The 287558-nt window shown below is 42.2% G+C and overlaps 2 protein-coding genes, 1 long non-coding RNA gene and 2 other non-coding genes across 8 annotated transcripts in view; all 5 read right to left on the bottom strand.

Moving 5' to 3' along the window:
- Positions 1-17261: 17261 nt before the first annotated feature.
- On the bottom strand, positions 17262-17334 carry TRNAG-CCC (transfer RNA glycine (anticodon CCC)). Its single transcript has one exon. It is a non-coding gene; the product is annotated as a tRNA-Gly (tRNA).
- A 7699-nt stretch (positions 17335-25033) lies between these two features.
- On the bottom strand, positions 25034-66597 carry ALKBH3 (alkB homolog 3, alpha-ketoglutarate dependent dioxygenase). 4 transcript variants are annotated; one of them, XM_061381193.1, is made up of 10 exons: positions 66019-66588; positions 64641-64786; positions 64435-64538; positions 63596-63630; positions 61200-61247; positions 54013-54116; positions 52339-52427; positions 43192-43401; positions 26123-26221; positions 25034-25392 (listed from the first exon to the last, which is right to left on the bottom strand). In XM_061381193.1, the coding sequence occupies exons 2-10, from the start codon at positions 64717-64719 to the stop codon at positions 25300-25302; spliced, it is 861 nt and encodes a 286-aa protein (XP_061237177.1). In that variant the 5' UTR covers positions 64720-64786; positions 66019-66588; the 3' UTR covers positions 25034-25299. The 4 variants fall into 4 exon arrangements, with proteins under 4 accessions (XP_061237177.1, XP_061237176.1, XP_061237178.1 ...); XM_061381192.1 differs by having other exon boundaries at positions 66400-66588; XM_061381194.1 differs by lacking the exons at positions 25034-25392; positions 26123-26221 and adding an exon at positions 30271-42740 and having other exon boundaries at positions 66400-66597.
- A 15873-nt stretch (positions 66598-82470) lies between these two features.
- On the bottom strand, positions 82471-259733 carry HSD17B12 (hydroxysteroid 17-beta dehydrogenase 12). Its single transcript, XM_061381190.1, has 11 exons — positions 259423-259733; positions 189637-189683; positions 186981-187056; positions 147271-147378; positions 132032-132096; positions 131144-131188; positions 108453-108487; positions 100230-100311; positions 98546-98611; positions 84702-84851; positions 82471-84439 (listed from the first exon to the last, which is right to left on the bottom strand). Exons 1-11 carry the CDS (start codon positions 259580-259582, stop codon positions 84335-84337), a joined length of 939 nt encoding a protein of 312 aa, XP_061237174.1. The 5' UTR covers positions 259583-259733; the 3' UTR covers positions 82471-84334.
- Positions 112680-112781, bottom strand: LOC133227227 (U6 spliceosomal RNA). The gene has a single exon (XR_009729779.1). It is a non-coding gene; the product is annotated as a U6 spliceosomal RNA (small nuclear RNA).
- A 21244-nt stretch (positions 259734-280977) lies between the features above and the next one.
- LOC133226990 (uncharacterized) overlaps positions 280978-287558 on the bottom strand; it is a 13287-nt gene continuing 6706 nt past the window's right edge. Inside the window, exons 2-3 of the long non-coding RNA XR_009729687.1 lie at positions 285486-285628; positions 280978-284741 (exon numbers count right to left, since the gene is read on the bottom strand). This is a non-coding gene — a long non-coding RNA (uncharacterized LOC133226990). The remainder of the gene's footprint in view (positions 284742-285485; positions 285629-287558) is intronic.

Raw genomic sequence — 287558 nt, 5'->3', positions numbered from 1 at the left:
ACTGAGGCGAAGAGCGCAGCGTATTCCAGGAAGAGCAAGAAGACTCTTGTGGCTGAAGCAGAGCGGGCAGGGAGCTCGAAAAGTAACGGCAGTCACAGAAGGCCACAGAAGGCCTTGATGATCATGCCGTGGAGATTGCCGTTTTTTTGTTTTTTGTTTTTTTTTAAGTAAAAACAACCTAGAGGGATGGGGTGGGAGGTGGGAGAGAGGTCTGAGAGAGAAGGGACATCCGCATACCTATGGCTGATTTGTGCTGATGTATGGCAGAAACCAACACACTATTGTAAAGCAAGTATCCTCCAATTAAAAATACATTTTAAGATGGGGAAAAAATAAAAGCAGGACTTAAATCTTCAAAAAAACATTCTTATTGGAGTACAGCTGATTGAACAATGTTGTATTAGTGTCTGATGCACAGCAAAGTGAACCAGTTATACATACACCCGCTCTTTCTTAGATTCTGTTCCCATATAGGTCATCACAGAGCAGAGCAGAGTTCTCTGGCTGTACGGTAGGTCCCTGCGGGTCACCTATTTTATATGCAGCAGTGTGTGTCTGTCAGGAGGTTGCATTTTATCCTAAGGCCAGTGGTGAGGCGCTGGAGGGTTCTGTGCAGGGGAGCTACATGCTCCCGTCTGTGTTGTTAAAAGCTTACTCTGGCTGTGGAGTGGAGAGTTATTGGAGAGGGTATGGGGTAAGAAGCAAGGATCCCACATAGAAGATCATCACATGACCCCCAAATATAAGACACGGAAGACTTGGATGAGAGTGAGGAAAATGGAGATGGAGGGAAATGGTTAGATCTGGGATTTGTCTGAAGACAGAGGTGAGAGGACTTGCTGATGGATTGGAGGGAGAGGGAGGGGTTGGGGAAGGGGGCTGGAAATCAAGATTGACATCTTTGCATTTGGCCTAAACAAATGTTAGATGGTGGTGCCGCTGATGGACAAACGCAGGTTGTAGGGAAGAGAAGCCCGCGGAGTGGAGGGCCCTTGTGCGGTCTGCAGGTTATGCATCAGAATCCATTACCCACTGGGGTGAGGCCTGAAATGATCATATCAGAATTGTATTATGACACAAAGATAAATTCAAAATGGATTAAAGACCTAAATGTCAGACCAGAAAGTATAAACCTCTTAGAGGAAAACACAGGCAGGACACTCTATGACAAATCACAGCAGGATCCTCCGTGACCCACCTCCCAGAGAAATGGAAATGAAAACAAAAACAAACACATGGGACCTAATTAAGCTTAAAAGCTTTTGCACAGCAAAGGAAACTATAAACAAGGTGAAAAGGCAACCCTCAGAACGGGACAAAATAACAGCAAAGGAGACAACTGACAAAGGATTACTCTCCAAAATATACAAGCAACTCATGAAACTCAACACCAGAAAAACAAACAACCCAATCAAGAAGTGGGCAGAAGACTTAGACCTTTCTCTGAAGAAGACATACAGATGGCCAATAAACACATGAAAAGATGTTCATCATCGCTCATTATTCAGTTCAGTCACTCAGTCGTGTCTACCTCTTTGTGACCCCATGAATCGCAGCATGCCAGGCCTCCCTGTCCATCACCAACTCCCGGAGTTCACTCAGACTCACGTCCATCGAGTCAGTGATGCCATCCAGCCATCTCATCCTCTGTCGTCCCCTTCTCCTCCTGCCCCCAATCCCTCCCAGCATCAGAGTCTTTTCCAACGAGTCAACTCTTCGCATGAGGTGGCCAAAGTACTGGAGTTTCAGCTTTAGCATCATTCCTTCCGAAGAGAGCCCAGGGCTGATCTCCTTCAGAATGGACTGGATGGATCTCCTTGCAGTCCAAGGGACTCTCAAGAGTCTTCTCCAACACCACAGTTCAAAAGCATCAATTCTTCGGCGCTCAGCCTTCTTCACAGTCCAACTCTCACATCCATACACGACCACAGGAAAAACCATAGCCTTGACTAGATGAACCTTTGTTGGCAAAGTAATGTCTCTGCTTTTGAATATGCTATCTAGGATGGTCATAACTTTCCTTCCAAGGAGTAAGCATCTTTTAATTTCACGGCTGTAATCACCATCTGCAGTGATTTTGGAGCCCCAAAAAATAAAGTCTGACACTGTTTCCAATGTTTCCTCATCTATTTCCCATAAAGTGATGGGACTGGATGCCATGATCTTCGTTTTCTGAATGTTGAGCTTTAAGCCAACTTTTTCACTCTCCTCTTTCACCTTCATCAAGAGGCTTTTTAGTTCCTCTTCACTTTCTGCCATAAGGGTGGTGTCATCTGCATATCTGAGGTTATTGGTATTTCCCCCTGCAATCTTGATTCCAGCTTGGGTTTCTTCCAGCCCAGCATTTCTCATGATGTACTCTGCATAGAAGTTAAATAAGCAGGGTGACAATATACAGCCTTGATGAACTCCTTTTCCCATTTGGAACCAGTCTGTTGTTCCATGTCCAGTTCTAACTGTTGCTTCCTGACCTGCATACAAATTTCTCAAGAAGCAGATCAGGTGGTCTGGTATTCCCATCTCTTGAAGAATTTTCCACAGTTTATTGTGATCCACACAGTCAAAGGCTTTGGCATAGTCAATAAAGCAGAAATAGATGTTTTTTTGGAATTCTCTTGCTTTTTCCATGATCCAGAGGATGTTGGCAATTTGATCTCTGCCTTTTCTAAAACCAGCTTGAACATCAGGAAGTTCACGGTTCACATATTGCTGAAGCCTGGCTTGGAGAATTTTGAGCATTACTTTACTAGCGTGTGAGATGAGTGCAATTGTGCGGTAGTTTGAGCATTCTTTGGCATTGCCTTTCTTTGGGATTGGAAGGAAAACTGACCTTTTCCAGTCCTGTGGCCACTGCTGAGTTTTCCAAATGTGCTGGCATATTGAGTGCAGCACTTTCACAGCATCATCTTTCAGGATTTGGAATAGCTCAACTGGAATTCCATCACCTCCACTAGCTTTGTTCATAGTGATGCTTTCTAAGGCCCACTTGACTTCACATTCCAGGATGTCTGGCTCTAGGTCAGTGATCACACCATCGTGATTATCTGGGTTGTGAAGATCTTTTTGTACAGTTCTTCTGTGTATTCTTGCCATCTCTTCTTAATATCTTCTGCTTCTGTTAGGTCCATACCATTTCTGTCCTTTATCGAGCTCATCTTTGCATGAAATGTTCCCATGGTATCTCTAATTTTCTTGAAGAGATCTCTAGTCTTTCCCATTCTGTTGTTTTCCTCTATTTCTTTGCATTGATCGCTGAAGAAGGCTTTCTTATCTCTTCTTGCTATTCTTTGGAACTCTGCATTCAGATGCTTATATCTTTCCTTTTCTCCTTTGCTTTTCGCTTCTCTTCTTTTCACAGCTATTTGTAAGGCCTCCTCAGACAGCTGCAAATCAAAACTACGATGAGGCATCATCTCACACCAGTCCAAATGGCCATTATCAGAAAGTCTACAAACAATAAATGTGGGAGAGGGTGTGGAGAAAAGGGAACCCTCTTGCACTGGTGGGGATGTAAACTGATACAGCCATCATGGGGAACAGTATGGAGATCCCTTAAAAAACTAGGACTAAAACCACCATGTGACCCAGAAATCCCGCTACTGGGCATGTACCCTGAGGAAACTATACTGAAAAAGACACATGCACCCCAAGATTCCTTGCAGCACTATTTACAATAGTGAGGACATGGAAGCAACCTAGATGTCCATCAACAGATGAATGGATAAAGAAGTTGTGGTACATGTACACAGTGGAATATTACTCAGCTATTAAAAGGAATGCATTTGAGTCAGTTCTAATGAGGTGGATGAACCTAGAGCCTGATATACAAAGTGTAGTCAGAAAGAGAGAAACAAATGTTGTTATACAAAATGAAATAATTCAGAGAAAAACAAATATCGTGTATTAACGCATATATATGGAGAAGGCAATGGCAACCCACTCCAGTACTCTTGCCTGGAGAATCCCAGGGACAGGGGAGCCTAGTGAGCTGCCGTCTATGGGGTCGCACAGAATCGGACACGACTGAAGTGACTTAGCAGCAGCAACGCATATATATGGAATCTAGAAGGGCTTCCCAGGTGGCTCGATGCGTAAAGAATCCACCTGCAATGCAGTAGATGCAGGCAGACTCAAATTCCATCCCCGGGTCGGGAAGATTCCCCTGGAGGAGGGCGTGGCAACCCACTCCAGTGTTCTTGTATGGACAGAGGAGCCTGGTGGGCCACAGTCCACAGTGTCGCCAAGAGTCGGACAGGACTGAAGCGACTGAGCACGCGTGCACGGAATCTAGGAAGATAGTACTGATGAACCTATTTTCAGGGCAGCAATGGATATTCAGACATAGAGAACAGGCTTGTGGACACAGAGCAGGAAGAATAGGGTGGGACGAATGGAGAGCGTAGCGTGGAAACACATACCGTACCATACAGAAAACAGACAGCCAGGGAGAATTGGCTGTGTGACTCAGGGAGCCCAACCCGGCGCTCTGTGACAACCCAGAGGGGTGGGAGGAAGTTTCAAGAGGGAGGGGACAAATGTATACCTGTGGCTGATATATGTCATGTATGACAGAAACCAAGACAATATTATAAAGCAATTATCCTTCAATTAAAAATAAATGTGCTGTGTGTTTAGTCACTCAGTCGTGTCCGACTCTTTTTGACCCCATGGACTGTAGCCCACCAAGTTCCTCTGCCCATGGGGAGACCCCCAGCAAGAATACTGGAGTGGGTTGCCGTGCCTTCCTCCAGTAAAAATTTAAAAAAAAAATTTTTTTTTAAAGAACTGTACTATGCGAGAGAAAAATTCTTTTCTCTAATCCTAAAGCCACTGTATTTTGGAGTCAATGGCGCCCCACTCCAGTACTCTTGCCTGGAAAATCCCATGGATGGAAGAGCCTGGTAGGCTGCAGTCCATGGCATCACTGAGGGTTGGACACGACTGAGTGACTTCACTTTCACTTTTCACTTTCATGCATTGGAGAAGGAAATGGCAACCCACTCCAGTGTTCTTGCCTGGAGAATCCCAGGGACAGGGGAGCCTGGTGGGCTGCCATCTATGGGGTCGCACAGAGTCGGACATGACTGAAGCGACTTAGCAGCAGCATGTGAGAGAAAAATTCATTTCTCTAGTCCTAAAGCCACTGTATTTTGGAGTCCTTTTAACAGCAGCTTAGCAATCCTCTGATACATAAATTGGCACCAGATATGGAAAGGTGCCATGTATAAAAATCTTAAAACATGTGGCACTGGCGTGGCCAACAGGTGGTGAGTAACATGGAAACAAATATTGGAGAATGGAAAACCGGTGACCCTTCTTGCAGCTGCTGCTGCTGCCAAGTGGCTTCAGTCGTGTCTGACTCTGTGTGACCCCATAGACAGCAGCCTATCAGGCTACCCTGTCTCTGGAATTCTCCAGGCAAGAACACTGGAGTGGGTTGCCATTTCCTTCTCCAATGCATGAAAGTGAAAAGTGAAAGTGAAGTCACTCAGTCGTGTCCAACCCTCAGTGACGCCATGGACTGCAGCCTACCAGACTCTTCCATCCATGGGATTTTCCAGGCAAGAGTACTGGAGTCGGTTGTCATTGCCTTTTCTGACCCTTCTTATGCTGTGACAAAACATTTAATAAAAAACATTACCTGTGGTAATTTGGAAGGCAGACCACATGCCTACTTGAGCATCTAATTCTAGAAAAAATGGTTGAAGTGAAGTGAACGTCGCTCAGTTGTGTCTGGCTCTTTGTGACCCCATGGACTATACAGTCCATGGAATTCTCCAGGCCAGAATACTGGAGTGGGTAGCCTTTCCCTTCTCCAGGGGATCTTCCCAACCTGGGATTGAACCCAGGTCTCCTGAATTGTGGGCAGATTCTTTACCAACTGAGCCACAAGAGAAGCCCAGGAATGTTGGAATGGGTGGCCTACCCCTTTTCCAGCAGATCTTCCCAACCCAGGAATCAAACTGGGGTCTCCTGCATTGCAGGCAGATTCTTTACCAACTGAGCTAAGGTTAGAAAGAGCCAAAAACATTTGCATGTGTTGGCTTCTCAATGTTGCCTTTAGCAAGATATTACAAGAGATTGGCTGTTTCGTTTACAATGAGAGATGGACAGAAAAGGAGATAATGTGGAAAATCATCCTATCCTCAGGGTTGGAAAAACCAATTGGGTTTTGTCCAAATGACAGGTGATTAGACCTCAGGGCTCAGAGCCTTTCTCAAAGCCTGTCTATTACAACAAACAGGAAGCCGAATAACAGAATCACACTTGCGGCAAAGTATTATATTAGGGGGGTTGCATTGTCATCCCTCCAGGTCTGTTATTTCAGATGTCCTTAGGGTAACTTTCATTTAAAATGGGAGAGAAAGAGACAGGTTGGGCAACACAGACAAAAACTCCACGAAGAACAGAACTTGGGAGAAGGGATACATGTGTATGTATGGCTGAATCCTTTCGCTGTTCCCTTGAAGCTATCACAACATTGTTAATTGGCTATACTCCAAAACAAAATTAAAAGTTTTAAAAAAAGAACAGAACCTGGGGTATGGTTACTGCCCATGGAATGACTAAGCAGAAGGACCTGAATGAAGCCTGCTACATTTTTGAAGGGACTGTTATCATCAACAAAATTGCAAGACCAGACTTGAAGAGCCCATGATGGTCCCAGCCTTAAAAAAAAAAAAAGCACCCAAGGAGGAAAGACTTTCAACATCCTGTGGGGTGGCAATCGAGAGCCACAGAGAACAGCCAAGGGCAAAGCTAGGGGCCAGGGAGACACAGAGGGGCTGCCCTTCAGAGCACCTCCTCCACCACCAGGGCAGGAATCCCCCTTGCTGCTCGTCCGAGTCACAGGTCTGAGCTTTCATTTGGGGAATTGTGAGCAGAAGTCAGACTCCAGTCTCACTTGCTTAAGAGGAAAATCCCGCCCAGGACTTCCGTGTTCCTCCCCTCATATTGGCTGTAAGCCCTAGAGGTTTCGTGTTAAAGACCACAGTGCCAAATCAGCCCGGGTCCCCAAATGACCCTGTGGATTGGAGCTCTCTACTGACCCGAAACACTTCTTGTGGAGCTATTTTGTGAGAGAGCCATCAACTGGACACTTTTAAACTACTCTATGTTGGAGTCTCTCTTACACTGACTTGAATTATCCCAACCAGGAGAGCCATTAGACATCAGGCAGAGAAGTCAAGTGGGACTCTGGAACTTAGAGGAGGGTGGGGGGCGGATGGGGGCAGTTTAGGAGTCATCGGGGTGTAGATAGGGAAATGGGTAGAAACCCGCCTTCCAGACAGAGAGGGGCTCAGACGAGCCAACATGGAGAGGAGTGTGAATCAGTCAAGGATTCAGAGCACCAACGTCCATCAGGGTAATAGTGTGGACAGCAGGAGAATGGGTCAGAATCCGGGAGAAGGATGCTTCTAGAAGGAGGGAGATGATGGGAAAGGGAGTAGAGACGGGGCCTAGCCAGGCTCCACCTGAACTTACTGAGAGGCTGGGGCCACGCCGTCTGTGTCCCTGCCCTGTGGAGATCTCAGCTCTGAGGCAGCTTCCTCACAGTGGCCTTCCTGCCTACCCGATTCAAGGGCCCTGCTCAGTTGCTCTGTACCACTCTCTGCAAGGCCTTCTCAAGTATTTGTGCTTGTCGGTGTAGCCTGCCTTCCCAGGACAGGCTAGGTTGCCTCCCCAGCCACCCTGGAACACAGGTGGCCCCTCTCCTCAGCAGGCCTGCACCCCGGGACTGCACGGGGGGAGAGAGACTCACCCGGGGCAACACTTACAATGTGCAAGCAGAGCTCTTCGCGTGCCTTATCAAGTCATCCGCACAGCACGCCTCGAGGGGGACCTTGCTCTCACTCCATCTTACAGATGAGGGCTGAAGGCACTTGGCAGCTGACTGGGGTCACCTTTGGTGTTAAAGTGCTGAAGCCGGCACTCAAGCCAGGTCTGCCGGACTCAGAAATCAGTGCTCATGGTTTGCAACACCCCATCTCGCCATTCCCCCATCTCATCACCCCCCCTACCCTTTTTCAGTTTTAGGGGTTTTTTTCTATTTGAAATTTTGTTTCTTTGCTTACATATACATGTATCTATTCTTTTTCAAATTCTTTCCCCAGTTGGGTTGCTAGAGAATGTTGAGCCAAGTTCCCTTCGCTTTACAGTGGGTCCCCACTAGCTATCCATTCCAAACACCATCCCTTTGATGCCATGGGAACAGCACTGGAGGAGAAGTCAGAAGCCCAGGTTGCAGCCTCAGCTCCATCTTCCACGTATCCTGTGGCCTGGAAACCACCGCTTCCCATCTCTGAGCCTGTTTCCCCATCTGAAGTGAAGAGGCCAGACTCTGCTTTGCTGGGGACCCCTCCAGCTCTGATAGTCTAGAATCCTCAGAAGGAAGTGCCGATGAGGGGACCCAGCTGCAGGAGGGAGATGCTTGCTCTGGGGCCAGAGCGTGGCAAGCAGCCAGGGCTAAGGCTGCAGGGGGAAAGCTGCCCCCCAGGGAGGGAGCTGCTGGGGAAGCAGATGGGGAGGAAGATGGCAGCAGCCTGGGGAGGGGCTTGTGCCATCACCTCCTCCACCATCCCCACCCACACTCTGGCTTTTGGGCAGAGCCAGGGTTTAAAAATAGCAACCACCAGTTCTTCAGCTATTAGCAGGGCTTCGTATCCAATGGAGCCCGCGGTACCTGATCCAGATCAAAAGGGCCCAGGGATGCTGTGTCTGTCCTGGGATGCAGAGAGGCAGGGAGCCACGGGGTCTACACAGAAAGGTGGGAAGGACCAGGTCAGGGCAGTGCTGGTCACAGGTCCCTTCTCTGCTTCCTGACAAGAGGGCCTGGCCCCTTCCTGTGGCACTGGCAGAGACCCATCGCCGGCTAGAAGCCTGGGTCAGCTGGTTGTGCCCTCAGGCTCAGCCAGAAGTCTCTCCAGGGGGGATCTTGGGCCTCTAAGTGCTGACTGAGGTCATGGTTATTCCAGATGTTGCTGTTTGGGTCAGTCTGTACTCTGGGTGTATTTTGGCTCAACTAATACTTGTTCACTTGTGTGTGTGTGTGTACATGAATCCAGGTGGAGATGGGTGATGGAGGTGGATGAATGTGGCACTGGGGCGGGGAGGAGTCAGCTGTGGCAGGCTAGTGACAGGGCCTTCCCCAGGTGGTCCTGCCTCCTGGACCACTGCGGCCCTTTTTACCCCGCAGAGGGCCCTCTGCACAAAGCCCGTGGCTTCAGCATCCTACCAGCTGCTTCTGCCTCACTCAGAATTAGCACTTGGTCTGGTACGATTGTGAGCATAAGAGTGACTTGATAATTTCACTGGAGGGTTGCCATGACAATCCCCAGCAAGCTCTACGGGAGAGGGTGTTGGGTGTGTGCATAGGAGATGGGGAGAGACAGAGGCAGAGAGTCCACGAGACAGAGAGAGGAAGGGAGAGGGTCCAGGGAGATCCCCAGTGATATCCCCAAGTCAGATCTTCAGCCACCAGTGTCCCCGCCCCAGCGGCCCTGTTCACGTCTCGATGAGCTCACTGTCTAATCTGGGCCTCACTGTACATAGGGCAATGGCATACCAGCTGCTGGCAGGCCGGCTGCCCGAGCTGGCACAGCAGGCCTGGCCCAGCCGGGGGAGGCACCCTGACAACCCCGACTCCCAGGATGAGCCCCAGGGAACACCAGCCTGGAGTTGGGGACGGGGAGAGTCTTGGGCACTCGGAGAGCCGGAGCCCAGGGAAACCTCCCAAGGATTTTGCCCAGGTTGTGGGGCCCGGCTACGCTGATGTGAGTAATGGGAACGCACTCCCCTGCTGGGGGCTTGCTACCTGACACAGCCTTGGCAGCCCAGGGCGTGCGGCTCAGTCCTTCCCACGCGCTTTTCTTTTTTTTAACGTTTATTTGGTTGCACTGGGTCTTGGTTCTGGCACACAGAATCTTTAATCTTCGTGGCAGCAGGTGGGATCTTGAGTTGTGGCGTGTGAACGCTTAGTTGCAGCATTGGGGATCTAGTTCCCTGACCAGGGGTCACACTCAGGCCCCTGCCTTGGGAGCTTGGATTCTTAGCCACTGGAGCACCAGAGCAGTGTCCCCCGCCACACACACATGCTTTCTTGCAGGCCTAAGCGTAGCCTCCCCTGGGCCCATAGGGCTGGGAATCGCTCCGTGGCTAATGATGAAATAATGCACAATCTGTGGCCTCAGAGCTTGGCCAAGTAGTCTCCCCTCTGTGACCTCAGCAAAGCGCCGCTATCTTTGCCATCTTTTGAGATGAGAACAGAGGCTCAGAGAGGGGAAGAAACTAGACCAAGGTCACACAGCAAGCAGCAAGGCAGTGGCAGCATAAGGATAGAACCCAGTCCTGAACTTTAGCCCAGCATCGCTGCCCTCTGTGAGGACAGGTTCTCCACAATGGGTCCAGTGGGCACTGCCCTTGAAGGCAGTGAAGGCAGGGACACTGAGGCCCCGAGACATCCCTCCAGCTAGTAAGCATAAAACTGCGCTGGCAGCCTCGGATCCTGAGAAATTTCACAGCCTCTATTGAACCACGAGCCAGCCCCATGTGCCCCCTCAAACAAGCCCCAGCAACTTATTTATGTTCCAAGGTTAAAGAGCCAGCCGCTGCCTTGGAAGGAGATTCTCTGGTTATTGGCAAAACAGAGCAGAGGGCAGCAGAAGCTGGCCAGGAGCACAGAGGTAAGGGGGTCAGAGGTTTCCCCAGGCAGTGTCAAGTCCCAGCTGCATATGGCAGCCTTGTGAAGGGCCCCTAACCTCTGCTGTTGGAGCTCTGTGCCCCTGGGCAAGTCACCTCGGGTGGCAGAGCCCCAGGGTCTACAGCAATCAAGAGCCAGTGCACCCAGGAGCCCTGAGAGGAACGGATTTCCATGTTCTGAGAAGCAGCTGCCTGGGAACAGCAGTCCCGGAAAACAGAGGTACCCTCGTGCCTATCTCCAGTGAGGCTCAGAGCCATGATAAGTCGGATCTGAGCCAAGATGTGGACCTTTCAACAGTTATCACCGTGGGATGGCACCGAAAACAAAGTGAGATGGGCTTTGGAGACAACCTGCAAGGAAGACGTGCATACTGCCTCAGCAACGGGTGACGTCAGGGAGGACAGGCGAACAACCCGTCAAGACTGCCTGCTTAGACACTGTTTCCAGGGTCTGCTAGAAACTTCTTCCTACCCTGTGAATATGGAAGACTTAGGCCTGCCCCATCTCTACCTGGGCTTCCCTGGTGGCTCAGCTGGTAAAGAATCTGCCTGCAATGCAGAAAACCCTGATTCGACTCCTGGGTTGGGAAGATCCCCTGGAGAAGGGATAGGCTACTGACTCCAGTATTCTTGGGCTTCCTTGGTGGAACAGATGGTAAAGAATCCACCTGCAATACGAGAGACCTGAGTTCGAGCCCTGGGTTGGGAAGATTCTCTGGAGAAGGGCATGGCAACCCACTCCAGTATTCTTGTCCAGACAATTCCATTGACAGAGAAGCCTGGCAGGCTACAGTCCATGGGGTCGCAAAGAGTTGGACACGACTGAGTGACTAAGCACAGCACAGCACATCCTTTACCCCAGTTCAGTTCAGTTCAGTCGCTCAGTCGTGTCTGACTCTTTGCGACCCCATGAATCGCAGCACGCCAGGCCTCCCTGTCCATCACCAACTCCCGGAGTTCACTCAGACTCACGTCCATCGAGTCAGTGATGCCATCCAGCCATCTCATCCTCTGTTGTCCCCTTCTCCTCCTGCCCACAATCCCTCCCAGCATCAGAGTCTTATGAGGTGGCCAAAGTACTGGAGTTTCAGCTTTAGCATCATTCCTTCCAAAGAAATCCCAGGGCTGATCTCCTTCAGAATGGACTGGTTGGATCTCCTCGAAGTCCAAGGGACTCTCAAGAGTCTTCTCCAACACCACAGTTCAAAAAGCATCAATTCTTCGGCACTCAGCTTACTTCACAGTCCAACTCTCACATCCATACATGACCACAGGAAAAACCATAGCCTTGACTAGACGGACCTTTGTTGGCAAAGTAACGTCTCTGCTTTTGGATATGCTATCTAGGTTGGTCATAACTTTCCTTCCAAGGAGTAAGCGTCTTTTAATTTCATGGCTGCAGTCACCATCTGCAGTGATTTTGGAGCCCAGAAAAATAAAGTCTGACACTGTTTCCACTGTTTCCCCATCTATTTCCCATGAAGTGATGAGACCGGATGCCATGATCTTCGTTTTCTGAATGTTGAGCTTTAAGCCAACTTTTTCACGCTCCTCTTTCACTTTCATCAAGAGGCTTTTGAGTTCCTCTTCACTTTCTGCCATAAGGGTGGTGTCATCTGCATATCTGAGGTTATTGATATTTCTCCCAGCAATCTTGATTCCAGCTTGTGCTTCTTCCAGCCCAGCGTTTCTCATGATGTACTCTGCATAGAAGTTAAATAAGCAGGGTGACAATATACAGCCTTGACGTACTCCTTTTCCTATTTGGAACCAGTCTGTTGTTCCATGTCCAGTTCTAACTGTTGCTTCCTGACCTGCATACAGGTTTCTCAGGAGGCAGATCAGGTGGTCTGGTATTCCCATCTCTTGAAGAATTTTCCACAGTTTATTGTGATCCACACAGTCAAAGGCTTTGGCATAGTCAATAAAGCAGAAATAGATGTTTTTCTGGAACTCTCTTGCTTTTTCCATGATCCAGCAGATGTTGGATATTTGATCTCTGGTTCCTCTGCCTTTTCTAAAACCAGCTTGAACATCTGGAAGTTCACAGTTCACATATTGCTGAAGCCTGGCTTGGAGAATTTTGAGCATTACTTTACTAGCGTGTGAGATGAGTGCAATTGTGTGGTAGTTTGAGCATTCTTTGGCATTGCCTTTCTTTGGGATTGGAATGAAAACTGACCTTTTCCGGTCCTGTGGCCACTGCTGAGTTTTCCAAATTTGCTGGCATATTGAGGGCAGGTGGCACTCCTTTACCCCAGATGGCAGTTATGAGGATCAAAGCAGACTATTCCAAGAGAACATACTATGAGAATCCCTTCTTGCCCTGCAGGAGGGTGAATTTTAAAATGGATTCCAAAGAACGAGGATTGGAACGAAGTCCCATGGTGTGGTGTGCGGTGAGCCTGGCCTTGAGCTGACACAGAGCGTCAGCCTTGTGAGAAGCTCCTGACCCACTCTGGGGGCCCAGAAAGTCCGTTGTCCCCAGCCCCTGCCTGTGTTCCTCCTCAGATACTGTCTCAGGCCACCCAGTGGACACGAGATGCCTGCTGCACCCTTGACTCTGCACTCTTGGGGGCTGGGGAGTCACTCCCAGGACCGCCACCTTAAGGCAGCCTCTCTCCAATGTCACCCCTCCTGTAGCTGACCCTGGAAGGCATCTCCCCTTTCTTTCCTTAGGGCAGCAATAGCTGCCGTTTCTCCAGCCAGTCCCTCACAGAGACACCAAGAGGATGGGATTTAAAAGGACTGAGTTTTCCTCATGCCGGGCACCAACACAAAGCACTCTACCTATCATCTCACCCTTAAGATTATCCTCCAAGACAGGGGTTGCCATCTCCAAGAGTTAGCTGAGGAAACAAGCTCAGAGACGTTAGGGAACTTTCCCAAGGTCACACAGCCAGGCAGAGATGGAGCTAAGGTTTGCACCCAGGTCTGTCAGCCCAAAGCTCATCTCATCCATCAGCAGCTCCCACGATGGGGACTCCTGGACCTTCAGAGAGCAGTTCAGGGTGAGCCGGGTGCAGGGTGAAGAGGGAAAGAGCCTGGAATTCCATCTAGGAGCCAGGTTCCACTTCCCAACATCTTTTCCAGAGAGAAGACGGTGTCCTCTGGCCCCGGGCAGCAGTCGGGTGGGGTGGGGAGAGAAACGCAGATGCCATTCACACCCACTCCTCTTCCCCGTGGTGATGGCACCAGCAACTCTCCCCACCCACAGACACAGAGCAGGCAGTGCCCAGCCAGACAGTGGGCGCGCCAGGACCTCCCACAGAGGTGGGGTGGGGGGGACTCACATCAGTGCTGTCCGTCCAGGGGCCCTCTCCTGCATCTGAGGTTACTGTTTGAAGATATGAGGAAGGAAACCACAAAGGCTTGGCTGATGGGGGTCATGAGGCCAGAGGAAATGGAACAGAACTGTTGGCTGCCAGAGCAGGAAGGAACCTTCCAGATGAGCTGGGTCAGTGTTCAGAGCAAGGAGGGCCATGACCAGCATTTTTTAATGATGCACAACAGAAAACATCAGAGGACAGAAGTGTAATAAAGGATTGTTCCATGAAGCTTTAGTTAAATGTGTGTGTAAACCTTTTTCTTTTTTTAACCATGAATTGTGGTCAAAACAGCTACAAAAAATTGAATTGGTTCAACCCTGTATTCTTCAGATGGAAAAACTGGAGCTAAGTGTGGGGAAAGGGCTTTGGCCTGGGGGCCAGAGACAGACAAGACTCAGAAAGTCCTGATGCTGCGATGCCCCAGCCCCCAGGGGCCACCTTTCAGAGCATCCCTCCTTACTCACCTTTTGGCCTTAAACACAATCAGCCTCTCCAACTCTTGCCCCAGGTTGCTCCCAGGCTAGAGTGGGAAGAACCCAGTGCTTTGCACTGAGGCACTGGGGTGGGGGTTGGGAGTGAGGTGATGGGGAGGGGCTGTAACAGAACATTCTCCTTCCTCTCACTGTCCCTTCTCAGTCTCTTTCCCTGTCTCCTTTCCCTCCCCACCCTGCTCCGTGGAAGTGAAGTGAAGTGAAAGTCGCTCATTTGTGTCTGACTCTTTGAGACCCCATGGACTGTATAGTTCAAGGAATTCTCCAGGCCAGAATACTGGAGTGGGTAGCCTTTCCCTTCTCCTGCGGGTGTTTCCAACCCAGGGATCGAATCCAGGTCTCCTGCATTGCAGGCAGATTCTTTTACCAGCTGAGCCACAAGAGAAGCCCTGGGAACACCCCAGAATCGGGTCCCTTTCCATGCTTCCTCCCACCTGCCCCAACAGCGGCCTCTGTACAGACTCTCCCCTGCCTCTCTTGGCCATGCTGGGTCCTCTCTCCCCCAAGGCCTGCTCCTAGACCCATCTACACAGAAGTCCCTCCGTCTCCATCACAGTGAGGTCGGCCCCAGCCCGCAGGGTGGAGGACCTTCATCCCATCTCCATTATATGATGATGACAGCCACCCAGACGGAGACAGTTACACTGTCACACTCGATATTCACAGGAACCCAATATTCATTAACAACCCTGTTGACAGGTCAGGAAGTTTGCCAAAGGCCGCACAGCAAGAAACGGAGGGGCTAGCTCTAGACCCAGGCAGAGATGGCGCTGGAGCTGACACCTGGACACCCCCCTGCCTGGCCCATTCCTAGCAGCCTTTCCCCCAAGGATCCAAGCAGGGGTCATAGATCTGCAAGCGGGCAGGAAAGGGGCTCCCCGTCCCCCCCGTTAGAGACGCCTGTCCTCTGCAGGAGGAGTAATAAGGGGGCCTCAGAGAACATGTCCGATGTTTTTCCCTCCTGGGGTTGGAGCGCTCCTTTCCTCACTGGCGCTAAGGTAGGAGATGCTCGCTGTCCTCCACACTGTCATCCCACCCCATCCAGGATCCTTGGGGCAATGGAACAGAAGAGTGCGTGTACCGCTTGGCTCCTGGGTCCCTGCCTGGGAGGGAGGGACGCCCGGAAGGTCCAGCGCCCCCTGCTGGAAGCTGGCCCGAGGCCCACCTCCCCGGCTCCCCCTGCGCCAGAGCAGCGGGCTTGGCAGTGACTCTCCGGGCAGCTGGTGGGTCAGAGCCTGCTGTGCTGTCTCCTTGAACAGAGCGCCCTGAGGCCTGGACTTGGTGAGGGGGCATCAGGAGTCTGACTGTGGCCGTGGATAGAAGCCAAGGTCTCCCGTCCAGCTCTGGCAGACATGTTGACCTCATGGCTGAGTCCCGCCATGAGGTCATTTTTTTCTTATGTCTGTTTTTCTTACGCTGCAGCACTCGAGGCACCAGGAAACCAGACATATTTTCTCCTCACTGCTCCCAGAGTATCTACCGGGCAGCACACCCAGGCCCCTCTGCCTGGGCCGCCGCCCTGGTCTCCCACAGGTCTCCCCACCTCCAGCCCCATCCCCTTGCTCCCTCCTGATAAACATACTTCCTAAAAGTCTCAGTGCTCAGAGGCTCCGCACCACCAAAGCCTTCTGCCTGGGGCAGCTCCCAGACCTGATTTGGGCCCATCTTCCTCTCTCACTGTCTCTCTTCCAGTTCAACACTCCCTACCTGAGCCCTGGACACAAGCCACCTAGGGCTCCACCGTTCATGAGCCTTCAGGTTATCGCTCATTCTCCAGGTGCCCCCTCTACCGAGAAGCCTTCCAAGACTACTATCCCAAATTACATCCCATAGTCGTCCAACGCCTGGCGTACTCCCTGTCAGGACCCCTCATTCCACATTCACCTTGTTATTGAGGTTCTTCAAGTATGTGGCTTGTTTACTCAATAAATGACACATCACATGACAACAATGCTAAAATGTACTGAGTGCTTGCTTGCTCTCTGCCGGGCACAGGACAGTCTCTCTTTCACAGACAGAAACTTGCTAGAACACTGGCCTGGCACATTATTGTTGCTCAAAGCATGGCATGAGTTTCTCAAATACACACAAACACACTGTTGGTAGGAGAAGTTGGGGCAACCTTTCTGGAAAGCCATTTACATTATGTATGTGTGCTCAGTTGCTCAGTCGTGTCCGATTCTTTGTAACCCCATAGGCTGTACGGGGTCCTCTGTCCATGGAATTTTTCAGGCAAGAATACTGGAGTAGGTTGCCATTTACCTACTCCAGGGGATCTTCCCGACCCAGGGATCGAACCCAAATCTCATGTGTCTCCTGCACTGGTAGATATATTCTTTACCACTGAGCCACTTGGAATACATTATGTATTCAAGGCCTTAAAAATATGTATAGCCTTCTGAATCTGGGCCAGGACCCCACTTTCAGGAATGTATGCTAAGAAACATACATGTGCACAAAGGTTTCACCACAGGATGGCTGCATAAGTGGAGGATTAATGCTTTAGTTTCATCAATTGTAAAATGGAGGTAAAAATAATGCCTAGTCTATGGCCTGTTTTGTGGATTTACAAGTCATGTGTTAATATATGTAAAGCACTTAACAGTGCCTGGCACAATATTCAGGCACAATATAAAAGTGTTACTTCTATCTTCTCTTATTATTTGGGGCTATTTTTTCCTGTTTGAACAAACATTTCCTTTCTTTCCTTGCCTGTGCCTTAGCTGCCGCATGGGCGATCTAGTTCCCTGACCAGGGATCAAACCCGGGCCCCCTCCATTGGGAGTGCAGAGTCTTAGCCACTGGACCACCAGGGAAGTCCCCTTCTTTTATTATTTGAATTGAGGTCTGATTGAGGCCAAATTCTAGGCTCTTAGCCAGAAGAGCACCACTCCACCATCCATTCTCATGACTTCCAAAAGCAATAGAATGGTTACAAATAGCGAAAACAACTCCAACGTCAACAATGACTGAATTATCTAAGACAACAGACTTGTTATATAATGATATATCTATCTCTACAATTTTATGCTGTCACTCCTTAGGGAACAACAGTTAATGTCACACAGCAATTTACAAAATAAGTAGAAAAACACACGAGGGGTCAGTATGAAGTTGCTTTTCTTTTTTTCCAAGGATACAAATATGTAGAGAAAAAAATCCACTACAAAATGTGAAGAGCTGTCAACTCCAGCGTAAAGTCAGAAAAGATTTTCTTTTTTTTCCTTGTATCTTTCTTTGACATTTCTTACCAAGAACACATACTCCTTTTGTAGTTAGGAATAAAAACTAATTTTGAAGGAGAAAATAAAAGCCACTCTGGTTTACTTCTGTCTGTAATAGGAAGAATCGTGTCTCCCTTTTATATGCTCCCCACTGCAGCTAACACACAATTTCTGGGCATAAAAGCCCTGTCTTGAGCAGAATTCCTGATTCGAGACTGCCTGGTAATCTTGTTTACGCTTCCAGGCCAAGGCGTTCTGTACAGAACCCAGAAATGGCCTGCAAGGATAAGCAGACAATGTGACTGGTGGGGTGCGTCACACTGACCTGTGACCTGCTCACCAGGCTGGGAAACATCAGGAACTGACCCGGGGGTGGGGCGGGGGTGTGGGGGGAGGCGGGGGAACCAGGCCAGCGCGGGGGGCATCAGGAGACCCATTACCTGGGGAGCATGTGGTGAGGCTGCCAAGAGCCTCGATGCAAGGCCACTTCAGCGTCTGGGAGGGCTCTTCGGCTTGGGCTAAAGACCGTCCCAGGAGACACCAGTAGGTGCAGCTGGACCCTAACAGGATCGGCCTCCTTGTGCACAATTTCCCTTTTGCCCTTCCTCCCCGAAGGCTCTGGGCCTCCCCTCGCTGACTGCAGCAGAGATGCAGGCACCTAGGGAGCCTGGCAAGGGGAAAGGCAGGGTCGCAGGGTCATCTGTCAGTTACAGTGGGACTGCCCGCCCAGCACAGGGGTTAGGGTCGGGGCTAGCAGGGCATGTGGAACGTTCTACTTAAAGCAATTAGGGTTAGGCTAGGCACATGACTATCGGGCACGTCACATTCAGGATCTCACCCCTCACAAGACCTCGGAGAGGTGGCTGCTACGATGTCCATTTCACAGGTGAGGAGACTGAGGCTCGAGGGCTGATGGACGGGGTCCAAGCTGGCTCACTGGGAAGGACAGATGGGATTCAAGGCCACATCAGCCTGGCTCAAGTTCAACCAGCAACGGCTCTGCAGTGTGTCTGACAGAAGTGGAGGCTGGGACACAGAGGGTGTGTCAAAGTGAAAGTGAAAGTAGCTCAGTCGTGTCCGACTCTGCCAGCCCGTGGACTATACAGTCCACAAAATTCTCCAGGCCAGAGTACTGGAGTGGGTTGCCATTTCCTCCTCCAGGGGATCTTCCCAACCCAGGGATCGAACCCAGGTCTCCTGCATTGCAGGCAGATTCTTTACTAGCTGAGCTACAAGGGAAGCCCCTGGTGTGTCAAAGCTCTTTCCTAATTCCACCCTCCCAGGCAACACAATGACACTCAGCGGGGCATGGGCCCGATGCAAAGGTGACTCTGAGGCAATCTTGCCTGAAGTTGTCCAGCCAACTCCCTGGAGCCACTGGTGCAGAGTTCGGCTTGCTCTGTTTTCGGCAGCAGGATGCTACCTGGAGCTGCAGCAGGGATCATTGCCACGTACCCAGACACCTGGCTGGTGTGACATGCGAGACCATCCATATCAGTCCTCCGAGGGCTGCCCCTTCGGAGGGGCAGGCACTGCGACCTTCTGGGGCTGTCTGTGCCCAGGTTCCCTCTTGTCACCAGGTTCTGCTTTTAGCTGGGAATCTCAGAAGAGGTCAGAGAACCCCAGAGAGATGCAAAGGACACTGGCCTAGGCACCTGTGGGTGTTTACGCTGGTTCTGCCAACATGGCCCTGGGTGGCCGTCAGAGGAGCATCTGTCCAATAGGGACAGTGGTTCCTAACCACCCTCGCAGGACTGCCGAAGACAAGGGGCAAGGTGTGGAAGACTGCGCCAGCCCTTCTCTCTGCCCCCTCTCCCCGCAGGCAGAGGAGGCCTCCAGGAGGCAGACTGGGGGCCCGGTAGGGTCGCAAAGGGAAGCCACACATTCAGACTCCTCTTCATCCACTCCCCCACTCCCCTACCCCCAATTTTTGCCTCTAGGCTAACTGTCCTCCTTTCCATCTTCACACCAGGTGAAGAGGGGCTAACAGCTACCATCAGAGACAGAGTGCAGGGAAAAAATTATTGCCTAATCCCTTGATACATTTTCAGAGAAAACATTCCAGCAAAGCGTTATCTAAGCAACAAGGGCCTGGGGGAGACCCTTCCAGGGGGCCCTCCTCCTCTCCAGGACTCTCCTGAGATCTGGCTGGATGCTCAGCTGGCCTGAATGGTCTGGGCCAGAGTTAGGAAGGCCCCCAGGGCATCCTTCATCCGCCCACCCGCCCCACAAACGTTCTCCAGGAAGAGAGGATACAGCCCTCCACCCAGAATGGCTTTTTGGAGGGTGTGGATTCCCTTCCCAGATGGTCCCATCCACGTGCAGATGGGGGCAGGGGGAGCAGGGAGGGACCTCGCAGGCAGAGCCTCCCGGGGAGGGCCTTCCTGCCACAGCTTCTGAGAAAGGCAAGGCTGCTCCTGCAGGCTGCCGCTCGCCTTCCTTCCCAGGGGCGCCTGGAGCATCAGAGGTGCGGCTCGGCAGGCGGCAGGCGCTTGTCACAGCGCTCGCCCACACCCTTCCTGCAGTGGGCGGCTAATTGCAACCCGATCACGCGGCCCTCGAGAGCCCTGCGCCTGGCCCACCACTTCCTCCTGCTCACCCCCCCTCTCCAGGGGAAGAAGCTTCGTGGTTCCAGGCACAGACCCAAGGTTTTGCCGGCTGGTGAAGGGGCTGAGAATGCGTAGTTCCTCCAGCCCCAGCCCAGCATGGGGAGAGGGGGCACGGGGATGGGGGGTGCGTGGCGGTGGGGGTGCAGAGACCACCCCAAACACCAGGGATACCCAATCTCAGGATCTGAGCTACCCTCTAGTACCTGTTTCCTCATCTGTTTAAAAAAAACTAAGCAAATTCAGAGAAGGCAATGGCACCCCACTCCAGTACTCTTGCCTGGAGAATCCCATGGACGGAGGAGCCTGGTAGGCTATAGTCCATGGGGTCGCTAAGAGTTGGACACGACTGAGCGACTTCACTTTCACTTTTCACTTTCATGCATTGGAGAAAGAAATGGCAACCCACTTCAGAATTCTTGCCTGGAGAATTCCAGGGACAGAGGAGCCTGTTGGGCTGCCGTCTATGGGGTCACACAGAGTCGGACACAACTGAAGCGACTTAGCAGCAGCAGCAAGCAATCAAATTTTGTGGTAACTCAGCGGTAAAAAAAAAAAAAAAAATCAGCCTGCAATGCAGATGCAGGATCTATCTCTGGGTCAGGAGACCCCCTGGAGGAGAAAACGGCAACCCACTCCAGCATTCTCGCCTGGAGAATCCCATGGACACAGGAGCCTGTGGACTACAGTCCATGGGGTCACGAAGAGTGGGACACGACTGAGCAGGTGTGTAATAGGTCCAGTAAATACTCAATGCTTCCTTCTGGCTTTCACCTTTCCTTCCCTTTTAGAAACCTAGCATTTGTGTCCAGAGTTAAAAATGAGTGGGGTCAGAGGCCAGGATCCTGCCTGAGCACGTCCACACTTGTGGAGCCCACATGAGAACAGGGACCGTTCTCCATTCTATCATTGGTGTAATGATATCACCATTACACAGAGGGCAGTGAGAGCGATCATGAGAGTGTCATCTAAAGAACTGCGATGATGACAGTGTCACACAGGCCCTGGTCAGCTCCAAGCTTGCTCATCTGAGAAAACGCTCTTTTGGGTAATGCTGGCTACAGAAACACTACCTAAGTTATGCTGAAGGCCCAGCCCAGCATGGGGCTCTGGCCACAGGCTGAGAAAGGCTTTTCTAATTTGGCACAGGAGCACCAAGCCAGCTGGAAAAGGCACCATTAGCCTGTGTTCCACTCTCATGAATAAACATCAAGATAATTTCCTTTCTGACCCCCTGACACAGGAATCACTGTATCTAAGAGCAGATTTCAACAGCACAAAACTAACAGGGCTCTCGTACAGGGGTTCCTTGAAAAGGAGAAAATGGGAGGGTGGGATCAGGGGACAGTTATAGACTAGGTCCCTCTGAGGAGAGCATGTGGGTGGAATCACACACATGTAAAGATTTCAACCAAAAGAATGCATCACTATGGAAACATTCAGCTTTTTCAAAGAAATAGTTAAGAAAATAAAGCAATCAAGACTCCAGATTCAACACTACAAGTGTTTATGACCAGAAAAGGCAAATGGGTCTCAGATATTCTGCAGCCAAGTAAAAGCTGCCAGAACTCAAGGAAGAAATATTCCCAGTGGGGCAGGGACCCATCATGTGTCAGGGCTTTCTCCGAAGCCCTCCAACTAGTCTTCTGCTCACTGCAGGGCCCACTTAACTCTTCTGGGGTTGCCATGACACGGTCCAGGAGATGGTGCCACTTACTGGCCAGGCCTAGACAGGTCTGCCACTCGCGGAGGGCAGGTCATGCCAGCCATGGAGGCAGCAGGGAGTGTGTCACAAGAAAATAGCAGGTTAATTAATGAGCTGTGACCCCAACTTATAGGAATCATCAATGCCACATGAGTTGGTGGTTTAGCTGACAACCACTTGGAACCTGATTTCAATATGAAGGACCCTGAGGTAAGTGTCAGACTGCTCCGAGGCCTGCTTTGGGGCAAGCTGCCCTGTGGTCCATGTTTTCAGTGTGCAGTCTGCCCTGCTTCTTGGGCTTTCTGCTGACTGATCGGAGTCGTGGTGCTGGCCAGCATCATGAGGGAGCCTGATGCTGAATCTAGGCATTAGGGTCCCAAAATGGACTCACAGGTAAGAATGGAGGGAAGAAGGGACCACCCGCCTATGACAGAAAGGTTGCTTGGATTGGTCAGGAAACATGTTCTCATTCACCTGCCAGGAAGGCTGGAGGAGAATTTGTCTAATTCATCATAAAATGGATTGTATCCCCCCACAATGAGCCTCCTCTGTTAAAATGGACAATTCTAGCCCAGATGGCAGCAGAGTTTCTGACTAGGAGATGCCAGTGTAAAGGAGGTGCAGACATCTGTCCTGGTGCACAGGAGAGCCAGGGGACCAACAGGCTGGCATGGCAGTCAGCCCAGCCAGCAGGGCACTGAGGTGAGCTTGGGCTGCCAGCCCTGCAGGGGCAAGCCCTGAGGCTTGGGCCCAGAGGTGCCCACTAGACCATTCTGCCTAAATTCTGCATGGCAGGAGAAGCAGTTAGGGGATTAGCCTGTCCTTTATGTTCTGGTTCTGCCATTCACAAGTCCCATGAAATGACTTCACCTCTTGGAGACTCGGTTGCCTCATCTCTACAATGGGAACAGCAGCTGGTTCTGGCATGGCTTCAGGGAGGCTTAGGGATTATGTATAAGAAGCTCCCATGTTAGTTGCTCAGTCGTGTCTGACTCTTTGCGACCCCATGGACTGCAGACCACTGGCTCCTCTGTCCGTGGGATTTCCCAGGCATTTCCTCCTTCAGGGATCTTCCTGACCCAGGGATTGAACCGAGGTCTCCTGCATTGCAGGCAGATTCTTTACTGTCTGAGCCACCAGGGAAGTTCCTAGCATGGTTACTAAATTGTCCTGGCAGGTTATTAAAGCTCAAAAACAGGGCAGCTAAAAAACCACACTTGTTTTTCCCTTCATGCTACAGCTGCTTTATTTGTCCCCTCAACTTTAACAAGTAATGCTGGCAAAAAGAGCTTTGGCCTGAATTGTTAGTTAAGATCTACAATCAGCGAGACACAGCAACAGGTTGGTGCAGTCTCCGAGCACGGGTATCCTTTGCCAGGGCCCTTTTACTCTACAGCGACCACCTCCTCGACATTTCAGAAAGGACATTACCTTAGTAGTAGGAAGAGTGGCTGTTCTGCCATCGGACAGCCAGAAACAAAACCTCAGACCGCTGCTCTCAGATGAAGAAACCCAGGTGGTGGGCCAGGCGGTCAGGAACATGTTTCCCTGACAGACATGGCCGTGATGAGGGAAGAGATCAAATCTGCAGCTGACGCAATGCACGGCCCGAATTGGGAGGGATGTGGTAACAAGACTTGGAGTCATCTCCTGGCTCTTTCACTTGTGGGAATGGAAGAGGAATTTCCCCGGGGTCACGCATCCAAATCACAGCCAAAGCTGGCGGCACCTCCCTGGCCAGGTTGTGTGTGTGTGAACTGCAGGAAAGCTAGGAATTAAATAGGCTTTGTTTTTTTGTTGTGGTAATTTGTATCTCTCTCACAGGAAGGCTTACTGTGACACTCAGATTTTATAAAACATTTGGTATTTTTTAGACAAAGGAGCTACACACAGGAAACAACATTTAAAAGAAGAGACTCTGGTTCAAGAAGTCATAGAGCTCGACAGAAAAGCGCCTGGCAAGGCAAGGCATTCATCTGCCTCTGGCCTCTTATCGTGATCCTGGGGCTCATCAATCTTACAGCATGGAATGGAAACAAGACCAAAAAGCACGAAGGCTGGGTAAATTTTCCCCATGGGGCACGAGGGAAACTCTAACTCCCTCGCCCTACTTTCAGCCGTTTAAATCCATCCTCCTTCTCTCTGGTTTTCTCTGTCTTGGTTTGGACTGATCCAGCATGCTGCTCCTAAGTCTAGGGATCAGGAAGACACGTGCTTTTATGATGCAACAAGGGGCAGCCGCTTTGTCTGTTTTGGGAACCTTGGTGACATCAGAGACTAACCCTTGAATCTCGGGAGTGTGTACAGAAGACAACACTGAGTCAGAAGAAAGCCTTAGTCACGGGGCTCCTGAACTCTACAGGGAAAAGCACTATTAAGGTAACTGAGTCTGTTCCCTGCAGGACGGCTCCCGCTTCTATCTGGCTTGGGTTTAAGTGACTCAAGTAATTCTCCAGGGGGAAACTAATCTACGTGGAACAGCTGCCACTAGCAGGGCATTTGCCACTCTTCAGCTGAAATTTCTCATGACATCACTCAATTCCTCCTCCCTTTGAGAGGACAGTTTCCTCTTGTATTACGAGGAGTCCAGGGGCAGCTTGGAGATACACTGGAGAATACCACCTCTGCTTTTCACTCAGAGGCCTGAAACCTGTCTGCATGTCTCCCAGGAAATGGACAGGCAAGGAGACTCGGTTAAATAAAGTGCTCCCAGAGTACGCAGCTTTCCATTACCATAGCACACAAGCCAACATGTTCAGGAGTCGAGGCAGACTTCAACAAAACTCTGTTTGGGTTGCAGCAGCTGTCTGCCTGCAGAAGGCTCCCGAGTCACTGGTGTGTATTACTATCTCCACTCTGCTGCAGGCACAAGGAGCAAAGATGTGGATTTACCCTCCCCCGGAGGCAAAGTCCATTCATATTTCTTCAACCAAAACCGGAGATGGCAGCGAGGAGGGGGGAAAACGGCTTATGGGCAAAATCATTGGTAAACACAGCCACAGCGGTTTTTAATCTGCCTAAAGAAAATATGTGATTTCACAATGTGATTAGGGATTAGTGTTCTCACAGTAAACGTATTTTGAACACGAACTGCAGGCTGTCATTTAATAGGACTCCGAGCTGGAAAGCAAATCCCATCCTCATCCTCCAGACAGCCACGAGAGCAGCTGGACCAGCCTCCGGAAGTGTCTTCATGGAGGAAGGTTTGCTCAGTCTCAGCGAGGCTTCTCTCTCCAGGATCTCACATCACCAGTGCGCCCCTCGAGGGTCAGGATAAACTGTCCGAAAGGTCAAGTTTATTCTTGGTTCTCTGGAGTGGTACTCTTTGGGCACTCGATGCTAAATGGAAATATGAATAACTCTGACATAAACACACTTACACTTTTATTCCAAAGCCATTTAAAACTTATGAGGACACAAACATATTTCAATTTTATCTCCCTTCAATGAGCAGCAATAGCTCTTCAAAGTCTTGTGGAGAAAGGTCGTCTTCTCGGAAACAACTCCCCACCCCCACCCTCACAGGGAGATCTTTTCATTTTCTTCTAAGTGCTGTTCTTCCTCGCGGCCTCCTGCCATTTCTCCAAAGCTCAAAAGACAACACACAAATGACTGAGACCACAGAGAGGCACAAGGTGCTCTCCCATGCTAGGTATTCTTACATTAATTTGCACACCTTAAAAATGGCTTGGCTGAAGCTGCGGAGCTATGCAGCCCCATATGAGAGCCACTGGCTGCCTGAAGCTCTAGCTTAATTGAAAATGCAGTTCTTCAGCACTCCAGGCATATCTCAAGGGATCAAGAGTCACGTGTCTGGTGGCGAGTGCACTGGGCTGCACAGATACAGAACACTTCCTTCATCACAGGAAGTTCCACTGGACAATGCTGCTCGAGAGGGCCGTTCTGTCAGCAGTATCAAAACTTCTTGGAAATGAGGTCAGTTTACTGCCTCGTGCTCCTTATAAAAGCAACTTGCTATCACCACATTTAATACAGAAATTAATCATCGTGAGCCCGTCAGCAAACGCCTCCCCAGGACAGCGAGTCCGTGTTACCCGCACGTCCTCACCTGCCAGTCTGCCTGCGTGGCCCCTTCCATGATTAACAGGGTCCCATGATCCAAGGGTATCTTCACTCTCTCCACATACGTGTAGTCTCCATTGTCTTCCTAGAAAACAGCATTCATGGCACTGAATTTTTTTTTTTTCGCTTGTGTGATCAAGATGCAACAGAACACGACACTGGTCAGAGAAATGGCAACTCCACCTCAGCCAGGCGGCAGGGCTTCATTTACCAGCTCTGTCACTTGGCAGCTGGCTGGCTGTGGGCAGGTTATTTCACCTCTCTGTGCCTGAATTTACTCATCTGTAAAAGGAAGATGTGGTATTACCTGCCTCACAGTGCTGCTGTGAGCCTCAGCTGATGCATGTGTGAATCACCTGGAGCCCAGCGGGTACTAGGTACAGTGTAATAGCTATTAGTATTCATATTATCAGCATCCAAACTGCAGAAAAGTACATTCTGGCCTATGAAGGAATTCAAAATCATTTATACAATAATTCTTTACATCTGCCTTATTCTGCGCCCTGTGTTTTGACATAGTGTTAGGAGAACAGGCTTTCAAACAAGATGTGGTGTGATGAGCTTTGACCACCTTTCACAGTTTATGCTAATTCACTAATTAATATCTATGTTAAAACTGATCATAACTCTCCCTGTAGCTACTTTGGTATTTTGGAGATACATTCTCATTTCTTTCCAGAACAGTCAACAGCCAGATTTTCTCAAAGAAGGGGACTCTGCCATGACCAGAACAGTGTTGCTAAACTGAGCCTGGCTGTGTAAGCCTTTGAGAAAGGATGGCAACTTGTGAGCACCTAGAATACAGATGCCCATATTTACACTGCCCTTTCTTCCAGAGCTCAAAGTCAATTCACGGACAACATCGTAATGTAGCTTCCCAGCACGGGCTGCGATACGGCCCACAGGCGGTGTCACTCCTCCGGCACCGCTAGGGGCACATTAAACAACTTCCTTACTCACGCAAGAGAGAGCACGCGGAGAGCTGAGACTGGGACAGACCCGAGTGTCCTGACTTCACTCCATTCTGAGCAGGCCCATCCATTCATCCGCTTCACTTTCAATGCAAGAGATTACATTTAAATTACTGCAGGACTGATTTCGCTGCAATGCTGTGTTTATGTTTATCATTGCAGGGGTGCTTCTGAGAATGTAACTGTTTACAATGATTTCCCCCAGGAAAATCAAAACCAAAACAATAATGAACTTTTATAAACAGTCTAGATTCCAGGCCCCAACCCTTGGCAGTGACTTTGTCAAGCACTGTCATAACTTTCATAAGCAGAAGACACAAGCAATGTTTGAAATAACTTTCAGTCTCAGTGACTGATTTTGTGTCTGCCACCTTCTGCTTTCCAGTAGCAAGCACCAAAACATTTACCTCTGAGCCCCAGCCAACCACAGAGGACTGGGAAGGTGACCTTGTCTGCAGTTCCAGCTCAGAAAAGCAAAAGGGTGCTCTCTGAAAAAAGGACTGCAGATAGATGTACGTCCTACTGAAGAAAAGATATCAGAAGGCAGTGCGCTGCTCATGATCAGAGGGCCCAAGGCTCCTTGATTTAGGCTGTAAGTCAGTCACCAGATCAAGGTTCGACACAGCTGCAGACAGAACTGCTGCTGCCCTCTGTGGAACCCAGAAGTACATTGGGGCTTTAATCTATAAATCGAGCACTGGGACAGGAGAGTACAGCAGACAGGAAAGACACTTAACACAACAGGAAGACAAGTCTGAGATGATCTCCTAGAACATTAAAGCATTACTGAGATAATACTGTACATCAACTACACTTAATTTAAAAAAACAAAACACTAAGAAAGAAAAGCATGTCCTAGGAAGAAGGAGTTGTATATGCGACAGCCAGAGGCCAAGAAGCCAAGGCCCATCATGCATACACAGGTCTGTGAGACCAGAGGGCAGGTCTAAGGAGTGATTTGGAGAAGAAGTTAGGAGAGTCAAGAGTCAGCACTTTCTAATCCAGGGTTGCTCTGTCAGAGCCACTGTAATAAAATGCAAATCTGATCTCAGAATTCCCCTCCCTTGCTTAAAATACATTAATGACATCCCAAAGGTTTCAGGATGGAGTTCAAATCCATTAGCCTGGCACCCAAGGCCCTTGATGACCTGCCTGCTTCCTTCTCTTTAGCTTCGTCTCCTACATCCCTTTCACGAGCACCCTGTGCTCCAAATAAATGGAACTCCTTAACACTTTTCCAAATGTGGAAAAAAAAAAGTCATTATTGGGGAGGAGGAGGTGCTAAGGCCAGCGGAAGAGAAGAGGTGAGCACTGTAACCCTATCTGGAAACACGAAGCAGGGAGAGAGGATTCCAAACCCAGGAGGGGTATATCAGCACGGACTGAATGTGATGCTCAGCAGAGCCACGTCTCCCTCTCCAATTCTAAGATCTGAGTTCTTCAAATGAGAGAAAGCCTCAGGGTGGTTTGAAACACATCACATCCAGTATAACCCTTAGTTGTACCAAATAGCAAAAGAGGGTGAGCCTTTTCTTGGCAGGCAGCTACCTTGATCTGTCCCGGAAGGAGATGGTAACACCAGCACATCCATAGGGAGAGGTGATGTCATTACTCTGCTGCTCGTCATTTGTTCCTTCAAACAACCTTGGCTCAGCAAATGCATTCCTCGTTTCCTTCACAGGGGAACTTCCCGACCCAGGGATCGAACCCAGGTCTCCTGCACTGCAGGAGGATTCTTGACTAAGCCACCAGGGAAGCCCCCCATAATTCGCAGAAGGACACAGATGGGATAGAGGACAGGGGATTCTACCAAGGCAGCACTGGGCTCACAGACGCTTCCCTCTCCTGAGACTGGGGCAGCAAAAGACCACACAGCCACCCTTCAACGCAACCAAGATCCACAGAGACTTTTTCCACCAAGGAATCAGATAAAGGGCCAGAGGAGCTCACGTGGCTGAGCATAAGAGCTCAGTTGATAAATGGATAAGTGACAGTGGAAGCCTGGGTCTGACTGTTTAGAGGAGCAAGCTCACGGCTATTAAGCACAGTTGTTACCCAAACATGGCTCTGAAACCCTTTTGATTTACTCAGGTCTTTCTGCAAAACAAAACAAAACACATCCTCTAAAAAGCCCTGGCTTAGGATAAAATTTTCCATTCCTGATCCCCATTCAAAGAAACTTGTAGGGCCAGAGTCAGTCTACAGGGTGGGTTTTGCTACTGATATTCTTGGTTTCCCACACACTTGAAAACTCACAAGTAGATGGAAAAAGAAAAAGAAAAAAAAATTTTTTTTCACATTAATGCTAATCAACATTCTCACTTCCTCCTTAACCATAGCCAATTCATTTGAATGCTTAATTATACTTTTCAATGAATGCTAGGATTTTCCAAAGTTTCACAACTCTTACCAAGATCTGAGTCTATGCAGTTTCCTTTAGAAAAATGCTATTTAGGGGGAAAAAAAAAAAGCCTGGATGTATTTACTGTCATATCATTACACACCACCCAACAGATAAGAAATCTAAACATTCTTCATTCCCTTGGAAAGGAAATCTTCACACTGTATGAGATCGATGTAGATCTTTCCTGTAATTATGGCTTTCTTGTCCTAAAAAGGTGTCTTAGAAATTACAAACATCAGTGCTTAAAAACCATCATTGGCATAGTTTTTTTCCCTACTATAAAAGTTCACTAGAGTAAATGATACGCTTGTAATTACCTGTTCAATGTCTGCCTTTTTGATCTCTGATAAACTCCATGAGGGGAAGATGATGCTGTCTTTCCCTTTTGAAATATGCTCAACGCCTATCACATATATCAATAAATATGTCCTGAATGACTGAAGAAAAGCACCAAGAAGAAATAAAAATCACCTTTAATCCCATCATCCAGAATTCGTACAACACAAACACAGGGAATATTCTATACATACAATCGTGCACTCATTTTTAACACTGTCCTGTGAGCATTTTCTACATCTTAGATGTACAGTATTTCTTTAAAATGGTTATATAATATTCCTTTGCATGAACATATCCTTCCTCCTTTAAACTCATAAACTATTTTTTGACCACCTGGATATGTCAGGCACTGTGCTGAGGATACAGCAGTGAGGTACGCGTGGTTGGAAATAGATTTTAATATACCACTAATACTTTAAAAAAAAAAAAAGGAAAAAGAAAGAAAAAGCTACTGCAAGTAGATTTTGGGCAAAACATCTCTGAGTGTATTTCTAGGCTATATTCTTTTCTCTTTTTTGGCCATGCTGTGCGGCATGTGGGTTCTTAGTTCCCAGACCAGGGATCAAACTCATGCCCCTACATTGGGACCGCAGAGTCTTAACCACTGGAAGTCCCTAGAATAAATCCTTTAAAATGGAAAAACTGGGTCTAAGGGCATGAACTTAAAGGCACTTTGATTTATAGTATCAAACTGCTTTAAGCAGATTGTGGCAATTTATAACTCCATCTGGAAAATATGATAGTACCCACCTTCTGAGCACATCTCCAATATGGAACATTATCAATTGACAATGATGAAAAAAGTTTAGGGAGAAAGGCAGCTCATTCTTCAGACATAAAGTTCTTTAATTACTAACCAAGTTCACCATTTTCTCATATGCTTATCTGCTGTTTGCATTTCTTCTACTGCAAACTCTGTTCCTGTCTTTTGTCCATTTTTCTACAGGATGTTCACGTTTTTATTGATCTGCAACCATATATAGTAAGATATTTCCCCTTTGTTATATTTTCTGTAAATATTTTTCTTACTTGCTATTTGACTTTTGACTGTGTTTATGATGTTTAACACAGAACAGTCAAAAACTTTTACAATCAACTCTGCTGATCTTTCTTTGATTCCCCTTCATGGTTTTTATGCTTAGAAAGCCTTTTTCCCATTCTCAGGAAACCTAAATATACAACTGCATTTCCTTTCAGTTAAAAAAAAATTCTGTACTTTTTAGATTTAACTCTTTAATCCACCTAGAGTTGGCTCCCCACTCCCCTGGGTCCAAGTGTTTTTTCCTAACAATTTCCAGGTACTTAAACCAAGTCATCCCGCTAGACTTTCTGGACACCATCAACCATGGTGTAAGCTGCTAAAATGCCAGGCATGTTAGGGACCGTATGTACCCAGCACTGCTAATTCTCACCACAACCCTGCAGGGGACGTGATATTCTTCATTTTATTATAAGCAAAGGAAGCTGGAGGGAAAGTACATTTCTAAGGCAAAAGGCTGGCAGGAGACATGGAGGCAAATATTTGAACTAAGATCTGCCTGGTTTTAAAGTCTGTATTTTTTTTTTTCCACCTTACCGTGCTCTCCAAAGTGCTTTCTTTCTTCTGAAATCCTGTAATACTTCCTGTCTGAACGACACGGCCCCTGTCTGTTCTGTAAGGGTCACAATTACCAGCAGGTGACATAAGCAAGGGGCGTGGGGCAGGTGCAACACAGCGGGGAGTGGGGACCATGGGCACCAGGCAGCCCGGGACTTGTGTACCCTCTGCCGCTTCCTCGTTATTCCCCGGGTGTTGCCTGATCTTCTGGATTTTCTAGGGAAGCTGATAAATGGGATTTTTATGTGATCTCTCCTGAGTTATAAATTTTGCCAACTAACTTGGTTTCTTTAAAAATACTGGGAAGTATATACACAAGTCTGAGGACCAGTTTCTGCTTAAGAGCTGCCCAACTGAGCTGCTGGTGGACCCATCACAACTCCTTCTCTTATGCTCACCTCTGGCCATCCCACGTAAGCTCTCAAGCAAGCCCAGATGTCACCTGCCCAGCTTCTTTGACGACCCTTTGCCATTCCACGTGACAGTGTCTGAAACAAAGCTCAGTACACATACGCTGCTTCAAGTATCGTATTCTTAATCTCAGTGATCCCAACACAATCAGAAAAGGCCATGGATGCAAAATATGCTTCCAAATTAATGATCTTAGTCAACAGTGAGACATCTGGTTTTCCAAGTCATCTCTGATCTCCTGGATAAGCTACTTACCTAGAAATTCTTCCATCTTTTTATTAATAAGATGCTTATAATAAGAAAACAAATGAACAGAAAGGTCAAAACAAAGTAGAAGCCTGCTATCTGTTTCTCATTTCCAAAGCTCAGGAAGCACCTGACATGCAGTAACTATTATTACTTTGTTCACTGAAAGGCTTCAAGGCTACAGGAGCCCTTGAAGGCTGGAGAGGACTTAAGTTCATGAGAAGCTGGTGTGTATGTGTGCTAAGTCGGTTCAGTCATGTCCAGCTCTTCGCAACCCTATGGACTGGGGCCCACCAGGTTCCTCTGTCCATGGAATTTTTCAGGCAAGAATACTGGGGTGGGTTGCTAGGCGCTCCTCCAGGGGATCTTCCTGACCCAGGAGTCGAACCTGTGTCTTTTACGTCTCCTGCATTGGCAGGCGGGTTCTTTACCACTAGCGCCACCCAGGAAGCCCAGTGAGAAGGCGGAGAGCACGTCTAAGGAGCAAAGAGCTAAGTCAGCAGTATGGTGCAATCACACAGGGAATCAAAGTCAGCTGGGCATAGATGTGGTGAAGATCTGAAACCTGGCTGGGAGAGTTTACAGTTTATACCCTGTGCTCCAGCAGGAGCAAGTAAAGACTTCTAAGCTGGAAAACAAACTGATGAAAGCAGCGAGCTCAGTCTTGGCTTTCTGCTCCTCTTTCTCTATTCTTCTGCTCTGAATTGATAATGGGCAATTCCATAGCTTTACATACTATCTAGATTATTAGTTTCAACTCAGTTCAACAACCGATTGTCCATGCCATGTGGAGCAAGTGCCTTAACACAGGGCCTCAGCCACCTCACCTGTGCGATGCAGATGCCAGCAGCATTGACTTCTTAAGAGTCCCGGAGGCTGCCAGGGAAGCACTGAGAGCGGAGCCGGGCACAGACTCCATACTAGGCACCCACTGTTCATCACTGTCCCTTCACCGTCGTTACTGTTGTTATCCTGACAATTCCCAAATGACACCTCTAGCACAGGCCTGTCATCTGAAGCCCTGACGCCTTAGCCAATTTGGGAGTCTCAAGAATCTTGAATCTAGCATGTAGAAGAAGGATCTCTTGATTCCTCCACAATCCTCCCTAAACAAGAACAAAACAAAATGCAAACCCCTGCTCCTCTTCCATCTGAGTAAACAGCACCTCCATCTACCAACTGCTTGAGCCAGAAACCTGGTTCACCCTCAAAAATACACCTCAAATTCATCTACTGTGTTCCTCCTCACTGCCACCATCTGAGTGCAAATCAGCAGTCTCCCAGTAAAAACACTGAACAACCTTTTAGTCTCCTATTCTTGCCTCTCCCTGAATTATTCTTCACACAGCAGCCAGTGTTCTTCTTAAAATATAAACCAGGGCATGTCACAACCTCATTTATTCCCATTGCGCTTGGAGTAAAATCTAAATTCAGAGCCATATCTGCAAGTCGTAATTACGCCTCTCCATTGAATCAACAGTTCTCCAGCTCCCGTGACATCCAGGAGGGCACAGTCCGTGTCTGCCACGTTTACTGCTATTTCTCCAGAGTTGAGCACTGTGCCCGACACATAGTGGGTGCTCAATTAATATTCGTGAGCAGGAGGAAAGAGAAGAAAGAACAAATAGAGAAAATAAACTGTTCCTGAAAATATCTGGCATCTGGTTATCAGAACTGAAGGAGAAGAGATTAGAATTACGGATATCAGAGTGGAAAAAGGCATTTTAGTATTTTAGGCATGTGGTAAAGAGAGCCTGAAATGAAGCCACTGTTAGAAGGATGAGTTTTTCAGACCTTTCAAGAAAGAATTAAGAAGATTTGGAACTAAAACAATTGAAATGAGAGAATGGGGAAGAACTGAAAATAATTTACGATTAAACCTGTCCAAGAGAGTAGTGACATCATGAACATAATGCTACTTATGAGCAGGTAGAATTGTGGAGTTTTCTGAGAGAATAACAGTAAATCTACAATTTCAGGTTACAAGTCATGTGCTGTTGTAAGTAGAAATGTCTCATGACAAAGTGATGACTAGACTGTGAGATAAAAGTCAAAGCTGGAATTGAGATTCACAAGTTGCTCCACCAAAGAAGAAATGGTTGAAGCCATAACAATAAATGAAATCCATTTATGTATTCAATCAAAATACACAAATACACACAGTGCTAAACGCTGGGGATGTAACGATAAAGGAGACAGAAATGGACCTTGCCTACATGGCATTTACAATCTACTCCTATTTTATAATTTCCTTAAAAGTTATGTAGACAAAGATGACAGAATCAAAGACAATCCTGAATATCCATATTTAAAGGGGTTGAATGTAAAGGGAAAAAAACACCGAAGGAGGCAGAAATGTAGCAGTGAGAAAAGTGTGAGAACAGCTAAGATAATACAGTATTTCAGAAGCCAGGAGGAGCAAGAAAGGGCAGCTAACAGACGGCTGAGTTTCAGGGAGAGAGACGCTAGATGCTGGTGAGCAGCATCACAAGGAGGAAGACAGTGACAACTGAGGAAAGGTCAGACTACTTGCTCTTCAGGACGATGGTATCACCGTATCGCCGTATCACGGTGAGATGGAGCTAGAGAGCAGCTTCCAAAAGTGAGTTAAGCTGTAGGAAAGGGAACCTGCAGATGCAGACAACTGATCCCAGAATCTGTGCTTCAAAAATCAAGAAAAAACCAAGATGTTGGAGCGTCTGCAGAATCAAGCAAAAGGTTTTCACAAGATGGTAACAGACAGAATAGGAATTTCCCTTGCTCTCTGGTCCAAGAATCAGATACATAGTCGAGCTGCTTGACAAGTATGGTTAAGGCTTTACTGCGGATTAAAATGATAATTGAAAACTAAATGCCAGCATGTGCTACAGCTGCTTAGACTGCTGGAGCCAAGTGTCCCTTCGCTGGCCCTGCTTCCTGAGTTAGGACCATGCCAAAATGTCTCCTCTTCTCTCTTTCAGTCTTTTCTTTCCAGCTTGTGTTCCCAATCAAACTATGGTGTGGCCTTGCCCTTGAGAACCTGGCTGGCTTCTAGACAGACTGATGGATTATCAAAGTCTGCAGCTATATTTGGACTGTAAAGTTGTTTCTACAACGCCAATATAAGAACACAGCTGGACCCGTTGTTCATAGTGGTAATATATTTTTTAAATTTGACATAAACAAAACATATTAGTTATGGAAATTATGGAAACAAAATAAAGCTAGGACCCCACAAAGTCATCTCCACAGCTAGTCTGCTGACTCAGACCAAACACTTTCAGAGATGGCATCTTCAACATGATCTGAAAAACATTACTTTAAAAAAAGCAGCAGCTGGTTTTGAAATAAGATCTGATAAAGTAGGAAACTAGATGGGATAGCATAGACTTTTTTTTAGGCCTCGCCATGCAGCATGCAGGACCTTAGTTCCCGGACCAGGGACTGAGCCTGTGCCCACTGCAGTGGGAACACCAGAGTTTTAACCACTGGACACCAGGGAAACCCTCGGGAAACCATAGATTTAAAGTGACTTGAGGTTATCCGTTCGAAACAGTTTCGAACTCACTTGCCACACAGAAATATTTGGGCTTTTATCAAACTCTTTTCCTGATTTTTGACGTGGATTTGGCAGGGAAGGTTCCAGTGAGGTGAGTGAGAACACTAGGCACGAGGGCCTGGCACGTGCAGTCGGCCAGCCCAGACAGGCACATCCAGTGATCGTAAGAGGCAAATGCAGTTTACACTGCAACACCTGTCACCAGTGTCTGTTGCTGATAGAGTGTTGGGGGTAGGAGGGTTGAAAAGTTACTGAATTAAGCAAAAACAAGGTTGGCTTTACTCTTACTGTTATAGTCACTCTAGCTATACTAAATGTGCATTTAAAACAAGAAGATTTAATGTAATGAAGATGCTGTTCTTGGTGATATAATATTTCCAAGAAATGCAACTTAAAGGAATTGCTATTTTGAAAGAGCTTCTACTCAAGACTGCAGCACCAGAAATAAATGCTCTCCTTCCTCGAAGAGCGTACAGGACAAATTCCATGAAGCCTGACATCCAGCTGACCCTAGTTACCAGGAAAAGTGCAGGGTTCTCCAGTCATCCATTACATCAGAACACTTATTCCCAAACCATCCCTGGACATAACCTGATTAAACACAATCCCCCACACCCATCCCTGGCCCTGCCACTGGGTCTGCTGGAATTCTCATTCAGGGATGAGTAAACGCCCCCAGATCCTCAACCTCGTGCTCTGAAGGTTCCCTCTACCTCCTTGTCCTAATCAAAACCTAGCTCTCTCCAGAAGACTCCAAACTCTCAAAAACTCTCTCTCCTGTGGAAGGTGATCATGTCTCACATCGACAGAGTGAGCGGATACTCCTCATTAACACCTTCAGACCATAATTCCCAGGCATGTCTTAAAAATGCTTGCTCCTTTGAGCTCATGTCATTGAAGCTGTCCACCTCTCTCCTTCTCTGCCTTGGTCCCAGGAGGTATAACAATCTCTTAATTGGTCTCCTGGCTCCCACTCTTGCTCTTGTCTAGTCTGAGCTCCACGCAGTAGCAACTGACCTTGTAAAATTTCAATCAGATCATGTCACTCTTCCGCCTAACACATTTCAATGGCTTCCTGATGTACTTAAAACCCACTCCTTCCTGAGGATCCTGAGTCCTTGTGTGATCTGGCCCCGCCCACCCCTTCCATCTCATCACATGCTCCTCTCTGCACTTGCTCACTCTGCTCCTCTGTTGGGCCTCTTTCTCCTTCCTCAAACTCACTAAGCTCTTTTCTGCCTCAGCTAAGCAGTCATCCACCAGGAAAATGTGGCTTGTGAAAGAAAATTACCAGAAGGCTCAGGAATAGTTTTTCAGAGCATGGCAAAGTGGAGGGGGGGAAAAACTACCAGTAAGGCAAGGTTTTAAAAAAGTTTGCAAGCAGACCTCATACCTAGTCAGGACACACACGAATTTGACAAATCACTTTGGAAAATGCTGTTCTCCCAAGATTAAAAGTGCTCTCAGTGGCAAAACCGGGAGGTTCTTTGCAAACATTAGTTATTCCCAGTGGCAGTCAGGACACGGACTCTAGCCTGAGACAGCCCCCAAAGAAGCAAATGACGATCCCAACTCCCCAAAGAGCTCGTCTGTAGAGAACTGAGGTCCTACCAGGACTACTTATCTTTATCCACTTACACATGCACCAATTTATCCCCCACTCACTCACTCACACTCTCCAAAACACTGCATGACCCTAAAGACAGGAGCTCAAAAACTCAACCTCCATTCCTGATCCACAGGCCACTTGACCCTCCCCGAGTCTCCCCTGCACCCCCTCAATGAATGCCATTCACAGGGTGAGGCAACCCTGGAGGTTAGCCTCACTGCCGTTCCTTTTCTTTTTCAATTTCCACATCTGAAAAGTCACTGTAGCATCCACCATTTATAACAGCTTAAAAATTCACAACCTTCGTAGTGCCTTTCATGGGAAAACTTTCCTATTACTCCCATAAAGTTGCTCCCAATTATCGTCCCCATTTACAAAAATGGAATGAGTATAAATGAAGCAGATAAGTGCTTTTTACAGGCATCAGTAACAGAAACAGGAAACGAAACCTGATATTTTAAATTTCATTAGGGACTGTATGAAAAAGATGATGGTTATCAACAGTTCCTTTCGAGTACTTCTTGTTATTTCTCAGAACAGATGCAGTAATCAGAAGATGGACTAAGAAGAAGTATGGATGCCTGGAAGAGCAGCAGTGGACGTGGTGGCTGAGGCCGCGGCTCGGTCACCACCCCACGAAACACTGCACAGTCTAGTTTACCCGATTTTCAAATTTAAGCTAGTCAGCTTATATTATTTTGGATTCCAATATCCTCAATTCTTCTAAAGCCCTGGAAAAAATACTGATATTTATGATTAAAATGACCTTTTTATATCCCACTCTTCCCAGTAGTGTGTAAACAGGGAGGTACTAGGAACTCGAATGCACTGGCAACTCTCAACCTCTCCCATCACAAGTGGTTTTACAAACATCTCTTTTGGTATTATGAACAGAGCTCTCATTCTTCAGAAGGTGCTAGAGAAAGGAATGGTTGGAGAAATTTCCCAACTTGCCTCAACTCAATCATCTTGAGGTAGATAGAAGCCCCTCACATTTTCAGGATTCAGCTGATAAAGGATAGTGCTTATGCATGGATAATTTGCTAGAAAACAAGGCTTTTGGCATCTAAACCTCCAGTGCATCACAAACTTCCTATTATCTAATACTCACCCCCCCCAACTCAGCCATCACTGTTTCTATGGTAACCGACAGAGAAATAGCAGCCTGCCAAATGGCTTTTGTAGTTCCTTTTCCAGCCTGTTTTTCAGTATAGAATTAAAGCTATACTGGGAAAAGAACCAGACTAATCTTTATAACAGGGACACGACGCAGCCTGAAAAGTACAACTGGGTTTGGGACACAAACGTAGAAAAGCTTTAATGAGCCCACCTTGGGAGAATAAAAGAGGTTTTTGGTTTCTTAAAAAAAAATGTCTACAGAGGTATAGTTGGTAAGCTTTACTTTTGTCTTAAGATAGTATATTCTGATATTGGCCAGAAGATAGATACAATGCTGTTCACTCAGGTTTAACTGAATTAACAAAAGAAGGGATGGGTGAATGAAGGAAAGGCTACCATGTCTCCAAGTAGCTTATTATCATTAAAGGAAGTGGTAACTGACTATAAAATCAAAACAAATGAGCACAGTTGACAGACTTGGACAGGGAGATGAGGATCAAGGATTGGCATCTTAGAGGAGTGAATGTTTAATCCTAGGGATGATGCATGCGTGAAGCCGCCTGAGCCAACTGCATGAATCAGAGGGACACTGATGCTTAGGGAAACAAAGATCTCCTTACCATCTCAGCACAGCGAGAAATTGTTAGGAATGCAATGTGTGGAACTGGGGCAGCTTTCAGAAGATCAGCGGCTACAGAGAACTACTCAAGGTGCCAGACTGCAAAACAGACAGCTGCCGCAGGGGTGGGGGAGTTTGAATGTTTAAAAAAAAAAAAAAAAGGCTAATTCCCTTTGAAAGTGGCCCCGAACAGATGCTTTTCTGTCTCAAATCTGCATACTTGAATCAAATACAGGAAATCTCATGATTCCTCTATGTCAGCTTTAGATGAGAAACTTTGACTCAAGTCAAACAGGTATTAACTTCTCCTTTGATAGGTTAAAACTAACTGGCTCTTGAAAAAGATGCCCTCCCACGATCTCTAGCACATTCCAAATGTCTTGTTGACAGACATGAAAATTACAATCTTTAGTGGCATAGCGAGATAGGTTCCTAGGAGCTACAGAAAGTCAGACTCCTACAAATTCCACACAGAAGACTAACTTGAATTACACTTTTTATTTTATGCTTTTAGCTTGAGTTATATGAATCATGAGTCATGTTCTCAAAGCTATCACCATAGTTAAGGAAGAAAAGTAGACAGATTTGCAATAACCATTTTCCTTTCAATCCTTCAGAAAAGGGATAAGATAAAGATGATGTGCCCTAAGATACAATCCCAAAGATGTCAACCCAGAGAAAGGCTTCTGTAGTTCAAGTTTAGCTAGATTTGTGAAGCCCAAGATGTTTTAAATCTGTTAAAGAAACTTGAAGAAATTTTTCCAAAAGTTTAAACCTGGGTTTTGTTTATCCAAGAATGGAGTTTATGGTTCTTGGAGAGGGGCGAGGCGGGGAGGTGGCGGGGGAGGGGAAGTAATTTTAAAACTGTATTCACTAATGCATGATTATAATTTCAAATATATTAGCCTTCAATTTCCCCATCTTAAACAAAAGTCAGAATTGAAGGAATATACAACTGCATCAAATTCAATCACAGTTAAGACCATGCCAGAAGCAACAACTTATTAGTCAGTAACCTAACATACTGACGGAGAAGGCAATGGCACCCACTCCAGTACTCTTGCCTGGAAAATCCCATGGGCGGAGGAGCCTGGTAGGCTGCAGTCCATGGGGTCTAAAAGAGTCGGACACGACTGAGTGACTTCACTTTCACTTTTCACTTTCATGCATTGGAGAAGGAAATGGCAACCCACCCCAGTGTTCTTGCCTGGAGAATCCCAGGGACAGGGGAGCCTGGTGGGCTGCTATCTATGGGGTAGCACAGAGTCTGACAGGACTAAGCCACTTAGCAGCAGCAGCAACATACTGACATATTTGTATTTCTTCCCATATCTGTTACCTCAATCAACTTTGTTTCAAGATCTCAGACAAATTTTCTTACTTATCAGATAGGTATTTTCATCAAATCAGCTACTACAGTTATAGTGCAAATTCCCCTGCTATTGACAGACAATTAAAGGGATTTAATCACATTTTCAGTGTTTCACAGCCTGTGTTTTCACTCTTGTTCATCAAAATAGACTCTAAGAAGCCTTGAGAAGACAAAGTTTCAGTAAGTATGGTCAGTGTCCCTCTTAGAGATTTTGTTCCAAATGGTTGCCCTCAGACACAATGCTAAGTGGTAGTTACATTTTCTATCCACCCATTAACCTATAATATAACTGAATTATATTTCCAAGAAATAATTCTTGATCACCATGAATATGTTCTCATATGAGAAAATTACCTTCAGCTGCCTAGAGGGAAAAAGGAATAGAGGTATTCTGGGCACCAGAACACTGTTAATGCTTCAGTTCAGTTCAGTCACTCAGTCGTGTCTGACTCTTTGCAACCCCGTGGACTGCAGCACACCAGGCTTCCCTGTCTATCACCAACTCCTGGAGCTTGCTCAAACTCATGTCCATTGAGTCGGTGATGCCATCCAACCATCCCATCCTCTGCCATCCCCTTCTGCTCCCGCCTTCAATCTTTCCCAGCATCAGGGTCTTTTCAAATGAGTCAGCCCTTCGCATCAGGTACTTTGCATCAAATATTGGAGTTTCAGCTTCAACATCAGTCCTTCCAATGACTAACGCTTAACAGTTGGAAATTGCTTATACAGTAAAACTAATTATCCTACAAAGCATGCTTCGGGAATTCTTAACCTTAAAATCTGGAAATAGGCCAAAAAATGTTTTTTAAAAAGGGTGATGGTGGTGGTGGTGGTAAATGTACGTGTAGAGAAAAACGGTAACTGAAAACTTAAATACTTGGCAACAAAGAAAGTCACTGCAAAGAACCAGAGACTCGGCTTACACCAAAGATTATCCTGGATCCACCAGAGTTTGCTGTCCACTCAGAAAGCTGGAAGGATAACCCTGGAAGGGAGACAGAGCACTAACAGGGGCCAGATCATCAGCTCCAGGAGGGGAAGGATGACTTCATCTCACTTACTCATGGCTATAATCCCAGCTCCCAAGACCAGGCCTGGCAAAAAGGTGGTGTTCCGTACGTCTGGCTTGAGGGTCTGAACTTTAAAATAAGACACCTGGTGTTTCTCTGCCATTCACACAACAGAGGACTTAGGAAGGGCGGGATGAACTCCTCACATGTGCGAACGTAGGATTTAATCAGGTGGAAGCCTGCATATAAAAGCTAACTGTGCCTGAAAGGAACATGGCAAAGGCTGAGGAGCCTGCTTCTTAGGCAGTTCTCCCTGGTACACTGAGACTGTGAAGCTAGTCAGAGTGCCCAGGGAGCAAGTTCACTCAGGAAGTCACTGGCAACTGACAACTACCCTCGATCCCCGCCAACACAGACCAAAGCTTCTGTGTAAACAAAAGCAAATACAACCCCATCGATGGAAGATATGCCAAGGAAAGGTGCTTAATGGAGTTAAGTGCAAAACAACACAATATGCTTCAAAATACCATGTTTGGAAACCCAAAAACATGTCAGGAAAACAGCCCAAGAAGTATATCTGATGAAGAACAGACACAAGCACTGACTGCCTCATAATTACGTGGTCTGGATTAGGTCATACTCAAAACACAGCCCTGTAGGCCGTCCACACTGACTGTGTCTGGTTTAATGTTATAAGCTAAATGACTGGGAGCCTTGGTTTAAAAAAAACACCCACACGCAAATCCTGGAAATAAGATAATTTGGTAGAGCTTTGCTCTTTTCTTAGAGTTCCTAGTATCTTTCTATCTATTTCAGTCCTAAAGTTCTACACTTCTTGATTAAAACAAACAAACAAAAAAAAAACACAAAGAGCTCTCATACCCCTCCAATGTATTAAAATATAGGTAAGAGCTGGGCTGGACAACTGAAGTTATTCTACAGTTTAGTCACTGCTTGTCTAGTCACCTGGCTGGAACTTCCTCTCTGAAAGAGGTACCGTTCATCTGGATTTTAGGAACTGGCTAAGAAGGAATGGGGATGAGTGTGGTTCAGTTCAGTTCAGTTCAGTCACTCAGCTGTGTCCGACTCTTTGTGACCCCATGAATCGCAGCACCCCAGGCCTCCCTGTCCATCACCAACTCCCGGAGTCCACCCAAACCCATGTCCATTGAGTCGGTGATGCCATCCAACCATCTCATCCTCTCCTGTCCCCTTCTCCTCCTGCCCTCAATCTTTCCCAGGTCAGGGTCTTTTCCAATGAGTCAGCTCTTCGCATCAGATGGCCAAAGTATTGGAGTTTCAGCTTCAACATCAGTGCTTCCAATGAACACCCAGGACTGATCTCCTTTAGGATGGACTGCAGTACTTCCTTTCAAAGAGGACAGGCAACACTGCCATGAAGAACACTTAGTTAAAATAAAGGGTCCTGAAGAAGGGTATCTTCCCTGAGCCTCCTTCCTTTCCCTTCTTGCCCCTACTCACTCGAGCTCTGCCTTCCAATTACTTGAGTAATGAATAATGTCTGTCTACCCCCATTTCCATGAGGATGGTGACTGTGTCTGTCCTTTCCACCAATGAAAATAAGCCTCTGACACCCGGCACACGGCAGGCAATTTCTGTTGCAGAAATGAATGAATGGCTTCTTTGGAAGTCAAAAGCTATCCACAGGATATAAGCCATCAGTTGAAAACATTTCATCAACCAGACACATACTCCAATCCCCTAAATCTGAAAATAGGAGCCTTTTAGGAGCCCAGCTTTTTTTCCCACAGATTATTAGATAGCGGAAGGAACAGAAAATAAATAAAGGGACTACTCACTGGTGGGGGCTTCTTTCTCATCTCAAACATTCGTGTGGCACCAAAACTGAGTGAAGCAATGATGGGGCACCTCCCCAGTGAAGGTTCATCATCGCTGTGCCAGTCCACGCTGTCCTTCTCATTTCGGTAAAGATTGCAAAGCAAGGAGTTGAAGCTGTGGCCAGTGTTCTCTTCAATTTGGTTCTTCAGCGTGAGCAGCACAGGATGCCACTGCAATCAACAGGTCAAGAGAAGGGGCAGAGACAGTTCACATGAGATACAAGGTGGCAGTCACAGGGAAAAACAGGAAGTGCAAAATCAGTCACGCTATAAACAGGGGCTTGGAATAAGCAAACCATCTGAAACGTAATAAGGCCAGAAGAGAAGTCGCATTCTCTCCCATTATGTCTATTCTGAAGCAAGCTGACCTCTGCGATTTTATTACGGTGCTAAATTTGGTGTTGCAATGTCATGAAGACCAGGCCTATCCTCCCATCTCATCCTTTCCATGTTAAATGTATGACCCTCCAGAGAAGTAACTGTCAGTACACTCTGGGTGGTCGCCTCAGTAAGGCATGGAGGTGGCATGTGGAGCAGGAAGCCTGCTTTGTCACCACAGCTGATGAGCCATCAGGAGTCGGCAGATAAAGACTGAAGTCTGAGGGTGAAAGAGCTCTCCTTCGGGGTGGTCCTCTGTTCCATTCCTGTGCTGTGTGTAGTCACTCAGTTGTGTCTGACTCTGTGACCCCATGGACTGTAGCCCGCCAGGCTCCTCTGTCGATGGGGATTTCTCCAGGCAAGAATACTGGAGTGGGTTGCCATGCCCTTTTCCAGGGGATCTTCCTGACCCAGGGCTCAAACCCAGGTCTCCTGCACTGCAGGCACATTCTTTACCATCTGAGCCACCAGGATTCCATTCCCATTTTATCACAAGTGGCAAAATTGCTCTTTGAAAGGATATTTAATATTTCTAGAGTGGCAAACTTCCTAAGACCAGAACCCAGAGGGGAAAAACATCTACAGAATGGAGTCATGAAATGGCTGTGAACCACAAAAGATTTAAACAGTCCACAGCCCTGCCTCCTGAGCACCGAGTTCACATCTGTAGTTTATATTCAGAACTCACCATCTTGCCATACATGCTTTAGGAAACTGTGACCCTTGACCTTAGGTTGCACTAGGGAGCTATAATCAGTGCAGCTCTTATGGTTCTGGTTAGAATTCTGTGTGTCTTGCCTTCCAAGGAACCTCAAGTGCTTTACGGAAGCTTCCTGTAGGACAGGGCTTCTCGCTCCACTACCAAAGATGACTGAGGAGGGAACTCCCTGGCAGTCCAGAGGTTAGGACTCAGCATGTTCACTACTGAGGGCCCGGGTTCAACCCTTGGTTGGGGAACTAAGATGCTGCAAGCTACGTAGCACAGCCAAAAAAAATTACTGAGGACCCCAAAGAACTTCTACGTGTTTGAGTTATAGCTGTGACAGCTACCATATTAAAAATTAAAACTAAAAAATTTTTAATTTTTGGTTAATTCGTTTAAAAAATAACAACCCCATTACATGCTAACCCAAGTAGTATTTTATGAAAATTAGCTTTTTTCCAATACAAAAAAATTAGTGAGAAGAGTGGCACTCTTTTGCAAATCTCTTCAATGCCTGATTTAACAGAAGAGAGTTGGTTCTAATATCTGCTTCTGCATTCAATCTGTTAAAATGTTTTTGTTGACACATACAAAGAAAACTGCCTTCACACAGACATGTAGTTTGAAAAAGGAAGAAAAAAATCTTTTCAAATAACCGTAGATATTCTTTGCTATTAAACCAAAGCTCAACTGTACTGATTTCTTAAAGGTTAGAGGCAATGTGGAATCTGAAACAACATCAACACACTTTTTATATTATTACATCTAAATCCATTGGTCCAACTTGCACTTTGAATGGATCTTTTAATCTTGCATGATTCTGTAACATCAAGCACTGGTCATTTGGAAAATACTGGCTCACTGAGTCATGTAGATCCTCTTACTACTGACGTGTTTCATTATACACCATAAAAAAGTCATCTCCATTAACATTACCACTGATCTCTTCAGAAAAAGCTAAGTAATGGGAAGGATACGAGTTTTTCCAGAATTCCTCACATTTCCTTGAAACCTCAACTTTTATTAGTATCAAACTTTTATTAAATCCTGTCCATTGTTTTCCTAGAAGTGACACTTCACTCACTTATGAGAAAACGTCTGCTGAATACTCAAGTCTGAATAGTGTGTGTGCACCAGCTGCTCTTCCAAGTAAAATGGTCCAGGATAAAAGTAGCCAGTTCAGCTTCTACCGTAAACAATCACACATAACCGTCATAAATCACTTGTAGCAGAAATGCCTCATGCATACTTTCCATTTCGTGAAACAATTTTAAAAGATCAAGATTTAATAAAACAACGCTTATCACTTCTTCAAAGGACACCCTTGAATGAAACCATCTTTTTTTTTTTTTTTTTTACTGGAAGTGCACGTGGTAAAGAAAACAATGATTACTAGTACAGTCTGGTGGCAATGCCTTGATTCATACTGCTGCTGCTGTTGCTGCTAAGTCGCTTCAGTCGTGTCCGACTCTGTGCGACCCCATAGAAGGCAGCACACGAGGCTCCCCCGTCCCTGGGATTCTCCAGGCAAGAACACTGGAGTGGGTTGCCATTTCTTTCTCCAATGCATGAAAGTGAAAAGTGAAAGTGAAGTCGCTCAGTCGTGTCCGACTCTTAGCGACCCCAAGGCACCACAATTTTAGTCACCATTGTTTTTGTATAGTGAAAACTCAACACAGTGAAAAATGTCACCTAGTCTTAGTAATCTCATAAAAATAATTTTGACCCTGTGGATTCCCAAAAAGAATTTCGTGGACTCCCTCCAAGGATCCACAGATTCTACTTTAAGGACTGCCACTCTAGGGTTTCCCTGGTGGCTCAGTGGCAAAGAATCTGCCTGCCAATGTAGGGGATGTGGGTTCGACCCCTGGTCCGGGACGATCCCACAGGCTGCAGAACAACTAGGCCCATGTGCCACAAGCCACTGAGCCTGTGCTCTAAGCCCAGGAGCCGCAACTCCTGCAGCCCATGCACCCGAGAGCCGAGCTCTGCAGCAAGAGATGCCGCCACAGTGAGAAGCCTGTGCGCCGCAACCAGAGAGAAGCCCCTACTCTCCACAACTAGAGGAGAGCCTGCGCAGCAACAAAGACCCAGCACAGCCAAAAATAAATAAATATTTTAAATTATTAAAAAAAAAGAACTGCCACTTCAGAGAACCCCTTCAGCGTTCATGTTCTGTGTTTTGAAGTGAAGAAATGTATGTTCAGCAAAGGAAAGCATAATATCATTCTTAGGTATATACCATGACTATTATCAGGTAAAACTTCCAGGAAGCATATGTGGGAATCAGCTTCACTGTCTTGTGGAAATCATGTTAAAAGCTGGCATTCCGTGTTACGGATAGAGGCATTACATTCTTAGCAGAGGATTTTCTTTATTTTACTGAAGTAACACTGGTTTATAACATCATATTTCTACCATGCACATGCGTGCGTGCTCAGTCGCTCAGTCGTGTCCAACTCTTTGTGACACTAAGGACTGCAGCCCGCCAGGCCCCTCTGTCCATGGGATTCTCCAGGCAAGAATACTGGAGTGGGTTGCCATGTCCTTCTCCAACCATACAGCACGTTCAGCTCCACCAAACACTCAGTTTCCATCCGTCACCACACAGGTGACCTCCACCTGTTGTGCCCTCCATTCTTTCCCCTCCCCTTTGGTAACCACTACTCTGCTCCTTGTACCTACATGTTTGGTTTGTTCATTTATATTATTGATTTTTTATATTCCACACATAAATAAAATCATACAGAATCTGTCCCTCTCCACCTGACTTATTTAACGTAATATCTTCAAGGTCCATCCGTGGTCTCACAAAAGGTAAGATTTCATCTTTTTTTAAATGGCTGAGTAGTAGTCCATTTATAAATATAAGAGAGTTGGACCATGAAGAAGGTTGAGCACAAAAGAACTGATGCTTTCAAACTGTGGTGCTGGACAAGACTCTGGAAAGTCCGTTGGACTGTGAGGAGATCAAACCAGTCCATCCTGAAGGAAATCAGCCCTGAATATTCGTTGAAAGGACTGATGCTAAAGCTGAAGCTCCAATAATTTGGCCACCTGATTCAAAGAGCCAACTCACTGGAAAAGACCCTGATGCTGGTAAAGAATGAAGGCAAAAGGAGAAGAGGGCAGTAGGGGATAAGGTGGTTAGATAGCATCACCAACTCAATGGATATGAACTTGAACAAACTCTGGGAGACAGTGGAGGATAGGGAAGCCTGGTGTGCTGCAGTCCATGGGGCTGCATAGAGTTGGACACGATCTAGCGACTGAACAACAACATATATATAGACACACACACGCCCCCACATCTTCTTTATCCATTCACCTGTTGATGGGCACTTAGGTTGTTTCCGTATCTTGGTTATTAGGAAAAATGCTGTGATGAACACAGGGGTGCACATATATTTCAAATTAGTGTTTGCATATTCTTTGGATAAATAACCAGAAGTGGGATAGCTGGATCATACGGTACTTCTATTTTTAATTTTTTGAGAAATTTCCATAATGGCTGCACCAATTAAATTCCCATCAACAGGGTATGAAAGCTCTCTTTTCTCCATATCCTCACCAGCACTTGTTATTTCTTGCCTTTTTGATAATAGCCTTTCTAGCAGGTATGAGGTGATGATATCTTACTATGGTTTTGATTTGCATTTCCCTAATTAGTGATGCTGAGCATCTTATCACGTAACTATTGTCCATTTGTCCTGGAGAAGGGCATGGCAACCCAATTCAGTATTCTTGCCTGGAGAATCCCATGGACAGAGAAGTCTGGCAGGCTACAGCCTACGGGATCACAAGAGTCAGACACGACTTAGCAACTAAACCACCAACACCACCACCATTATCCATTTGTATGTCTTCTTTGGAAAAATATCTATTCAGCTCCTCTAAGGCAGAGGATTTTAAGAAGTAAACTACAATAACAACAAACAAAACTTAGATCATTAAATAAATGTTATTAAACTAACCTACATTCAAGAGTGAAATTCCATAATAATGTTATCAAGCTGTATTTCCTATTTATTTTATGGCTTTAAGCCATCTTTAACCTGTATGTGGGTCAAGGAGTAACACTTTCATGGAACAACTGACTGGTTTGAAATTGGGAAAGGAGTACGACAAGGCTGTATATTGTCACTGTTTATTTAATTTATATGCAGAGTACATTATGTGAAATGCCAGGCTGGATGAAGCTCAAGCTGGAATCAAGATTGCTGGGAGAAATATCAACAAGCTCAGATATGTAGATGATAACTCTCTAATGGCAGAAAATGTAGAGGCACTAAAGAGCCTCTTGATGAAAGTGAAAGAGGAGAGTGAAAAAGCTGGCTTTAAACTCAACATTCAGAAAACTAAGATCATGGCATCTGGTCCCATCACTTCATGGCAAACAGAAGAAGAAAAAGTGGAAGCAGTGACAGATTTTCTCTTCTTGGACTCCAAAATCACTAGATGGTAACTGCAGCCATGAAATTAGAAGACACTTGCTTCTTGGAAGGAAGGCTATGACAAACCTAGACAGCATATTAACTTTGCTGACAAAGGTCCGTATATTTAAAGCTATGATTTCTCCAGTAGTCATACATGGATGTGAAAGTTGGACCATAAGGAAGGCTGAATGCGGAAGAATTGATGCTTTCAAATTGTGGTGCTGGAGAAAATTCTTGAGAGTCCCTTGGACTGCAAGGAGATCAAACCAGTCAATCCTAAGGGAAATCAAACCTGAATACTCACTGGATGGACGAATGCTGAAGCAGAAGCTACAATACTTTGGCCACCTGATGTGAACAGCTGACTCACTGGAAAAGACCCTGATGCGGGGAAAGTCATTAGTAGTCATTAAGCATAGTCAAGGATATTTAGTTCTTTCTCAAGGGCTATAGATAACAGTTTAGTCCCTAAGTCATATCTGACTCTTTTTGCGACCCCATGAACTGTAGCCCACCAAGCTCCTCTGTCCATGGGATTCTCCAGGCAAGAATACTACAGTGGGTTGCCATTTCCTTCTCTAGGGGATCTTCCCAACCCAGGGATTGAACCTGTGTATCTTAAGTCTCCTGCATTGGCAGGCCATTCTTTACCACTAGGACCACCTGGGAACCTCGATACTGGGAAAGACTGAAGGCAAAAGGAGAAGAGGGCAGCAGATGAGATGGTTGGACAGAATCACTGATTCAATGACATGAACTTGGGTGAACGCTGGGAGGTGGTGAGGGACAGGGAGGCCTAGCATACTCCAGTCCATGCGGTCGCAAAGAATCGGCCATGACTGAATGACAACAAGAAGCAGCTTATCTTCATGGGAATAAAGATCAGATGCTAGAATCATACAGTTAACAAGAAACACAAGAACGTAGAGGAGGATGATAGCTTTTCGGCAATGTAACTGAGAAACTAATTAGCACTTCCTTGACTTGCTTAGGGACTGAGCTAACACCAAGTCTGCATTATGTTTCTAAGTGAATATATTTTTTTTTCTTGGTTATTTTTGGTGGTGAAGTAAGTAGAAAAGGAGAAAACAAGGAATAATGAACTAGGGGATTAATTTAGACTCTCCAACCAATACGCTATATACAGATCCCGCAGAACTGAAAGTCTAAATTAAAATCCAGCGTCATCTCACTGTTCAGTGAAGACATTCTATCCTTAAAAGACATTTGAGGAAAAGAGTATGAGAAAATACAAGGACCTATTTGGTGGACTTCAAACAGTGTTTTGCAGAGACCCAGGTACCACAGAGATGCCTCTGGGACCACAGGAGAAGAAAGGAGGAGAGGTCAAGCTGGTGGGAATACCAGACAGTGTGGGTCCTCTTTTACTTCCACACAGTGGATTCATCTAAGATTTAGCTTGGAAAAAAGACTAAAAGGGGCTTCCCTAGTGGTCCACTGGTTAAGAATCCACCTTCCAGTGTAGGGAACATGGATTTGATCCCTGGTTGGGGGATAAGATCCCACATGCCGCGGGGCAACTAGCGAGCCCACAAGCAGCAACTACTGACCCCATGCGTTCTAGAAGCCACCCACCCATGCTCCACAATGACAGAAGCCTGCAAGTCGCAACCAGAGAAGCCCCCACTATGCTGCAACTAGAGAGAGCCTGCATGCCGCAATGAAAACCCAGTGCTGCCAAAAAAAAGACTAAAAGATGTTTAAGTACCTATGATTGAACCTCCTCCTGTGCTATGGAATACTAAGCTTGAGGTAAAAATAACTTTAAAATTAAACTAATATCCCCAACACATATATACACATTAGGGAATCGTCCCTTAAAAAATCTGAGAAAGGGACGTCTGTTTTGATTTTGTTCCAGATGGTATACAAACTAAATCTATTAGCAATAAATACAAAGTTATGAGCCAGTCAAATTCAAATTAAAGAAGTCTAATATGACATTATACTAGAATATGTTAATAATACAGCAAAATTAAATGTAGTATATGAATAACTGATTTTATTTTTATAGAAAAATTCTCTACATATATTTGCTTAAAAAGAAAAAAAAAGACTAGAACCAAATCATCAGATGGAAGCACTATCCAAAATTTTAATATTCTTCATATTTATCTGCAGTTTCGAAATTTTCAGTAATAAACACATATTACTTCCGATATAAGAAAAGCGTTGTCATTTAAACAATTCTTTTGAAGAGGTGACAAAATGTCCCCAAGCATAAGTGGTCACTGTATCTCAGCAGACCTTACATGTCTTACGTTTAATCTAAAGCAGTGGTTCTCAAGCAAGGTCAATTTGGAACCCCCACAGATGTTTAGCAACGTCCAGAGTCATTTTTGGTTGCCTTGACTGGGTAGGGGGTGCCTCTGGCATCTAGGGGGCAGAAGTCACAGATACTGCTAACCATCCTACAATGCACAGGACAAGCGAACAACAAAGAGTTATTGTGCTTGAAATGTCGGCGATACCAAGGTTGAGAAATCCTGTTCCGAAAGATTAGCTAGAATGAAAGAACTTCTTTCCCACAGGCTATTTAATCCTCAACTTCTCTGTTATAACTGTTGACAAGAAGATACACTAATTCTGACAGAAACATAGCCAGCAGTTTATGCTGGACTGGCCTAGCTCAATTCTCCTCATGTTTTCAAGTCAATTTCAGATTTAAAGGGTCTCTCAGTACTTCCCTGGGTTACATTCTAAATGCAGCCTTAGAAACCAGAGCACCCATCCATCTCTTCATGTGAAAAAGTCATGTTCCCTTCAGTCAATATTTTATCCCTGAACATTTTAGTAAAATGCTAGTTTATGATAAGAAATTACTAGGAGTTCTAAATGTGTCACATTTCTCTTTATTCCAATGCCATAAGCAAAAACTTGATTTTCTTCAAAGTCTCCTTCAAAAAAACAAAAACAAAACCCACAAAAACCATATTATTATTTGCCAAAGGCAAAATTCCAAGGACTAAACAGAGAGCTATTTCTTGGATCTTAATTCCATCATCTGGATAAGCTTAATTTATACATTAGAATCTCTTCGTCTTTCATGGACATTTTTAAAAACACAAGAAGCAGCAGGGACAAGCCAAAGCAATGATAAATATGAGAACTGCAGCCACAGAATGAATACAAAGTCAACAAGAAAAGCAACAGATTTTTCTCAAAATTGGGAAAAGAGCCTGAGACATGGAAGGAAACATTCTGACTTCACTGGTCAGTCGTAAAGATTTGGGACAAGAGCAAATACGTACCAGGAGACACACAAGGGCTATGGCGGAAAAGCTTGGGGAAGGGGGAGATCAGGAAAAGAGACCATTCATTTCTCTGAAATCCTTGCGTCTGGCTCTAGTTTACTCTAGTTCCAGTTTTTTCCTCATCCTCTGACTTCATCTGTGGATCAAAAGCACACCAATGGTGATAAGCACAAAGACTCAGTGTTTGAACTCGGAGGATTTTTTGAACTAGAATCCACTGCACAGCTCTGCAAGGTCATTTATTGTTATTTCACAGTACTCTACAGTCACAGTATATCGTCTATAAAACCATACCAATAACAACATTCCAACATACGTGAGGATTTGGTTCCATAGTGATTCTTGAATAAGTGTAAGGAAGTTCTCCATACCATGCTGTAAGTCTTGGTTGCTGGTAAGTTACATCTAAGAAAGAAAATACAGGGCCTTTGAAAGGGTTCAATGCTATTTTAGGTGTACCTACCGAGTGCCAGCACCCTGCCTAGTAATGGATAAGGAGCCATGAGAAATACAAAGGAAGAGGCAGGATGGGCTCTGACCCAAGGTTCCACCTTCATAAAGGGCACGGGACTTCAGGAGTGGCATGGCGACAGCTAAAAGGATGGCAAGAGAGGGTATATGGCAGAACCAGTACGGGTGCAGCTCTGGGGTGAGAATGGGTGTGACCCATTCGTGTTAGTGGTGACACAAACCAGAGTGAAGGAGTCACACCGCAGGACAGAAGGATTCACATTAGGGAGGGTCTAAGATGCAGGACATGGAGTCTGAACCCTGGTAGGCAGGAAATTGTGGCATGAACGTCCATACAGGAAACAAAACCAACTGTTCACCCACGTGCCACCACTATCTAAGCCCTTTTAATTCCAAATAAAGAAAAAGGTGCTCTGACCCACCACAGCACATAGTTAATTTTAGTCAGAAGTTTTTGATGTCCACTTTATAATTAGAGAAGCAGCTACCCGCAGATTTGCTATTTTTTCCCTACAATTGACTTCAACCATCACAACAATAACAATAATATAAAAGCAGTTAACATTCACGGAAGGCTTTATACTATTCACGGAAGGCTTACTGTGTGCCAAGCATTCTGTTAAGTACGTTATTAGGCACTGTCTCATTTAATTATCACAACAACCTTGCAAGATAGGTATTATTATTAGCTCTATTTTCTTGATCAGAAAAATTAAGAATCAGAAAATTATTTAACTATCATTTGTCTAAAATAAACAATCACTTTGAAAGAGCCAGCAATTGAAGCCAAGTCTGTCACCGAAAGCCCTGCTATAGAAATTGCTGGGAATTAGAAGCCTGCCCTGAAAGAGCCGACTCTCCTTATGATCCCTGTTACAAAAGTGATGCCAGTATACTTTGCCTCTTTCTCCACAGAAAATTTAAAATCACTCAATGTGCCAGGAAAAAAAAAAAAAAGATTCTATGCTAGAGCACCGACACCCCCTAGTGACCACCTTTGGTATAGCAGGTACTGTTGCTTGTGTGGTACCCACTCCAAGCCAGGTAATCTTGACAAGCTCAGGAGAATACTACAAATGCTGGAGCTAAAGGAGACTTCTAGTGAAACTAGAGTGACAATAAAAAGATGATAAAAAGAATGTATGCTGAACAGAATCAGAAAAAAATAAGTTCTGGAAGCTTCTATGAAGAAAGAGGGAAGCTGGCACTGTCTGAAGTAATGAACAGTGATCAAACACCAAAGGAGATAAGCATGTCAACCACAGCTCAGCCAAACCAAACTTCCTTCCTCTCCTTGAAGGCCCACCTTCCGCCACACACTGAGAACCACGTGCTGTGTCTTCTGCAAGGAACATGCTTCCCTGTCCCCTTTGGCGAGTTCCTGCCCATGCTTGGGTTCCAGTTAGGCTTTGAAAATCTGTGTAAGTCTGGCTGCGATGCCAAGAAGCAAGGGTACTGGAAAACAATCTGGAAAGGAGGGCCAAACACCAACAACTGTGATCCCAAGATATCCACTTACCGTCTCTGATGCCAGTCCTCTGCTTCCAGGGAACATCCCGACAAAGCTGTTCAAACACTGAGTCGGCCTCTTTCAAGTCAACAAAGCCAGGACACAAACACACCCTGGATGCAGAAAGAACAGTTACTAACTAAAGAACACAGAAGATGGGGTGGACTCCAACCATCAGCGGAGTAAATGAATCTGGACGAAGCTTCCTTTCATGGGTAGATGAAATCATCTTACCACACCCCCAGAGGGTGGTATCACCCAGATCATGATGCTCCAGATGAAAAACCAATCTCTGCCAAGTTAAGACAGGCAATAAAACAGGCAATGAAGGATGAGGGGGTACATGATGGCTTTCACAGACATGGTTCAAATACTACCCCAGCACTGCTGAGCTGTGAAACCTTGGACAGGTTACTTAACCTCTCGGAACCTTGGCTTTTCTCATCTGTAACACAAAGATGATCTCACCTGACAGCATCACTGTGAAAAGCAGAATAATAAAATGCTTGGCCCTGTGTTACTGTAACAATTGAGAGTCTTCCAGGACTATGCCAATCGTAGGGAAAGCAATCATTCATAACTATAACAAACTAAAGATATCCAAAAGAGGATTTTTTATTTCACTGAATATACACTTATTTCAACAATGCCAAGTCAGGTCAGAATTGTTTTGGATATCTTTTTTTTCCTCTCCTTTACTGAGGTATAATATAATATACTGTAAAATTCAACGTAGCGTAATGTCTTCAAGGTTTACCCATGTGGTACCACATTATCAAAGCAACATTTCTTTTTATGGTGGAATAAAATATTCCATTATTAGATATAACACCTTTTGTCTGTCCATTCACCAACTGATGGAGAGTTGAATTGTTTCCACTTTTGTCTGTTTTGAATGCTGCTATGAACCTTCACACACAAGTCTCTGTATGGATGTATGTTTTCATTTCTCTTGAATAAGATACCTAAGCCTGAAACTGCTGGGTCATATGATAAAGGTATGCTTAACTTTTTAAGAAACCACCAAACTTTTTTTAAGTGGATTGTACTATTTTACATTCCACCAGGAATACAGGAAGGCTCTAGTTTTTCCACATTCTCTCTTATAATAACACTTATTACTGTCTTTTTGACTGTGGAAATTCTAGTGAATATAAAGTGGTATATCATTGTGGTTTTGATTTCAATGTCCCTAATATACTATTTCATTTTAACAATGCATTTGGATTTCTGGATAACTTTCTTAAGAAATGTTCTGAAAGATAGGAACATGCTCTTCAACAGCCTTGCTAGTAATAAATTTTCACTCTTTGAAGGTACGTTTGATTTTTTTTTTTTTAACAGTTTAACAAGGAATTTATTAATTTTAACCAGCTGTACAATTTACAATGTTTGATCTGAATTATTATTTTTTCCAGTTTTACTGAGATATAATGGACATACAGCACTATATCCATTTTCAGTGTAAAGCATAATAATTTGGCTTACACATACGGTGAGTTGATAGTTTAAAGAGCCAAAGCTCACCTGAAGCCATACCAGGTTAACAATGACATGTAACAAAAAGAATGCAACTGGTTTTCTTGTGTGACTATTAAACTTGCTCTAAAAGGGAAGTTCTGAAAACGGAAGTTCTGAAAAGGGTTGTAACAATGGCAGTGCCACTGGACTAACTATAGAGACTTGCAAATCCAAAAGCAACTCTTTCTAAGCAATTCACTTAGATACATAAATTCTGATTTATTTAAACATCTCATTAATTTACAGTAACATGGAAAAGGTCAGTTTTCATTCCAATCCCAAAGAAAGGCAATGCCAAAGAATGCTCAAACTACCGCACAATTGCACTCATCTCACATGCTAGTAAAGTAATGCTCAAAATTCTCCAAGCCAGGCTTCAGCAATACGTCAACTGTGAACTTCCAGATGTTCAAGCTGGTTTTAGAAAAGGCAGAGGAACCAGAGATCAAATATCCAACATCTGCTGGATCATGGAAAAAGCAAGAGAGTTCCAGAAAAACATCTATTTCTGCTTTATTGACTATGCCAAAGCCTTTGACTGTGTGGATCACAATAAACTGTGGAAAATTCTTCAAGAGATGGGAATACCAGACCACCTGACCTGCCTCTTGAGAAACCTGTATGCAGGTCAGGAAGCAACAGTTAGAACTGGACATGGAACAACAGACTGGTTCCAAATAGGAAAAGGAGTATGTCAAGGCTATATATTGTCACCCTGCTTATTTAACTTATATGCAGAGTACATCATGAGAAATGCTGGGCTGGAAGAAGCACAAGCTGGAATCAAGATTGCCGGGAGAAATACCAATAACCTCAGATATGCAGATGACACCACCCTTATGGCAGAAAGTGAAGAGGAACTAAAAAGCCTCTTGATGAAAGTGAAAGTGGAGAGTGAAAAAGTTGGCTTAAAGCTCAACATTCAGAAAACGAAGATCATAGCATCTGGTCCCATCACTTCATGGGAAATAGATGGGGAAACAGTGGAAACAGTGTCAGACTTTATTTTTCTGGGCTCCAAAATCACTGCAGATGGTGATTGCAGCCATGAAATTAAAAGATGCTTACTCCTTGGAAGGAAAGTTATGACCATCCTAGATAGCATATTCAAAAGCAGAGACATTACTTTGCCAACAAAGGTTCATCTAGTCAAGGCTATGGTTTTTCCTGTGGTCATGTATGGATGTGAGAGTTGGACTGTGAGGAAGGCCGAGCACTGAAGAATTGATGCTTTTGAACTGTGGCGTTGGAGAAAACTCTTGAGAGTCCCTTGGACTGCAAGGAGATCCAACCAGTCCATTCTGAAGGAGATCAGCCCTGGGATTTCTTTGGAAGGAATGATGCTAAAGCTGAAACTCCAGTACTTTGACCATCTCATGCGAAGAGCTGACTCATTGGAAAAGACTCTGGGAGGGATTGGGGGCAGGAGGAGAAGGGGACGACAGAGGATGAGATGGCTGGATGGCATCACTGACTTGATGGACGTGAGTCTGGGTGAACTCTGGGAGTTGGTGATGGACAGGGAGGTCTGGCGTGCTGCGACTCATGGGGTCTCAAAGAGTCGGACATGACTGAGTGACTGATCTGAACTGAACATGCACTAAGGTGATGCTTTCAAAATGAAATAATTACTACCGCCTAACATACCCTAAACCGCATATGCTTTAATGTTATTGAAATCTACCTTTATATAGCAATACAATATAACTTAACATATATTATATATAATAATGCAGGATTAACATAATAATGCATACAATAATAAGCAATCCCCTTTGTGGATCACAGTCTTGTCATGGTGAAGGGGTTTGTGTAACTCAATGAAGCCATAAGCCATGCTGTGCAGGGCCACCCAAGCAGATAGGACATAGTGAAGAGTTGTGACAAAACACGGTACACTGGAGGAGGAAACGGCAACCCACCCTAGCATTCTTGCTGCAGGAACCCAATGAGCAGTATGAAAAGACAAAAAGATAGGACACCAGAAGATGAGCCCCCTCCCCCTGCCCAGGTCTGAAGGTATCCAATATGCTCCTGGAGAAGAGCAGAGGGCAATTACTAATAGCTCCAGAGAGAATGAACTGGTTGGGCAAAAGCAGAAATGTCACTCAGTTGCGGATGTGTCTGGTGGGGAAAGTAAAGTCCAATGATATAAAGAATGGTATTTCATAGGAACCTGGAATGTTAGATCCATGAATCAAGGTATACTGGACATGGTCAAGCTGGAGACAGTAAGACTGAACACTGACATCTTACAGATCAGTGAACCAAAATGGATCAGTGAACTAAAATGAATTAAATTCATGAACAGGTGAATTTAGTTCAGATGATCATTATATCTACTACTGTGGACAAGAATCGTTTAGAAGAAGTGAAGTAGCCCTCACAGTCAACAGAAGAGTCCCAAATGCAGTACTTGAGTCCAACCTCAAAAATGACAGAATGATCTTGGTTCATTTCCAAGGCAAACCATTCAACAATACAGTCATCCAAGTCTATGCCCCAACAATTGATGCCGAAGAAGCTGAAGTTGACTGGTTCTATGAAGATCTATAACACCTTCTAGAACTAACACACAAAAAAGATGTTCTTTTCATCATAGGGGATTGAAATGCAAATGTAGGAAGTCAAGAAATACCCAAAAGTGAAAGTGAAAGTCAGTCAGCCGTGTCCAACTTTTTGTGACCCTATGGACTATACAGTCCATGGAATCCTCCAGGCCAGAATACTGAAGTGGGCAGTCTTTCCCTTCTCCAGGAGATCCTCCCAACCCAGGGATCAAACTCAGGTCTCCCTCATTGCAGGCAGATGCTTATCAGCTGAGCCACCAGGGAAGCCCAAGAATACTGGAGTGGAGAGCCTATCCCTTCTCCAGCAGATCTTCCCAACCCAGGAATCAAACTGGGGTCTCCTGCATTGCAGGCAGATTCTTTACCAGCTGAGCTACCAGGGAAGTCCACAAAAAATACCTAAAATAACAGGCAAGTTTGGCCTTAGAGTACAAAACGAAGCAGGGCAAAGGCTATTAGTTTTGTCAAGAGAACACGCTGGTCATAGCAAACACCCTTTTCTAACAACCCCAAAGAGGACTTTACACATGGACCTCACCAGATGGTCAAAACTGAAATCAGATTATGTTCTTTACAGCTGAAGATGGAGAAACTCTATACAGTTAGCAAAAACAAGACCTGGAGCTGACTGTGGCTCAGATCATGAGCTCCTTATTGCAAAATTCAGGCTTAAATTGAAGATAGTAGTGAAAACCACTATACCATTCAGGTATGACCTATGTCAAACCCCTTATGATTGTACAGTGGAGTGACGAATAGATCCAAGGCGTTAGATCTGGTAGGCACGGTGCCTGCAGAGCTACGGACTTTATATAGTAGGTGGTGACCAAAACCATCCGAAGAAAAAGAAATGCAAGAAGGCAGTGGTTGTCTGAGGAGGCTTTACAAACAGCTGAGGAAAGAAGAGAAGCAAAAGGCAAGGGAGAAAGGCGAAGACACACCTAACTGAATGCAGAGTTCCAGAGAACAGCAAGGAGAGATAAGAAGGCCTTCTTCAACGAACAGTGCAAAGAAAGAGAGGAAAACAATAGAAGGGGAAAGACTACAGATCTCTTCAAGAAAATTGAGATACCAAGGGAACATTTCATACAAAGATGGGTACAAGAAAGGACAGAAACAGTAAGGATCTAACAGAAGCAGCAGAGATTAAGAAGAGGTGGCAAGAATACCCAGAAGAACTACACAAAAAAGGTCTTACTGACCAGGATAACCATGATGGTGTGGTCATTCACCTAGAGCCAGACATGCTGGAGTATGAAGTCAAGTGGGCCTTAGGAAGCATTACTGCAAACAAAGCTAGTGCAGGTGATGGAATTTCAGCTGAGCCGTTTAAAATCCTAAAAGATGATGCTGTTAAAGTGCTTCACTCAGTATGTCAGCAAATTTGGAAAACTCAGCAGTGACCACAGGACTGGAAAAGGTCAGTTTTCATTCCAATCCCAAAGAAGGGCAATGTCAAAGAATGTTCAAACTATCATACAATTGCACTCATTTCACATGATAACAACAACATTATACTCAAAATCTTTCAAGTAGGCTTCAGCAGTACATGAACTAAGAACGTCCAGATGTACAAGCTGGGTCTCGAAGAGGCAGAGGAACCAGAGATCAAATTGCCAACATTCGCTGGATCATGGAGAAAGCAGGGAATTCCAGAAAAATATCTACCTCTGATTCACTGATTATGCTTGCTAAAGCCTGTGACTCTGTGGATTACAACGAACTGCGGAAAATTCTTTAAGAGATGGGAGTACCAGACCACCTTACCTGTCTCCTGAGAAACCTGTATGGGGATCAAGAAGCAACAGTTAGAACCAGACATGGAACAATGGACTGGTTCGAAATTGGGAAAGGAGTACATCAAGGCTGTATATTGTCACCCTGCTTATTAAGAGTACAACAGGTGAAATGTCGGGCTGGATGAAGCTCAAGCTGGAATTAAGATTGCCACAAGAAATATCAACAACTTCGGATATGCAGATGACACCACTCTACTGGCAGAAAGTGAAGAGGAACTAAAGGGCCTCTTGGTGAAGGCGAAAGAGGAGAGTGAAAAAGCTGGCTTGAAACTCAACATTCAAAAGACTAAGATCATGGCATCTGGTCTCATCACTTCATGGCAAATAGAAGGGGAAAAAGCGGAAGCAGTAACAGATTTTTTTTCTTGGACTCCAAAAATCACTGCAGATGGTGACTGTAGCCATGAAATTATAAGACACTGGCTCCTTGGAAGGAAAGCTATGACAAACCTAAACAGCATATTAGAAAGCAGGACTACGACTTTGCTGACAAAGGTCCATACAGTCAAAGCTATGGTTTTTCCAGTACTCATTACAGATGTGAGAGCTGGACCACAGACAAAGCTGAGCACCAAAGAACTGATCCTTTCAAATTGTGAGGCTGGAGAAGACTCTTGAGAGTCCCTTGGAATGAAAGGAGATCAAACCAGTCAATTCTAAAGGAAATCATTCCTGAATATTCATTGGGAGGACTGACGCGGAAGTTGAAGCTCCAATACTTTGGCCATGTGATGTGAAGAGCTGACTTGTTGGAAGAGACCCTGATGCTGGGAAAGACTGAAGGCAAAAGGAAAAGCAGGTGGCAGAGGATGAGATGGTTAGACAGCATCGCTAGCTCAACAGACATGAGTCTGAGCAAACTTCGGGAAACAGTGGAAGACAAAGGAGCCCGGCATGCTACAGTCCATGGGTTCTAAAGAGTCGGACCTGACTTAGTGACTGAACAACTACGACAATCTAACAATAATAGAGCACTCACAGCACAGAAGTTGAGACCAGACTCAACTTTAATGTTAAACTACTACGTAGCCCCAGGACAAAGTATTGAATCTCCCTGGACCTCATTTCCTCACATGAAAAACTGGAGAAGTAATAGTTATACTATACCTGACAGAGAGGTTATGAAAATGTTTTGAAGCTAGTATAAAAGGAGATATTACTACATATTTGCTCTCCAGGAATTTAAGGGGCAGATGTTACCTACTTTAATCAAGGTTAACATTCTACAAGGAAAACATTCTAAATATTTCAAAAGACTTGAAGTAAGTGATTAATTATAGTCCCTTTCTAGTGAGAATTCACTTACCTAGATATGCCTGTGGGTGACATGCTGATTTCATACACACCCTCTTTTCTAAAGAAACCAAGAAAACAAAGACTTATTAGTACCAAGGTAAACAACATACTGCATGTAGTGGAAGGAAGAGTTGGCCTTCGGAGTGCACAAAGTTCCAGCTCACCAAAACCACTTCCCGATGAGGGTGCACGATGAGGGAAATATAGCCCCACCTTCTTCTACCGCTGAGATAAAGGGTAAGATGGTGGTAACCATTACTGGCCTTGGGTATAGAATCCTAACAAAATCAGGCCATGAAGGCAAAGGCCACAATAAAGTAAATTCTTATTCTGTACCTTCATATTTCACCCATAATTCAGGTTGATGTGGCATAGGAATCTATCACACAAAGGGGTGCCAAATTGAGCATCCCCTTGGAGCCTGGAATAGAGATACACGGAACAAAAGTAGAAGGTCCCCACGATAGAGCTCCACCTCCTAGAAGTTGCCACAGACTCAGCATCCTCCAGGGTAATTACTGCTTGGAATCTCCTGAATACACCACCATGTGTCTGATCCCACGCTTTTCTACATGCTGGCATGTGTCCCCACTATCTAGCACCCCCAATCCAACTTGCCCCCAGCTTTGGTCCAGTGGAAAATTCTAATTCATCCTTCAAAATCTCAGCTCAGTATCACTTTGTCTAAGCCTTTCCTAACCTGTGATCCAGTCAAATAATGTTACATATCTCATCCTCTGTGACCACTGCACCTCACCTAGAAGTATACTGTTCCAAGATAGTCAGGATCACAATTTGTCAGACTACATGTCTATTTCATTTACTAGACTATGACCTGCTGAAGGGCTGGAATGGGCGACTTTTCTGTCTCCTAGTGCCTAGCACACAACAAATGAACAGTAAAAAGTTTACTGAACTTAACCCAATATATGAAAGTACAAAACTGTCACAGAAGGGCACGTCACGGTAAGAAATGTGATCCAGACTGGACAGGTGTTTCCATCCAGATAGCTGTGTCAGACGCTTCTCACAGAGATAAGTTATGGAGAATAATATAAAGGGATAGTATTTACGTCATCCTTTTCCAGGTGACTTAGCAGTTCATAATCTCTGACCTGGGCCCTTAGGTGGATGTATAAGCCACTCTGAGTCAAAATGTAGGCAGTTATTATCATAAACATATAGCATGTTTCAAAATATTAGTTGGCTAGAAAATTTCCTAGAGTGCTCATATTCTCAGTGCTATATTTTGGGCCATATTCAGAAAATGGTTCATTCCAAATATGAGGGATATTTCTGGCTATTAAAAAAATCTAGCATAGCTAATTTTAGATAAACAGAATTAACAAACCCTATGGTCAAGTAGGAATGCGTACCATCATTTTTTGTCTCTGTCTGGGAAATTCACAATTGTCCCTTTTTTTCAACCTGAATGTCCCATTTGTAGCTTAACAGGTTTCTTGGCTTTGTTTCTTTTCCTTACCATCGATGGAGGCAGTATCACATTTGTATTTGCAAAACAAAGACTGTTAAAGCTACCAGACTGGGTCTTAAGTGATTATATAGTCCAATCCCTTAATATTACAGGCAAGGAAACACAAGTCCAGAGAGACAATAATAACTTACCTAAGGACTAGTTACATAGCTGACTAGTGGCCAGGCCATAACTATACACCCTCTCTGAAAATATGATGATACTTGTGCTAGTTTCAAACTTTTCTAAGATATACAAGTTGACCTGCAAATAGCCAAACAGCTGAATACTTGCTCATGAGCAACAGTACACATTTAATGTTAATTTGCTAAAATAAAAGCATGCTTTCTACAGATAATTTATCTGCATTAGATGGAAATTGAGAAGCAGGACAAGAGAAATCAAAGCATCTTTCATCATTTTGAAAAAGAATATTTTTAGACACAGATCAATATAAGAGAAATGTTTATTATCATTTAATTGCTCTGGAACAATTCTGTGGTTTTAATAAATGAACTGTAAAAGCTTCTAGATTTCTAGCAGTTTTCATAGCACTGCTAGTAAATTGATACTAAAAGGTTTTTTGAAGAATCATGTTTCAATGACTCAGAAAAAAATTCCTCTGTGTCTTTACCTAAGAGATATTTTAGCTGCTATCTGTATATATGTTAGTCAAACAGAGTCAGGAAATCTACACCAGTCAGAGTTTAGGGAACAGATATCTGGTTGCATTTTCCACACCATCAGCAAATTCGGAAAGGCTTCTCAAAAGACCAGGTTTAAAGATATCTGAGACAGGGATATCCCAGCTTAAAATTTAAGACACTAATTGACCATTATCTTTTCCAGATGGAAACACCAGGCCAAGGGAAAGATCTGGGGCTCTCCATTCACTGTAGGCAACAGTCCCAGGAGGGCAGCAGTGTACTTACTCAATCACTCGTGGCTCTGGGGCTCTGCGTACCACCTGCAGAGAAACAGTCAGATATTATTTCTGAATGATTCCTAATCCTCAGGGAGGTTTCCTTGCAGAATTATGGTATCCTCTCATTCCTAGTTAAAATAAAGCAGGTTTAAAACTATCCCTGTTTTATTCTAAGCTCTTAGTATCCCACCAGAAACTTCTGGTTCTACTCTTCTTAGAACTACTCCAGAGTGACTAGTAGGCAGTAAAGGATGACAAAACTAGAATTAATATGTTTTCCTAGCAGTAAGCATTCTGAAAAACAAAAACAAAAACATTCTTTCCAAGGGATTTTTAAAAACAGAAGACATACTAGGAAATAGGAGGTTTTAATCATTATTTATGCAATCATTACTATAGCAAGATACCTGATTTTTAGCGCCCTTTTCCCATGTTATTAAAAACAGCAACTCTTCCCCGTTTCTTACATTTTTCCCAGCGAGATTAAGCAATGCAATAGCTAAAATTTCAATCCAATTCCACAGATACTTGATACACTAGCATTTTTATGACTGTTAGAACTTAGATAACTAATGCAAACTCTAGTCATGGTATAACCTCTCGTCACAATACATCTCCTTGGCCAAAAAAAAAAAGGGAATTAAAAATGCCTATAAATTGGGGGAAGACTACTAAGAATTCTCAGACATACTAAGAAACTAATACTCCACATTTCATTATTATTACAGGCCTTTCAGTTCTCTATTAGTGAGCTTATTCAATCACTATTTATTTGAGTGTCTACCATGTGACTGTTGCTTTTATAAATAAATCTTTGTTACTGTTGAAGAAGAAACAAGAATTTACCTCCTGGGGTTCTTTGAACACAAACTGTCTGTCAGACAGATGCTGCTCCTTGTTCATCCAGGCTTTACCAGGTCTCTGTTGGAGACTGTTCTCAGCAGTGGGAGCTGAAAAGAGACAAGATTCAAACCTTAACATCAATTAAAAGAGAAGGATACTGGTCCACACACATATACACACAAAAACAGGAGATCCCCACAGGTCCTTGCCTGGCTGAGCAGTGGCCTGGCTCTTAGCAGGACCAGCCCAGGCTCCCTGCACTCGGGCTCGCCGTCTTTTGTCCTCCATGCTGACCAAGACTTCTACTCTTAGCTTTCAGAAAATTTCATTCCTGATTCAAACTACACAATGGTATCTGTTTAAAGAGAAAGAAAAAAAAAAAAGATGCTTTAAGTTGGGGTTGTGAAAGCTTTGACTACCAAGCTTTGACTATAATCCTTTCAAGTAGATGAGATGACTCAATAGCAATCAGTGCGTCTACATAAAATCAACTCTGAGATCACAACATCTCAATCAGGAGCCTACTAAGTTACTTGGGGATGCTGCTTTTAATGCTTATCTTTTAATGATTTAGCTTACCGCAGTGCTTTCACTTCATTCACAAGAAAGTAGATACTAAGAAATTCTATAACCAGGATCTCCCATGAACCACATTACTCTTATTGGTCCCCCAAGATGACAACATAACGGAATTGTGATATGCCACCTCCATGAAGATTCAGAAATAGGCTAAAACGCAGTTTCCCCGGGGCATTTCCATACTCCATCATCACAGGCTGCATCAAACTTCCCTTGAAGCTTGTTAAAAACACCTATGGCCCGTCTCAGAAGATTTGATGTTGGATGGATACACGTGTCTGTCATTGAAACAAGCATTGTAGAAGGTGATGATAAACAGATATGTAAGGGCCACGAGGTTAAGTGGTTCACCCAGTGTCACTCAGGAAATCAACAGGTAATTAACGTTCAAAATTTTACCACATTCCGGTCTTAAGTAAAAAATCCACACCATAATGACCAGTAATATTAGACATTTTTGCCAATAAAAGTCTAGCCCACATCAAATACAGAGCATACACATCCGCAAAACAAAACCAAACAAACGAAACGGGAACGTTGGGGGCACGTACGGACTTACAGTCCATTTTCTCATAGGTCCAAGACAACTTCACTCCAAAGTTCTCAAAGGTTAACAGGCTCTTTTTAATAGCTTGTTTAGCCTACAAATTCCCAGCCCCACTCCCAGACTTTCTGATTCAGGAGAACTAAGCTGGTCCTGGGAACCTGTATGTTTAACAAATTCTCCCAAGTGATAAGCATGTAAGTTTTCTTATTTAATAAGTGGGCAGAGGACAGAGGCTGCCATCTGCCCACAGAGTTAACGGCACAACAAATATCTACTCTCCAGTTCCACATGATTTGTAGAGGAAGCTCTCGTATGATATTTTCTCTCAGTTGAGGCCTTAAAACCAGCTATCATTCTTGCTGTGTTCACAGGGGAGCGATGTGTTATGTGCACTGCACGGCTGCTGAAAATACAGATTCCAGAAATCTGCGGAGTCTCGGAAACTATTAACTAACTCCTACCTTCCACACCGAGATTCTTTACCCGAATTAAGCACGAGAACCGCGCTTCCAGGGCCAAGAGCGAGCGCTCCTGCGGCAGCCAAAGGACTCGCTTTGAATCCGAATCTGACCCTTCCCAGCGGCGTGGCCTGAGGCAAACGCCTTCCCCTTTCCGAGTCAGTTTCCTCCTCTGTCAACAAAGGAGCCAGTACCTCTCTCATGGTCCGAGTGAGAATTAAGCGATGTTCGAAGGTGAGAGAGCCTGGTCCTCTCAATAAGGCTTAAGCAACTTCATTTTAGACCCGTTCCGCCCCACCCCCGGGAGGCCCTGACTGAAGTCCCCTGAAGAAGGGACCTCAGGAAGGTCCCCACAAGTCGCAGCGACAGGCCGGGAGGCCGCACCTGCCAGCGGAGCCGGGCGCGCAGGTTTTAAAGCCGCTCTTCCCAAAGCAAACCCCAGGCTGCCTCGGGCCTGTTCTGCCGCCGGCGGTATGTGGGGGTCTCTGAACCCCGGCCTGACACCAGCACTTCCCAACCGCAGGCCCACGGCGGCAGGCACGTCCCCTGACGTCACGCGCCGCCGCCGCCACCGCCTCTTCCGGCGCCACAGCCCGGATGTCCGGGCGGCTCGGTGTCCCTCGAGCCGAAAGGGCCGTGTCTCTGACGGTGAAGACGGCAGCGCCGGGGTTCTAGGGTAGCACAGAGATTAAGGGTGCGGTGGAGCCCTGTTAAGGGTCGGCTGTGGCGATGGTGGGGATGAAGACGTTTCCTCGGCCGAAGTCCCACACCCCTAAGCAAAGACAAGAGACATCCAAGCGCCCGCTTCTTTGGTCCGTGCCGGAAGAGCGACCGAGCCCCAGCGGAAGGGCGAAGGCGTTGGGGAACCTAGTCATGATGCGCGGAGCAACAGGGTTTGACTTTTATCCTGAACTCCACTGAGAGTCTGAGATGCACCTCGTTTGTTTTCCCTGCAGCCGGTGCAGACTTCTGTCCTAGCACTGAGAATAGGACCGCGCCCTATTTGCAAACAAAGTTTGCTTGAGAGAAGAGATCTGAGTTTCACGCTATGCACATTTTTACTTGGTGTATAATCTCGGTCGGGTACCCTGCTTTTTTTTATGAAATGGGCATAGCTTTTCTGTCGGGAGGGTTACATGAGATAATGTATTTACAGAATTTAGCACGATGCCTGGAACACAATAGAAAATAAATGTTAAGTGTCTTCAATCTGAGTTCTTGAGACACATCTTTAAGTGGCCGTGTTAAATCATGTATCTTACAGTGTGAAAATAGCAGAAGTAGTGCTAAATTAACTACACCCGGTGCAAGTTATACTGTGGAAGTATTTAAAATGAACTTTGTGTTATATAGTGCTTAACCTGCTGGAAGCTCAGTATACCCTATCAACAACCCTACATTGTTGCTACTATCAAATCTAATTTCACAGCATCCGTTACTGTTTATTATACTTTGTGACATTGAAGGAGAAAGGATTTATCCTTGAACTGAGAGGAGAGAAAAGTGGTAGGGGCAGACTATAATTTTTATCTTTCCCCCCATCCCATAAACTAAGGCTTCAGATCAGATCAGTCAGATCAGTCGCTCAGTCGTGTCCGACTCTTTGCGACCCCATGAATTGCAGCACGCCAGGCCTCCCTGTCCATCACCAACTCCCGGAGTTCACCCAGGGAGTTCACCCAGACTCATGTCCATCAGGTCAGTGATGCCATCCAGCCATCTCATCCTCTGTCATCCCCTTCTCCTCTTGCCCCCAATCTCTCCCAGCATCAAAGTCTTTTCCAATGAGTCAACTCTTCGCATGAGATGGTCAAAGTACTGGAGTTTCAGCTTTAGCATCATTCCTTCCAAAGAAATCCCAGGGCTGATCTCCTTCAGAATGGACTGGTTGGATCTCCTTGCAGTCCAAGGGACTCCCAAGAGTCTTCTCCAACACCACAGTTTAAAAGCATCAATTCTTCGGCGCTCAGCCTTCTTCACAGTCCAACTCTCACATCCATACATGACCACAGGAAAAACCATAGCCTTGACTAGACGAACCTTTGTTGGCAAAGTAATGTCTCTGCTTTTGAATATGCTATCTAGGTTGGTCATAACTTTCCTTCCAAGGAGTAAGCATCTTTTAATTTCATGGCTGCAGTCACCATCTGCAGTGATTTTGGAGCCCAGGAAAATAAAGTCTGACACTGTTTCCACTGTTTCCCCATCTATTTCCTGTGAAGTGATGGGACCAGATGCCATTAGTTTACCCATAAACTAAGGTTCTTAGTGGTAAAGAACCCGCCTGCCGATGCAGGAGACATGAGACGTGTGGGTCTGATCCCTGGGTCAGGAAGATCCCCTGGAGAAGGAAATGGCAAACTGCTCCAGTATTCTTGCCTGGAGAATTGCATGGACAGAGGAGCCTGGCGGTCTATAGTCCATAGGGTCAAAAAGAACCAGATGCAATTGAAGTGACAGCCCTGTCAATAAACAACTTGTCAGTGTCTTCTTCTGGCTCAGGAACCTTGCCTCTAATCCCAAAGGGTGTCATTTCTTTCTTTTCAATGATTGTGGTTTTAGAATGGAAAGAAGTCCTGGACTGTCCTCTAAGTAAAAGTTCTTAAAAATCACTCCATGGTCTGCTTGCACCCAAAATAACCTTTAACAGATTTAATAGAATCACCTGTATTTTTACCAAGTGCCCAAGGCAATTCTGATGCACAGAATGTTTGAAAACCTTTGGGATGCATGTAGGGTGACAAATATGTTCCAGGTTTTCTGGGACTGAGGGGTGCCCCTAGGATGCAGGACTTTAAGTGCTAAAGCTGGGCAAAGAGCCCTGGGCAAACAGATGGTAGGTCACCCTAGATACATGTGAGCATATAGCTTTCAAAAGATGTTCTTGATGGCTGTTGGCATCCTGGGTTTCCTCATTTCTATTTGCAGTATTTGTGTGTTTGTTTTTGTGGGTGGTAGTGGAGACCATGGGAGAGACAATAAAGGTAGGGGTGCATTGCCAGTCACCAGTGTTGATCTCAGCCCCAATCCTTTCTGCCTTGCTTGCAATACTGGAACGTTTCTTTCTTGCCATTTGGCCCAGTGTTAAGCTTCATCAGTAGAGGATGCTGGAGGGACATTAGAATGAGAAGGAGCTCTTTCCCCCGATTCCAGGGTGCTCCTCTTAGCTAGCTCTTCAGTACATGGTAGCCTGATGTGATTGGCATCTCTCTGCACTGAATTAGTTGAATTTACAGCCTTGTTAACTCTTGTGAAGTTGACATCATCTTCAACTGAAAGAAATGGGATCCCCAAACTTGAAATAGGGAACATCTGCTTGGACCCAGGTAAAATTGACCATATGGAACTCCCAAGCCACCCTGAGCCTCCCTTGGCAATGGCAGCAGTTTGACCTCCTGTGTGTGAGGAGCCTGGTCATCCTCTGCTTAAAAGCCCCCTAAAACCCTCAGCTGGAGCAGACAACATGAAAAATACAGCGCCGGTCTGTGCTTCCTGATGGGTTGGGAGTGCTTCCGTATTTGTGCCTGGCTTCGTGTTCTCCTCAACATCAAGGTAGGTAGTGGCTATATATTAGAGTTTTCCTTTACCCCTTGTAAGTGAAGAAAGTGAAAGTGAAGTCGCTCAGTTATGTCCAACTCTTTGGGACCCCATGGACTGTAGCCTACCACGCTCCTCCATCCATGGGATTTTCCAGGCAAGAATACTGGAGTGGATTGCCATTTCCTCTTCAGAGGATCTTCCCAACCCAGGGATCGAACCCGGGTCTCCTGCATTGTAAGCAGATGCTTTATCATCTGAGCCACCAGGGAAGTCTTACCCCTTGTAGGTAATAGCCAATTTCCCTCTCCGAATCACTATATGATTTCTGTCTCCTCTTTGAGTCCTGACTGTTGTGGTGTGCTTGTGATAGCAGGGGTGGGAGCAATAGCTAGCAAGTGGCTGGCTCCACGGTGGGCCTTCCACTGTAAGGGCAGGCCTTAAAACTGCCGCTGATTTGGATCCTTGTCATCCCCGACCCTTTACTCTTGCACTACCCTTCTTGGGTCTCTTCACCGGAGACAACCCTCCTGAAGCCCCAGTAGGTTTTTGCAGAATCCACTGGCTTGCCTGAACTCCAAAACCAGCATTTCTCAGCATGTGGTTAGACGACCATCTGCTCTGGAGTCAGTAGGGGATGCTTATAAATATGAAGATTATAAATATGCTTATAAATATGAAGATCCCAGGCCCCCTGCAATAAGATCCAGAGTTCGTGGATCTGGGGCAGGGCCCAACAATTTGCACTTTCAACAGTGCCTTGTCTCATTTTGTAAGAATTTTCAAAAATTCTCTTTACCCTTTGCTGCTGTGTGCTCTCTTTAAGTGATTAGTTTTCTGCCCAACATTTATCTTTGCCTCGGGATGGAAAAACTGATAGGTAGTTTAAACGCTGGTCAGTATTCTTGCCTGGAGAATCCCAGGGATGGCGGAGCCTGGTGGACTGCCATCTATGGGGTCGCACAGAGTTGGACATGACTAAAGTGACTTAGCAGCAGCAGCTCTGAAGAAATCATTCTGGGTAAGCCGCACACCACAGCTTATTTTCAGTTTCTGATTGTTACCCCAGACTCTTGCCAAACATTTAGTCCTGTGCTGCCTGTAGAGTACCTGCTGCTGAATTCTGTGAAAATCCAGTCCAAGGCAAATGATGGCCAACACACTAATAGCTCTCAGTGAAGATGTCATAAAGATATTCCCAGCTCCTGTCTCCGCTGCCAGAGGCTCAGCATTTCCTGGCTGGAGGCTGGAGGGTGTGCGCATGGAGTTTTTCGGGTCTCTGCCAACTTTACACCATGATGGGGGAGAGAGGATGTTTCCTCAACTCTGGACAGGAATGCCTCCTGTTCAGTGCCCAGCATGATTGTGGATACCGCCGGAGATATGAACCACAGTGTAAATGATTTGTTGCTGTTGTTTAGTCGCTACATTGTGTCTGGCTCTTGCGACCCCATGGATTGTGGCCTGCCAGGCTCCTCTGTCCATGGCACTTTCCCAAGCCAGAATGGGTTGCCATTCCCTTCTGCAGGGGATCTTCCCAACCCAGGGATCAACGCCAGGCCTCCCGCATTGCAGGAGGATTCTTTACCAGCTGAGCCAGCAGGGAAGAGCAAGAATGCTGGAGTGGGTAGTCTATTCTATCTCCAGGTGATCTTCTGACCCAGGAATTAAACCAGGGACTGCATTGCAGGTGGATTCTTTACCAGCTGAGCTACCAGGGAAGCCCCTCTTTGTTATTAAATAGTAGCAAATAATATTATTTGTTGACATTTCTTGAGAGGTTCTTTTTTAAAAAACACATTTATTTTTATTGTAACAAAGTTACTTGTACAGTTTTAAAGCTGAAAACTGAGAAACATCTTTCCAGTGAAACAAGAAAAAATTTAAAACAGGAACAAAATTACAATTTTGTTGTAGAGAATGTCAATTGCAAATAAGATACTATAGGTTATGCTGATTCTCCCATTGAGTGGCAAGGCTCCAGGCATCATTAGAAGAGAATTCTATTTTAACAGTGTCATCTTAAGCTGCAAAGATGTCCATTATCCATCACAATTAAATATGCCAAAGGAGAAGCCATGTCATCAAAGTGCCCACTTAACCCACCCAAACATCTTACGAGCATCTTCCACGTCAAGCACTGCACCAATTTTTTCATGCTTACACCAGTATACTTTTCAGAACAATCTTATAATGTAGGTAATATATATATTATCATATTTCTTATATATAATATAATACAAAATACTACCAAATAGTCCCATTTTCAAAGTTCAGTGATTACAAAACTGAAGGGTTGGTAGCAATATTTCCCAACAGACCCTGGGTTATGGGTCATTCTTAATGGCTTTATCTAGATGGCTTAATCTAGATGGCTTAGCAGATTCCTCTTTAGAGTTACCTACTCTTCAGAACCGGAGAAGGCAATGGCACCCCACTCCAGTATTCTTGCCTGGAAAATCCCATGGACAGAGGAGCCTGGTTGGCTCCATGGGGTCGAGAAGAGTCGGACACGACTGAGCGACTTCACTTTATTTTTTCACTTTCATGCGTTGGAGAAGGAAATGGCAACCCACTCCAGTGTTCTTGCCTGGAGAATCCCAGGGACGGGGAAGCCTGGTGGGCTACCGTCCATTGGGTCACACAGAGTCGGACACGACTGAAGCGACTTAGCAGCAGCAGCAGTCTCCAGAACTGTGTGAACTGTATTATTTCAAGTGTATGAACTGTGTCTCAGCCTCACTATTTCCTTGGTGAGTAACTTCAGAAAGGTTATTTAAGCCCTTCCGACCTTAGTTTCCTCATCTGTTAGACTGTGTGAAGATTTGCTCATATGTTCACTAATACACTCATTTAATCAACTAATAATGAGTACTGACTAGAGCCAGCACCATGCTAGATGCGATGGACAAAGTTGTGGTCAAGATAGACCTGATTCCTCCTCTCATGGAGGTAATAGTCTAGCAGGGGAGGTAGACACTTAAAAAACAGATATTACAGTTGTCGTATTTTATGAGACATGGGGGACCTAACCTAGTCAGTAGTGTCTGCATTGTATGCTGAGTCCTGGGTTGACAGGGAGTTCTGATTTGGATCTGATTCAGCAGGTAGGTCAGCAGTTGGTGCTTGGCTGGTCCAGATTCGTTCTGGCTCCACGTGGTCTCTCATCCTTGAACAAGCTCACTAGGCATGAGTGGTGTCAGGGGAGGTGTATGTAAACACATACAGTTCAGTTCAGTTCAGTTCAGTCACTCAGTCATGTCCGATTCTTTGTGACCCCGTGAATCGCAGCACGCCAGGCCTCCCTGTCCATCACCAACTCCTGGAGTTCACTCAAACTTACATCCATCGAGTAGGTGATGCCATCCAGCCATCTCATCCTCTGCCATCCCCTTTTCCTCCTGCCCCTAATCCCTCCCAGCATCAGAGTCTTCCAATGAGTCAACTCTTCGCATGAGGTGGCCAAAGTACTGGAGTTTCAGCTTTAGCATCATTCCTTCCAATGAACACCCAGGACTGATCTCCTTTAGAATGCACTGGTTGGAACTCCTTGCAGTCCAAGGGACTCTCAAGAGTCTTCTCCAACACCACAGTTCAAAAGCATCAATTCTTCGGCACTCAGCTTCCTTCACAGTCCAACTCTCACATCCATACATGACCACAGGAAAAACCATAGCTTTGACTAGACAGACCTTTGTTGGCAAAGTAATGCCTCTGCTTTTCAATATGCTATCCAGGTTGGTCATAACTTTCCTTCCAAAGAGTAAGCATCTTTTAATTTCATGGCTGCAGTCATTATCTGCAGTGATTTTGGAGCCCAAAAAAATAAAGTCTAACACTGTTTCCACTGTTTCCCCATCTATTTCCCATGAAGTGATGGGACCAGATGCCATGATCCTCGTTTTCTGAATGTTGAGCTTTAAGCCAACTTTTAAGCCAACTTTTTCACGCTCCTCTTTCACTTTCATCAAGAGGCTTTTGAGTTCCTCTTCACTTTCTGCCATAAGGGTGGTGTTATCTGCTTATCTGAGGTTATTGATATTTCTCCTGGCAATCTTGATTCCAGCTTGTGTTTCTTCCAGCCCAGCGTTTCTCATGATGTACTCTGCATAGAAGTTAAATAAGCAGGGTGACAATATACAGCCTTGATGAACTCGTTTTCCTATTTGGAACCAGTCTGTTGTTCCATGTCCAGTTCTAACTGTTGCTTCCTGACCTGAGTACAGGTTTCTCAAGAGGCAGGTCAGGTGGTCTGGTATTCCCATCTCTTGAAGAATTTTCCACAGTTTATTGTGATCCACACAGTCAAAGGCTTTGGCATAGTCAATAAAGCAGAAATAGATGTTTTTCTGGAACTCTCTTGCTTTTTCCATGATCCAGCAGATGTTGGCAATTTGATCTCTGGTTCCTCTACCTTTTCTAAATCCAGCTTGAACATCAGGAAGTTCATGGTTCACATACTGCTGAAGCCTGGCTTGGAGAATTTTGAGCATTACTTTACTAGCGTGTGAGATGAGTGCAATTGTGCGGTAATTTGAGCATTCTTTGGCATTGCCTTTCTTTGGGATTGGAATGAAAACTGACCTTTTCCAGTCCTGTGGCCACTGCTGAGTTTTCCAAATTTGCTGGCATATTGAGTGCAGCACTTTCACAGCATCATCTTTCAGGATTTGAAATAGCTCAACTGGAATTCCATCACCTCCCACTAGCTTTGTTCGTAGTGATGCTTTCTAAGGCCGACTTGACTTCACATTCCAGGATGTCTGGCTCTAGGTCAGTGATCACACCATCGTGATTATCTGGGTTGTGAAGATCTTTTTTTGTACAGTTCTTCTGTGTATTCTTGCCATCTCTTCTTAGTATCTTCTGCTTCTGTTAGATCCATACCATTTCTGGCTTTATCGAGCCCATCTTTGCATGAAATGTTCCCTTGGTATCTCTGATTTTCTTGAAGAGATCTCTAGTCTTTCCCATTCTGTTGTTTTCCTTTATTTCTTTGCATTGATCGCTGAGGAAGGCTTTCTTATCTCTCCTTGCTATTCTTTGGAACTCTGCAGTCATATGCTTATATCTTTCCTTTTCTCCTTTGCTTTTCACTTCTCCTCTTTTCACAGCTATTTGTAAGGCCTCCCCAGACAGCTATTTGCTTTTTTGCATTTCTTTTCCACGGGGATGGCCTTGATCCCTGTCTCCTGTACAATGTCACGAACCTCCGTCCATAGTTCATCAGGCACTCTATCTATCAGATCTAGTCCCTTAAATCTATTTCTCACTTCCACTGTATAATCATAAGGGATTTGATTTAGGTCAGAAATATCAATAACCTAAGAAATGCAGATGACACCACCCTTATGGCAGAAAGTGAAGAGGAACTAAAAAGACTCTTGATGAAAGTGAAAGAGGAGAATGAAAAAGTTGGCTTAAAGCTCAACATTCAGAAAACGAAGATCATGGCATCCAGTCACATCACTTCATGGGAAATAGATGGGGAAACAGTGGAAACAGTGTTAGACTTTATTTTTCTGGGCTCCAAAATCACTGCAGATGGTGACTGCAGCCATGAAATTAAAAGACGCTTACTCCTTGGAAGGAAAATTATGACCAACCTAGATAGCATATTCAAAAGCAAAGACATTACTTTGCCAACAAAGGTCTGTCTAGTCAAGGCTATGGTTTTTCCTGTGGTCATGTATGGATGTGAGAGTTGGACTGTGAAGAAGGCTGAGTGCCAAAGAATTGATGCTTTTGAACTGTGGTGTTGGAGAAGACTCTTGGGAGTCCCTTGGACTGCAAGGAGATCCAACCAGTCCATTCTGAATGAGATCAGCCCTGGGATTTCTTTGGAAGGAATGATGCTAAAGCTGAAACTCCAGTACTTTGGCCACCTCATGCGAAGAGTTGACTCATTGGAAAAGACTCTGATCCTGGGAGGGATTGGGGGCAAGAGGAGAAGGGGATGACAGGATGAGATGGCTGGATGGCATCACTGACTCGATGGACGTGAGTCTGAGTGAACTCCAGGAGTTGGTGATGGACAGGGAGGCCTGGTGTGCTGCGATTCATGGGGTCGAAAAGAGTCGGACACAACTAAGTGACTGATCTGATCTGATCTGAATGGTCTAGTGGTTTTTCCTACTTTCTTCAATTTAAGTCTGAATTTCACAATAAGGAGTTCATGATCTGAGCCACAGTCAGCTCCCGGTCTTGGTTTTGCTGACTGTATAGAGCTTCTCCATCTTTGGCTGCAAAGAATATAATCAATCTAATTTCGGTGTTGACCATCTGGTTATGTCCATGTGTAGAGTCTTCTCCTGTGTTGTTGGAAGAGGGTGCTTGCTATGACCACTTCGTTCTCTTGGCAAAACTCTATTAGTCTTTGCCCTGCTTCATTCCATATTCCAAGGCCAAATTTGCCTGTTACTCCAGGTGTTTCTTGACTTCCAACTTTTGCATTCCAGTCCCCTATAATGAAAAGGACATCTTTTTTGGGTGTTAGTTCTAAAAGGTCTTGTAGGTCTTCATAGAACTGTTCAATTTCAGCTTTTTCAGCATTACTGGTTGGGGCATAGACTTGGGTTACTGTGATATTGAATGGTTTGCTTTGGAAACGAACAGAGATCATTCTGTCGTTTTTGAGATTACATCCAAGTACTGCATTTCTGACTCTTTTGTTGACCATGATGGCTACTCCAGTTCTTCTAAGGGATTCCTGCCCACAGTAGTAGATATAACAGTCATATGAGTTAAATTCACCCATTCCAGTCCATTTTAGTTCGCTGATTCCTAGAATGTCGATGTTCACGCTTGTCATCTCCTGTTTGGCCACTTCCAATTTGCTTTGATTCATGGACCTAACATTCCAGGTTCCTATGCAATATTGCTCTTTACAGCATCGGACCTTGCTTCTATCACCAGTCACATCCACAACTGGGTATTGTTTTTGCTTTGGCTCCATCCCTTCATTTTTTCTGGAGTTATTTCTCCACTCATCTCCAGTAGCATATAGCAGGTCAGGAGGGGTGGCAGTGAGGAGATACCCCTCGTCCAATGTGAGAAACCCAAGTAAGATGGTAGGTGTTGCGAGAGGGCATCAGAGGGCAGACACACTGAAACCATAATCACAGAAAACTAGTCAATCTAATTACATGGACCACAGCCTTGTCTAACTCAATGAAACTAAGCCATGCTGTGTGGGGCAACCCAAGATGGGCGGGTCATGGTGGAGAGATCTGACAGAATGTGGTCCACTGGAGAAGGGAATGGCAAACCACTTCAGTATTCTTGCCTTGAGAACCCCACGAACAGTATGAAACACACATAAGACCTCTCCAGTCCCAGGCTTCGAACCACTTCTTCATTTATTGGCTAAAGCAAGTTAGCCCAGGTTCAAAGAGTGGGGAAATAGACTTTACCTCTTGATTGGAGTTGTAAAGTCACATCCCAAAGCGTATGGAAAATGGGAGGAAAAGAGTGCTGAAGCATTTTTGCAACCATTCTACCACACTCCATGATGGGGAATATTGGAGAAACAGAAAGTTGCTGCAGGAATAGAGGGTGAGGGAAGCAGTTTTTTGAGATGAGGTAGTGGCTCCAGTGGTAAAGAATCCACCTGCAATGCAGACCTGGGTTTGATCCCTGGGTTGGGAAGATCCCCTGGAAGAGGGCATGGCAACCCACTTCAGTATTCTTGCCTAGAGAATCCCCATGGACAGAAGAGCCTGGCGGGCTACAGTCCTTGGGGCTGCAAAGAGTTGGACACGACTGAGGAACTAAGCACAGCACAGAAAGGAGTCAGATTGTGCAGGCCTTGAGAGGCACAACAAACTCTGAACATTAATTTATATATGGTATGAAGTATATGATTAACATTAAATGTTCAAGGGCCCTTCCTCCCTTACTTTCCATCTCATAGAAAACTTTGAAATGATTGTAAAGTCCACATGTTTTAAGAAGGTGAAAGATTTATACAATCTAAAGAGAAACCAGAATATTGGCCCTTTTGTTTCTAGATGTGTCCCAAAGCAGGGACTGTTTTCTTTCAAGTGATTAGGATTCTGGTAAGAAAATAGTCAATAAAAGCTTATTACTGAATAAATTAAAAGTACCTGAAATTATTAAGTTAATGATTAGTGGACTAAGTCCCTTAATGCTTTAGAAATAAATTATCCACTTTGTAGAAGCAAATCCATTATGTAGAGAAGCACAGAAGTTAAATTGATCTGCCTAGGTCTTTTTCCTGGAAAGAACCAGAGATGACAGAGCTTTAAATAGAGTATTCATCCAAGGTTTCACTTATAACTTCCCCATAGGTTGTGTAGTGCTTGCCAGTCACAGTAGGCTTGTCCAATTGTCAATTGCAGCCAACATCTGCACAAGGGTGGATGCATGAATGAAAAAAACATAGTAAGCTATCAGCATGGGGTGTGTTAAAAGTGGTCTTATATTTTTCATCCTTCTAGTACCACTTGCTGGGCAGAAACGACATTTATAAGGTATGAGTCTGCAAGGATTCTTCCAGAGCAGAGCAGTGGCCCGGGGAGATGAGCTAGTTGGTAGAACGTTAGGTAGGAGAATCTGGCTCCATGTGGTGAAAGTACGTAGAGATTGTTTTTAGAAATTAGGTTGGAGATCCTAAGGGATATCTGCTATAAAACACTAATAAAAGATGAAATGCTTTTCAATAAATAAATTAGCCTGTGCAAAAAAAGATTTCTTCTGAGACCAGGTGGAGAAGGCAATGGCAACCCACTCCAGTACTCTCGCCTGGAAAATCCCATGGGCAGAGGAGCCTGGTGGGCTGTAGTCCATGGAGTCGCTAAGACTCAGACATAACTGAGCAACTTCACTTTCACTCTTCCTTTCATGCATTGGAGAAGGAAATGGCAACCCACTCCAGTGTTCTTGCCTAGAGAATCCCAGGGATGGCGGAGCCTGGTGGGCTGCCGTCTATGGGGTCGCACAGAATCAGACACAACTGAAGTGACTTAGCAGCAGCAGCAGCTGAGACCAGGAATAATGTGGGAATCTGAGTCCAGAGAGATGAGTAAGCTGGGACATACACACTCCTGGGTGGCCAACTGCTTGTATATTCCTGGGGAAGGGGGCAGATGGGTTGGGACAGGATGGAGACCAAGCTCAGGAAGGAGAGTTATAGCAGACACCAGCGTAAAGCTGGGACCCAGGAAGGAGTCAATACCAGAAAGGGGTGCAGAAATCTCACAGAGGCCAACAGCAAGAAAACCTTTTTGTCTTGGCATTAACTAAGGGTAGGAAGAACTCTTCCCTGAGAACTCATGGCCACTAGCCTAATTTTCCATGGGTTTAATTGGCAACCCACTGCAGGACTCTTGTCTGGAAAATCCCATGGATGGACAGAGGAGCCTGGTAGGCTACAGTCCATGGGGTAACAGAGAGTTGGACATGACTGAGTGACTTCACTTTTTTCTTTCTGTAAGGATGAATTAATACCATTTGTACAAATTCCCTGTCCCCTCCCCCACACCCAGGAACAGAAACCCAACAGCTGCAAAGCTGAGAATTTTAATATAAAGCAGGTGAAAATCAGTAATGCCCCCATACCTGATGAAAACAAACACAAATCTCCAGGAAAATTTACAATCAATAAGATTCTGAATAATTTCAATATAGGTCTAATGAAAAACTCACAAGAATCATGAAAAATATGGGGAAAGTCAGCAGAAACAACATCTACAAAAAGTACTGGATTATTGGAACTATAAGAAACACAACATAATGGTGTTTAATATGTTGAAATAAATAAAACAATTAAAGACATAAGTATAGTTGAAACCATAAAAAATTCAAAGCTTTTTTTTTTTTTTTAAAGAACCAAATGCAACAATTAAATTTAAAAACTCAGTGAAGTCCCTATTTTTCAGTGGGACGTGGTAGTAGCCAGCAGGCACTATTAGAGCAGGAAAAAAAAAATTATAAATAAATTTTCTTTGAAGACCCTGGAGATATTTGGATGCAATGACTAGCTTACCTAAAATTCTAAAGAAAGAGCCCTCCCTAGGTGAGCTGGCTATGTTCTTCCCCTGGGACATTTTCCAAGCATGACAACTGATGACTGGCATTGCCAAAGACAGTGGTATTTCTACAAGGGGAGAGGCTCCAGCAGATCTTTTGACAGCCACTGGGGTGGCGTGACGGCCTGGATGGAGAAGCACTCTCGGATGCGTGACCAGTTCCCCTGACAGGGCATCTGCTGAGTACACTGGCTGCACAGAAGGGTAGAAGTCTGGGGTGAAAAGACAAGGTGAAACCTCTCATGGTCTTACTTTGCTTGAGAAGCTAAATTTTCAGAAAGATGAGCCCACAAGAAACACATGCCAGGTTTCCTTCTGCTGACATGTCAAATGCCAGTGGCAATGAGTATAAGGAAAGTGGTAACCTAACCCCAGCTCAGCTCAGGACTCATCTGGGCTGAAGTGATCGGTCTCCATCCTATCTACTAGGCAGGAGGCAAGGCTGCCTAAAGAAAGACAGCGTTGACTTCAGCCTTGGTTCTTTTATATAGAATCTCTGGCATGCAGTATTTAAAAATTGTGGGACATCACACACATTGTTAAAAGGTCCGGGAAACCCTAATGTGAATTGTGGACTTTAGTTGATAATCACAGGTAACAATATTGGTTCATCAGTTGCAAAAAAACAAACCACACTGATGCAGGATGTTAATAAGAGGGGATATATATACATATATATATACATATATGTATACATATATGTACAATAATACATATAATTTTGGCTGTACTGGGTGGCATGTGGATCTTAATTCCCAGACCAGGGATGGAACCCACACTCCCTGCAGTGAAAGTGTTGAGTCTTAGCCACTGGGCCACCAGGGAAATCTCTCCAGATAACTTTAAATTGCATTGTGCATGCACTGAAAATGTTCAAGAGTAAAGACAATGAAGATAAAGAATGTAAAACTTCCAAACTAGTACAGGAGGAAAAATGAAGTAAAAGAAAAAAAAATTTAGCCAATCAAAAAGTGAGAAAAAAAGAAGCATAAAAGAAACCAAGAGAACAAAATAACATTATAGAAGTCTTCATGTTTTAAGAATCATAAGTTACACATGAAATAAACTTGCCTGTAAAAAAGCAGAGACTACCAAATTAAAAGAAAACTATCCCCCCCCAACCCAGGTTTATTTTGCTTACAAAACATAAATAGGTAGAAAGATAGAGGTACCTAATTTGATACCACAGAAAAGAGATTTTAAGGCAAAAGCATTAGCAATAAGGATGTTAGTACATGACCAAAAAGTTCAACCCACCAGAAAGTCAAAATTCTAAAATTTATTCATCTAAAAAGATAGCCTCAAAATGTATAAAATAAAAATGGATAAAACAGGGGAATTTGACAAATTCATTACAGTGAGAGAATTCAAAACACTTCTCTCAATTACTGACAGATCAGGCAGCTAAAAGTTAGTAAAGAGATGGAAGATTTGAATACAATTAACAAACAACTTAAAGGACATATATTGAAAAATAACTATTAGAAAATAGACATTCTTCTTAAGCATACTTGGCACATTTAAAGTATTGGCTATACCTAGACACAAGTCTCAAAAACTTCTGAGACTAGGTAATAAGTTTACATTTGTTAGGGATTAGTTTCCTACAGTGTGTAACACACTCAGTGGCTTACATTAAGACTATCTTCTCACAGTTCAGGAGGCCAGAGGTCCAAATTCAGTTACTAATCCAAAGACTGGGCCCTGTATCTTCCAGAACTAGGGGAGAATCTATTCTCAGCTCCTAAGAACACTGGGTGGCCGATGGCACTCCTTGGCTCGTGGCTGCATTATTCTAATCTCTGGGCTCGGGGTCACACTACTTTCTCCTCTTCTGGTTGTGTGTGTGCTCAGTCGTGTCCAACTCTGTGACCCCATGGATTACAGCCTGCCAGGCTCGTCTGTCCATGGAATTTTCCAGGCAAGAATACTAGAGTGGGCTGCCATCTCCTACTTCAGTAATCTTTCTCTGCTACTCTCTTATTACGAATATTGTGATTCCATTTAGGGTCCATCTGGATATCCTAAGAAAATCTCATCTCAAGATCCCTAACTTAATCATACCTGCCCCTTTTCCATATAAGGTAACACTTACAGATACAGGGATTAAGACCTGATATCTTTGGGTACCATTCTTTATCATACACTCACTCCTTGGAAGACAAACCTAGACAGCGTATTAAAAAGCAGAGACACCACTTTGCCAACAAAGGTCTGTGTAATCAAAAAGTGTTACTTGCTCAGTCCTGCCTGACTCCAGATGTGAGAGGTGGACCACAAAGAAGGCTGAGTGCCGAAGAATTGATGCTTTTGAATTGTGCTGCAGACGACTCTTAAGATTCCCTTGGACAGCAATGAGATCAAACCAGTCAATCCTAAAGGAAATCAACCCTGAATATTCATTGGAAGGACTGACGCTAAAGCTGAAGCTCTAATACTTTAGCCACCTGGTGGGAAGAGCTGACTCACTAGAAAAAGATCCTGATGCTGGGAAAGATTGAAGGCAAAAGGAGAAGGAGGCAGCAGAGGATGGGATGGTTAGACAGCATCACCAGCTCAATGGACATGATTTGAGCAAACTCCAGGAGTAGTGGAAGACACAGGAGCCTGGCGTGCTGCAGTCCATGGGGTCACAATGAACTGGACATGCCTTAACATATATATATATGTTGAAGCTATACAGGCTGGATTCTTATGCTAGGCTGGATTCTGAGCAGTTTAAAATATTAATTTGTGCTCAAAACAATCTATGAGCTAGGCACTATTATTCCCATTTTTCAGAACACAAAACTGAAGTGGAGAAAGGTTAAAACTATGTCATATTCACATGTTCTTTGATTACAGTGCAATTATTTAGAAATCAACAACAAAAGATTTAACTTTTTATTTTTAAATAACTTGAGATTTACAGAAAATTTGCAAAATAGCACAAAGAATTTCCATTTGCCTTTTGCTTAGATTCTCTAAATGTTAACATACTAATGCATTTGCTTTATCATTTTCTGTATACATATTTTTTCTGAATCTTTTTCGATTAAGTTGCATATATAATGTCCCATTATCCATAGATGCTCTAGTGTGTATTTTCTAAAAAGCAAGAACTTTTTCTTAAGTAACCATAGTACAATGATCAAACTCAGGAAACTAACATTGATATAATGCTATTATCTAATCTTCAGACTACTCAAATCTCACAAATTGTCTCAAAATTATCCTTTGTAGAAGAAAAAAAAAAATTTTTTTTTCAACCAGAATCCAACCCAAGATCATGTCTTTTGCATGTTTCTTTTGTCTTCTTTAATCTGAAAGTTTTGACAAGTATAAGGTGGCAAAGTATAAGAAAGGCAAAGTGTTTTTTGTAAAGCTAAATTTATTCAATTTAAATGACTATTTTTTATTCTGAGATTATGCTCTTCCTATTTTAAGGGTACTAAAGTTTTTTACTTTTATATGATGATGCCAATGGCAGATGGTGATTTGGGTTTTTCTGGGGTTTTTTTTTCTTTCCAATGTCCTTGGCTGGCAAGTTTAAAAGCTAAAAACACTTTTAAATATGCCGATTAAAATGGCTGTTTGTTTTGTTTTGTTTTGCAAATTTCCTGGTGCTTAAAACTCAGAATCTGGGAACCACACCCTAGGTAAAGATCCGCCTTCTTGCATATTCCACAACACTGAATTAATTTCTTAGCAAGTTCTCCAAACAAGTTAGGTATGTAACAGGATAAAAGTCTTAATATATATTAAACCAGTGCAAAAATGGCCTTAATTTCAAGCACCAAAGAAATACATTTTCAATCAACATCACAGTTATATCATCTTTCATTGAAACTAACTGTATCAGTACCTATAGGGTAGCTATTTAAAAGTGTAATACCACTTCCCTAATATCATCACTGCCCTAGGAGTGGCCTGGTGTCATCCACGTGAGCGGTATTGGTGCGGTGCAGAAACAAAGATCCTGGGGTCCAAGAAGGCCACCTTCCTGGGTCAGGGTTTTAGCAGCACTGGAAGGGCTGCCCATTGGTGTACATTTTGACCTGTTTACCTTTAGAAATCATACCACAGAGTATTCCGTGTTGACATATATTTAAACTGAGAAGACGTCTGTATTAGAGGAAAGCATATTTTAGTGGGCATCGTGTGTCAAAAATAACTCCATTATTTTTACGTCATTAGCTACCCTTGTGAAAGGAAAGTTCTACATAAATGTACAAATATACTTTTAGAAAACCTTACAGTGTGCTCTGCAGATTGCAGTGTGTCTTCCCATATCAATGAATCCCCACTCCCTTAAAAAGTTAAAAGCAAAACCAAAAAAAAAAGTAGCTGGGCATTTAAAAAAAAGTACATTTCAGCGCAAATACAAGAATCATCATCACTGGCATTTTCGACCAGATGAAACTGTTTAGCCTTATGTCTGACTCTTATCATTCACTGATTTGCTATAATCATGTTCCTTCTATTAATAGTAAGCAGTTCTTGCTAATGTTAGTTCTATATCCATTTGATATGAGCATTTATGTTAAACTTCAAAATAACTCCCGGTGGCATCCAGAACATATGTCAGGAACTTCTGAAAGCAACCTCTGTTTTCCTCCTAATTATGACAACATTTAGCTTTATCAGTAACTGTGAATAAGCATGACAACTGAAGAGTTGGAACTGGTGGGTGCCTTGCAGCAGACACGCTTAGGCTGGCACATCTGCCGAGTTACTTGAAGGTGTTACCATGCTCAGTTCTTCTTCATTTTTTTAAAATAGCGAGCCTGGAAGGATTTGTTCACATTCATGACTATTTTAAAATACAACCAGGAAGGCAGGAGTGAGGCTACTGAGGCCTAGGGAAAGAAACGAAGAGATATGCAATTAAGGCCTGCAATCTGAATTCATTCGACATATAGGATCTTATGTCTTACTATATTACTATTTTATTTATAGATAGATTTAAGAGTTCTTGGATGTACAGTGGAGAACATGGAGGCCTTGCTAGTAAGTCTAAACAATGTATATATGCTAATGTATCACATACTAATTTTGTGACTCGAAGGGAAAGAAAACCCCAAACCAAAGTACTAATTCGGGACTTAAAAATCGACATACCATAAGATAATGGATGAAGTATCCACTGGTCCGGGATTGCACGCCAATGGTTTTAATGGCACACTTCACAAACTTCTCCGAAGAGGGCTTATCCAAAGTTGGCTTTCTGATTTTAGCCAGTTTGGTTGCAACAAAGAAGGGCAGGACACTCTAGAAAGGCAATATACCCCACAAAAACATGCCATTGGTTAGCAAGGCCACAAACTCAGAATTCACTGTGATGCTTGATTGCTCTTAACAGCAGAAACATTCTGAAAAAGTATAACGTTTGTATCTTTAGAGAGAGACAGAAGAAAAAAAGAAGCAGCTATCTAAAGCTACCTTGATAGAAGAAATGACTGCATAAAACAAGTTTAAAAAACAAAACAGAACAAAATCTATCACTTCCCTGGTGGCGCAGTGGATAAGGATCCACCTGCCAATGCAGCGGACACAGAAAGCTACAGAGCAACGAAGCCCGTGAACCATAACTACTGAGTCTGCACGGTAGAGCCTGGGAGCTGCAACTACCAGCCCACACGCTGTGACCGCTGAAGTCCAAGCGCCTAGAGCCTGTGCTCCACGAGAGCAGCCACAGCAGTGAGAAGCCTGGATGCTGCAATGAAGAGGAGCCCCTGCTCACCGCAAGCAGAGAAAGCCCGAGCGTGGCGATGAAGACCTAGCACAAATAAATAAGCCTTCCCTAAAAACAAGAAAAATTTCTTCATTGCCGTGCGCATCCACATCCACGCGGTCACAAAGAGGCAGATGCGACCGAGCAACTGAACTGAACTGACCGATCAATACAACAGAGTTCGAGACTAGAGAAAGTTAAAAAATAAGCAGAAACACACTTTTTTGGGTCTTTAAAAAGAATCATTATACAAATCTAGAGCAGAGATTTGGAATAGGATGCTTTCTACTCTGATTAAACTGCATGGTTACAGAACCACCACACAGGAGGTTTTTGACATTTTATGCCCCTATAGAGATAATATTAACTTTCTCCCTACTTTAAGCTTCTTCTATCAGCTTTGGCCCATCTAAAATAAAAAGACATTTCACACTCTCAGCTTTGGGCTACCCACTTTTCTCCCCTAGTTTCTTACCATTCTGCTTCTGAGTTTTATGAACTTTGCTGTTGAAGAGCTAGGACCACCATCTGTCTTTGTGTTTTTCCTTTTTGCTTTGTTGTGGGGGAGACAGGATAACATTATGGAAACAGCTCGGGCAACTAATAGACACTTGACAGCACTAGTGTGGGATGACAAACCTGGACGTTACCTTTCAGGAGAATTAATTTTTTATTATTATTCATTATTTAGGGGAATTCATTCTTTCTGATGCTTGCTATATTTTAGATATGCTTCAACACAGAACGCAAGGAAACCCTACTACAATGACTCTTGAGTCATGACACAAGAGGTCCCTTCTATACTTTGAAATTACTTGGGCATGCTTGTATACCAAGGAGTGAATGTACTCTCTTTATCTGAAATGTGTGAAAGGAAAGGGTATAAATTGCAATGAAACTTCTATTAAGGAAGGGGATCTATTTCAGCACATGGTGGTCAAAATCAAAAATGTCATTACTAAAGGCAGAAACAAAACTGAAATGTGCTCCAGTCTCTAGATCTTCTTCCTGCTAAGAGCGGGGAGTTCCCATATCTGTCTTTTGTTATTTTTTTGTCACTCCCAAGTATGAGTCACCCTCCTTAACAGGTGACCCGAAACTGCAACCCACCTAACAGAACCAGGAAGCCAAGGGCCTAACCACTGTCCCTCTCCAGCTTTTTCTTACTCCCTGCCATCACAAACCTGACACTGAGCAAACTAACTTCCCAAAGTGCTTCAGTACCTGGGCCAACTCTGACCAGGTGACTTTTTGGTGTTTGACAGTTTGTTTACTGGAATTCGGTTTCCTTGGTGGCTCAGATGGTAAAGAATCCGCTTGCAGTGCAGGAGGCCTAGGTTTGATCCCTGGATCGGGAAGACCCCCTGGAGAAGGGAATGGCTACCCACTGCAGTATTCTTGCCTGGAGAATTCCATGGACAGAGGAGCCTGGTGGACCAGAGTCCATGGGGTCACAAAGAGTCGGACACAACTGAGTGATTAACACACACACTTACTGAAATTATTACTCTACACTTATTCTTCACTTAAAAAGCATTTTTTGGGGGGTCAAATAGATCCTTATTTTTAACACCATGTTGCTAGGAGGATCCAGTATATGACAGTACAAACCAAAGAGAGATCTCAGGCTAACACACCGTATGAAATGCAGAGCTCAGGAGGCTCTGACAATGGGTAGGGAAAGAAAGCTTGTTCATCAAGCTGAGTAGCAAACAGCAGCGAGAATGTATGCATGTACACTGACTCAGTAGTGAAGAACCTCAAGCAAATGCCGTCACACCTCTGTGCCTTGGGTTTCTTGGTTACAAAAAAGGAAAGATTAAAAAACAAAAACAAAAAACCTTTCTCATATACAGATCACAAACCTATCAAGAGTGAAGTTTCGAGCCTCTCAGTATAAAGGTGGTCTACTAATGATACGTTCCAATTACATTATTCTATTCTAATCCTCCCGGCCTCCCTCCTCTTGGGGCAGCATAAATAAGACTGTTCTGATCTTAAATTAAGTCGCACTGCCTGGGTGAACCACTTGATGGTGCCAAATGTTAACTCATCGTCCAGTTACAGCTCCAGCTTGTCTGGAGGAGGTCCTGGCTCTGGAGGTGGGGACAAGAGACACACATTCTACTCTGGGAAGGGTATTTATTTCTACACAGGTTTAAAATTGAAGCAGTTCACATGGCCTAGCAGAGGATGGAAAGGATTCGGAGATGGGAGTTTGTCAGGTAAACGAATAAGTGAAGAACATTTTGGGTAATGGAAACAGCAGGAGCAAAGAAAAGGAGACTCAGGGAGCAGGACGTTCTCAGGGACCTGCAACAATTCACTACGGTCCACACAGGGAAAGGCACGAAGTGGTGGCAGGAGGAAGGCTAAAGAGTACAGCAAACGAAGTCCAGTCACCGACGGTATGGATTTCCAGAGCGGAAGTTCTGTGATGGCACGGTCTTATTCACCATTATATGCTTAGCCACCGCCAGTGCCGCACATGTGTTAAGAGTGCCAAGAATATCTACTGAATGAATCAGCAGCAGAGCTCTCGGGACAGCCCTGAATATACTACTGGGGTCCCTTTCTACTGCTGCAGTCCAGAAAATTAATGACACCAGAAAGCTGACAACATGATATGAGATTTTAAACCACAACTTTAGATATTCTGACACTTAAGATTATCTATCTATCTATCTAAACAAAAGCAAACGTATAGCTTTTGCTATAGCTCACCTAGAGTTTCAAAAGCAGTATTTCAAATCACATAACAGTTTCCCTGGTGGCTCAGATGGTAAAGAATCCGCCTGCAATGCGGGAGACCTGGGTTTGATCCCTGGGTTGGGAAGATCTCCTGGAGGAGATCATGGGAGTCCACTCCAGTATTCTTGCCTGGGGAATTCCATGGACAGAGGAGCCTGGCGGGCTATAGTCCATGGGGTCCCAAGGAATTGGACACAACAGAGTGACTAAGCATAGGACAGTATAAGGAAATACCTAAAGGAAGTCAACCCTGAATATTCACTGGAAGGACTGATGCTGAAGCTGAAGCTCCAATACTTTGGCCACCTGATGAGAAAAGCTGACTCACTGGAAAAAAACCCTGATGCTGGGAAAGATTGAAGGTAGGAGGAGAAGGGGATGACAGAGGATGAGCTGGATGGATGGCATCACTGGCTCAATGGGCATGAGTTTGAGTAAACTCCAGGAGATAGTGAAGGATGAAGGACAGGGAAGCCTGGCGTGCTGCAGTCCACAGGGTCGCAAAGAGTTGGACATGACTTAGTGACTGAACAACAACAAGGAAATATCTGATAGGTCAAAATGTCATCTAAACAGTTAAACTAAAACCCAATAAATGATCATCAATCCACCTTTCCTGTCTTTCCTGTCTATGCAAGGAAACATTATAGTGAACAGGTCAAGAAGATACCCATACTTTCATAGGAAGTATTTTGGGCAGAACACAACAAATTTTAAAAGTTGCTTAAGCTCAACAATTTGTTGTGATAAATACAGTCAGCCTGGAAACAGCTTGACCCTTGACAGCTATAGATGCAGGCACATGCCCTGGTCTTTAAACCAGAAATCATTAACTAGGCCATAAAGCAAAACTGTTGATGTTTTATCCTTGCATCAGCCTATTAAAAAAAAAAAATCCCTGGAGATAAATTTGATATCCTTTTTCTCACCCACTGAGTAGCCTGCTGAGGTATCCGGTCTTTAGGGAACACTTTAGGGGGCCCTCGATTCAGAACTGGAAGTTTAAATACAACTTAATGTCATAGAATAGGAGAAAGATGGATGACCAGCTCTGCACGGCAAGTGTTCAAGAATCAAACACCAAACCTTCTAACTTCACAAGGTAGTGATCTTTCATGTCGTCATCTATGTCCCGAACATGCCTTCTTAAATTTAAAGATGACTATAACAACCCCCAACTATGCTTTGGGAAACAAGGATCCAGAGAACACCAGGCTCCCGTCTGTTTGTACAATATGGAATTCTCAATATGGGGTCTGATCTGTCTTTTACGAGCATTACGTTTACCAGGGAAGTCGGCACACATTCTCAAGGCAGAGGCTGCAGCTCCTAGGAGGCGTTTCAGGGAATCTCTTCCCTTAAGTCTGTGTACTCATCCTCCATCGCAGGTCTTATATCCTCCAGAAAATCTGAATGATCACATACCTAGATCCTAGTTTTGGAAAGGAAAGTGAAGTCGCTCGGTCGTGTCTGACTCTGCAATTCCATGGACTGCAGCCTGCCAGGCTCCTCTGTCCATGGGATTCTCCAGGCAAGTATACTGGAGTGGGTTGCAATTTCCTTCTCCAGGGGATCTTCCTGACCGAGGGATCGAACCCAGGTCTCCCGCATTGCAGGCAGACTCTTTGCTGTCTGAGATTGGGCTATTTCACTTGCAGACCATGAGATAAGCATTTTCACCAAAGGGCCCTTAATTATCTCATTGGCAGAAACAAATCCTTGGACTTTCTAGAAAATGTTAGGAAAAAGGAATCATTCTGATGGTGCAGAGATCCCTGATTCCACGCCAATGAGCAAAGGCCCCACAGTAACATTAGCTACAAAGGACCTAAGCACAAAAGAAAGGAGTTGAAGTGTTGTGCTCTGCACAAAGATGATCCTTGATCAACACTGGCTGGCTGATAATCTTACAAATGACCTACTTCCCTATATGTGGAATTTGTACATTAAAATGCAGAGAACCAAAGGACAAACAGTGTAATCTCACCCAAAAAAAGCATGTATTCAACAACAAGCGCTTCCTAAGCACCTACTAGAACACTGATTTAGGCCCTCAGAATTCAGTTATGAACAAAGACAGAATCCCTGACCTTACTGAGCTTACATCTTAGTTGGGGGAAGGCCTGGTGTGTAGAATCTACAAACAGACGGTAAAAGAATGTCTAAGACTGGCAGGTGAGGATAAAAAAGGAAGAAGGAAAATAAACCTGAGTGAAGGATGGAGGTGATGGGGGCTGTTACTGCAGGTGATCAAGAAGGGCCCTCTGTGATATGGTAACATATATGTGATCATATCACATATAAACAAAGATTACAATGAAGGGAGAGAGCGAGCCAAAAGGATACCTGGATAAAGAGCCCTAGACTGGAAGAACAGCAAGTGCAAAGGTCCTGAGTGTGCTTGGAGCGTCTGAGGAACTGCAAGGAGGTTCTACAGAAATAGCAGGGGTGGGGGCAAGCTAATGTGAAATGCTTGCAATCAGAACAAGGTAGGTCATAAGAACTCATGATTTTACTCTGAAAGAGATGAAAAACCACAGGACAATTTTGAGCAGAGGAGTACAACGACCTGGATTATGCTTTGAACAGATCACTCTGCAGGAGCGGACTGTGGGGCTGGCAGGGGAGGGAGTGGGGAGGCCACACAGGAAGAGACTGCAAAAGGCCCAGCCAAGAGGTCATGGCGGCTCCGGCTAGCAGCAGGGGTGGGTCATGAGAAGTGGTCAGGTAGTGGACGTGTTTACAGGATCAACTCAAGTCAGGAGGATTTCCTGATGGATGGAATTTCGGGTGTAAAAGAGAGAATAAGCTAGATACAAGGGGCAGAACATCAGCTCTGAAATCAATAGACCTGGATTCAAATTCCACTTGATCACTTACTAGTTGTGAGATTTTGAGCAAAATATTGAGCTTTTTTTTTGAGGTTTCTTTCTTGGGGTATACAGCATCTTCCTTATTGCATTATTACAAGGATTAAATAAAACATTGTCAGTTAGAAAGTGTGGGACTTGAACTCTCGTATGTATTAGCAATTATTTTCCAAGTTTTCTAATATTTATATTTTTCATAATGGATTTAGAAAGAAAAACTTAGCTAACATTTAATATCCTGTAAGAGGTATAAGAACACCATTTGCTATAGAAAAATGACTCTGATAACCACCTGGATATCTGAGTCCTTTATGGATACAGATTTAATGTGTTTAAAGAAGGGCTTCCCTGGTGACTCAGGCAGTAAAGACTCTGTCTACAATGTGGGAGACCTGGGTTCAATTCCTGGGTCAGGAAGATCCCCTGGAGAAGGGAATGGCATCCCACTCCAGTATTCTTGCCTGGAGAATTCCATGGACAGAGGAACCTGGCGGGCTACAGTTCATGGTGTCACAAAGAGTCGGACACAACTGAGCGACTAACACTATCACTAAAGGACACTTTGGGTTTTTAGTTCTTGTGGTGCAACGTTACTAAAAAAGCCAAGGAAAAACAGCCATGATCACTGACAAAACTAAGGATTCACCTAGTTGGAAGGGGTCTGGGTCCAAAGATCCCAACGGGACTAATTTTATTATTCTTAAAGATATTTCTCAAAGTTGGTACAGTTGACCAGATATACCTATCTCCTGTGAGAATCTTTCTGCTGCTTCATTGTTCTCTGTATTTAGACTCCATTTGCACTAAAGACATACACCATTGCCTTCTTTTATTGTCATTGGCAATTAACAAGAAGAATGTATGAGGACTTACATTTTCATTCCCAACACCTATTTCTCCACGTTGAGCTTTCTAGCTCGTTGAAGCCTCATAGATCTGTCTGATTATGCTAAGCAATAAAATGCTTTAACAAAATATACACAAAGAATATCTTCTTTCATTAACAAAATAAACTGGAACCTTGTTTGCTCCCTCACTTCAATTTGTCTGACTTGTTTTCTAAATTTATTCTAAAAACTATGTTTTTTAAAGAATTAGCAAAATTGCCAACTCTCATCACCGAGGAGAAACAAAGAACTGGAAGGCAGGATTCTAAGAGAATGGAGCCCTGAGATTTTCTCCATTATTATAAGTTCACATTTAAATGGAGCATTCTTTTGTAATTTTGTGCTAAGTGCGACAAGCCCCCTCTTCGTTTTTAGGCCAGACCGGCTGAAACCTACACCTACCTTCTTCAGGTCTGGATGGTCTCCACCTGCATCCTCACCTTTCCTCTGGTAAAAAGTCAGGTAAACTAAACCTGGGCTTCCCTGGTGGCTCAGACGGTAAAGAATCCGCCTGCAGTGAGGGAGACCCTGGTTCGATCCTTGGGTCGGGAAGATTCCCCTGGAGAAGGGAATGGCAACCCACTCCAGTATTCTTGGCTGGGAAATCCCATGGACAGAGGAAACTATAGGATTGCAAAGAGTCAGACGTGACTGAGCAACTGACTTTCCCTTTCAAATTAAACCTAATGGGTGGCTTCAGTTAGCAAATGATCCCCGTGTTGAGAACATTTCCAGAGACCTGGCTTTCCAGCTCCAAGCAAGAAGACTATGGTGCAGGATAACACCCCAGGGAGAAGCACGGGGGCCTGGCAGAAAGAGCACAGACCTAGACGTTACTCAAACCCATGCGACCAATCCGGAGGGGGAAATTCCTAAATTCCCTATACCTCCCCCATGCCCCCAACACAGCATCCTCCTTTAGAGTCTTCATAGAATGGACAACTATGTGAAACCATCTCATTCATGTGTGTGTTTGCTTGCTTATTGTCTGTCTCCTTCCCACTAAATATAAACTCTGCCACAGCAGGGACTCCATCTGTCTTTTTGCCACGGCAGCCCCACCTCCCCAGCAGTTCCCTCTCAGTATTTTGTGAGTAATATTATGAGAAAGAGTTCCCTGATGGCCTAATGGTTAGGATTTGGGGCTTTCACTGCCATGGCCCGGGTTCAGTTTCTGGTCGGGGAATTCAGATCCCATAAGCCACGCAGCTCAGCCAAGATGAGAGATACTATGAGATCAAAAATTAGAACGCAGGTGGTAGGTTAGATAAGAATACTACATCAATGTTAACGGTAAAGTTGGTAACTGTATTGTGATTAGTTATTAAGGGTATCCTTATTCTTTGAAAATACATTGAAGGATCTGGAGGTAAAGAAACATGATACACGCAGCTCACCTCTCAATGATAAAACAAATGGAACAAAATATTAACCACAAGTGAATCTGCATAAAGAATACTGGGGTGTTCTTTGTACTATTCTTACAAGCTTTCTACAGATTTGAAATTACTTCCAAGGTGAAAAACACACACACAAGAAAGCCTGTGAAAGTTTTACAGAATAAGTGTTCAAGAAGTACAGTTTAAGGATGTCATCTTAGTTTCAGCTCTTTCTTACTTGCTTGGCATTAAGAGATGGAGCCTGGTACTGGGGCCCACCAACTGGCCAGTTAGATCACTTATGACTTTGTCCTCTGAAAGAGTTAAGTATAATTTTGACTGGGATTTAGTTATAGGGTAATAATGAGAACAGATCGTTCTTACTGACAGAGCAACTTTCAATGAGATTTACAAGAATGTATTTCTTAGCCTCTATTCTAACGTCAACAGAGTCAAAATGCACCTCTAAGATGTTTCTTATCACTTGTTGTTGCTATTGTTTGTGTTTCCAGGAAATGCTTTGCCAAATCTATTGGCAAATCTGAATTCATGAAGGAAATGTTAAATGCTCTTACAAAATTATAGGAAAGAAGTTGAAGGAAAGATGAGGAGAGCAAAGCAAAGAAAAAAAAATATAACAAAGGAATGAATAGAAAACAATTCAGAATCTGAAAAACATTCTCTCTCCCTCTCTCCAAAGAGCAATCTGTCATATTTCCATGTGGACACAGACCTAGAAAGCAAACTTGTCTTCCAAAGATTAGAAGAAATGGAAATGTGACATCATAGCATTAGCCTGGAAACCCTCTAGATAGAGAATTTGAAAATTCAAGACCAGAGGCCTATGTGAGCAACAGAAGAAGCTCAAAAGGCCTTAAAAACAGAGGACCGTGTATCACCACACATAGCCATGCACAGCCAGGGTCCTGCATGAGGCCAGCAGAAGGCAGCTCTCTGGTGTGCACCACACTACAGATGCCATAACAGAGACAGACAGGAGAAAAAGCCCCAGTACACTGGATACAGTGTATCCAAGAAAACACTGGTTGGGAGGGGATAGGGGGAGTTTGGGGCCAGAGAGTATCAGACACAGATATGTAATAAGAAATGAGAGAGGGGCTTCCCTGGCGGCTCAGGGGTAAAGACTCCACCTGCCAATGCAGGAGACACAGGTTCCACCCGCGGACCGGGAAGGTCCTGCATGCCGCCGAGCAACTAAGCCCGTGCACCGCAACGATACAGCCTGTGCTCCAGCGCCCAGGAGCTGCACCGACTGAGCCCATGGGCTGCAATTACTGGAGTGCGAATGCTCTAGAGCCCATGCTCCGCAGCGAGAGAGCAGCCCCTGCTCACCACAGCGAGAGAGAAGCCCGCACATCAGCAGAGACCCAGGACAGCCAAATAAATCCATTTTTCCAAAAAGAAAGAAAGAAGACAGCAAAAGGTTTCCCAGGTGAAGTGAGGCCGAAGCCCTGAAAGATGGGCAGGGAGAAGGTGTGAAGAGGACACTGGCAGAGGAGTGGGGGTGAGGGCGTGCCGGCAGTGGAGGAGCCAGTCACGGGCACCGCTGAGCGCACAGCACATGACAGACGTGACAGGGTCCGCTCTGGCTGGAATTCAGGCTGGGATGATGGAGCAGTCAGAGGCGATGGCCTCATGGGGTCTGAATCCAACCCTGAACTTGATGGGCAGCCACCGGAGGACTCTGAAGGAAGGCTACACATCCCGGTTGTTTTGAATCAGATCACCCAGGAAACAGGATGTGGGAAGGAGTGGAAGGGCAACCAGCTGATGAATACTCCTCACCTGAAAGACTGCCCAGACCACACACCACCAGAGAAAAACCAATACTCTGTAACGGAGCTGCATTTAGACCGGATTTTTTTTTCTTATCCCTTTGGTCAAAGTTAACATGAGAGTCTCTTCTACTTCAGCATTCTGATGTGTTCATGCAGAAATGACTACTTTTCCTCACAAACATTACGGTTTTTGGTTTTTCACCAAGTTCACCCTAAGTCTAAACTTTGAGAGAATTCTCATGAAGGAACACAGGGATCAATGAAATCACATCATTGATAATTCATCTTTAGGAAAAAGAAACGTGTATCAAAGTAAAATATTTCCGAAACAAATGCTAATGTGTTTCTATAGTAGCTGCTGGTCACAACAAATCAACAGGCAGAGAATATGCAGAAAAGATCTTTGAGGGAAATCAGACCTAGAAATAAGAGAAGAAACAGCCTTGTCTGTTGACGGAATTTTGGAAATTGCTCGTCTGCACTGACAAGGCCTAAGACTGCCTTTTGTCACTGAAACACTTGGCAGCTTCTGGTCACACTGCCTCCAGGTCACTCACCAATGGACCTTTAAGATTCCTACTGGGTCTCCATAGTGTTTAAAAATTATTAGTTAATAGCTTGAATATAATTGATTCATCAGAATGAGAAGATGGCATGACACAGTGTGGCACGTGAGGCCTGACCTCCCCAAGTGTTTTACTGATCTCCTGTTACCAAAATACAACACATTCTGTGTAGCAGGTTCAGACTATTAGCATTAAAATAACTGGTGTCAAGAGACGGGGAAGTGGGGAGCATATAGTAGCACCATATAAAATTCAGGAATCTTAAAAACCCTGACCTCCCAGGGTACCCTGTATTCATGGGGAGCTGCAGACTGGAGTAACACCAAAGGACTATATATGGAAGGATCCCTTCAAAGGATCCCTTGAGGGAGACATTTAGAGGAACAGGCTCTAAACTGACCCTGGAAGATGAGGAAATATTTACCCTAAAGATATCCGGGAGGAAATGGAACTAAGCAGTCCAGCACCTTCTGCCTGACCAGATGGATCCAAAGAACCTTCCTGCAAAGCAGGAGACATAGGAGATGTGGGTTCAATCCCTGGGTGAGGAAGACCCTCTGGAGGAGGTCATGGCAGCACACTCTAGGACTCCTGCCTGGAGAAGTCCATGGACAGAGGAGCCGGGCAGGCTCCAGTCCGTAGGGTCACAAAGAGTCGGACACGAATGAGTGACTAACACTGAGATCATTAGGAGATGCCGTGAAACACACAGAGACATGAAGTGCCTAGCACAGTGCCTGAAAAGTATTCCCTCTAACATTAGCTATTTGTATTGTGATTGATCGTCTGGGGCTTCAGGGTACAAAAAGGAAAATACTAGGCTCACAGAATGGAAAGCCATAATGAAGACTGGGTGTGTGAGGAGGTGGGCGCAGGCCGTGGGCAGGAGCAGGAATGAGATAAGGACTGCAATCTCCCAAGACATTGACAAAAATGTGGCTAACCACGGAAACACTGTGAGCCTTCATTTCTTTGTGTTGAGTGATAGCTGATTTGAGACTGATACCTATAAAAGCCCCTTCACTGGATTCGTTTTGTATTTTCACAGCATTGTATCTGTTAGCTACATAATAAAATCAAAGGTCTCTCTAAAAATTAAGTCAAAATAGATCAAAGGCCTAAATATTAGAGCTAAAACTGTAAAACTCTTAGAGGAAAACATAAAGGGGAAAATCAACTATACTTCAATAAAATTTTTTTTAAAAAACCCAGCCAAAAAGCCTCATTGATTTGGCAATGGTTTCTTGGCTAGGACACCAAGAGCACAGGTAACAGGAATGAAAAATAAGTTGGACTGCATCAAACTTTAACACTTTTGAGCATCAAAGGAGACTACCCATAGAGTGAACAGGTAACCCACAGACTGGGAGAAAATGTTTGTAAACCATATATCTAATAAAGGGTTAATGTCCAGAATATATCTAGAAATCCTACAATTCAAAAATAAAAAAGCAAACAACCTAATGAAATAATGGGTGGAGAACTTGGATACTTCTCCAAAGAAGATAGACAAATGGCCAGTACACACTTGAAAAGATGCTCAACATCATTAATCCTTAAGGAAATGCAAATCAAAATCAAAACCATAATGTGATACCACTCCATACACATAAACATCAGCTCAGATCAGTCGCTCAGTCTTGTCTGAATCTGTGACCCCATGGACTATAGCCTGCCAGGCTCCTCTGTCCATGGAATTCTCTAGGCAATAGTACTGGAGTGAGTTACCCTTTCCTCCACCAGAGGATCTTCTGGACCCAGGGATCGAACCCATGTCTCTTGCGTCTCCTGCATTGGCAGGCAGATTCCTTACCACGGTGCCATCTGGGAAGCACTCATAAGAATGGCTATTATTAAAAACAAACAAAAAGAAAATACCAAATATTGGTGAGGATGTGGAGAAATTGGAACCCTTATACATTGCTGGTAGGAATATAAAATAGGGCAGCTATTATACTGTGGAAAACAGGAAGGTGATTCTTCCAAAAAAGAATTATCATATGATCCAGAAGTTGCATCTGTGTACATATCCAAAAGAACTGAAAGCAGGGTCTCAAAGAGATGGGTGTAAACTCACATTCAAAGCAGCATTATTCACAGCAGCCAAGAGGTGGAAGCACCCCAATGTCCATCAACAGATGAATGGATAAACACACGTGACATATAGCAGTAACAGAATTACATTAAGCCTTAAAAAGGAAATTCTGACACATGCTATAACATGGATGAACCCTGAAGACATGTTAAGTGAAATAAGCCAGTCACAAAAAGACAAATACTGTAGGATTCCACTCCTATCAAGTACCTGGTGTAGTCAAATTCAGAGACAAGGAGAATGGTGGTTGTCAGAGGCTGGGGGAGGGTAAATGGAAAGTGACTGTTTAAAGGATACAAAGTTCCAGTTTTGGACAACTGCAAAAAATCCTGGAGATGGAAGGTAGTGATGGTTGTAGACAATGTCAATGTACTTCACGACACTGAACTGAAAACTTAAAAGCTACAGAAATGGTGTTTTTGGTGTATATTTTACCACAATTTTAAAAAAGTAAAAAAATCACTACCATACCTATATCAACCTGGTAAATGCAGTCATCCTCACTTTAGTAAAAAGTTAGCTTTACTCAGCACTTTCCTCTCCTATCATTAATAAACAGTGGCACTCCTTGCATACTTGGCAGCTAAGAGATACTGATGGTCTAATTCTTTCAAAATAAAATCATAAGCACTTACAATTACTATGCACCAACTGTTTATGCTGCATAGTTCTACTTTAGGGTTCATTGATTTAAAATTCTAGACAATAACTGTTTAAAATCTAGACTTAAGGGCATAAAGGAAAAGAAACCATCTCTTTAATGGTGTGCTAACGTCACATTCACTTACCTAGGAATGTGATTTTCTTTCGTTGCCAAGACAGCAACAGTTGCTGTGGAAACCACACAAAAACAGGGATACTTAACTGAAACGAACTCTACTCACCTGCACAAAGATGCCCTTGCTCTTATATTCCTCATGGAGGCATTGAGAGAAGAAATCTACAAAAGCCTGGGAGGGGGTGGGAGTAAGAACACACACATTACATCAGTCGGCCTGATCTGTAGCCATGGAAACAAAAATAATCAACTAACCATTTAACACTATAATTTCTAATCATTCTTTTCACTTCAAATGAAGAGACCTTTAAAAAAAAAAAAAAACCCTCAAAACCTCACGTTTTCTTTATTTGCCACTTAATTAAGTATTCTTTCACCAAATATAATATCTAATTCTGATTGAACTGGAAAAGGCTCTTCTTATCTTTTCTGTTTTCAGAAAATTACTTTCCAAGAAAAAAAACCTCTTATTATATAACAAAGGATACGTTCCTCTTCCCCACCTGCCATTCGAACAGAAACACAGGATGAATTCTGTTCAAGTCTGTTCTATGGGGATTTTGTTGTCAGTAAAGAGAAGAAAAGAGCAAGCATTCTCTTTGTCCTTTGGGATGGCAAGATCCAAGAAGTGCAGAGATGAACGTGACAGCCCATCTTCTTCCAACAGAACAACTCTAAATCTATTTGTAAAATATACCATTTTTTCAAATGTGGACTCAATCTCAGGCTTGAAATGTATCAATGATGACTCTACTAGAGTCCCTGTTAATAATATTAATAGTCTTGTGCCTGTGGAGCAGAACAGGCAAGAAGAAGTTTACCAATCACTTCAAGAAACATGGTGTTCATTTTAAACATGCCTACTGTGTGTTTCAGAGATATTGAAAGCAGGTAGATTCCAGGGTGGGGGGTGGGGCCAAGCTTTTTCAAAATATATTACTTTTCAGTTTTTCCAGGGGCTGAAAGGCAAGGGAAAAGAGGGCAGGTATTTTGCTCTTTTTTACCCCCTGCACAATGCAAGTTCTTACTGTGCATTTTATTTTGCTCATTTTCCCCTAAAAGCAGCGTCTCAGTGGTCACCATTACTTCAGAGATGTATCCTATGCTTCAACAATGTATTTGAGAATCATGCTATTGACCTGCAGGCAGTATAAAATGCATTCTAAATCACTACTGTCCTGGTAGTAGTGTGAAGAGGTGAATGGTGGTGTGGTATAGAATTATGGAATCTTACAGAGAGCTCTGGAAATTCTTATCTCACTTCAGAAGTGGCAGTAAATATCTCTGAATTTTGAATAATGTTGCCAAACATTCACAGTTTCGCATCTATGTTGTGTCTGCTATGCTTACCTATGTGCTGACTAGCTGCAATCCTGCTATTCAGTTCTGCGGACTTGGCACTCAAGCTGTATGCTGAGTCATTCATGAACCAAATCCCCAGTCTTAGACTCACTAACACCATGTTCTGATCAGCTGAGCTAACTGGCTCAGACCAGCTCTCTATTGGAAAGTACAAATACCAATTTTAAAACCAGTGAACTGTGAGGGAAAAAAAAAATATCATCTGCGGATCTGAGATCTTGGCGCCTCAGTTCGGCTGTAAAGTTGATACCAATCAGGCTATCTCCAGCTCCAGCTCTTCCGAAACTAGGCTTGGCTATTTTCCTTTTCTTCTCAGTCCATTTGAAAATGGCTAAAGAGAGAACTTCAAGAAAGTCCATCTCTTATTTTTCAAACTGAAAACTATTCTTTATTCTTCTTCTGACACCATTTACTAAAAAACTGTTCACCTTGGTTGCAGAGTAGATGGTCAACATCGGGACTGGGTACCTGCCAGTGGCAGAGGAGATGTTCAGAATTACGCCTTTAGATCTAAAAAAAGAAGATGCAAGTGAACAGAGTGAAATCAAATATACAATTGTAAGTTACAGATTGAGATATATAAAACTATTTGAAATAGAATAACCTGGCTGTTTTTCTAACCCACCTCTCTCCTTGCCTTTCATCAGCAAGTGCTATGCTTGGTCAGCAAAGAGGCATAACTCAATCAACTAGAAACAGCTCTTCTTTGCAATTAGCTCACTTCTCAGTCTTAGTAATCTGGAGCATGACCGGATTAGATCTTCGGTCTTCTCGAGTTGATTTCTATCCTCTGAGGTCTTCTCTGGCCATAGCACCAAGAATTATCACCCTTAAAAACACCCTCATACTCCTGGTATGCTTTAATTTGGCACCTTATCACATAGTATCATGCTGCAGCACTTAATCACTCTATGATTATCAACATTTGTATCCCTCATAAAACCCATCAGCTTCTGGACATCAGAGCTCTTAACTTATGCTTTTCCTCAAAATACTCTGCCTGTGGTGAGCATGTAACAGGTACTTACATGAATGAATGGCTATGCCCCGCCTTCTTATCTTCCCCAGGTGGTAGGCATTCAGGTGCTAAATGAAGAGCTGACTCTAAAGTCATGCTACTCCATAGTTCATCAAATCATATTCTTTTGCCAAAAGGCAAAGCTCAATTACTACTGTAACTTTTAGAAACTAGTGAGATTTCAGAGTCAGAAAGTTACCAGGAACGACTCGTTCTACAAATAAGTAAAAATTAGTTTGAGAAAAGCAATGCTGCAAATACACATGTTGTTAGCAGTTGTATATGGCTTGAGTAAAGTGTGAAATTAGGGTTTTAGGAATTTTAGACAGAATTAACAACCAACTTTTGGTCCTCAAATCCATTCTCCCCGGGGAATTGGTCCCCTTATTCAGCTACATCAACCTGACCCTGCCTGTCCCCTGCCCTCTAGACCAGGTTCCTGTCCTTCATCTTTCATGCTCAGTCGCTCAGCTGTGTCCAACTCTGTGTGACCCCACAGACTGCAATCCGCCAGGCTCCTCTGTCCATGGGATTCTCCAGGCAAGAATACTGGAGTGGGTTGCCATTTCCTGCACAGGGAATCTTCCCTACCCAGGGATCAAACCCGGGTCTCTTGCATATCTTGAGTTGGCAGATGGATTCTTTACCACTGTGTTACCTGGGAAGCCTTTCTTTCAACTTGAAAGTGAAAGTTGCTCAGTCGTGTCCAACTCTTTGTGACCCCGTGGACTATACCATCCATGGAATTCTCCAGGCCGGAATACTGGAGTGGGTAGCCTTTCCCTTTTCTAGGGGATCTCCCCAGCCCAGGGATCGAACCCAGGTCTCCTTCATTGCGGGTGGATTCTTTACCAGCTGAGCCACAAGGGAAGCTCCAGAATACTGGAGTGGGTAGCCTATCCCTTCTCCAGGAGATCTTCCCTACCCAGGAATAGAACCGGGGTCTCCTGCATTGCAGAAGGATTCTTTACCAACTGAGCTATCAGGGAGGCTTGCTGCTGCTGCTAAGTCACTTCAGTAGTGGCCGACTCTGTGCGACCCCATAGACGGCAGCCCACCAGGGTCCCCTGTCCCTGGGATTCTCCAGGCAAGAACACTGGAGTGGGTTACCATTTCCTCCTCCAATGCATGAAAGTGAAAAGTAAAAGTGAAGTCGCTCAGTCGTGTCTGACTCTTCTCGACCCCATGGACTACAACCCACCAGGCTCCTCCGTCCATGGGATTTTCCAGGCAAGAGTACTGGAGTGGGGTGCCACTGCCTTCTCCAATCAGGGAGGCTTACTTTCTCATTATTCTTGGCCTGAAATTTACTTCCCAAGGCCTTTTTTTTTTTTTTTCTCGTATTTTTTAAAAGGACTATATAGGCCCTTCTTATGCAAAATAATAAAAGAAACAAGATCAAATGGCTTCTAAGTTATTTTAGACATAAATCTGAGAAGAAATAATCCCGAAAGGTCATTCAGTCCATCTGCCAGCCTCTAGGCAAGATGCCACTTCAACCATCAAATGGAAGTCTGGACCCTCCACTTAATGAGTCACTGAAAATGAGTTGTTTTTTTGCTTCTGTTTTTTTGAACTGAAGTCTTTATTAGTAATATACACTTTCCTAAGTGGTGACTCAATTAACAGGTTGGACATAGAAATCAAATCTCAAATTTTCTGAAGAAAGTTCGAAATATTTGGTCAACATATTAATTATACCATTCTTGTAGTTTTTGCCTGTGTCTCTCACACAGACAGAAAAGGCTTTTCTTTTTAAATTTTAAGAGTAAGAATGTCTATCAGGACTTAGAACCCAATTATTCTAAGATAAAAACAGGTGAATTAGCAATTAGTTATCTAGTAATTTCATTTTATCTATATTTGTGAGAAATTCCTTTGATTAAAAGGGGTTAAAAACCACCTTTGTTACTGAGACTTTTAATACAGTATTAATTTATGATGTTTAAAATATCTTTATATTATATATTATAATATATAATATATATATATATGTTAGGGTGTTAAAAATATTCTGAAATTAGACTGTGGTGATGATACACTCTGTAAATATACTAGAAACCACCAAATTGTACACTTTAAATGAGTGGATTTTAGGACATGTGAAATATAGCTCAATAAATCTATATATAAAGAGAGTGAAATATATTTATAATTTATTGGAATGTGTTGCCTTTGAGTTAAAAGCAGATCCCAATCAAGTAGAAGCTATCTCCTGCAGTACAATCTGCTTTCTGAGAATAAGCCCGAATCTTTGCACCTCGTCCTGAGCCCCAAGCACCCATGCGAGTTTAGGTGGTGTTTATTTTAACATTTTCTCAAATAACCAGGAACTGCTATATCCTCACTCATCACAGCAAGTGAAGAAAACCCATTCTGAAGTGGTTGTAGAAGATGATGTTTTTCACTGTGGCTGGTCACTGCTGGTTCAATCAGTGGGACTCTGGGCTAGATAATACTCAATTTGGCTAAAAGGGCGGCATGTGCCCTCAAACAAAAATCTTACATTCTGTTTCTTTCCTTTCTCACAAGTGAAATACAATTTAAAGTCTTGCAAAAGTTAAAGTTTAAAAGTTATTAAAAACATTTTTGGGGAGTTGCCTGTGATCCAGTGGCTAAGACTCTGAGCTCCTAATGCAGGGAGCCTAGGGTTCAATTCCTGCCCAGGGAACCAGATCCCACATGCTTCCATGAAGACTGAAGATCCTGTGTGCTGCAACGAAGACCCAATGCAACCAAATAAATAAATATTAAAAAAAAAAACAAAACCCATTTTTAAAAAGGAAATCTTGACCTCACCAAAACAGATTCCTAAAATGCCACTCACCAAAGCAATGATTTCAATACAGGAAAGTTCATTGCAAGATAATAAAAACCTTGTTTCTGCTTGCAAAATTAATACAGACCAATAGTCAAATATGGTCTGCCACAATTCTGCAAGCATGTGCTTTGAATTGTTTACTCCTTGAGGCAAGTGAGATTTTTGTTTCTCAAATATTCTACCTTAATTTAAAAATTTCCAGGAGGTAGAGTTAGTTTGACTTAAGTGAAAAGTCGGAATTGAAAGATACTTCATTCAAAACACAATATTTGCGCTCTAAAATGCATCAAAAAGTATAAAGAGAGAATGCACTAGACCTAAGTAAACATGAAGCGGAGAGCATGTATCATTGGACCAAAATGACTCGGAGAAGAAAACACCCTTTCCACAAAAGCGCTGCGCTGCAAAGCAGCACACGTCATTCGTTTGTCTTGCAAAAGCCCTCCTGCACACAGGTCTCTCTCTCTCTCCAAGGACGATCATATTCAACTTAGTTTTGTCTGGGTCACAAACAGCACCTTTGCAGAGTGGTCTTACTCTCTGTACTGTATACAGTATTTATTCTTTACGTAGAGATGGGGATGAACATTTGGGACCGAGAGACAAAAAGGACCAGCCTCTGAAATCAGCTACTCTGTCTAGTGCTAATCCCCCATCTAAGCAGAATTAGTGACGTCAAACTAGTTTCCATGGCACAGCCAGACTCAGGACAACTCTGTTATATCAAGCAGAAGAACAAAATGGGCTGAGCTTAATTGCACACAGAAACAAACATAAAACCAAACCCTGGCTAATCTCTCATTTTCTGGGGAATTGGGGAACAATTCTAAGATTGGAAGGTACAGTAAGAATATTTGCTGAAGTTCCATAATGAAGACTCCCAATGCTCATATTTCTCAACATTTCCAGTCTGTTATGACAAATATCCAAATAAACAAGTCCAGTAATATTTTCTGTGATACAACCTTCTTAATTCATCATGCTGCTTACTTGCTAACAGCCACACGATGGTGTCTCAGTGGCATGTTATTGAGGATCTGCTAGAATTAAAATACTGCAAAGACAAAGCAGAAACCACCACTGCTGATAAGGAAGCACTTTTTCATCTAAAAATATTCTCTTCAATGACTAGCCCTCCCACCAGCCAGACATTAAACACATATAACCCTATGAAATTCAGTTCCTTGCATTTATAGCCTTCTATCATTATGCTTTCTAGAATTTCCTAAGTTCGGTGAAACTCCCAATTAGAAAACTCTCCTTAATGATCACTTGGATGAAAGAGTTACCAAGCCTCTTTTCTTCTACACATGCCCCACTATTCTATCAGATAGATGTAGCATCCTTGTGCACAGCTCTTAAACAGTATTGTCATGGAGGAAGTGACAGGTCTCCCATGAAATAAGTCTCTGATTTCCACCTTCCTTAGGACTCTCATCATTGCTCCACGCTGCACGTGAGGAGGGAGGCTTAAATGTTGCTGTGAAGCACTGGAACACAGAGTTGGTCCTGTGGACAGCTTACAGGATACAGAGAGTGATGGCAGAAAAAGGAGGGTTGGGCAAAAAAGACTACATCCCACTTCTTCATATTTTCACTTCTTATTAGGGAGCACTTAAGTCTGCTCTTGGAGGGTCTTTACTTTTTTTTTTTTTAAGCTGAAACATAACACTGAATATTGGCACAGATAGTTCTCTAACAGGTTCTCAAAAAGACAGAGAAACATATCAAAACAGAGTTCCATGTCAGAAAAGAATCCTGGATCACGGGGGTCAGGTATATAATTAGAACCAGCGATCCAAATACATTATACAAATATTGCTTTGTTGAAGAAAGTTTGCAAACATTTCCCACATGAAAGAGAACTGCCTGCCCTAAAACACCATAACATGTCATAATTCCACCTTAAGTAATACAGTATGAAAGGGGCTATTTTTAGCTTTTCCATGGTTGTTATGGCAACCACCTCCTGGCTCCAGCTGTACACAATGTTTATAATTCCAGGGAAGTGGAAAGAGCAAGGTTCCTCCATAACATAATTTTGTAGTTTCTACTTCTATGGTAATAATAATACCTTAGTTTGATTATAGAGACTTGTTTAGTGATAGTCAGTTGGCCCTAGGCTATAGTTCTAGAGAGTGTGGGAAGCCACATACATCAGAAGCAGCATCAGTGAAAGGAAAAAAAAAAACAAAACAAACCCACCACAACAAAGAACTCTGCTATTCCTCAATGGAGATACGAAACCTACAGCAACCAGCCATAGGAAATAGATCATTTGGGGATGGCTCACAGGGCAGGCTATGATCAAATCACTTATAATGTGTAAGTAAGAAGGCTTTGAGATGATCTGTGAACTTGGAGTCTTTCTTCCCTCTTGGGCACACAGATGACAACGCTTCTGGTCTCCCCTGCAGTTAGCTGTAGCCTGTGACTGAGTTCTAGACCATGGAACGAGCGCAGAAGACGGGGACACCACTTGCAGGCCTGACCCATGACACTCTCTGTAAAATCATCCTTCCTGTCTCTTCCCTTATTTGCTGGCTGGTGCAGATATTTCTGCAGAGAACTGCAAGGCCTATGGAAAGAGTACCATGCTGTGCTTAGTCGCACAGTTGTGTCCAACTCTATGCGACTCCATGGACTTTAGCCCACCAGGCTCCTCTGTCCATGGGATTTTCTGGGCAAGAATACTGGAGTGGACTGCCATGCTCTCCTCCAGGGGATCTTCCCCACCTAGGGATCAAACCTTGGTCTTCCGCATTGCAGGCAGATTCTTTACCGTATGAGCCACCAGGGAAACCCAAGGGAAGAGTAGGCCCCCCTCAACTCCAGATGAAGGAGCTTGAGATCCCTGCATTGACTGTGTAGAGCAGAGTCCTGACCACTGATCCACACCAGGCTGTGATGTGAGGGGAGGATCAACCTTTAGAATTTTAAGTCATTGAGATTCTGGGGTGGTCTCTTACAGCAGTTAGCCTGCCTTGACTAATACAACAAGTAACTCCTTCAATTCAAACAGACAGACCTGTTCCTTCTCCTATCCCAAAAGTACCAATTCATAAAACCCCCTTACATTGCTGACTAGTTCTTTAGCCGTGATAGCTTTCCACCAGATCATTTCACAACCTTGGTGTAAAATCAATTTGATTTCTTAAAGACAAGGATCCAATTCATCTTCCATATGATGAACTTTACTCAGTGAAATGGATGGATCCTTTCTTTTGCATTCTTTATCTAAGGCTTCAGCTACAACTGTGATGGTGGCTCCTAGGTCTACAGAGACGTGTGAGCACTTTGTATCATGTATTAACTCATTATGTAGCCTCATGGCACTCAGGTTCTTTGAATCTCACTTTTTATGTCAAATGAGGGGGGATTGGTTTCAATTAAAGTACTGAAATTCCATGATTCTTCAAGTCTGATTCGTCCTAACCAGTATCTCTCTGGATATGGTTTTTAACAACACACTTAAAAATTCCTCTGTGGAATGTATTTTCTTTTTTAATGGGTAGAATACTACCCTGAATTTATTCTGTGTCACTTGTAGATATCCAACTAGAATTAAGCTTTGGACCCAAATTTCATGCGTCTTGAGTTCTACTATGTCTGCCCTAATTCTCTATAATCTTTCAGGAATCTGGTCTGGTTTGACCATCTTCACTTTCATATCATCACCATCAGGGGCATGCTCGACCATCAGTAAGTAGTTAAAAGGTTTTAAAGGGAAATTTTACTAAAACAAAGCAATTGAGACATTAAAAAATCACACATAAAATGCAATTACAAACAAAGAGCCTTACTAAAAAGTAGCTACCAACCAAATGGATTCCGAACTTCAGTTTCCTCATCTGTACAATGGTGGGAGGCTATCAAAGTTATATAAGCAAACACCTATCGGGTTCTCAGCCTGACACCTGGCAAAGAATACGTAATCGACAAACATAAGCTGTAAATCCTTGCCTGAAGCTGGACATGGAGACTCCTTCATGGAAGTAGGGTCCCTGGCTCTTTGCAAAGCTGTGATTCCTGTGGCTCTCTCCCAAACTCAAAGCATTTTGCACAGCAAGGATGACTGTGAAACCCTAAATTTAGCAAATGACCAAGCAAGCCCATCCCTTTGCAACAGGTTTGCTTTGAAAGCTTAGCCATCACTCAGACTTCTCCAAGGGAGGAACAGAATTTAATTCCCATCTTATACTTCCTGCTATTCCTAATGTAAGGACTTAGCAACACATTTCTCAAGAGAAATGAAGACATCTAGCAAATCCTAGTGGAACCCAATACAAATACAGCTGAAGCTAGAGGACATAGCCTTTTTTCTCCAAGGGCAGGGGTAGGGGAGGCTGACCCCTTAAGATCACTTTATAACATGCCTAAGTTCCTCATACATCCTTTCTCCCATAACAGAAAAACCAGAGGATGGGGGGTCTGGCTTCACAAAACTCCACTGAGCTGGGCTCTGACAGCATATCGCTTTAAGAAGGCATTCCCGGGAATATCCCAGGAACTCTATCCACCCCCTCAGAAGAGCAGGCAATTGAGTTAGTGATGGTGACTCAGGCAGGCTTTTTAATCCTGATGTAAAGGAACCACCACCACCCTGGTGAGGGAAATAAAAAGGGAATCGAGGGGAAAAGGCCTCCACCACCGGATGACTCATGCCCTACCGTGTGACTCGCCTGGCACATTACTCTGTCACCAAGACATGGAAGGGAGGTTCATTAGTCACTTTAATGAAATTTTCAAAGAAAGGATTCTCCCTATAAATAATCATGAGCTTGAGTGTTTGTGTGTGAGCTTATGACTCACCTTTCTACCATGCCAGGCAGGACCAGCTGTGTCATCTGTGAAAGAGAAAAACAAAACATCCATGGTGACTGAGGATGCAGGCCACTGAGAGTGGAGAGAACTTGCCCACACAAACAAGGGGGGAATCGCCGAGCTGCTTGCCACTTCTACAGACAGCAGTTTATTTTATAGACTTTATATATTGGGTTGGCCAAAAATTTCAATTGGGTTTTGCCATACCTTCTTATGGAAAAACCTGAATGAACTTTTCTTTTTTTTTTTTTTGATAGATAAGAGATGGATTTATTTACAGAGAGACACACTCCACAGACAGAGTATGGGCCATGCAGAAGGCAAGAGCGATCTCGGGGGAAACACACTCCACAGAAGTACGGGCCGTTGTAGAAAGCAACAGCGGCCCCGACTGAACGTTAAGAGTGCGTAAAAAGGAATCTGAGGAAATTACTGGAGACAACACTGTAAACACTTTCAGTGAACCTGGCTAAAGTTAGTCTTGCCTGAAATGTAATACTGGCATGGAGATCTTCAAATAAGTAAGGACTTACGGTGAAATCCATGTCTCCCAAAATACATTCTCAGTAAAACGACATACATTACAAGAAATATCCTGCCTACCAAACTTACTTAAGCTTTCTAATCTTAACAGATCAAATAATTTTTTTTCCTATCAAAAAACCTTTAGGAGAATGCCATAAAGTGACATGTAAGCAAATATTAAGTCTATTTTCACATGCATTTCTTCTCCTGCTCAAGCTAATTGTGAGTAAAATGCATCCTTAAAGAAAGTTGATATTATCTGTCATCTTAAATAACCAACAATGAAAAAAGGGGCGCCAGCATTTTTATTTTTTATTGCCGAACCAAGCAATATGCAGGATCTTAGTTCCCTGACCACGGCTTGAACCTTGGCCCTCTGCCGTGGAAGCACAGAGTCCTAACTGCTGGACTACCAAGGAATTCCGTGGACACCTCATTTTTAAAGGACTTCATGACTGTTGCCTAAATATATATACTACGACGAGAGAAACTATTAATACTTCTAAACTCTATTTTAAGATATTATTAACTCAGAAAAGTTAAGATATCCACTGGTTTAGTCAAGGCCACATCACAGTTAAGCACCTAAGTTGGAACATGAACTCTGGATTCCTGCACACCATCAGTTCAGGAAAAAACAAATGCTGTTTTGTTACAGAGAATTTTGCATGCATGCCAGGCACAGGAATCTCAAACTTTCTATCTTGAATAACATTATGCCTTAATTAAAATACCATTCTGACAAAGAGAGTATTCTTTTCCTAGAAACACTTCAAAGAAAGAAAAAGCATCCAGCCTTCACCAACATAGAACCTGCTCTGCAGAGCTCTCAACTCAGAGGTCAACTTTGGAGCTGCTGCATACACTTTTCCAGGAAAGATGTGAATTTGAACCGACACCACATCATAATAGGAGAACACACTGCCAACTTCTAAACAGACAAAGTGGTGTCTTCAAAACCTAGGAGGATCGTTTCACCAGAATATCTGATGTGGCCAAATCTTCCAGGTGAAAAAAAGTAGACACTGTAAGAAAAGAGTTTGTCCTGAAGCATCTCCAATCTTCCTCCTTCTGTAATGCTGTAATCTCATATAGTTCAGTTCAGCCACTCAGTCGTGTCCGACTCTTTGAGAGCCCACGGACTGCAGCACACCAGGCTTCCCTGTCCATCACCAACTCCTGGAGCTTGCTCAAACTCATGTCCATCGATTCAGTGATGCCATCCAACCATTTCATCCTCTGTCATCCCCTTCTCTTCCTGCCTTAAATCTTTCCCAGCATCACAGTCTTTTCCAATGAGTCAGTTCTTTGCCTCAGGTGGCCAAAGTATTAGAGTTTCAGCTTCAGCATCAGTTCTTCCAATGAATAGTCAGGACTGATTTCCTTTAGGGTGGACTGGTTGGATCTCCGTGTGGTCCAAGGGACTGTAATCTCATATAAGGTGATATAGATAACGAACCTAGCACAGACAGCCAGCACAGAGTAGGCCCTGAAAGGAAACTGCGGCCCTTGTTGCCGGTGTGTACTCTTCTTTCAGGACACAGCACCACTAAGTACCCAGGACCCCCTTAAGCTTGCTGTGCTTGACAGTTGAGAGCAAAAAACGGTAACACATTTTGAGGTCATCCAGTTCAACTCACCACACAGAAGTTTCTGGACTGCTGCTGCTGCTGCTAAGTCACTTCAGTCGTGTCCAACTCTTTGTGACCCCATAGACTGCAGCCCACCAGGCTCCCTCATCCCTGGGATTCTCCAGACAAGAACACTGGAGTGGGTTGCCATTTCCTTCTCCAATGCATGAAAGTGAAAAAGTGAAAGTGAAGTGGCTCAGTCGTGTCCGACTCCTAGCGACCGCATGGACTGCAGCCTACCAGCTCCTCCGTCCATGGGATTTTCCAGGCAAGAGTACTGGAGTGGGGTGCCATTGCCTTCTCCAGTTTCTGGACAGTTTCAGCAATATTGTCCTGCAATCTGCATATCATCCTACATCACAGATAGCCTCCCATGCTAGTACAGACAGACATCAGGCATGGTGACAGTTGTGGGGGATTTTTCTTTGTAGGGATAGACTATATGCATTTTTAGCAGTATCTGAACACATACTTTACTTAATACATTTCATCAGGGGACCTTAATGCTTAGGCTCATGTACTATAAGGAGGTTCCCAGCATTTTGTGAGAAGTTGTTAAACAGTTCCCCCAATGTCCTGAGATCCCCAGAAACCAGATGAGAAAGAAGAAGACTGATAATAAAACATGTTCTCACCCAGGGGTCGGGGTGTGCATTTGGGGTGAGGAGTGAAACTTGTTATGTGTGAAGTAGCGAAGTGGAGTTGACAGGGGGCGCCACTGACCATCTACCTTTACCGAACAAAAGGAGAGGAGGAGGGATGGGATTTGCAGGCAGTGATCAATCTGGAGAACTACCAGGAAAGTCTACAAGACCTGCTGATGGAGTCCTTTATTCTGACCAAGGATCTAAGTACCACTTGAATATTTAATAACTGGTTGTGCAGAGTTTTAAAGTTCAATTCAGAGTTTTTTTTTCCCCCCCAAGACATAAATGTACACACTTAAATACAGTCCAATAAGAAATAGCACTTTAAGCTGGGCTATTAAGGAAATACAAATGCACACTTTGGGAGCTATTTTTTTCCTTACACTGTGTGCATGTCATCTATGAAATGTCTCCTTTCTGAATGGTAAAAATTACCCAGGAAACAATCAGAGACAAAATAAAACCTTGTAAGATATTATCTTATTTACAAAATTATATCAACAGCATGCTAAACATTCAGTCAGTCCTGATGGTTGTTAATGTGTAGATAGCTTCAAAATATATTCACTTTTTCTCCCAGTTTCATTTGAGATATAATCTACATAACTTTTTTACTAGTTTAAGGTACATATCGTGAAAGTGAAGGAGGAGAGGGAAAAAAGTGGCTTAAAACTCAACATTCAAAAAACGAAGATCATGGCATCCGGTCCCACTACTTCATGGCAAATAGATGGGGAAACAGTGGAAACAGTGACATGCTTTATTTTTGTGGGCTCCAAAATCACTGCAGATGGTGACTGCAGCCATGAAATTAAAAGACACTTGCTCCTTGGAAGAAAAGCTATGACAAACCCAGATAGCACATTAAAAAGCAGAGACATTACTTTGCCAACAAAAGTCCGTCTAGTCAAAGCTATGGCTTTTCCAGTAGTCATGTATGGATGTAAGAGTTGGACCATAAAGAAAGCTGAGTGCCAAAGAATTGATGCTTTTAAACTGTGGTGTTGGAGAAGACTCTTGCAAGTCCCCTGGACAGCATGGAGATCAAACCAGTCAATCCTAAAGGAAATCAGTCCTGAATATTCACTGGATAGACTGATGCTAAAGCTGAAACTCCAATACTTTGGCCGCCTGATGTGAAGAACTGACTCCTTGAAAAAGACCCTGATGCTGGGAAAGATTGAAGGCAGGAGGACAAGGGGACAACAGAGGATGAGATGGTTGGATAGCATCACCGACTCGATGGACATGAGTTTGAGCAAGCTCTGAGAAGCCTGGTGTGCTGCAGTCCATGGGGTCGCAAACAGTCGGACACAACTGAGCGACTGAAATGAACTGAACTGAAAGTATACATCATAAGGATATATGTATATATTGTAAGATGATTACCACAATGAAGTTTAGTTAACAGCAAAAATACAGAATGCTTTACTATCTGTGTGTCATCCTTGCGCAGGGGCCATGCTAATCTTCCTGTATCATTTCAACTCAAGTATCTCTGCTGCTGAAATAAGTCTTTCTGTTCTTGTTACTCAGTCACTAAGTTGTATCTGATACTGTGGACTGTAGCCCATCAGGCTCCTCTGTCCCTGGGATTTCTCAGGCAAGAATACTGGAATGGGAAGCTACTTCCTTCTCCATAGTCTTTATACAAGTGAATTAAAACTCAAGAAGTTTTAATAACACAAAGGAAGAAGCAGTGTTTTCAATGCCTGACTATTAAAGGGCCAGAAATACTTGTTGCAATCCTCATTTGAACAAATGATTCATCATCAAAGATGGAAATTCATGCATGAAAAGGTTAAATTCTTTTGTATTGGTCATTGGTTTCTCCTCTTAAATTCTGTTTCTAAATTATTTCTCCTTGCCATAAAATAGAGTATCTCCTTGGATCTGTCAGATATAACAACACTGAAAAGCCTAGGAAGAGTTAACCTGAAATCCGCAGGCTTTTATAAGGCGGATTACTGCCTTCGTCTATACTTAAATTATCTTTCTTTCTGCTCAGAATACATGTCATAATAAATTCAATTTCAAGTGTTCTTTGTTGGGGTATGTGCATACAAATAATTCTTAATATTCTGTGTGTAACTAGAGAGGCTTCACTACGTTAACATCAAATTAAATTCTCTTTAACGTCGTCTTACATAGGATATTTAAATTAAGCTATTAGTAGTCTCATTTTACTTTATATGCATCAATTGGTATCTTGATGGCTGGTTATTTATGCCATATACCAAGTGTTTCTGTGAAATCTCACTATCTGAACTCCATCTCACAGCTTACAAGCTGTTTCTGGAGTTAACTCAATATGCTAATTTTAGGCCATCTGCAGGTGATAATTGCTGTACCAGGAAAAATTTTGTTCCTCTTAAGATACTGCTAAAATAAGATTACCGTAACTTGTAAGTTCAGTGGTTAAAAATATCAAAAATAGTAGTAAACATGACTTCTATACTTGTTTTCTTCTACGTTATTTCCAAAAGTATACAGCAGACGATATAAATTTAATTCTTTCCTCAAAAGTAAATACAAGTCCTATAATAGCACCTCTACAACAATGGCAGCTTCAAATTCTTGCAGAAAAAAACAAATGTTTCCTATTTATAGAGACATATTTTTTAGGGACAGTTTCATCAATCCTTATCACAAAAAAGTCCTAGAAGCCTAACTCAAAGGGAGAAAGGCCGATACATGCTATTTCACACCAAGATATTATATCATTCTGCATGCAAGCCTGGCATAGTCTTCACCAATGATAGCTCAATTGAGAATTCCTCTTGGGGACACCACATATTCTATTTCAAGAGTTATATATTTACTGCCACAGCTATGTATGTTCTGGCTGGGAAATAAGTAAGAGGCTGATGTAGCTCATACAAAAATCAAAATCAGTATTATTAGATCATTCAGTTGAGGTAACCTGACTCAGAAATGCACTGGCTGACCTAGAAAGTCCTTTAAAATGTTACATTAAAGTGTATCCATCTTAGTATTCTGAAATATTTCTTCTATTTTTGGCAATCGCTTGCATTGCTTTTGCAATCAGAAGAGCCCCCACAACTAATGTTATTTCTAAAAGAAATTAACACGAATAAATTTTTTTCTTTTTCATTTCTCTGGCATCAGTAATCAAGAATTTGTAGGAAGAATCTCATTTTATACTCAAAAGCCAATCCAAGTTTCCCACTTTTTTAGTTTGGTATGAAAACCGATGCCTACACAAGTGAATCATGCATATTATTCCACAAGCAAATTACTTTTATATCATGTAACCTCTTGTGTTTCATCATTTGTTTGGAGAGAACAGTATAAAGAAAACATTATCGCTTAATGCTCATAGAGATAACTAAAAACCCAAATGAAAAGATTAAAATTCAAGATACTTGAGTTAAAATAAGAAAACAATATTGACACCTGTATCACCATTATATATAAATAGGAGGTAAAGTAACAACTTGCTCTAGAATCTGGGCAAAGCCCCAGGAATCCAGGCTTCTTGTACAAATAGTTAGGACACCACAAACAGCTGCTTTGTCCACTGCTGCCCTGCCCTCTAGCCTAGAGAAACCTGCAGAGAGTAAATAGGATCTGAATTCACGCAACTGAAAAATGAACCCGCACAAATGAAAAGGAAATAGATACAAATGCCTGAAGCACATTTTTAGTTGGAATCATTAACAGTAACTTTTTAAAACCACAACATAATAGCGCAAAGAATTACATAAAGTAACAGCGATGTTACACAATGCCTGCTTTGGAGAAACTGGGTGGTAACTCTACTGGAAGTCATACTAGAATGACACAGCACACATTTCCTTTGGTGAAATGTATAATTTGAGCTCTGGTACCAAGAATACCGCTTAATTATAAATTCTTAGAATCTCATATGTATGGCCAACAGAATACTTACTGTGCAGAGGGTGAGAAGCTTAATGAGACTAAGTTTTAAGACGGCTTTGAGATCTGAGTATTATTTGCCTCTCCTCTACCAATGTTTAGGTCTTTGTAAAGTTATCAGCTCTTCTTGCCAAAGTTATCAACCCTCTTTTGCCATTTCCCCCATCCCATATTACTGAACTTGAAATTCAACCCCATACTATAAAAAACAATACTTTTTCTTTGATAATAAATTCTGGTTTAATTTTTTTTTAATGACTTAACAAAAGAAAAAGAAAATAACTTTCCAGAACAGAGAACTGGATGCCAACTAATAATGAAGAATCTAAAGCCATAAGTTTTAAACTCTAAACAAAAATGAAAATAAAAAGAACATATATACCATCACACACTGTTTTTCCAAGTTTGTTGTTCAGTCATTAAGTTGTGTCTGACTCTTTGTGACCCCATGGACTGCAGGTCACCAGGCTTCCCTATCCTTCACTATCTCCCGGAATTTGCTCAAACTCATGTCCATTGAGTTGGTGATACTATTCAACCAATACACTGAGAGTTTCTATTACTGACCTTTTCTCCAAATAAGCTGACTTCTCCAAAAGTGATAGATTTGGAGGAGAAAAGAAGCCCTAAGTTTCTCACAGAGATTTTTACACATTCACTCATTTATAATGCATTTCTTCTTTAAACAAACTTTACCTGGAGCTACAAAGAACCTTGGCGTCTCCAACTATTGCCTCATTTTGTAAAGATGAAAATCGTGTAAAGAGTGGTGGTCCTGTATTTTGGCAAACCCATTATTTTGTATTTGTGCCTGAAGCAGCCCATTACTCTGAGACTCTTAGGGCTAAATATGCTCCCCAATTTGGAAATTGTTAACAGGTTAATGATAACTACTTTCAGATGGATTTAAAGGCTCTAGATATTAACCTGGAATGTGTTTCTTCTGAAAAGCCCTGGGCAGGGGCAGTGGTAAGAAGCATACTCTCCTTCCTACAATTGATTAATTTCCTATTCTGTTAACTTGAATTCTTGGGGCAGAGTCGGAGGATAACTTCTTAGCATAATCCCTAAATTAAATATAACTAGACTGCTAAACAGACTTCCCTAGTGGCTCAGACGGTAAAGCGTCTGCCTACAATGTGGGAGAGCTGGGTTCAATCCCTGGGTCAGGAAGATCCCCTGGAGAAGGAAATGGCAACCCACTCCAGTACTCTTGCCTGGAAAACCCCATGGATGGAGGAGCATGGTGGGCTACAGTCCATGGGGTCGCAAAGAGTCAGACACAACTGAGCGACTTCACTTCACTTCAGACTGCTGAACAGATTCTCCTGATGGATTTCCAAATTAACAGAGGGCTCCCCCTACTGGTACTATGTGACATACCAGAGGCAAATACATGTTTTTTAAAAAAGTAAACAACTATTTTTCTTGCATGTTTTCATCTGTCCGTCCATCCAAACATTTATTACTATTATCTACTCCATGGGCAGGACATAGCATTATGGCTAAAGTGATATTCAGTGAATACATAGTTGTATCATGAGAAAAAAAAAATTGGCTTTTCAAAAGCAGGCAAAGGGTCTCATGTTCCAAGTGATTTGATTTCAGACAATCACAGGGATGGAAGAGATGGATTTAAGTCAAAGCCATTCTAATTCTTCAAGTCCTCCAAGCAAGCAATGATTCCGTTTGAGCAGGCTGAATACTTGGAGTTACTGAACGGGGGGAACCGTGAACTCAAATGCCTAAAAGGGCCAAGTGGGTGACACAGAACAGTTCGGTGGATCAGACAATAGGGGCTCGTGGGGACTGCGGTGATCTGCAGAGTGCAAGAGTGCAGGCCCGGCTATGGAGCACGCTCCGCTGCTATTCAGTTCTGATCACTTGCTGCCAAGCAGCAGTTCAGGTCTGTGTCACCCTCGTTTCAAAATTTTCCCAAGAGAAGCTAGAGAGCTGGGAAATGTCCTAATTTTGAACACACTGCTGGAGCCAACCAAAATGTATTAGTAGCCCACGTCCAGCCCACAGACTATGGATTTGTAACCTCTGACCCAGAATCAGAAGGAACTCACCTTCTACCCACTACCCTTCTGGCAGATCCAACGCTTAGGAAGTTCTCACAGCTCATTTCAGGGTAAATATCAGCAACCGATCTAAGGCCAACCTTGCAGAGCCCCACAAAGTAAGTGTGATGCTTATTTCCAAAGGAGTAGAATTTTCTGTTTTTAAATGTATTCACTGATTTATTCAAAAAGCATTTGCTGTACACCTGCCACATGTGAGAGCTAGGGCTGGGAAATGGCAGAGAACGAAAAGGAACTGGTCCCAGACCTTACAACGTCTAGAGACACTCGACGAAGAAAGAAATGCTAAGGGAAAGGGAAACATACAGCGCGCAATGAAATAGCACAGCTGAGAGACTTCATCGAGCCTGGGAGGCTCCCTGCCCCTTCCCCAACACTAAGTGTGCAACGCTTTAGCTGAGAACTGAAGAGTGAGGAGAACTAGTAAAGTGGGAGATGAGCGAGTCTTCTATGCAGGGAGGCCAGCCTGAGGGGGCGCTAGACTGAGACTAGTTCAGGAGACGGAGCACAGCACTTGCAGGAGAGACCTGAGTTGAAAGGGAGACGTGGGGAGGAGCCAAATCAACGCAGGCCCTTCCCAACAGGTCACGTTAAAGGTTCTGGACTTGAGGGAGAGAAGTCACGGAGGGATTTAACAGTGGTGTGATACGACCCAGAGTACAATAATAACACTGGCTGGAGCACAGAGACTGGACTGGAGAAAGATAACCTGGCTGGTTAGGGTACTTGAGTGGTTCTCACTGAGAAATGTAAGGCGCTTGGAATCTAGAACGAATAACTGGGTGACTTGATTTGCAAAACAGTTAGGAGGCTGAGCTAACTGGCCTTTATTGGGGTGTGTGTGTGTGTGTGTGTGTGTGTGTGTGAGAGAGATGTCTGGAAGGAATCATTGGGTGAGCTGATTTGCAAAACAGGAGGTTGAGCTAACTGGCCTTGATTTTGTGTGTGTGTGTGTGTGTGTGTGTGTGTGTGTGTGTGTGTGTGAGATGTCTGGAAGGAATCATTGGGGGAGCTGATTTACAAAACAGTTAGGAGGTTGAGTTAACTGGTCTTGATTGTGTGTGCGTGTGTGTGTGTGATGTCATGCTTCCCTTCTCCACGCTAAACATCTCTACTTCTTTCAACTACTCCACTTTGGCTGATAATCTGATGAAGGAAGAATTAAATTTTGATCCCCTGCTTAAGACTCTTCTTCCCCATTCCCAAATAAAACAAAACTGAGTGGTACTTCACTGTAAGTGGAAATCGTTAATAAATTTTACCTTGGATCCCCACCCACCTATTTCTCTGCTCGGAGAAAGGTAATAAAGAAAGTAGGACAGCCCCTGTATTTGTCAGAATGATAGTCTGGAAATTTCCTAAGGGATCTGAGTGATAGGTAGGGCCACTCCCTATTGTCCAGCATATTCACCAAGCCCAGCAGCAGCTTCAGGGCCCAGCACCTTCAGAACGGATGGCTTTCACATTCTTAGATAAGCTATGGAAAGGGCTTGGGTTGTGTTCATTTGAAAAGGAGTGAAGAGTCTATGGTGTCCTTGAGGTTCTTATACTGTCATTAAAGGAATCAAAGAACCATCAGGCCTCGAGGAGGAAGACAATTCTCAGTTTGGCAGATGTTACAACAAGTGATCTCAAATCAGTGACAAACAGCACGGAGAAGATCCATTTTGGATCTAGTCTTTGGATTTGGTGCTGAGTGTGCTACCTGATTGAAAGTGGACTTGGATTGATATATACCTGCCTCTGGAGTTGTGGCGTGTTCCCCCTTTTCTATGATTTCTCTAATAATAACCAATAGCAATACCACAATTTCATCTGCAAACTCTTTCAGTATTCCAAAATGGAAACTTCTTCCAGGGATAGTGAAGTGAAAGTCACTCAGTTATGTCCGACTCTTTGCGACCCCATGGACTGTAGGCTGCCCGGCTCCTCTTATCCAAAGGATTCTCCAGGCAAGAATAATGGAGCGGGTAGCCGTCTCCCTTCTCCAGGGAACCTTGCCAACCCAGGGATCGAAACCAGGTCTCCTGCATTGCAGGCAGATTCTTTACTGTCTGAGCCACCAGGGAAGCCCCTCCAGGCATAAAACCCAAACTACCGTAGAAGTGTGTGGTTTAATATCTGGAGGTTTAATTACCTCTAAACTCTTACCATTTCTGGTCTGAAGGTCATTGATCTTGAGGAGAAATGAGCCTTAACCTTAGATTTTAGTCACAGAATATGTGAAACCAAAGAAAGCCCTGGCCAGGAGGACCTTTCTTCCAGTTGAAGGCTGAAAGGCTTCTGAATACCTCTTGGATTACCTCAACTAACCTGGTAAAGGGAAAGCCCAGTTAAGCAAGTCACTGAGAGAGAAAAAAAGCAATGATTCTAAATTATTGAATAAGATGAAAAGTGAAACGATCAGATGGGACTGGAGGGGTCTAGAGTCACCACTATTTTTATTAACATTTCTTCCTCCATATTCTGTGGACCACTAATCGCCACTTCATCCGGCGATGACCTGTAAATCTTTTGGCCAGGATATTGCAGTTTTATTATTCCTCTGTTGGAATGGGGGACTTCGATGATTTTTATCATCATCTGACCTATTGATACAGGGACAGGAACACATGGACCAGGCACTAATCCTGCAATGTCAAGCCAGGTCATTCAATGCTCATGGTACAGCACAAGACTTCCAACCAGATGCTGGGCCCTACCCAGCAAATATCTCTAAATTAGGGGCACAAACCCAAGGTCACAGGGCAAGCTCATCTCTCTGACCTTTCCTGGCATGTTTCTCAGCCAGTCAGCCCCTAGCATGTGGTTTGCTAGGAGATATAACTTGAACCATCCCTGATGGACAGAAGATGTCATTCTCTTTCATATATAAACCTTTTCAACACACTTATTAAGGCTTTAGGCCATAGACATCCATGCCCTGGGTCCCCTGATGTCCAACCACCAGAAAACCTTATAAGATTCTAGACCAACTTTCATCTCTAAGTTAACTTGGAGATCCAAACAGCCACTGCTACTGAAAACGTAGTCCTGGACCTGCAACATAACACAGTCAACTGAAGGACAACAGAAACAATTTATCAAAATACACTATAGGGCAAATCACAGCAGCACGAAAGAACACTAAACCTGGGAGCTTCAGACACACGATTCCATCAAGGTGAATGCCCCTTCTCAGTATAAACAAGATCAAAACACATGCCTTTAAATACACACTGCCATGCCACTCTGCCACTAGAATTGTCTTTCTAAAATGTACACCAGATCACACCTTATTTCCACTTTAAGGCTCTCTGCCCTCTTGAGCACAGCACTCAAGAACCTGAACAATCATGTCCTAACTTACTTTCCTGGCCTCTGGTAAGCCACTGCACACCACTCACCTCCTGCTGTTTGAGTCAAACTATGGCCATACTTGAACAGTCAGTCAAATGTGCTACAAACGACCCGGATACTGCCTACGGTACAGTGAAAACCGACTGGCTGTCCTGTAGATGGTACTAATTCCATGATAAATAAATCAAGCATTTTGAACTGTTTTTCCACTAAAAGCACCCATCACAAACGGACAGGAAAATACATATTTACATGAAAGATAAATTAAAAGATTCTTCATTCTTTGGCTGAACAAAGAAGCGTTTCTGAAGAGCAAACTCCCTTAGTGCTTTGCAAATGGGATTTGACGTGCAAAAAGAGGTTAACAGACAAATTTTTAAAGCATATATCCATCTCTTCTGCTGGTGATACTTCTCATCAGTATGGCTCACAATATGATGGGGTATGATGTTTAGTAAGTTTGGCGTTTGTCTCCATTGACTCCTTTCGTGGGAAAAAGCATCTATGCCCGTGGGAAAAAGAAAGTGGAAGAAGACGAATGGAGGGGTGGGAGGAGTATTTTATCATCTGTCAAGATACCAGGACTGATGTCTTGTTATTATTTCATCACCATGGTAAAGAAAACTGAGGATCCTCTCCAGTGCGGTGGACTGGTGGTGCTTCATCCACACTTCCCGCCCCTACACTACTCATCTGTAAGTAGGGCCATGAGGTGACGACCACCAGTACATGTTGATCGGTGCTCAGATGCTGCTCAAAGGATGAGGTGTGTGACCACAGAGCACAGCAAGCTGACCGGTTCTCAGAGATCAAGGTCAGGACCTTGGCCTTTTTATCACTACTACTCTGTAGATTGCCAGCCCAAAGTGTATGCTTTGGGAGACAGAGGCAGCCAGGGTTTCTTTTTCTTTTTTGTACAATTTTTTTTTTCTTTTACATTGGAGTGTAATTGTTTTACAATGCTGTGTTAGTTTCTGCAGTGCAATGAAGTGAATCAGCTGCTGCTGCTGCTGCTAAGTCGCTTCAGTCGTGTCCGACTCTGTGTGACCCCATAGACGGCAGCCTACCAGGCTCCGCCGTCCCTGGGATTCTCCAGGCAAGAACACTGGAGTGGGTTGCCATTTCCTTCTCCAATGCATGAAAGTGAAAAGTGAAAGTGAAGTTGCTCAGTCGTGCCCGACTCTTAGCGATCCCACAGACTGCAGCCCACCAGGCTCCTTAGTCCATGGGATTTTCCAGGCAAGAGTACTGGAGTGGGGTGCCATTGCCTTCTCCGAGTGAATCAGCTACATGTATACATATATCCCCTCTCTTTTGGACCTCCCTCCTTTCCCCCGGCCCTGTCATCCCACCCATCTAGGTCATCACAGAGCATCACAGGTAGGTCATTGTACAGCTCGCTGTGCTATATGGCAGCTTCCCACTACCTGTTTTACAGCTGGTAGTGTGTTTATGTCAAACCGAGTCTCCCAGTTCAGCTGACCCTCCCCATCCCCCACCATGCCCACACGTCCGTGCTCTTCAACTGTGTCTCGATCCCTGATGGGGAACTAGGTTCATCTGTACCATTTTTCTAGATTGCACACACATGTGGTTAATATGTGATACTTGTTTTTCTCTTTCTGACTTCAGTCTGTATGGAGATTGCAGGAGAAGATACTAATTAATGGATATAGAGCAAAAACTTTACACTGTTTCTCTGACAGAGGAATTAAAATGATCAGGAGACTAATGTGGAGCTAGCACTAACAATTCTATAAAATACAATTTAAAAACACTTGAACATATTTTTCATCATTACTTCATTATGATACATTATGAAACATATGTACATAATACAACTCATTATTTTTTAAAATTAATTGATTTACTTTAATTGGAGACTAATTACTTTCCAATATTGTAGTGGTTTTTGCAATATATTGACATGAATCAGCAATGGGTATACATGTGTTCCCCATCCTGACCCTCCCTCCCACCTTCCTCCCCATCCCATCCCTCAGGGTCATCCCAGTGCACTGGCCCTGAGCACCCTGTCTCATGCATCTAACCTGGACTGGCAATCCATTCCACATATGGTAATATACATGTTTCAATGCTATTCTCTCAAATCATCCCACCCTCGCCTTCTCCCACAGAGTCCAAAAGTCTGTTCTTTACATCTGTGTCTCTTGCTGTCTCGCATATAGGGTCATCATTACCATCTTTCTAAATTCCATATATATGTGTTAATATACTGTATTGGTGTTTTTCTTTCTGACTTACTTCACTCTGTATAATAGGCTGCAGTTTCACCCACCTCATTAGAACTGATTCAAATGCATTCTTTCTAATAGCTGAGTAATATTCCATTGTGTATATGTACCACAGCTTTCTTATCCATTCGTCTGTCAATGGACATCTAGGTTGCTTCCATGTCCTAACTATTGTAAACAGTGTTGCGATGAACATTGGGGTACACATGTCTCTTTCACTTCTGGTTTCCTCAGTGTGTATGCCCAGCAGTGGGATTGCTGGGTCGTATGGCAGTTCTATTTCCAGTTTTTTAAGGAATCTCCACACTGTTCTCCATAGTGAGTGTACTAGTTTGCATTCCCATCAACAGTGTAAGAGGGTTCCCTTTTCTCCACACCCTCTCCAGTATTTATTGTTTGTAGATTTTTTGATAGCAGCCATTTTGGCTGGCATGAGATGGTACCTCATTGTGGTTTTGATTTGCATTTCTCTGATAATGAGTGATGTTGAGCATCTTTTCATGTGTTTGTTAGCCATCTCTATGTCTTCTTTGGAGAAATGTCTATTTAGTTCTTTGGCCCATTTTTTTGATTGGGTCATTTATTTTTCTGGAATTGAGCTGCAGGCATTGCTTGTATGTTTTTGAGATTAATTGTCAGTTGCTTCTTTTGCTATTATTTTCTCCCATTCTGAAGGCTGTCTTTTCACCTTGCTTATAGTTTCCTTCACTGTGCAAAAGCTTTTAAGTTTAATTAGGTCCCATTTGTTTATTTTTGCTTTTATTTCCAATATTCTGGGAGGTGAGTCATAGAGGATCCTGCTGTGACTTATGTTAGAGTGTTTTACCTATGTTTTCCTCTAGGAGTTTTATAGTTTCTGGTCTTACATTTAGATATTTAATCCATTTTGAGTTTATTTTTGTGTATGGTGTTAGAAAGTGTTCTAGTTTCATTCTTTTACAAGTGGTTGACCAGTTTTCCCAGCACCACTTGTTAAAGAGATTGTCTTTTCTCCATTGTATATTCTTGCCTCCTTTGTCAAAGATAAGGTGTTCATAGGTGTGTGGATTTATCTCTGGGCTTTCTTTTTGTTCCATTGATCTATAATTCCATCTTTGTGCCAGTATCATACTGTCTTGATGACTGTGGCTTTGTAGCATAGCTTGAAGTCAGGCAGGTGATTCCTCCAGTTCCATTCTTCTTTCTCAAGATTGCTTTGGCTATTTGAGGTTTTTTGTATTTCCATACAAATTGTGAAATTACTTGTTCTAGTTCTCTGAAAAATACCATTGGTAGCTTGATAGGGATTGCACTGAATCTATAGATTGCTTTGGGCAGTATACTCATTTTCATTATATTGATTCTTCTGATCCATGAACATGGTATATTTCTCCATCTATTTGTGTCATCTTTGATTTCTTTCATCAGTGTTTTATAGTTTTCTATATATAGGTCTTTTGTTTCTTTAGATAGGTTTATTCCTAAGTATTTTATTATTTTCATTGCAATGGTGAATGGAATTGTTTCCTTAATTTCTCTGTTTTATCATTGTTAGTGTATAGGAATGCAAGGGATTTCTGTGTGTTAATTTTATATCCTGCAACTTTATTATATTCATTGGTTAGCTCTAGTAATTTTCTGGTAGAGTCTTTAGGGTTTTCTATGTAGAGGATCATGTCATCTACAAACAGTGAGAGTTTTACTTCTTCTTTTCCAATCTGAATTCTTTTTATTTCTTTTTCTTCTCTCATTGCTGTGGCTAAAACTTCCAAAACTACATTGAATAGTAGCAGTGAGGGTGGGCACCCTTGTCTGGTTCCTGACTTCAGAGGAAATGCTTTCAATTTTTCACCATTGAGGATAATGTTTGCTGTGGAATTATCATATATGGCTTTTATTATGTTGAGGTATGTTCTTTCTGTGCCTGCTTTCTGGAAACTTTTTATCATAAATGGATGTTGAATTTTGTCAAAGGCTTTCTTTGCATCTACTGAGAAAATCATATGGTTTTTATCTTTCAATTTGTTAATGTGGTGTATCACATTGATTGATTTGCAAATATTGAAGAATCCTTGCATCTCTGGGATAAAGCCCACTTGGTCATGATGTATGATCTTTTAATATATTGTTGGGTTCCATTTGCTAGAATTTTGTTAAGGATTTTTGCACCTATGTTCATCAGTGATACTGGCCTGTAGTTTTCTTTTTTTGTGGCATCTTTGTCTGGTTTTGGTATTAGGGTGATGGTGGCCTCATAGAATGAGTTTGGAAGTTTACCTTCTACAATTTTCTGAAAGAGTTTGAGTAGGATAGGTGTTAGCACTTCTCTAAATTTTTGGTAGAATTCACCTGTGAAGCCATCTGGTCCTGGGCTTTTGTTCGTTAGAAGATTTTTTATTACGGATTTTTTATTACAGTTTCAATTTCTGTGCTTGTGATGGGTCTGATAAGATTTTCTATTTCTTCCTGGTTCAGTTTTGGAAGGTTATACTTTTCTAAGAATTCATCCATTTCTTCTACGTTGTCCATTTTATTGGCATATAGTTGCTGATAGTAGTCTCTTATGATCCTTTATATTTCTGTGCTGTCTGTTGTGATTTCTCCATTTTCATTTCTAATTTTGTTGATTTGATTCTTCTCCCTTTTTTTCTTGATGAGTCTGGCTAACGGTTTATCTATTTTATCTTCTCAAAGAACCAGCTTTTTAGTTTTGTTGATTTTTGCTATAGTCTCCTTTGTTTCTTTTTCATTTATTTCTGCCCTCATTTTAATGATTTCTTTCCTTCTACTAACCCTGGGGTTCTTCATTTCTTCTTTTTCTAGGTGTAAATTTAGGTTAGGTTTTTCTTTTTTCCTCTCTGCTTCATTTATTTCCACCATTCTATCTTCCGTCTCACTTATCCTCTCTTCTGCCTCAGTTACTGTTGGTTCCCTACTGTTGGTTCCCTCCAGAGTGCTTTTGATCTCAGTTATAGCATTATGCATTATTGACTGACCCTTTTTAAATTTCTTCTTCTGCTGCTGCTGCTGCTAAGTTGCTCAGTCGTGTCCAACTCTGTGCGACCCCATAGACGGCAGCCCACCAGGCTCCCCTGTCCCTGGGATTCTCCAGGCAAGAAGAGTGGGTTGCCATTTCCTTCTCCAACGCATGAAAGTGAAAAGTGAAAGGGAAGACGCTCAGTCGTGTCTGACGCTTAGCGACCCCATGGACTGCAGCCCCCTAGACTTCTCCATCCATGGGATTTTCCAGGCAAAAGTACAGGAGTGGGGTGCCATTGCCTTCTCCGAATTTCTTCTAGGTCTTTGTTAAACATTTCTTGCATCTTCTCAATCCTTGTCTTCAGTCTATTCATCTGTTACTCCCTTTTGTTTTCAAGATTTTGGATCATCTTTACTATCACTGTTCTGAATTCTTTTTCAGGTAGACTCCCTATATCCTCCTATTTTGTTTGGTTTGGTGGGCATTTATTATGTTCCTTTACCTACAGAACATTTCTCTGCCTTTTCATCTTGTTTAGATTGCTGTGTTTGGGGTGGCTCTTATGTAGGCTGGAAGTTTGTGGTTCCTCTTTACTGTGGAGGTTCCTCCCTGTGGGTGGGGTTGGACGAGTGGTTTGTCAAGGTTTCCTGGTTAGGGAAGCTTGTGTCAGTGTTCTGGTGGGTGGAGCTGAATCTCTTCTCTATGTAGTGTCAAGTAGTGAGTTTTGAGGTGTCTGTGGGTTTGGTGTGACTTTTGGCTGCCTGAATTTTAATGCTCAGGGTTATGTCCCTGTGTTGCTGGAGAATTAGCTTGGTATGCCTTGCTCTGAAACTTGTTGGCTCTTGGGTGGAGCTTGGTTTCAGTGTAGGTATGGAGGCTTTTGGATGAGCTCTTGTCAATTAATGTTCCCTGGAGTCAGGAGTTTTCTGGTGTTCTCAAGTTTTGGATTTAAGCCTCCTGCCTCTGACTTTCAGTCTTTTTCTTAAAGTAGCCTCAAGACTTCTCCATCCATACAGTACTGATGAAAAAACATCTAGGTTAATGGTGAAAAGATTCTCCACAGTGAGGGACACCCAGAGAGGTTCACAGAGTTGCATGGAGAAGAGAAGAGGAAGGAGGGAGATAGAGGTGACCAGGAGAAGAGGGGGAATCAAAAGGGGAGAAAGCAATTTAGCCAGTAATCAATTCCCTATGTGCTCTCCACAGTCAGGAACACTCAAAGAGGTTCAGAGAATTACATAGAGAAGAGAAGAGGGAGGAAGGCAATAGAAGTGACCAGGAGGAGAGGAGGGGGAGTCAAAAGGAGAGAGACAAATCCAGCCAGTAATCAGTTCCCTAAGTGTTATCCACAGCCCAGAACACCCAGAGAGATTCACAGAGTTAAGTAGAGAAGATAAGGGGGAGGGAGGAGATAGAGGTGACCTGGGGGAGAAAAAGGAGAGTCAAAAGGGGAGAGAGCAATCAAGCCAGTAATCACACCCCTAAGTAAAAATAGGTACTGAAGATTAGATTCTTAAAAGTACAGAATTGATAACAAATACCAAAAAGCAAAGATTAAAAATCTAGAGTAGAGGTTAGACTCTCAAAAATACAATATTAAAAATACAAAACAAAATCACAAAAATTATATAAAAAAATATATATATATAATTTGTTTTAAAAATAGGGTCTTTTTTGCAAGGTAATAGTAGGTTATAAAAATGAAAATTAAAGGAGTAATAAAGAACTTAAAAAAATTAAAAGAATTTAAAAATGATAATAGTAAAATATATCTAGGAATTTCTCTGGAGCTGTTGAAGGCAGTGTAGGGTAAGTTCAGTTTCAGATAGTTCCTTGTTCCAGCTTATACTTCTCAAGGTCTATAGGCCCCTTCCAATGCTTAATCAATGCTAACTACAGGGTTTTAATCTGTTGCACCTGTTCCCTCTTCCTTGTTTATTTTGGCTTCCTCTGTTTGCAAGTCTCTTCAGTGTCTAATTTCTGCCCTGACACAAGGAGGCAAAGGTGGTCACTTACTTAGGCTCACTTGTTCAGTTGTGCTGTGGGGAGGGAGGGACACTGCAAACAAATATCACTGGCATGTGTGGCGAGTGCTCACAGTGTATGGACCACACTGGTTTTGCCCCAGCTCACAGCACGTGTGCCTTCCCAGTCTACGTTGCTCAGCCTCCAGGTTGCTCTGCAGGGGAACTGTCCAAAGCAGGCCCTGGGTTTCGTGTGCTTCCCAGGTCTAAGCTGCTCAGGTTCAGGTTCTCAGGTACTCCACAAAGACACAGATTCGGCTGCGCATGTGGTTTGTGCCCTTTCCAGGTCCGAGCAGCTCAGGCGACCAGGTGCTTGGCGAGCACACTGTCCCAGGTGGTCTGTGCGTCTTATCACCTCCCCAGTCCCAGCCGCTCAGTTTCCCGGGCGTGTCGCAAGAGCACCATCTCAGGTGTGCTGTGTGTGTCCTCTGCGACCCTCCTGGCGGATGTCAACCGTCCAGGATCCCAGGAAGACTTGCTTAGCAACTGGGAGCCTGCTCGCAGTTTGGTGGAGGATGCCGTCTCTGGGGCCGAGATTGTCCCTCGCCTTCCAGCTCTGGCTGTCGCCCACCTGCCTCTCTGCCTCTAGGTCGTGGGGAGGTGCCGGTCTGCAGATGGCTAGCTCTCCTCTGGTATTAGCTTAGTCCTTTGTTCTGTGAGCAGGCCAGGCTGTGCCTTAGGTTAGAGCTTTTCACAGGAAAGTTCTCTCTCTCTCTCTCTTTTTTCTCTCTGGTTATCCCACAGTTCGGGTTACTGTCTCACATTAGCTCCCTCAGATTGTCCTTAGGGCATTCAGGCCCAGTTCTCAATGCCACCCACACCTCCCTGTTCAGCCCCCGCTCGCTGGTGGCAGATTCACATCTGGGCTACTTCTGGGCTACTTCTCTGCTGGGAGTTGCAATTAGGCACATATTCTGTGGGTTTTTTTTTTTTTTTTTCCTCCCAGTTATGTTGTCCTCTGAGATTCCAAAACTCCCCACAGACCCGCCGGTGAGAGTGTTTCCTGGTGTTTGGAAACATCTCCTCCTTCAAGACTCCCTTCCCAGGATAGTCTCCATCCCTAACTCTTTTGTCTCTCTTTTTGTCTTTTATATTTTGTCCTACCTCCTTTTGAAGAGAATGGGCTACCTTTCTGGGGGCCTGGTGTCCTTCGCCAGTGTTCAGAAGTTGTTTTGTGGAAGCTGCTCAGCATTCAAATGATCTTTTGATCTTTTGAATTTGTGGGGGAGAAAGTGGTCTCCCTGTCCTATTCCTCTGCCATCTTCAGACCACCTCTCCAACACTCATTATTTGTAAGCATTGGGCCAAATATATTAGAAAGGATTATCAAAACCATATTACACAGTCATTTCAAAAAGCAAAAACCATAAAACAAATTATAGACCACAGTGATCTTAATTTTGATCAAAAAATTTGCTTGCTAAAAAAGTAATAGCTGCATACATTTACTCAACATCTTCACCATCTCTGAGTTTAACAAAGTAACAGAAACATTTTTTAGAGCCTTTAGTATGCTCTGGGCACTATTCTAAGAGATTTACACATATTACCTTGTTTAATTCCCAAAACAACTCTGTAAGGTAAAGAGAATTATCCTCAATTTATAGATGAAAAACTGAAGCACAGAGGGTAAGTAATTCACTCAAGGCTGTATTACTAGTAAATGATGGAGTTATTTAATTAACTTGAAACCTTACACAGATTATTGAAGAATGATTACATTTACATAGCATGCCAAGGGAAATACCTTTAAGACTATACAGATATACGCACATTAACCATGTTTTACAAGCATTAATTTTGTGCACGTGTGTCTTGAGCCAAAGCTACTCACAGATTCACTTGTTTGTAGTTTGCCTCACATTGAATCTTACTTGAGAAAAAATCTTGGTTAACCACAACAAAACACACAGAGCAACTATTTATTTTATAAAGTTATTTGTCATCTTACAATGTGATTCATCTGAGGTGCCTTAGGCAGCACGCTGCCAGATGTCACACGGTGTGCACGCATCAACGCTGTCGCTTTCCTTCTGGTGCACCTGCTTGACCTGAACCAACTATATTGCTAAAATCACATAGAGACTGAATTAACTACACGCTTTAACAGCAACATATACATTACACAGGGAGAAGCACAGCTATCCGTATATGAAAAGTTGAACAAGGCATGATAAGATTTTATTTCTCTGAACTTGGAATAAGATTTTAGGGTCCTTGAATTTGAAATCAACTGTGTAAGGGGTTATGACTTCTCAGGACATGAAGACCCAAGGAGAACTTTTCTTTAAATATTCACAATTTAAAAAAAAAGGACTATGCCATATATATAATTACATTCTTATTTATATTTATCTGGTCAGTCCAAATAGTTTTGAGCTTTTTTTGGGGGGGGGGGTTTCTTAAATTAGTATATGAGTTAATGAAAATATTAATAATTTTGCTGTTCCATCAGTATGTTAAATTTAAACTACCTGATATTACGTATGGAAATTCTGCCTTAAGCAGTATTTTCTGCTGGTCTGGTATGTACAATCAAGGTATGCTATCTCATTGTAGTTACTGTTAAAATAAAAGGGGAAATGGAAATTTTCTGGTGGTCCAGTGGTTAGGACTCCAAGCTTCCACTACAGGGGGCACAGGTTCGATCCCAGATTGGGAAAATAAGATTCCTCATCCTAAGAGAGGTAGGGAGGGATGGTTCTGAGATGCTCATACTTGCTAGCTATTCTTCCTTTTAGCATATATTAGCTGTGGTGTCTTTTGTTGGCATATACAAGTAACATGGTTATAATGGAGGTCTAGCAACTAGAAATGAGAGTAATTTTCATGTGTGGCTAATAAAAATCATTCTCATTACTCTGGGGTCCCACATACAATGCTTTTCCACAACATTTAGCTCATCAGCTTACGTGGACCACAGGAGATATGGACTGGAAACAGTAGATTAGCAATGAATTATTCATAGGTGAAAGCTTTGTAAAAGAATCAATCTTTAGTCTAAGTTAGTCTGCATATTCCAAGGACTCACTATGTTTTTGTGGAAGTGTTTATATATAAGAGGCATTTAATAAATGTTCAGTTGCTAAAAAGGAGAACTATATAGATATCTGTTTGGTATTTAGTTCTTTCTACTTTCTGAAAACGTAAGGAAATAAATTGTTTTCATCTGGAATACATACTTGAATCAAAATAAGAGCTGACTGAAGTGAACAAACTGATTCAGTGCTTTTAAATAGAAAGATCCAGAAAAAGGTGACATACTTATAAAGAAGCTATTTATAAGGATGACATATTTATTATAAGTTTCCTTACCTTGCAAACAGAAAGGACATTAACACTTAACAGTTTCTTGATGGTCTGCAAAAGAAATATTGGTCATCTTATATAGATTTGATCATGGAAGTGACCATATTATACATAAGATAGATAGAGATATATAAATAATCCAGAGATGCACTGAAAGTTTCCCCAGATATAGTATAGACCTTGGAAACTGACAGGATTGGGGGTAAAAAGGCAGCTTATACTTTACTCTCAGTATTACAGTATTTTTCAACAATGCAGTGATTCATGCTAGTATACAAAATCCAAAGTATACGTACAAGTGAAATCTGCAAGTGAAAAAACCACACTAAACCTAAAATAAATATGCAATTTCCTCTCCGCTAACTATTGAATCTAATATTTTCAACAATTTTTAAAAATTTACATATTCTTTCAATAATATGTTTTCTAGTTTTTATTAAAGAATTAGACATGCATCAAGTATATAGCTTTCATTTTGGTAGAGCTAGTTTACCTGAATCCACTATATTGCTGTACACTATTAACACAATTATGGCTTTTAAATTGGTGTTTACAATCCTGATACTTAAACAGAGCTGCTTTGATGTAATAAAAATAATAATAATAAAACTGGAGCTATTATTGAATGTAGCGTTGTGCAGATGAGATGATAAATATTTTCTCATTCAATCCTTCTAACATCTCTGTAAAGCTGCCTATATTATAGGCAAGGGAACGGAGACTAAGGATGGTTGGGTCATTCCCTGGGGATCTCAGGTAGTGAGTAGAAGGACCAGGGTGTGAATCTCAGCTGTTAGATGGACTCCAGCGCTCAGTCTCAACATTATACCATATTGCCTCACCTATGCCTGCACGCATTCTTTCTATGACCACAATCTACAAAAAACAACTTACATTGTCCAAGTCAGGAATATCCAAAAAGTATTCCGGATACTCATATGACATTCCCACATTGTTCACTGAAATAAAACAAGATCATTAGCTAGCTACTATACATTTTGTAGATTTGACATAAAGAGATTAAACATAATGAGACTAAAATGATACATATAATTACATAAAATGTTTATGTCTTGAGTGATCTCTCTATCCATAATCTACCTGTATGGACAGTTCAAATGTCTCCTCTTTCACTAAGCCTTTCCGGATCCAACCCCTGGCAAAAGGACTTTTTATTGGCCTCCCAATTTGCATAGCCCATTGGAGCATGTGTGCATTCCGCCTCTGTAATACATCTGTAGATGTTGCTTAACCTCTCTCTCCGTGTGTGTGTGTTCAGTCGTGTCTGACTCTTTGTGACCTCATGGACTGTAGCCCACCAGGCTCCTTTGTCTGTGGGATCATCCTGGCAGGAATACTGGAGTGGGTTGCCATTTCCTCCTCCAGGGGATCTTCCTGACCTGGGGATCGAACCTGCATTTCCCACAGCTTCTACGTTGGCAAGCGGATTTTTCACCTCTGAGCCACCTGGGAAGCCCAGAGTACAGTAGAAAGAGCGGAGGATACAGTTATATAGGAGACTAAAAACTTGAGTTCTACTTACAACTGTTTCAGAAAATATGTGACTTGGGATAAGTCACGCATGATATGCATCTCAGTGTCTTCACCTCTTAAATGAGAGCACATTTTAATTATTCAACAAACATTTGCCATTCAATTGTGTGCAAGACACGTGTGAAGAACCAGAAAAACCATAAACAATAGTTTGCATCATGGAGCAAACTATCCAGTAGAAAGAGAAAGACACTAAACAAAAAGAATTAAACAACTATTTCATTACAAAGCACAGAGTGCCATGGGGTCTGTCCCAGACCTCATCTGGGAGGTGAGGGAAGGTTTGACATTCACAGAGGTTAAATAACTTGCACAAGACCATAGAGCAAAGTAAGGCTAGGATTCAAACTGAGAATATTTGACTTCAGAGGTGTCTTAACCACTTCTTAAAGCCATCCTATGACTTCATTCCTTATTCAGCTCAGGGGAAAAAAATGTCAGTAATAATTAGATAATAAACAGAAATCTGATAGCAATGTTTAATAAAACTGTAAGGTATCAGAAAAGAAAGGTTTCAGTAGCAAAAAGATAACGAAATTCTGATCATTCTGCTCAAGCGTATAAGGAATTATGCCAGATAAACCTGAGAGTAGTAACAGTAACTTTTTCAACAGACTAACAAAATTAGTGGCTCAAAGGAACTCAGTAAAGGTTCTATATTTAGCAGCAAGCCAGTCACTTGAGGCTGTGACTCTCAAGATTTTACTGGTACAATTCGGTCAGGATGGCTTGAACAAGATCACAGAAACCTGTCTGAAAAATCTGTAAGCAAAGGACAGTAGCAAAGCAAACTGTATTTAATTAAGATTCATGACCATCTGAATAGGGATGGTATCTAAACAGAAAAATAATAGCAGGTTCAAATCCATTTTTATTTTATTCAAAATGTTCTCCGCCCACCAGGGGTTCTAGGAATCAATTCTTTAAAGACCAGCAGAACTAGTTGAAGGCGCGGGTCTGTGTTCATTCAACTTTGCCTTGACCATCCACAAGGTTATAAAGGATGAATGACTTATTTACAGAGAAACAGCAACAACCAAAATATCTGTTAAAATGTTAAACTATTCTTTAGGAAGTCAGTGTTAGATTACAGGAGTCCTCAAGGAAAGGGTTTTGCCGAATTGTAATGTTCTTTGGGAAAGAAGATTCCATCACACACTGCGAACTCCATCTTTCTTCACTCTCTTGTATCTAGAAAACTTTCTAGCTGTAGGTCTCTGGATCTAGAATCTAGACCTAGATTCTAGGTCTCTTTCTAGTCCATGGCAATACTAACGTTACTTTTCAAAATGCTGAAGAAAACTGAACAGTGTTACTATAAATCTTTTACAGTCCCGATTTGGATTTAGAAGGAAAAAAAAAAAAAACAGGAACTTTGTAAGCAGCACCATTAACTTTTGCCATCTTGCCAACTTGTGTTACAAGGGCCAAAGTCAAGCTGAAGATGCCCATACGTAACTAATTAAGCAAGGAAGTGATACTCTGGGTAAGGTTGTATCTACAACACAAAGACTTCAGATCTGTCTCGCTAATTGAGCAAAGGAAAGACATCACAGCTATCCACTCACATGGTGAAAATGTGATCATCTATTTAATACAATTCTAAAAGAAAACACAGTCAACACTGAGACCTTTAATCCAAAGAAATAAATGGTATTATGTATAAGGGCTATGCCTTTATAATCAAAAATAAACACAGGGGAAAAAAAGTCTTAAAACTGGACTAGATCTTTCAGAGCACTGAGCCTGACTTTATGAGCCGAAATACCTGCCAAGGTCACACTGGCCAAGTGGTCCTTTACTCTTAAATCTCTTGCTATCTTATTAGTCAGACCTTTCGCTGGTGGAAGATATGCTACCTGTATTCTCTCCACAGTAAGTAATCACTTCAGAGTGCTATTATTTAAGAGTTCAAGAAAAACAACTGTTGCTCTCAAATGTTATTTCCATAAACTTGCACAACGGTGAGAATCTTTTGGAAAAAGTAAACTCATTGCAATTTTATTTTGAGACGTCAGGTGGCAGCAACAACCAAACAGCAGGCAGAAAAGGCAACCAAACAAGCAGGGACTTGGAAAAGGAAGAAAACAGGCTTTGGGTAGGAGGGAAGGGTGGAAATATTTACATTATAATTTAATCTCATTAAGAATGGGTACATGCAATACCATCTTCTTATATTACAGGATTCATTACAGGATTCGCCAAACCAAACAATGTCACAAGTTGTTCCAACATCATTCAGATAATTGAAAATCCCTTTTAAACGGTAGTGTTTTAAATTAGCATTATATATCTGTTCATTAGTAAGTTTCCTTGAATTCTTCAAGTCAGGCACCAGAGGCAGATTGAACATTTTTGTTCAATGACCTGAAAAATCCTTTTAACTCATGTAACACACCATGTCTTTCAGAAAACAAGGTATTGTATGTACATGTAATCTCAGAATGCCGAGCACTACCCCAGCAATCATCACAGGACCATGAACAGAAACTCTTTCCCATCCATTTCTCAGTGGAGTTCTGAGATTGGGAAGAGCTCAACGGAAGAGATGAGGCAGTTGGAGAAGAGAGGTGAAGACAGGCCAAGAACACGGACAAGGCAAGTGGAAAGAGAAGGAGGTGGCGGATCCCTGCAGAGGAGCTGTTCGTGTGCTAGGCTCAACAGTGCTCTCTCCACATCTGCTATCCAGAACTTTCAAAAACACCGAAACCACAAACCATTATATTTTAAAGACTCGGAAAATCCACAGAGTATTTCTGAATGTTATATAAATATTCTAAATTACACCATACTGCTGCTTAAAAATCATTTCCACCTATCATACTTTTAAAAAATGATGAGAACATACACAAGATTTGTTTCTTCTGAATTCATTTTCTGCTCCTTCTACCCTTACTGGGCTTAGCATCCTTTATCAAAACCAGCTGCTGTACAGATAATGATGTCATTAGGAAATTCGATTTCTGGCATCTGGGTTGGGCATGAGGGAGGAGCAAATGACAATAAATTGCTAGAGAATAAAAGTCCATCTGAACGAACACAATAATAACAGATATGGGTAACCACACACAGACCACCTTCAACCTGCTGCCTCTTCCAGATTAATCACACATAAGACATTAAGGCAGTTTAAAAACACACTGCCTAATGATGCGGTTTCCTAATACATAACAAGTAATGCAGTCTTCTCTATTTCTCTCTCATCACATCAAAGTAGAAAACATGATACTAAGTTTACATTTTGGTCACATTTGTAGTTGGATACACTAATGCAGTTCATTCATAAAAAACTGAATTTTAAAAAATCCTGCCACCTCTCTTTATTGCAAAAGATACTGAATTTTTTAAAATGCAGACCCAAGTAACACCACGAGTGGAGAAAAACTTCTCTTATTTTAAGCTCTCGAACCAGGAGGGGATGGATCTCAGAGTCCAACAGACCCTGATTTCAGTCTGCAGCTACCAGGTCCTAACAAGGTGCAGGTGATTTCACTCCAGTAAGCCTGTTTCCTCATCACCTTTATATATAAAATAGGCATAACAATTTAAGCATTAAATGGGATAATACACACAAAATGTTTAACCCAATGCCTGGAACATACTCTGTCCATGGAATTCTCCAGGTTACCCACCCATACTAGAGTGGGTAGCCATTCCCTTCTCCAGGAGATCTTCCCGACCCAGGGATCAAACCCAGCTCTTCTGCACTGCAAGCAGATTCTTTACTATCTGAGCCACCAGAGAATCCTAAGTGAAGCCCCTCAAAAGTGTGGCAGTGGTGGGCTTCCCTGGTAGCTTCCCTCATGGCTCAGTCGGTAAAGAATTTGCCCGCGATGCAGGAGACCTGGGTTGGATCCCTGAGTCGGGAAGATACCCTGGAGGAGGGCGTGGCAACCCACTCTAGTATTCTTGACTGGAGAATTCCATGGACAGAGAAGCCTGGCAGCCTATAGTCCACGGGGTCACAAAGAGTTGGACACAACTCTGGGTGAGCAACTAACACTTGGAATATACTAGTCTGTTAATAAGTGGGGAGAAAGAGTTGTTAATTGCTGTGTGGTCACTTATTCAACAAGTGTTTATTGAACTCCTATTTTGCACCCAACACTAGGGTAGGTGCCGGGGCTGCAGCACAATAGCCAAGGTCCCTGTTTTTATTGTACGTAACCAGCACTGAAGTGGAAGATCCATCTAAAAGAGAGCTCTAGGCAAGAGTTAACCAGGATAACTTTACACGGATTGAATTTATCCTAACTGCTCCTGTTCCCTCTTTACTTCATTCAAGTAATCTAATCTTACAGTCTGCGGAGTTTGGAAAGTGATGCAAAGAAAATTCCTTCTTTGCCTTATTTAACATATTGCTGTAGCTAGCACATGTTCAGACTCTGACAGATGATATTTGGAACAGCAAGTAAAACATTTTGCAAACTTTACAGTTTTCCTACACTTGTGAGTAGCAATTTCTAAATAAAAGAGAGTTTACAGGGCTTTAAATCTACAGTGCTTTTACTCAGAAATTGAAAAATTAAGATTGAGTCAGAAGCAACACAACAGAACATTTCAGCTCCACTGTTTAATTACAAACTGCTACGTGATGCTCATTACAAAACCATGTAAGATTTGCCATCCATCAAGTTGGAAGAGAGAATGAGGACAGAAGGATGGGAGAGGGTTGGTAGTTAAAGCTCAGTGAACGAGAGGAATGTGTGTCAGTTTCATGAATGATGGTTCTGCTTACATTTCTGAAATCACAGATAATTGTCCAGTTTTAAGCTAAAGGTTTTGCTTTAATTAATACCACTAGTGGGTTTTGAGTAAAAGGAAATACATTTGAATTCAACCTTCTTCTCACTTTAGAAATCCAATCTCGTTCAATACATCTGATGGAACTGTAAGGCACTATGAAAGTGAAAGTCACTCAGTCGTGTCCTACTCTTTGGGACGGTATGGACTCTACCCACCAGGCTCCTCTATCTATGGGATTCTCCAGGCACGAATACTGAAGTAGCTTGCCATTTCCTTCTCCAGGGGATCTTCCCGACCCAGGAATCGAACCGGGGCCTCCTGCATTGCAGCCAGATTCTTTACCAACTGAGCTATGAGGGAAGCCCATAAGGTACTATACTAGTCTCCTAAAAATTCCATGTACCTGTTCTGTTTGCCATGATTGGCTGCATCAGGCTTCTGCTTCATTCAGCCCAAAGGAGGGCATTTACACAAGATCCCACTGTCTACTTGAATCTCCACTTTGCTTTCTCACACCCTTCTCAAGTTTAACATAACTCAAAATGAAATCATCATTGTTTTCTACAGAATTGCTCCTGGTCCATGGTCTCTTGTCTTAGAGAAATAGCTCCCAGCTACTCAAGTCGACCTGAAAGTTGCTAATTAGTAACTGTATAATCTTGGACTGCTTTTGAATGACTTTGGCTACCTGATGCAAAGAGCTGACTCATTAGACAAGACTGATGCTGGGAAAGACTGAAGGCAAAAGGAGAAGGGGACAAGAGAGGATGAGATGGTCAGGTAGCATCACTGACTCAATGGACATGAATTTGAGCAAACTCCAGGAGACAGTGGAGGACAGAGTAGCCAGGTGAGCTGCAGTCCACAGGGTCACAAACAGTCTGACACGACTTAGCGACTACACAACAAAATAATCCTGGACAACGCATTTAATCACTGTAAGTCTGTTTCTTGTCTGTTAAGTGGGATAGAAATATTAATATCTATCTTATAGGATTGTTGGGGATTGAATGAGATTCATTAGCATGGTGCATGGCATATAAAAACACTTAATGAATCTCGGCAATAATAATTAAAAGCAAACTGCTACTATTCTTGACTCCTCAGTCAGGCAAGACCTCTGATGAGGACCTCATCAGAAATTAGTCCTATTTCTATTTAAACATCTCTCCAGTCAATTCACTTCTATCCATTCCCACCACCATCATTCTAATATAAGCCACCCTTATCTTATATTTCATTGCTGAAATAGCCTTATCGGTCTCCTTGCATCAATTCTTGCCTCTTCTACTCGGGAGTCAGAATGATCTAAAGTGCTAGAATGATATCAATTTACTGCTTACTCTACAATCTCTACACTGTCCTGCCAAGAAAGTCCAAACGTATCAACCCGGATTTCTAAGCCTTTTGTGGCATCACTTAATCTCCAGACTCTAGCAGTACAATCTGTGCTCTGGATTTACAGACCTTCTGTCAGCTCCTCAAACCTGCCAAGCACATTCACCTCAGGGTTTTTATACATCCTGTTTCTTCTACCTGGAAACATCTTTTCTTGCAGGATTAATCAACTTTTAGATCTCAACTTAAATATCACTTTCTCGGAGAGATCCTCTCTGACACTCCTAGCCTTCTCAGCAATTTACCCTTTCATTACATGAAACCTATTCCTAATTACTTGTTCAGTGGCTGTCTTCCATGAAAGCAAAAACAGTATCAGTTTTGCTTACTGCTATCTCTCTGCAATTTTACTTGTTGAATGAGTTGGGGCGTGACTATCAACAAACAGGAAGGGACTTCCCTGATGACACAGTGGATGGGACTCTGCCTGCCAATGCAGGAGACAAGGGTTCAATCCCTGGTCCAGAGGCCTCCACATGCCATGGAGTAACCAGGTCTGTGAGCCACGACTACTGAGCCCATGTGCTACAGCTACGGAAGCCTGTGCACCTAGAGCCTGTGCTCTGCATAAGGAGAAGCCACTGCAGTGAACAGCATCGCAGTAAAGAGGAGAAGCCCCTGCTCACCACAACTGGAGAAAGTGTGCACACAGCAACAAAAATCCCAGTGCAGCCAAAAATAAATAAATAAGTAAATAAAATTATTTTTTAAAAATAGGATCTGCCTGTAGCAGGGGGATGGGGAGGGTGGGGTGGGAGAGGAAGACAAACAATTAAGAAATGAAAAAATGCTGTATTAAAAAGAATGCTGTATAATATAGTTTGCCTGGTCCTTGTCCCAGATTCCTGAATGGAAATGTCTAAACCCTTGGAATGTCTTTGTTAATCATGGTGGGGCCTTTGGATCACATCTGAGTTTAAGCTAACCAGACAAGAAACCTGAGGTCAGTCAGTGGTGACTAGAGTTGGGGCTTTGAGCCAGCCCTGCCTGTGGAAAAGGGATGGGGGCTGGAAATTGAGTTGAATCACTTGGCCAAAGGTTTGATTAATCATGCCTAAATAATGAAACCCCAATAAAAACTCTGGGCCCTGAGGTCAATGGAGCTTCCCGGTGGGTGAACACACCAATGTGTGGAAAAGGTGACGAGTCCTGACCCCACAAGGCAAGGGCACAGAAACTCTGTGTCTGGACCCCTCTTGGACTTGCCCTTTGTGTCTCTTCGTTTGGCTGGTCCTGATTTTAAGCTGCTGAACCTGAAAGGGTCACGGGAAACCACAAATTCGTGGCCAGCGGGTCAGAAGTGCAGGTGGCCTGGGGACCTTCAAACTTACAGCTCGTGTCTGAAATGAATGCAGTCTATTTGGGGACTGTGTCATCGTACCTGTGGATCTACACTAACTCTGGTGGTTTGGGACAGAACTTGATTGTATTAGAAAAGAGAAGTTTTGGAAATGTCTTAAACCCCAAGAAGGCATGAAAATTATATCCTGGAATAATAGAGTAAATTCACCCTCTCTACAAACTATCATCCTACCATCCTACAATGCTCCTCTAATCCTTTCTTGCATACTAAAACAATAGCCTCTGTCCTTTCTTGAGCCAGAGTCATTTTATACCTGGGCTACAGGGCAAGGGGAAAAAAAGGAAAAGGAAGAAGGGTGTTTTCAGACATCCAAAGTTTATCACTGGTGCTCTCTCAACTAACCTTATCTTGCCGTTCTATTTTTCATCCTCTCTCTAGGCACCCTTGGGCTTCCCTGGTAGCTCAGTCAGTAGGAATCCACATGCAAGTCAGGAGACTGGAAAGATCCCCTGGAGAACAAAACGGCAAGCCACTCCAGTATTCTTGTCTGGGAAATCCCATGGACAGAGGAGCCTGGTGGGCTACGGTCCATTGGGTCACAAGACTTGGACACGACTTGGCAACTAAACCACCAGCAGCACCTAAGCACCCCCACTGTTCATCAGCCTACCACTACAGTTTCCTCTTTAAGCCTCGCTGCTCCATTTCAAAATGATTTCTCCACATCTTTCATTAACTAAAATAGTCATTCCTCAAGGTGACTCATCCAGCAAGTAGACAGTAAACTGAACACACTAATACCAATCAGATGAAAATGAAGATGTCACTGCTCTTTCAGAGACATTTACATTTCAAAAAAAGGCACTTTAAAACTAATTTCTAAATAGTAAAGTTCCTGAGAATGGCAAGAAGATCATCTGTAGCTTTACATATTTTAAAACCCTCTGAAAAAGCAGCAAGACTCTTCTACTTGTAATTTCCTTCATTAACTGGGAACCGAGAGGCCACATAATAACTTCCCAAAGTGCTTAAGATTTCTCCCCTCCCAGGGTTCCTAGAAAAGTTTTCCTCAGCCCAGTTCCTACCCCCCTGTGGTCCCCACTCTCAGCCATCTGTTTCCTTTTCCTCTGACACTTTGGGGACTGAAGTACAACAAAGCCTTCTAGAGATCTCAACCAAACTAATTCCCTGGGAGTTTGCCATTTTGAAGCTAACTGGTCCTTTCCCCCAAGTAGCTAATAATATTTTTGGTCTTTTGTTAAGAAGCTTTGAAAATTAAATATAAACAGTTATAGAGCTACAGGACTGATCTTAACTATTAATCTCTGCTCAAACTATCTTTTAAGATACTTAATTCCCAACACTCAACTATTTTCCATCCCAGAACAAATACTAAGTTGTAGGGGGGAAAACAGAACACAAATGCTTCTGATGTTTTTCCCATAATCCATAAGGCTGCATAGGTAAGGATAATCAAGAGATATTTTTGCATTCAGCTGAGAAGGGAAGATACCAATTAAAAAATAACCCACCAAATACATTAATAGAACAATTATTTATTTATGAAGGGCACAGGAAGAAAAGTGGAGAAGGCAATGGCACCCCACTTCAGTACTCTTGCCTGGAAAATCCCATGGACGGAGGAGCCTGGAAGGCTGCAATGATGGGGTCCCTGAGGGTTGGACACGACTGAGCGACTTCACTTTCACTTTTCACTTTCATGCATTGGAGAAGGAAATGGCAACCCACTCCAGCGTTCTTGCCTGGAGAATCCCAGGGATGGGCGAGCCTGGTGGGCTGCCGTCTATGGGGTCGCACAGAGTCGGACACGATTGAAGTGACTTAGTAGTAGTAGTAGGAAGAAAAGAGAAAAACATCTATCTCAGATTTTGCAATCAACTGACTCTTATTGTCTATATATGCTGTTGTTATTTAAATGCTGCCTCTTAATATAATTATGGGCACTGTGTAGAGACAGAAAATAGTTCATGGGTAATCAACAGGTACTAAGCCATTACAGATCGACACCCGGTACCAACAGATTTTCTGGACTCTACAAGTTACATAAATAATGACATGGGTGGAGAGGACCTTAATAGCACTTAGCATAGGGAAACTCTTGGTCCAGGATGCATTAAAAGCTTGAAAAAAGCTATGGTTGATTTTTTTTAAATGAATCACAAACTAAGCATCTTTTTCCAGAAGGACCTTTCTATTTTTGCCTCTAAAATAAAGAATGCCACTGTTTAAAAGTAAAAAAAAAAGTCAGAGTGGAATTTGAAACAAGTATTGTCTGTGGCATACTTCAAAACCAAGTCTACTCCCTTGGCCTTGGTAAAGTACGCCGACTGAGATGTAGTGCATGAAGTCCTCCAAACCGACCTGGAACACACATGAGCGTCTCTCTTGAGGAATCAACTGAGCATTATAACAGTCACATTCTGTTAACCAATTGTTTGCTTGCTGAAAGCAGGACTGATGTCATTTTCTCTAAATAACTGGAGTTTGTTTTTAAGTTTTCTTAAATCTGTGTTTCTTGGCATTTGCCTGACAGAAGACAGGAGATGTTTGCTTATTTTACACAACAGAGTAAAGAGTTCATCGTCTCAACCTTACACATTTGCAGTCTGATCAAGTTATGGTAAGCTTTCAGTATGAATTCACAGAATTCATGGCCCTTTTTTTCCCCACTTATCTTATTGAAAAATTAATATTTCTTTCCTAACACATAGTGTTTATTTTCTATTGCAATTCTGAAAATAGAAATTCTCTATTAAGCACTGACTATGCTTTTAGTGGTCAATGCTATTCAAACAAATGGAATATACCTTGGTGATTTTTATTTCTTTTTATCATTACTGGTTTCATTAAAATTTTTTCAGTAGAAAAAAAAATCTTTCTTATGACTTAATATGGATTGATTGCTAAATCTTACTAGAAATCAATGTATATGTTTGTTATTTTAGGTAATATTATAAGGTGAGACTGACGTTAAGCAGAGGAGGAAGGAGAATAAATTATTTTATCCTTCTTAGACAGAGGTGGGGGTATAATGGGATCTGGACTGGGGTGGGGGAAGAGGGAAAAAAGTGAAGGGGCTATATGTTCAGGTAATAATAATAATATAAAAAATCAACACCAGACCCCTCCCACAAGTTCTAGATGGTTACACCCACACTAGAGAAAGAACTATAAGATTTAGGTTGAAATATGACCTAGTAGTAAGATAAAATTTAGCTCATAAGGACATTTTAATATTTTCCTCAAAACTCTTGGCAAATTAAAATTACAATGCAATATATCTGCTAATAAATGTCAATAATAATTATACAAAGCTCATGATTAAGGAGATAGTTCTGACAGAGTAGGAAGAAAACAAAGTGTATAGCCAATTAATAGTATAATGAACGTGAAAGTGCTGCTATAAACTTTAAAGGAGCATTAGCTCTAATTATTTTTATTATTGAGCTGTAACCAACCTAAGAAATCAAAACTTAAGTTGTCTATGTATGTGTGTGGGGGCCTAAGGATTCAATCAAATCGTTTAATTACAGTATAACTTCAAAGCCACACTGTTAAGATTTTAACCTCAACCTCAGCACTGCTGAGATTTCAGCCTGATCATCCTTTGCAGAGGGAGTCTATCTGAGCATTTGAGCATGTTTACCACCATTCCCTCCCGCCCTGCACAGGGGCCAACAGAGCTTCCTCCTCTCTCCTCAATTAGTGACAACCAGAAGTGTGTCTGGATATTGCCAGACACTGCAAACTGCCCAGGTTAAAAGCCATGTCAAAGCGTAAGGAAAACCTCACAGTTATATTTATGGCTCTCCCACACAAACTGAGGATGAGAGACAGCCAAGATGAACTGGAGATAGATGTCTATCACTAGGCATGTGTGTGGCTCAGATGGTGAAGAATCTGTGTGCAATGCAAGAGACCAGGGTTCGATCCCTGGATCAGGAAGATCCCCTGGAGAGGAGGGAATGGCTACCCACTCCAGTGTTCTTGCCTGGAGAACTCCATGGATAGAGAAGCCTGGCAGGCTAGAGTCCACCCGGTCGCAAACAGTCAGACACTACTGAGCAACTGACACTTTCACTAGGTATGGGTGGCTCCCGAACATCTAAAATGTAGCTAGTCCGAACCGAGATAATGTTATAAATGTAAAACACACCCTATGACCTGAAGACTTGGTATGAGAAAAAGAATATAAAATGTTTCCAAAAGTGTTATGTGGATTACTTGGTAAAGTGATAATACTTTGGATACAGTGGTTATACATTACTAAAATTAGTTTCGTTTGTTCCTTTTCATTTATTAAAAATGCGGCTACAAGACAGGTTAAAATCACATACCTGGCTTGCATTATATTTCCAGTGGACAGTGCTGAACTTGTGCAAAAAACTACCCCTCCTCCACACTAGTTCCAGGCAGCCCGTGATGACACAGAGCTCTGTCCCAGTTTTCCTCTTTACTTTCTCTCCATTCTCCTTGGATTAGCTCCAGTCTCCTTTCTCCAATGAGATGACTACTCAGAGATGACTGACCTCTAAGCTCTATCTCTAGTTCAGAGCTCTACTAACAGCTAGACCCATATGTCCAACTATCAACTTGACAACCCCACCTGGTGGGGAGGGGATGAATTGGGAGATTGGGATTGACATAAGTACACTTCTGTTGTGGTTTTGTTGCTAAATTGTATTTGACTCTTTTGCCACCCAATGGACTGTAGCCCACAAGGCTCCTCTGTCCATGGGATTTCCCAGGCAAGAACAGTAGAGTGGGTTGCCATTTCCTTCTCCAGGGGATCTTCTGGACCCAGGGATCGAAACCTGGGTTGGCATTGGCAGGTAATCTCCTGCATTGGCAGGCGTATTTTTTACCACTGAGCCATCAGGGAAGCCCATATATACAGTACTATATATAAAAGAGATAACTAATGAGAACCTATTGTATACCATGGGGAACTCTACTCAGTGCTCTGTGGTGACCTAAATGGGAAGGAAATCCAAAAAAGAGGAGATACATGTGTACATATGGCTGATTCACTTCGCTGTACAGTAGAAACTAACCCAGTATTGTAAAGCAACTATACTCAAATAAAAATTAATTAAAAAAGAACCCATTTGGGCATCCTAGAAGAACCCCAAACTTAAACGATCCTTGTTCCCAAAAAGCTTCCTTTTCTAGGATTCCCCATTTTATTAGATGGTATTACTGACACAGATGTTCAAGCCAGAAACCTGAAGGTCATCAAGGGTTCTCTTGCATCGCCCACATGTAGAGTCCTGCTTCCTCCACTCCCTTCGTATTTCTGGAATCATCCTTTTTCCTACCCTACCGGCTAGGCCAAGTCACCATTATTTTTTCCCATATCAACTCTGCCATTCCTTTTATCCTCTTTATTACACCCCGCCCTCCCTGTCTCAACACTTATCCCATAGATAACTATTTTTGATCAGGGTTGTCTTTCCATTCAGAAGATTACACTACATAAAGCTGGGTGCTTTCTTGTTTATTGTTGTATCTCCAGTTCACTGACTGGTGAATGAATAAAGAAGGGTGGAAACTGCTGACTCGCAGGCTGCAATTTACTAAGGGGCTGGACTACAAAAGCAGTGGTTCCATTAGCATACATGGCCCAGGAAAATATCAATTCTTATGTCTAAATATTAATGCTTACGTACTGACACAAGTCCTAGGATTCTGGAAGTGGGTACCCTGTACCTCATCCTTCATAGATCTACCTATTGTGCCTAAACTCACGCTGTAGACTTTCTATATCTGGGTCGGGAAAGACAGCTGAAGAAAGCCTTCTACAACACTCCAGCCCTAAAGGAAATCAACCCTGAATATTCATTGGAAGGACTGATGCTGAAGCTCCAATACTTTGCCCACCTGATGCGAACAGCTGACTCACTGGAAAAGACCCTGATGATGGGAAAGATTGAAGGAGGGAGGAGAAGGGGCTGATAGAGGATGAGATGGTTGGATGGCATCATCGACTCAATGGACCTGAGTCTGAGCAAACTCCAGGAGACAGTGAAGGACAGAGAAGCTTGGCATGCTGCAGTTCACGGGGTTGCAAAGAGTCAGATATGACTGGGCGACTGAACAACAACAACAACTGCACAGAGTGCGGTCGTGCAGTATCTTTATTTTAAGCCCAGGACGTCTGGCAGCGAGCTTAAAGCAGCAGTGACGGGGCTGGTACATCACTGCTGAGAAGGACGACGGTACTTTTAGTACACTGCTGCAAAGTACCAAAGTACAACAGTGCTCAGTAGAGCTTTTCAGGTACTGTATGGACTGTATAAGATTAAAAACATGTTCTTTGTTTTTTGTGTGTTATTTGTGTGAAAAATATTATAAACCTATTACATTACAGTATCACATAGCCAGCTGTGTTAGCTGGGACCTAGGCTAACTTTGGGGGACTTACTAACTGGACTTAGGAACACGCTCTCAGAATGGAACTCGTTTTTGGGTAGGGGATTTACTGTAGTGGCTAAAACCCAGGTGCAGTTCTCAGCCTCTGTGTGACCTCAGGCAAGTCATTCATCTGAGTCACATCTTCTCAACTGGGGTGATAGCTCCCCTCAGTGGGCAAAAATTGTTTTGGGGGCGTGGTGTGAGCTCTTAACCTTTCTGTATAGGTACAGCACGTAAACAAGATCCACAGTGTACCTGTGGAACTAAAATTTCATGGGAGGGAAGACTAGTGGAAAACAATGTCTAAAAAGACTCCTTGTTGGGGAGAGGGTAATACTGAACAAAGGCTAAGAAATACCCCTCTAAGCCTGTATTTCCTCAACTATAAAAATGGGTCAGCATCACCTGCTAAAACGATTATAACAACATAGCTATATTAAATACATACCGAGAGAATGAAAGAGTGGAAATAAAGCAGGCCAAGAAAACAACCTAAATTGTAGTCATCATTAAAATATAACACAAAACATAAAGATTCACGCATATATAAATTAATATCATCTAATGATCATTTGTATTAACAAGACAATTTTCTTTTCACTAGTTAGGCCACCAGTTGAACACCTAACATTCAAAATGAAAACAGTACTAATCAATAGATATAAGAAGAATCTATAAATGTGACAAAGATACAAACCTAAAACACCAATCTCGAGACCTGCCAAGCTTGTTTTAATTTTGTCATAAATATCTTCTAACGTAAAGTCAACAGCAATGGTCTTTGTTTCCACTTTGAATTTTTCTCCTAGGGAAAAAAACACAAATGGAGAGAGGAAAATTAATATATGGCAAATAAGATTCAAGCATTTGATGACATTACTCTTTCAAACACTTTCCCCACCCCAACTTGAGATGAAATTTAGATCAGGATAATTTTAAGCAATCGTGAGACCATCTAAGAGATGCTATAGAGTCAGCACAATAGTTCTGAAATAAAAATTCCAGTGTTATCAGAGTTGCCTGAATGTTCCTTAATCAGTTCTCCTATAAATCAAAATGATGGCTTTTTAGACCCTTAGATACAAACTATAAAACATGGTTCATATCATCATGCTATATACTCTTTAAGTATCTCTGGCTTTATGATTTTAATTGCAAATTGGTAACTTCATTCTTTCTTCAGTCTCTATGTCACAAAATATTGTAAAGTGTGATCTATTAAAACAAAAAACCCATATTATTAATCTGGAAATAAAAAGAATATGATATTAGAATTTGGAAACTTGGTTAATGATAAATAGTGGCTACATTTAAAAAGCCCACATAAAATGCACAGTAATGGAGCCAGAGAGTGACACAAGAAAGACCTGTGTTCCACTTTGCACAGGACTATTCAGGTCTAAACAGAGCTAAGGGAAATAACAAACTGAGAAGTGAGACACACTGGAGAAAGCATCCTCATGAGAAGGAATGTGTCATGTTGATTTCTGCCTTCACCAGTGAGCTGCTCTGAGAGCATGGCATCAACGGTGAGGTTACCGAGACACGGCTACCAATTTCTCTTCCACACTTATTTGCTTTGACTTTGAGCAAGTCTATGGGCCTCTGCATCCTCTTTTGAAAATGAAGGCACTAATACTCATTAGTGCTGTCAACACAAAGGTACAAAAATATGACCTTATTACTATCAATACGACTATGTACTGGCATACAGGAGGCAGTCCATAAAGTCTCTAAGAATGTTTATTCTTTGGAACTGGATGAGAATTCAAAAGAATTAACTTAAAAACCCTACTTCCAAAAATAAAATGTTCTTCCTTTGAAGTCAATGCCGGCTCATCACAGAATATACAGCATTAATCCACAGAGATTTCTGTTCTTGACCTAAAAGGATTTATGTCTGAAACTAAAACAGCTGGTTCACGACAGATTTATTATTAGTTAGACTCAATGAAAAGTTATCGACCCTAGATAGGAATCTATGAATAAACTAGAGAGGATAATAATTGACCTGGAAAACACCTTATCTAGTGTTAAAGGTATACCTACGATTCGAATATAAATGAGTTATGATATGTGTTCATGTAATGGACAGCCAGATACAGGGTTTTTCCCCATAGCTGGTCCAACATGTCTTATCACAGATGGTTCACAGAATTTACCACAAGTAAGTAAAGAACTCTTGCCTTTATTAGAGCCACCGATTCACAAGAAAAAAGACTAAAATCAAAAGGCTGAAAGAAACGTTTTATGGAAAGTAAAACTTTATTCCAGAGGTAAAATAAGATAAAATTTATCTATTTATTTAAGAAAAGCAAAGTCTGTTTCCACATCAGCACTATACGCTGACATTTAGGAAAATTTCTCTCTACTAATAAAAGCCACCTAACAGCCACTGAATCAAATTTACTTTTAGATCTCAGAAGATTTGGTGAGTGTACTTACATGGCACAGCCTTATATGCATATGGCATAAGTAAGTTTTCTTATGTCGTCATGGCTTTTGATGCAAGTTTTTCCAGATACATAAAAATTTGAACTTATACCTGAATTCCTCTGAATCCTGCTCTAGTCCAGTTAACAATGTTTTCTTTCTCTTAACTTTTCTTCACTGCCCCTATTGTGGGCTTTTCTTCTTTTTAAAACATAGGTCAGATCCTGTCACTTCCCTCCTTGCAAACCTCCAAAGGGTGCCATCTCACATCCAGGAAGAAACAAAGTCTTCAGCAACAGCCTGACACCAAACTCATCTTTACCCACCTACTCTCTGGTCACTCCTCAGCCTTGTTCACAGGGGTCCTGGCAGTTCTGTAGACACAGAATCTTCTCCAAATACACTCAAGGCTTTTGCACTTTCTATGCCCTGTCTGGAATGCTGTTCCAGATCCCGCGTCTCTGTTGGGTCAGAGAAGTCTTCCTTGACCAGCCTTTGAAAAATGCAGCTACTCCTCTCCTGCACTCCGTCTCCCCCTTCTCTGCTTTTTTTCATCCCATTCTGCTTACCCCTCTCTAATCTATGTACCTTGTTAATGTACATGTTTATTGTCCTCCACTCCCTCCAGAATTAAGCTTGTGAGGACAAGGACTTGGGTCTGTTTTGTTCAGTTGCTCAACAATGTCACAAGGCTCCAGGGTCCTTCCACCCTTTCTCTTATTCCTCTAGACTGGCTCTTCTCTTGGTTTCAAGAAGGCCACTGCCATTCCAAACAGCCACGCAGGCAACGTTCAGAATCAACAACGGGACATCCTGTTTAGGTCCCTTTTATAGTGAGGAAAACTCCCCCAGAAGAATCCAGGAGCCTTCCCTCACATTTCCTTTCCCGAGGTTATCGGCTATGCATGCTCTTGACCAGGTCTGTGGACCAGCTTTGAGGGCTCCATGAACTACCCCTCAAACCACCACCACCAAGCTGTGTGAGTCAAAAATAGAAGCATGTACATAAAAACAGGACAGGAGATGCCGCTCTCTGGGCCAAGGCCCTTAGAAGAGAATAATGACAGATGTTCTAAAAGGCTGGGGTGGGAGACAGCTGGCTTCCTTAGGAACTGTGGAAATAAATCTAGGCATCTCCCCGCTTTCCATAGCCTATCAGCTCTCATCTGGCCCTGCCAATAGAAGCCAACGCAGATGAACAGGAAACCTCCGTTTTAAACACGAGCACAAGGCTGCAACAAGCACCTGGACCGTGAGTGGGGACCATCATCTTCAGGTTTGAACGAACCTTTGGGCCACCCCAATATAATCTTCATTTCCACGTTCACGTCTCCTGCCCGAGGCTCTTCATACAACTACCAGTCTACAGCTCAGCAACAGCCCACCACTGGAGAAGAGTAAGAACTTCACCGAAGCTTTGGAGACATACTTCTGAGTACCCTGATCCTTGTCCACCACAACGGTCCACGACATGACTGCCTCTATTGTCTTTCTTCCAAGGTAGAAGCTCTGATACGTTAAAATCAATACCCTAAGGGCTGTGGGATAAAGATATATAACAATTCCTCCAATTATGTCTCAGCATTTTTTTTAAATCACATAAAATACTTTTTTTTTTTTCCTTTTGAAAAGCAACTTTTTTCCTTGAGGCACCTCTCTTTGTTGGCTTGAGAAATGAAATTAAACTCGTCTCTTGGTATCCATGTATTTCTTGGTATCCATTTGTTTCTAGGACGCCCTGTGAATATAAAAATCCACGGAGGCTCAAGTTCTGTATTCGGCCCAGCATATCCACTAATTCTGCCAACCCAGGATTGTAAACATAACACGTGATCCTGGGGTTGGTTGAACCCACCACGTGGAACTCATGGACACAGAAGGTAGTGAGTACTGCCAGTAAGATCTGGGCCAGAGTTGACCAATTTCCCATGCAGGATACATGAACTAAAAATCAAGTTTGAAAGCAAAAGGGATATTTTTGTAACCCTCCATAACATTTCTTTCTTCTTTCAAATAAAAAGATAGTTAGAATTAATTAGAAGTCAAACATCACACAGTACCTTTCTTCTAAAAATGCTGACTGTGCTGCTTTTGTTTTTAAGTGACCTCTTTTTATTTCAACCTGTTACTTTGTTCTTACAAGATTCCATTCTGGTTTTGTGAAATCTCACCACAGGAAAAAGTATTCTTTTCAAGATCTAGGTCTCTCACTTAGGTATTTAGAAAAAGGAAGCTTAACAGTTGCTTTTATTTCTTTAAGGTCAAAACAAAACCAATCCAGGAACTTTTGAAAAAATTACCATAAAATTTAAAATATTAGCTATTGAAATAACTACTTTTGGCAATTAATAATCTGAAGATCAATATAGTTCAACATTTTGCCAAAAGTAGAACCATTTTTCTATTCAACACAAAACAACACTTTTCACTTAAAGTACAGTTTTTACATATTTTAAAGCACAGTTTTTACATATTAAACCAAAGTAAAAGCAAAAGTGCTGATTTACAGTCTCCTCCTGTATTATTGGAACTAAGAATACAGACCTGACGCCACTCATCTAGACTCTAGGATGTCCTAAGGAACTCAGAGGTACCATGTAAAATGCTTAGGGCTGCAGTTAACAGTCTACAAACTGAACAGGAGTAATACCTGATAACAGCTACTACAGTAATAATTCTTAAGTTATCATTTACTAAGAATCAACTAGACGCCAAAAAGTTTACTAAATGACATATGCCACTTAATCTGCAGAAGAATTTACTGGCATCTTGCTGAAACTCACAAGTGACTATCATCGTAAATTTCAGTTTTCATCATTTGAAAGGCTATCATTTATTTATTTATTTTTTAATTTTGAAATAATCTCAAAGTTTCAAATACCGTACAAGGAATTTTTCTCCTGAACCATGCTTCATTCAGTTGCTTCAGATTCCATCATCCATAAGGACTTCAGTGTAGCCGTTCTCAAATAGTGACCCATGACCCTGATGGCTCTTTAGAGTCAAAATTACTAAGACATTATTTGCCTTTTTTAGTTGGTGATAACTGCACCAATAGCACAAAAGTAATGGTGGGTAAAACTGCTAGAGTCTTCCCAAGAAACCTAACTATGTTAAAAGTCACTGTGTTCTTCACATACCAGCAGTAAAAAAGAAAAAAGTCAGTTTTGTTAAAGAATGGCTCCTGTAAGAAGCAGTAAAATACTTTTTACTAAATCTCTACCCTTGTGGATACATCTTTGTAATGTTCCGTGTGACAAAACGGGAAGTCCACATAAGGCACTTTTTCTGTGTACCCAGGACAGTGGCCGTCCTGAGAAAAAGCAAGCACCGTTGAGCTGTGGGCTGAATTAGCTGCCCTTTTTCAGGCAGCGTCATTTCACTTTAAAGAACAACTGACAGAAAAACTATGCTTATTCAGGTTTGTCAGACATATCCTAAGAATGGGTGAAGCTAGCCTGGCACTTCAAGAAAAGCAACACGATTTACTGTCCATGGTAAAATCGAAGATTTTAAATGAAAATTAGAATCCTGTAAAACTTGTATCCACCATCCTGAGACTGAAAGAAAATATTTTTTTGATGAGATTAGGACTGATATTAGTAATTGTAATTTGGCGGGGGGTGGGGCACAGGGAGGGGAACAGTGTCAACATTTATAAGATTTGCAAAACTCAGGAACCAATATTTTCCAAAGACCAATCATAAAGTTAAAAAATCATGATGGACAAAAGACCTATTCAATGTGGGAGATAGACATATGGATTTTAAGGTAATGGAGTATGAAAAGTTCATTGATATATTTTCAGATTCCATATCACAACTAACCTTGAAGAAATTTTCACTTAAGGAATGTTGATGTAGTAACCAAAAAAAAAATCCAAAATTATCTGAAGAGGCTACCCAAATCACTTTCTCTTCTCCTACTACATATTCATGTAAACCAGATTTTCTTCTTATCTGCTGTGCTGTGCTTAGTTGCTCAGTCATGTCTGACTCTTTGTGACCCCATGGACCACCAGGCTCCGCTGTCCACGGGGATTCTCCAGACAAGAATACTGGAGTGGGTTGCCATGCCCTCCTCCAGGGGATCTTTCCAACACAGGGATTGAACCCAGGTCTCCCACAGTGCAGGCAGATTCTTTACCATCTGAGCCCCCTGGGAAGCCCAAGAATACTGGAGTGGGTAGCCTATCCCTTCTCCAGGGGATCTTCCTGACCCAGGAATCAAACAGGTGGATTCTTTACCAGCTGAGCTACCATGGAAACCCTTTTTTTTTTGAACTTCAACCAAAAGAACATATCTTCACATAGTGAATGCAGAAACAGATCTGCAAACACAACTGTCTTCTATGTCAGATATCAAAGAGAGTTTTAAAAATGTAAAATAACGCCACTCTTCTCACTGAATCTTGTTGTTTCAGAAGACAGCTATTGTCCTTACTAAAAATACATTACACTAACATAGAATGGGTTTACTGCTATTACTTTTACATGAATTAAAAATTTATTTTAAAAAATTAGCCAGCTTGACTTTCTAATACAATAAACATTGACAGCTGTATCCTACATAAATGAAAGCTCTATGGGACTCTCCACACTTTTTAAGTGTATAAAGAGGTCCTGAGACTAAAAAGTTTAAGAATGTTCCTTTCATATTTAATTCCTACAGTCTCCTAAATATTATATAAGCATCAAAATTAAGAAATTAACCTCGATACAGTATTGCCTTGTAATTCTTGGAATCTATTCAAATTTCATCAATTGTCTCAGTGATGTCCTTACAGCAAAAGGATCCAAACCAGAATCACCCATTGCATTTAGCGGCCGTGTCTGTTTAGCCTTTCAACCTGGGAATAGTTTTCTGGTCTTTTCTTGACCTTTATGACTTTGACACTTTGAAGATCACAGGCCAATTACTTTGTAGAGCATCCCTCAATTTAGGTTTGTATGTTTCCTCATTATTAGATTCGGGTTATACATCCTTGGCAGGAATATCATAGACATGAAACTGTATTTCTCATTGTACCCTATCAACTGTCCTATTACCCATGAAGATACGTTTGATCTCTTTTTAAAATGGTAACTGCTTGGCTCTTCCACTGTAAAGTTAGTATTTTCCCCTTTGTAATTACAAATATTTTGGGTTTTTGTGGGGAGAGATTTTGAGACTACATAAAATTCCCTTTCTCATTAAAATTTCAATTTATGCCTTTATTATTATGAGTCTGGGTTCATAACTTCCTATTTTATTCAATAATTACCATGTCTATCATTTTAATTTTAATGTTCAATTTATCCAGATTTGACTAATGAGAGGGAGTCTCTTCAAACTAGTTTCTGTGTCTTTTTGAAGCATCCTCATTATTCTTTGAATACTTTCCTGCGTTCTGGCACAATAAAATATTCCAGGCTCACCTTCTATTTTCCCTGCCCCAGCCCTGGAACTAGCAATGTCTCCAAGGAGCACTGCACCCTTTATTAGAAAACAGTATCTGGAAACCAAGATATGAGTGGTGAGTTTACTCATTATGACTGGAGTGTAGCTGCTCCGAGCAAAGAACATAAGCTTTGGCAACCCACTTTACAGTGTCACAGGCATGATATGAATACATACTGGGCAGTGGCCCCCAGGGGACTTAGTTGCCACTGAGAGACACTTGCTGAGATGAGAGACACTACTCTACTTTGATAGAGTAGCCAAAGGTGCTGCAGGCAGGCCTTGGGTTCTTCTCCAAAGCCTGGAACACTGTAAACGGATCCAAGTATCTTAGATACAGGTTTCCCAGGTGGTTCAGTGGAAAATAATTCACCTGCCAATGCAGGAGATGCAGCTTCAATTCCTGGGTCGGGAAGATCCCCTGTAGAAGGAAATGGCAACCCACTCCAGTGTCCTTGTCCAGGAAATCCCATGGACAGAGGAGCCTGGCTGGCTATATGGTTCATGGGATCCCAAAAGAGTCAGACACAACTTAACAACTCAACAACATCTTAGATACACAAATGTCTTTGATACATAATGTGAAATAAAGGCCGATGAAACACTGTAGTTTAAGTCTTAGTTTAAGAAGGGGTAGCTTTATTTGGGGCCTTTGCTTGGTAGATTAAAGTATGAAGTAATATTTGAGCTGTGAAGGGCAAAACAGACTCTTGGTTACCTATGGAGTTTCATGCTAAAAACATATAAGCAACTCCACATACTTTGCTCAAAGTATTTCCAGAAAGTACACTAAACAGACATTGAAAAATAGATCCCATTTGCCCACAGAAACAATTTTATAATTGGAATTTCTGGTACCAAAATCAATCATAGCTAAGCCCAATAATGTAACATAAATATACAAACATATAATACCATTAGCCTCTATAATAATTTAAAACAGTAAAATTATGCCCCTAAATATTGATTGCCTTAAGGACCCAATTTACTTTAAACTATGTATTTAACATGTAAAAAATGTAACTATCATATCATAAATTTGGTCTTAAAACATGTCGGTCCCACTTAATATACAATAAAACTGGCTCCCTAGACTTTAGAATGATTTGTGTAGAATGGACCTTTAAAAAAAAGTTCAAGGAGGTATGAGTTAAACCTTTTAATTAACAAGTTTCTCTGCAGCAGACAGAGACAATATCATTTATATTACCCTTATGGTTGCTTCAAAGCAATATAGTAGAAGTTCAATACATATTATTACAATGTATATATCATAAAGGCAAAGACGAAGTGTTTTCTCAGTACTTAAAAACAGACCATGGAGAAGGCAATGGCAACCCACTCCAGTACTCTTGCCTGGAAAATCCCATGGGAGGAGCCTGGTAGGCTGTAGTCCATGGGGTCGCTAAGAGTTGGACACGACTGAGCGGCTTCACTTTCACTTTTCACTTTCATGCACTGGAGAAGGAAATGGCAACCCACTCCAGTGTTCTTGCCTGGAGAATCCCAGGGATGGGGGAGCCTGGTGGGCTGCCGTCTATGGAGTCGCACAGAGTCGGACACGACTGAAGTGACTTAGCAGCAGCAGCAGCAAAAACAGACCAACTAAGATGGATATTAGACTGTAATATCAAAACACATGGGTTGAGTCAAAAAAATTATTAGAAGAGTCCCTGAACTCCATAAATTTGTAGGCAAAATACTCTGTATATATACATATTTTTTATAGAAATAAGATTTTTATTTGGAATCACAAAGCAGTCATTACCCTCAAAAGAATAAATGTTCTTGGTTTAACAGCTCCCCAGAAATAACCGCTGTGAATGGTCTGTTATCCTATAGATCTTTTTTTGATGCATATGGACATATATACACACAGAGTTGGTTCTTGAGTTTTGTTATTTTTTTATTTGTACATATGTGGCATTGGCAGGCTGGGTTTTCTGGTTTTTGTTTTTTGTTTTAAACAACAGTAAGACCAGGCCTTATGTAAATATGTTACTCTCTAAATGCTTTTTAAATAAAGATGGCCTTTCAGGTCAGTACCTACTGAGAGATGTTTTTAATTACATAGAATTTCTGGGCCGTAATTTAAGGAGCCATTCAAAACACAGTATGAGCGGGCACAGATCTAAAGAATTCATTGTCTTAGAGAGAGGGAGTGTAACCTGGCAAGTTATAAGAAACAGAATGTGAGAAGCCAACGAATGTGGAGGAATTTTATAGGTCACCAAGGCTTTGTTTAAAAAAAAGAGAGAGAGACAAAATAAGGACCTAGGAAACTACAGAATGTTCATGTTTGTTAGCACCAAAGCCAAAAGCAGTTTGACCACAAGAAGTGACGGTTGCAACTAAGGCTGCTCCCTCACATACGCCCGTCCCCGCTTCCAAGACCCTTCCCCAGGCCAAAGCCATGATAATAAAGGAGGAAAAAACATACATGCACTACTGAAGTATGCAGAATAAATCAAAATCCAAGGCAAGGTTATCTGTAGTCTAGTTAAGGCCACCTTGGGAACGGTCTGGGTGAGATTCGGGAAAGACTGTAACACAGGCAACAGACAAAGGCATGAAGTCATTAAAGAAAAACCTGAGTAAGACATCAAAGAGCCCTACTGAGTCAAAGCATTCAAGACTATTTATGAACGCTGGTCACCTCTTCTACTTCTGGAACTGCAGTCAAGACAGGCAATGAATCACATGACTGCTGCTCTGGCCGTCCGTATCAAGGTCTGGAAGCAGTCACTGACCAAGAGGAGGTGGCTTATGTTCCCACTGCCCTGCGTTTAAGCTGGTCTGTTAACACAGAACCATCTAGGGCCTACCATCTCCGCTGAGAGGCGGGGCCCTGTCTCTAATCAAACAGAAGAGTGGATTAGGGAGTCACTGACAGACATGTGGACCATTTCTCATATCTCACTACTACAACGTGTGCTGAATATCCTGCACCTAAATCTTCGTGCAGTTAGCTACCTGAGTTTTTCTGTAAGATAAATTCCTAGATGTAGAATGGTCAGGGTATTTGTGTTTTTAAATTGGGTACAGGAGAAAAAGGAATCAACTTCGGCTCTTTTTTCTTTTTCCATGATTTTATTTGTTGACGGCTGTGCAGGGTCTTCACTGCTGTGTGGGCTTTTCTCTAGTTGTGCCAAGCAGGAGCTACTCTCTGGTTGCAGTGTGGGCTTCTCACTGGAGGCATCTCATTGCAGAGGGTGCTCGGGCTTCCGCAGTTGTGGTACATGGGCTCAGCAGCTGTGGCACAGTAGCTTTAGCTGCTCCAAGCCATGTGGGATCTTCCCGGACCAGGGATGGAACTTGCATCTCCTGCACTGGCAGGCGAATTCTTTACCACTGAGCCACCAGGGAAGCCCTCGGGCATACTTTAGATTCTAGTTTTCCACCTGGGTATCTGGTGAGAGAGGCCAGGATCAAGAGGCCTGGCAGCTGGGAGTCCTCTGCCATAGTTCTGGCTCTACCATCAAAAGCTCTGGGGCCTCTGGCGAGCACCTCAAATTTTCTGGGGCTGTTTCTTCCCCTCAAAATGACTGGCTGCTCTCTCAGTCATGTCTGACTCTTTGCAACCCCATGGACTGTAGCCCACCAGGCTTCTCTGTCCATGGGATTTTCCAGGCAAGAGTACTGGAGTGGGTTGCCATTTCCTTCTCCACAACTTTGGCTTTTTTAGTCTGAATTAATTAGTTCATGAATTTCAGAAAGCCAGAAGCATTTCTGTCATTTTAAAAGAAAAAAATAACTCCTCTGGTCAAGACTGGCTCCCAGGTCTACAAGAATTATAAAGAAAGCCAAGTTGCAAGCAGTATACCATATAAAGAAATAAAGCATTGGGCAGAAGAGAGGGGAATGCTCGAGAGACTTGCATGTAGGAAAATGAGAGTCACTAACGAAGATCATGGCATCTGGTCCCATCACTTCATGGGAAATAGATGGGGAAACAGTGGAAACAGTGTCAGACTTTATTTGTGGGGGCTCCAAAATCACTGCAGATGGTGACTGCAGCCATGAAATTAAAAGACGCTTACTCCTTGGAAGGAAAGTTATGACCAAAATAGACAGCATATTCAAAAGCAGAGACATTACTTTGCCAACAAAGGTCCGTCTAGTCAAGGCTATGGTTTTTCCTGTGGTCATGTAAGGATGTGAGAGTTGGACTGTGAAGAAGGCTGAGCACCAAAGAATTGATGCTTTTGAACTGTGGTGTTGGAGAAGACTCTTGAGAGTCCCTTGGACTGCAAGGAGATCCAACCAGTCCATTCTGAAGGAGATCAGCCCTGGGATTTCTTTGGAAGGAATGATGCTAAAGCTGAAACTCCAGTACTTTGGCCACCTCATGTAAAGAGCTGACTCATTGGAAAAGACTCTGATGCTGGGAGGGATTGGGGGCAGGAGGAGAAGGGGACGACAGAGGATGAGATGGGTGGATGGCATCACTGACTCGATGGACGTGAGTCTGAGTGAACTCCAGGAGTTGGTGATGGACAGGGAGGCCTGGCGTGCTGCGATTCATGGGGTCGCAAAGAGTCAGACATGACTGAGCGACTGAATTGAACTGAACTGAAGATGAGTTTTGGAAAGGTTCATCCAGCACAGGCTGAGGGAGCTTGGCCAGAGGCAGCAAACGCGAGGTATCCTGGCAAGGCTGCTCCCTTCATGGAAATGGAAATGCCAGACTTTTCACTTGATGCCCCTAAACACACAGACTCTCTGGGCAATAGACGGCACACTCACCAAGGGAACTTCTGGCTTTATTTTGCCTTCCTCTCTACATCTGCCAACAGGAAGCAGTGACACTGATAAGTATGCTACCTTCACCATAGTTATACTTCCTATAACAAATAATCAAATAAAACTGGACATTCAGTTTTGTTTGCTGTCATTCAGTCTCTCTGTTGTGTTCAACTCCTTGCAACCACAGCATGCCAGGCTTCCCTGTCCTTCCATCTCCCAGAGTTGGCTCAAATTCATGTCCGTTGAGTCAGTGACGCCATCTAACTATCTCATCCTCTGTCGTTTTTGTTTACCAGCCTCTTAAACTTGATTTCATGCAAGTTTACCCTTGAAAGGTGTATTTACTCTGAATATTCAGACAAAATCAGGTTTCGGCTTCTAAATCTTGGGTCAATTCTCCAAGAGTTTCTTTTGGAACTGCGTTTAAGCTTTCTGTCTTAGACACACGTGCACACGGATTCTCTCCGCCCCCTACCCTGGCCAGCACCCTTTGGCAGCAATCATGAACGCACTGCTGGGAGCCACTCCAGGTACCTTGCCCCTTGGCCACTGAGGTCTGGCTACAACCGATTCCATATTCAGTAGCAGAGCTGAATACGTTCCTCTGACAATTTGGAACTCTCGTGTTCTATTTCTCTCATCTCACAGCGCTCCTCTAACAAAACCACAGCGGCGACCTCTGAGTGCTTGCCACGTGCCAGGCACTGCGCCAAGGGTTTTCCATGAATCATCTGATTGAATTCGCACCACAATCCTAGAACACCGTGCTAGGACTGCCTCCATTTTAAACTGAAGTGAAATAGCTCGTCCAAGACCAGAGAGTTCTGTCAGAGACCGGGTGGGACGCAGCGCTGGAGAAGGCGTCTTACTCCCAGTCCCACTCTCTCTTGATGGCATCAGACGCTGCTTCCGGATTAACTGAGGCTGCTAAGCCTTCCATTTAGATCCACATTTTTTGTGAGGAACAAAATAACAACATTTTTTTTTCAGTTTTAGGATGACTTTTGCCATGCTGAGATTTATTGCTACACTTAACCCATAAGTGTACTTTTGAAACTCTCAGTGTATGAATATCTGGAAATATGGCCCGCCACACCTTGAGTTTAGCTAGTCTCCTGTTGATGATGTCATTCAAAACTGGGTAGGTTAAATCATCTAAAAAGCATACCCTCCAGAATTAGGAGATCGGGACTGAGGTATCTGCACTGCGTGAAGCAGATAGCTAATGGGAACCTACCGGATAGTGCAGGGAGCTCAGCTTGGTGCTCTGTGGTTGACCTAGATGGATGGGATGGGGGTGCTGGGGTGGGAGGGAGGTGCAAGGAGGGGATATATGTATACTTATAGCTGATTCGGAGAAGGCAATGGCACCCCACTCCAGTGCTCTTGCCTGGAAAACACCATGGACGTGTGTGCTGCAGTCCATGGTGTTGCTAAGAGTCGGACACGACTGAGTGACTTTACTTTCACTTTTCACTTTCATGCATTGGAGAAGGAAATGGCAACCCACTCCAGTGTTCCTGCCTGGAGAATCCCAGGGAAGGGGGAGCCTAGTGAGCTGCCGTCTATGGGGTTGCACAGAGTTGGACATGACTGAAGCGACTTAGCAGCAGCAGCAGCATAGCTGATTCACTTGGTTGCACAGCAGAAACTAATCCAACATTGTAAACCAACTATAAACTCCAATTAAAAAATAAAGCATATCCTCAAAAAAATATCGGAGAAGGCAACGGCACCCCACTCCAGTACTCTTGCCTAGAAAATCCCAAGGACAGAGGAGCCTGGTAGGCTAGGGTCCATGGGGTCACTAAGAGTCAGACATGACTGAGCGACTTCACTTTCACTTTTCACTTTCATGCACTGGAGAAGGAAATGGCAACCCACTCCAGTGTTCTTGCCTGGAGAATCCCAGGGACAGGGCAGCCTGGTGGGCTGCTGTCCATGGGGTCGCACAGAGTCTGACATGACTACAGCGACTTAGCAGCAGCAAAAAAATATATAAATAAATAAAGCATATCCTCCAAAGTCTCTTTATAAGGCAGTTAATACTACAGACATTCATTCACTCATTCAACAGATATTTCTTGAGTGCCTTTTATATGTGGGAATATTAGCCATGACCCAACTAATCTGCTTGCCTCAAAGCTTGGAGCTTTGAGTTTATTGCGGGGTAGGGGGAACTAGGAAAGAAACAAGCAAAAATATAATTCATCATATTTGATAATAAATGCCATGGGGGAAAAAAATAAAAGCAAGGTGAGAGGGACAGGGAATGACTGAACAACAATTCTTTTAAAATGAGACTATTTTTTGAAGCTAAGAAATTCTATTCCTAATGTGTTAAACTGATAGAACACTGTTTAAATTCCATGCCAATCCTAGTCTATGATAAAATCGTAGTATCACAGGTAATTAATGGACTGAATTAGACAACTGACTGAATGTTGAATGCTCAAGAAGTAAACTTTATTTACTTGTATTTACTATACTTTTCAATTATTTCTAAGCAAAAAATGAGTACTTGAAATTTTTCCAACTGACGAATGTCATACAATTTAATGTAAAATATAAAAACATAATGTGTCTATCATTAATAAAGTCCATGTCTCTCTATATGTATTTCAACCAAATTTTTAGGAAGTCTCACTGGCCATTTTGAGGAAATCAATTCATGTATCCTAAAGGTAATAAACTCAGGCAGACCCCTGGCAGTCACAGAACTGGGACCTCAGCCAATATCCTTCTGTGGCAACATTTCCTTTTTGCTTTATAAGCTTCAGTAATGACCACAGGGTCACTGCCATGAAGAGTTACCTTGAAGAGCAAGAGATCTTTTATCTCCCTTTTATCCTCTCCTGTTCCTCATTATCAAATGCCACCAACAAATAAGACTTAGTGACTGAAAGTCGCTCAGTCATGTCTGACTCTTTGGGACCCCATGGATTGTAGCCTGCCAGGCTCCTCTGTCCATGGAATTCTCCAGGCAAGAATACTGGAGTGGGTTGCCATTTCCTCCTCCAGGGGATCTTCCCAACCCAGGGATTCAACCTGTGTCTCCTGCATTGGCAGGCAGATTCTTTACTGCTGAGCCACCAGGGAAGACAACAGTAATTATACTTCTCACTTAGCTCCCAAGAAAGCAATTAACATATTATACTGGGAAAGACAAATACTGAAATTTAAGCTTTCCCCTTACATTCAGAAACTTCTCAAGTATATTATCTTGTTTGATCCTTACAATAATCCTCTAAGTTACAGAAAGCAGATATTATCAACATCACAGATGTGAATACATCTGTCCGACACAAAGCGCAACAGACAACCAGGTGTCTCAGGCGGCAAAGGTCCTCAGGGGAGACCAGAGATGGAGCCAGGTCGCCCAACAGTCAATCCATGGCCACAGAACCATGTTCTGTTAACAGTACTCGGTATTTAATAGAGCATTCTGGATTAAAAACAATGTCAATTGATTGCACACTCCAAAATGGAACATTTTTTAAAAAGGTATGGATTCCAGCTCGTTTAAGAACCTTGATAATCCTTAATAATTAAGACCCATTAATCATTGATACCTACAATAAGAACTAGTGAGTTTTTATCACCCACACAGTAGATTATACTCCATGCCATGTACTTTGCACTACTTTGGGCAAGTTCCACATGTTTAAAAGTACATGAGGGTGAAGTAAAAAATGATCAGTTCCATGTCACGATTTTAAAATACGAGATAAACTGTAAGCCCTGAAGGTCAGAAAGTTCAGGATGAACGTCATTAACTCAATTACAAGTTGTAAAATATTCCATCATCTTTTAAAACTTTGAATCAATGAAAATAAACTTTCTACAACACCTCAAAGGGATTTCAGCAAATACTTTATCTGCATACCCTGAAATGCACATTTTTTATAATTTCATACCAAAGAGATTAGGGTTAGCACTAGTTCATAATACAGAAAAAAATACTGCTTTTTAATAAAAACTGATTTGCATATATTATGTAAAGAATATTTCCAAGCATAAATAAATTTTATATGTATATATTTATACAGCTTCTTAATTTAGCGGGGGAAGATAAACAGAGAACTTAGAGTAATAAATTGCAGAGTTGCCCACAAAAGTCGATTGATGAAAACATCATAATAGAATATACACCTGTGGCCATGAAGGGCAGAGTGGAGGCTTTAAAAAATACATTCTTAGGATCATTCGTGACATGGGGTGGTGTACTCTGTACCTGCGCTGCCAGGATCCACCCCCCAGATCTGCAGTGTGACCTCAGCAATGTGAAACAGAGAACAGATACAAGTTCCCTATTGGTGCACATTAAATGACAACAGGCATTCATCAGCCTCCAGATTCTGTAGGTCAAGAATCTAGGCATGGTATAGCTGAGTCCTCCACTCAGAGTCTCAGAAGTCTGTGATCTCACCTGAGGTTCAGGCTTTGCTTTCAAGCTCACTGGCTGTTGGACAGAACACTGCTGGTCCTAGAGGCCACTTGCCATTCCCTGTCACATGGTCCTCCCCATAACAAGGCAGTTTGCTTCTTTGAGGCCAAAAGAATAATTCTGCTGCTTCAAATCTCTTCACCTCAGGGAAGGCTTGAGCCAGCTTGGAAAGAGCTCACCTAATGAGGTCAGGCCCATCAAAGATAATCTCCTTTTCAGTTCAGTTCAGTCGCTCAGTTGTGTCCAACTCCTTGCAACCTCATGAATCAGCACGCCAGACCTCCCTGTGCATCACCAACTCCCGGAGTTCACTCAGACTCACGTCCATCGAGTCAGTGATGCCATCTCATCCTCTGTCATCCCCTTCTCCTCCTGCCCCCAATCCCTCCCAGCATCAGAGTCTTTTCCAATGAGTCAACTCTTCACATGAGGTGGCCAAAGAACTGGAGTTTCAGCTTTAGCATCATTCCTTCCAAAGAAATCCCAGGGCTGATCTCCTTCAGAATGGACTGGTTGGATCTCCTTGCAGTCCAAGGGACTCTCAAGAGTCTTCTCCAACACCACAGTTCAAAAGCATCAATTCTTCGGCGCTCAGCCTTCTTCACAGTCCAACTCTCACATCCATACGTGACCACTGGAAAAACCATAGCCTTGACTAGACAGACCTTTGTTGGCAAGGTAATGTCTCTGCTTTTGAATATGCTGTCTATTTTGGTCATAACTTTCCTTCCAAGGAGTAAGAGTCTTTTAATTTCATGGCTGCAGTCATCATCTGCAGTGATTTTGGAGCCCCCAAAAATGAAGTCTGACACTGTTTCCACTGTTTCCCCATCTATTTCCCATGAAGTGATGGGACCGGATGCCATGATCTTTGTTTTCTGAATGTTGAGCTTTAAGCCAACTTTTTCACTCCACTTTCACTTTCATCAAGAGGCTTTCTAGTTCCTTTCACTTTCTGCCATAAGGGTAGTGTCATCTGCATATCTGAGGTTATTGGTATTTCTCCCAGCAATCTTGATTCCAGCTTGGGTTTCTTCCAGTCCAGCGTTTCTCATGATGTACTCTGCATTGAAGTTAAATAAGCAGGGTAACAATATACAGCCTTGACGTACTCCTTTTCCTATTTGGAACCAGTCTGTCTGCATATAAGTTAAATAAGCAGGGTGACAATATACAGCCTTTATATACTCCTTTTCCTATTTGGAACCAGTCTGTTGTTCATGTCCAGTTCTAACTGTTGCTTCCTGACCTGCATACAGATTTCTCAATCTCCCTTTAGAAGAACTCAAAGTCAACTGATGAGAGACCTTATTTGCATCTGCTAATTCCCTTCACCTTTGCCATAAAATATAACCTAGTTACAAGATGTCCTGCCTACACTCAAGGGGAGGGGATTCTATGGTGTCTGTGCACTACGGTACATGAATCTTTAGGAGCATCTTAAATTCTGCTTACCTCAGACAGGCACCCCTCTGTATCTGACTTATATCACCTTTCAAATGGGGATAACAAAAGTACCAACTTCAGTGTTCCTTGATTCAATGAGTTGATTTCTATAAAGCTCTGAGAACAGTCCCCAGCACATTTAATGATCAGAGAAATAATTGCTGTTGTTCAGTTGCTAAGTTGTGTCCCACTTTTGCAACCCCATGGACAAGCAGCATTCCAGGCTTCTCTGTCCTTCACTGTCTCCCAGACTTTGCTCAAATTCATGTCCACTGAGTCGGTGATGCCATCCAACCATCTCATTCTCTGTTATCCCCTTCTCCTTTTGCCTTTAGTCTTTTTCAGCACCAGAGTCTTTTCCAATGAGCTGGCTCTTGGCATCAGGTAGCCAAAGTATAGGAGCTTCAGCTTCAAGCATCAGTCCTTCCAACAAATATCCAGGGTTGATTTCCTTTAGGATTAACTGGTTTGATCTCCTTGCAGTTCAAGGGGCTCTCAAAAGTCTTCTCCAGCACTACAATTCAAAAGGATCAATTCTTCAGTGCTCAGCTGAATTTGTATGGTCCAGTTCTCACATCCATACAAGACTACTGGAAAAACCATAACTTTGATTATACAGACCTTTGTCAGCAAACTGATATCTTTGCTTTTTAATATGCTGTCTAGGTTTCTCACAGCTTTCCTTACAAGAAGCAAGCATCTAATTTCCTGGCTGCAGTCAGCAATCACAGTGATTTTGGAACCCAAGAAAAGAAAATCTATTAGTGCTTCCACTGTTTCCCCAACTATTTGCCATGAAGTGATGGGACCAGATGCCATGATCTTAGTTTTTTTTAATGTTGAGTTTAAGCCAACCTTTTCACTCTCCTCTTTCACCCTCAAGAGGCTCTCTAGTTCCTCTTTGCTTTCACCATTAGAGTAGTATCATCTGCATATCTGAGATTGTTATTTCTCCCAGCAGTTTTGATTCCAGCTTGTGACTCATCCACCCCAGCATTTCACATGATGTACTCTGCATATAAGTTAAATAAAAAGAGTGACAATATACAGCTTTGTCATAATCCTTTCTCAATTTTTAACCAGTCAGTTGTTCCATGTAAGGATCTAACTGTTGCTTCCTGACCCCCATACAGGTTTCTCAGGAGACAGGTAAGGTGGTCTGGTATTCCCATATCTTTAAGAATTTTCCAATTTGTTGTGATCCACAAAGTCAAAGGCTTTCTCATAGTCAATGAAGCAGAAGTAGATGTTTTTCTCAAGTTCCCTTGCTTTCTCTGTGATCCAACTATGTTGGCAATTTGATCTCTTGTTCCTCTGCCTTTTCTAAATCCAGCTTGTAAGTCTGAAAGTTCTTGGTTCATGTACCATTGAAGTTTAGCTTGCAGAATTTTGAGCACAACCTTCCTAGCATGTGCTGCTAAGCTGCTAAGTCACCTCAGTCGTGTCTGACTCTGTGTGACCCCATAGACGGCAGCCCACCAGGCTCCCCCGTCCCTGGGATTCTCCAGGCAAGAACACTGGAGTGGGTTGCCATTTCCTTCTCCTGTGCATGAAAGTGAAAAGTGAAAGTGAAGTCACTCAGTTGTGTCTGACTCTTAGCGGCCCCATGTACTTCAGCCCACCTGGCTCCTCTGTCCATGGGATTCTCCAGGCAAGAGTACTGGAGTGGGGTGCCATTGCCTAGCATGTGAAATGAGCACAACTATATGACAGTTTGAACATTCTTTGGCATGGCCCTTATTTGGGATTGGAATGTAAACTGATCTTTTCCAGTCCTGTGCCCACTGCTGAGTTTTCCAAATTTGCTGACATACTGAGTGCAAAACTTTAGCAGCATCACCTTTTAAGATTTTAAATAATTCAGCTAAAATTCCATCACCTCCACTAGCTTTGTTTGTAGTAATGCTTCCTAAGGCCCACTCGACTTCAAAATCCTGGATGTCTGGCTCCAGGGAGTGACCACACCGTTGTGGTTATCCAGGTCATTAAGACCTTTTTTGTATAGTTCTTCTGCATATTCTTACCACCTTTTCTTAATCTCTTCTGCTTCTGTTAGGTCCTTACCATTTCTGTCCTTTATCATGCCCATCCTTGCATGAAATGTTCCCTTGCTATCCCCAATCTTCTTGAAGAGATCCCTAGTCTTTCCCATTCTATGGTTTTCCTCTATTTCTTTACACTGTTCATTGAAGAAGGCCTTTTTAATCTCTCCTTGCTGTTCTCTTGAACTGTGCATTCTGTTGGGTATATCTTTCCCTCTCTCCCTTGCTTTTCGCTTCTCTTCTTCCTCAGCTATTTATAAAGTCTCCTCAGACAACCACATTGTCTTCTTGCATTTTTACTTGGGATGGTTTTGGTCACTGCCTCCTGTAACAATGTTATGAACCTCTGTCCATAGTTCTTCAGGCATTCTGTCTACTAGATCTAATCCCTTGAATCTATTCGTCACACTCGCTGTGTAATCATAGGGGATTTGATTAGGCCATACCTGAATGGCCAATAACACTTTGATAAAAGGAAATAAAATACTTGCCCATAGATTGTTGGGGCCTCCTCACTTTTATCTGGCCCCAGTTAGAGTTAAGTTGATGTAAAACTGCTAAGTTTTACTTAAGATATCTTGGTTTCTTTTTATAATCCTTTTAAAATAACTAGAAATAGTGGGACCCTCAGGCTTGAACTGCCACATAGTAACTCTCGGCAAGAGCTAACGTCTTTACACAGGGCCAGAACTCTCTGGCTCTCCAGACCTGACCACTCCTTCTTGCCTCATTCTAGCCCAGCTGACTCATTTTCATTACCTTCCTGGTCTCTAGAAGCATATGCATTTCTAACCTGAGACCTAAACTCATCCCTTTCAGCTTATGTCCAGTGAACAATATAGACACAGAAAAGATAGGCATGTAGTAAAATATTTTTTTTGAAAACAAAGATAAACTTAAAAAACTTAACTGGTGGAAAGCAAAAATTTTACTTTCCATGCCATTTTTTTTTTAAGCCAAAAGAGTATAAGCCAAGGAATCCAAACAGAGCCATCTAAGACACATTTTGTAGCAGTATACAACAAAAACAAACTTGAGATTTAAATATATTCCTTCCAAGAGTATGAAAAATCTATCCTGCACTACAGATTTTGGGTTATAATGCTGGGTTAACACCCAGATTCATCAGCTGTAAGGAATGCTAATGCTCTGGTGCAGGATTTTGACAGCATGGGACGCTCTGTGTACACAGGAAATCTGTGCACCTTCCCCTCAATTTTGCTGTGAACCTAAAATCACCTCTAAAGAATAAAGCTTATTTTTTAAAACTACAAAATATTTTTAAATCTAGTAAGATAAAATCTTCTCCATAAAATAGTCTTTAATTTTTTTAAACATCTTCAAAAAGGCTTGAAAGTATTTTCTTTCCCTCCAAACAAGCATCTGACAACGTAAAACCCATTCACAAAAAGATTTAGAAACAGCCCATGTTCCCACGATTCACTGTTCTCCTCAAGAAAAAATAGCCACTCCTATGGATTTATTCTCCATTCATACTGGATCACACTTGGAGAAGGAAATGAATGTGACCCAGAAGGAAACCCTGGATCACACTCCAGTATTGTTGCCTGGAGACTCCCATGGACAAAGGGACTGGTTGGACACGACTGAAGTGACTTAGCACTGGATCACAAGCTAGTACATTGGCTATTTTACTTGCTTTTAAAAATATATCAATATTTCTAAAAGTCTGTGCAGTAGGACTTGATTTTCTTCATCTACCAAAAGCAGCTGCATTGTGTAAAAGTCCCAGAGGCAATGCTGTTGTGTAAAATGATGATTTAAGTAACATTAAGCCCTTTTGCAAAAATCATCTTGCAGTTACGCCAAGAGAAAATTCAATTAATAATATTTTAACTGTGTGAAAGGGTGATGAAAAGGAGGGAAAGCCAAAATGTACTTTAATAAATGATTTGCTTACGAAGGGCCATGTGAACTTATATGAGTACACATATCTGTTCTGTAACATTTTTAAGAATGAACTTTTAAGAGAAAACAGGGGTGGGGTGCGATGGGGGAGTTTACACTATCGATTTCCCATTTAACACAGTAATCTACCATATTCAGTCTCCACTACCATTAACATGATCTTTAAAGTGTACTTTAAGTCTCCTCACTACAACTTCTGGCAACGTGGAGCCATGCCAAGCAAAAGAAAACTGCCAGGTGAAACAACCTATAAAATCTTTGTTAAGTCTGAAAAATGTTAAAGCAGTTCAGTAAAAAGATTAGATGTTCAGCAATATATATATATAATACATATAAATTATATATATAAATTCATAAAAGTACTAAAAGTTAAGACATAAAAATAAAGAGGTAGCTTGCAGCCTCATTAAATGTTATTTTTTTTACTTTGTTGTGTTTTGTTTTGAAAATGGCACAGAAGGAATTAAGGTCTTAGGTGCCAATTCTGAATCTGCTAATGTATAACATTTGCAACATGATCTTAAAAAAATGTACTTGATATCTCTTTATCAAAGACCCTGTAAGAAAGAGCCCTGCTATGTGTATGCCAAAGAAGCTATCAAGAATATGAGTCCATTCATAACAGAGATGCGACAGAAATGCACACACACGCACACGTGCTCCAAAAAGACACATACAGGATTGTTCCCGGTAACATCACCGACAGGAACAACCCAGATGTCCATCACCATTGGAACAGACAACTAAACTGCGGTATATTCACAAAGGAATGAAAATAAATGAACTATACTAAGGATTCACTCAGTTGTGTCCGACTCTTTGACCCCATGGACTGTAGCCCACCAGGCTCCTCCGTCCATGGGATTCTCCAGGCAAGAGTACTGGAGTGGGTTGCCATTTCCTTCTCCAAATGAACTATAGCTCCATTTAAAAATATAGACAAAACTCACAAGCATAATGCTGAGTTGAAGAAGCCGAAACTCAAAAAAAATATGTACAGAAAGTCCAAAGAAGTCAAAGCTAAATGATAATATTAGAAATTAAGACAGTGGTTACTTTGGGGGAGGAAAGAAAGAGTAATAATCGGGTGGGAGCATGTGACTCCCTCAACTTCGTGTTCACTCACTAACGTGTACATGAGTATTTTACTGTTTTTTCTGTATCCTAAGTTTATATTTTTTTTTCAGTATTAATATTTATAGGTATGTTTCTGTTACAAGGCTTCCCTTGTGGCTCAGCTGGTAAAGAATCCACCTGCAATGCGGGAGACTTGGGTTAGATTCCTGGGTCGGGAAGATCCCCTGGAGAAAGGAAAGGCTACCCTTTCCAGAGTACTCCAGTACTCTGGCCTGGAGAATTCTATTGACTGTATAGTCCATGTGGTCGCAGAGTCAGACACGACTGAGCGACTTCCACTTTCACTTTTCTCTTATAAGACAAAAGCAAAATTAATGAATATTTATTAAGTGTACCTCTGTGAAAGTTTTAGTGTTAGTCTCTTGGTCGTGTCTGGCTCTTTGCATCCCCATGGACTGTAGCCTATCAGGGTCCTCCGTCCATGGGATTCTCAAGGCAAGAACACTGTAGTGGGTTGCCATTTCCTTCTCCAGGGGATCTTCCCTACCCAGGGATCGAACCTGGGTCTCCTGCATTGCAGGCTGATTCTTTACCACTGAGTCACAGGGGAAGCCCTAAGAATACTTAGAAAAGTATACCTATACCATACCAGAAGTATATTTTTCTGAAGATGAGGCATATCCAAGTGATACAAATGTTCTACCACACCCTGCAAATGAAACAGAATTTCTCTCCAGATGTGCTGCTTAGAAAGACTGTCAAGGTTAATAGAGGCTGCAAACTCAAAACATCCTCAGGGACCAAGACATTTCCCAGCTGTGTGAGAGGCATTGTGCAGGCACTGTGTGCGTGCAGAGGGGATGGAACTCACTGGACAGGACCGTCCCCGCCTAAAGGCAAGCAGGTCACAACTCAGTTGACAGCTGCTCTACAGAAATGCTGGGCCTAGGGTTAACAGATCATTTGGATTTTCAAAGACATAAATTAAGATTTATGTAACTAAGTGACAAACACTGATTTTTTAAAAAGAAAAACCAGCCCAAGAAAACTCATCTAAAAGGTACCTGTTGGAGATAGCAGAGAAGTTTATTATGGGAACAAGTCCTTATGGTACTAGCAAGCAATGTCAGATTGGGGTTCAAGATACAAACAAAAGGTTGACTTTTAGGGAAGAAAACATTTCTTCCTCTGAAAAGGAAAAAGTCTAAGTATATAGAGACATATGCTGAGTAATTGGGTCCTTTGGTAGAAGGAAACAATAAGGAACAGCAGAGAAGGTGTGGGTTTCCAGCAATGGTTTCCAAACTTCACTTTCAACAGGCCCTTTTATCAAAAGTCCACAGAACTCCACGTACAAAAGCCATCAAAGCAGGGTGGCCAACACTGAAGCAGAAGGAAAGCTCGAGTCCCACCCATGAGGACACCCCCTATCTTACTGCAAGTCCAATATCCAACTCCACAGACCACGACTAAAGACACACAAAAGATGAATAACAGCCTTCTAGAACCTTCCATGCCACTCAGAAATGGAAGCCCATAACATGGATTCTCTCTATACTTAAGACACCTTGAGAATCTATATTAATACCATAAAGGATAACTTGGAGGAAAGGGGTGAATAATGAGAAGTGTTACCTAGGAGTGGAAAGAGAACGAGACCTGCAGTTGCTGCTAAGTTGCGTCAGTTGTGTCCGACTCTGTGCGACCCCATAGACGGCAGCCTGCCAGGCTCCTCTGTCCCTGGGATTCTCCAGGCAAGAACACTGGAGTGGGTTGCCATTTCCTTCTCCAATGCATGAAAGTGAAAAGTGAAAGTGAAGTCGCTCAGTCGTGTCCGACTCTTAGCGACCCCATGGACTGTAGCCTACCAGGCCCCTCTGTCCCTGGGATTTCCCAGGCAAGAGTACTGAAGTGGGTTGCCATTGCCTTCTCCAGACCTGCAGTTAGTTGGTCTGTAATTAATACTCACACTGCCTACTCTGTGACCTTGGGTAAGCTAGTAGGGTGTCCTCATATGGTTCTAACAATCAATTATGAATGTTTATTTCACTACTTATTCAGGAAATATCTCAAACATTACTAGAAGACTATTTGCTTTTAGTCAAAGCTTGTTTTAATATCAACGGTTTTATATAGTTACATTAGGGTTTTCCTAATTCAAAGTCCTCCTTAAATACACAGTTAAACATGGCTTTATCTTAAAGAAAAAGAATACATCCATTCAATCAAAATGCTCACACATCCTTTAAATGATCCAATGATAGTAAATGTAATAGGCAACTGCATTCAAAAATAGTCATAATGCAAATTTAGCTTAGCCTGTTGTTTTTTCTCTTGATGCTAGGTTATTCTGACATTAAGTTTTTGAAGCGTACCTCCCCAAAGGTTATCATTCAGTTCTCAGCCACACCATTCAAAGTATATTTAAGAACACGGGGGTAATGGAAAACACAGTGCAAAAGGCCAAAGATCTGAGCCCTGTCCGCCTCTGCCATTAATTAGCTGTGACTGGGCTTCTCAGAGCTGGTTTCCATATTAATAAAATGAGGATTTTAATCCATCAGTTGTTCATCAACAGAGATGCCCTTTTAAAACAGTGTGGAGTGTGCTTTTCAAACTACATATACCTAAGGAGATCCAACCAGTCCATTCTGAAGGACATCAGCCCTGGGATTTCTTTGGAAGGAATGATGCTGAAGCTGAGACTCCAGGACTTTGGCCACCTCATGCGAAGAGTTGACTCATTGGAAAAGACTCTGATGCTGGGAGGGATTGGGGGCAGGAGGAGAAGGGGACAACAGAGGATGAGATGGGTGGATGGCATCACTGACTCGATGGACGTGAGTCTGAGTGAACTCCAGGAGTTGGTGATGGACAGGGAGGCGTGGCGTGCTGCGATTCATGGGGTCGCAAAGAGTCGGACATGACTGAGCGACTGATCTGATCTGATCTGATCCCTAAACATGATTCTATGTATTCCACAAAAGTGAATATATTTATATTTGTGGCTTAATATTTTAATCAGCTACTGAAAAGTGATTGCATTTTAGATCTTATACGTCTCTACAGCATTAAACAGAACGAATGTATAATAAAAGCTGACTCTATATCAATATTCTATTACGAGTAGACTGATGTCATAAAACATTAATTCTATTGTTTTATAATAACAAAGGAATAAAGTAATTCAAAATTTATGAAATTTCCTGTCAGTTTTAATGGACTCATCTCCTCTTTTGATTCCAGTATTAGATACAGCAGTAGATTCTCTAAATTTGATTTGTAGTTATTTTAAAGATCAGCATATAACATAAATTATACATTTAATACCTGATGGTATAAAAAGATTATTAAAACAATAGATAATTGACAAGAAAACACAGAACTTCATTTGCCAGAAAAATCAAGATAAAATGAACCTTTTCCATAAAGCTTTCAAAAATACTTTCTTTCTGTGATGAAAAAGAAAGCAATCCCTATATAAGTCTACTGAACTTTATGTTTTAAAGAATATGCCTTTCTACAAATTCTTTTATTAAAGCTGAAGGCTGTACCCCAAATTACAATTATCCACTTAAAACAACAACTAACAATTTAGAAGTGGGAGGAGAAACACCAATTATCTATTTAAATGGGAGCCATTTCAGAACACCTTGGACCCACATTTCCCTAACCAAGAAAACTGTTTCATACAAAAGTCATGGAACCATCAATAACACAATTGGAAACACCACTTACTGTTTTAAAGAAATCACACAAACATAAGCACGTATTTTAATTAAGAGGTATAGCTGGTGTCTGGCCATGGTGCAGTAACTCCCACATGCCTAGTGCCAGCTGTAGAATAGCAACATTCAAGCAGCTGCCTTAATTGGAGATGCAGACCAACACATGCTAATTTGGCAGAGCCAACTAATTGGTAGGTATGCTACATTTCTAACAAAATATCCACCCATATTACAGATGTTGTTCTCTGCTGGAGTAAACCATTGGTAACAAACAGTAATGAAGTTGAAATCAGCTACATTTGGTGAAATTGTTAGTTGGACAGCTTTAGAACATGATCCTGCATTAGCTTAGAAAAACACTTGTGCCATAATTGGAACGTCAGCTAAATGTCAAAAGCATCTTTCTGTGCAATATTAAGAATATGATGAGGTTTCATAATGACTCGTCAGCCAACAAAACAATACTTGCTAAGTGGACGCAATACCCGCCTTAAGTTATGCCAGGCCCCGTGCAAACATTTGCAAAAGAACTGAGTCCTTTTTTCTCTTCAAAGTTTAATATAGACCAAACATTTATAGACATCTGCAAAGATAGTAATTATGCTTACCAGGAAATCTATAATGGTAGGGGGGGAAATGGGGAGGGGATCTTCTGCTTATAGCCATGATGGTGTAACAAAAACCAGATTTACTCCACCACTTAAAAAAAAATGATAATATATATGAAACAATGGTTTTTAGACACTGGACAATAGGCAGTTCAGGAGAGGAATACCTAATAAAAGGGAAATAAATAAGGTGACCCTTACGGTTGCCCTAGCTTACTGCCCAGTTAGGTTTCCTGGACTGGAATGAGAGAGAACTCACATAGATACCAGCAGTGTCCCCTGAACTAAGGAAACAGACTTGAGCACTTGGGAAACACAGAGTCTGTAGAGTTAGCAGAGTGAAGAGAAAAAGTGAGTGAGAGCAACAGTAAGAAAGATTTTATATATATATATATATGTAGTGGATCCTTCAACAACTCAGAAGTCAGGGCACTGACCCGCCTGCGCAGTTGACAATCAACATATGACTTTACAGGAGCACTCCACATCCGCATGTGTGCATCTACAGATCATGTAGTACACACTGAGCAGTTCAAACCCGTGTTGTTCTCTCTCAAGAGAGGGAGAACATGCTGTAATCTTCACATTCTAGAAATTAGAGGGTGACTATTTTAAAAAGAGATAAGGAAGATATTAAAAAAGATCTAAATTTTTATATAGAGAGAAAAGCACAATTTCTGGATAAAAAAATATACACTAATAGGATTAACAGCAGATCAGACGCTGCAGAAAAAAGGTTAGTAAATGTACAGATAAAGCAAGAGACACCATCCAAAATGAAATACAGAGAGAAAAGAGATTGAAAAAAGACGAAAGAGCACACTATGAGTGAGTTGCGGGACCACTTCAGTCAGTTTAATATACTATAACTGAAGTCCTAGGAAAAGAGTGAGGGATAAACAGCAGACATTTGACTGGCAACTAATAGTTATTTAAAACTGTGCTAATATAAACTTAAAATATGAAATATTTGTAATAATTGGTAAGAACCCAACTTCTCCGTAAACCTCTAATTAAGGTAAATACTTGGCCAAATTAGAACTGGTTTTTTAAAATACGTCTTCTTGCTGATCATATCACAGTACAAAAAATAATGCACTGTAACATTTCATTCTTTTAGCTTTTAAATTTTCTACCCAGCTTTTACCAGTTAGATGCATTATCACTGTTTCCATACACAATTTAAAGTCATGAAAACTGATGTCTTTATTAAAGGGTTATTAGCTCTTCTACATTACAGACAATGCTGCAAATCATCTTATCTTAATCACTCTTCCTGTCTCCTGTGTAAAACTTTCAAACGCCATCTCTGACGAACCTGGTGTCAAAAAATGATTGTATTGCTCTGTAATGTCATTGGAAATAAACCTCTAAAACTCCTAATTGGCCTTAAGATACTATACTAGTATCATGGTGAGTTAAATAATGAGGAATGTTTGGTTAACTGGCCAATTTCTGAATACTAAAATCCCTAAAAAAAACTCTAATTAGGATATCAAGTTCAGTGTGGTTATGTGCATCATCTTCTACTAAGAGAATACAGTTAATACATTCTAAGTTATAAGTGAAACTGTTAATTTGTCATCTAAATATATATGCATATACACACATACCTATATATAAATGGGCTTATAAAACATATTAAAATCTACAAGGAAAGCTTATGAATTAAGCCATTAGAAACCACTTGTTGCAAAGAAACTTGATCTTTGGTAATATAATCTTCTCTTTATAAGAAGACTCTGCTGCTGCTGCTAAGTTGCTTCAGTCGTGTCCGACTTTGTTCGACCCCATAGACGGCAGCCCACCAGGCTCCCCCGTCCCTGGGATTCTCCAGGCAAGAACACTGGAGTGGGTTGCCATTTCCTTCTCCAATGCGTGAAAGTGAAAAGTGAAAGTGAAGTTGCTCAGTTGTGTCTGACTCTTAGTGACCCCATGGACTGCAGCCTACCAGGCTTCTCCGTCCATGGGACTTTCCAGGCAAGAGTACTGGAGTGGGGTGCCACTGAAGAAGACTCTAAAAACAAGCTATTCCGTGCCTTCAGTTCCTAACCTGGCCAGGTTCCTTATCTACCCAGAACACTCTTAATTCCGAACAACCAGTTAACTTTTTGAGTTTTTGTGTTGACTTTTGTTGTGCCCTTGAAACATTTTTTTAACAAAAGTTTCTTGCTTCTGAGAAGGCCAGATTTCATAATTACTATTTCTTGCAGCTATGCTTTATTTGAATTACTGTCACTCCAAACCAGGACAGTAATCATTTCTTGTCTTGGGCACCTATGGCTTATGCTTATATTTTGCTGTAATCACTAGTCTCCTGGCAACTCTTCATGATACTGCCTGTGTAAACATAAGCCTCAAATTAAAAATAATAAAATTATTTAAGATACATTTTATATCCAAACTATCTCTGGTGTTTCCCAGATAGCCACTGGGCAGCACTATTGAGCAAGGGGGCTATTAGGAAGAACTAGATATATTATACTCTGTATCTTTGATTTAGCTTAACTCTAAATAAGAGTTGCCCTATTTACTAAACCCATAATATGGGCAGATCCATGAAGTAACTAATAATGAGTATGGCTCAACACTTGTACATTTTCCAGGGTAGACAGAACATATTCAAGATCTTGTGAAAAGGACTGGCACAACAATGCAAACAATATGATTTCTAAATATTAAATACTCTTATTAATTGGTGACAGGTTTAAAACACACTTTATAAAGGTCCCTGGAGATTTATTTACCAATGCCTTTAGTGTCCATCATAAGGCTCATGCCCTCAGGATAATCACTGACTGAATCATTAAGTGGCTGTATATTATACTCCAATAGGGGATTCCATTCTGACACTGTTAACTGCTGTAATAAATTAACCAGAGACCATCAGTCTTATTAACAGGTGGTTTCTACTTTTCCTTCAAGAATGCTGAAAGGCCAAGCCATAAGCTGGAGGTGAAAAAACTGGGTCTCTAGGATGAAACATTCAAACAATAAAGCCTTGACTATTGTGGACTCGTGGATCAGGCTTCCTGTCCAGTGTAACCCCACAGCACCACCAAGAGCAGACTCAGAGAGAATGTACCAGGGACCTAAGTCAGTATTTGTAAGACTCTATTTTACTCAAAAATCAGACACCTTGTAAAACCAGGCTGCTAACCCAAGATCCAGCAGAAAAAGAATTAATTTTGCAAGACTGAATGGAACCCATGAGGGAAATTTAATTGGTTTTGACAAAACCTCTTTCTCCCCTTCTCACTAATTCTCATGGTGTCTGGCTATACTTGGGCATACTGAAATGAAACACTCTTTGATATATTGTTCCAACCAAGCCCTCTGGATTCAGGGAAAAAAAAAAAATAATTCTCTGAGAAATCTTCATATAGCTTATAAAATGTGGCAGACTGTATTTTCCAAATCAAGATTTTATTTTCAAAAAATATCTCCCTTCCCACATGTTCTCCAAAGTTACCACGTCACTCCCCCACTAAGACGCAGCATCTTTTCCTCCTGGGTTGAATCTGAGACGGCCCACTATCACTTTGAGCAACACAGTGCAGCAAAAGTAACACCGTATGAATTATGAGTGTAGGTCTCCAAAAAGACATCAGCTTCCGCCTAGTTCTCTTAGGACATGCACTCTGGAGAAAAATGGCTACCATGTAAGAAATCCAACTCCCGTGAGATGAACATGCTGGAGAAGCTACATGGAGGCACTGAAGTCAACAGTCCCAGCCATGTCTAGTCTTCGGTCACATCCTGCCATGGCAGCAAACTGTGAGAAGCCGTCTCAGATCTTCCAGACCAGACAACTGAGTTATCACTGGGTGACCTCAATGATGCCCTGATGCATAAAAGAACTGTTCCCTGAGTCTTGGCAAAATTCCTGACTAGCACAATTTGTGAGCATCTCAAATGGCTATTTTACACTTGTAAGTTTGGGTAGTTTGTTATGTGGCAATAGTAACTTGAATATAAACTAGTGATTTGTTAGGTCAATTTAAAGATGGGAATCGTATAGAAAATACAACACATACTCATTGGCCTTGCCTGCAAAATAATCAGAACAAAGGTCAAGTATTACACATGTCTTTACTGAGTTTTTTTTTTTTTTTTAATATTTATTTGGTTGCAACAAGAGGGATATTCTACCTTCATTGTGGAACATGGGTCCTGAGTTGCTGCATGTGGGACCCAGTTCCCTGACCAAGGATCAATCCCAGGTCCCCTGCCTTGGGAGCATGATGGAGTCCCAGTCACTGGACCACTAGTGAGGTCCTGAGTCCTTTTAGTTTACATGGTGATGTAATTATTTGCATAGGCTCAGGAGGAATCTACCTTTCTCCTACCAGGATATAAATTAGATTAAAACAAATTTATAACTATCCATGCCAGAAATGTTTCATTTAACAGTACATCTCACTTAATTAGGCATGACAAACCCACAAGGAAGGAACAAGGATTACATTTCCGTATGGGGAAACAAAGTTTCAAAGACCTCCCAGTAAACCATCCTGGTACCTCCTCTATGACTTGAAGGGAGTCTTACAGGGAGCACAGAATGTCGCTTTCTGAAGACCAACAGCACTGAGTTACTTGGGGAACTTGGAGTAAGACAATAGGTAATATGATCTTACCAATAGGCAAAATTGGTAGAGGCATACTGGACGGTCTTCTTGGTTCCTGATGGCTTATGACCTTGAAATAGGTGAACTCAAAGGGCAATAAAGATATTTTTGGTACTAGAGAAGTGATAAAAGAGATATGTGACTCTAGGGGATACATGAGATTAACTCTATTCCTACAATCATACAGTTCTAGCTTTATTAAAGATAAAACAAAAAGATCTTTATGTGTTCAAGAATGTTTTATATTCCTTGCTGCTACTGCTAAGTCGCTTCAGTCGTGTCCGACTCTGTGTGACCCCATAGACGGCAGCCCACCAGGCTCCCCCGTCCCTGGGATTCTCCAGGCAAGAACACTGGAGTGGGTTGCCATTTCCTTCTCCAATGCATGAAAGTGAAAAGTCAAAGTGAAGTCAGTCAGTCGTGTCTGACTCTTAGTGATCCCATGGACTGCAGCCTACCAGGCTCCTCTGCCCATGGGATTTTCCAGGCAAGAGCACTGGAGTGGGGTGCCATTGCCTTCTCTGAACAATACTGATGGCACATCAAAAAAACATGGGTCCAACATGTTGGGTCAAATCTGCACTTTAACTGCACAGATACGATCATAGTTAAAGATTAAAAAAGTGAAACTGATATTGTTCACCTTAACCTATTCCTCTGTCGACTATTTACCGGAAGATTTACCAGTAAGTTTTCTAAAAGCTTTACATTTGAAGAAATAAAGTCATGAAATTTTGGGACCATCCTAAAGGTTTTCACCCTGACATAAGTCACACACAAGAGACATCGTATTTGTGGTGACTCAGACGGTAAGGAGTCTGCCTGCAATGCAGGTGACCCGGGTTCAATCCCTGGGTTGGGAAGATCCCCTGGAGAAGGGAATGGCAACCCACTCCAGTATTTTTGCCTGGAAAGTCCCATGAACAGAAGGAGCCTGGCAAGCTACAGTCCATGGGGTCACCACGAGTTGGACACAACTGAGCGACTTCACTTTCTTTACTTTCTTTAATCAAAAGACAGAAATGTCTTTTGAAATCAAAGTTGATTAAACTGTATGCAATGAGAATTATCGACTGCTGCATAATAACATGAACTATTAACATTTCCTTCTCTATATTCTATGAACCATTAGGTTGCTCTGAAAGCCAGTCTCTCTTGCACTGTGCTTTATTGCAAGTAAAGCACAACTCAACTCAGAGTTTGACATTTATTCAGGAGTCTTTTTTCTTTGACAAATCAAAATCAATAAAAATACTTAATATATTCATAATCCTGGCTAATAATGATAATAAAATAAGCTTATTATATGTGTGATAACTTTCAGCTTGACTTAATTCAACAAGTGACAGGTATCCTTACAAAGAACTATAATTTCATCAAAGCAGTCAATCCTGGGAAAGCATTTAACCACTGCTGGTGAAATATTTAGTTCCCTACAATATTATATATAATCCTTTAAAATTTTTTTCTGAAGAGCTTTGATGAGTAGGCTGTCCTCCACGTACACAAGCAATTACATCTCAAGGCACAGAATCCCCAAATTTACATAATAACAGTAGAGAGTTAGATGGTGAGAGGGGCCCTATTTCTCTCCACTTGGTTTCTTTTTCAGTCTCCTCCTTTCCTGTCTTCAGGAAAGACTTCTCCAGTGAGACAAGGAAGAAAGAAGGATGAGTTTACCCACTGGATTGAGTTTAAAAGCTGGAGAGAGAGGGCTTCCCCAATGGCTCAGTGGTAAAGAATCCACCTGCAACGCAGGAGACAAGGGTTCGATCCCTAGGTCGAGAAGATCCCCTGGAGGAGGAAATGGCAACCCACTCCAGTATTCTTGCCTGGGAAATCCCACGGACAGAGGAGCCTGGTGGGCTGTAGTCCATGGGGTCACAGAGTCGGACACGACTGAGCGTGAGCATGAAGAGAGACAAGCTAGCCTAGTTAAACAAACCTGCTTGACTTCTGTTTCCTGACTGAACTCTGGCTTGTACAGAAATTGGAATCAGGAGTGGAAGCCCAAAATACAGACCTCAAGACACTTTTATGTTGGCTTGATTTCATGCAGCAGCATCACTATTAATGGTGGTTGCCCATCGTTCAAGTATCTACTGAAGAAGTGCCTTAAGAGACCAAGCAGCTCCTTGGCACAGACCTTTCAGTTTGGAAGAAACAGTGACTACAAAGACTGGAAAAGCAAATCAAAATCACATGGAGACATCATCTCATACCTGTCAGAATGGTGATCATCAAAAAGAACACAAGTAACAAATGTTGGTGGGGATGTGGAGAAGAGGGAGCACTCCTAAACTATAGGTGGGAATGAAAACTGGCACAGTCACTGTGGAAAACAGAATGGGGGATTCTCAAAACACTGAAAACAGAACTGTGTTATGACCCAGCAATTCCTTCAGTCGTGTCCGACTCTGTGAGACCCCATAGATGGCAGCCCACCGGGCTTCCCCGTCCCTGGGATTCTCCAGGCAAGAACACTGGAGTGGGTTGCCATTTCCTTCTCCAATGCGTGAAAGTGAAAAGTGAAAGTGAAGTCGCTCAGTTGTGTCTGACTCTTAGTGACCCCATGGACTGCAGCCTACCAGGCTCCTCTGTCCATGGGATTTTCCAGGCAAGAGTACTGGAGTGGGGTGCCATTGCCTTCTCCATAACAGGGTTAGATACTGAAATTCTCTGGGAGCACAAGTACAAAGTCTAATCCACAAAGCAAAACTTATACACAAAAATAACTGTCAAGTTTTTTTTTTTTAATATACAATTGGTATAGATCTGGTATGTACTGGTAGAAATATGGAAAAATGTATTGGTAGAGATCTGGAAAAATCTGGGTGTGAACAGATTCTATGGGTATTAGACTAAGGAAAACAAAATGTAGCACCAGACTGGTGGTAGTTTAGTTGTTAAGTCATGTCCGACTCTTGGAACCCCAAGGACTATAGTCCATTAGGCTCCTCTGTCCATGGGATTTCCCAGGCAAAAACACTGGAGTGGGTAGCCATTCCTTTCTCCAGGGGATTGTCCCAACCCAGGGATCGGTTATATGAATCACTTGTGAAAGACTCAGGATATAAAGGTTAGTTTCTACAGCTGAAAAGAGCTGTAAGAGTTAACTTTGACTCCATGATGGTCCACATTTAATAACATTGCTGTTGTTGTTCAGCTGCTAAGTTGTATCCAACTCTTTGCTCTCACATGAACTGCAACACACCAGGCTCCTCTGTCCTCCACTCTCTTCGGGAGTTTGCTCAAACTCACGTCCATCGAGTCGGTGACGTCATCCAACCATCTCATCCTCTGTCGCCCCTTCTCCTTCTGCCCTCAATCTTCTTTTCCAGTTAGCCAGCTCTTGGCATCAGGTAGCCAAAGTATTGGAACTTCAGCTTCAGCATCAGTCCTTCCAATGAATATTCAGGGATGATTTTCTTTAGGATTGACGGGTTTGATCTTGCTGTCCAAAGGATCCTCAGAGTCTTCTCCCAACACCACAATTCAAAAGCATCAGTTCTTCAGCACTCAGCCTTCTTTGTGGTTGGCTCTCACATCCATACATGACCAGTTGAAAAACCATAGCTTTGACTATATGGACTTTTGTCGGCAAAGTGATGTCTCTGCTTTTTAATATGCTGTCTTGGTTTGTCATGGCTTTCCTCCCAAAGAGCAAGCATCTTTTAATTTTAAGGCTGCAGTCACTGTCTGCAGTGATTTTAGAGCCCAAGAAAATAAAATCTGTCACTGTTTCCAATTTTCCCCCTTCTATTTGCCATGAAGTGAAGGAAACTGATGCCATGATCTTAGTTTTTTGAATGTTGAGTTTTAAGACAGCTTTTTCACTTTCCTCTTTCACCCTCATCAAGAGGCTCTTTAGTTCCTCTTTACTTTCTGCCTTTAGAGTGATATCATCTACATATCTGAGGTTACTGACATTTCTCCCAGCAATCTTGATTCCAGCTTGTGATTCATCCAGCCTGGCATTTCGCATGATGTGCTCTGCATAGAAGTTAAATAAGCAGGGTGACAATATACAGCCTTGTCATACTCCTCTCCCAGTTTTGAACCAGTCAGTTGTACCATGTAAGGTTCTAATTGTTGCTTCTTGTCCTGCATACAGGTTTTTAAAGAGATAGGTAAAGTGGTCTGATAGTCCCATTTCATTAAGAAGATTCTACAGTTTGTTATGATGCACACAGTCAAAGGCTTTCTTGTAGTCAATGAAGCAGAAGGAGATGTTTTTCTGGAACTCCCTTGCTTTCTCCATAATCCAAGGAAAGTTAGCAATTTGATCTCTGGTTTTTCTGTCTCTTAGAAACCCAGCTTGTACATCTGGAAATTCTCAGTTCATGTACTGCTGAAGCCTAGCTTAATGGATTTGAGCATTACCTTGCTAGCATGTGAAATGAGCACAATTACATGGAGTCTCAACATTCTTTGCCATTGCCCTTCTTTGGGACTGGAATGAAAACTGACCTTTTCCAGTCCTGTGGCCACTGCTGAGTTTTCCAAATTTGCTGATATACTGAGGGCAGCACTTTAACAGCATCATCTTTTAAGATTTTAAATAGCTCAGCTAATAAAATAGTAGTAGTAGTAGTGTTAGTTGCTCAGTTGTGTCCAACTCTTTGTGATCCCATGAACTGTAGCCTGCCAAGCTCCTCTGTCCATGGGATTCTCCAGGCAAGAATACTGGAGTGGATTGCCATTCCCTTCTCCAGAGGATCTTTCCGACCCAGGGATCAAACCCTGGTCTCCTGCATGGCAGGCAGATTCTTTACCATCTGAACTACAGAGGCCACAACTTCTCATGGCATAATGTAGAGTCAAGAATCCAAAGGTTTAAGGAAGTAGAAATGTTGGAGTGATCTATAATGGCAATTTCCACACACAATCCCTCCACCACCACACCCCCAAGAGGGCCCAGCAGATATTTCTCCAGTGAAGCACCAACTTGCTTATTATATGGGCAAGAGGTCAGTAGTGTAGCCCTTTATTAGTCTGCCAGTCATAAAATTCACTGTGTTGCTACAATGTAAGAACTCCCTATTTTCTTTCTCCAGCCCCTTATTTATTTCCTTTATGGTGCTTACCACAAACTGCAATTATTTGTCTTTTTTTTGGTTTTATTATTTTTTCCTATTTTTTTTCTGTATCCTCCACTTACATATCATTCCACGAGCACAACGACCGCATATACCTTGTGCACTACTGTATCCTGACTGCCTAACATAGTACCTGGTACACAGGCATTCAATACAGATTTGCTGAAGGCATAAACAGAGTCAGTCCGTCTTTGCCAACATTAAATTCTGGTCCTTCCTTCTTCTGGAATACATACGCTCAGGAAAATATGATCCCCTCACAGATGATTTACATCTGAGTTGAAAACTTGTACAAACTTATAAATCTCCTCTGTGTATTGATTTTTTCAGCCTAGAACAGATGACCTGGTTTGTTGATATCACCTCTCCCAGTAAATTTATATTATGCCCAGAAAAATATTTTTCAAAATTTTCAAGAACTAAACAAAAATTTTTTGCTCACAATAAAGGTCATTTCAGTGCCTTCACAATCTGTTTCTGCATGAAAAATGTTTGAACAGGATCCTGCCTTTTTCCAGAATCACATTTCTGCCCACAGTCAGGTGTCACCTCATATCACAAGTTAACAAAATTCCCAAATGCCATTAAAGTATATCTTCTGACTCATGGGGCAACTTTTGTACAGCCTGGAGCACTTGCTGTGAGTGTCATGAGAAAGCTTTTCTTGCTTCTGTGTCAAATAGAGGGTGGAGTCATTCATAGTATAGCATTTCAAAATTCAATGTTCCGTTTAATCAAAAGCTTCTATTTTCAGCCTGTGAACGTTTATTTCTAGCAACTACTAAGTGCTTTCACTAACAGGTTTACATACACTCCCCACAAACATACACATAATGTTTTATCACTGTAAGAGTTATTACACACAGTTAACTACAAGTGACTAAGTAAGAAGCAGCACTAAGATCCAGGCAGTATGTTGACATCACCTACTGCATGAAGTAAATACCTCCAGCTCGTTAGTGTCACAGGAGCACGCCTTAATTCCAATTCACACCTCAGCAAAACTGCAAGATTCTGTATGTCTTGGACCTTCAAGGTTGCATTTACACGGTTGAAACTTTGAAAGTTAAAATCCTTAAATACCAAAGACGTATTGGATATCTCACTTTTGCAAAGATCTGTGCCCTCAACAGGGCTTTAAAATTTTTTTAATATACTTTATATTACAAAGATCTGTTTTTCACCAAAAGTGTCTCAACGTGTAATTTGTCCAAAAGGACCAGCTATGGTCTGAGTAGAAATAATAACAAAATATACACCTCACAAGGTTGCTTGAAGGATCAAAGAGGATAATACATGTGAGAGAATAAATAAATAATAACATACTACATAAATGTTAGTAGTAGATAGCAATGTTAATAATAATATGGTATATACAAACTTACATAATGTTATATGTCAATTATATCTCAATAAAGCTGGGAAAACAGAAAAATACAGTAGAAATCTTTTCTCTTCTGAAAGAATTAGGGCAGTTTTTTAGCTGGATACTCAGAGAAGTCAGTTAAAGCAAGGAATTCTAGAAAATGATAAGCACACATAACCATTTTGACGGGTTCTAAATGTAAGTAATAAATTACTTACACCATGAGTAAGTACAATTCATTCACCAATTCTCTGTGTAGGGGACCAAGTCCTTATCTGAATTTAGATCTGCAGTCTGGAATTCCAGTCTTTCTTACATATACAACACCCCCACACCCAGAACGCATTATCTATAATTGCAGTTTCAGTTCTTAATGCAGCAAAAACTTCAACACATATGAAACAGTCCAAACCATTTTTCCCCCAATAGTTTGCATTTTTCTTGTTTTCCCCTAAGTTAACAGGCAATTTCTAAAAGAACTTGCTTTTCTCACTTTTTTTCAGAGCATTCAACTTGGTTATCGTGCTCACCCTTTTACACTAGTAACTCATCAGTGTACAGAATGCTTAATAAGAAATGCACCCGGCATAAGTCTAAAAACAAATAAAACTGACTGTTAACAGGTAAACCATTAGACCCATAGGAATAAAAGTACACAAGCATCATACTGAGAAGCCTACCAGCCACAAACAGCATATTAGGAAGATGAGTTAACACATTGTACCAAGGAAATGCACAGCATTGGTTTAACCATCTGGTTGGTTAACGAGATGTCGGATGAAAAGAGTTTTTGCCATATTATAATTCAGGTCTCAAGCACAGTTGTCTAAGAAAAAAGTCCAAAACAGTTTCTCTCTCACGTGTATATATGCTAGCCTTTTGCATTTTTCCTCAGTCGTATATGATATACATTGAAAGACAGTGAAGTCAGGGACCTCCTTGGTGGTCCAGTGGTTAAGACTCTGTACTTCCACTGCAGGGGGTGCAGGTTCCACCCCTGGTTGGGGAACTAAGACCCCACATGCCACATCGCATGGCCAGTAAATAAAGACACTGAAGTCAAAGAGCAAAAAAACAAAGATGTTAGAATAATTAAAAGGAGCAACAGAAAAAGAATGCAGATGTTTAAGGAGAACATAATCAGAGAATCTGATTCTTCACAAAAGAACTTAAATGAGTCAGTAAAATACATTTTAAGCAACTTATAATGGTACTACATTAATTTGAAAAAATTGATCCACCTTTGAAACACCCCATTAACAGCAAAAAAATAAAACAAAAAAAAAAACAAAAAAAGAAGCTTTATGAACCATAAATAAATATGTTAATGCTAGATATCTGCTTGAAAACATTAAATTTAGGCTACCTGTACTCCTTTTGTGAAGGGTATATAAGGGGAAGGGTGATGTGAAGACTTACTTATCTCACTGGAAACCTGGTTCAGTTTGTCCTGTGATCTGCTGATAAGGACAATTTTCATTCCAAGCTTTGCTAACTGAAACAATAAAAGAAGACACTGAACAGCTGAATCACATCTGTGTGTTTCACTTTAAAATGTAAATTAGATATAGTCTCATTTTAAGAAAATCTGACCCACAGACAATTCAAGTTAAGAAACAAATACACCCCCAAGTGTAATGAATGGGCAAACCAAAATGAAGACTTTACAAAAAGATTCCCCAAAGAACTATCTTTCTCAGTCAAGCAGTGTATAAAAGTCAATGGGTTTTAGAAAAAGGAAGACTTTTATTTTGTACCTGTCCATACTTAATTTTTTTAATCATAAGTATCTATTACTTCTTTAATTTAAAAATTAGCTTTAAAAATTTTTGTCTTAGACTGGGTAGATGAAGACTGTAGAACTGGCAAAGGAAACCACAGTTAAAATGTTGGGGATGCATAAAAATAGAATCAATTTTAAAGTTTTTATTTAAATACTATACTTTATGGACTACAAAGGCAAACTAAGACAGTTAATTGGATGACTTAATAAAGCATTTCCTGAGGAGTACCTTCCGTGTACTTCCCCAGCGCTGTATAAGTACTGCACAAAATGAATAAGATTTTCAGGAACGTGGTTTCTACCCCCAGACACCCATAAATATAGGGGCAGAAGAAAAAACACTGATATACACAGAATTTTTAGTGAACTACTACAGACAGTATATAAATGAGAATAAATTATGTGCTTTGAACTATAAATGATTTAGTAAACTAATTTTCCAGTCCTAAATCCTAAAGTCAGCTTTTATTAAGTAAAAAAGTGGTATAGCAAATGAGAAGATATGGAACATTTTTTTATAAAAAATAATTAAGATTGGTAATAACTTGCTGAATTAATCTCTTATAAAAACACTATAAAAAAAACCCATGAATATATACGAGAGTTCTTTTTTTTTTTTTAATTAATGGAGAGAGGAAGAACAAGGAAAAGATCCTATCAATAGAAAAACGGCATCTAATATAATTGTAAAAGGAAAGATACCATTTAAAAATCACCATTTTAAAACTACCCTAGTGATAACTAGGCAAAAATCAGCAACAGATGCTGCGGTGGAAGATTGTTGAGAAATGAGGTATGCATACAAAGAATCATCCTACAGATTCCTCATTAATTACAAAGGGGGAAAAGGTACTTTTATAATAGAAAATTATGGTAGAGAGCATCTTCATACGTGATTTATCTCAACATAATCAATAAAGGAACGAATGGACTTCTTGTGGCTCCTGATAAGATAAACTCAAAAGAATACAGTACCACCTGTGTAACATTCCTGCTAAAAAATGTTTATCACCTGTGCAGCGTTTCTGCTAAAAAAATTTAACTTGAACCGCATCATGAGGAACTGAGCAACTGAGCACACACGCACACAATCATGAGGACACAATCAGACAAACCCAACTGAGTAATCTACAAAACAACTGGCCTGGACTTTTTCCAAAATGCCACTGTTATAAAAGAAAAAAGGCAAAAAAGCTGGCGGGGGCGGGGAGGGGGCTGCGAGGAAGGGCGCTAGGGAGCTCTCCTTGTCAAGAAATATGACATCTAGATGCAACGCATAATCTTTAAATGGATTCTGGAATACAAAAAGCTCTATAAAAGACACTACTGGGATAACGGGGAAACTTGCATATGGAGTGTATATTGTACAGTAGTATGGTGTCAAGTTAAATTTCCTATCCCATGTGTGATCACTGGACTGTGGTTACAAGAGTGAACATTCTAGTTTTCAGAAGCTTCATGCTGAAATCTTTAAGGGTGAGTTGTTACAATATCTGTAAGTCCCAAATGATCCCACCAAATTATAATGATAAAGTGAAACGGCAAAATGTTAACAACTGGTGAATCCTGATGAAAGGTGTACGAGTGCTTGCTATATTCTTCTTGAAACTTTTCTGTAGATTTTGCATTAAAAACAGAAGGCTGAGAAACCAAAGGATTTTTTTTAAAAAACACTTTTGAAAGGATAAATGAGAGAGTCAATGGATTGACCAGGATCTCCACCACAATCAGACAATATCTCAGGATATCGGTGCCTCTGTGGAACCAGGACTGCATGCCTTAACAGCATGGCCAATGCTTCTGGCCTGTACAGTTTTGTTCGAACTATTATGATGTCCTCCCCTTGGGTTACATTACAGACAACTGGAATCCTCTGAGGGTGTCTGTCAATATCTGTCAGTCACAGTCCTTCTTGTGAAAACGATACCATGGGCTAGTCTGCAGATTTAATCACTCTCTAATATTTTATCTACCTTTTGGAAAATAATCCAAAGCAATTAACTTTAAAGACTGAGAATGGTCCATAGTTACACAATATAAAATAAAATTACACTAAAATGTTCACAATTCCAACTAACCAGGACAAAACGTTTTACACACATTATGCCCCAAAAGTTGTTTTAAAGTTGTGTTTAAGCATAGTGTTGCTAACAAGGTGGAAACAAAGTACCTCTATTATATTGTATAATGCTCTATTGGTGCTTTTAACTTCAAAATCAAAATTACTGTAAGAGAGCATTCTATATTTGTTCTTATATTTTTATACCAAAAGAAGTCTTGAAAATTACTTACCTTTTCTGCATATGATTTTCCAATTCCATCAGTACTACCTGTGACAACTGAGAGAAGAAAAAAGTAACAGTTTAGTTTCAGAATCACGATGTAAAACTGATCATAGTTATGACCCACCAATTAGACACAAAAGGGCCTGTGTAATATAGCTGACCCTTGAACCACATGGCTTTGAACACCAAGGGTCCATGTATATGCGAATTTTTTCCAGTAAATACATAGTACAGTACTACACGATCCAAGGTTGGTTGAATCCACAGATATGAAACCTCAGAAGCAAAATTTCAAGATACTGAGAGCCAACTGTCAGGTTATACTTTGATTTTGAACTGCATGGAGGGTCCGTGACCCTAACTGACCATGCTGCTGACGGGTCAACTATACTTTTGATGTAAAAGATGGAGCAGTTACCAGTGGTTCAATATTAGGAATGAATACCCAGCACAAAGCTAAAAATAAAAAAACTGCACTTCTAAGGGCTGACAAGGATGTAAAGCAACTACAACTCTCATACAATGCTGGTGGCACTATAAATTGACACAATCATTTTGGAAAAATGACTTTGCATTACGTCCAGAAATAAACGTGCCTACCTATGACCTAACAATTTCCAAGAGGTAATAAAAACATCATGTCTATCAAAACAATGTCCATGGTAGCTTTATTGATGCACAGTTGTGCAAATATTAAACTACAAGAGAATGAGTAAGTAAATTAAGGTATATTTACACAACAGAATACTAAATAGCAATTTTTTAATAAAAGAACTATTAATACATGCAAAAGATGAACAGATCTCTCAGACATTGCTGCTGGTGCTGCTGCTAAGTCGCTTCAGTCATGTCTGACTCTGTGCGACCCCATAGACGGCGGCCCACCAGGTTCCCCCATCCCTGGGATTCTCCAGGCAAGAACACTGGAGGGGGTTGCCATTTCCTTCTCCAATGCATGAAAGGGAAATGTGAAAGTGAAGTCGCTCAGTCGTGTCCGACTCTTCGCGACCCCATGCTCTGCAGCCTACCAGGCTCCTCTGCCCATGGGATTTTCCAGGCAAGAGTACTGGAGTAGGGTGCCATTGCCTTCTCCATCTCAGACATTATATTGAGCAAAAAAATCCTGAAATAAAAGTGTACAAGCTGTTTTGATTCCATTTATCCAATTCCAAAAAGGGAAAAACTAATCTATAATGATAGAAGTTAGAATACTGGCTACTCCTGGGTAATGGGGTAGATGACAGGGAAAAGGCATTAAGGGAATCTTCAGGATGTAGGAAATATTCTATATCTTGATGTGTATGTGTGTATGTAAAAATGCATGGAGCTGTACAATTAAGTACACATTCTGCCTATTATCGGAGAAGGCAATGGCACCCTACTCCAGTACTCTTTAAAGCTCTAAAACCTTATGTAGCATAAACATTTGAAAATGATAACGGTTCAGACCACACCATGGTATCTTACCTCTAAAATACTGGAATCACATTTATTAACAAATTCATAGCATGGTTGTGAGTAGCATCCCGAAATGGGATTCCCTATGGCTCAGACGGTAAAGAACCTGCCTGCAGTGCAGGAGATCTGGGTCTTAATCCCTGGGTCAGGAAGATCCCCTGGAGAAGGGAATGGTTACCCACTCCAGTATTTTTGCCTGAAGAATTCCATGGACAGAGGAGCCTGGTGGTCTACAGTCCACAGGGTCACAAAGAGTTGGACATGACTGAGCAACTAACACTTTCCCTACTTTTACTATTCAGAAATATGGCAAACATATCTAAATTCTTCCTAGTCATATCTTTCATAATCATATATGAAATAATAAAACAGGTTATGAAATCATATCTATGTCTGTCTCCATCTCTGTCTCTCCCCCTCTATCAGCTCTCTGCTTAACCGCTCAGTCATGTCCAACCCTTTGTGACTCCATGGACTGTAGCCCACCAGGCTCCTCCATCCATGGAATTCTCCAGGCAAGAGTACTGGAGTGGGTTGCCATTTTCCATCTACTCTATCAGCTTCTGTTTTTCTCCCTCTGCCTCCCTCCTTCTCCCCTCCCTGGCATCTGTTGAATATATTAGATCATACATTTAACTTAAGGACTTCCCTGGTGGCTCAGGCAGTAAAGCGTCTGTCTACAAAAGGGAGACCTGGGTTCGATCCCTGGGTCGGGAAGATTCCCCTGGAGAAGGAAATGGCAATCCACTCTAGTACTACTGCCTGGAAAATCCCATGGACAGAGGAGCCTGGTAGGCTACAGTCCATGGGGTCACAAAGAGTCGGACACGACTGAGCGACTTCACTTCAACTTAACCAGCCTGTCACTGGCTGATTGCATCCTCCTGATGTCATTTAACATGTTCATCTGTCCACTAATAGTTAGGTGATCAAATGCAGGTTTAATTTTTTGGGTAAGAATACTTTATAAGCAATAGTACATACTTCTATCAGGAGGCACATGTTTGCTAATTTTGCTTTTTGTTACATAAGCAGCCAATGATGTTCACCACTGAGATACATTATTTAATTAGACTGCAAAATGGTGATACTTCCATAAACCTCTTATCCTTCTCCATCAGAGGGCAGACAGAATGAAAACCACAATCACAGAAAACTAAACGAACTGATCACATGGACCACAGTCTTTTCTAACTCAATGAAACTACAAGCCAGGCCATGTAGGGCCACCCAAGACGGATGGGTCATGGTGGACAGCTCTGACAATATGTGGTCCACTGAAAAAGGGAATGGCAAACCATTTCAGTAGCCTTGCCTTGAGAATGCTACGAACAGTATGAAAAGGCAAAAAGATAGGACAGTGAAAGATGAGCTCCCCAGGTTGGTAGGTGCCCAATATGCTACTGGAGATCAGTAGAGAAATAACTCCAGAAAGAATGAAGAGATGGAGCCAAAGCAAAAACAACACCCAGTTGTGGATGTGACTGGTGATGGAAGTAAAGTCTGATGCTGTAAAGAGCAATACTGCATAGGAACCTAGATTGCTAGGTCCATGAATCAAGGCAAATTGAAAGTGGTCAAACAGGATATGGCAAGAGTGAATACTGACATTTTAGGAATCAGTGAACTAAAATGGACCGGAATGGGTGAATTTAACTCTGATGATCATTATATCTATTACTGTGGGCAAGAATTCCCTAGAAGAAATGGAATAACTATCATAATCAACAAAAGAGTCCATAATGCAGTACTTGGATATGATCTCAAAAATGACAGAATGATCTCTATTCATTTCCAAGGCAAACCATTCAATATCACAGTAATCCAAGTCTATGCCCTGACCAATAATGCTAAAGAAGCTGAAGTTGAACGGTTGTATGAAGACCTATAAAACTTTCTAGAAATAACACCCAAAAAAGATGTCCTTTTCATTACAAGGGACTGGAATGAAAAAGTAGGAAGTCAGGAGGTACCTAGAGTAACAGGCAACTTTGGCCTTGGAGTATGAAACGAAGCAGGGCAAAGGCTAACAGAGTTTTGTCAGAGAGTGTGCTGGTAATAGCAAATACCCTTTTCCAACATAAGAGAAGACTCTATACATGGACATGACCAGATGGTCAATACTGAAACCAGATTGATTATATTCTTTGCAGCCAAAAATGGAGAAGCTCTATACAGCCAGCAAAAACAAGACCAGGAGCTGACTATGGCTCAGATCATGAACTCCTTATTGCCAAATTCAGACTTAAATTGAAGAAAGTAGGGAAAACCACCAGGTATGACCTAAATCAAATCCCTTATGACTACACAGTGGATGTGAGAAATAGATTCAAGGAATTAGATCTGATAGAGTGCTGGAAGAACTATGGACAGAGATTTGTGACATTGTAAAGGAGGCAGTGATCAAGACCATCCTCCAGAAAAAGAAATGCAGAAAGGCAAAATGGTTGTCTGAGGAGGCCTTACAAACAGCTGAGAAAAGAAGAGAAGCTAAAGGCAAAGGAGAAAAGAAAGATATACCCATTTGAATGCAGACCTCCAAAGAATAGCAAGGAGAGATAAGAAAGCCTTCCTCAGTGATCAGTGCAAAGAAATAGAGGAAAACAACAGAATGGGAAAGACTAGAGAGATCTCTTCAAGAAAAGTAGAGATACCAAGGGAATATTTCATGCAAAGATGGGCTCAATAAAGGACAGAAATGGTATGGACCTAACAGAAGCAGAAGATATTAAGAAGAGGTGGCAAGAATACACAGAAGAACTCTAGAAAAAAGATCATGACCCAGATAACCACGACGGTGTGATCACACACCTAGAGCCAGACAATCCTGGAATGACATCCTGGGCCTTAGAAAGCATCACTACGAACAAAGCTAGTGGAGGTGATGGAATTCCAGTTGAGCAATTTCAAATCCTGAAAGATGATGCTGTGAAAGTGCTGCACTCAATATGCCAGCACATTTGGAAAACTCAGCAGTGGCCACAGGACTGGAAAAAGTCAGTTTTCATTCCAATCACAAAGAAAGGCAATGCCAAAGAATGCTCAAACTACTGCACAATTGCACTCATCTCACACACCAGTAAAGTAATGCTCAAAATTCTCCAAGCTAGGCTTCAGCAATACATGAATCGGGAAATTCCAGATGTTCAAGCTGGATTTAGAAAAGGCAGAGGAACCAGAGATCAAATTGCCAACATCCGCTGGATTATGGAAAAAGCAAGAGAGTTCCAGAAAAACATTTACTTCTGCTTATTGACTATGCCAAAGCCTTTGACTGTGTGGATCATAACAAACTGTGGAAAATTCTTCAAGAGATGGGAATACCAGACCACCTGATCTGTCTCCTGAGAAATCTATGCAGGTCAAGAACCAACAGTTAGAACTGGACATGGAACAACAGACTGGTTCCAAATAGGAAAAGGAGTACATCAAGGATGTATATTGTCACCCTGCTTATTTAACTTATATGCAGAGTACATCATGAGAGATGCTGGGCTGGATGAAGCACAAGCTGGAATCAAGACTGCCAGAAGAAATATCAATAAACCTCAGATATGCAGACGACACCACCCTTATGGCAGAAAGCGAAGAAGAATTAAAGAGCCTCTAGATGAAAGTGAAAAAGGAGAGTGAAAAAGTTGGCTTAAAACTCAACATTCAGCAAACTAAGATCATGTCATCCAGTCCCATCACTTCATGGCAAATAGATGGGCAAACAATGGAAACAGTGACAGACTTTATTTTGGGGGCTCCAAAATCACTGCAGATGGTGACTGCAGCCATGAAATTAAAAGATGCTTACTCCTTGGAAGAAAAGCCATGACCAACTTAGACAGCATATTAAAAAACAGAGACATTACTTTGCCAACAAAGGTCCGTCTAGTCAAAGCTATGGTTTTTCCAGTAATCGTGTATGGATGTGAGAGTTGAACCGTAAAGAAAGCTGAGTGCTGAAGAATTAATGCTTTTGAGCTATACTGTTAGAGAAGACTTGAGAGTCCCTTGGACTGCAAGGAGATCAAACCAGTCAAACCTAAAGGAAATCAGTCCATGAATATTAACTGGAAGGACTGATGCTGAAGCTGAAACTCTAATACTTTGGCCACCTGATATTAAGAACTGACTTGAAAAGACCCTGATGCTGGGAAAGATTGAAGACAGGAGGAGAAGGGGACAAAGAGGATGAAATGGTTGGATGGCAACACCGACTTGATGGATGTGAGTTTGAGTAAGGTTCAGGCGTTGGACAGGGAAGCCTGGTGTGCTGCAGTCCATGGGGTTGCAAAAAGTCAGTCACGACTTAGCAACTGAACTGAACTCAACTGATACTTGAATTCTGTCATCCCATTTTAACTTATTAGCTGGAATATTTTCATAGAGAAACAACTCCTTATCAGTTATTTGATTACAAATGATACAGAGTTTGCACAGAAGCACGAGATAAATGTTGGATTTTTTTCCTTTACTTACCAGTTTTCAAAATAAATTGGTTCTCTGATACCTCTTCAAAGGTAACTCATGTGTTTTTATGATTGTGATTTTGCTTACAAGAAACATTATTAACTCATGCTTTTAAACATCTGTAGTGGAATCCACCTATAGGAAATTAAGTATCATATGAAAGTTCCTCCAACCTCATTAGCAACTCTGTTGCACATTTCTGTAACTTTTCATCTTCTGAGTATTTTGGAAGTATGGGGACCCAAATTTTACACTGTATTCCTGTCACTGATGCACTAATGTTTCACACAAGAAGGATAAACATTTTCTAATTGTTTCCAATTCCCTCCTTTTCCTGTTCTCTGTGATAAACTTTCCTGCTCTCTCCCAGATGTCCAGAACCTCATCTCCATGCCTCTTTCTTCATAGCTTGTTCAGACTCCACCAACCAACTCCACTGTTCAGATCAGTTCAAACAAACCCTTTCTCTCTTCCACATCTTTGCATGCACTTCTCTTGCAGCACTTACCACTCTCGACTTGGAAATGCGTTTCCTCACACGTCTTAATTCTCCTGCTGGATTCTAGGCTCCTTGCTGTGTGAGGTGCACAAGGTGGGTGCTCAGTAGACATGTGCTGAATGCGCAAGTGATGCTCACAGGTAGCTGCTCTTACAAACTACAAAACAAGGCTTAGACGATTTCCCTGAGAACCTGCTTTGTCAAAGTTCTTCATGATACAAGTACAATACCTTATACTCTCCTAATCTGTCTGCCACTCAACCTGTCTACTCACAGAGCCTTCGGTACCTAGATTATTCTATTTATGCTCAACAATTGTGGAGCAAGCAAATCCTAGATGTGATTACAGCACTGAATCATTGGCAACATCAGACTTTCTCAGATTAGGTGTTTTTAAGTCCCTTAATATGAAAAACTCAAAAAATAAAAGACAATAAATTCACCACAACTAATGCATCTAGAATTTCTGGCTGTAATATACAAATTTTAAAAGAATACAGGTGACTCTGGTGTGTCTGTGTGTGTGAACTGTGAACTCCAGGCTGACCTCAACCAGCATACATTCAGGTAAATCATTTCAGTCGTGCCCAACTCTTTGTGACCCCATGGACTGCAGCCCACCAGACTCCTCTGTCCATGGAATTCTGCAGGCAAGAATACTGGAACAGGTTGACATTCCCTTCTCCATGGGATCTTCCCAACCCAGGGATCAAACCCATGTCTCTTAAGTCTCCTGCACCGGCAGGCAGGTTCTTTACCACTAGCACGACCTGGGAAGCCCTCAACCAGCATACCACACTTTAAACACAGTCCTGCCAAGCCTAGAATATGCCAGGATAGAGATTATAAAATTTGTCTGATGGGTATCAACACTTCATCAGACTCTCCAGTTTCTGGAGTTCGTAGTGGGCATTGGGCACCGTTAAGAGTACCAACCACATCCAGGACAGAGGTCTTCAGCCAATTCTCTCACCAATAGTGTTATCTGCTCTCAGCGCACAAGAGAGCACTCCCAGGCATGATCCTCAGTCAAAGGCAGCTGCCTTGCCCAAGCTTACAGCCCTCCCCTGGGCAATACGTGCCTAATTTTAACCCGTCCACACAAAGGTCCAGCTCCCTGACCTCACTTAGGGATCTCTGATGGGCCATGGGCTCATGGGGCCATCCCATGGGATCTAGTGTGACTCCAGCATCAGTTTGACTTCTCCCTCTGCCCTACCCTGCTTCCTTTGCTTACTCACTTTTAGGTACCATTTCTAAAAACATCCCCCTACATACCTCCCCTATACACACATCACAAATGTCCAAGTCTATTTCCTGATGGACTACTGAGAGCCTACAAGTCACGCTCCCTTTTTTTAAAAGTGATTTTACTTAAATCTAAGAAATACATAACTTAGCTTGAAAAAGAAAACAGTTTCAAGAGGTTTTAGACCAAAAAACAAACAAAGAAACAAAAAAATGGGATTTTATCTGTATCCTTCTGCACCTTCCTACTCTATCCCCAGAAACAACAATTTTCACTGCTTTTAATTGCATCTCCTTGCCTTTATATGTTCTAAAGCCTGTTATACTCTAATTCCCTGATTCATTTATTTTTATATTACTTAACTCATTAGGGTTGAAGAGAATCTCCACCCCCTTAAATTTCCCCATCCTTCCAATGAAGTTATGTCACAAGATTCTGCCAACAGTTAGTCATTACATTATTATAATACTGTAACTCAATTCTGATATTAACCCAGGGTGTGTACAGATCCTACAGGTTAAAGACAGCGAAACTGCCAACGCGGCAGGCACCAGCCACAAGTTCAGGCGGCCTTAGGCCACCCACACTTGTGACTAGTTGGTTACAAGGTTCAGGTTCTCACAGTTTCTCAGGTTCAAGAATTCACTAGAACGACTCACAGAACTCAGGATAACTTAGACAATTCATGATTACAGCTTTATAATGAAGGATACAAATCAGGACCAACCAAGTGAACAGCCACAGAGGGCAAACTGTAGGGGGGGTTCCCCAATGTAGAGGTTCCAGAACCTCTCTGAATAAGGGGAGGTCACTCCTCCAGCCCCGCCCCAGAATATCAGTGTGTTCACTCACTAGGAACAGCAAGATGATTTTTGCAAGAAGGGCTTAATGTTACTTAAATCATCATTTTACACAGCAGCATTGCCTCTGGGACTTTTACACAAGGCAGCTGCTTTTGGTAGATGAAGGAAATCAAGCCCTACTGCACAGACTTTTAGAAATATTGATATATTTTCAAAAGCAAGTAAAATAGCCGATGTACTAGCTTGTGATCCAGAAGTCACTTCAGTCGTGTCCAGCTCTTTGTGACCCTATGGACTGTAGTCCGCCAGTCCCTCTGTCCATGGGAGTATCCAGGCAATAACACTGGAGTGTGAGCCACTGTTTCCTTTTGGGTCACATTTCCTTCTCCAAGTGTGATCCAGTATAAATGGAGAATAAATCCATAGGAGTGGTTACTTTTTCTTGAGGAGAGCAGAGCATCATAGGAATACAGAGTTCTCACTGGGTTTCATTACAAAGGTGTGGTTGATTGAATCATTGGCCACGGGACTGAACTCAGACTCGAACCTCCTCATCCCTCCATAGAGGCTGGAAGGTTCAGCTGGATCCCACTCAAGGTTGGTGTTTCCAGCAGGACCAGCCCCCATCTCAAAGCTCTCCATAGGCTCCCACCATGAGGGATCTCACTAGCATACGTTATCAGAGCCCACCATGAATAACAAAGACACCCCTATCACTTAGGAAACTCCAAGGATTTAGATACTCCCTCCCAGAGAGCAGGAACAAAGTCTGTCAAATCCTTTATTATTCAACAATTACTGTGGCTAGAAAAATATATCATCCACTAGTGAACCAAACTGCATAGCAGAATTACATTTTCTTTCCTAATCAGTGTTTTAAGTGCTGCACTCAATATGCCAGCACATTTGGAGAACTCAGCAGTGGCCACAGGACTGGAAAAGGGCAGTTTTCATTCCAATCCCAAAGAAAGGCAATGCCAAAGAATGCTCAAACTACCACACAATTGCACTCATCTCACATGCTAGCAAAGTAATGCTCAAAATTTTCCAAGCCAGGCTTCAGCAATATGTGAACCGTGAACTTCCTGATGTTCAAGCTGGTTTTAGAAAAGGCAGAGGAACCAGAGATCAAATTGCCAACATCTGCTGGATCATGGAAAAAGCAAGAGAGTTCCAGAAAAGCATCTATCTCTGCTTTATTGACTATGCCAAAGCCTTTGACTGTGTGGATCACAATAAACTGTGGAAAATTCTTCAAGAGATGGGAATACCAGAACACCTGATCTGCCTCTTGAGAAATCTGTATGCAGGTCAGGAAGCAACAGTTAGAACTGGACATGGAACAACAGACTGGTTCCAAATAGGAAAAGGAGTACGTCAAGGCTGTATATTGTCACCCTGTTTATTTAACTTCTATGCAGAGTACATCATGAGAAACGCTGGACTGGAAGAAGCACAAGCTGCAATCAAGATTGCCGGGAGAAATATCAATAACCTCAGATATGCAGATGACACCACCCTTATGGCAGAAAGTGAAGAGGAACTAAAAAGCCTCTTGATGAAAGTGAAAGTGGAGTGAAAAAGTTGGCTTAAAGCTCAACATTCAGAAAACGAAGATCATGGCATCCGGTCCCATCACGTCATGGCAAATAGATGGGGAAACAGTGGAAACAGTGTCAGACTTTATTTTTTTGGGCTCCAAAATCACTGCAGATGGTGACTGCAGCCATGAAATTAAAAGACGCTTAGTCCTTGGAAGGAAAGTTATGACCAACCTAGATAGCATATTCAAAAGCAGAGACATTACTTTGCCAACAAAGGTTCGTCTAGTCAAGGCTATGGTTTTTCCTGTGGCATGTATGGATGTGAGAATTGGACTGTGAAGAAGGCTGAGCACCGAAGAATTGATGCTTTTGAACTGTGGTGTTGGAGAAGACTCTTGAGAGTCCCTTGGACTGCAAGGAGATCCAACCAGTCCATTCTGAAGGAGATCAGCCCTGGGATTTCTTTGGAGGGAATGATGCTAAAGCTGAAACTCCAGTACTTTGGCCACCTCATGCGAAGAGTTGACTCATTGGAAAAGACTCTGATGCTGGGAGGGATTTGGGGCAGGAGGAGAAGGGGACGACAGAGGATGAGATGGCTGGATGGCATCACTGACTCAATGGACGTGAGTCTGAGTGAACTCCAGGAGTTGGTGATGGACAGGGAGGCCTGGTGTGCTGCTATTCATGGGGTCGAAAAGAGTCGGACACGACTGAGCAACCGATCTGATCTGATCTGATCTGGAGTTAAAATGGCCTTTTTCTTGCATTTACATGGTTTTCCTTTTAAATGTTCCCCCTATCTCTAAAGGCCTCTCAGTATAATTTTCCACACAATCAACCCCATCGGTTTGTTCCACGCTTCTTTTTTTTTGGTTTTCTTTCCCTTCAAGATCACCTTCACAGAGCGCTCCAACTTTCATCCTATTCCAACCTGGAATAGATACTCTGTGGGCACAGCTGTGGTTCTAGAACCTAATCTTGGGAATTCTCTCGGACTCTCTCTCCTGGGTTGAAGCTCTTGTTTTTTTTAGATCTTGTTCTAGTCCCTCATTATGGAGCACATCTACGTTGACAAACAAGGAGGCATTTAGATACATTTTGTAAACATTTTGAAAAGTAATTATTAAATTTTAAAGTCGCTTTTGTTGTTGAGTCACTCTTGTCCAACTCTTTGTGACCCCATGGACTGCAGCACATCAGGCTTCCCTGTCCTTCACCATCTCCCGGAGCTTGCTCAAGTTATGTCCACTGAGTTGGTGATGCCATGCAACCATCTCGTCCTCTGTCATCCCCTCTCCTCCTGCCTTCTATTTTCCCCAGCATCAGGGTCTTTTCCAATGAGTCAGCTCTTTCCATCAGGTGGCTAAAGTATGACTTATCCAAAAAAAAAAAAAAAATCTGAAGATTATACAGAGTGTTCCTCAAACTCCAAGCTAGTTCTTCTTATTACTAACATCTTTACATTAGTATGGAAAATTTGTCACAATTAATGAACCAATAATGATATATTATTATTAACTAAAGTTCATATTTTTTTCAGGCAATCTTGTTACTGAGTGTCCTTCTGTTCTAGGATGCCATCCAGAATTTTAAATTTAGTTATCACATCTCTTCATGTGACAGTTTAAGAGGCAATTTTTTTAATCTTTTGTATCTTTAAAAATATAGTCTATATTCTAACTTCAAGTGTAGTAGTTTAACTAGTATGAACAAAGAATGCTGCCTGCCATCAGTAAACAAAGGATGCTGAGGTCATGAGGTCATCAGGCCATCAGCCACTGCAGCTGCTCCCAATTGTGCACCCTCAGGGGATTCAGGATGGAGAAAATCAGGATACTGGCCTGTTAGGGTGCATATCAAAGGAATGACTTCAATAAACCCAGACTCTGGCATCTTCCCATACATGAAAAAGCACTAAATTCATTAACTTGAGAAGTCTGCTTTTCTTTAATTAACAGCAATCTTTTGATTACTTGTTTTTTTATTGCAAAAACTTATATATCCTGGCTCCTCCCTTACCTCTTTGGAACAGTCACTCAGAGCTAAGAGGCTGTCTCCTGGGCTTAAGCCCTCAGTATGTCTGCCAAATAAAACATAATTCTCAAATTTTTGGTTGTGCATTTTTTTAAAGTCTACACTTGGATTTGAAACAGGAGATCATTTTCAACAAAAAATTAAAAACAACCCTCCACTGCACCAGTATTGCTTAAAAAGAATGTTTCACCATTCTAGTTACAATTTGCAAGAAGTCAAGTGAAGTGAAGTCGCTCAGTCGTGTCCAACTCTTTTCGACCCAGTGGACTGTAGCCTACCAGGCTCCTCCGTCCATGGGATTCTTCAGGCAAGAATACTGGAGTGGATTGCCATTTCCAATTTGCAAATGACCTGCTTTTTTGTCACTGGGGCTTTTAGGATTTTTAGTTCATCTTTAGGACTCTGTGATGGTAATAGAACTTGGAGTGGGTGCTTCTCCATTCATTGGTGCTAGGCACTGATGGGACTCCAAATTCATGGTCTTCAATTCTGGCAATTTTCTTATGTATTAAATATTAATTATTTGATAATTTCTTCCTCACATTGTCCTCTAGAATTTCCTTTAACCAGAGTTTGGACATAACAGTTTCTTTATTAATTTTACTTTTCTTCTTATTTATTTTCCTGGAAATCTCTTCAACTTCTATCCTCCAAATTTTGTATTGACTTTTAAAATTAGTTTGTCAATTTTTTAATACTGAAGAGCTCTTCTCTATTCTGATTGCTCTCTTTTTAAAGCAGCAGCTTGTTCCTACTATACATTCATTATCTTATCTCTAAGGACATTAATTAGACTTTGTTTATATATTTATACTTTCTTCTACTTTTTTATTCTATTTCCTCTAAGTTATTTTTGATTGTTTTGGTTTGTCTCATCTTGGAGACAATAACACGGCAATGAGGGTGTATGGGTGGGGTGACTATATTGGGGCCCCCACTACAGGGTAATCATTGGGCAAACCAGCTCTTTGTTTAGGGGATCCACAAGTCAGTATTGTTATTGAGTCCAAGCTTGCTCTGCTTGCCACATGATAGGCCAAAAAGTCTACAGACGAGGTGTTGAGGGAAGGAATACAACTTTATTCAGAAAGTCAGCAGACCAAGAAGATGACAGACTAATGTCTCAAAATAACCATCTTGTGGGATCTAGATGCCAGATTCTTTTACAGAATCTGAACAGAGTGGGAGGAGGTAAGGAAGTAAAGTAAAAAGACTATTAATCTTGCAAATACCTCCTGGAATGGCCAGTGGTGGGAGGTGGGGGGCGGGGCAGTGGGAGGGTGTCAATTTCTTGTTTTTGCAGCCATTCACAGAAGGGGCTTCCCTGGTGGTTCAGAGGTTAACGCGTCTGCCTGCAATGCAGGAGACCTGGGTTTGATCCCTGGGTCGGGAAGATCCCCTGGAGAAGGAAATGGCAACCCACTCCAGTATTCTTGCCTGGAGAATCCCATGGATGGAGAAGCCTGGTGGGCTACAGTCCATGGGGTCACAAAGAGTTGGACACGACTGAGCGACTTCACTCACTTTCACCTCACAGATGGGCTGGGTCAGATTGTCTCTCTGTGAGCTGAACAAAGACACTTCTGTTTAAGTCAAGCAGAGGGACAGGGTTACCTGAGGCAGGCCATTATGTATGATTATAATAACAATAGCAACAAAAAGCAAAGGTTAAAGTCAAAAAAACTGATCCAACATGGAGTTGAAAAGGACTCTTCCAAATACAGATAACAGTATCTGTATTTTCTCCAGGACTCTTTGATAAAATCTCTTCATTCCCCAAATTCCAGTTTTCTGGCTGCTGAGTAGTTGGGCAGCCTCAGTCTGTAGCCTCATCGCTTAACCTCTGTTCTCAGTCTGGTCTCACCTCTGCTCTCTTCTGTGCCCAGTTTTTTGGACTCACAAGCACATCTGGTTCAGTGCCCTTCCTCATCCTTGTCTTTTGAATTCCTGTGCTTTTCTGGGGTCCATAGCAAACTTGCTTGCTTCTCAGTGGTGGACCATCTGTGAGCTCTTAGACAGCTGCTCTGTGAAGTAAGTTGTCGTTCTTCCAACTTGACTCTCTGTGACTAGGAATCAAGGATTTCAGGAGTTCCCTCATTTCATCCAAATGGTGCTTTCTGTTTCTTATTCTCCTAATAATTAGGGTTAGGAGAATTATTAGGAGAATAAGAAACAGAAAGCACCATTTGGAATTATTCTTATTATTTCTTATTCTCCTACACATTCCAAGAGATAAAAGGCTAGAAAATACTGTTACTTGCCTATTTTGAAACTGGAAGTTCCCCAAGGTCCCTCTTAAACATATTAAAGTAGACTAAGTTGAGAATAAGATACTAAACACACTTCTCAAAAAGATTTGGCTTTATGCTCCCAACAAAAACATTTTTTTCCTATCATCTCCTATTAACTATCAAATTTAAATCAAATTAACAGTTTTTAGAAACTATTATGTGTATGACTACAGAGACTACAATGATGCATAAGACCCACTGTGGATATTAGGTATTCTATAAAGCACCCATTTCATGCTTACTGCTTTAACTATTAAGTAGAAATGAATATGACTTTAAATTGCATAAGTATTAAAAATTCAGCCTCTGATCTTTTTAGATAGATTAAAAAATATCACTTTCCCCTATTCAGAGAATTCTCAGAACCAAATACAGCACTATATAGTTACACAAAAGTCAGACACTGCCTCACAAGTGCATTTTTTTTCCTGCAAAAATAGAAAACTATAAAAATTATTTTTATAGACACAAAGAAACAAAACATAAAACTGGAAACTGAGAGCCTCTCTTCGTCATCTCTATAAGCACCACTGCAGATCTATAATAATCAGAGTCATGTACAATGGCCAGGCAATGGGGGATCAAGTATAATTTCCCCATCAAAGGAAATGACAAATTCTTTAGTTCTCTAAGTCATGACAGGTAACATGCTTGAAATAATGTACAAACATGACCAAGTCATCTGTCAAACTTAAGTCAATTGCAAAAGTTTTACTTTATGCCAAAAAAAAGATTAAATTTATCTACTTAAGGCAGGGAGGATGGGGATAAGGATGTCTTTGCTTTTAAAGATATATTCTTTGCTTTAAAGCTAAAGCAATATTGCAACAGTAGTAGCAGAGATAGCAGCTCATGGTTGGATAGAAAAAAATCCTTAACCCAAGTTGAATCTTTTTTTTTAATTTTATAAAATAATAGTGTGAGTCTCACTAGATGCTCCATATTGTCTGGGTAGTCAACTCTTCATCATTCACTTTAGGAAGCTAAATAAAGCACATCTGAAATCAAAAGTCTTTTGGCAGTTGTTCTAGGACATTGGGGAAATACAGGAAAGAGGTTACTATTTTTTACTCTTCTTACTGTCAGTATTTTTTAACCATGTGTGTGTATTGCCTTTCCAAAAAAAGAAGTCTTTTCCTACCAGGAATAGAAAGATGGTGTAAACTGATCCAACAAATTCTCCATCTATTCTAGTTTCCGAAGTATCAGCGTAGCATTGCTTACATCAATGTTTCCTAAGGTCACTTAATACTTTCTTAAAACTGATTTTTTTAAAATTAAATTTAATAGAAAATGGAATTAATATTTACTTAATTACTTGATTTGGTTAAAGACCACCAGTTTCAATTAACATAAATAGAATATTAGTAGAAAATATGTATACAGAAAACTATTAAAAATTTAAAGTATTCATCAATGCAGTACCTAAGATCATCTCTTGTTTGGTCTTCTGGGAAACACCATCTAAGCACTATTAACCCTGATATTTCTACCACTTTGCAATGAAAACCAAATGAAACAAAGACCAGTTTCCAAATCACCCACATTAGAAGTACTGCTTGCTTTTTGTGCTTTCTTAAAACAAAAAATTAAATACAGCCACACCAAAAGAAGATGAAATATGCAATAACAACCCTGGGGACCCATCCTTCTTACGTTATATACACATAGGGGCCAGAGCCTGCTAACTGTCTTCCTCAGTACCCATCCTTCCTTTCCTTCTTGGTAGCAATTGTGGCCTGGAATACAACCTCCCCAGCAGCTAGGTGCAGCCATGTGACTAAATTCAGGAAATAAAATGCAAGTAGTGTTGTGAGGGACTTTTTGAGAAAGGCTGTGTTAAAGGAGTGACTCAGCAGGGAGAAGCTTCTTTCTGCCCTTTATCCAGCCAATTCAAAAGTGGTGGCTGCTACTGCTAAGTCACTTCAGTCGTGTCCGACTCTGTGCGACCCCAGAGACGGCAGCCAACCAGGCTTCCCCATCCCTGGGATTCTCCAGGCAAGAACACTGGAGTGGGTTGCCATTTCCTTCTCCAATGCATGAAAGTGAAAAGTGCAAGTGAAGTCGCTCAGTCGTGTCCGACTCTAGCGACCCCATGGACTGCAGCCTACCAGGCTCCTCCGTCCATGGGATTTTCCAGGCAAAAGTACTGGAGTGCGGTCAGCTGGATTAAAACTCAACATTCAAAAAACTAAGATCATGGCATCTGGTCCCATCACTTCATGGCAAAAAGATGGGGAAGAAGTGGAAGCAATGACAGATTTTATTTTCTTGGGCTCCAAAATCACTGCGGATGGTGACTGCAGCCATGAAATTAAAAGACACTTGCTCCTTGGAAGAAAAGCTATGACAAACCTAGACAGCATATTAAAAAGCAGAGACATCATTTTGCCAACAATAGTCCATATAATCAAAGCTATGGCTTTTCCAGTGGTCATGTACAGAAGTGAGAATTGGACCATAAAGAAGGCCGAGCACTAAAGAGTTGATGCTTCTGAACTGTGGTGCTGGAGAAGACTCTTGAGAGTCCCATGGACTCAAACACCATTTTTATGATCTCATTCTTCCATCAAGAAATGACAATGTTTGTCTATAGCCAATTATATAAAACCTGGAACATAAATCTATTCATGTCTCCCCATTGCCACCACCTGGGCTACGAGAATTCACTTCCCACAAAAACCACTGCAACAGACTTCTAACTCACTCACCTGCTCCCTTTCTTATTCCTCTCCAAATTACTCTCCACACTATAACCAAAGTTATTGGTCCACTGGGCAAACATGACATCACTTCCCTGCCAAAAACCTGTCAATGGTCTCCCACTGCCCTTAATTCTTTACAAGGTTTTCCATGAGTTGACCTTACCTCCCATCATTGTCCCCCTACCACCTACTGCCCTGGTCATGCTGAAAATTGTCTAATTCCTACAAAGTTAACACGCTCTCTTTTCACAAATGTGGTTTCCACTACTCCCAAAATTACTTCCACCAGTTTCTCTCTCCCATCCTTAAGGGTTTGACTTAAACGTTTCCTCTCCCTTAGACCTTCCTTGACCTCTAGGCCAGCAGGATCTCATAGCTCCCTGGCCCCCTGGTACTCTGTACTTACCCTATTTGACATGCATCATACAGACTTCCATAAAGGTCTGGGTCACCACAGTCTAAAGGCTAGCATAGGGTCTGGCAAAAAGTAGATGATGTTTCACAAGATGAGTGAATGATAAAAAGGAGATTATGAAGGAAGGACTATCTTCTTGTGACACTCTCCACTGCTTCACCTACTTTTTTTTCTTTTTTTTCATAAATAATGCCCAACCATCCACTGCACAGAATCCCCAGCACTCTTCAGCCCCTCTCATTATCAAGGATCAGTGGTCTAAAATAAAATTTAAGAAATGTCACATTCAGAAGTTTAACTTCATTTATGATAAATCTATAGACATACATTTTCAAAGGATTCTGAGGGGGTCCTTGAAAAGAGATGATTTTCAATGCTAGAGAGAACTACTTCACTCAAAATGTGCCAGGGTGGATGTGAACTGAACAGATCCAAAGCAAGATTAGGGGAAGAGGGGGCGGGAGGATGAATCACTTGGGCTTAGTAAAGCATGCCAAATTACCAAAGTTGTGACAGATCTCTGTTCTTGTCATTAAGATTGGCTTCTTCAATTAACACTTGGTGTTCTCAGATTCCATATTGCTATGAATAAGTAGGGAGTTTTCAACAATACACAGAATAAGGCTACAGGTGTCACCCACCCCATAATCCAACGGCCTCAGGTATCACCCACAGCCCTATGGGTTGTGAGAGTCTTTATGATGGCCAGGGGCAGAAGTGAAGTCAGAGGAAGAAGGTGGGGGCAGTCTGGGGGAAGGAGATTTTAAAAGGCTTATGTTTTCATATATAAATATAACACCCAAAACCAAATTCGCAAGCCTTTGAGAAGATGGAAACTGACAACTATAAAGAATATCCCAACTTGGCACCCAGAAGTGTCTTGCTTGTTACAGATTATATAAAATACTGGCAACTGGCCAGGGCTCAGCCTCCAGATTTTAGAGAGTCAACAAAAATGCTTCAGTTTGTGTAGGTTAAAAATACTCTACTCTTTCTGTCCTCAACTTGCCAGGAACAGTTATTTTTAGTAAGAATCCAATCAACCTTACCAATATCAAACATCAAAAATAGACTAGAGGAACACTGGAAGCAAAGGTGCTATTTTTAGCTTCTTCTGCTCCCTGCCACTACCCACCCAACTCTGACTGCAGGGCGCATGCTTAAGAGCTTAGTTATTCTAGGCAGATTCCTTCTCCTGACCCTTACCCACCCTCCCCTACTAACACCTGAATGCAGAGAACACTGGATTGATTAAAGATTAATACTGCCGCAAACCATGACAGCTGTGGTTCCACTGAGTGCTTTTGGGGGGTGGGGAGAATAGAAAATGACAGAGAGCTTACATCAGTATTCCTCTTGGGGATCTATTACATGGGAAGAAAATTGCTATTTCAATTCCCTTTTGTTGCTAAAAATAGCAGTCTCAATTGATTCAGGCAAACAGAGAACTGGCTTAGCCAGGGCTGAATTTAGAAACCACTGAAGTCGGGAAGAGCAAATGCAAACGTAGTCTAACACATGCCAGCTCATATTTAACAAAGAACAAAGACGAGAGGCATGCAGCCTGCAAGTTAAGAAAGCAGCAGCAACTTTCTGCATTTTTCATTAAAGAGAAACAGTGAAAGTGATGCAAAATAAGAAAGGACAATTATAACTTGTTCTCCTCATCATATTTTAACAAAAAAGAATCTTATAGGAAAAAAATATCAGATTATACATCAACCATGATACTGTGGGCATTTCCCCTAACCTCATGGTTTGGGGAAATGGACATCTTCTCAAGCACAGTCTATTACTATGGAAGGAAAAGGCCCAGTTTACAAACATGCTATTCCAGGTCTATACAGGCCCCTCTCCCACTAAGCCCTGTTGGATTCCCTACTGAACAGGCCTCTCTCCTACCTGTCCCTTCTCTTCTCTTGACCCAACCAAATACTGCAGACAGTTATAATTTGCCACTCAAAAAACCAACAAACAAAACAAAAACAGAACAAAAGACTCCAAGCACCCAGAGGTTCAGAATAGAGAAAATGAAGAAACTGCAAAAAGCAGAATCCGCTTAAGTCAGTTAATCCCCTGGGCTGACTTCCAGGCAAGGCCGTGTGATACATTCTGGTAGCACCAAAACCCCAAAATATCTTCTGCCTGATTCTTTCACTTTACTTGGTTAACTGAAAACCTTCACAGATAATGATTTATTTCAGTTACTACCACATCTTCAAAAATGCAAACTCTCGTAGAAGAATTAAAAGGCCATCAATCCGTGTGCTTCAGCATGATTTTGTAGATTCAAACTGCTTCATGGCTTCCTTTGGGAGTTCCCAAAACGTGACAGGGAAGGGGCTTCCCGACTTGAGAGTAGGAATTGTGACTGGAGACGAAGTGGTAACGACTTGGGAATTACAGGCCTAGTAAGACACCAGCGAGGAAAGGCTGTAGGCTTTTGCCATGTAAGTACAAAGGGCATAAGTGAACGGGTTAAGAACATGGGTGCTAAAATCAGAGCAGCAGGGTTCAAGTCTGCCATCTGTCAGAAACTATCAATGTGTGAGTGTGTTCAGTTGCTCAGTCGTGTCGGGACTCTTTTCAATCCTATGGACGATAGCTTACCAGGCTCCTTTGCCCATGGGATTTTCCCTGCAGGAAAAATGGAGTAGGTTGCCATTTCCTCCTCCAGGGGGTCTTCCAGACCCAGGGATCGAACCACATCTCCCATGTCTCCTGCACTGCAGGCAGATTCTTTACTGCTGAGCCACCAGGGAAGTCCAAAGCCATTAACTGCTGCTGCTAAGTCGCTTCAGTCGTGTCCAATTCTGTGCGACCCCACAGACGGCAGCCCACCAGGCTCCACCGTCCATGGGATTCTCCAGGCAAGAACACTGGAGTGGGTTGCCATTTCCTTCTTCAGTGCATGAAAGTGAAAGTGAAGTCGCTCAGTAAGTGTCCGACTCTTCGTGACCCCACGGACTACAGCCTACCAGGCTCCTCCGTCCATGGGATTTTCCAGGCAAGAGTACTGGAGTGGGGTGCCATTGCCTTCCCCAAGCTATCAACAGTTAACCTCTATTGTCTCAGTTTCTCTATAAAGTGAAGACAACATTATCTGTCCCCAGAACATGAACCCATTACACAACAGAACACTGACTTACACACTTGGAACTAATTAAAACAGTCACATTTAGCAACAATGCATGTACACACACAGAGTCCAAAGGGCTTCCGGTGATGCAGAATCCAACTTTACTTTTCATTATTCCTAACCAGCCCCTTAACCCTAGGCAGTTTGTCTGGTGTTACCCAAACATAACATGCCAGGGGATGGACTGCATGTCATGCCCCAGTCACTTCTCATGTTGAGACGGACATTTCTCTTTACTCCCCACCCCCATCAGCCACCACCCAATAATCTGAACTTCTAAGCTTTACAGACCACAACAATCATTAAGTCTGGTTGACTATGTAGCCTCTGGGATGTCAAAGCCCTGATAATCTATTATTTGAGCCTAAATACTGCTCACAAGTTCAAAATAACTGAAAGCAAAGAAACAGACCTGAAGTTCTCTGACTTTTTAATCCGCTTCTAATACTAATGATTAATTAGATCATAAAATAAGCCAAAGAAGGCAATTCCTTGACAGTCCAGCAGTTAGGACTCCACACTTTCACTGCTGAGGGTCAGGGTTCAATCCCTAGTCAAGGAACTAAGACCTCACATTCTGCACAAAAATAAGGCAAGAAAAAGAATGAGTTGACGGCAAAGTTACAAGATTCTTATCTCTATTACATTATGTAATCCTGGCTCCATTTTCTTCTTCATGTGGAGTAGGTAACATTCAAATGACAACTGTCCAATCTACGTAAGTATTTTATCTTCAACATAATGCATAACATCCCCTCTACGCCTATGTAAGAAATGCACATCTTGTAAATGCCGACAATGCTGGAAGTTACTTCAACAAGTCAAAACCGGAACAGTCCTTTACCTCAAAATAAGACATATTAGTCTTGATACATCTTATGATTAAACACACTTAGTAACAAAGCAGTACACTTGTACGACAATAGTGTCTACTACATGAGTGTTTTTTAAATATGTAACTCAGGCCTGATAAAAGTGAGTTATACTGAAATCTACTGGGGAATTCCAATAATTAACTTCTTTGAATGGTCTGCATTCTTACAACCCAAGGTACATGTGTGTATGTGTGCGTGTGTGTGTGTACGGTCTAGTGTAGATTATTTGATTATTTCAACCTAACTCATCCAGGTTAACTGTTTTTTTGGAGGAGGGGTGACCCCTTGGCACTCTGGATCTTAGTTCCCAAGTTCAGTTCAGTTGCTCAGTTGTGTCCGACCCTTTGTGACCCCATGGACTGCAGCACGCCAAGCTTCCCTGTCGATCACCAACTGCCAGAGCTTGCTCAAACTCATATCCGTCAAGTCAGTGATGGCATCCAACCATCTCATCCTCTGTCATCCCCTTCTCCTCCTGCCTTCAATCTTTCCCAGCATCAGGGTCTTTTCAAATGAGTCAGTTCTTTGCATCAGGTGGCCAATGTACTGGAGTTTCAGCTTCACCATCAGTCCTTCCAATAAATATTCAGGACTGATTTCCTTTAGGATTGAATGGTTTGCTCTCCTTGCAGTCCAAAGGACTCTCAAGAGTCTTCTCCAATACCACAGTTCAAAAGCATCAGTTCTTCGGCGCTCAGCTTTCTTTACAGTCCAACTTTCACATCCATACATGAGTACTGGAAACACCATAGCTTTGACTAGAAGGACCTTTGTCGGTAACCAGCCAGGGATCAAATCTGTGCCCCTTGCACTGAAGGCATGGACTCTTAACCACTGGATTGCCAGGAAAATCCCCAATTTAAGCTTTTAACCATATTCTTCGTACGAGAAATGGGTAAATTCCTCCAAAACAAAGCAACTGCAAATTTTAGTCACCTTGATAAATTAAGTCCCTCCCAACTAAGAAGCTATCCTGCTTTCAAACTGGGTTTATCACAGTAACTGCAGTAAACTCATATTTTGAGCCAGAGTCTCCTAGTGAATAATTTCTGCTTCTTCGAGGATTAAATAATTCCCTAGGTCTAAGTGTTCATGTTTCAGCCAAAGAGGCCTCACCACACCCCTAGGGACTTTACACCTAGGAGAAACAAAGTTCATACTGACTCAGGCCTGGTCAAGAACTTCAAAACACTACCAGCAACTACACTTCAATAAAAAATAAAAATAAAAAAGAACTTAAAAACCACTTCCCCAAAAGATAGTTTGGTAAACAATTTATGATATACCTTGAAGACTGGCAAGCATCAACATCAAATTTGAGGAAGGAAGTGAAGAATGCAAATTTATTCTCTCCAATATTTTTTTTTTTTTTCCTTATCTCTGTAGAGACAAAACCATGGAAGCACACTTTCCTCCCATCAGAGATCTAACTGAATTCTCCTTCTAATGTCTAGGAAAAACCAAAACTGCCAAGGAAATTATGCTAAGCAACTTAACAACTATCACACTTCTCAAAATGAACACTCAATGAGATACATTTTCAATCTCATGTTTTCAAAAGAGCTTCATGTAACCCAACTCCATTTTTCTCAGTTACAGAGATGTTCAGATCAGATTAGTCGCTCAGTCATGTCCGACTCTTTGTGACCCCATGAATCGCAGCACGCCAGGCCTCCCTGTCCATCACCAACTCCCAGAGTTCACTCAGACTCACGTCCATCGAGTCAGTGATGCCATCCAGCCGTCTCATCCTCTGTTGTCCCCTTCTCCTCCTGCCCCAAATCCCTCCCGGCATCAGAGTCTTTTCCAATGAGTCAACTCTTCGCATGAGGTGGCCAAAGTACTGGAGTTTCAGCTTTAGCATCATTCCTTCCAAAGAAATCCCAGGGCTGATCTCCTTCAGAATGGACTGGTTGGAACTCCTTGTAGTCCAAGGGACTCTCAAGAGTCTTCTCCAATACCACAGTTCAAAAGCATCAATTCTTCGGTGCTCAGCTTTCTTCACAGTCCAACTCTCACATCCATACTTGACCACTGGAAAAACCATAGCCTTGACTAGACGAACCTTTGTTGGCAAAGTAATGTCTCTGCTTTTGAATATGTTATCTAGGTTGGTCATAACTTTCCTTCCAAGGACTAAGCGTCTTTTAATTTCATGGCTGCAGTCACCATCTGCAGTGATTTTAGAGCCCCCAAAAATAAAGTCTGACACTGTTTCCACTGTTTCCCCATCTATTTGCCATGAAGTGGTGGGACTGGATGCCATGATCTTCGTTTTCTGAATGTTGAGCTTTAAGCCAACTTTTTCACTCTCCACTTTCACTTTCATCAAGAAGCTTTTTAGTTCCTCTTCACTTTCTGCCATAAGGGTAGTGTCATCTGCAAATCTGAGGTTATTGATATTTCTCCTGGCAATCTTGATTCCAGCTTGTGTTTCTTCCAGTCCAGCGTTTCTCATGATGTACTCTGCATAGAAGTTAAATAAACAGGGTGACAATATACAGCCTTGACGTACTCCTTTTCCTATTTGGAACCAGTCTGTTATTCCATGTCCAGTTCTAACTGTTGCTTCCTGACCTGCATACAAATTTCTCAAGAGGCAGATCAGGTGGTCTGGTATTCCCATCTCTTGAAGAATTTTCCACAGTTTATTGTGATCCACACAGTCAAAGGCTTTGGCATAGTCAATAAAGCAGAAATAGATGTTTCTCTGGAACTCTCTTGCTTTTTCCATGATCCAGCAGATGTTGGCAATTTGATCTCTGGTTCCTCTGCCTTTTCTAAAGCCAGCTTGAACATCAGGAAGTTCACAGTTCACATATTGCTGAAGCCTGGCTTGGAGAATTTTGAACATTACTTTACTAGCGTGTGAGATGAGTGGAATTGTGCGGTAGTTTGAGCATTCTTTGGCATTGCCTTTCTTTGGGATTGGAATGAAAACTGCCCTTTTCCAGTTCTGTGGCCACTGGTGAGTTTTCCAAATGTGCTGGCATATTGAGTGCAGCACTTTCACAGCATCATCTTTCAGGATTTGGAATAGCTCAACTGGAATTCCATCACCTCCACTAGCTTTGTTCGTAGTGATGCTTTCTAAGGCCCACTTGACTTCACATTCCAGGCTGTCTGGCTCTAGGTCAGTGATCACACCATCGTGATTATCTGGGTCGTGAAGATCTTTTTTGTACAGTTCTGTGTATTCTTGCCATCTCTTCTTAATATCTTCTGCTTCTGTTAGGCCCATACCATTTCTGTCCTTTATTGAGCTCATCTTTGCATGAAATCTTCCTTTGGTATCTCTGATTTTCTTGAAGAGTTCCCTAGTCTTTCCCATTCTGTTGTTTTCCTCTATTTCTTTGCATTGATTGCTGAAGAAGGCTTTCTTATCTCTTCTTGCTATTCTTTGGAACTCTGCATTCAGATGTTTATATCTTTCCTTTTCTCCTTTGCTTTTCGCTTCTCTTCTTTTCACAGCTATTTGTAAGGCCTCCCCAGACAGCCATTTTGCTTTTTTGCATTTCTTTTCTATGGGAATGGTCTTGATCCCTGTCTCCTGTACAATGCCACGAACCTCATTCCATAGTTCATCAGGTACTCTATCTATCAGATCTAGGCCCTTAAATCTATTTCTCACTTATAATCATAAGGGATTTGATTTAGGTCATACCTGAATGGTCTAGTGGTTTTCCCTACTTTCTTCCATTTCAGTCTGAATTTGGCAATAAGGAGTTCATGGTCTGAGCCACAGTCAGCTCCTGGTCTTGTTTTTGCTGACTGTATACAGCTTCTCCATCTTTGGCTGCAAAGAATATAATCAATCTGATTTCAGTGTTGACCATCTGGTGATGTCCATGTGTAGAGTCTTCTCTTGTGTTGTTGGAAGAGGGTGTTTGTTATGACCAGTGCATTTTCTTGGCAAAACTCTATTAGTCTTTGCCCTGCTTCATTCCATATTCCAAGGCCAAATTTGCCTGTTACTCCAGGTGTTTCTGGACTTCCTACTTTTGCATTCCAGTCCCCTATAATGAAAAGGACATCTTTTTTGGGTGTTAGTTCTAAAAGGTCTTGTAGGTCTTCATAGAACCATTCAACTTCAGCTTCTTCAGCATTACTGGTTGGGGCATAGACTTGGATTACTGTGATATTGAATGGTTTGCCTTGCAAACGAACAGAGATCATTCTGTCGTTTTTGAGATTGCATCCAAGTACTGCATTTTGGACTCTTTTGTTGACCATAATGGCCACTCCATTTCTTCTGAGGGATTCCTGCCTGCAGTAGTAGACATAATGGTCATGAGTTGAATTCACCCATTCCAGTTCTCTGATTCCTAGAATGTTGACATTCACTCTTGCCATCTCTTGTTTGACCACTTCCAATTTGCCTTGATTCATGGACCTGACATTCCAGGTTCCTATGCAATATTGCTCTTTACAGCATCGGACCTTGCTTCTATCACCAGTCACATCCACAGCTGGGTATTCTTTTTGCTTTGGCTCCATCCCTTCATTCTTTCTGGAGTTATTTCTCCATTGATCTCCAGTAGCATATTAGGCACCTACTGACCTGGGGAGTTCCTCTTTCAGTATCCTATCATTTTGCCTTTTCACACTGTTCATGGGGTTCTCAAGGCAAGAATACTGAAGAGGTTTTCCATTCCCTTCTCCAGGGGACCACATTCTGTCAAATCTCTCCACCATGACCCTCCCATCTTGGGTTGCCCCATGGGCATAGCTTAGTTTCATTGAGTTAGACAAGGCTGTGGTCCTAGTGTGATTAGATTGACTAGTTTTCTGTGAGTATGGTTTCAGTGTGTTTGCCCTCTGATGCCCTCTTGCAACACCTACCGTCTTACTTGGGTTTCTCTTACCTTGGGCATGGGGTATATCTTCACAGCTGCTCCAGCCAAGCGCAGCCATTGCTCCTTGCCATAGCACAGGCGGCTGCGACGGGCGCACCATAGCCGCCATAGCCACCATAGCACAGCCGAGAGGAGCCACCCCATGTCCGAGGTCAGGGGCAGAAGCCGGGAGGACCCCATGCCCGAAGGGCGGCAGCCAAGAGGAGTTACCCCACAACCGAGGTCAGGGGCAGCGGCCGAGAGTACCAGACTGCGATGGCACAGGAACGGCCGAGAGGAGCTACCCCGCGTCCGAGGTCAGGGGGGGCAGTCGAGAGGAGATACCCAGCGTCGGAGGCCAGGTGCAGCAATGAGAGGAGTTACCCCGTGTCCGAGGTCAGGGGCGGCAATGAGAGGAGTTACCCCGTGTCGGAGGTCAGGGGCGGTGGCCGGGAGGGAGGAGCTACCCCACGCCCCCACGCCAGAGGCCAGGGGTGGTGGCCAGGAGGAGCAACCGCAAGACCGAGGCCAGGGGCGGTGGCCCGGAGGACCAACCCCACATCCAAGGAGCCGTGGCTGCGCAGGCACAGGAGGGCCTAGAGGAGCTATCCCACAGAGATGTTAGTCTACATAAAACAGGGGTGTGTTGACTAGCAGTAAGGAAACCTTGGTTCTAGTCCTAGTTCTGTTAGTTTAGTAAATCTAGACCACTAGTTAAGATTTCTGAGCCTAGTTTCAGCTTTTTTTTAAGTGTTGTTGTTGTTGTTGTTCAGTCACTCAGTCGTGTCCAACTCTTTGCAACCCCATGGACTGCAGCATGCCAGGCCTCCCTGTCCCTCACCATTTCCTGGAGCCTGCCCAAACTCACGTCTATTGAGTCAGCGATGCCATCCAAACATCTTGTCCTCTGTTGTCCCCTTCTCCTCCTGCCTTCAATCTTTCCCAGCATCAGGGTCTTTTCTAATGAGTCGGCTCTTCACATCAGATGGCCAAAATATTGGAGCTTCAGCATCAGTCCTTCCAATGAATATTCAGGACTGATTTTCTTGAGGATTGACTGGTTTGATCTCCTTCAAGTCCAAGGAACTCTCAAGAGTCTTCTCTAACACCACAGCTCAAGAGCATCAATTCTTTGGCACTCAGCTTTCTTTATAGTCCAACTCTCACATCCAGACATGACTACTGGAAAAACCACAGCTTTGACTATATCGACCTTTGTTAGCAAAGTAATGTCTGTTTTTTAATATGCTGTTTAGGTTTGTCATAGTTTTTCTTCCAAGGAGCAAGCGTCCTTTTTAACTGCAGTCACATATTATATGAATAGCCAGGACTCCATGGTTCCACGACTATGATAAATATGAAGTTATGGTCATGACTTCTTTCTCACCTTTAACTACTGAAACAAACACACATCCACAAGTTTTAGAAACAGGAGACATCAAGTCAGAGTTATGACTTACAATAATAAAGTAGAACCTGTAGCTAGCTCATCTTTAGGAAGTCAAGAAAGAAAGAACATGAGTAACTGAATCAAAAACTCTTTCTAACTTTTCATTTTTCTTGCAAAAACAGTTAACAAGAAAGGTAGAAAACTTGAGGCTTGTTTTATAACTTTATTTCACCTGTGAACCACTGGGGTTCCAGAAATGGTAAAGACCAGTGAAATGATTTTCTGCTTGTCCTTTGAAGTCTGCTTTATTCAAGTTCATAGATAAGCCCTAGTCTCAGATGCAATTAGGTAGCAAGCATAGCCGTCCGGGAGCATTATGGAATCAGAGGAAACATACTCTCCTCCCTTCCAGAGGCTACCTCCTACAAACAGAGCTTCTAACAAAAGCCTGATCTAACATGCAATCTCATGTATTTTCCAGCAGTCCCATTTATTTACTTATATCCCTTTTTATTCTGCAGAGGACCCGTGGAAACTCACTGATCTCTAGTTAAAGTTTCCACAACTTGTTCAAATATAAATTATTTAACAAAGCCTCATTGTTTGAACTGAGCTGGAAAAGAGAAAGAATAAGGTCTCTGGTGCCTAATGTTAAAAGTTGTGTTGTTTACTGACTTATCTACCTTACATGTAAGCTGGAAGGATGAGTATCACCTGCTACTTAATGATTTGAAAATCCTTTCAGTTCCTCACAGGATTAGGATTCCTCACTGCTCAACTCGAAGATTTCGGTATTCTACTAGATTCTAATAGATGTACAGTAGCCCTTGGTTTTCTTAATTAGTCATTGATCCTTAAGAACCAAGGGCATCTGAGGCAATTCTTTAAATGTCACGCCTTTCCATGCCATCTGCTGGCCTCTAACTAACTTAATGCTCAATTGCCTTCCCTTTTTAGTTTTTCAGAATGAACATGACCTTTAAGATGCTGGTATACTGTAGCACTGTTTGCAACAGCAAAATCAAAACCATTCAACAATAAAGGACCACTAAATAAATCACTTCCCAAGGGGCTCAGCAGTAAACAATCCTTCTGCCAAGCAGGAGATGCAGGTTTGATTCCTGGGTTGGGAAGATCTCCTGGAGAAGGAAATGGCAACCCACTGCAGTATTCTTGCCTGGGAAATCCCAGACAGAGGAGCCTAGTGGGCTACAGTCTGTAGGGTGGCAAAAGAGTAGGATATGACCTACTGACTTAACAAAAACAACAACAAATTACACAGAATATATAATTGAAGAATATATATAGGGTATATAGTATATTTACTATATACAGTATATAATTATGGCATGTATAATAACAGTATATCTATATATATGCCTACTATATATAATATGTATGATATATGATAATATACCCATATAATGGAAATACAATGCAGCTATCAAAAATTATAGCACCAAAGAACAGCTTTTGGCAGTGAAAGGTGTCTACAATATGTTTCTAAGTGAAATGGAGAGAAAAACATGAGGAGCAAAATTGACTATATTTGTTTTAACGTTTATTTCTCCTGAAGACCCTTAGATGGAATTTCTAATGACCACTATCTATTGATGAGCCAGAAGAAGCTTCTCAAAATCCTAACTTATAAACAAGTCAATTCCCAATAGTAGGAATGACAAGTACAATCACTATCTTTTGTATAAAAAAAAAGTTTTACACACACATGTGTATGTTTGTACGTATGTTGGAAAAAGTCTTGAAAGTCTAAAAGGTCATACATAGGCCGAGAAGTTGACAGTAGCTGTCTCTACGTAGAGGGCTGTAAGTAAGTTTTATTTTCTTCTTTTTACCTAGCTGCATTTTCTAATTTTTCTATAATAATTAAATGTATTTCTTATGTAATGCTTTTATAGTTTAAAATTCAAATAAAATTACATGCTGTAGGTGCTAACTTACACAGAATTACACTATGCAAGTCACTATACTCTATTATGTGCTTACTGCCACAGTGAGATGGTCTGTTTAATTCAGTTAGCATTTAAAACCGAGACTAGAAAAACACGTAACAAGCTCAAGCTTTCTAGAAATGAAACAAAATAAAGAACTGAACCTATCCTACCACTTCTGGAGAAGAGGACAGCCATGCCCACTGTACACTCCCTGCTTCAGTTTCTCTCTTCCAACTTGAGACCCAGAAGTATAGCAGGGAAAAAAAAGAGAAACAGGACTGATCAAAGGCCAAAAAGGATAAGAGCATACTGAGAGGAGAATTTTGCGGGTTTTCTACTGTGTATTGTAATACCAAAAACTTGGAGAAAGAGAGTTGTAAAATTCAGCATCAAGAGATGATGGTTTATTCTATGAGGGAAGTTATTCCACCACCTGATGTGAAGAGCTGACTCATTGGAAAAGATCCTGATACGGGGAAAGACTGAAGGCAAAAGGAGAAAGGGGTGACAGAAGATGAGGTGGTTAGATGGCATCACCGATTCAATGGACATGAATTTGAGCAAACTCCAGGAGACAGTGGAGGACAGGGAAGCCTGGCGTGCTGCACTCCATGGGGCTGCAAAGAGTCGGACATGACTTGACAACTGGACAACAACAATTTATATCAACAAAATACTTTATAATCAGGAGTCACTTTCCTAGCTGTGCTCAAGATTCGAATAGACTCAAAGTTCCCACAGAGTTGCCTCTAAACAGGATCTTCCCTGGAACCTTCTACTCAGATTTCAAAGACAATAGAGCCAAAATAAAAACTAAATACAGAGAGAGCCACTTCTGGTGAGTCAGCTGATACCATATAACATAAGAATAATGAAGGCAACACCTCTACTGAAAATAATCGAGGAATTGCTGCAATATTTTACACTGAATTTGTTGCCTCTTGGCTTTTAACGGGCTACAGTCTTCTCTTCATATTCCACCTGATTACACAACCATCACCTTCGCTGAGAATAAGCAAGACATTGTATCATAACCTAGTCCTCCATATAGCGTATGTGTAAGCTTACCTTTAGGTAATAACTGTGGTCTCACACTTATATACTGTACAAATACAATCTGTTCTTTGAATCATTATGTAAAGCAAACTCTCCAATTAACTTAATAGAAGCCTTAAGAATCTTTTTGGAATGCAAACATCCTCCCTCCTACTTTAGCTAATTTTTGTAAATTTATATTCTCTTACCCCAGGTTTCCTTAAGAATGGACCACACCTGTATTCTGACAGATTGGCAAGCTTCTAATTTGGGACAGCATGTGTACAAGAAACCAGATGGAAATGTCATAACATTTGTTCGAAAAGAGCTATTCAGACACTATCTAAATGAGCCTCATCTTGGAAACTCAGTCTGTTAGATGGCCAATGCTGAAGCTAGGAAAATCATTTTTCATTTAATTTAAGAGATAACCAAGTGAAAACAAAACAAAACAAAACAAAAAATGCTTGCCACTGCAGGAGATGTTGGAGATGAAGGTTCGATCCCTGGGTCAGGAAGAGCCCCTGGAGGAGGAAATGGCAACCCACACCAGTATCCCTGCCTTGGACAGAGGAGCCTGGCGGGCTACAGTCCACGGGGTCACAGAATCCAGCACGACTGAGCAAGCAGCACACACATGCTCTAGGAGCAAAGGATCCTAATGGTACCTGACGAGGAGGGTATATGCTCGAGGCTTAGTCATCGGACGACTGTCTGTGCAGCATGAGAGAATTCTGGACCAAATCACACCTAACAGTGAAACCAAGCTGCAGAGATCAGGGGTGCCAGTGTTCGTACATGCCACCTCAGGCCCACCTCATGTCCCGGATTTCCCCCTCCTTCCTTTGCTGAGGCTTTAGGGGTTCCACTAAGCATTTCTGCCCCATTAGCACTACACTCAGCTACTCAGTCCTCTGGACCAGAGAATGCGATGCTGTCTCCCTGGTTGCCTCTTGTTCTTAAAAACAAATAACCCTGGTCGATGCCACACAACAACCTCAACTATAAAATGGCAGTAGTCATCGTATGTAACCAAGAGATTAGGATATGAATATGGGTATCAAATCATTACAACAGCTCCTTGCACATAATCAACATTATACGTGCTCATTATATGTGTCAGCCATTATATTTTATTATTATTACTATTGAGAACAATGTTTGATATAAATCTAAACTTTTATAAAACTGAGACATGAGACCTACCCTGGTGGTCTGGTGGCTAAGACCCCACGTGCCCAGTGCAGGGGGCCCAGGTTCCGTCCCTCGTCAGGGAAGTGGATCCTGCAGGCCACAACTAAATGCTGCATGTGCCGCAGCGAAGAGCCAGTGCAGCCAGATAAAGAAATACGTCTTTTTCAAATAGGAGAGATATGAGCATACTTTGTTTTTTAAACAACGAATTTACTATATTTATGAGTTGCCCCTTGCTTTCTCTTGATTGCAGGGATTCTCCTTCTGCTGTGGTTGTATCTGCTACTCAACCATCTAGAATTAAAAAAAAAAGGGTCTCCTAACAAATTAAATGATAATGTACATATTTAGAGATAATGATGGACTTGTTTTCAACAGAATCCAATAGGCTTTCTGCCACACAGAGTAACCCCTAGGCCCTTAGGCAGCTATTGCTCATGCACAATACTGCCAGTCCCTAGTTGGGTCAAGACAAATAAATAAACATACACACACTGCATACAAATACACACATAAAATAGCACTTCTGGAGAATGCAGCCAAAAGCTGAATGGGCCCAGGAAGAGAACCTCCAATGCACGCGCACCTCTTTTTCTTGCCTACAAGCTCAGTCATCTACAATAGTTTGCCCATAGATAATAAGCAGAAATGCGTAAGCAGCTGCAGAGAGATGAATGAACTGAGTGATGCTGAAAATCTGTGAATTGAAGTATCTAATACATGAATTAAAATTAAAAAAAAAATTCTCGTCCTCCAAATGGTTATATGAACAAAGCAAAGAGAAAAGGAAAGAGCTGGAGGGAAAAATGAGACAAAGAACAAAATCTGGTCTGTGTGACACATTTATAAAACTGAGGGCCTGTCAGCAAGACACTAATGAATATTTCTGCAGGATAAAAATGGCAACCCAGTGTCTAAAAATAACCTCTTGTGCTGCAGACCTGTCTGGTTCAGCTACACCACTGGAATACAAACACCCTCACTCACTAGCACATTTCTACTCAGGGTTTCACAAAGAAGGAAAAACTGAACGTTTTGTTAGCAAGAGAACATATTTTATGCAGTTTTCAATCAGTTATGCTCTCTAACACATATCATTTGAATTTGAATTTAAGATTAAATGATTCTCATTTACTAAAAAAAGGTAAAATCAATGGTAATAGCCATAAACTATTAACTCATCTTATACAAAAGATTATTTCCTCCCAGCTCAACGATAGTGAAACACAGTGGCATCATGACCATCTCGTGATAATAGCCTAAAATCGCAATTTGAAAATAAAATCATGAATTATTTCTAAGGCCACTGACTTAAATGGCAGATCTAGTCAAAATGATATCTTCAAATGACTCTGGAGATGGGGTGAAAAACCCATTATCTCATTTTGTATCGGAATTCTACAATAAAAAGCTGTGAGCTCAATAGAAAAGTGAAGTTACTGTCCTTCACAAGCAGCACTTTAATTCACCAAAGCCATCCAACTTCCTGGTTCCTGCCTTATGACGTCAGGATTCTGGTCTCAGCTAAAGGCTGCTTTCAATACGAAAAGGTACACACCTCTAGAAGGTTATCCCAGAATACTACTATCATGCCACTATTTTTAACAGTAAAAATTAATTAACTCTCCGTAATCACACACAAATGACAAATGACACATGATCCTTATAACCACATCCAGTTGGGATAAATAGGGGGGAAAAATGGATATCTTTCTCAGGGGCCAATGAAGTTTTCACAACATAATAATAACAAACAATGCCTGACTCTTGAAAGTATTTGATTGTGCTACTCACTTCACAGTAAACTACTAAAATACCTATATCCTCCAATACACATCCACATGCTTCATTATAAACTCGCATCTCGATCTGATAATGGCAGTTTCTTAATTAAGGAAGGAAAAAAGCACAAACAGCCATGAGATAAAAGCAATTTCATTGCTAGTGTTTATCAGCGATCTCTTTTTCATAGTAGGTATCACAAACTTAATAACTCTTGATTCCCACTTCAGGCTTGCTCCTCTTTTCAGATTCCTCATGGGACCACCCATTCAGCTGCTCGAGCCAAAAGCCCAGAAGTCCACTTTGATTCTCCTTCCCACATCCTGTATCCAATCCACCTACAAGACCTGTCTATTCTATCTCTCACATACATACCATGCACGAGTACTTCTCACCCCCTAAAGCAGGGATCTCCAATCTTTTTGACACCAGGGACCGTTCATGTGGAAGACAACTGTTCGGCGGATGGCAGGCAGGAGGACGATTTGGGGGTGACTCGAGCACTTACATTTATTGTACACTTGATTTCTATTGGGCTTCCCAGGTAGTGCTAGTGATAAAAACCCAACTGCCAACGCAAGAGATGCAGGTTTGATCCCTGGATCAGCAAGATGCCCTGCAGAAGGAAATGGCAACCCGCTCTAGTTATTCTTGCCTGGAGAATTCCATGGACAGAGGACCCGGGCAGGCAGCAGTCCATGGGGCTACAAAGAGTCAGACACCACTGAGCGACTGAGCACTACTTCTTATTTCTCTTATTATGACATCAGCTCCACCGCAGATCATCGGGTCTTAGATTCCACAGGTCGGGGACTCCTGCCCTAAAGTACCACCCCCCAGTTCAAGGCACCACCATTCACATCTCCCTTAGATGACTGCAAAGCTCCTCAGAGCCCATCCAGCTTCCATCCTTGGCCACTACAGTCTACTAACCACACAGCAGCCAGAGTCACCTTTATGAAATCACATGGCATGTGATCACACCTAATGGCTTCACAGGACATCAACCCCACTCTTGAATTCCTCCATGATGTCCCAATACTCAGTGCATAAAAGCCAAAGTCCTTCCCAGGGCCTGTGGGATCTTTCATGGCCTCATCCATGCCGAACTCTTCTACTACCATATCCCCCATACACTCCACACCTAGTCACACAGCTCAGCCAAAGGCCTTCTCTTTTCTCTAGCTCACAAAGCCCAGTCCCACCTGTGGGTCATCTTACTTGCTTTTCCCTCTGTCTGGAACACTCTTACTCGTCACCAGATTGGCTTCTTGTCATCATTAATACCACTCAATATCATGCCTTCAGAGAGGCCTTCTTGACCACCCTACCTAAAATATCCCCACCACTACACCATGTGCATACCAGTAATTTTCTATCCTCTTTATTCTAAAAAAACTACAGTATAAATGAATCATCTGTGGCAGCAAAGAATACAAACTCAAATTCCAAAGGAACCAGACAGGTACAATAAGGGAGTAAAGCTGGTAATTACCAGCTAACGTTAGAAATGCAGCGTTAGCAGGGTTTCCCAGGTGACTCAGATGGTAAAAAATCTGTACAATCAAGAAACTCAGGTTCAATCCCTGGGTTGGGACGATCCTTAGAGAAGGGAAAATGTGGAGATGCAGACCGAGTACAATCACTTACTCTTATTCAAGAGAAGTCAAATATAAAACCTCCTAGATGAAATCTTTCAGAGAGAAATAAACTAAATAAGGACCAATTTAATTTCCAAGCAGAATTTAGAGAAGACATAGAGGGCACAGGATTGGCCAAAGATTCTCGAACTAAGAAATGGTCTTAGGGTAAATATCAGGCCAAGGGTTTGCCCCTAAAGGTTTTTGAGATCTTGGAAATATTTAAGGTATTATCTAATAGATTCTTCTCACCTACACAAAGGGACATGTAAGACTCATAGGACCTCCCTTGTCTTATAGATGGAAACCAAAGACAAGACGGTCTTAGAAAAAAAAAATTATGGATGTAGTTTTGGGGATTTAGAATCAACCCCCAATAAAATTCACAGAAAACCCTCAATGCTTTTAAGAAAACTGTAATGCTAAAAGTACTACCATCTTGAACTAAAAGAGAACAAAAAAAACAGTTCAAAATGAAAAAAAGTGTCTAGGGGTCCCAACTTCATACAGATGGGAAACAGGTTGACAAAACTACTCAGCTGCGAATATAACTCATTTCTTCTGAATAAGAAAAGCAGCAAGAAGAGAAAATCAAAACCCCAAAGGTAGAGCTAACAGCCTCAGAAAACAGTGTATTAGGGGACAACTCCCAGGCAGCAGAAATGGGCACAGATCATGGAATGTTTCCAAAACGTGGAGTAAGAAAACTGGCAACGGAATCCCCAGCTGGATTTCAGAACTGCTGTGATGGCTATGTTCTTCTCGTTCTTCTTTTTGTTTTTTAATTTTAATTTTAGATTGGAGTATAGTTGATTAACAACATTGGGTAAGTCTCAGGTGTACAGCAGAGTGTACAGCTGTACCTATACAAATGTTCATTCTTTTTCAGATTCTTTTCTCCTATAGGCTATCACAGAATATTGAGTAGAGTTCCCTGGGCATCCCTGGGCATTCTTCCTTTTTCTAAATGGCAGTAGCTATCACAGTTTTCCTGTTCCTGGCCCACCAGTGTATGTTGGGCATGGGTGGGTATGGAGTTTACAGACCTCTAAGAAGAAGCTGTGCCAGAGCAGAGATGCCTGAGAAACTTTACACGCATCTGTGAAGTGAAGTGAAGTCACTCAGTCGTGTCTGACTCTTTGCGACCCCATGGACTGTAGCCTACTACAGTCCTCTGTCCATGGGATTTTCCACGCAAGAGTACTGGAGTGGGTTGCCATTTCCTTCTCCAGAGGATCTTCCTGACCCAGGGATCGAACCCATGTCTCCCGCACTGTAGACAGACGCTTTACCATCTGAGCCACCATTGAAGTTTATTTAAATAATAAGATCCTGAACTTGAAGAAATGGGATAAAACTTCTCCAAAACCTCTGAGAGAGGGGTAAATATATTTTGCATGTAGAAGAAATGTAAACTGATCTTATGCTCAGAGGGCTGACCACAGTAGATCATTTCCAAGATGGTTCCAACAATACCTCCCATCTTGGGCCACTTTGCTAGGAGAATCTGCCATTAGTCCATCAAAAGGTGGAATCTCTTCCTTTCTACTTGATTCTGGCTGGGTCCTATGACTTGCTCTGACCAACACAATGTAGCAAAAGTGACACTGTAGGATTGCAGCTCAAAGCTTTAAGACATCTTGCAACTTCTGTTTTCACCTTCTTGGAACAGTAATCTCCCTGCCATGGAAGAAAGCTCTATCCAGTCTAGAGAATGAGGAGTGACCATCTAGAGAGGCCACACAGAGGAGAACTGGCCCCTCAATGAGTATCAAGGCCCCAGACACAGAGGTGAGTCCATCTTGAACATTCTAGCCCCAGTGGAGTCGCCCCAGCCATTATCATGTGGAATAAAGTTTCATCCACTGGGCCCTGCCCAAATTCCTGATCCACGAATCATTAGCAATAACACACTTGGCTGTTTTCTTAAACCACTGAGTTTAAGGACAGTGTGCTATATGCAATGTGGATTCCCTGGTAGCTCAGTGGTTAAAAGAATCTGCCTGCAATGCAGTAAGCCCTGGTTATATACAATAGGTAACTGAAGCACTGGGGAGAAAAAAAAAAAGGCCAGTCTGAATATTAAAAATCTCTTAATTTTTTCAATTTTGAAAAAACACCTTTTAATACTTTTAAACATTCACATTTACATTCACATTAAACATACAAACATTAAACATTATTGTAGGATAATAACCTAGGATTCATTTCTTCCTTCATCAAATATTTACTGAGCACCTAATATGTGCCAGGCACTGTTCTAGGCCCTGGGAAGACAGCAGTGAATTAAAGCCCCGGGGAAACAGCAGAAGCAAAGATGTAAAAGTGGGGACAAGTGAGGGGAAACAAGGACAGATCTTTATGGACCTGTTTTAATAAATAAAATCACAGCTAGTTAGCACATCAGTAAAGTAACTTAGTGTTTGCTAAATAACTAAGTCTAGTTTTACCTTTCTCCTTGGAATTGTTACTAGGATGCTTTATCACTGTACCAGGAGCTATTTTTAGCCCAGCCCTTCTTCAGGCTGAGCGAGAAGAAAAACAAGGACAAGATGTAATACCACTAGTAAATTTTGTACGCCTCAGTTTTCAGGTATCTTCAATGTACTAAATATATTCCCTGATTATAACAAACATTCTCCCACCTCTGCTCCTGCCCTTCCCCACATACTTCACCTGGAGGATCCCATCGCCCTTATCAGTCACTGCTTCTCTGGCTCTTCCATTGCATCCTTTGCATACATACAGCATAGTATCAAACATGTCATATTATAATTTCCTATTTATTTAATTTTTCCCATTAGGTTGCTCATTCCTCCAGGGAAGGGCGATTGTTCTATTTTTAACCTAGAAATCTACATATCATCATGCTGCTACTGCTAAGTCGATTCAGTCATGTCCGACTCTGTGCGACCCCATAGACGGCAGCCCACTAGGCTCCTCTGTCCCTGGGATTCTCCAGGCAAGAACACTGGAGTGGGTTGCCATTTCCTTCTCCAATGCATGAAAGTGAAAAGTGAAAGTGAAGTCGCTCAGTCGTGCCCGACTCCTATCGACCCCATGGACTGGAGCTCACCAGCCTCCTCCGTCCATGGGATTTTCCAGGCAAGAGTACTGGAGTGGGGTCATCATAAATGAAGAATAAATGTCTATTGAAGGAGTCTTAAATCTTTGATTAAATCATGGCTCCCTCACCTGAAAAATGGGGCTAATAATCCAACACTGAAATTCAACATTCAAAAAACTAAGATCATGGCATCCAGTCCCATCAGTTCATAGCAAGTAAATGGGGAAACAATGTAAATAGCGATAGACTTTATTTTTGGGAGGCCTCAAAATCACTGCAGATGGTGACTGCAGCCATGAAATTAGAAGAAGCTTGTTCCTTGGAAGAAAAGCTATGACAAACCTAGACAGCATATTAAAAAGCAGAGACATTATTTTGCTGACAAAGGTCAAAGCTATGGTTTTTCCAGTAGTCATGTATGGATGCAAGAGTTGGACCATCAAGAAGGCTGAGTGCCAAAGAACTGATGCTTTTGAACTGTGGTGTTGGAGAAGACTCTCGAGAGTCCCTTGGACTGCAAGGAGATCAAACCAGTCAATCCCAAAGGAAATCAGTCCTGAATATTCATTGGAAGGACTGATGCTGAAGCTTAAGCTCCAATACTTTGGCCATTTAATGTGAAGAACTGACTCATTAGAAAAGACTCTGATGCTGGGAAAGACTGAAGGCAGGAGGAGAAGGGGATGACAGATGATGAGATGGTTGGATGGCATCACCGACTCAATGGACATGGGTTTGGGTGGGCTCCAGGAGTTGGTGATGGAGAGGGAGGCCTGGTGTGCTGCGGTTCATGGGGTCACAAAGAGTCAGACACAACTGAGCGAATTAATTGAACTGAACTGGATTAAAAGTCAAAGGAAACTTCATTTTAATAAAAATCAATACAAATTTTTAGCAAGTGTTTGGTGCTCATCAGCACCCTCTAGAATCAGTTATTACAGTCGCGTCAGTCGTGTCCGACTCTGTGCGACCCCATAGATGGCAGCCCACCAGCCTTCCCCATCCCTGGGATTCTCCAAGCAAGAACACTGGAGTGGATTGCCATTTCCTTCTCCAATGCATGAAAGTGAAAAGTGAAAGTGAAGTCGCTCAGTCGTGTCCGACTCTAGCGACCCCATGGACTACAGCCTACCAGGCTCCTCCGTCCATGGGATTTTCCAGGCAAAAGTACTGGAGTGGGGTGCCATTGCCTTCTCCAAGTTCAAAGTGAACCAGATCTTAAAATGGTAATTCATTATTTTAAAGGGATAAAATAAACATAATTTTTAATAAAGAACTTAAATCACAGTCATGTCATGTCAAATCACAGTCATATCAAAATTTTCCCTCCAAATTTGCAAATTTCCCTCTAAAAATCCACATATACTTTTTAAAAAAATGGTTCAGTTTGGCAGTGTTGCTTTAAGGTATTTATATTGTTTCACACAAGGATAGTTCAAGTGAAAGACACCATGCCTTTTGAAGTTTACTATGAAAAGATCCTTGCTCAAAGAGCTGCATTTTTAAGATTTTTAAGTCAGGTATCTTTATTTCTAGTTGTCCTCCGTATGCCTAAATTTTAAGAATCACTCTCGTGCAAAAAAAAAGTTTACATAATATATACTGCATTAAAATAAGATAAAGGAAGCATTATTTCTTGAATATGTTGAAAATACTAAATGAAACTTCACTATAAAGACAATTGGCCTGGGTTTTTTAAGAAAAAGAAAACCCATGTTTACGATTTCTCAGATATCACCCACTAACTTACTTTCTTGAAATATATCTTTAAAATTTCCACTAACACAAAAACTACCATCAAATCTCTTTTTATGTTTCCCCATCAAGTGAGTGATCCAGTTCTCTGACCCTAGAACTGCAGAGACATGGAGGAAGCCTGTGGCCACCATCTGTCCATCAGGCGGGAGAATTCAGCACCCCCTAAGGCTGAAGGAAAGTTATGACCAACCTAGATAGCATATTCAAAAGCAGAGACATTACTTTGCCAACAAAGGTCCGTCTAGTCAAGGTTATGGTTTTTCCAGTGGTCATGTATGGATGTGAGAGTTGAACTGTGAAGAAAGCTGAGTGCCAAAGAATTGATGCTTTTGGACTGTGGTGTTGGAGAAGACTCTTGAGAGTCCCTTGGACTGCAAGGAGATCCAACCAGTCCATTATGAAGGAGATCAGTCCTGGGTGTTCTTTGGAAGGAATGATGCTAAAGCTGAAACTCCAGTACTTTGGTCATATCATGCGAAGAGTTGACTCACTGGAAAAGACTCTGATGCTGGGAGGGATTGAGGGCAGGAGAAGGGGACGACAGAGGATGAGATGGCTGGATGGCATCACCGACTAGATGGACGTGAGTTCGAGTGAATTCCGGGAGTTGGTGATGGACAGGGAGGCCTGGCGTGCTGCGATTCATTGGGTCGCAAAGAGTCGGACACGACTGAGCGACTGAACTGAGCTGAACTGAAGGCTGAAGATCCGCTAGCCCAGAGCGGCACATGTACCAGCCCACGTTCTGAGCATGCGCCTCTGCAATGCGCTCAGGGGCTCAGGCACGTGCGGTTACCACGCCCGCTGCTGAAGCCTGTACACCTGAAGACCACGTTCAGGCCAGCAGTCAGAGCGCAAGGCAGCAGCCCCTTTTATTCAGAAAAAAAGGGAGCAGTGGTCAATTCCCAACTCTCTGAATGCCTTAAACATATGTACGTACAGCAACAAGATGTTTATTGTTTCAGTTCCGTTCAGTCGCTCAGTCGTGTCTGACTCTTTGAGACCCCATGAATCGCAGCACGCCAGGCCTCCCTGTCCATCACCAACTCCTGGAGTTCACTGACTCACGTCCATCCAGTCGGCGATGCCATCCAGCCATCTCATCCTCTGTCGTCCCCTTCTCCTCCTGCCCCAATCCCTCCCAGCATCAGAGTCTTTTCCAGTGAGTCAACTCTTCGCATGAGGTGGCCAAAGTATTGGAGTTTCAGTTTTAGCATCAGTCCTTCCAATGATTATTTACATCCACTAAATTAATTCTGGGTTTTCTTTTGTCTTCTTCAAAAATTAAGAAAAAAAAAAAAGTCATTGTTTGAGTTCATTCTAGGAAGAAATCTCCAGTTATTACCTCCTCTCAATTTTTGCTAAACTTGCCTGACGGTTCATAAACTGAATATGGCATCACAACACAGACAAAAGGCAGCAAAGCCTGGCATCAACTACTTTTTTTTTTAAAGCAATGAAGTCAAAGCACAAAGAATAAATTCCTCTTTGAATGTTCAACAAACTCATGAAGAGGAGGACTTATGTGTCATATTCTTGCTTATGGGGGTGACAACAAGCTCTTTCTTTTATGCAGGAAAGAGTTATGCAGCTTTGCTCTGACCTGGATGTGTTACATCAACTCTCTGCTGCTTGTTACCTGGGCTATTTGACTGCCCTGTGTTTTCTCCACTGGAGGGCACAGTTAGCTAAAAGAAAATTTGGTGAAACCTAATTTAGTCTGTTCTACAGTTTCAGGAAAAAAAAAAAAAAGTATGGGTGAGAAATGAGGTTAAAGCTGCTCTCAGAAAGGATGTTTCAGTAATATATCTGAATTTTACTTATCTCTGTTCTCCTTGAAAACCATTATAAAAGATAATCACCGATTGGCTAACAGCTAAAAGAAAAAAATATATTCCAAAACACCACTATCTATAATGTATAAATAAAAGATGAGGTGGAAAGAAAAGAATGATTTTTAGAAATGGTGAAAATGACCCACTTCAGGTACAGAGTAATCCAAGGAGTAAGTGTAAACAGAAATTCTCCTCTTCAATAAGCATATATGTGACTACTACAGTCCCTTAGGCTCCCCAGGTTCAGTGGTTAAAAAAAAAAAAAAAATCCACCTGCTAATGCAGAAGACGTCAGTTTGATCCCCGGGTTAGGAAGATCCCCTGGAGAAGGAAATGGCAACCCACTCCAGTATTCTTGCCTGGGAAATCCCATAGACAGAGGAGCCGGGTGGGCTACATTCCACGGCATTGCAAAAGAGTTGGGCACGACTCAGTGACTAAACAACAGTCCCAACAAGGCATCACCATGAGGTTGTAGTAATGAATTGCTCAGTTCTTTTGCAATAACATAAATCATATGCTCAGCAAAAACAGCGTTTTTTTAAATTTTTCTATTTTTTGCATTATCATTTTAGAGATAAACCCACAAGGGATGCTATTCAGCAATTCATTTATAGCTGCCTTTTCTTTACAGACCCAATCAATCATAAGGGTGTAGTTTCAATACGCTTAAGAAAAAGATCAGTAAAGAAACACATAAATACTGCACTTCTAGATAAACTTAATAAATGTACAGCTTTCAGAGGAGCTAATAAAACAACAGTCCTTTGTTGTTTTAAAAATGGCTTTTGAATAAAACTGTTGCTAGGCTTCAACTTATCAGTAAGTTTTCTAAGTTTTTATTGTGTCGAAAGTAAAGTGTTGGAAGACCATGGGTATTACCTAGGGAATCACATTTTATTAGGTCAAATGACAAAGCATTATCACCAAGTTTTTTATTATAGATAGACTCAATTTTTTAAAGTAGCAAATTGGGCAAAATAACTTGGGTGGGGTTAAGTCTTCAAAAGATCATCTAAATACCATGTATATTTAAACAAATTATTCATGTTATTTTAAGTGTTTCACCAAAGAAATCTTAAAGTTCCAGTTAGGGTCTTCTACACCATTCAGTGGCAGCCAGACCAATCCTCCTCAGTTCTAAGAGAAGAAGGAATTCCATTTGCCTGACAACACAGTTGGTCACTCCAAATCCTTTCCCCCATTTATTTAAATCCTGGTTATCTGTATGAAGAATATTCTAGGCAGAGGGAAAGTTAGTTCTAAGTTTGTACTGTAGATGCACAAGGAACAGCCAGGAGTCCAGCAAGGCTGGAGTGGAGACAGGCAATTCCATTCAGGTCTGAGTTCAAATGTCACCTCATGAGAAAACCTTGCCTAACCACTCTATATCAAATTGTGAACATCTGTTGGATCATCATAAAAGCAAGAGTTCCAGAAAAACCTCTACTTCTGCTTTCTTGACTACGTACACCAAAGCCTTTGACAGTGTGGATCACAACAAACTGTGGAAAATTCTTCAAGAGATGGGAATACCAGACCACCTAACCTGCCTCCTAAGAAATCTGTATGCAGCTCAAGAAGCAACAGTTAGAAGTGGACATGGAACAACAGACTGGTTCCAAATCAGGAAAGGAGTACATCAAGGCTGTATATTGTCACCCTGCTTATTCAACTTAAATGCAGAGCACATCATGTGAAGTGCCGGGCTGGATGAAGCACAAGCTGGAATCAAGACTGCCAGGAGAAACATCAATAACCTCAGATACGCAGATGACACCACCCTTACGGCAGAAAGCGAAGAAGAACTAAAGAGCCTCTTGATGAAAGTGAAAGGGAAGAGTGAAAAAGTTGCTTAAAACTCAACATTCAGAAAACTAAGATCATGGCATCCAGTCCCATCACTTCATGGCAAACAGATGGGGAAACAATGGAAACAGTGACAGACTTTATTTCGGGGACTCCAAAATCACTGCAGGTGGCGACTGCAGCCATGAAATTAAAAGAAGCTTGCTCCTTGGAAGAAAAGCTATGACAAACCTAGACAGCATATTAAAAAAGCAGAGACATTACTTTGCCGACAAAGGTACATCTAGTCCAAGCTATGGTTTTTCCAGTAGTCATGTACGGATGCAAGAGTTGGACTAGAAAGAAAGCTGAGCGCCAAAGAATTGATGCTTTTGAGCTATGGTGTTGGAGAAGACTCCTGAGAGTAACTTGGACTGCAAGGAGATCAAACCAGTTAATCTTAAAGGAAATCAGTCCTGAATATTCATTGGAAGAACTGATGCTGAAGCTGAAACTCCAATACTTTGGCCACCTGATGTGAAGAATTGACTCACTGGAAAAGACCCTGATGCTGGCAGGAGGAGAAGGGGACAACAGAGGATGAGATGGTTGGATGGCATCACCGACTTGATGGACACGAGTTTGGGTAAACTCTGGGAGATGGTGATGGACAGGGAGGCCTGGCATGCTGCAGTCCATGGGATCGCAATGAGTCAGACACGACTGAGCGACTGGACTGACCTGACTGAACCACCCTATATAAACTAGCAGGCACAACACACTTCCTCTCCTTGCTCCTCTGATATTCTCCATCATCTACCTTGCTTTACTTTTCTTCTTAGTCTATCTCACCACAAGACTTACTAAATATCTATTTTTTTGTTTACTGTCCATTCTTCCCTATTAAAATGCAAGTTCCATGAAAGGCAAGACTTGTTCACTGCTAACCCCCTCAGAGTCGGACATGACTGAAGCGACCTAGCAGCAGCAGCAGCAACCCCCTCAGCACATTGCGAGGTATCTGGCATGCCAAAGATGATAAAATATTTGTTGAATCAATTAAATGAAAGAATAATTAAGGGAGTATGGAAACAGCTGGACAACAGATGATACACTATCCATGATAACTGTTATGCCTGATATGGCGTGCCAGTACCAAGTAAGGAGCAGATACACTGGTAATATAAAAATGTAAGAAGAAAGAAAAAGAAGCATAAAGACTACGAAATTAAAACCAGTAATACTAGCTGTCCTAGTCTTCTAATACTTGCCTTTGATCCATTATCAAAGAGTCAGATTCTTTTACTAATCAGCCATAAAATCTTACCTTAAAAAAAAAAAAAAAAGTCATCTTTCGAAAAAACCAATGAATGTTTCACCTCTTAAAGAGGAAGGCAGGGAAAGAACACACACATATCTTCATTCACAGGGCAAGATCTGAGTACCTTATTGAATCTCTCTTATCAGAAGGGACATACATACCCACCCAAAGAAGTGCAGCTTCCCTTGAGCCCCAGAGGTGGTGCAGGGCCAACCTGAGTCTTGGTGGGCCTGTGAGGTTGAATTACTTATTGTACTACAGTCCTTTTAGACTTGGTTTCTGCACTACTGCTATTCAAGATGAACTCAAACAATACCTTCTTTTAAAAATAGTATTTAGATTCACACAGCAGGTTCTCCTGGTTCTTAAACTCAGCATCAGTAAGGCCATATCCCCACCTGGGATATAAAGCAGAATCCATATTCCTAAGCTCCTTGTATCTTTGCTCCAGCTTTTCAGTGACTCGAATGGTGTATTTCCCCATTTGATCTATATTTTTTTATTGTAATTTTATTTGGCCACAAGTGGCATGCAAGATCTTAGTTTCTGGACCAGGGATCAAACCTACATCCCCCACAGTAGAAGGGCTAAGTCTTAACCACTAGACTGCCAGGAATGTTCCCTAGACTTTAAAAATAAGAGAATTTAAATAACATTGACTCTCTAACCTTATACTTGATTGCTGTCCCGAATCAGGAATATCTGAAATGGATGTCATGGTGGTGGTTGAGTCGTTAAGTCATGTCTGACTCTTGCAACCCCATGGACTGTACATTGCCTGCCAGGCTCCTTTGTCCATGGGATTCTCCAGACAAGAATACTGGAGTGGGTTGCCATTTCCTTCTCTAGGGGATCGTCCCAAAATAGGAATCAAACCCAGACCTCCTGTATTACAGGCAGATTCTTTACCAACCGAGCTACAGGGGAAGCTCAATATGGGAAAATGGCAAAGCTAAGAATACACTGCCAGGGTGATGAATACTATTGACTTCTTATTGGCTTCTTATAATGCAATTAGAGAGAAGTAAGCACTAAAGATGTGCTTCCCTGGTGGCTCAGTCAGTAAAGAATCCACCTGCAGTGCAGGAGACCTGGGTTCGATCCCTGGGTTGGGAAGATCCCCTGCAAGAGGGCATGGCAACCCACCCCAGTGTTCTTGCCTGAAGGATCCCCATGGACAGAGGAGCTACAGTCCATGGGGTCACAAAGAGTTGGACACGACTGAGTGCCTAAGCACAGCGCAGCACAAGCACTAAGGACAGGAGAAGATCCACACAGACATATACCCAACTCACCTTCACTTCTTCACCCTCTGTCTTGATCTTTTTCCAATTTAGTTGAACCACACTGGGTCAAAGCCCTCAGATTACTAGGTACTCCCTAAAATTAAACAGTTACTTAGACCAAATGGTGGCTCAGATGATAAAGAACCTGCCTGCAATGCAGGAGAGGCAGGTTTGATCCCTGAGTCAGGAAGATTCCCCTAGAGCAGGGAACGGCAACCCATTCCAGTATTCTTGCCTGGAGAATTCCATGAGTATCTTACTCCCTTCTCCGGGGGATCTTCCTGACTCAGGGATCAAATCCAGGTCTCCTGCATACCGGCAGACTCCTTACCATCTAAGCCACCAGGGAAGCCCTGTTCAAGTCTACAGGACCTTAAATCAATCATAAAATTTTTACTCCACAGAAGAAAATCTCCCTCCTTTTCTACCAAATCTGTAGGTTAGGATGCTTTCAGCTGCAAGTAACAGAAATAGTTTTAAGAAAAATGGGATGTGTCAACTCAAAATAACAGGAAGTGTCAGCCACTCCAGAATGGATGAATTCAGCAGCTCAGGGACAGAATCGAAGACCCAGATGCTTTCCTTCTTTCTGCTCGAAGACCTCAGTGTGCTGGTTCTTTCCTTGGTTTGTCCCCTCTGGTCCCAAGGACGGCTACGGGCATCACACCCTCAGAGAAAAATACCCTTCTTTCTACCTCTTCTGAAAGGGGAGGAAAGCCTTCTCAGAAGCCCTCCCCCCAGGACATCCCCCACATCTCAGTGGCCAGAACTGTGCTCATGCCCATTCGTAACCCAACTTGTGGCAAGGAAAGAGGAATCATCAAGATGAGTGTAAACGACTCAAGACTGGGCCCCTGGGGCTGAGGAGAGGCCCAACCTCCTCTGAAGTGTATGGCTGTCCGATACCTACATAAATTTGGCATTCTGTCAACATGCAACCAACCATATCTGCCACAACTTCCTCAAATGCTGCCCTCCCCTGTACTGACCTTGGGGAAATCATGTCCGGTTTAGTAGGTCAGAATTCAATTACGGAGAGGAAGAGATTAAGTCATACCTTAATGCAACCATAAGCCTATGAGGTTTATTCAATATTTAGTCAGTCATCTGTATTTATAAAAAGTGTAAAAACACTTAACATAGGCCAATCCATCAACCACCCGGACAGGTAGCAAAACCCTCAACCACAATGAAAGAGTCTAACATAAATCAACTTCTGCCTCCCATCTACTGTATTTATTATTTCCAGGAAATAACTCCTCCTTCTTGGGCTTTATTCGTTGTTTTGTTTATAGAAAATGAGGGGCTTCCCTGGCAGTCCAGTGGTTAAGACTCTGACTTCCAATGCAAGGGGTGCGGGTTTGATCCCTGATCGGGGAGCTGAGATCCCACATGTCTCAGGGTCAAAACAATAAAACAGAAAACAGAAACAATACTGTGACAAATTCAATAAAGACCAAAAAAAAAAGTCCACATAAAAAACAAAGACCTTAAAATAAAAAACTTTTAAAAAATTAAAAAAAAAAAAGAAAGAAACCAAGGGGAAATATTATGATGGGAATTAGAGCTAAGCTGGTGATGCCCTGTCCACATCCACTCTGGCCACACCATTGCAGAGCACGTTCCAAGTGTATCTCTTTGCCCAACCACGTTATCTGGTAGCTGAAGCCAGCAAGTGCACAGTGGACCTAAGTGCTCTTAGATTAATGCTCCTCCCAACAGCCCTCAACCAGTGACTAATGGCCATGGGGGTATAAACATCTGAGCTTCTAGACCGTGCAGGTGAAGAAACTCTGAAGCTTGAGCTCTGCCTTAGCTCCGGGTGATCACAGAGCCTCGACAATACCCCCTGTACTGGCTGTGCTCCTTTTCCTGCCTCCCTCCCTATTGGTGTTTCTTAGGATCACCTTCCAAAAAACTGATTGCACTTGATTCCCTGTCTCTCAGTATCTACCTCTGGGAGAACCCAAGGACAGGAATGCAAAAGGAGAGAAAAGTTAGTGTTTCCATTTGAAGAAATATTAAGAAGCTTCCCCCACAAAAAAGAATTCACAATTTCTTTAAAAAGTAATATATTTTGAAGCAAATATTTTTAGAAGATTTGGATGTTCATATATAGTCCTAATCTTTGCTATAGTTTTTAAAATTAGATTCAAAGTACACCTGAAAACTATTTCCTCATATCAAAGATAATACTTTCACTATAGAGATCTAGAAAGTACTGTTATGTCATCAATGTCATAAGTGATGAGAATCTAGCTTAAATGAAGGTTGCAATAGAAAACTTTTAACTAAAGAAAAAGTACTCTCTGAATATCTTTAAACCTGGAGACAAAAACAATGGGCTATTGGATTAGAAATGACAGGAACTTATAATTACCTCTTACAGTAACACTTATAATATAGTAATGGAACTTTAAGCAGTTATGTCAGACTTGAGAGTCTTCCAGTTACAATAGAGTTGAAATGACACTTCAATACCAATAATTTAAATATATCCTTAACCCTTGATACCTAATCACAGCTTTTACATAAGTTAAAAATAAAAGTTGAAGTTTAATAATGGTTTCTAAAATTTATTTATTTGGCTGTGCCAGGTCTTAGCTGCAGCATGTGGAATGTAGTTTCCTAACCAGGGGCTGAATCTGGGCCCGCTGCACTGGGAACGTGGAGTCTTAGCCATTGCACCACCACAGAAGTCCGTCTAAATTTTCTGTAAAATACAAGATGTATTAATGGCATATAATTTCTTACAACTATAAATGACTGCTAAGCCAAAGGACTGTGGTAAGTTACCCAGGCTCAGTCCAGTGCTAATCTATAGGAAGACTGCCGGACATCCACACAGAGCCACAGAGCAATCACTATTTTCCTCCCAACCCTGGTCCTTTCCTTTGTGTTTCCAAGGTCAGCATCACCATCTGCCCGGACACATCTATGGTGGGGGCCCAGGACACATCTACGGTGAGGGCCCAGGACTTGTATCCGTGTCTCTCTTGTCTGACTCCCTCACTCAGTCTCTGCCCCCATGACCTTGATCCAAACCACCATGATTCAGCGCCTGGCTGACCACCAACACAACCACTGGGCTCCTGCTGGGCTCCCTATCTCCTGGGTGGCTCTCTCTGCATGCAGTCTCCAACCTGCCGCAGTAAACTGTTCAAAATACACACTTGATCATGAGATCTACTGCTGGAAATCTTTCAGTGACTCCCCACTGCCCTCGGATAAACAAAACCCTCACAGGCTCTCAAGGTCCTTTAGGACTGGCCCGCTGCCCCTTTCTCTAAGTCTTATCTCTTGCCTCTCCTCTCCCAAGGACTGTCTGCCCAAAGTTTCTGAAAGGTGTTACTTTCCTCAGGGTCATCACCCAAAGTGTTCTCTCAGCTGGAAAACTCTCCCGTTCTCCCACTCCCCTTACCCACCGATTCCTCATTCATCAATGCAGTCTGCAGACAGGTCACAGGAGTTCCAACCCCAGAGGCTCCTCCACGTAACCACCTATGTGACTTCAGACAAATGACTTGACCTCTCTATTGTTTCCACTGGATCATAGAAAAAGTAAGGGAATTCCAAAAAAAAAATCTAATTCTTCTTCATTGACTATGCTAAAGCCTCGACTGTGTGAATCACAACAAACTGTGGAGAATTCTTAAAGAGATGGGAATACCCGACCATTTACCTGTCTCCTGAGAAACCTGTATATAGGTCAAGAAGCAACAGGCAGAACCAGACATGGAACAATGGACTGGTTCAAAATTGGGAAAGGAGGGAGGAGCCAAGATGGCGGAGGAGTAGGACGGGGAGAACACTTTCTCCCCCACAAATTCATCAAAAGAGCATTTAAACGTCGAGTAAATTCCACAAAACAACTTCTGAATGCCGGCAGAGGACATCAGGCACCCAGAAAAACAACCCAACTCTTCGAAAGGAGAGAGAAGAAATACAGCTCCACCCACCAGAACACCGACACAAGCTTCCCTAACCAGGAAACCTTGACAAGCCACCTGTACAAACCCACACACAGCGAGGAAACGCCACAATAAAGAGAACTCCACAAACTGCCAGAATACAGAAAGGACACCCTAAACTCAGCAATTTAAACAAGATGAAGAGTCAGAGGAATACCCAGCAGATAAAGGAACAGGATAAATGCCCACCAAACCAAACAAAAGAGGAAGAGATAGGGAATCTACCTGATAAAGAATTCCAAATAATGATAGTGAAATTGATCCAAAATCTTTAAATTAAAATGGAATCACAGATAAATAGCCTGGAGACAAGGATTGAGAAGATGCAAGAAAGGTTTAACAAGGACCTAGAAGAAATAAAAAAAGAGTCAATACATAATGAATAATGCAATAAATGAAATTAAAAACACGCTGGAGGCAACAAATAGTAGAATAACAGAGGCAGAAGATAGGATTATAGTGAATTAGAAGATAGAATGGTAGAAATAAATGAATCAGAGAGGATAAAAGAAAAACGAATTAAAAGAAATAAGGACAATCTCAGAGACCTCCAGGACAATATTAAATGCTACAACATTTGAATCATAGGGGTTCCAGAAGAAGAAGACAAAAAGAAAGACCATGAGAAAATACTTGAGGAGATAATAGTTGAAAACTTCCCTAAAATGGGGAAGGCAATAATCACCCAAGTCCAAGAAACCCAGAGAGTTCCAAACACGATAAACCCAAGGCGAAACACCCCAAGACACACATTAATCAAATTAACAAAGAACAAATATTAAAAGCAGCAAGGGAAAAACAACAAATAACACACAAGGGAATTCCCATAAGGATAACAGCTGATCTTTCAATAGAAACTCTTCAAGCCAGGAGGGAATGGCAAGACATACTTAAAATGATGAAAGAAAATAACTTACAGCCTAGATTATTGTACCCAGCAAGGATTTCATTCAAGTATGAAGGAGAAATCAAAAGCTTTTCAGACAAGCAAAAGCTGAGAGAATTCTGCACCACCAAACCAGCTCTCCAACAAATACTAAAGGATATTCTCTAGACAGGAAACACAAAAACGGTATATAAATTCAAACCCAAAACAATAAAGTAAATGGCAACGGGATCATACTTATCAGTAATTACCTTAAACATAAATGGGTTGAATGCCCCAACCAAAAAACAAAGACTGGCTGAATGGATACAAAAACAAGACCCCTACATATGTTGTCTACAGGAGACCCACCTCAAAACAGGGGACACATACAGACTGAAAGTGAAGGGCTGGAAAAAGATTTTCCATGCAAATAGAGACCAAAAGAAAGCAGGAGTAGCAATACTCATATCAGATAAAATGGACTTTAAAACAAAGGCTGTGAAAAGAGACAAAGATGGTCACTACATAATGATCAAAGGATCAATCCAAGAAGAAGATATAACAATTATAAATATATATGCACCCAACACGGGAGCACCGCAACATGTAAGACAAATGCTAACAAGTATGAAAGGAGAAATTAACAATAACACAATAATAGTGGGAGACTTTAATGCCCCACTCACACCCACGGATAGATCAACTAAACAGAAAATTAACAAGGAAACACAAACTTTAAACGATACAATAGACCAGTTAGACCTAATTGATATCTATAGGACATTTCATCCCAAAACAATGAATTTCACCTTTCTCTCAAGCGCACATGGAACCTTCTCCAGGATAGATCACATCCTGGGCCATAAAGCTAGCCTTGGTAAATTCAAAAAAATAGAAATCATTCCAAGCATCTTTTCTGACCACAATGCAGTAAGATTAGATCTCAACTACAGGAGAAAAACTATTAAAAATTCCAACATATGGAGGCTGAACAACACACTGCTGAATAACCAACAAATCACAGAAGAAATCAAGAAAGAAATCAAAATTTGCATAGGAATGAATGAAAATGAAAACACAACAACCCAAAACCTGTGGGACACGGTAAAAGCAGTCCTAAGGGGAAAGTTCATAGCAATACAGGCACACCTCAAGAAACAAGAAAAAAGTCAAATAAATAACCTAACTCTACACCTAAAGCAACTAGAAAAGGAAGAAATGAAGAACCCTAGGGTTAGTAGAAAGAAAGAAATCTTAAAAATTAGAGCAGAAATAAATGCAAAAGAAACAAAAGAGACCATAGCAAAAATCAACAAAGCCAAAAGCTGGTTCTTTGAAAGGATAAATAAAATTGACAAACCATTAGCCAGACTCATCAAGAAACAAAGGGAGAAAAATCAAATCAATAAAATTAGAAACGAAAATGGAGAGATCACAACAGACAACACAGAAATACAAAGGATCATAAGAGACTACTATCAACAATTATATGCCAATAAAATGGACAACGTGGAAGAAATGGACAAATTCTTAGAAGAGTACAACTTTCCAAAACTGGACCAGGAAGAAATAGAAAATCTTAACAGACCCATCACAAGCACGGAAATTGAAACTGTAATCAAAAATCTTCCAGCAAACAAAAGCCCTGGTCCAGACGGCTTCACAGCTGAATTCTACCAAAAATTTAGAGAAGAGCTAACACCTATCCTGCTCAAACTCTTCCAGAAAATTGCAGAGGAAGGTAAACTTCCAAACTCATTCTATGAGGCCACCATCACCCTAATACCAAAACCTGACAAAGATCCCACAAAAAAAGAAAACTACAGGCCAATATCACTGATGAACATAGGTGCAAAAATCCTTAACAAAATCCTAGCAATCAGAATCCAACAACACATTAAAAAGATCATATACCATGACCAAGTGGGCTTTATCCCAGGGATGCAAGGATTCTTCAATATCCACAAATCAATCAATGTAATACATCACATTAACAAATTGAAAAATAAAAACCATATGATTATTTCAATAGATGCAGAGATAGCCTTTGACAAAATTCAACACCCATTTATGATAAAAACTCTCCAGAAAGCAGGAATAGAAGGAACATACCTCAACATAATAAAAGCTATATATGACAAACCCACAGCAAACATTATCCTCAATGGTGAAAAATAGAAAGCATTTCCTCTAAAGTCAGGAACAAGACAAGGGTGCCCACTTTCACCATTACTATTCAACATAGTTTTGGAAGTTTTGGCCACAGCAATCAGAGCAGAAAAAGAAATAAAAGGAATCCAAATTGGAAAAGAAGAAGTAAAACTCTCACTATTTGCAGATGACATGATCCTCTACATAGAAAACCCTAAAGACTCCACTAGAAAATTACTAGAACTAATCAATGACTATAGTAAAGTTGCAGGATATAAAATCAACACACAGAAATCCCTTGCATTCCTATACACTAATAATGAGAAAACAGAAAGAGAAATTAAGGAAACAATTCCATTCACCATTGCAACAGAAAGAATAAAATACTTGGGAATATATCTACCTAAAGAAACTAAAGACCTATATATAGAAAACTATAAAACACTGGTGAAAGAAATCAAAGAGGACACTAATAGATGGAGAAATATACCATGTTCATGGATTGGAAGAATCAATATAGTGAAAATGAGTATACTACCCAAATCAATTTATAGATTCAATGCAATCCCTATCAAGCTACCAACAGTATTCTTCACAGAGCTAGAACAAATAATTTCACAAATTGTATGGAAATACAAAAAACCTCGAATAGCCAAAGCGATCTTGAGAAAGAAGAATGGAACTGGAGGAATCAACCTACCTGACTTCAGGCTCTACTACAAAGCCACAGTTATCAAGACAGTATGGTACTGGCACAAAGACAGAAATATAGATCAATGGAACAAAATAGAAAGCCCAGAGATAAATCCACGCACATATGGACACCTTATTTTTGACAAAGGAGGCAAGAATATACAGTGGATTAAAGACAATCTCTTTAACAAGTGGTGCTGGGAAATCTGGTCAACCACTTGTAAAAGAATGAAACTAGAACACTTTCTAACACCACACACAAAAATAAACTCAAAATGGGTTAAAGATCTAAACGCAAGACCAGAAACTATAAAACTCCTAGAGGAGAACATAGGCAAAATACTCTCCGACATACATCACAGCAGGATCCTCTATGACCAACCTCCCAGAATATTGGAAATAAAAGCAAAAATAAACAAATGGGACCTAATTAACCTTAAAAGCTTCTGCACATCAAAGGAAACTATTAGCAAGGTGAAAAGACAGCCTTCAGAATGGGAGAAAATAATAGCAAATGAAGCAACTGACAAACAACTAATCTCAAAAATATACAAGCAACTCCTACAGCTCAACTCCAGAAAAATAAATGACCCAATCAAAAAATGGGCCAAAGAACTAAACAGACATTTCTCCAAAGAAGACATACAGAGGGCTAACAAACACATGAAAAGATGCTCAACATCACTCATTATCAGAGAAATGCAAATCAAAACCACTATGAGGTACCATTTCACGCCAGTCAGAATGGCTGCGATCCAAAAGTCTACAAATAATAAATGCTGGAGAGGGTGTGGAGAAAAGGGAACCCTCTTACACTGTTGGTGGGAATGCAAACTAGTACAGCCACTATGGAGAACAGTGTGGAGATTCCTTAAAAAACTGGAAATAGAACTGCCTTATGATCCAGCAATCCCACTGCTGGGCATACACACTGAGGAAACCAGAAGGGAAAGAGACACGTGTACCCCAATGTTCATCGCAGCACTGTTTATAATAGCCAGGACATGGAAGCAACCTAGATGTCCATCAGCAGATGAATGGATAAGAAAGCTGTGGTACATATACACAATAGAGTATTACTCAGCCATTAAAAAGAAAACATTTGAATCAGTTCTAATGAGATGGATGAAACTGAAGCCTATTATACAGAGTGAAGTAAGCCAGAAGGAAAAACACCAATACAGTATAATAACACATTTATATAGAATATAGAAAGATGGTAACAATAACCCTGTGTACGAGACAGCAAAAGAGACACTGATGTATAGAACAGTCTTATGGACTCTATGGGAGAGGGAGAGGGTGGGAAGATTTGGGAGAATGGCATTGAAGCATGTAAAATATCATGTATGAAACGAGATGCCAGTCCAGGTTCGATGCACCATACTGGATGCTTGGGGCTAGTGCACTGGGACGACCCAGAAGGATGGTATGGGGAGGGAGGAGGGAGGAGGGTTCGGGATGGGGAACACATGTACACCTGTGGCGGATTCATTTTGATATTTGGCAAAACTAATACAATTATGTAAAGTTTAAAAATAAAATAAAATTTAAAAAAAATTAGGAAAGGAGTATTTCGAAACTGTATTTCGTCACCCAGCTAATTTAACTTATATGCAGAGTACATTATGTGAAATGCCAGGCTGGATAAATCCCAAGCTGAAATCAAGATTGCCAGGAGAAATAACAATAACCTCAGATATGCAGATAATGCCACTCTCACGGCAGAAAAGAAACTGAAGAGGGTGAAAGCGGAGAGTGAAAAAGCTGGCTTAAAACTCAGTATTCAAAAAACTAAGATCATGGCATCCAGTCCCATCACTTCATGGCAAATAGATGGGGGAAAAGTGGAAGCAGTGACAGATTTTATTTTCTTGGGCTATAAAATCACTGCAGACAGTGACTGCAGCCACAAAAAATAAAAGACGGTTGCTCCTTGGAAGGAAAGCTCTGACAAACTTAGACAGCATATTAAAAATCAGAGACATCACTTTGCTGACAAAGGTCCATATAGTCAAAGCTATGGTTTTTCCAGTACCGATGTAAGAGCTGGACCATAAAGAAGGCTGAGCACCAAAGAATTGATGCTTTTGAACTATGGTGCTGGAGAAGATTCTTGAGAGTCCCTCTGACAGCAAGAAGATCAAACCAGTCAATCCTAAAGGAAATCAACCCTGAATACTCATTGGAAGGATTGATGCTGAAGCTCCAATACTTTGGCTATCTGATGAGAAGGGCCCAACAAAAGACCCTGATGCTGGGAAAGATTGAAGCAGGAGGAGAATAGAGCAAAAGACGATGAGATGGTTGGATGACATCACTGACTCAATGGACATGAGTTGGAGCAAAGTCCAGGATAGAGTGAACAACAGGGAAGCCTGGCATACTACAGTCCATGGGACTGCAAAGAATCAGACATGATTTAGCAACTGAACAACAACAACTCTCTTATCTTAGCTTTCTTTCAGTAAAATGGGGGTATTAAGGAGACCTACCTGATTGGAGCAACTGAATTAACTGAGGCACTTAGAAGAGCATCTGGTACGTGGTAAGTTTTTTCATTTTGTCTTATTCCCATTATTAACCATTACTATCATCATCATCTTTCCTTCCACATGTTGGATTAAATGTTACTTCTTCCAGAAAACCTTTAAACCTCTGAAGAGGTACCCCCATAGCTGGCTCCCAATAAACTTTTTGGAGCTGCTTTTGTAATGATCTGTGTCCTCTCCTAGAACAAAGAAGGTACAGGCCAACACTTTCTTACTCTCTACTAATCCCCAGCTCCAGTGCTGTATGCCCAGGATATAGTCAGCACATAATGCATATTATCTGCTGAATGAATGAACAAACTGATTCCACTGTTTAATCACTACAAATGTCAACGAGATGGCCCACTAAAATCGGAATTTCTTCTGTTTAAACCCAAGCCCATTTTGCTTCTTCATCATTTGGAGGACTTTAAAATTTTTTTTTTTTTTTTAAGAAAATGAATATCCTCTCCTGTCTATTGGCCCAATCAGTATCACTTACATTAATTTTGTAAAATAAATAAAGACAATTTTGTAAAAATCCACCTTTAAAGAAAGATTTTAAATGTTCTTGTCTATAAATGCAATAAATATAAACTAAAAAATGGGACCACCAAAAAAAACTGCAAACAGAAAATAAGAACATACTGTTCTCTCAATTCTTTATAGTGAAGAAGCTTTCAGAGTCTTCAGCTGTTCTTCCTATGGTCTTACCCAAAAGCAAAGTAAACTTTCCATTATTTGCATCTACCAAAACCCATTCTTATTGGCCCCCTACCCTCACCTGATCTCCAATTAGTAAAGGCTGGGTATGCTGCTTGTAGTTCTCATTGAATAGCAACATACAGAAGTTTCAAGTTTTGTTTGCTTTTCTCATAATCTATTTTGAATGCACAAACACAGAAGTAGCCTAAAATAGAATCTCCATTTAACTGTCAAAATTACATGTAAATATTTAGTACAGAAATCACTGGGAAGTTTTAACACTATTATAAACCAAGCCCTGGTACTAAGAATAGCTTATCTGGCTAAAAAGCCTGCATGTATAACCCACTGCCTTCTTCCAAGACTAGCCCGATCCCAGCCCAGTGCTTCCCAAAACGCATGAGCTTAAGAATCAACTTAATTTGTTAAAAAAAAAAAAAAATACATTTCCCCAAGTTCTTTTCTTAGAGATTTTCATTGAGTGGGTTTAGAGTGAAGCCCTAGGCTCTATTTTTAACAAGCACCTCCAATTGATTCTTATGTCCCATGGATATTGTCATGACAAAAATACGGTAGAAATAGACCTTTCACTTTCAGGTAACATTTGAGGAAGTCTCGGACATATAGACTCTTGGACAGGTACTGCAAACTTCCTCATCAGGAGCTTTCGCAGGAGCCTGGAGTTAGAACACATGGATTCAGTTTCTTCTGTCATTTACTAGCTGTGCACCACTCCTTAGAGTCACTGCCGCTCCCTCTGGTCTTGGTATATGACTTGGTTATGGAAATCATCTGAGAAAACTTACAAAAGCAATTTGTAAATTGAGATGTCATCATTATGGTAAAATTTCATTAATCCAGCCTCCTCTAATTTAGAATGTGTGAACATCGTTGTCTAACCTGCTGTGGGTTTTTTTTCCCCCCCCTTATCTATAAGGAGATCATCCCCTCCTTTCTCAAGACAGGCAATGACAGGTATTGAAACACATAGATAAGCAGCTGCTCCCTGTTCCACAGCAAAATTATTAGACTGAATGTGCAAGATTAGGGGAGCTTGTTTACTTTATTAGCTCCGTTGATGTGACAAGATGGGAGTTTCAGTGATCATTAAAGCAAGCTTGGCAACATTTCCACTGGAAGTGAGCTTGGTAGTGAGCAATTACCACCAGGCATTACAGTAAAATCAATCTGGAGAATTAGGGGTTTTTTTTTTAACATACCAGGAGGGTTAAGGGAACTTTAAAAACTAGAATTTAAATTTCTAAAGGAGACTGTATACCCTTTCCTGGCCATCTTGAGACGCATATCCTAAAACCTATATAATATTTCCTTGGCAATTTAGTGTCATCAACGTCATCTGTAGTTAAGGCTATAGGCGCAGCCACGGCTACAGATAAGACATACTGGATCGATTCACTTGGCCTAAAGCACCATATATAATGAGGAAGTCCCCCGATCTTAATGTCCATGTAGGCATGTACCAAGAACAGGAAATGATGGTATCCTTGGGGCTACGGAGACGCGGCATTTCTTCAGAGTTCAGGCTCTTGTAGGGAGAAGGCTTTATGCGCCACGCCAGCGGTGGGCATGTGTGATGAGTTCGGTTTTGCCGACTTCCTTGCTGTTACCACCATCGCCTCTGCTGGTCCTCCTTACTAGTTTTCCTCTCTTAATTCATCCCTCACAAATCTGTTCTGCTGTCAGAGTCTGCTGCTCATCATTCCTACCATTAGTTTTTTCAAGATACTTTTTTTTTGTTTTTTGGAGGCTGGGCACGTCAGATCTTAGTTTCCCGACCAAGAATCAAACCCGCGCCCCCTGCAGTGGAGTCTATACCACCGGACTCTAGGAAGCCCCTCTCCTACCACTGCTTTTAATCAACCCACCACTGACGCGTCCCCCATTTTCTGCTCTTTGCCACTGATCTTCTTGCCTAGATATTCTCTGTCATGTTCCCTGATACCCATAAACACACACAAAAGGTTGCATTATCATCTCACCTCTTCCAGCTTCTTTCCCTAATAGTTCAACTGAAGAGGTCCTTCCAGTTTTGGCATTCTCTCATCAGTCTCTTATGACTTTTCAGTTTTCTCAAGTTTCTTAACTTCTGTAGATGATCAACCAACTGCAGTATTCACTTCTTTCCATAATGGGAAAAAAATGCATATACTCAATGCTCTGTGGTTAACTTTCTAGCAATTATTAACTATATACACTGACCACTCAATGCTTTTACTACCAAAGAGATATTCCAGGAAATTTAGCCCAATGTTCCCCAAAAGGTCTGAAGGCTCTAGAAGGTATGGGTTCATTTTATCAGGCCTTTGAAATAACAAAACTACATTTTGGTCAATACATCCTGGAATTCAATTTTTTCACTAATTCATCTCAGCTTTACAAATTAGCAAACTTTACTAAAACCTTCATTGGGAAAGACTCTCTTATGAAAGCAAAGTCTACTTGTAACAATTTTTAAAGACTTGAGGGGTCTTTCCTGGTGATCCAGTGATTGGGACTTGAAGGCCTAGGTTCAATCCCTGGTAGGGAACTAAGATCCCACAAGCCACGTGGTGCAGACAAAAGGAGGTTAAAAAAAAAATCTTGGGTTTAAATACTAAATATATTACCAAATTTTTATTAATACTGAAATGTTTATTAAACTGGCATAGTGGTTGGCTTTATAACACATGTATGAAAAAAGATTAGCTTATTACCTATGCTACACAGGATGGGTTTCCTTGGTGGCTCAGTGGTAAAGAATCTGCCTGCCAATGCAGGAGATGCAAGTTCGATCCCTGAACTGCAAAGATCTCCTGCAGAAGGAAATGGCAACCTATTCCATTACTCTTGCCTGAAAAATTTCACAGACAGAGGAGCCTGGCGAGCTACAGACCATGGGGTCACAACAGTCCGACATGATTTATCAACTGAGCACCACACACACACACACGCACAAAGACATCTTTTTGCTCTCACTGCATTTCATACTTTCAAAACTGTTGTCCCAGCTCTGCTGCAGTAATTCAATAACCCATCTTTGTCTAGTCAGCCTTGGTTTAATTTCAACCAGCTTTTAAGGCATCACTTCAGGTTTTAAAACAAAGAGAAAAAAAGGTGTACAAATTAGTTTTGCAAAATATAACCCACAAAATGGAAAACATCCCACCCCCGTCAAAATACATCTCAAAGAAAATATATTCATTCACTATATATAATTTATTGTACACTCTTGACAGGTTTATAGTTAAGAACAAAGTCATGTGTGCATGCACAGGTGCACACAAACACACAAACAACTAAGAAGGTAAAGTCTGGAAAAGCCCACAAAAAAGGATAAAACTAGAGCTACTAGAATTCCAAAAGTACATGATGGCTTCCATCTGGGCAGCTGCACAGAAACATTCAGAATGTGGACTCTGAAAAGTAGGTAGAAGTTCATCAACAGGAGGCATAAGGAAGAGTGAACAACAGAAGGAGGGTCACTCTAGGCAGAGAACAACGTTCACCAACCGCTGAAGCCGCTGAACGTCTTTGCAAGAACAAAAGGACACAGAAGCAGAAAGAAGCAGGTGAGTACAGGCGTGTCTGGGACACAGAAAGCCACACTGGGCAGTGTGATTCCAGGGTCTCTACTATGAGAACACCTCCCTGAGGTTATAGTCTATATTTTGTTTTTAGACTAAATAATCTCACTTTCAGAGGTGGGAAGACCACAAATAGCTCTTAGATTTATAACTAAAAAGAGAATGTAGAAAGAGAAGAGAATCCCCCACACAAAAAAAATACATTATCCCTCAAAGATACTGGAGTACCTGAATATTTTCATTCATTCAATAACTAAGTATTAGTGTTTATGTGCAGGCTCTGTTCTAGGTGCTGGAGATACAAAAGCGAACAAAAAAGATCTTTGTCTTCATGGTGCTGCCACCACTCTAATAGGAGTAGACAAACACGAAACATCAGAAATGAACAACACCTGCAGAATGGGAGATGGTGACAAACGACATAAAGCCCAATTAGAGCAGGCTAACAGGGTCAGAAGAGGCATGAAGGAGATTGGATTGTTGGTTTAAAGATAGAAGGGAAGGTTTCATTGAGAAGGTGATATCTGAGTAAAGACTAGAAGGAAGGAAGAAGGCTTAGCCAAATGGACATCTGGGGAGGAGCTTTCAAGGAGAGGAGATAACCAAAGGTCAAGGCAGCAAGGCCAAGCATGTTTAAGGAATCGAGTTCAAGGAGAAAGTGCAGCTAGAAGGGAGGGAGGGAAAAAGAGACAAAACATGGGCAGAGAGGAGAGGTAAAAGAAGGCAGGAGGCAGGTGGTCAAAAGCCTTGTCAACCACAGGAAGGATTTTGCATTTTCATCTGAAGATATTGGAGGGATCTGGGCAAAGGATCACATGATCTGACTAGAGCTTTTCAGGTTCCCTGGCTGCTCTTTAAGATACGATTATAGGGGAAGCGAGATGGAATCAGTGACAAGAGGTTGATATTATATCACGGCAAGAGATTTTGGTAGCTTACAGCAGAGTGATAGAAGAAACTGGATTCTGGGTATTTTGAAGTTAAAGTCAACAAGGTCTCCTTACAGACTGTACATGGGTCCCAGAAGAAGAGTTGAAGATGACCTAAGGTTTTTACAAATGTCATTGAAAAGTTGCATAGGACCAGATTTTTCTAAGTCCATCATAGCTTAGGTTCACTAATGGGAACCATATTTTGGTAAACCAAGATTTTGGTAAATCTTTCCATAAAACAAGGAATTCTCCTGCAGTAGCATGAATCACCTTGTAACTGATCTATTCACAGCTTCAGATGTCCAATAGTTTACCTGCTGAGTGAACTACATTATTTCGTGGTTTCAACAATCCCCTTTTATCAAATAAGAACAATGTGTACAAATAAAGATACCCTAAATATGTGTTCCTTGATACCCATAAAAACACACAAAAGGTTACATGAGACCCTCATTATCATCTTATTGTCATAATAATCCCGAAAAGTTATTGGCCCTATTTAATAGATGAAGGAAGCTATGCTCAGAGGTTAGCAATCTTTGCCCAAGGTCAAACAGCTTAGCACGTAGCAAAGCTCACATTGCACTGACCCCAAAGCCAAACTTCCCCTTAGCACTACTGTTACCCACCGCCACACTCTTGAGAGGCAGTAATGGTTCAAATCTTTCTTTTTTTTTTAAGACCTTCCTCTTTTCTTGCCTTTCCTCTCTTCCTGCAATGACGGCATCATTTAACTAGAAATAACTTCACTTAACACCAGTAAGGATAACTTTTCAGAAACTGGATAGTCTCCCTGGAACTGCCAGTTAAGAGACTGGGCAAACGCATTGTTTCACCAGACAAAATCAATAACAAAACAAAGTGAGGCAGGCTTCTCAACTATCACACCTCAGTTCTATGGAGTGACCTAGAGAAAGCAATGACCTGGTTTCCAGGTTCATTCAACAACCTTATCATCTGGTCCCTGATTAAGAGTAGCACTTTCCACACCATGGTGATTAGACATCCCCCAGGGAGACATAGTCTTTGAAAGATGATAACCAGAAAGTGCACAGAAATGGCCTCCCTGACTATAAAGTATGATTTTGCCTTTTTAAAGGCAATTTTAATGGAAATTATCTGAATAATTTGTACTGATCTAATTCTGTGGCAATACAACAGCTTTGGAAAGATCACAGACGCAGAAATTTATGTTTAAATGTTGCAACTCAGGGATGTCCCTGGTGGTTCAGTGGCTAAGACTCCACGCTCCCAATGCAGGGGACCCAGGTTCGATCCCTGGTTAGGGAACTAGATCCCACGTGTGGCAACTGAGAGTGTGCATGCTGCAACTAAAGATCCTTGGACGGGTTCACTGGGACGACCCAGAGGGATGGTACGGGGGAGGGAGGAGGGAGGAGGGTTCAGGATGGGGAACACATGTATACCTGTGGCGGATTCATGTTGATATATGGCAAAACCAATACAATGTTGTAAAGTTAAAAATTAAAAAAAAAAAAAAAGATCCTGCATGCCACAACTAAGACCTGGTACAGCCAAATAAATAAAAAATAAAGTTGCAATTCAACATTACCCTTCTGCTTAAAATCCCCACAATTGTTTTCCATGTTCTTAAACTCCCCTGGTCACTGGCCCCTTCACCCAGCTCCATTCCCATCTTAAATCAGGCCGACGCTTTTTTGGCTCCAGGAACTCAGGTCTTATTTTAAGGGGACCCTGATCCTTCTCCACTCAGGAGCCTAGCACCTCCTGATCCCCCTGCTCTGTCTGCTACTCTTCACTTCCCTTCAGCTCTCAGGTCAGACACCACTCTGACCTTCCTGCGCAAGGTGCCATAGAACCAAGAGCGTTGCTCTTCACCACTTTACAGGGCAGTTTGCTCTTCGTTCCTGCTGGCCATCCTCCTGGTCCCTGGCCAGAACTCAAGAGGATTTGGGCAGTGGATGGACAAATGAATAGTGTTGGATCACACTCTCCACCCGCCCTCCCTGCCATAATCACCATCTATGCCAGAAGGCAGAGATACAAATTGCTATAATATTTCAGTATTTTTATTTTCAAGATCAAAGAGCAGGAGAGAAATGGAATGAAGGATCTATGCTACAGACTGAATTCCTATGTTAGGGACAAAATATATATGTTGAAATCCTAACCCCTGAATGTGATGGTATTTGGAGGTGGGGGTCTTTGGGAGGTGATTAGATCATGAGGGTGGAGCCCTAACAAATGCTATCTGTGCCCTTACAAGACACCCCAGAGAGTTCCCTGGCCCCTTCTGTCATGGAAAGATAGAGCAAGAAGACAGCTATCTATAAACCAGGAAGCAGTTCCTCACCAGACACAGAATCTGCCAGCACCTTGATCTGACTTCCCAGCCTTCAGAAGTGAGTGAAATGTTCGTTGTTTAAGCCACTGAGTCTACAGTATTTTGGTATAGCAGCCTAAAGACACACTATTAAATTTCTTTGAACTCATCCTTTACCTACAAAGTTTAAAGACAATGGAATTGACTGATTCAAATCCACTTACCCATATATTCTATTCACTAAATTTTTCAATAATTTTTTTCTGAAACCGAAAGAAATAAATTTCTTCAACCAACAAAAATAAACAGAAAATTAGTTTTGAAGCTCAACACTCTCAACTGCAGTAGCAAAGGTAATCTCAGTTTTCTGAAGATGGAGTCAACCAGCTATTAATTTTTTCTTACTAAGCCTTATATTGTCAATTAGCTTAAGTGATAGGTACATAATGCTGCTAAGGTTAACAGTATTACTAGTTCAGTTCAGTTCAGTTGCTCAGTCGTGTCTGACTCTTTGCGACCCCATGAACCGCAGCACGCCAGGCTCCCTGTCCACCTCCCGGAGTTTACCCAAACTCATCATTGAGTCGGTGATGCCATCCAACCATCTCATCCTTTGTCATCCCCTTCTCTTCCTGCCCTCAATCTTTCCAGCACCAGAGTCTTTTCAAATGAGTCAGCTCTTCGCATAAAGTGGCCAAAGTATTGGAGTTTCAGCTTCAACATCAGTCCCTCCAATGAACACCCAGGATTGACCTCCTTTAGAATGGACTGGTTGGATCTCCTTGAAGTCCAAGGGACTCTCAAGAGTCTTCTTTAATACCACAGTTCAAAAGCATCGATTCTTCTGCACTCAGCTTTCTTTATAGTCCAACTCTCAGATCCATACATGACTTTTGGACTAGTAACAATAAGTTATCAAGCATTTATATACAAGGGCACTGCACCATCTGCTTTACATAGAGCAAGTATTCTCATTTACCCTTTACAACAATACTATGAAACAGCACCAGTATTATCCCCATTTTGCAGATGAGGAAAGTGAGATTCAGATATCTACTACTTTACTCAATGCTACACTCTAGTAAGTACAGAGGAGGAGCTAGACTCCAAGTCCAGGTTTGAGTCTCTGAGGTCTCACGTTTGACCCTTTAGAAGAAACTTAATATTGCACAGAAAGGAAGAACAAGAGGGAAAAAGAAAAAAAAAAAAACACAAAGCAGGAGACAATGGAGACCAGTGTAAGGTTGGAGGAAATAGCTCAGAGTACAGAGGCTGAATTTCTCATTCCAGGAAACCATCCTCTCTGGTTTTTCCTCCAAATAAGACTAGGGCATGCTTTTAGGTCCCATCCTCCAGCTGCACCTGCCATCTCTTACATAGCTGGAGCCCAAGGGCTTTAAGGCTGCCCCCGAGCTTGCTGGATGGCTCAGCAGGTAAAGAATCTGCCTGCAATGTAAGAGACACAGGAGATGCATTTTCAATCCCTGGGTAGGGAAGATTCCCTGGAGAAGGAAATGGCAACTCACTCTAGTATGCTTGCCCGAAAAACCCCATGGACAGAGGAGTCTGGCAGGCTACAGTCCATGGGGTCCCACAGAGGTGGACACGACTGAGCACACAGCACCCTGCCAACTCCCATCTGGAGACTGTGTTCATTTAGGCCTACAGACTTCCTTTTCAGAGCTGAAATGCAAAATGAATAAATATTTTTAAGAACTTTTATGACTAAGTTCATCTGTTTCTCTGCCTTCTACCACCTGCCCTGCTCTAAAAAAAAAAAAAAAGACAAAACAAACAAAAATACCCAGCATTACTTTCATTTTCACTCTGGTCAAAGTGCCAGGTTTATCACTCTGGCATTCTCAAATGGGTTTAGTGACTCTCTGGAGGTTCAGCTTGGGAAGTGTAATAAACTCCCTGTTGACATTCAGGAAACTGATAGACCGGGTCACCTTTGTTTGCCATCTTCTTTTCATAACTTGCTACAAAGATTTTCAAACAACTTGAAACTCTACTTTCACAGGACTTTGTTCTTGGAAGGAATACAGAAAGTGTCACATGACAATGGCAGGCAAGAGAGACTTACCTACTAAACCGGCTAAACTCACCCACTAGAGACCTAGCGAAATCAGAGTAATTTACTTGCATGGGACTGTAACCGGAGAGAATGAAGGAAGGGATGACCCAGCTCTTGATAAGCTAGAGGATGGGCCAGGTAATGGGCGGTCTTAAAAACCCACTAGACTAAGGAATCTATGGTCTGGAGTATTTTTATGGACTGCAAAGTCCAACTGTATTTCAAGGATTTTCCAGGCTTTTATGTTTAGAAGATCTGGTATCTGATCAATGTGCCAATTACTGTGGGAAAAAATAAAAAAGGAGGACCCACAGTCCCTGCCTCTCAGATTCTAAAATCTAAGGTGAGGGGGAGGAGAGGAATTAAACATACTCACATGCAGAGACTTAAGCATGACAAGTATAAAAATATACCACCAACTCAACACACATTATTATATAATACTTAAAATAATTGGTTAAGGAGAGGAAGATGTTAAACATCAGTATTAGAAGGCAAAAATAATTGGTTAAGGAGAGGAAGATGTTAAACATCAGTATTAGAAAGCAGACAATGCCTCTCTAATGACAGCAAGACCCCCTAAAACCAAACTCCCTTACTGAGTTTATGATTAATCTCTTTATCCAAAACTTTATTTCTTTTCTGGTCCCTTCTACCTCAATCCTGTGCTAACAGAACACCAATCAACCAGAATCAGAAGACTACGATCACTATTGTTAACATCATTAACATACTGAAACTGCTGTTGTCAATATCATTAATGTACAAACTTAAGTTGTTCCTCTAGGGCATGGAGAGCTCACAGACTCCTGTGCCATGGGCCACCTGGCCTGAGAATTGTAAACCAGACCCTGCTGCTGCTGCTCCTCGGAGAAGGCAATCGCAAGCCACTCCAGTACTCTTGCCTAGAAAATCCAATGGATGGAGGAGCCTGGTAGGCTGCAGTCCATGGGGTCGCTGCAAGTCACCCTGACTCCCAAAACTATGATTAAGAAATGTTATGGAAACGTCACTAGATGATGATTAATCCCAGCCTCTTTAAAAAAAACAGAAAAACTCTAAACACAAAGTCAGAGTGGATCTGAGACTTGTCTCCCACACCGGTCTGCTGCTTCCTTGCTGAGCTGCTTCAGTCACCTCCGATTCTTCGTGACTCTATGTAGCCTGCTGGACTCCTCTGTCCATGGGATTCTCCAGGCAAGAATACCAGAGTGGGTTGCTATGCCCTCCTCCAGGGGATCTTCCCGACCCAGGATCTAACCCACATCTTTTACATCTCAAGCATTGGCAGGCAGGTTCCTTACCCCCAGCGCTGCCTGGGAAGCCCCAGATAAACCTTCATCGTGCTGCAAACACCAGCTGTCAGTTTGGCTTTCAGGGCCACAGGCACAGGAGCCCTGACATGGTTACCCTAATACTCGGTTGAACAAATTACCTGTTTTTAATTACAACTTAACCCTAATTACTCAAGTATCATGTCTGCTGCTTTGTTTTCCAAATCATTTCAGTTTTTGTTTTCCAAACACTCCCTGAATTTGGAGAGATAAAGGACAAAGTATTTTAAGATTCAGGCCACCACATGTAAGTAATGTTACAAGTAACAACTTGTTCATTTCTTCTACGTAAGTATTTAAAAAAGAGAAATTTCCCAACAAGTAAACTGGATAATATTTCACTTTATGAGCCTCTCTGCTAGATTACCAGTGTTCGAGTTCAAATCTCATTTCTAATCTTTTAAACACTGCCCTTAATTTATCAAAAACCTTCCTCTGAGGTCAAATCTTTTCAATATAAATATTACTCATGAAATGACAAGGTCATAACACTTGGCTTTTCCTATGGATTATTATATAGATAACTTAGATCCTTTAAGTTACCAGCCACTGTCATCAATTTTAGATAGTTAAAAAAAATTACCATAAGTCTTTAATTACAAACTATAAAACTTATTCATCCTCATATATGATTTTCTAAGACACTGGAGTCTTATTCCACTATTTCAAAAGTCAACAAGTTTTCCAAACCAGACAACCAAGAACTCAGGCTTATCAACAGTGAAATTATAATCTTGATTATAACAACGTTAAGCACTTCACTTGCTTTTTCAATGATGAAAAAACAGTAAGTTTTAAAAATATGTATTATGTTAATAGATGCTTATTCTTTCCTACTTGAGATGTTTTTTGTTGCAGTTCCAAAAGGTTAATTTATGTTTTTCCTACTAAGTTGTTGAAATGTTTGAGTGAATAAAGTTAAGAATACGGAGTAATATTATTTATATACCTTATTTGAGCCTAGCCTGAAAGCAACCCCTGACCAGCCCAAAATTCAACAAAATGCTCTGTGAATTATATATAAAACCAATCATAACTTAAAAAATCAATTATAAAACAGCAGAATGAATAACCGGAGAATGGCAATATCACTTGGTTTTAAAAAAAAAAGCTAATAAAAACAAAACAAAGGGAAAGAAAATCAACAAAAAAGGCAGAAATGGAAAAAACCAAAACTTTCTTGTGGAATTTTCCCAACTTCTCTAATCTGCCCTTTCCCTTACATCTTCAGAATTCTTGTGTAGAGGGAATGGTAAACCAGACACCCTAACACGCGAAACTATGATTAGGTTTGTTTAACTCACTCTGTGGGAATACTCTTTCCTGCAAATCTCCTTCTGCAGAAGGCATTTCTGACTTCTACATGAAGAGTTACCGTCTTGAAGAAACAATAATTCTTGCTAGTCATTAGGACTCCAGGATAGTTTAGCCAAGAATTAAAAAAAAAAAAAAAGATTTTTAAATTATATGAAATAGGCCGAATCCAAGGTTCCAAAAAGCAGAAAGACTTCTGAAATTCTGTCCTTTCTCCACCCTCGCCCCCCAAAAGGCAACAGAATGCTTTTCATCCTGGGCACAGGACCTGCATTCAAGCCAGAGACTTTTTGTTTCAAAAACTCTCCTAAGAGGTAGCCTGTGACTGAGGAAGCAACCAGCAAGACAACTAACTCCCTGGACCCGGAATGGCTTAAAAGGCATAAGCCCCAGCGAGTTGAGGCCAGATTTCTCCCGCACCCAAGTGGCACTTTAGATTCGCTGAATTAAGCCAGCAGTGTGTTTAGTACTTAAAAACTCTGCTGCTACTGCTAAGTCGCTTCAGTCATGTCCGACTCTGTGCAACCCCATAGACGGCATCCCACCAGGCTCCCCCGTCCCTGGGATTCTCCAGGCAAGAACACTGGAGTGGATTGCCATTTCCTTCTCCAATGCAGTAAAGTGAAAAGTGAAAGTGAAGTCGCTCAGTCGTGTCCGACTCTTAGCGACCCCATGGACTGCAGCCTACCAGGCTCCTCCATCCATGGGATTTTCCAGGCGAGAGTACTGGAGTGGGGTGCCATTGCCTTCTCCGTTTAAAAACTCTACTACAAGTCTAAGCAAGGCAGGCGACGGCATGAGGGACAAGCGGGTACGCAAGACGCATGAGCCTCAGAAAGAAGGAGAGGGGAGCTGGGGACGCGAAGGCCAAGCGCCGGGCCCGTAACTAGTCAGCGCGAGCCAGGCCAGCCCCAGAGCCGCGCGAGCCGCAGCAGGAGTCGGGGGAGGGCGGCGCGGAATTCGACTCACCTGCCCATTCACCGAGCCTCGGTCCGACCCCCGACTCGTTACCCAAACCCCAGACCCGAACGGCCGTGAAGAGAAAGCATGAGATACGCAGTGCCAGGTAGGCCACGGTGCCCACGCCCACCCAGTACAGGAAACCGGTGGCAGGCAAAAAGCTCTCCATGCCTTTCAACCAGGCCTCACTACCTTCGTGAATGAAAAAAAAAAACACGAATGAATGAATCCAGGAAGAGGTGCCGGCAGTGACGGTGAGCACGACAGTAATAGGCGCTGCCCCCCCGCCTCCGTCGCCGCTTCGAGCCTAAGCCCCGCCCACAGCACCATATCCGTGCCGCCATTGGTGACCTATCGTTCGCTCTGCGAGCAGCGCGCCAGTCATTGGCTGACTCTAGCTCCACTGCCCCACCCACGACCTCCCCTTCTCCCACCCGACCGCGTATCCTTTCTAAGCTGCTGATCGCTCACTTGCCAATCAAACTTCAGCCTCGCCCAACGCGTCACCACGCCCCCAGGATTCCTCCGCGGGTCGGGAGGACTTCTCACCCCACCAATCGCCCAAGTCTCTCATTGGCGGGAGGAGTCCTCGAGACTACGGGAGGTTGTGCTCCGATTGGCCAATCAGACCCAGTCTGGTTTGAGCTCGGGTTTGAGGACCCAATGGAAGGAGAGACGGCGCTCGTGAATAGCAAGATGGTAGTAGTAAGTTGAGGCGGAGCCGTGGTTTTGTTTTCACATCTTCATTAAACAACTCGGTATCATTGTCAACTGTGCTGTCGTTGTTCCCTGAAGCTTTTCCGAATAAACGCTTGCCTCTCCTGTTTGCGTGCGACTGCACGACACAGCCTCACTGCGGTTACACGTCCGTGTGTAAAGTGAAGTCGCTCAGTCGTGTCCGACTCTTTGCGACCCCGTGGACTGTAGCCTTCCAGGCTGCTATGTCCATGAGACTCTCCAGGCAAGAATACTGGAGTGGGTAAAGGGCCTTCTAAATGCCAGACCTCCGTCCCGCGCCCAGCATTAAACCACAAAGTTCCCAGAGTCCTGGATGAAGTTCAAAGCAAATAAACTTCATGGAGTCGAATGATTACAATACACAATGGCATGAGAACTATAAAATAAATGAAAATATTATGGGAACATGGATTGATGAACAATGAGATGAGGGAAAGGCTCCATGTTTTAACAGGATTTAAAGGACTGTTGAGATTTTCCCTTTACTTTCTTTTTGTATTTCCGGGGTTTTTTTGGTGTGTGTGTTGCGGGGAGGTGGGGGCGGGGGGGGGGAGGGTGTAAAAAAAGTGTGCAGTCCAAGGAGGGGTACGAAAACCACCTCGATGAAGTTACAGAGTAGAACCACAAAGTTTAAGAAATTGTATGATGCTGTCCAGTGATTCACACGCATTTTTGTTTCCTTTTCTGGCAGGGATTTGTAAATCATATAAGATACCTGAAGTTTTCTCTGATCCAGTGCGTGCTAAGTCCCTTCAGTGGCGTCTCACTCTTTTAGACCCTATGTATTGTAGCCCTCCAGACTCCTCTGTCCATGGGATTTTCCAGGCAAGAATACTAGAATGGGTTGGCTTGCCCTCCTTCAGATCTTCCTGACCAAGGGATTGATCCAGGTCTGTTATATCTCTTAACCAGTAGGGGCTGCTGAAGGAAGACTTGAGAGTTTCCTAAAAGGCAGGGACTTAAGCGTAATAATTCTAAAGGTCAACAGTTCAATATATACTGAAGCTAAAGTCATAATTTTGTAATATTTAAGAAACTTATTGCTCCCTACAAAACCTCCTCCTCTTGTATGATTCAGTTCAGTTCAGTCACTCAGTCGTGTCCGACTCTTTGCAAACCCATGAATAGCAGCACACCAGGCCTCCCTGTCCATCACCAACTCCTGGAGTTCACCCAAACTCACGTCCATCGAGTCAGTGATGCCATCCAGCCATCTCATCCTCTGCCGTCCCCTTCTCCTTCTGCCCCCAATCCCTCCCAGCATCAGAGTCTTTTCCAATGAGTCAACTCTTCGCATGAGGTGGCCAAAGTACTGGAGTTTCAGCTTTAGCATCATTCCTTCCAAAGAAATCCCAGGGCTGATCTCCTTTAGAATGGACTGGTTGGATCTCCTTGCAGTCTAAGGGACTCTCAAGAGTCTTCTCCAACACCACCTTTCAAAAGCATCAATTCTTCGGCACTCAGCTTTCTTCACAGTCCAACTCTCACATCCATACTTGACCACTGGAAAAACCATAGCCTTGACTAGACGGACCTTTGTTGGCAAGGTAATGTCTCTGCTTTTCAATATGCTATCTAGGTTGGTCATAACTTTCCTTCCAAGGAGTAAGCGTCTTTTAATTTCATGGCTGCAGTCACCATCTGCAGTGATTTTGGAGCCCAAAAAAATAAAGTCTGACACTGTTTCCACTGTTTCCCCATCTATTTGGCATGAAGTGATGGGACCAGATGCCATGATCTTCATTTTCTGAATGTTGAGCTTTAAGCCAACTGTTTCACTCTCCTCTTTCACTTTCATCAAGAGGCTTTTGAGTTCCTCTTCACTTTCTGCCATAAGGATGGTGTCATCCGCATATCTGAGGTTCTTGATATTTCTTCTGGCAATCTTGATTCCAGCTTGTGCTTCTTCCAGCCCAGCGTTTCTCATGATGTACTCTGAATAGAAGTTAAATAAGCAGGGTGACAATATACAGCCTTGACATACTGTTTTTCCTATTTGGAACCAGTCTGTTGTTCCATGTCTAGTTCTAACTGTTGCTTCCTGACCTGCATATAGGTGTCTCAAGAGGCAGGTCAGGTGGTCTGGTATTCCCATCTCTTGAAGAGTTTTCCACAGTTTATTGTGATCCACACAGTCAAAGGCTTCGGCATAGTCAAGAAAGCAGAAATAGATGTTTTTCTGGAACTCTCTTGCTGATGGCAATTTGGTCTCTGGTTCCTCTGCCTTTCCTATAACCAGCTTGAACATCTGGAAGTTCCCAGTTCACATATTGCTGAAGACTGGCTTGGAGAATTTTGAGCATTACTTTACTAGCATGTGAGATGAGTGCAACTGTGTGGTAGTTTGAGCATTCTTTGGCATTGCCTTTCTTTGGGATTGGAATGAAAACTGACCTTTTCCAGTCCTGTGGCCACTGCTGAGTTTTCCAAATATGCTGGCATATTGAGAGCAACACTTTCACAGCATCATCTTCCAGGATTTGAAATAGCTCAACTGGAATTCCATCACCTCCACTAGCTTTGTTCGTAGCGATGCTTTCTATGGCCCACTTGACTTCATGTCCCAGGATATCTGGCTCTAGGTGAGTGATCACACCATCGTGATTATCTGGGTCATGAAGATCTTTTTTGTATAGTTCTTCTGTGTATTCTTGCCACGTCTTCTTAATATCTTCTGCTTTTGTTAGGTCCATATCATTTCTGTCCTTTATCGAGCCCATCTTTGCATGAAATGTTCCCTTGGTATCTCGAATTTTCTTGAAGAGATCTCTGGTCTTTCCCATTCTGTTGTTTTCCTCTATTTCTCTGCATTGATCACTGAGGAGGCTTTCTTATCTCTCCCTGCTATTCTTTGGAAGTTTGCTTTCAAATGGGTATATCTTTCCTTTTCTCCTTTGCTTTTTGCTTCTCTTCTTTTCACAGCTATTTTAAGGCCTCCCCAGACAGCCATTTTGCTTTTTTGCATTTCTTTTCCATGGGAATGGTCTTGATCCCTGTCTCCTTTACGGTGTCATGAACCTCTGTCCATAGTTCATCAGGCACTCTTTCTATCAGATCTAGTCCCTTAAATCTATTTCTCACTTCTACTGTATAATCATAAGGGATTTAATTTAGGTCATACCTGAATGGTCTGGTGGTTTTCCCTACTTTCTTCAATTTAAGTCTGAATTTGGCAATAAGGAGTTCATGATCTGAGCCACAGTCAGCTCCCGGTCTTGGTTTTGCTGACAATATAGAGCTTCTCCATCTTTGATGAATTAGATATAATCTCGTATTGGATTATATATTATTTCTCCACTCCCTCTTAGAGGATTAATTACTGTTCTTCATAAACTGTCAGTTGCCCAACAGAGTGTGAGTTAAGCTGGCATCATATTTTATTTTAATTGAATCTGGTAACTTTGGTTGGAGATGCGTGTCCAATTCAACTGAAATCTCACTACTCTCTCCTACCTCAGCTTCCTCCTCTTTCTCTCTTGTCAAAACCTTTACCTATAGAATAGCCCCAGATTTATATATCCCAATCATCATTGCTCACCAACAAAGGGCCCTCCACATATTCAATTCCATCCTTCTTAGAATAGGGTAGAAGGAGGGAAGAGGGTTATATAAGCTAAAAATACAGATCTTGCTGCATTTATGTATGTACATATTTTATGCATATATACTCACAGTACAATTTATGATTATTGGGAATACTATACTATGAATCTATAGGACATAGAACAGTACCTGGAACTTAGAGATACTCAATTATCTAATAGATGAGTAGAGGTAAAGATTCATTCATTCAACAAACACTATTCTGGGAATTCCCTGGTAGTCCAGTATATAGGATCGACCGGTTTGATCTCCTTGCAGTTCAAGGGACTCTCGAGTCTTTTCCAGCACCACAGTTCAAAAGCATCAATTCTTCAGCGCTCAGCATTCTTTGTGGTACAACTTTCACATCCGTACATGACTCCTGGAAAAACCATAGTTTTGACTATATCGACCTTTATAGGCAAAGTGATATCTTTGCTTTTTAATATGATGACTAGGTTTGTCATAACTTACATAGATATACCCAACTGAATGCAGAATTCTAGAGAATTGCAAGAAGAGATAAGTAGGTCTTCTTAAATGAACAATGCAAAGAAATAAAGGAAAACAATAAAATGGGAAAGACTAGAGACCTGTTGGAGCTTCCCCAGTGACTCAGCAGTGAAGAATCTGCCTGCAATGCAGGAGCCATAGGAGACTCGGGTTTGATCCCTGGGTTGGGAAGATCCTGGAGGAAGAAATGGCAACCCACTCCAGTATTCTCTCCTGGAGAATCCCATGGACAGAGAAACCTGGCAGGCTATAGTCCATGGGGTTGCAAAGAGTTGGACACAGCTGAATTGACTTAGCACACATGCACGCAGAGATCTCTTCAAGAAAATTGGAGATATCAAGGAGATTTCATGCAAGGATGGGCACAGTGAAGGACAGAAACAACAAGGACCTAGCAGAAGCAGAAGAAATTAAGATGAGGTGGCAGGAATACACAAAAGAACTGTACAAAAAGGTCTTCATGACCCAAAAAACCATGATTGTGTGGTCACTCACCTAGAGCCAGACATCCTGTAGTGTTAAACTCAAGTGGGCCTTAGGAAGCATTACTAAGAACAAAGCAGGTGGAGGTGATAGAATTCCAGTAGTGCTGTATAAAATCCTAAAAAAATGATGCTATTAAAGTGCTGCACTTAATATGTCAGCAAATTTGGAAAGCTCAGCAGTGGCCACAGGACTGGAAAAAGTCAGTCTTCATTCCAATCCCAAAGAAGTGCAATGTCAAAGAAAGTTCAAACTCCCATACAATTGCACTCATTTCGCATGCTAGCAAGGTTATCCTCTAAATCCTTCAATCTTGGCTTTAGCAGTACTTGAATTGAGAAATTCCAGATGAACAGATGGGTTTAGAAAAGGCAGAGGAATCAGAGATCAAATTGCCAACATTCTTTAGATCATAGAGAAAGCAAGGGAATTCCAGAAAAAAACATCTGCTTCATTGACCACACTAAAGCCTTTGACTGTGTGGATCACAACAATCAGTGGAAAATTCTTAAACAGGTGGGAATACCAGACCACCTCACCTGTCTCCTGAGAAACTTGTACGCAGGACAAGAATCAACAATTAGAACCGGACATGGAACAATACACTGGTTCAAAATTGGGAAAGGAGTATGTCAAGGCTGTATACTGTCACGCAGCTAATTTAACTTATGCAAAGTATATATATATATATATATATATATATATATATATATTCAGAGTACATCATTCAAAATGCTGGGCTGTATAAATCACAAGCTGGAAGACTGCCGGGAGAAATATCCATAACCTCAGATATGCAGGTAACACCACTCTTATGGCAGAAAGCGAAGAGGAACTAAAGAGACTCCTGATGAGGGTCAAAGAGGAGAGTAACAGAGCTGGCTTAAAACTCAACATTTAAAAACTAACATCATGGCCATTTGGTCCCATGATTTCATGGAAACTTGAAGGGGAAAGAGTGGAAGCAGTGACAGATTTTATTTTCTTGGGCTCCAAAATCGCTGCAGACAGTGACTGCAGCCATGAATTTAAAAGACGCTTGTTCCCTTGCTCTTGCTGCCCTCTAAATGATGCAGTGCCCTTGGGCTCAGCTCCCAGCTCTCTTTACTTCTCTACATTTAATGTAGTCCCTTGCTTTTTTAGGGAGGGAGAGGGTTCTTTGTTTTTGTTTGATCTTAAATAAGCCTCACAGCTTGAGGCACAACCTCAACCTGGGCCACAGTGGAGAAAGCACTGAATACTAACCACTAAGCCACCAGGGAACTTCCATGGTCCCTTGTTTATAAATATCAACTGTAGCAGATAACTTCCAAATGTCTCTGGACATTTATTAATATAAGTGCATATATATATTTTTTTCTTGGACTCCGGATACATATATACATCTTGGCTGCCCTGATGGCTCAGATGGTAAAGAATCTGCCTATAATACAGGAAACCTGGGTTCGATGCCTGTGTCAGGAAGATTCCCTGGAGAATTGCCTGGAGAACTCCATGGAGGGCTACAGTGCATGGGGTCACAGAGACAGACACAAATGAGCCACCAACACTTTCACCTGCATATATATAAATACACACACACATTTAATCTCCACCACCCTACTCAACATCTCCACTCAGATATACAATAAAAATAGACAAACTTACCATGTTTAAGAATTCTACCCAAACCTGCCCCTGTTAAAGGCACCACTATACACCCTCTTTCAAAAGCCCCACATATAGGACTCAATCTTAATTTTTTTTTCCTTTCTATTGCATTCCCATATCCAATTCTTCAGCAAGTCTTTTTCATTCCACCTCCAAAGTATAACTTGACAGATTACTTCCCCCACTTCTGCTACTACTGACCTAATCCAAATGACAAACATCCTTAGCTGGAATATGGCAGTACCCTCCTAACTTGTCTCCCTGAAGCCTGTCTTGGGGTTTGTTCTCCATGAAGCAACTAGAACTTCTTTTAAGTAAATTAGATATCATTCTTTTGCTTACATCCCTTCACGAACTTTATATCACATTCAGAGCAAAACCCTCCAATATTAGTTTGTCCACCCCAACCTCCCCAGCAGTATCAACAAGGCTCTCCTATGTTCACTTGATTTCAGCCATACCTTCTGCAGTTTCTCAAATAAGTCAAGTTCATTCCAGTCTCAAAGCAGTTCTACTTCCTATTCCCTCCCCCTGGAACCTTTTACCTCCTGTTTCCCAAAACTCAGTCCATTACATTATTTAGACTTCTGTTAACCATATAGGGTTGGTTTTCACTGATTGTCCTACATAATAAACCACATAGCCTTGTGTCCTTTGCCCTGTCACTATTTATCCCATAACCCTAATTTGTTTACCTTATAACACTTAATGTTTTCAGATTCTTTGATTATTTGATTTTTGTCTATCTTCCCAGTACAGTGTAAGTTCATGAGGCAGTGACCTTTTCTTGTTCAACATCATATCTTCACCTCAGATGTGCATCTAAGAGTACCTGACACTTAGTAGGTATTCAGTAAATACCTGCTGAATGAATGAATGACAAAGGAAGGAAAATAGTCTAGCAGGAGCAACAGACACTAAGCAAACGTCCAACTGATTATATGGTAAAAATTGTAATAAGTACAAATTAATTTGGCGAAGAGTGGAGTGGAGTAGAGAAGAGGAAAGAGCAACAAATACCTGTTAATGGTTTTGCTGTGATTTTGAAGAACACACATATATCTCTCCAGCACCTCCCATAGCACCTGACATAAAATTAAACGCAGTTAAAATAATTTTGATTTTGGAATCTTGGATTTTTTTAATAAATAAGGATGGGTACTATAAAAACATACTTTCCATTGCTGTTAGAAATCACATTATGTTATTTTAACTCAAAGAATATTGAAAATTGAAACCACCTCATTTTGGTATCCATTGTTTTCTCTGTAAAATCTGGGCATGACCCACACAGTTAACAGGAACAATTTCTATTAACAATGCACACATTTATTCTGATCACCTCAACTTCAAGGAATATTAATTATTGACTAAAAGTAAAAAATAGAGACTTTGCAGAGTGAAGTGGTACACGCCAGACTTAAGCCCTTTCTAGTTCAGATGACAATACCTTTTTGGGATTGAACAACAATTATTTGCCCCTGGATAAAGTAGGAAGTCAAGAAACACCTGAAGTAACAGGCAAATTTGGCCTGAAATATGGAATGAAGCAGGGCAAAGGCTAATAGAGTTTTGCCAAGAGAATGCACTGGTCATAGCAAACACCCTCTTCTGACAACACAAAAGAAGACTCTACATATGGACATCACCAGATGGTCAACACCAAAATCAGATTGATTATATTCTTTGCAGCCAAAGATGGAGAAGCTCTATACAGTCAGCAAAAACAAGACTGGGAGCTGACTGTGGCTCAGATCATGAGCTCCTTATTGCCAAATTCAGACTGAAATTGAAGAAAGTAGGGAAAACCACTAGACCATTCAGGTATGACCTAAATCAAATCCCTTATGATTATACAGTAAAAGTGAGAAATAGATTTAAGGGACTAGATCTGATAGAAAGAGTGCCTGATGAACTATGGACTGAGGTTCGTGACATTATACAGGAGACAGGGATCAAGACCATTCCCATGGAAAAGAAATGCAAAAAAGCAAAATGGCTGTCTGGGGAGGCCTTAAAATAGCTGTGAAAAGAAGAGAAGCAAAAAGCAAAGGAGAAAAGGAAAGATATACCCATTTGAAAGCAAACTTCCAAAGAATAGCAGGGAGAGATAAGAAAGCCTTCCTCAGTTATCAATGCAAAGAAATAGAGGATAACAACAGAATGGGAAAGACTAGAGATCTCTTCAAGAAAATTCGAGATACCAAGGGAACATTTCATGCAAAGATGGGCTCGATAAAGGACAGAAATGATATGGACCTAACAAAAGCAGACGATATTAAGAAGAGGTGGTAAGAATACACAGAAGAACTATACAAAAAAGATCTTCACGACCCAGATAATCACGATGGTGTGACCACTCACCTAGAGCCAGACAGCCTGGAATGTGAAGTCAAGTGGGCCTTAGAAAGCATCGCTACGAACAAAGCTAGTGGAGGTGATGGAATTCCAGTTGAGCTATTTCAAATCCTGGAAGATGATGCTGTGAAAGTGCTGAACTCAATATGCCAGCAAATTTGGAAAACTCGGCAGTGGCCACAGGACTGCAAAAGGTCAGTTTTCATTCCAATCCCAAAGAAAGGCAATGCCGAAGAATGCTCAAACTACCACACAGTTGCACTCATCTCACATGCTAGTAAAGTAATGCTCAAAATTCTCCAAGCCAGGCTTCAGCAATACATGAACCAGGAACTTTTGGATGTTCAAGCTGGGTTTAGAAAAGGCAGAAGAACCAGAGATCAAATTGCCAACATCCGCTGGATCATCAAAAAAGCAAGAGAGTTCCAGAAAAACATCTATTTCTGCTTTATTGACTATGCCAAAGCCTTTGACTGTGTGGATCACAATAAACTGTGGAAAACTCTTCAAGAGATGGGAATACCAGACCACCTGACCTGCCTCTTGAGACACCTATATGCAGGTCAGGAAGCAACAGTTAGAACTAGACATGGAACAACAGACTGGTTCCAAATAGGAAAAACAGTATGTCAAGGCTGTATATTGTCACCCTGCTTATTTAACTTATATGCAGAGTACATCATGAGAAACGCTAGGCTGGAAGAAGCACAAGCTGGAATCAAGATTGCCAGGAGAAATACCAAGAACCTCAGATATGCAGATGACACCATCCTTATGGCAGAAAGTGAAGAGGAACTCAAAAGCCTCTTGATGAAAGTGAAAGAGGAGAGTGAAATAGCTGGCTTAAAGCTCAACATTCAGAAAACGAAGATATGGCATCCGGTCCCATCACTTCATGGGAAATAGATGGGGAAACAGTGGAAACAGTGTCAGACTTTATTTTTTGGGCTCCAAAATCACTGCAGATGGTGACTGCAGCCATGAAATTAAAAGATGCTTACTCCTTGGAAGGAAAGTTATGACCAATCTAGATAGCATATTCAAAAGCAGAGACATTACCTTGCCAACAAAGGTCTGTCTAGTCAAGGCTATGGTTTTTCCAGTGGTCATGTATGGATGTGAGAGTTGGACTGTGAAGAAGGCTGAGCACCGAAGAATTGATGCTTTTGAATTGTGGTATTGGAGAAGACTCTTGAGAGTCTCTTAGACTGCAAGGAGATCCAACCAGTCCATTCTAAAGGAGATCAGCCCTGGGATTTCTTTGGAAGGAATGATGCTAAAGCTGAAACTCCAGTACTTTGGCCACCTCATGCGAAGAGTTGACTCATTGGAAAAGACTCTGATGCTGGGAGGGATTGGGGGCAGGAGGAGAAGGGGACGACAGAGGATGAGATGGCTGGATGGCATCACTGACTCGATGGATGTGAGTCTGAGTGAACTCCAGGAGTTGGTGATGGACAGGGAGGCCTGGCGTGCTGCGATTCATGGGGTCACAAAGAGTCGGACACGACTGAGCGACTGAACTGAACTGAACTGTGGTGGTCTACTCCTTTTCAGCAGTATTCTGTGCTCAAATTTAATGTAGACCATAGTTCCTGAGACTGGTAGAGCCATACCTCCAAGCATATGAAATAATTAAAAATTCTCCAAAGAGGGAGCAATATTATAAAACTTTGGGCTTCAGTGTCTGGGATATCCGGGACAAGATCCCACTTCTACCTCTTACTAGCTGAATGGTCTTGGGTGGATTTAACTACTAAGCATTCAAATTCTATGTCTGTAAAATACGGAAATACTGCTTAAGCAGTGATTGGTACACAGATACTAAGTGTTCAGTGAGGTTGGCACTACTCTTATACTTAAAGATGAGGAAAAGGAGGCTTAAAACATTTAAGTAACTTTTCTCATGGGCATATAGAAACTAAGTATAGAACTGAAATTTCAATTAAAAACCTGTAGTTGAGAGAACCATAATTCAAAAGGATACATGCACCTCAATGTTCATTGCTGGAGGAGGAAATACCAACCCACTCCAGTATTCTTGCCTGAAAAATCCCATGGACAAGAGGAGCCTGGCAGGCTAGAGTCCATGGAGTCACAAAGAGTTACACACAACTGAGCATGCACACACCCAATATTCATTGTAGCATTATTTACAGTAGCAAAGACATGAAAGCGACCTAAATGTTGTGGTACAAACATACAATGGAATATTACTCAGCCATAAAAAGAATGAAATAACGCCATTTGCAGTGATATGGATGGACCTAGACATTATCATTATCAAGCTTCCCTGGTGGCTCAGAGGGTAAAGTGTCTGCCTGTAATACAGGAGACCCACGTTCAATCCCTGGGTTGGGAAGATCTCCTGGAGAAGGAAATGGCGACCCACTCCAGTATTCCTGCCTGGAGAATCCCAGGGATGGAGGAGCCTGGTAGGCTAGAGTCCATGGGGTTGCAAAGAGTCGGACATGACTGAGCGACTTCACTTCACCTCAGACATTATCGTACTAAGTGAAGTCAGAGAAAGACAAATATCATATCACTCACATGTGGACATGTGTTAGTCACTCAGTCGTGTCCAACTCTTTGTGACCCCATGGACTCTAGCTGACCAGGCTCTTCTGTCCATGGGATTCTCCAGGCAAGAATACTGGAGTGGGTTGCCATTTCCTTCTCCCTTCATATGTGGAATCTAATTTTAAAAACAAAGTTACAAATGAACTTATTTACAAAGCAGAAACAGAATTACAGATATGTAGAACAAATTTGTGGTTACCAAAAGAGAAACGTAGGGCGCGGTGGAGGGAATAAATCAGGAACTTGGGATGAACACACACTACTATGTATGATAACCAACAAGGACCTATTATACTGCACAGGAAACTCTACTCAATATTCTGTAATAACTGGTAGGAGAAAAGAATCTACAAAAGAATTAATATCTCTATTAATATATGTGCAACTGAATCACTTTGCTGTACACCTGAAACACAACATTGTAAATCAATTATACTCCAATTAAATTAAAGCATTTAAAATATGCTTAATGAAGAATAGTCTCTAGAAATATTTGGTTGTTACACAGATAACATAGTCAGACACAACCACATTGGATTTCAGTCTCATTTATTTAAAATATTTAGAGCTGAGAATAATTTTTAACATGGAAAAAATATGAATCAACCAAATTGTATCTCTTAATATACCAATATTCACATTTAATTTTAAATTCATTTTCAATATCACTGTAAACAGAGTTTCAGGTCAGATTTTCATGGTGAAATCAGGACTAGTTCAACATAATGAAATAAAGTTCTATAATTAGAGAATTACATAGAAGCTAGGAATTTTTCAGAATACAACAGAGCTGAAGCCTTCATTTGTCTGTACAATAAAACTTACATACTTGTAACAGTTCTGTCTTCTACCTTATCTTCATTTAAATGTAGTTCCCAATATTGCACTTATTTTCTCCTTTAAGTTCAGTTGAGAAGGTGTTCAGTTCTAGGTTAAAAAAGAAATAGTGCCATGATTAAAAAGCCTTTGACGTTAGAAACTAGGAGGTTTCCAAAAGAGTAAAACTTTACTGTAACAAACAATATTACCATAAGATCTGAGTGTTAACATGTGCATGCTTCAATACTGCATTATCACATTCAAAGTGACTTCACAGTATCCATGCAAACGTCACACTAACACTCTCATGTTTCAGCACGAGTCTCCGCTACTTACTCAGCTCTCAAGAAGTTCAACCCTTTGAGGTGAACTTCTGGCCTAAGAGCTATTCTGGTGCAGCAGGCCTGTTTTTAGAACCAAGGGGGCTCCTCTAGACACCCAGGGCTCTTTTCTACTCTATCATCTACTTTATAAGAGAACAGACATTTCATGAGACCTTCTGTAAACAAACAAAAAAAACTAAACCAGTCATTTTGAAACAAATGATATAAAAATATAGTTTTGATATTTGTTTTTTTAGTTTCAAAAGCTCACAGAAGTATATAAGAAAGTATCCCACCTCATTTCCTATTCCCACTAACTGCAGCTGGCAATTGGGAGTACATCTTCTCTTTATTTTTCTCTGTAAGTATTAAGCTATATGACATATACAACATACATACTTTAAGTTAAAAAAAAAATTGTGAGGAGGTAGCCAAGATTGTGGAGTAGGAAGACCCTGAACTCACCTCTTACCAAGGACCCACAAGAATTGCAACTACCCTCTTCCAACAATACAAGAGAAGACTCTACACATGGACATCACCAGATGGTCAACTCCAAAATCAGATTGATTATATTCTTTGCAGCCAAAGATGGAGAAGCTCTATACAGTCAGCAAAAACAAGACCAGGAGCTGACTGTGGCTCAGATCATGAACTCCTTATTGCCAAATTCAGACTGAAATGGAAGAAAGTAGGGAAAACCACTAGACCATTCAGGTATGACCCTTATGATTATACAGTGGAAGTGAGAAATAGATTTAAGGGACTAGATCTGATAGAGTGCCTGATGAACTATGGACTGAGGTTCGTGACATTGTACAGGAGACAGGGATCAAGACCATCCCCATGAAAAAGAAATGCAAAAAAGCAAAATGGCTGTCTGGGGAGGCCTTACAAATAGCTGTGAAAAGAAGAGAAGTGAAAAGCAAAGGAGAAAAGGAAAGATATAAGCATCTGAATGCAGAGTTCCAAAGAATAGCAAGAAGAGATAAGAAAGCCTTCTTCAGCAATCAATGCAAAGAAATAGAGGATAACAACAGAATGGGAAAGACTAGAGATCTCTTCAAAAAAATCAGAGATACCAAAGGAACATTTCATGCAAAGATGGGCTTGATAAAGGACAGAAATAGTATGGACCTAACAGAAGCAGAAGATATTAAGAAGAGGTGGCAAGAATACACAGAAGAACTGTACAAAAAAGATTTTCACGACCCAGATAATCACGATGGTGTGATCACTGACCTAGAGCCAGACAGCCTGGAATGTGAAGTCAAGTGGGCCTTAGAAAGCATCACTATGAACAAAGCTAGTGGAGGTGATGGAATTCCAGTTGAGCAATTTCAAATCCTAAAAGATGATGCTGTGAAAGTGCTGCACTCAATATGCCAGCACATTTGGAAAACTCAGCAGTGGCCACAGGACTGGAAAAGGGCAGTTTTCATTCCAATCCCAAAGAAAGGCAATGCCGAAGAATGCTCAAACTACCATACAATTGCACTCATCTCACACACTAGTAAAGTAATGCTCAAAATTCTCCAAGCCAGGCTTCAGCAATACGTGAACCGTGAACTTCCTGATGTTCAAGCTGGTTTTAGAAAAGGCAGAGGAACCAGAGATCAAATTGCCAACATCTGCTGGATCATGGAAAAAGCAAGAGAGTTCCAGAAAAACATCTATTTCTGCTTTATTGACTATGCCAAAGCCTTTGACTGTGTGGATCACAATAAACTGTGGAAAATTCTTCAAGAGATGGGAATAACAGACCACTTGATCTGCCTCTTGAGAAATTTGTATGCAGGTCAGGAAGCAACAGTTAGAACTGGACATGGAATAACAGACTGGTTCCAAATAGGAAAAGGAGTATGTCAAGGCTGTATATTGTCACCCTGCTTATTTAACTTCTATGCAGAGTACATCATGAGAAACGCTGGACTGGAAGAAACACAAGCTGGAATCAAGATTGCCAGGAGAAATAGCAATAACCTCAGATATGCAGATGACACCACCCTTATGGCAGAAAGTGAAGAGGAACTAAAAAGCTTCTTGATGAAAGTGAAAGTGGAGAGTGAAAAAGTTGGCTTAAAGCTCAACATTCAGAAAACGAAGATCATGGCATCCGATCCCACCACTTCATGGCAAATAGATGGGGAAACAGTGTCAGACTTCATTTTTCTGGGCTCCAAAATCACTGCAGTTGGTGACTGTAGCCATGAAATTAAAAGATGCTTACTCCTTGGAAGGAAAGTTATGACCAACCTAGATAGTATATGCAAAAGCTGAGACATTACTTTGCCAACAAAGGTTCGTCTAGTCAAGGCTACGGGTTTTCCTGTGGTCATGTATGGATGTGAGAGTTGGACTGTGAAGAAAACTGAGCACCGAAGAATTGATGCTTTTGAATTGTGGTGTTGGAAAAGACTCTTGAGAGTCCCTTGGACTGCAAGGAGTTCCAACCAGTCCATTCAGAAGATCAGCCCTGGGATTTCTTTGGAAGGAATGATGCTAAAGCTGGAACTCCAGTACTTTGGCCACGCCATGCGAAGAGTTGACTCATTGGAAAAGACTCTGATGCTGGGAGGGATTGGGGGCAAGAGGAGAAGGGGACGACAGAGGATGAGATGGCTGGATGGCATCACTGACTCGATGGACGTGAGTCTGAGTGAACTCCAGGAGTTGGTGATGGACAGGGAGGCCTGGCGTGCTGCGATTCATGGGGTCGCAAAGAGTCGGACATGACTGAGCGACTGATCTGATCTGACACAGCAACTATCTATTTGAATGACCTGAATACTAGTAGAAAAGATTTTTTTTTTTTTTTTACAACTGAAGACATCAAGAAGGACCCAGAATGAGACAGGTAGGAGGAATGGAGATGCAATATAGTCAGGACCCACACACCTGGGTGGGCAACTCACCAGAAATACCATAATCATAGAGGGCCTCTCCCAGAAGCACGAGGGCCCTAGCCCCGCTTTGAGCTCCCTAGCCCAAAGGCTGCGCACCTCCTGCTCCAGGAAAATGAGCCTCCAGAACATCTGGCTTTAGAAAACAGCAGGGCTTATGTTTGGGAGGAGGTCGAGAGCTATAGGAAACAGACCCTGCTCTTCAGAGGGTGCACAGGGACTTCCCTGGTGGTCCAGTGGCTCCCAACGCAGGGGGCCAGGTTCAATCCCTGGTCAGAGAACTAGACCCCACATGCCTCAGCAGGAGTTCGCATGCCACAGCTAAAGATCCCACAGGCTGTAACGAAGATTAAAGTTCCCATGTGCCTCAACTAAGACCCAGTTCAGCTAAATAAATAAGTAATTTTTTTAAAGTGTGTACTAACTGTGGAAGGATCTTCACTGTGGACACTTTGCTCCAACCTGTATATCTATATACATGCACATGTCTAAAATAATGTTCCTTGAATATTAATACTTGTTACTTCTGAGTGGTAAGATCTGGAATCATTTTCTGCTTTTTTATGTTTGTTTGTTTGTTTGTAATGAGCATGTACAATTAAAAAACAAACAGCAAGGTGATTAATTATTCCTTTAAAAAAAAAAACAAAAACAGAATTATGCACAAAAATCTCACAAACCCCAGCACAGAACAGTAGTTTGAAAAGAGCCTGGGTCAGACCCACTGGGGCTCCGGGAAAGGCAGGAGGCAACTGGAACACGCCCTGGGAAAAGAGACATTGGTGCCAGTCATTTTGGGGAGCTCATTCTTCCACAATAACACGGGTGTGGCAAGTGCCATTTTGTAATCCTCCAGGCAGACCATTAGCACCAGGCACCTGGCCCCACCCTCAGCAGCAGAAGCTGCCCAGTAACTCTGAGCCAAACAGACAGCCTCAAGAACCGACTACCCCAGGCTCCAGAAAGCCCATATTCATTGCAGGAAGCACGACCTTGCAGCCAGTCAGGTTGGGGGTCAGCCCTACCTACCAGAGAACCCACAGGAGTCAAGCCCACCACAACAGGAGGGTGTGCCCAGCTCACATGGGGGCACCCCTAGGGTGTCCCTGGTGGCTCAGATGGTAAAGAATCCACCTTCAATACAGGAGACTCAAGTTCAATCCTTGGGAAGTTCCCCTGGAGAAGGAAATAGCAACCCACTCCAGTATTCTTGCCTGGAGAATTCCATGGGCAGAGGAGCTTGGTGGGCTACAGTCTGTGGAGTCACAAAGAGCCAGACACAACCGAGTGACTTACACTTTAACTAAGGCATACAGTTCTAATGACCAGAGGAACACACTGCTGAGCCCCATGGAGCTACCGGTGAAAGAATTATACTGGAATACTTTCTGATAACTCAAAATGGATTAAAGACTTAAATGTTAAGGCCTGAAAGTGAGAAAGGAGGGAAGGGGGCAGTGCACAACCATTAGCCATTAAGGAAACAACAGAAACTGGTTAAAACCTACTGAACCTGACACAGCAAGAAATTTAACTTCCAGTAGACCTTGAACCTCCTAATATACTCGATGTAATACATGTTGTTGTTGGTGTTTAGTCGCTGAGTCATGTCCAACTCTTTTGTGACCCCCATGTACTGTAGCCCTCCAGGTCCCTCTGTCCATGGGATTTCCCAGGCCAGAATACTGGAGTGAGTTGCCATTTCCTCCTCCAGGGGATCCTCCAGACCTAGGGACTGAACCCAGGTCTTCTCCACTGCAGGTTGATTCTTTACTGCTGAGCCACCAGCAGGTTCACGGATGTGGGAGTGAGGAATAAATGCAGTTTATCGTACAACAAAGTTTTACAGTTTAATGCCGCCAACAGGCGCCTAACCTCACCTTCTACCATTTCCTTTTCTGCCTGACTCCCCTTGCACGCCAGCATGCTGCTCTCTCTTCCTTCCTCAACAGTTCAGCCTGCAGCCTTTAGGCATGCTCCTTCCTCAGTTGCCTTCATACCTGGGTGCTTGGACAGCAGGGAAGGGGCTATTTATTTCTCCATTCCCTATCTTATTTAGAAGATTTTGAGGAGGCTTATTAAAATTCTCTTATTGCAAAACTAAAAAAAAAACAAAAAAAACAAGGGAGCTAGAGATAGGAAAATATGTTTAGATCCCCTATATTGATAATGTGAACATAGTTCACTAGCAATATCTATTTCACAGAGACATAACCAGCATTTCAATTTTTCAACACCCCCTGTAAACTGAGTAACAGGGGGTGGTATTCCTAAGACCCAATCATTCTTGAGTAAGAGATGACAATGATGTTGTTAGACTTACCAGATGAGCCCCCCAAAGCACAACAAATAGTAGCCAACTAATTGTACACTATCTTTAGCAGCTTGAAAACGAACAGAATGATCTCTGTTCGTTTCCAAGGCAAACCATTCAATAACACAGTAATCCAAGTCTATGCCCCAACCAGTAATGCTGAAGAAGCTGAAGTTGAACGGTTCTAATGAAGACCTACAAGACCTTTTAGAACTAACACCCAAAACAGACGTTCTTTTCATTATAGGGGACTGGAATGCAAAAGTAGGAAGTCAAGAAACACCTGGAGTAGCAGGCAAATTTGGCCTTGGAATATGGAATGAAGCAAGGCAAAGGCTAATAGAGTTTTGCCAAGAGAATGCACTGGTCGTAGCAAACACCCTCTTCCAACAACACAAGAGAAGACTCTACATATGGATATCACCACATGGTCAACACCGAAATTAGACCGATTATATTCTTTGCAGCCAAAGATGGAGAAGCTCTATACAGTCAGCAAAAACAAGACGGGGAGCTGACTGTGGCTCAGATCATGAGCTCCTTATTGCCAAATTCAGGCTTAAATTGAAGTAGGGTAAACCACTAGACCATTCAGGTATGACCTAAGTAAAATCCCTTATGATTATACAGTGGAAGTGAGAAATAGATTTAAGGGCCTAGATGTGACAGATAGAGTGCCTGATGAACTATGGACTGAGGTTTGTGACATTGTACAGGAGACAGGGATCAAGACCATCCCCATGAAAAAGAAATGCAAAAAAGCAAAATGGCTGTCTGGGGAGGCCTTACAAATAGCTGTGAAAAGAGGAGAAGCGAAAAGCAAAGGAGAAATGGAAAGATGTAAGCATCTGAATGCAGAGTTCCAAAGAATAGCAAGAAGAGATAAGAAAGCCTTCCTCAGCGATCAATGCAAAGAAATAGAGGAAAACAACAGAATGGGAAAGACTAGGGATCTCTTCAAGAAAATTAGAGATACCAAGGGAACATTTCATGCAAAGATGGGCTCGATAAAGGACAGAAATAGTACGGACCTAACAGAAGCAGAAGATATTAAGAAGAGGTGGCAAGAATACACAGAAGAACTGTACAAAAAAGATTTTCACGACCCAGATAATCAGAATGGTGTGATCACTGACCTAGAGCCAGACATCCTGGAATGTGAAGTCAAGTGGGCCTTAGAAAGCATCACTATGAACAAAGCTAGTGGAGGTGATGGAATTCCAGTTGAGCAATTTCAAATCCTAAAAGATGATGCTGTGAAAGTGCTGCACTCAATATGCCAGCACATTTGGAAAACTCAGCAGTGGCCACAGGACTGGAAAAGGGCAGTTTTCATTCCAATCCCAAAGAAAGGCAATGCCAAAGAATGCTCCAACTACCACACAATTGCCTCATCTCACATGCTAGTAAAGTAATGCTCAAAATTCTCCAAGGCAGGCTTCAGCAATACATGAACCGGGAACTTCCAGATGTTCAAGCTGGGTTTAGAAAAGGCAGAGGAACCAGAGATCAAATTGCCAACATCTGCTGGATCACTGAAAAAGCAAGAGAGTTCCAGAAAAACATCTATTTCTGCTTTATTGACTATGCCAAAGCCTTTGACTGTGTGGATCACAATAAACTGTGGAAAATTCTTCAAGAGATGGGAATTGCCGGGAGCCAGCACAGGAGTCCCCACCCATGACAAGGTCATGCGGGAGAACTCTGATGGGCAAGGCAAGTCAGATCTCGAAGGGGGCTCCCCCGGACCTGCCTGAGTGTCTACCCCAAAACCAAAATCTGTCTGTTTTACTATTTTACAACTTTCACCAACTCTTCTGACATTAATGAGGGGCTATCCCCGACCACCTTTCTCTGTAAGAAAAACAACTTAAAACTCTAGTTAATAAATCTCCTGGGCATAATAGGAGTGTTTCAATTCAAACCCCTCTGATGACTTTCTAGCTTGCCTGACAGGTTTGTTCAGATTCACAGCCTCCCAACCAAGAGAGGCACGGGAAGCTTAAGATATTCTAACAATGCAGAGCTTCTCAGAGAGTTAAAATTGTTAAAAATAGAACTAGTAGAGGATTTCTTTGTTGAGCTAATGCTTGCTGCCAAATTTCCATGTCCCTTACCTACTGTGTCCCTGGGAGTGTATTGATTAATATAGTTGGTGTATAGAAATGTAAGTAGTAGCTTTAATGTTTGTAACCTTGGACCCTTGAGTTAATTCTTTTCTTGCTATAGCCCACTACACTTTTGCCCTATAGGAATGCAACTTTATCTAATACTTTTGGAGGGTGGCGCCTGACTTTAGAATAATCCCCTTTAGAGAAAAATAGGTTTTCTGAAGAAAGGGTCATAAAACATTAGCAGGCCTCCTGGCCAGAAGATGATGTAAATCACCTAAAATTTTGCATATGATAAGTTTGCAGAAAGAAAGCCTGGCTTCAATAAGGATCAAGGACTGCTGACCTTGCATGACTCTACCCCTTCCCCCATTATCCTCTATGCACAACTTAAGGTATAAAAACTACTTTGGAAAATAAAGTGTGGGCCTTGCTCATCAGGCTTGGTCTCCCCATGTCATTCTTTCTCTTTCCTTTTCCTTTTCAGGCTGATCCCTTGGAGCGCAGGGGCTCTCTGCGTTCACTTTCCTGCCTGGGATTCTAAGACCCACTCGAGAAGGTGCCTAAGGTGGGGCACCTTCCACAATTCAAAAGAGCGTCTGCAGCCCACATAAACAGAGCAAGTCCCGTGCTGGGGCTTTATTGGCTTTCTGCATAAACCAAGGAATATCAGCCTCTTTTCTCTCCTTTTTCTTAACCGCAAAATTCTTTCCTTATCTCTTTATCTATCCTTTTAATTGCCGACGCCATCCTCCCGAGGGAATCCCTGGATCCAACTGGGGCAGGACCCCAGCAGGGAATACCAGACCACCTGACCTGCCTCTTGAGAAATCTATATGCAGGGCAGGAAGCAACAGTTAGAACTGGACATGGAACAACAGATTGGTTCCAAATAGGAAAAGCAGTACATCAAGGCTGTATGTTGTCACCCTGCTTATTTAACTTATATGCAGAGTACATCATGAGAAATGCTGGGCTGGAAGAAGCACAAGCTGGAATCAAGATTGCCAGGAGAAATATCAAGAACCTCAGATGTGCAGATGACACCACCCTTATGGAAGAAAGTGAAGAGGAACTCAAAAGCCTCTTGATGAAAATGAAAGAGGAGAGTGAAAAAGTTGGCTTAAAGCTCAACGTTCAGAAAACGAAGATCATGGCATCTGGTAACATTCATGGTAAATAGATGGGGAAACAGTAGAAACAGTGTCAGACTTTATTTTTGGGGGCTCCAAAATCACTGCAGATGGTGACTGCAGCCATGAAATTAAAAGACGCTTACTCCTTGGAAGGAAAGTTATGACCAACCTAGATAGCATATTCAAAAGCAGAGACATTACTTTGCCAACAAAGATTTGTCTACTCAAGGCTATGGTTTTTTCCAGTGGTCATGTATGGACGTGAGAGTTGGACTGTGAAGAAAGCTGAGCGCTGAAGAATTGATGCTTTTGAACTGTGGTGTTGGAGAAGACTCTTGAGAGTCCCTTGGACTGCAAGGAGACCCAACCAGTCCATTCTAAAGGAGGTCAGCCCTGGGTGTTCTTTGGAAGGAATGATGCTAAAGCTGAAACTCCAGTACTTTGGCCACCCCATGCGAAGAGTTGACTCATTGGAAAAGACTTTGATGCTGGGAGGGATTGGGGGCAGGAGGAAAAGGGGACGATAGAGGATGAGACGGCTGGATGGCATCACTGACTCGATGGACTTGAGTTTGAGTGGACTCTGAGAGATGGTGATGGACAGGGAGGCCTGGTGTGCTGCGATTCATGGGGTTGCAAAGAGTCGGACACGACTGAGTGACTGAACTGAACTTTAACAGCTTGCTTCTCCTCCGGCAGACAGTTAAAAAAAATTATTTGGGCCAGGTGAGACAAAAAAGTGTAGCTTCTTTCCAATTCTTGGTTTAATAAAGGAAAATCCTGTGAGTTATAACTTAAGAGAAAAGTAGAACCAACAGATGAGCTATATAGCTAAAAATATGTGACTGATTTTACTTTCCAACTGGAAGTTATTGCTCCCTGCCATTAACTTTTACATTTTTCCTCCTATAATAATGATCCATTCATTCATTTAATGACTACTAATTTAGAGGCTATTATACGTTTACCAGAACTATGCTGTTGTTTCGTTGTGTTCATGTCCAATCCTTTGAGATTCCATGGACTGCAGTACACCAGGCTTTCTTGTCCTCCACTAACTCCCTGAATTTGCCCAAGTTCATGTCCATTAAGTCGGTGATGCTATCTCACCATCTCATCCTCTGCCTCCCTCTTCTCCTTTTGCCTTCGATCTTTCCCAGCATTGGGGTCTTTTCCAGTGAATAGACAAACCTTTACGGTGCTTAAAGTATTGTTGGTATCAAATGGATCTTTGTGCTTTTGCAGACTTTAGAGAAGGCCCTTATCGCTTGAGTGTAGTGAAGAAGAGAGGCTGCAACCAGGTATGCTTCCTTAGGACACATGCACACACGCAGAAATAGTAGTTCTATTGTTGATATTATAATTACTTCAAGGAACACACACTTATTTTCTGACAGTTTTATAGGTTAGAATCACAACCTGGGACTTACTGGACTAAAATCAAACTGTTCATTTTGGAGGCTCTAGGGAAGAGTTTGATTCCTTGCCTTTTTCAGGTTCCAGAGGCTACAGGAATTCTTTGGCTCATGGAATCCTTCCTCTTCCTACATCTTCAAAGCCAGCATCCCTGCATCTCTCTGACTGTTCTTCCACAGTCACATCTCTCTTTCTGACCAAAGCTGAGAAGTTCAGTTCAGTTCAGTCACTTAGTTGTGTCTGACTCTTTGCAACCCTAAGAACCGCAGCATGCCAGGCCTCCCTGTCCATCACCAACCCCGAGTTTACTCAAACTCATGTGCATTGAGTTGGTGATGCCATCCAACCATCTCAGCCTCTGTCATCCCCTTCTCATCCCACCTTCAATCTTTCCCAGGATCAGGGTCTTTTCCAATGAGTCAGTTCTTCCATCAGGTGGCCAAAGTATTGGAGTCTCAGCCCTGCATCAGTCCTTCCAATGATTATTCAGGACTGATTACCTTTAGGATGGACTGGTTGGATATCCTTATAGTCCAAGGGACTCTCAAGAGTCTTCCCCACAGTTCAAAAGCATCAATTCTTTGGTCCTCAGCTTTCTTTACAGTCCAACTCTCACATCCATACATGACTACTGGAAAAACCATAGCTTTTGACTAGATGAACCTTAGTTGGCAAAGTAATGTCTCTGCTTCTTAATATGCTATCTAGGTTGGTCATGGCTTTTCTTCCAAGGATCAAGCATCTTTTAATTTCATGGCTGCATTCACCATCTGCAGTGATTTCGGAGCCCCCCAAAATAAAGTCTGCCACTGTTTCCACAGTTTCCCCATCTATTTGCCAAGAAGTGATGAGACCAGATACCATGATCTTCATTTTCTGAATGTTGAGCTTTAAGCCAACTTTTCCACTCTCCTCTTTCACTTTCATCAGGAGGCTCTTTAATCCTTCTTCGCTTTCTCCGAAGGGTGGTGTCATCTGCCTATCTGAGGTTATTGATATTTTCCCAGCAATCTTGATTCCAGCTTGTGCTTCTTCCAGCCCAGCATTTCTCATGATGTACTCTGCATAGAAGTTAAATAAGCAGGGTGACAATATATAGCCTTGACATACTCCTTTCCCAATTTGGAACCAGTCTGTTGTTCCATGTCCAGTTCTAACTGTTGCTTCTTGACTTGCATACACATTTCTCAAGAGGCAGGTCAGGTGGTCTGGTATTCCCATCTCTTAAAGAATTTTCCAGTTTGTTGTCGTCCACACAGTCAAAGGCTTTCGCATAGCCAATAAAGCAGATGTTTTTCTGGAACTCTCTTGCTTTTTCGATGTTCCAACGGATGTTGGCAATTTGATCTCTGGTTCCTCTGCCTTTTCTAAAACCAGCTTGAACATCTGGAAGTTCATGGTTCACATATTGCTGAAGCCTGGCTTGTAGAATTTTGAGCATTACTTTACTAGCATGTGAGATGAGTGCAATTGTGCGGCAGTTTGAGCATTCTTTGGCATTGCCTTTCTTTGGGATTGGAATGAAAACTGACCTCTTCCAGTCCTGTGGCCACTGCTGAGTTTTCCAAATTTGCTGGCATATCAGTGTAGCACTTTCACAGCATCATCTTCCAGGATTTGAAATAGCTCAACTGGAATTCTATCACCTCCACTAGCTTTGTTCGCAGTGATGCTTCCTAAGGACCACTTGACTTCGCATTCCAGGATATCTGGCTCTAGGTGAGTGATCACACCATAGTGATTACCTGGGTCATGAAGATCTTTTTTGTATAGTTCTTCTGTGTATTCTTGCCACCTCTTCTTAATATCTTCTGCTACTGTTAGGCCCATACCATTTCTATCCTTTATTGAGCCCACCTTTGCTTGAAATGTTCCCTTGGTATCTCTAATTTTCTTGAAGAGATCCCTAGTCTTTCCCATTCTGTTGTTTTCCTCTATTTCTTTGCAATGATCACTGAGGAAGGCTTTCTTATCTCTCCTTGCTATTCTTTGGATGTTTGCTTTCAAATGGGTATATCTTTCCTTTTCTCCTTTGCCTTTTGCTTCTCTTCTTTTCATAGCTTTTTGTCTTTTCCTCAGACAACCATTTTGCCTTTCTGCATTTCTTTTTTTTGGGGATGGTCTTGATCACTGACTCCTGTTTAACCCTAACCCTTATGTCACGAACCTCCATCTGTAGTTCTTCAGGCACTCTGTCTAGTAGATTCAATCCCATGCATCTATTTGTCATTTTCACTGTATAGCTGTAAGGGATTTGATTTAGGTCATACCTGAATGGTCTAGTGGTTTTCCATACTTTCTTCAACTTAAGTCTGAATTTGGCTGTAAAGAGTTCATCATCTGAGCCACAGTCAGCTCCTGGTCTTGTTTTTGCTGACTGTCTAGAGCTTCTCCATCTTTGGCTGCAAAGAAAATAATCAATCTGATTTTGGTATTGACCATCTCGTGATGTCCCTGTTTAGAGTGTTCTCTTGTGTTGTTGGAAGACAGTGTTTGCTATGACCAGTGCGTTCACTTGGCAAAATTCTGTTAAGAGTTTGCCCTGCTTCATTCTGTACTCCAAGACCAAATCTGCCTATTACTCCAGTTATTTCTTGACTTCCTACTTTTGCATTCCAGTCCCCAATAATGGACATCTTTTTTGGGTGTTAGTTCTAGAAAGTCTTGTAGGTTTTCACTGAACTGTCAAACTTCAGCTTCTTCAGCATTACTGGTCGGGGCATAGACTTGGATTACTGTGATACTGAATGGTTTGCCTTGGAAATGAACAGAGATCATTCTGTCGTTTTTCAGACTGCATCCAAGTACTGCATTTCAAACTCTTTTGTTGACTATGATGGCTACTCCATTTCTTCTAAGGGATTCTTGCCCACAGTAGTAGACATAATGGTCATCTGAGTTGAATTCACCCATTCCAGTCCATTTTAGTTCACTGATCCCTAAAATGTCAATGTTCACTCTTGCCATCTCCTGTTTGATCACCTCCAATTTGCCTTGACTCATGGACCTAACATTCTAGGTTCCTATGCAATGTTGCTCTTTACACCATCAGACTTTACTTCCATCACCAGTCACATCCACAACTGGGTGGTGTTTTTGCTTTGGCTCTGTCTCTTCATTCTTTCTGGAGTTATTTCTCCACTTACCTCCAGTAACATATTGGGCAGCTACCATCCTGCAGAGTTCATCTTTCAGTGTTCTATCTTTTGGCGGTCTCATACTGTTCATGGGGTCCTCAAGACAAGAATACTGAAGTGGTCCCTTCTCCAGTGGACCACTTTGAAAGGTTCTGTAATTGTAAGGAACTGTGTGATTATATTAGGCCTTCTAATCTTCCTCCTCTCAAAATCCTTAATCCTTAAACTCATCACACAATCTATGTTTCTGATAATTTCCTTTGCTGTGCTGAAGCATTTTTGTTTGATGTAGTCCCATTTGTTTATTTTTGCTTTGGTTTTCTTTGCCTGAGGTGACATATCCCCCTCCCCCAAATACTAGTAAGAGCAATGTGAAAGAGTACACATGTCTATGTTTTCTTCTAGAAGTCTTATGGTTCTGTTGTAGGAAAACTGGGCACAAGAGGATGTTCACGTCCCAGGTCTCAGAGGAGTTCTGGGGTGGGCCACCAAAAGAGGATCTGTGGCTTCGTGCAGAAAAGATTTCAAGAATGGGTCATAGTAAAATGAAAGCAAGTTTATTTAGTTCATTTCCAAATGTGTTTTCCAACACCAATGAGCAATTAACTCAGTCTTGACACTACTGGAAATAGCATCAGATACCACAAGCTTAGTCCCACAAGACTGTCCCCACTTCAGGCACCAAATGCAAATCCGGGTTGTAAGCGTACTTCTGACTGACTGGTTATAAAACTGAAGTTCCTGCTGAAACACGAGGATGATGGTAAGTTCAGGCTGAGCACAATGCTGGAGCACCACTCTGTTATCTTACCACCAGAAAATCAGAGGAAAGTTACACACACCCTGCAGCCACCAACTCCAATTTTGCCTGTAAGACTTCTCTCCAGAAAACATTAGGGAGTTCAGGTTTTTTGAGCAAAAGCACCCATCTTCCTTGTATGCCCCTTGAAATAAGCCTTTCTCTACTCCATATGTGTTTTCTCATTATTTAGGTATCCTTTAGTTTCTCTCAGCAATTTCAGAATACAGGTCTTGAACATACTTTGCTACATGTATCCTTCAATATTTCATGTTTACTGGTGCTACTGACATGGTTTTTGTTTCTTAACTTCAATTTACAATTATTGTTGCTATGATGAGCATTTTTAAGGTTCTTGGTAAACACTGTCCTTTACAAAGGTCATACCAGTTTGTATATCTAACAAAATATAAGAATGCTTGTCTGACCACACTTTTCTAAGTAGTTATCTCATTTAAACTTTTTTTCTCTCAGATACGATTTTCTCTTCTTGGGAAGATTTATCGTTGGATCTCAGCCACAGAAAGTTTGATCATATGCCTTGGTTTATAGCACATCATCATCACTGTTCTTTTAATTTAGTATCTTTTTACCTCATTTCCTGCTCCTGTTCTCTCTTTTTGCTCTATGGGCAACCTTCTTCTTGTCCTTAGGAAATCATCCTGTATTTGACATGTTTTTGAGTATTTTCTTTAAAACATTTTTGTGTCCATGTATTTTAAATGTATACAAATGGTATTATAGATTTCATTATTACTTTTACTAAACACTGCATTTTTTAAAATATGTGCATATGTGGTCGGTATATGTGGTCCTTTGCTTCTGTGTAAGGCACAGTACTATACATGTGTTTCCACTATATTTTACCTATTCCCCCACCTCCCCAAAGGGATTAAGAATCCTAGGTTCTGACTTTCCTGGTAGTGCAGTGGCTAAGACTCTGCTGCCAATGCAGCAGGGCCGGGTTCAATCCGTGGTCAGGGAACTAGATCCCACATGCCACACCAAGAGTTCACATGCCGCAACTATAGATCCCGTATGTTGCAACTAAGACTCTGCACAGCCAATAAATAAATTAAAAAAAAAAAAAAAAGAATCCCAGATTCACTCTAAACTACTGCCAAAAAACAAACAAACAAACAAAAAAATGAGATCAATATCCTTGTTTTTGTTTCTTTGGAGACCTGTTTAAGACTTCTTGAGGACACATACCCAGAAACAATTTATTAATAATATTTATATTCATTTAACTAAATTCTGCCAGACTGCTCTCCAGAATGGTT

This window comes from Bos javanicus, chromosome 15 (genome assembly GCF_032452875.1).
Source record: "Bos javanicus breed banteng chromosome 15, ARS-OSU_banteng_1.0, whole genome shotgun sequence".
Classification (NCBI taxonomy): domain Eukaryota; kingdom Metazoa; phylum Chordata; class Mammalia; order Artiodactyla; family Bovidae; genus Bos; species Bos javanicus.
Note: the sequence above shows the minus strand (reverse complement) of the source record. Positions and strands in the feature narration are given on the sequence as shown.

Bases quoted from the DNA above. Each gene is read 5' to 3' on its own strand.
- ALKBH3 (XM_061381193.1), bottom strand. From the start codon at position 64,719: ATGGAGGACAAAAGACGGCGAGCCCGAGTGCAGGGAGCCTGGGCTGGT. The intron at 54,117-61,199 runs GTAAGTGAATTC...TTCTGCATCCAG, and splicing joins TCACCCACAGGCATATCTAG to GGTGTGTTTGTGTCCTGGCT. The intron at 52,428-54,012 runs GTAAGTGGATAT...TTTCTTTCTTAG, and splicing joins GAGGACTGGCATCAGAGACG to ATGTAACTTACCAGCAACCA.
- HSD17B12 (XM_061381190.1), bottom strand. From the start codon at position 259,582: ATGGAGAGCTTTTTGCCTGCCACCGGTTTCCTGTACTGGGTGGGCGTG. The intron at 98,612-100,229 runs GTGAACAGTTTT...ACCCCCTCCCAG, and splicing joins CCATCTACTCTGCAACCAAG to GCTTTTGTAGATTTCTTCTC. The intron at 84,440-84,701 runs GTATGTCGATTT...TTCTTTCCCTAG, and splicing joins ACTTCATCCATTATCTTATG to GCCTCAGTAGCCTCACTCCT.